At 41.9% G+C, this 288,358-nt stretch overlaps 1 protein-coding gene and 1 long non-coding RNA gene across 3 annotated transcripts; both read right to left on the reverse strand.

Moving 5' to 3' along the window:
- Positions 1-81,494: 81,494 nt before the first annotated feature.
- LOC132077660 (uncharacterized) lies at positions 81,495-91,858 on the reverse strand. Its single transcript, XR_009419090.1, has 4 exons — positions 91,776-91,858; positions 91,336-91,372; positions 83,501-83,583; positions 81,495-82,049 (listed from the first exon to the last, which is right to left on the reverse strand). It is a non-coding gene; the product is annotated as an uncharacterized LOC132077660 (long non-coding RNA).
- Positions 91,859-119,535: 27,677 nt separating this feature from the next.
- On the reverse strand, positions 119,536-228,006 carry TBL1XR1 (TBL1X/Y related 1). 2 transcript variants are annotated; one of them, XM_059478828.1, is made up of 17 exons: positions 227,711-228,006; positions 180,853-180,917; positions 157,954-158,021; positions 141,756-141,858; positions 139,419-139,564; positions 137,738-137,957; positions 135,682-135,814; positions 134,534-134,675; positions 134,186-134,249; positions 133,987-134,084; positions 132,206-132,266; positions 130,889-131,010; positions 130,338-130,412; positions 127,848-127,975; positions 127,500-127,665; positions 126,515-126,616; positions 119,536-124,803 (listed from the first exon to the last, which is right to left on the reverse strand). In XM_059478828.1, the coding sequence occupies exons 4-17, from the start codon at positions 141,811-141,813 to the stop codon at positions 124,777-124,779; spliced, it is 1,542 nt and encodes a 513-aa protein (XP_059334811.1). In that variant the 5' UTR covers positions 141,814-141,858; positions 157,954-158,021; positions 180,853-180,917; positions 227,711-228,006; the 3' UTR covers positions 119,536-124,776. The 2 variants fall into 2 exon arrangements, with proteins under 2 accessions (XP_059334811.1, XP_059334812.1); XM_059478829.1 differs by lacking the exon at positions 157,954-158,021.
- Between the last annotated feature and the right edge of the window lie 60,352 nt (positions 228,007-288,358).

Consider the following 288,358-nt stretch of genomic DNA (forward strand, 5'->3'; position numbering starts at 1 on the left):
AATGGCATTTTACTGCAGTGATTAAACATGAAATTTCAATGGCTTATTTGTCAATGTGTTGCTTACATGTTACAGGTAATCTCTGAAAATCAGTCGAGTTGCACTACTGAGAATGACAGTGATTAATGAGATCCTGCCTCTGAGGGAGATATTGCAGGTGAAAAGAAACAAAAGTAGAAGAGACAAGTGGCAAGGGCCAATGAGACAAACTCTTAATTGTAACCACCATGAACTAACTGACAGGGGGTTATAGGGCTGTGTGAGATGCAGAAAAATGTTTGGAGAATTTATATCCTTTTGTTTTGGAGCAGAGAAAGAAAGTGGCCAGTTTATATGGTTACCATAGTAATGTAAACTGTTATTTTAAATACTTAAATATACTGAAGGTGTTTCTAATGCTGGGATAAATTGCATAGCCAGGGCTCTAAGCAGCAGTGTATTGTTCCAAGAGGTCCTTCCTTGCTCACTGCCCTTTGAAATTTTTAGGAAGTTTGCTGAAAAAATGTAACCACCTCTTTTTCTTCAGCCTACAGCTTGTCTCTGTTTATGTCTCAACTTTTCTGCACTCCTTTCACTTTTTAGTCTTCCTCCATTTTACTTTTACTACCTCTCGTCCTCCAGCTTAATCCATGGATATTTTACTCCCTTGGCTCCACTATTCTCTTTTAGATTCATGAAGTAAACTTTGCCTTTACTTTCACAGCCCCCTGCACTCTGACATCAGAATGACTTTCAAAAAGCAATTCATTAGCAGATCTCATAATAATAACTCTCAGTCAAGAATTACTAATTGTAAAGGACTGCCTGATGGACACAGCAACCCCCTGCACATCCAGAATCAGTGGCTGGTGCAATGAAATCCCAACCTTGTGTTTAGACATGTGACACTCTAACAGACATTTAAATAACATTAATTTACTAATTTCCTAATCTTCCACTCCAGCATTCAGTCAGATAAGGTTCTGACAGAAGGTAGGCACATGCAGATGAAAGGATGAGGGAAATGGGGATGGGAAAGGCAGAATGAAGTGTAAAGTAAACATTTCATAACTTCCAAAGTGCCCTCCCTCAAAGGCAAATTGCTGCTGGCTGCTCTGCCCTCCACACTGTCCCAGGCAGTTAAACTTCCAGACATCACTATTGCAGCCCCACAATTTTTAGTTGGCCAGAACTATTTCAGATTGTGGGAGATTATCCTATGTCCATTAGGTCTGAGATGATTATTCAATAGATGAAAGCTGAGAAATACTTAGATTACAAAAAAAAAGCCAAACAGCACTGCAGAAAAATGTGGAATAATCCAAAGGCTGCAGGCACCAGGAGCAAAAGGAAAGATCTTTCCTTTTCCAAAAAAAACAGGAGTCTGGTCTTTCCTTACTCAGTTGGTTATATATGTGCAAATGAGAAGTCAAATTATCGGAATTTCCCAGTTATATAACTAATTTTAAAAAGGAAGCATTTAATCCCATGATAACTGCATCCCATCCCTTTGTTTCTTGCCCCTGCCCACCCACTTGGAGTGGTGCAGCATAGCTGAAAATTCAGCTGTGTGCTGAGACAGCACATCAGGGACAGGCACACACCCACACTGGCATGGTCAGAACACCAAGTGCTCAGAGTCTTCACCTCCTGTGCTGCAGGGAGCAGGACTGGTCTGGGAAACAGATTGAAACCAAACCAGGACAATGTTACAGTGCCCACTGCTCCTGCTATTTTTAATGTCCTGGTGTCATTTTCATTATAAACTTATATTTTCTGGGTTTATAATTCAGTCGTTAAAAAAATTGCTGAGAGCTAAATATTAGCAAGCAACTCTGCTTACCAAAAAAATGAAGAATTTCCAGAGTGCAGGGAGAGAGAGGGAGTCTCAGATTCTGCTTATTGCAGTGAGAAAATGATTCCAGCATAAGCAGGGCTCTACCAACATGGAGCTTTTGCCAGAAACTCTGTATAATATGGCACAAGGCTGTGACCACACTCTAAAGCTACAAGCACATGGCAGTTCAGCAGAATCCATGGGATTAATTCATAATTTCAGACTTCTCCCCTGGTGTCAGACAGGATCCTTACTCTCTGCCTTACATCTGTTCTGAAGCACAAAAACAATTTGTGGAATTATTTTGAGTGTATCTCTCTGCTGCTACCTGAAATAGACCCCCCAGTTGTTTGATGCTGCTGTGTGGGCAGGCAGGAATATTCAGCTCTGGAATCCTGATGCTCTTTAACAGCCCTGGAATATTCTGCTCTGGAATCCTGATGCTCTTTAACAACCCTGGAATATTCTGCTCTGGAATTCTGATGCTCTTCAACAGCCCTGGAATATTCTGCTCTGGAATCCTGATGCTCTTTAACAGCCCTGGAATATTCTGCTCTGGAATCCTGATGCTCTTTAGCAGCCCTGGCAGAGCCCAAGGCAGCAGCCAGGAAAGCTAACAGGACTCCAGCTTTCCTGTGTCAGCTCCCTGTGACAGTCCCTACCTGCACCCAGAGCAGCTCTGGGATGGGGTGTTCCATATGAACTGAGAGGTGAGGAATGAGCAGCAATAGCAAAGGGCTGAGTGCTCATATGAAAGTATCAAGCATTGTTGGAAAGTTGGAGACAGATGGAATGGCCTCCAGTTTTATTTTCCTCACTTTTTTTTTAAAAACTCTAAAAATCAGTTAGAAAATGTCTCATATATATATATATATGTATATTTATATGTGCGAATATATATGTATATATATGTGTGTATATATATATATATATATATGTGTATATATATGGCAAGTATATATCAATATATATGTCACCAGTGTGACCTTCCTGTGACATCCACACTGTACTGCAATGAAAATGGTCACATGGAAAAGTAATGTGTAGGAAAATTAATAGAAAGACAGAATTAAAGAATATCAGCATCTCACACCTATCCTCTATCATCCCTTACAGCTCAGTGATCTCAGCTGCATGAACAGCTCTCATAAAGTTAACATTCTTAAAACAGAACTATTTTAGATGCTCTATTTTATCTGCTGCTTTTAAACGCAAAGTTATTTGATAAAACAACAAAAGAGGCATTTACTAAGAAAAATATTATTGTTAAAAAATGCAGACCATAATTTCATTCCAGACTCTGCCTCTTTAAAGATCTAAGTGGTGTATACAAGTCTTTGTTGTGTGATGCAGTGGTTACCATGGTAATTTTTTTTTTTAAAGTTTAGTGAAGACAGTGCAGTCAAAAACATAAATAGCCTGAGCCCCTGGCAGGGTAAATTGTACAATAGCATTCTAGAATAAATTTACATGGCTTTTTTTCTGTTTGTTTTTTTTTTTTTCTGAAAGCATATATTAGAGACTAATAATTCTTTGTGAAGAAAAATGCTTCACTTTTCTTAGGACTGCAATTATATTTGATTATAATCCATAACTGTACCTGCTCCAGGATGATACTAAATGCTATAGCCCTTCATGTGCCCGTTATCTATGGTTCCTCAAAGACAGTGATCCAAGCTAGTGGGTGTGGGAGAGTTTCCTGGAGTGCCACCTGGTTAGAAGGGTTTTAAGTTTTTCAGGAACACCACCAGAGAGATTTATATCACAACATCAGAGAGATTTATATTTGCCAGCAAAATCAAAAATGTATCCTGGAATAACTAATTGAGCTGCAGACCTGTGGAGAACTCACATATATATATAAAAATATCTATTTGCCAACCTGGAAGCCAAGAAATTCGTTTATACCTTGTTTAGGAAAAGAAAGGCAATATTTTTTAAAACTAAAATTGTTTGCCAGAATTGTTTGGTAGCAATACTGTTGTACAGGACCTGGGCAAAAACTACAGACAATGTAATATCTTTCCTCCAGCATGCAATCAGAAAAGAGTCCAAGAACAGGGCAGACTGATGAAATACATCACCTGTGTGCTCCCCTTCCTCCAGGCCTTTGCAGTTCACAGACATGCAGGGCCAGACGCAGTTTCAGCAATCTCAGTGGATTCATTTTCCATGGGTTTGTCCTTGAAGTCCAGTGACCTTTTGCTTTACACAGCATCCTGGGGCAAAAAGTCAGAGTTAAACTACCAGGCTGAGTTTTACCAACAGCAGACATCACAGTGTTTTATAAATATAATGCTGTTTTGATGAAAGGCTGAATGTCTAATTTTGCTAATGATTCTGTGCCCAGAAGTAATGTGTGATATATGGTTAAAGATAGTTTTAAAATGCTTGAGCAAGATGAGCAGAGGGAGTTAGTAAAAGGGCATTTTGAGTCCTGTGGTGTTTGGAGCTCCTTCTCCAGGGTACCAGCTATGGCATCTCCCCAGCTCACTTCTGGAATAATTTGGAAAGATACCTCTCAACAAAACTGCCAAGCTGGAACTGCTCCTTCTCCAGTGCTCCTGCTTTGTCATGGGAAGAGATTCCTACTTGGAATTTTGCAGGGAAAGAATATTGTGCCGTGTCCTGGTTTGCTTTCTACTGGGCAAACAAATGGCTTCCCCATAATGATTTTAAACTCATTAGGAGGAATCTGGCAAAGCAACAGATGTTTACTAGCCAACAAAAGTCATATTCCTGGAGGAATTTCTAATAATTATATCACATCAAGTCCTCCACATATCTTTTCACCCAGTACAAATTAGTGCAGCTCTGTTGATAAAAGGAAATGGTGCCAGTTAGAACCACTTGAAAATCTAACCTCTCAAATTCACAATTGGGTATGTCTATTAAACAATTTGAAAGTAAGAGATCTTTTAATGCTAAATAGCTGAATTTCTATGCAAGCCATGTGAAATACTGGAGTACAGGAATATTTTTTTGTCTTTGTAGAGCCTTTATCCCTCATGGGTATGAAAGATTTTTTTTTTTATGAAATGGGCCAGTAAAGGAAAACTAACTACCCCCTGTTTTATGAGAAGAATAACACATTCCTTCCAACTGTCCTTATTAATTTATAAACAGCTATGATCCTAGGTTGTTCTGGTCATTCAAATTTATGATCAAAATAAAATTACTCTCAATAGAGAGAAAAAAATGCCTCTTCTCTAAAACTTCATAACGAGTGATAAGCATTCACTGGACCATAATTACATCTTTCTATTTTTCCTGTGCTGCTTCAGGTTTTAATTTTTTTTAATATCACCATTTTAATTAAGCTTTAATCTTCACAGCACTAAACTAAATTAAAAGGATCTTTATAGTGTTGCTTTGGTAACTAACAGAAGGGGTAAAATTACCTTATCTGTTTGTTCACCATGTTGCTGCTGTAAACATCCCAGCTACGGTCTTTAATTTGCTCATTTTCACTAGGAAAAAAAAGAAAAGGACATGTGACACTGCAAACAGTTATCACTGCTGGAACAGTCCTCTAGCAGGATCTCACTGTGATTGTCATGGACAAACATGGAGCTGGGAACTCTTTCCTCCAGGAGATTAAATACAAACTAATTAGGCAAGACACAAAGCAGGCAGAGAAAAGTGAAAGCAGCAGTACCCTTTAGAGAAATTCCCACCTCCTTGCCCTTCTCTCTGGTCCCCTTTATTTCCTTCAACAATCTGCAGCACGTTAAAAGTTAAATATAAACTTCTTATGATTTTCCCATGGTTTCCTGCAGATAATTAGCGACCAATCTTCAGAACACACCTGCCATGTACCTGCCATGTCATTGTCCCATTTTGTATCTCTGTAAAACACCAAACAACGAATTGAGTTGTCCAGGACTGTCAGCTAAACACAATCCTACATCACAGCACTGTAACAGAAACATGCTGAAAATGTGAGAGCACACTCGACCTTGAACAGCCTGGACAGCTTGAGATGGGCAATAGGTAAGAGAAAAGGGGAGAAAATGGTTAGACCTTTCTTTTAAAACTGAGATAGCACAGATCAAAACAAGAGCAAGTTCTTGTTATTATCCAATCTTGTCATTATGTAACAGAAGAAAGAATAATTTTTAAGATTACTTTAAAAAAAGAATACTTTTATATGATTTCAGAGTTCTACATGTCTGTTTGTCTTCTTGAACCTTTCTCTGTCAGAGTGTTTCACCCTCAGCAAGGGACTGATGCTCATTTCCATTCAAACAACCCCACAGACACTGGCTATAGTGGCCTGAAATGCAGTTTAACCTAAGTTTTGGGAGCCCTCTAGGCTGAGGTTGAATGAACAGCTTTCCTAAAAGGCAGAGCCCATGTGTGTATCAGCATCGCCCAAAGACACAGCAGGACCTCTCACACCTGTGCAGGGGAGCTTTCCTGAGCCCAGGAAATAAACCAGCACCAAAGCCTTTTTAATTACAAATTATCCCTCCAAATAACCTTTTGCTATTAACTGTATTTCTCAACATAGCAGGTTTTTAGGGAGACTTGATTATTTACAAAGTGAGCCTTGATTATTTACAGGCGAGCCCCTGGCACAGGGTGCCCCGAGCAGCTGTGGCTGCCCCTGGATCCCTGCAGGTGTCCAAGGCCAGGCTGGATGGGGCTTGAAGCACTCTGGGATAGAGGAAGGTGTCCCTGCCCATGGGTTGGAACAGAACGATCCCTAAGGTCCCTTCTACCCCAAACCATTCCATGGTTCTATGAGTATGGAAAAACTTTGTGCCTACACAGCTGATTCCCAGCAGCTTTGGAATCCCATAGACAGATTGACTCCAGAGCTATTTTCCCTTTCAATTTGGCTGTCCATGTGCATTTTCCAGGGTTCTCAGTAAAGCACTTAGAGCCCTAAGTCCATCATTATCATTAGCAGTGAGGTCAAATGTTGAAAGTTTAGCTGGTTTGGTTTTTTTTTAAAAAAAAGAAATTCATGTGGCAAAAAGGGTTTAACATGTGCAGCACTCTACAACAAAGCTGTTCTACAGATCTGATTGCAACTTGCTTTGTATTTTCAACTCAGTTTCAATTTTCAGCTAAATAAACACAAAACATGAAAGCCACTAAAACTAAGGCAGATAATAAAGTGCTGTCAAGCTGTGATAAAGTCAGTTTTCACCAAAGATCCATCTTCTCCCACTGAGAGATCCTAAATTTGAGGCTGAACTAAGAATGACAGAACAGCACTGAAAAACAAAAGTTTTCACTTGGTAAGATTTCCTTATTTTCTGATTTTGATGGACAACAAATTGTTGAAAGTTACAACTAATTTAGAAACATGAGAAAATGACAAAAAATAGAAGGTATCAAATAAAAAAATGTAAGAACTGTCAAGAAAGACAAAAATGACATTTTATTTTGCATCACCTTTCCTGTGTCCTGGAAAAACCTTTTTCATCAAGTCATGTTTGTTAAACATCTTTGGTCTTTCTTTAGTAATCCATAGAAAAACAGATTCTTAAAGTAAGCTTAAATGTAGTTCTCAGAGCAATTAAATATGACTAATTATGAAATAGAAGTTCTATCATTTGATATTCACTGAGAGAACTTTTCCCCAGAGCATTTTACCCAACATATCCTCCTTAGAATCATATAAACAGATGAGCTGTATTGATCTCACTAAGAACAGCCTGAACCTTTTTCTTATATAATGCATTTTTTCCCCCCAAGAATATTTGAATATAGGGAATATTTAGGTACCACCTAAGCAAATTAAAATTGCTCTGTTCAACAAACAAAATATTTTAAAAAACTACCTGTGTCAGTAATCATGCCACTGGCTGTTTGCTGATTGCTAATTGTTGCCATCATGTTCGTCACACAGGAAAAAAAATGCCCCTGTAAGAATCCTGTGAACACTAAGGCTGATCTCCATGCATCAGGGTTAAGCAGCTGCCAGAAATCAGTCAGATCAGAGCTGAGAGTGCAGTCAAGCTTCTTGCGTACACTTAGCAAATATAATTATTTAGAACCTAGGGGTGCTTTCTCCTTGCTGTTGCTTCTATTGTGCAAACAGAAAATGCAACCCTGCCTGAGCAGGGACCAGGCGACAGGCTGAGGGCAATATGTTAACATACCAGGAATGTGCTTCCCACAGGGAATCTAAGGAGCACCTCAGAGGTTTTAACATAATCCAAGAATTGTAAGAGCAACTGTGGCCACAGCTGGGTTCCACCTGTTTGTCTCTGTGACAGATGTTCAGGGCTCTCCAAGCCCTCAGCTGAACAGCAGCTGTACCTCAGTGAGAGAACAGCCCATGTTCACTGCCAGGCTGCAGGAGCTGCCTGCCCTGCCAGCCTGCCTGCTGCAGCAATCAGAGAAACCCCTCAGCAAGCAGAGCCCTTTCCCAAATCCTCCCCCAGTGCCACGCACAGCCACTGGTGTCCAGCAGGAATCACTCTGTGAGCCTGGCTCTCCCTGACTCAGGAGCAGAGAAACACATTTATCCACGCCAGCCACAGCCTGACACTCTCTAGCAGAGCTAAATCACAGGCTCTGTGCTCATTAGGGGTTACCCTTCCCCATGTGCAGCATTCTCATCATCAGGTCTGTGCAATAGATTGGATCAGGAATCAAATTTAGCTGAAAAATGACCAGAAGACAAATCCTCAGCATGCTGAATTTAAGCAGGATCCTCTCCCCACCCCATTCACCATCTGAACAGAAGGGACAGCACAGGCTAAAAGCAGCTGAAAAGCCAAGAAGTAAATGTTTAAGTACTGCCTCAGCTAAAGTAGCTCTCCAAATATTTCTTCTTGTAGCACACTCCCAATAATTAGAGTTGCCCAGAAAAGCCAGAAAACTGACACTGGCATGGGTCTTGTATGCAGAAGATTATCTCCTCTGTAATATACACTAGCATTCTGCAGAATTTACTTGGGATTTAAAAATAGAAATGCATAGGAAAAAATGAGATTTCATATTAATGTTTGACAGCCGGTCTGTACAGGGACAGGTCTACTTTTTAATGAATGCCATTTTTATATATCTTTATATATATTCCCCTAAAACCTGCAAAGCTGTATGTATTAAATACAATGAGCACTATTTGTTGCTTTATCCCTAATGTTAATCCTGTATATCCGACTATTTCTTTTTCAATAATAGCAGAAAATTACTTTGTCAATTATATTGCTTTTCCTAGGCTGAAATATTAGAAACTAAAAGGCAAATTCAAGAGAATCCTATTCCAAAGACAGACTGCACACTGGTTTATAACAAGCACTTCTAGACCCTGACCAGGAAAAACATACTCTAAAAGAAAGAGGGTGGTAGTCTGGACAATTTTTGGCTATTTGAAATCTGTTCTGCTTCTGCTACATATTCCTAATCACATCATTTGTGCTTCTGGGAACTTAGCCCCCATTTTCTTCTTCTTCTTCTACCATTTCCTTTGTAACATCTATTAGTTTATTTTTAGCTTTGGTAGAGTCCCTCAACACCATGTTTTCACAATCTCTCTCCTTGCAGCTGCTGTACTGCTGGGGAGGCACTGTTAGAAACTCAGCCATGACAGCTCAGTCTCAGTCAACTGCTCCATGGATGTGATACTTTGCTTAGAAAATTATAATGTGATTTTCTTGGAAATAGATTTCTTCCTTGAGGTAATTGTCAGGAATGTAAGATGGTCAAAAAGCTCTCCCTTATATTTAAATAGGTTCCAGGCAGAATCACAGATTATTTTGTTGTTGCTGCCGTTATTGTTTTTGCAGTAAAGACTGAGCCATCTGTTCCTTTGAAGTGGTGCCAAATCAGTTGAAAATAATTCATTCAGGTATTCAGTGAACCACAAGAGCTGATGGTTTAAGGATTCTGGAAGGTTTCAGCAGGGAGCACCAAATGCACTTTGCCCAGTTTGGATTAGATTTTATTTAAACAGTGGGCTCTGGGTAGTTCAGGAAAGCAGTAAGTGGACACAAGAGACTTCCCTCTCTTTCCATCTCCTTCCCATATTAAACCTGCTTTAATGAGACTCAACAGCTACATATCCTGTGAACATGGCCAGCTCACACTATCCAAAGGGTAGTTATAAATTATGGCCACAACTTTGGTGCAGTTCTGCATATCAGAAATCAATCAGAATGGCCAAGACTGTCTGGTTGATGATGGGTTTATGTCCCCAGTTTGTGCTCTTGTTGGACAGCTCTGCTCTGTGGGACATGTCTGGTGTGAGAATCACTTTTGGGGGTTTGGGCAGGACATCATGAGCAAAGAAAGGGAGGGAAGGACTACCTAGAACCAATCTGTGAGTCTGGACAAAATGACGGCTTGCTTGACAAGTCTCTGATAACAAACACCACACCAGCAGCAAATGAAAATAAAAATATTCCAAGGACCTCCTGAGCCCTTAACCATCCTTATTTGCAATGGTTTTCTGATGAAACACCTGGCAAGTTGATGTTAGCTGGTGTCTGAGAGAGGATCATTTCTGAAGCATTTTCTGCTATGGGTTTTATAATGATGAAGAATTTTCTGCATAAATTTATAACTGAGTGGGTTAATTAAACATTACCCCTGGGCATCTGAACATTGAAGAATGTGTCTCTATTCTGAAAGGAACACTTAATCCTCCTCAGCCTGATGCATTCCCTGTATTATTTACTAATAAATTTTTGTTTATTTATTGCACTGGGAAAAAAAACTCCAGTAGCTTAATAAGGTTTCGTTTTCTCACTTTTCAAACTCATTGGGATGTTAAATTTTAAATAATGAAAACCTATGTTGGAGCCCTCCTTTTTCCTGTAAAATATTGGAAACAACTGAACACAAACATGACTGATACTAAGCATTGTTTAAAGAAATTATGAATAAAAGAAGCAATATATTAAACCACTGTGTAACACCTTCCAAAGCTGTGACAATTGAACATTCATTACCACCTTGTTAAACATCTATTCTACCAGTAGTTCTAGCATCACAATGCAGGACCTTAATTAGGTGATGTTTCTTTCATCCTTTATTTATTAGGTTTTTGAGCCAAAACAATAATAAAAAAAGATTTGCAGCTCTAATAAAGTACCAGCATTGCCATATTTCTTTCATATATTAGTAATTTGTTAGTTAATATGAACCTGCATTTTCTATATTTTGCTTATGATAGATGGGCCAAACACAACAACAGAGAGCAAATAAAAATATTTACAACATACTAATTTCCTTTGCAGCCTAATGTCATAATTAAGAAACAACTAAGTTTATGAATCAGCTTTGCACATTTGCAAGTCATGTGGATATGTGACTGACAGAAATGACAATCTTTTTGAGAGCTTTATCAGTCACAGTGTTGAAATACTCTGCTCCCCCTAGAAAAATTTCACGTTTTTGCAATGCAACAAGGTTATTTTGAGGGTTCCTTTGTCTCATGACTTTTTAGAGACAAATGACGTTTTGTAGTAGGTAGGAAACAGCTTTAAGTCTATACCAAACAACTAAATTCTCACTTCACACTCTGATTCCTCAGATATTGAATCTAAAGCTTGTCCCTGATTGAGAACACACTGTTATTCTCTCTGCACTTTAAACAATTCCTTTTTAATTAAAAAAAAAAAAATCTCAAGCTGTCTCTAGATATATTTTTACTTTATCTGGTTATCTCTAAATAGACAGATTTGGGTTTGCATTGTGTGAAATAATCCTGTCAGACACAGATTAGCAGGAAGGAGGCATCAGAAAGGCAGGATGGATTCCTGGACCCCACTGTGCCGTGGGGAGGCACTGCCAAGAGCTGCCCATGGGGAGCTGCTTTAGCTTTAGCGAGGCTTTCCTCTCCCAGCCACAGCACCAGCTCATCTTGTGCTGTGCCTCATTCAGCTGCCCTGTCCGTGCTGAATACCCACTGTCACCCTGATTTTTTAAGTTTTTCTAAGCCTTCTGATGTTTACACTTTTGTAACAAATTTTCTCACACACTTTATGTAAATAACTTATTGTTTTTCATTCTTTTATGGAGGAGGAGAAAGTTGATGGACTGTTGGTCTGTCCAGTGTCATTGGAGAGGTGGCATTGTCACCCTCCAATCCACTGTCACTTTTAAAAATCTATAAATGTTGGAGTCAGAAATTTAAAAATTCTCTTTTTTCCTTGGAAGAGCTGCGTGTCTGCATCCTGTTATTTCCTGTCCTATAGTGACACACCCATCTCTTCTCATTTTGTCACTGCTCTTCCTGTGGCAGGAGACCTCCTGTCCACCCAAGGTACCTGTGGAAACAGTAAAGAGATTCCCAGAAAGGTGCAAAAGCAGGCCTAGGAAACAGAAAGAACAGAGAGCTGGCTGTAGCTGCAAAGTCTGAAAATAGAAGTTACAATGCAAGGACATTAAACAATAGCACTATTGGTGAGTACAATATGCTATTGGCTAGAAAATTTCTTATTACAAAAACAAAGAAATCTTCAGCTGCTGCTGCCTGTACATGAGCATTTGACATCTTTCTATTGTTTCAACCATTAAATGAGGCTGAGGCTGCAAATAAAGCTCAAGGAACTACCCCAGCAGTCCCATCCTGTTGGTGACAGCAAACTCCAAACACAAAACCCATCACCCAGCACAGGAGACAAAAGGAAAAAAGAGAAATGGTGCTGATCACACTAATCTTGAAACAAGCCACGATGCCCATGTGCTGATAGCAAGGATGCTGCACACTGGGTGAGTGTCCTGCAGCTGTAAAATACAGCAAAGTAAAGAACCTGGCCAGCACAAGAGCTCAGTACATGCTGAAAAGTGTCTGTACTAATGCAGATTTTGTCACTATTTTAGGACTGGTGGCTTTAGAAAGTACTGGTTGGTTGGCAGCAAATTTCTGCAACTTTTCAATATTCTTGTGCCAGGAAGCTATCTGCCAAAAATATAAAATTTCCTGTATTTTCCAAAAAATATATCATTTTCCAAAAGAATAAAGAAAAGATGAGTGATGTATATTTTATGTACAGTCTGCCCTCAAATATGGAGCTTCTCTCTGGCCTAAAGTCAGGGGAAGAATGGATAGGCATCATCCATTCAGATTATGATCCCTGAGCAACCCTCCAAAAGGACATACTTGAAGGTGTTTATATAACCAGCCCTCACTGAACATTATTCAAATAACTGCTTTGATGGCATAGGACTCATCTGTAAACAGTCCAAGCCTTCTGCATTGCAGCTATGACTGAGGGGTTATGGTGCTTTAACTTAAAATTCTGTAAGTCATTATGAGCCTCTTAATAGCAGATGGATTCTGTTCTGAACCACATCAAATTCCAGTTAAATAAGGTTGTCAGTATGATAATTTTCTAGCTGGATGTAGCATGCAATTGGCCAGAATCAGACTGTTAACGGGCATTTAGTTTCAGTTTAAATACCTAAAACAGCAAATGCTTTAATCAGGCAGCTCTCATTAATAAAAAAACAGTGATCCCTTCTAAGCTGGAGTATTTATCCTGAATTCCTGTACTCTAGAAGCACTGAATGCCTACATCTTTATGTGTATTAATTCGACTTCTCTATTCATACTAATGCAATGAAAATATGCACACACCAGGCATGAGAGCTTTTTAACTGAATGGATAATTGTGCCACAGGGAAGAAGTTCATCTTGTAATTTGTGACAGTTGCACTTACACAAAACTCCAGCAGTTCTGGAGTAGCAATGAGACCAATCATAGCTGATAAAATAATTCTGCTTGTGGAGTGCAAGCAAATACTCAAAGCAGAAATCTAATCAGCCTTTCTTGGTAGATGCATCACCTTCACATGCCTTGGGAAGTCTTAAAACCAGGTCGTTGAAAATCCGTGCCCTTGGAGAAGGGGTTCGCAGGAAAAACTTTGGAGCAAAGGAGAGGGTGAACAGAAAAGGTGCGGGCAGAGCCAGCAGGATGTGGTGCAGCAGGACGCGAAGCAGAGCGGTGGCACAGACCCCACACGGGCTGGAGGGGATGGTGCTCAGCCATTTGCCACACAAATGTGCCCAAAAGGGAGCGGCGGGAGCAGAATTCCTCCCACACACGCACGGAGGGAACAGCGCTGCGCTTTCCAGGGAACGCGCAGGTTGATTGAGCCTTTTCGGAAACGCAGAGATAAAACAGAAGGAGAAAATAATCTTATGTGCTTTAATTTCTTACTATTTTCTCTTTTTTGCCAGAAGCTGAATCAGTGTAAGAGCAAGCTTTGCTTTCCTGTTTCTAGAAAAAAACGCTGACTGCCAAAACATTGGGGTTTAGCCTTTATCCTGCATTCTAAAACACTTCCAAACCCCTTTCTTTTGCTGCAGGTTACCTGTTCTGAGTCCACCTCTATGTTTCACAATTGCAATTTAAAAAATATTATTTAATTAACGTCCTTCGTTTGTATTCACAGTAACTCCCATTTGTATGCGCACAATTCACTCACTCCGCGGTCTATAGCTGGCAAATAACACCACTTAACAGCTGTTAAATAGGGTAATCACCTGTTGTTATCCACAGGTAGCTTTAATTCAAATGCTAATTGCTCTCAGTGCTCCACTTACAGACCTGCCCCAGTGTCAGCTGCTGTCTGTGCCTCACCAGATGGATGGAGCCTCGCACGGATCGCGCTGTCCCTCTGCAGGAAAAAGGTCTGAGTTATAAAAAACCGCGCTACCCTACAGTGCCATGAGCAAAAAAAAAATAAAACGGCACAAAAACTAAACAGGGAAGGTCTTTCAGACAGCAAGAATTGCAACAAAAACGTAATGAATAGGGAAGATGAAGAAAAGGAGTGCAAACTGGACATCAAATGTTGTATGAGCTGGTGCTTCAGCCTGCTTGCAGCCACAACCAGTTAACATTCACCATTACTAAACTCAGTTTGATAAAATTCAGAAACAGCTGTTGCAGATGTATGTCAGCCAAAAGTGATAGGAAATGAGAGCTAAACTGCTTGAACAGGTCAGGTGTTGGTAAAAATCCCACTGGAAAAATAAAATTTCTAGCCTGATACAGGTAAATCAGGTAAATTCCTTTTTTTAAAATCCTCATAGATGTAATTTTTCACTGAAGAGATTTTATGATTTTTCTGCCTTTGGTAGAAATGCCTCAAAACTACACTGTACAACTACTTACTTCTCACAGCAAGAGGCTTCATATAATTTTTTTTTCTAAAAGATCTCAAATTCACCCAGGCTCTCTGGAGGCACAGTTTCATGTTGTGCCTAATTTCATCAAACTGTGCATTGCTGCCAAAAGTGATGGTTTAATTCTGTCTCCTTTCCCCTCTTAACTCCACTGACGTGTTCCTTACCCTTTCCTCACATTAGCTTTAGTCATTCCCTCTGTTTCTGGAATGTGACTCACTGATCCAAAGGGAAAGTAATTTATTTGGAGGGGGGATCTACGTGTGAGAGCCCCCAGCTGGACTGGGCTAAGGAGCTGTCCTGGGCTCCTTGCTGTGTGCTGAGCTCCTGCTGCACAGCTGCAGGTTTTATTTTAGCTCCCCCACTGCAAAAGGACCGTTCATCCCCAGTGCTATCAGATTTTCACACTGCACCGGGTGATTTTCCTGCCCTGCTCTTCAAAGGGCTGCTGTTTTTAATAGGTAAATAAAGCCATCCATCAGTGAGATGAACTGATCCTCCTTGCTCAGTTTTTACCCTTTGATCTGCTCAACTCAGGTAATTCTGCTAGATGCCAGGAACCCAACCCAAAAAGCACTGAAGGAAACCTGGGCAAAGGAAAGGACTGCGAGCACAAGGCTACACTTCTTCCTGCAGATAAACATCATCACGGGTGAAACCTGGCTCTGAGAAAGGAATCAAATCCTATACAAGTCACATATTAGATAGATCTGCAGCAAGCATTGGCACAGGTTTCAGTTTTGGTCTGAGCTCACTGTACTGATTGGAGCTCTGGCCTTGAAGAAAGGAGCTGCTCAAAATCCCCAAACACAAACTTTGAATTTAAAAAAATTGTATTAGACAGTTCCACAGGACTTTGACATCTTCTGCTTATGATGAGCAGGGAGGGATGAAAACCTATTAAACCCAGGTCACTTTATCACTTGGTGTCCTGCTTTAGGGACATAATTGAAATAAACATCCTGCAGCAACCGCCACTCATGTGTGAATGTTCATTTTAGCAAAGTCAATTATTTCAATCATCAAAAGGAAAGAACTGCTTGTTTGACAGTTATGACTCATTAACATACATTTCATTTTGATGAGCATTTTTTAAATTTTGGTTTGCATATTTTGCTTACAGGAAGGGAGTAAAATAAAATGTTTGTAAAAGGATGCAGAGCTCATGCTTTGATGGGCTTTTATAATCTCAATGAAAAGCTGTAGGTAGGACTGCTTTGCCAGTTTGAAAGCTATATTTTGTTTTATTCTCTTTCAGACTATGAGTAGAAAAACAAAGCTGCCAAATATAGTTGTAAAGTAAAAACTAAAAAAGTTATATGTAAAAATCTAGGTTTAGTATAAAAATACATTGTAAAATTTATTCAATCCTGCATAAAAAAAGAAAACAAATCCAAAAAGCCAAGTAAAAATTTGAATGCTGCTCTTTTCCTATTTAAGTCAGAATCAATCCACACTTTCATTTACTTTCAATTAGAAATTGAAAATCAGTTGGTCAAATTATTTCTTTCTTTTAACACTGTATGAAGAAAGAAAATAATTCAAACAACTTAAAGAGGGCTTTTTTGTCACTTCTCAAGGAAAAAAAACCCCACATAAATTAACAAGTAACCTAATTTTCCTTCATCCCAGAGATCACAGGTCAAGGAATCATTAAGCACTTTTCATCCTGAAACAAGAGAATTGCACAGTTTACTCTTTTGCCAGCTACACCAAGAGATTAAAGATGGCTTGGTGTGAGGATATACAGCAATGGGAAAACTGAACCCTCTGGGACTGAGCCACAGCTTTCAGCTGGCTTCTGAAGTTATAATTCCTTTTATTACGAGTCACAAAAGGCCACTGCTATCTCTTGTATCACTGCTCAAATTAGGAGCCTTATTTCCTTTTTCTCCCACACTTTAAGCTCCATGACTATTATAAACACCCACTATAGTTCATTCAGGAAAGCAGCTCACCTGGAGAACCCAATCTATTTGAAAGTTTACTGGTGCTCACTTTGATTCCAGGAACTTGTGTCATGTACAGCTGACAATGACATAGCAATTAAGCAACTGAAATATTTTTTGATACAACCAGACCCATATTTTGTTCCCCTAGAAGTATATAAGGGAAAGGCCACCAAATTAACTCTCAACAGGTCCCTGCAGCCTTGCTCAAGTGGTGGCAGGTTTTCAACAGCAAGGCTGCTGCAGAGAGAATTCTCTCCATATAAATTTTTGGGCCACTTTAGGGGTGCTCAGAGCCGCGTGTCCTCTCCTGCAGCTATGATCTGAATCACAACCAGGTGCTAAATTTGGGTTAAATTGTTTCAGTCATTAAACCTTTGCAGCAATTTCCAAAGCCCAGAGTTTGCTAGTCTAAACACTCTTTGTAATCATGCTTTCAAGTAAAACTTCAAAAGTATCACACCATGGAGTGAGTTATGTTTAGGGGCTGGAATAAAGTGGGGAGGGGAGGAATTTTTTTTTTCTTTAAATGACAGATTTTAACCTCAATTATTAATCTTCAAACACGAACAAACACTTCTAGTCCCTGAATCAATTGAGAATTTATTAACTGTCAGAGTATTAAAAGGCATACTTAATACATTTTACTGAGCTGGTAAATGCTTGTACAGTAAGACATAAGGAGACGTGGGCATGTCTGTCAAACTTCCTGGCAAATGACATATGAAGAAATCACATTTTAATCTACAGGCCCAGAATCTTCAGGGTATAAAAATATTTTAAAAATTACATTTTCTCAGACATTTAGTTTTAATATATTAATTACCATAGCTTCTTCAAAATTCTGGCATGAATTTAAAGTCTGATCCATAGTGATTATGATACTTTGGTTAATTTTGCCATGAATTAATGTGTGGGACCTTCTTGATTCATCAATAGCAAAACTTCATTTCCTTTAAGTAGCATTTCTTTCTATTTCTCAAGAAAAGTTCTGAACCTATTGAAGTTAAAATACTGATGGAAACTAAATTATCCTCCAAATGAAATCAATATTGCTTTTCTCTAAGGAGGAATAAGCTGCATATTTAACATTAATCACCTGATAAATATATAAGAGATAAATAAAGAAAAGTGAAAGTCAAAAATGAGATCTTTTTTCCAGCAGTAGGGACTTGATTAAATAGGTCAAGAAGTAATGAAAAATAATTACTGCTTTTTTATTTGTCATAACCACTTTTAAATGGGAATTTGTTGCCTGTTTTCCTTAAATTACAGAAAAACGAAACACAATTATATTTCAATTTTTTTTACACTGTCCAAAAGAAAAGCTCTGAACTAGAAGGCTGTTAATGATTTTGAAATAAAATCAATGAGCTATAGGTTCTCTTGTACTTTTCTTACAAGAGATAATTCTCAGAAAAACTCATTGAAATAAAGCAGAAAGTGTTTGGGTTAGAAGTCAACAAAGAAAATATAACCCAAATATAAAGACTGTCATAAGAATATGGTACATTTGTGTCCATGCCTGTCTTCATTAAACTCTTTGCTACAGATATAAATTGTCAGAGAATTATGAATGTCATGTTCTTCTCTTTATAAAACAATCTGTTAATAGATTAAGATAGTCACTTACTATAATAAACTATTTTAAGGATTCTTTTTCCTAGGTTCAGAGTGGCTTGTGTGGGAAAGACAAATCTCTTATGCCCCTGTCAGTCCTGCTTATTAGAATTTAATCTATGGGAAAGGGCTCAAATGAGTTTCTTTTAAGTGAATGCATATTTGTGGAATAAAATTCCAAAGCCATATATCCCTCACACTTGGAGATGAAGGAAGTGCCTCCCTGCACTTATCCATTTCTATGCTTAAAATTGGAATATTCAGACACTTTAGGCTCCAGGCTTAAATGGAACCAGGGCTCATAACCTGTTGCTCTTCAGTCTCCAGTAAAGCAACTTGAAATGCTTTGTTTGAAAGTCTTCTGCACAAAAAATATCTGTGAGCCACAGTGTAAATGATGATCAATTTTTTCAATAGGAACATTTGAAATGAAAGCCATTGTTTCAAAATGCAAATTCATAGTAGACACACTAGCTTTAAATAGCAGGCTAGCTCTCACTGAAGTTTTGTTCTGATATTACCAACAATTTTTTCCTATGTCTTTTTAATATTTAAAATCTTTTATTTTGCCTTCTAGGAAAACTAATTTCAAGTTTCAGCAACTCCTAAGTGGAAGCTAAAGAAAGCTGAAATCTTTCAATGTATTCTGCAGTGAAACCAGCAGAATTTCGGGTTATATTTTACAGACATCCAAAAAGCCCAGTCTCTGTAAAAACAAAACAAAACTCATGAATGTGATGTGCATGTGCTCAAAGGTAACAGGACATCATAAAACTGACTACAATTCCATGGAACACCTTCCAAAACCTCATGGAGCAGGACTTCAGGCTCATCTGCACAAATGTTAGTCCTTTCTTTAAACCAGAAATGGACTTTAAATTTAGGTCGGAATATCCACGTTCTAATTGAATTAAAGGCCACTTTATTCTCTACATGGAGTCTTTCAAAACACTGAATGCTAACTGCCCCCACTCTCCAAGAACCCAAATAGCTCCACTTTACCTTTCTCTAGGGGAGGCTTAAGGACAGGCAAGAGTGCAAAGAACAGGTAGCTACTGAGCTTGATTGTGCTTTGAGTTTAGTCCTCCTTAAATAGTTGAAATTCTACACTCAGCTGAAAAATGGTTCTCTGAAATGGTTCTCTGATCTTGCTGCACTAAAAATGACTAAACAGATATTTAGCTGGTGGAAATTTAAAAGAATTATGTCAGTTCACCACTGTAAAGTCCCATCACTATCATGGAAGCCCTTGACAGATTGCCCTCAGCAGTGTTTAACAAGGAAGCAGTCAGAAATCAATGATAGCACCAAAAAAAGTGGAGGCAATTTGTAACAATACTGAGAAATGCCATATAATGCATGTAAGGGCTATCAGTCATCATTCACTAAATGCAACAAAAGAGACATTGGGTTTTGCTTTTTTCACATACAGAAATCACACTGGAATAGAAGGAGCCATTTATACACACTCAGAGTACAAAAGTTTAAGGTCACTAGCTTTTCCTTTGTAGCAGTCTTCTGTTAAGTCTAAATGAGGATTTGTAATTGTAAGCTTGGATAAAGTCAACATTTACCATTAAGATTACAGAGAGTTACTGCTCTATTTTGGATTAGGCTGTCATGCAAGCTATGTCAGAGCAGGTTTTTTACAACTATGATTATCACCTAGTCTTATCTGGACTTATCACCCCTGCACAATTAAGATTTAAAAGCCAAATCACAAAAGCCAAGACGAAGGAGTCAGAAACAGCCCCGAAAGGTTTCTGATAGCTAATCCTTTGTATTGCTCTCACTCAAATGCCTGCTATCACTTTATGCCTTTCCACATCTGAATGCAGTGAGGGAATTTAAGCCAACGCCATACACAGTGAGGATCTGCAGCACACAGAGCTCAGCCTGCCTGAATACTGTTCCTTTTGTCCCATCCCTTTGTGTGAGGAGTCAGCTCCCTCAGCTGGTGTAAGAGCTCCAGAGAGCACAGCCCATTTCATGCAGAGGGAGGCCAGGAGGTCAGGGGGTTAACATCTGCTGTAAATACCACAGGGCTTCTTGGCCTGAATTGCAGAATGAGATTGCTTGATGTTTCTACACTGCACGGGCTGTGTCACCCTCTGCCTTACTGCATGACACAACTCAGAGCACAGGGGCAGGCAATGAAAGGAATAATGCACTCGCATTTTCTCACAGAAACCCACTGTGGAAGCCTGCACATACAAGTAACAAGTATTCCAAACCAGCAGAATATTAAAGCACAGAGTTCCAATTCTTATTCAGCTCTCCAGTCAGGTCTGAATTGTACACTAAGATTTTATGAAGGTATATATATATATATATATATAGATAGAATCTAAAGCAACAGACTGCAAAAAAGTGCACCAAAAGATCAATTTTTGATTTGGGTATTGAGGTCACAGCCTGCTCCTGTTCCATTAAAGGATTTTTTTTTTACTGAGTTCAGTGGAGCAAGGGGAGGACAAACACTTCCTGCTAAATGGATGTTCACGGGCAGCCTTGGCAGCTCTTTGAACAGCTACTGGAGAGTGGCAGATCGCTGAAAGGCTCTGACCTCCCCCGCAAGCAGCTGTCAGCACAGCAACACTTGAAAGCTTTTTCATATGCTTTTCTCACATATTTGGTAAATGTGATAGAGGAAGCCCACTTAATGCTCCCCATACATGGGTTTTTATTCAGAGCGTTCATCTAAACAGAAAAGCAGAGATGCTTACTGGAAATAGTTGAAGGCTGGTTTAAATTATTCTCATTAATCACTAGTTGCCTATCCATCAATTTTGAAAATAAAAGAGAAAAAAAAAGAGAAAGTTTCAACACTGAATTTGGAAGGACAAGGAGTAGTAAATACAACAGATAATGTTCAAAAACAGGCTGAGTGGGGGCACAGGCATTGGAATGGGATTATCTACAAGGTCCCTTCCAATTCAAGCCTATCTATGATTCTGTGATTCTATGGCAATCTTTCTCCTGAAGAGGATATCAGAACCAGACAAGATCATCTAGAGCAGTGTGAAGATAGACTGTGTAATATCAGTTAACTTCAGGTCAGACTTTGGTTTCACATTGAGGTATCATTTTAGATAATCTCAGTTGCACGTTATAGCCTCAGAATTATGGTTATACAGAGCTAGTGAGAAGCTGAAGATTTTCATTGCTAAAGGAGAAGTTAAATTGTACCTAACACTATTAATAACACATCACATATTCAATGTCTACACTATTTTAGTTATAAAAGCATCCTCCTTCATCTAAGGCATTAATTTTTTGTGATATAATGCTGCTTCTTTCCTGTGGGCATGGTGGATTTTTACAAAGATTGCATCAAATGGGTGAAGACAAAGTGTACCACAAGCATGACAGATGCCAAGCCTGTGTGCCACCCACCCATTCTGTGATCTCTCACCACACCAACACGGTACCTGCACTGCCCAAAAAATGAGACTTCATTTTCAAAACTTTTAAAGAGACTCAGATATGAGGAGAGACAACATAGCAAGTTATATTGTTGTGTAGAATTAAATACAGGGGCTGTTTTGAAAGAGTCTACCAATTCCACAGAATGTCCCCAAAAGGCAGTGAGAGGATAAATCACAAACTGCAACAGCCTTTAAAAATACATCAGTCCTTCTTTTTATACAAGCCTAGATAAATATAATACACTAATTTAGATACCACAACAGGAGAATTTTTCAAGTCCAAGAGATGTAAATTATTTGTATATGCACCAATAACAGCGGGTGCTTTCTGTAGCCAGACTCTTTTGTGACATGCTAATCCACTAAATCATTTTATACATGCCACAAAAGCAATTTCCCAATTATTCTAGGCAGTTTGTTAACTGTATGAGGTGTGAATGAATTTCAAATAAAGTCTAAGTCCTCACTTCGGAGCCTGATATTAAATAGTATTAAATGTCTCATTCCACATGCTGAAGGAGCAGAAAGGAAGAGAAGTATCTATCAAACTGATCTTTTGATTCTACTAGGAATTCATTGTATTACTATTGTTATGAAGAGGTATACAGAGCTGTAGGTAGAATTCTTAAACCTTATGCAGAGGGAAATAAATTCTGAACTACCATGTTCGAACCAGCAAATGAAATATGGTCTGGCTGAACACCTAAAAGGAATTCCCAACCCAGCTTTTCCCTCTTATTTTCATCTGATCCCTATTTTCATCTACTTTCACAGAAACAGGCATCAGAATTCCACATATAAAATGGACCACTTTCTGTAATTCATCAAAGAGATGAAGGCTCCACTTTTAATGTTAAAACCCTTGGGAGATTGCAGTGAAAAGCATTCCATCATAATTTCTAAAAAAAATTCTTTGAAGTACAGTGAGCAAATATTTAGGCAGCTCAGTGGATAGGACTGTAGTTTCATTCCTTCATATTTCCTAACATGAGTTCTTACCAATATAATTTTCAGTTCAAATTGACTTGTAGAATCTACAAATGCTTTATGTTAGTTAACTTGTAAAAACACCTTTTTCCCAATTTGAGCACATAATAACTGTTATTAGATTACCAATATCATGAACTTAATTTGATATTTTTAGAGGGAAGACAGACAACTTTATAAGAATCTCTGAAAATGAAGATTCTGCTTTAATAGAGGAGTGCAGAGTTTGATGTAGTATTTTAATAAAGACTAGAATTGTGGCAGCTAAGGGAGACTATCATCAAGCCATGACTCTGTTGTTAAGCAGAACTTTTGTGTGAGAGTGAAAAAAACCCAACAACAAAAAATAAAAACTACCCAGAGCAAACATTTCAGTCTCTGGTTCCATTGCTCTGCTGTAGCAGGCTGTGGGTTGGGTTTGAGATGGAAAACTCGTGTGTGTGATTCACACCCTGCTCTCCACTTGACTCTCCCAGGGCATTTTCCCACAACGCTGACTGCAATTACTCAGCACTGCCATGACTGCCTTGGGATCTCACCTGCAAAATTGGGTGTGACAAAGAGCATCTATCTAATTTACTGCCTTGTAACCAATAGAAGTATGAAGACAAGACTCCTGTGGACCAGCAGCATGGGGATACTATGATTTAGCCTAACTTGGCTTTCAATATTTTCACTTTTTGCAGAATGTAATTACAGGGAAGAAGAAAGAACGAAAATAAATATTGATTAAGAAAATCATAGGAGAAAAATTTTTTCTAGGAAAGATCAAAGAAAAAGTAACAATATTTGAAGGTAATAAAAAAGTTGCAGATATAAATTAGAAGAAAATATCAACTTTCTTCATAGCTGCATATGAACAAGACCAAAAAAACTCAAAAAAATTGAGTGACAGTTCAACTGCTATGAGATGCAATCCCATAGCTGAAAACAAAGTTTTAATTTTTTATGATTTTTACTTTTTAGTCACATTTAGTCATTTTGAATTAATGAAACAAGTAATGATCTTAAGCTATACAGGAAACTGAATATACTCAGTAAAATTAGAAGCAAGCTTGGAGCATCCTTTTTGCCTGAGGCAACAGAAATGATGGATGATAGTCTGAAAAATACTTTTTGCTTTCTGGACTACTAAATAAGTAATCTCATTAATCTTCTTGCAGCTTTTACCTTTTACTTCTGTGGCTGTAGCCACATAAAACCTGAGAATTTTTGGATGTTGTTTCCATGATTTTTGGTATTGAATAACACCAGTTGGATGCAATGGGTGTTAAGACAATTGCAAAGGTCTTGTGCAATGTTAGTTTGCTACTTCAACAAACAGTTCTAGTGCACAGTAAAAGGATAACAACACAGTACTTAACACAAACAAAACCTAAACTATAGAAAAAAACCTTTGAGATGGAGCACTTCCAGCTCTGGGTTGAGCTTTACTAAAAATTCTGAAGTCAGTGAACCAACCAAAAACCTCTGGTGTGACAGCATAAAGCAGGAAACAGGGCAGGGTGAATTCAGCTTTTATCCAATTTTGTGGAACCAACACTGGGCAGGCCAAGGCAACCATTACTTCTAGTGACCACTTTTATTCTGAAATGTAAAATTTCTAAAAATTAGGAGAACTCAATCCTGAAGTCCACCAAAGAAAAATATTTGGTTCAACGATTCGAGCCATCAGCTGAATTCCACTCCTGAAAGTCACGTATGGCTTCCCTGCACAAATAAGCTCACAAGCCATGAATCTTCACAATAATTTATATTCCAAAACACACACCAAATCTGATAGACACAAGTAACTTCACCAAATGGGTTCAGCCAAGATATCAAACAGCTCCTTTTAATCAGGAAGGAGGGAAATGCCAACTACACCTTGAAGTACCGTAGAAGCCTCGCCATGAAGATAAATTACTGAGGGCTTTTGGCACCAGCAGTGATGGGCTGCACAGAATCCACAGATTTTTACATTCACAGTCCCAGCTGCCTACCTGTACAGCAATCACAGCAGATGGATAATGTGCCATGTTCAGGTTTTTTAATAAACATGCCAAACATTCAACGTCCTGTTCACAGATGTACTATAATAAAATGTCTTTGCTGTGATTTGGAGTTATGCTGCCTCAGAAAACAGTTTTTGCTTTAGAGAAAGAATTCTACTGCTACACACACACACCTTAGCTATGACTTATTTTTCAACCTTTCCTATGTAAATCTAGAGGAAGAATTTCAGCCCCAAGATTTCAGCCATAGTATGATACTAAGTGCTATGAGGTCCTCTGTGATTGAAGGCAGTTTTCCTCAGAACATCCATTTTGCACATGCATTCATGGTCTTTAGAGACCTCACAGAACTTTTAGCAGATTCTTTATACTTCTAATCCTCTCACAGAAAACTGTGTTGGAATTCACTGAGCTTCAACAGTGTTTTTCACATTACACACACACACTGTGAGCAGCACTCTCAACGTGAGAAAGCGAGAGCAGAGGGAAATATTCACAACAAATTAAGTCTGAGGCAAATGCTTGAGTCTGAGGCAAACATTGAGGGTGGTGAGGCAACAGGTTGCCCAGAGAAGTTGTGGTCTAGTGAAAGACATCCCTGAAAGTGTGGTCTAGTGAAAGACATCCATGCCCACAGCACAGGGGTTAGAATGAAATGATCTTCAGGTTCCCTTTCAGTCCAGATCATTTTGTCATTCCATTATTTAATCTGGAGTTCAGTGGAAGGTCAAATTAAATCCTACAAACATTTTTATCTCAAAATTCAACATGTCTTTTTACTCTTCATAAACTTTACTCTTTGTTAACAACAGGTCTTTTTACTCTTTGTAAACAGATTTTGCACAAATCCAGTGAGGATGTGAGCTGTGGGCTTGGCCAACAAAAGAGCACAAACCCTCACAAGCATGAGGGCACCAGGGGTCCCTGGCACACCCATGTAAAGATTCTAAAACAGCTATTTAGGGCTTCTGCTTCCCTTTTGGCAGCACTTACAGTGGAGAGACACTCTCTAAGCCAGCTGTTTCCAGCACATTTCATCAGAAACACAGGTTTCCTTAGCAACACACCCCAAAACATCCAGGAGTCCTTCACTCCCTGTCCTTGGTAGAGCATCCTGATAACATGGAAATACAGAGCCCATCAAACACCCATATCCCTTCTGTGTAACAGTACCTTAGGAGTTGGAGGTTTTGGGGTTGTTTCCTAAATACAAAATAATTGGATTATTAGCTAAATGAGCAGTATGTGCTCAAAAGAAATTCAGCACAAAATTTCAGATTTCTGTCACCGTTCTGGCAAAGAGGTGATTGAGAGTGCAAGTTATGGTCACAGGTCCCAAAAATCTTTCTGCATTAAGCACTGTTCAGAAAGCCCAAGTAATTCAGACCACCTGCATAATGAAGTAATACATCCATGACTAAAAAATATCCAAGTTTAAAGAAAGGCACAGCCACAGCAGACTCTTTAAAGTCAGTGAGTCATTGAATTTAACAGGCACTTTGGCCTCAGTGCTGTCTTTGATAAACAGATATTCTTGCCTTTCCTGATGGCTGACACATGCCCAGGTTTGGGGTGAAATTTGCAATATGTATGTGTGCACATAATTAAATAGAATGTAATACTTCTGCTGCTCATACTCCCAGGCATGTCAGCAATAATATATAATTTCAAAACTAAATATGACAGGCTGAGGAATAGATACTTATTGGTCCAAATGATAGAAATACCTGTGCAGAAAATTATTTGAGTCATGACTGACTGTCAGAACACAACAAAAATATCCCACAGATACCAATCCACATGCAAATTTTGTATTTTTTCTTCAAACAGGGTTGTTGGGGCACAGTGATGACCGATCTTACTTGCTGTAATGGCTTACAGCTTCTCTTCAAGTGCAGATGATTTCCCTGCACTTACATAGAAGGCTGCTCTGTTACAGCAAGAACCAATGTCTTGCTTGAAAACACTACAGCATTTGGGAGGACAGCAGAGCACTTTTCAGACATGAAGAAATATGGAATTTTGAGAAAAATGAGGGATTTTCCTATCCCCTCCTATTTTGCAAATCCATTGTGCGGATTTTTAAAATTGCATTTTAAGGGGAGCTGTTGCTGGGCTGTTGCAGTCGAGCATCTGTGAATAAGCCTACAGCCCCCAGCACTGAAGCACAGGCAGGTGAAAATCCAGAATGTGTGTCTGCCTCACCAGAGACCCCCGGTAAGAACAGGAGAGCATCCCACAAGTCTCCCCTATAAGTTAGCCATGAACTTGACTCCTGAAGTTATTCTTATTTTTCATAATTGACTATGGCAGTGTCTGATGGCAGAAGAAAGAGAATACAGGAAAAAAAGTCTTTCCAGGAACATATTTTTGTTTTGGGTGTTTTCCCACACAAGTATTTCATTCCTCTACAGGGTATGTGAGGAGAAAAATCCCAAATTTATCTTGCATGTAAATCCCATGTAAACTGATCCTCAACTGAATCTAAAAAGGAGTTGATTTTGTGGGGTAAGAAAAGCTACAAAGAGCTGAAATCTTAATAATCAGCTTATTAATATTACTATTTCTTTTGAGGGTTTATCTACTGAATAGATTCACAATAGAGAATCTCAAATTCCATTAGAGAAAAAAGTATTTCTATATTCTGCAAAGGAGAGGGGAAGCTTGAAAATTACCTCACTGTAACTCAAAATCTTAGAACTCAGAAGGAATTCAGGAGATAAATGAAAATAACACAGATTTGAACACACACATAATCATTCTGAAAGCCAGCTGCATAATTTTATCACATGGAGAGCTGATAACAGAAAGGACGAAGTTCTCATACCATTTGAATAAAGCACTGTTTGGCAAGAGTTCTGCAAATATAAATACTTTATCTGCTCCCCTTCTGATAGGAATATCAGCTTGTAGTTAGGCAAGCAAGACAGCATCAGCAGCTCATTCCCAGAGCTTTGTGTTTATGTATGGGTTAATTTACACTCTGGTCAAGGCTCTCTCAAAGATTTTCCTCCTATTTGACATCACATTTTCCTGAGTTTATGAGAAAAACTGTATGAAGACAATATGCTGCTTGTTTTTACATGGTTTTTGCCACTGAAGCAGGGTATAGATATAGAAAAATGTAGTATTTTAGGGGGAAAATAGACTGGAAACATCCTTAAATTCGTATCTCAGTATGGCTTAACCTCATTCTAAAAGTAGAGATTTGTTACAGTCTGGCTTTAGTTTCAGGTGAGTTCAATCTCATCCTGATTCACGTGCCATGTAAATGAAGCAGCCAATGTAGAGCTGTTGAAATTATTTTATCTAACTCCACATAGAAATATTTAAACAAAAAAAAGAAAAGAGAGGTGCTAGGAAGTATTTAAGGTTCACTATTAAAGGTAAGAGCATAGGAAAATGTGTGGTGATTAAAATGAGAATTCTCTGTTCACCTGTACTCTGCAAACCTCTTAACACCACATTATATTAATTAACAGTTTAGTTTCAAGACAAGGACCAATAAAAGCTATACTTCAGTTGCTATTGTGATGTGCTGCTCATTGCTCACACAGAAATCCAGTTTATTTGGTTTCAAGAATCCATCTCTTGATCATTTGTATCTTCATAGTCCCTCTCAACAAGGCCTTTTGTTATGCTCTCTAGAAAATGCAATAGCGTCACACCAAATGACTTAATTTCACACCCACTAGATAGAATGGACTTAATTCTGCCTTCATTACCAGCAAGTCAAAGCTATTTTATTGCACAGTTGGAGCTCAGGCTTCATCCTGTAATACTTTCTGTCCCTGAAGAAAGAATGATAAAGTATTCCAGAGATCACTGGTTGTACTTCAGGTTAGATTAAGAAATAATGTGCAAATCACTGGGAGATTTATCTCTGTTTTTGGCCCTGGAGAGCAGCCCCTGGTGGTGTATTGTCATTGCAAGCTGCAGATCCACATTAGTCCTGTTTGACTGGATCAAATTTTTGACTGAATGCAGGACAAGAAAAAGCCCTTGGAAAAGCACATTTCTTGGTTTCAAAGCCCTTCTGCTGGATCTCAGACAGCTCCTCTCATCTACCTGGCTTGCTTTCCATGCAGCTTTGCCATAAATGGTGCCCAGAGCTAGAATTTGGATAAATATCAAGTAAAACTGAAATGTGTAATGGCAGGAAAGGCTACTCCTCAAACCACAGATTTGTACCCACCTGGAGGTTCAGTAAATTGATTATTTGGTGCTTCATCACCAAAGCACCAAGAGTCAAGGTGCCAAACATCCTCATTCACTAGGGTTTTGTGCAAACACCAGCCTTAACATGCAGGGCTGGAAGAATGGCAAAGGAGGTGGATAAAAGAGGAAGGTTCTAGAGGAAACAGCAGCAGTCACTGCTCCTGAAGCAAATTAGAGGCAATTATTGGCAAATGAGACTGAACAAGCTTGATTTTTCTTTATCAAACATGAAATGAACTCAGTGAGGAATTATGGTAAGGCAAGACTACAGTTGTCAAAATGAACAGAATGAAAAGGAAGAAAATAAAAGACCAAAGCAAAAAGAGGAAAATTATGAGAGGAAGGAGAAACAGCTATGAAGAATGAGATGCAGAAATCAGACAAGAAGGGGTAATATGTCAGGCACCATGCGGGAAGGAGAAGATGGGAGAAGTGACAGAAAGGGAGAGAAGAGGTCTACTCACTAACCCAAAGCCAATTGTTTCAAAGCTGAAAAAGAGCATTTCATTTATATATATATATATATATATATATATATATATGCCCTCCAGAAAACAAAACAAACATCTAGACAAGGGCAGAAATACTGAGTTAGGAAAGTACAGTGACATGAGGCCTGAAGTTCAAAATAGAAAATAAAATTGGAATAACTTTTAAATTTTAAAATGCCAGGGAGTTACAAGTGGCTAGAGGAGAAAATCTTGAAAAAACAAAAAGAATTTATTCAGATTAATGGAAGACAAATAGATTCATCAGGTTGCTGGTGCTGCAATTGGCTCAGGCAATCCTTGAAGCAGAATGGTGGGAAGCCAGAAGGTTACATTCTGGGAGAAGACTTCTCTATATTTATGTATTTATCTCAATAGGATATATTCTCTAAACATTGTATAATGCTCAGTAAGATACACAGCAATATGCTCTCTGTACTGCTGTGTATCAGCAACCAACATGAAGTGCTTTTGAGTAACCAGAAACTCTCTGCTAAAACAATCAGATGTGAGAATTTGGATTTTACTACTTCAGAGGCAGATTTACTTCCAGTAATGTTTCTGGACATTGGGTTGCTTTTTTTGTCTATGGTACATATTTCCTCTCCAGAACTTATAAGCTTAAAAATCTTCAAGACACATGAAACTACTCCAAGACTCTTGACCTATAAATTCACATTGTAATCTCAGTTATTTCTATTCCAGGTTTTAACAAAATGGTATAACAGCACATTAAAATTTTGTAGTGGTTTAATTTGGAATCCAATCTTATAACTCATATATCAAACACACAGTAGACTTTATGGAGGATACTAATTAGTTCCTAATCATGCTCTCAAAATCTTTTTTAAATTTTGTGCCTTCACAATATAGCAAGACACATCTTCCTTTCCCTAATGTTCCTGCATACTAAAGGTCAGCATTAACATTATGGAATTTCAAGTACTGAGGAAATAAGTTTGAAATATGTAGGTGGAAGTTCAGTTACTTGCATGGCCTCGTGCTTCTTTATTACAAATTCTGCTCCATATCCTCATTTGTAATTCCCACTGAAACTTCATCTGCTACTATCAAAGGTACTGGCTGCCTGAGGTTTTCACTGCTGTTCTTCCCTTTTTTTTTTTTTTCTTTTCCCATGCTTATTAAGTTATCAGCACCCAAATGCACTCAGTTGGGCAAAACACAGAGGGGTCAGCACATCACAACCTCTTAGGAAATCAAAATGGGAACGAGATAAGAGAGAACTAATAAACACAAGCACAGGCTGGGTGGAGAATGACTGAGAGCAGCCCAGAGGAGAGAATTTGGGGGTGTTGATTGACAAGAAGCTCCACAAGACCCAGCAATGTGTGTTCACAACCCTGTCCTGGGATGCACCATAAGAAACGTCACCAGCAGGTTGAGGAAAGTGATTCTCTCTCTCTATTTTGCTCTTGATAGGCCCCACCTGGGATTCATTTCTGGGAACCCCAACATAAGAAGGACAAGGACCCATCAGAGTGAGTCCAGAGGAGACCAGGGAGATGCTCAGAGGGCTGGAGCCCTTTGGCCATGGAGACAGGTTGGGAGAGTTTGGGCTGCTCAGCCTGGAGAAGAGAAGGCTCTGGGGAGAGCTTTTATCACCTCCCAGTACCTAAAGGGGACCAAGAGAGCTGGAGAGGGACGTTGGACAAGAGTATGGAATGATGGGACAAGAGGAGTAGCTTTAAACTGACAGAGGGCAGGGTGAGATGGGATCTGAGGAAGAAATATTTTACTGTGTTGAGACACCGGTTGCCCAGAGAAGCTGTGACTGCCCCATCCCTGGATGTGTCCAAGGCCAGGTTGGACTAAGCTTGGAGCAACCTGGGATAGAAGAAGTTATCCCTGCCCATGGCAAGGGGGTTGGAACTACATGATCTTTAAGGCCCCTTTCAACCCAAACTATTCCATGAATCCATGATAAAATAATGTAATAACTCTTATGAGGACATGTTGCACTGGGTTAGTTCTCTTTGTGCATTTTACAGAAGCAAAGAAACCCCCACAGACTGGTAACCATAAATTTTGAAAGATACTGAATTTTAAATAAAATTCATTTCAGGCAGGAACAATTTGTACCCATTAGGCAGATCAGCCAGTTTCTGCTGAAAGCATTACTTTCAGAAGAGATATGGAGAGCTTGGGGTGACTTTCACTTGTGGAAAACATTTGCATTTCCAACATTTTTCTTTTTGAATCAGAATGGGCAATTTTTTGAGGTAAAGACATTCTTTCTCAATCCCAGGACAGGAAGTGATCATAAGTCACTGTAAAATATGCAGACACAGACAACAATTATAATCAGCAAATGGGGATCCAGACAGGTTTATTTTTACTCACTTCCACAGTTATGGAGCAGCACAAATTGTCACTGAAGCAGTAAGTTTTGTCAAGCAACACCAGGCCACCCCTTTGTGGATTGGTTTGTGTGTGAGTTCTAGATGTGGCAGGCACAAATTATGCAAAAGCGTTTGCCATGATAAGAGAAGGATTTGATTACTGATGTTTAAAAAAGGATCCCCTGAGCTGTCTCTTTTGTGTAGGAATGGTGTTAAATATTTGGCGACAGGATGACATGTCCTGCATAATTCAAGCAGTTCCTTTTACTGGGCACACAGCACACACACGCCTGCAATTCATTAGTTCCCATCCACACTTTCCAGAAGCATTAAATATACATGTAAGATGAGCTGCTGCAGTGTCCATCAATCCCTCCTCTCCTTATTACTTCCTTTATGTCTTTATCTTTGACTTGTCTTTTACTCCAGGTAACACACCAGCAGTTTTGTTTTGTGCATTTGGGAAGCAAGAGGACTCAAAAGCTCACTATTTGATCTCTTCCTCTGCCTGACTGCACTCAGTGCTGTCACATCAGTGGGAAGCCCAGTTCATGACTCCAAAGACAGCTTCCATCCCTCTCTGCTGGCTGCAGCTTATCAGCTTTGTCTGGTCTGAGCTTGTTTTATTTATTGAGAGTCAGGAGGGAGCAGGAAGATGATGGGATGGAAAAGGAGGGGCAGTGAACAGAGAGGTTGTGGATCTATTTAACAAAGACATACAATGCCTCTGTGCAGCCAGACAGGCTCTCCTAGCCTCTAACAGGAGCAGGCAGCTAAAACTGAGAGAAACTTCAGCTGATTAAGTCGCTTTAGGCCTTTATGGAAGAATGATGAATATTACTTTTGACAGGTGCTGAAGGGGGTTAGATATAACTCCATGTGCGGAATGCCAGATTCCAACATGTAAACAAGAGTCACTGTTACTGCTATCTATCCTCCACAGCTATGATAATTTGTTTTCACTCTAACACCACTCCAAAAAATGATTAGGTAGCCACTACTGAATGACTTCAAGTTATCATCAAGAAAGTTTACATTTTTTTCACGTCAGCCTTCCCAGTCTCAAAACATTTAAAGTTACATACACCTGATCATCCTAGTGAGCTATTTTTTATTTCAAAAACAAAAAGTTCTGTTAGCCAAGCTCTCCCTGACAAAAACCCCAAACCTAAACATTCCTGTAAAAGATGAGAATAAATGAGGAGTGAATGTATGGGTAATGTAAATTCCTGTCAAGCATAAAAGCCAAGATAAGTAAAAGCATGAGATATGGAAAAGTGAGCCCTGAGGATTAGCATTACTGGAGATGTGGAAATGTCATCAGAGGGAGTTGATATTTGTATCAGTCACTGTCTCTACAAGAGGGACAGTACAAGAGTCCTTTCCCACTGCAAATTTGGCACTGACAAGCTGTCTATAAGTTTGTCTTACAAACACATACAAAATATGCATTAATACCTGCTTTAAGAATAAAGAATGAATTTGCGAAGGCTTCTGTCCAAAGCAAATTACACAACATTGTATATATATACGGCAGCACATTCTCACAGAGCTCTTAATCCACCTCTGTATTTCTCATTAAAAAAAAAGAAAAAAAAAAAGCCAGAAAACAGAAATTATTCTGCAAGCATAAGAAATCGGAGCACAGAGAAATGTAGCTCTACCTATATTTTCTTAATTGCAATTATTGAGAATATTGCCACCACTGGGGTAAAAAATCCAGTGAGAAAATTAGTGAAAACCGGTTACTACTGTAAAGACAAAAAGTAGTATTTGCCCCACTATGCTTAGGTGGTTGAAAGGCTTTGAGTTCAAGCCAACTCTTAAAACAGCAATACTCTGACAGGCCAGGGCCCAAAGAATCCTAGAGAATTGTAACAGTGCCATAGAAACAAAACATGAAGGATGGTTAATTTCCTAACTGTGAGTTTGAGGATATCCCTTCTCTATATTTCATCAGCATCTCCAAAATAATTTAGCTTAAGGTAGCTGAGCTGGAAAATTAGTTTCAGGACAAGATGCTGAAAAAAAAAAAATCCCTACAAGGTGTCAAGACATGTACAAGTAGATTCTATGGTGCAAGGAATTTCTGACAAATCTTGTTAAGGCAAAAGCAAAAAGAGATTTTAAGGTTTCCTTTATCCTTCCCCAGGAGCTGTTGTATGCAAAGCTCTCATGCACAAGAGCAGCACACTGGTGTCAATAAACTAGAAACCAATGTTAAATTTTTATGCAATAAAGGGGACTTCTAGCAACTAACAATTCTAATAAAAATAGTTAATAAATTCCACACATTAGTAAATCATAATAAAATATTTGGATCTGCACTTTCCAAGATAACTGTGTGGACTCAAAGCTCCAGGGTGCGAGAGCAAGATCCTATGTGCATGTGTGTGTGTGTGTTTCCAGGACAGGATCTAAATTGCCTGAAGGTAGGGGTCCAGGGTGATTTTAGGAGCACCTGAGACACCTGCACATAGCCAGCAGTGATGTCTGCAGGCAGACCTCTGGATCAGCAGCAGCAGATCCTGACATACAGTGAGATTGGAGATGCAGTGCAGCATAGAAAAAAACCACATGCTTACCTTCAAGTGACTAAATCACAAGTGAGTGTCACTATATTTAGCACTGAGAAAGCTCTAGGGCAGTAAAAGTTCAGAGTATTACCATGGAGAAAATTGCAATCCCACACTCCACAACCATCTGTTGTCCTGCTTTAGTTGAAACACAGCCAGGCTCTGCCAAGGTGACGTGAAAATGAAATGTGCCAGGTAAGTGAACTCTGTGCTCATGATGAACAGAAAGTACACAACATATTGCATTAAATGAGGCATAACAGAGGGAGTTTTCTTAGATATACCATATTGAATCAATTTGTAACCCACAGATTCACTTACTATTCTAAATTCATGCTGCTAATTGGATCAGGAGATGAACTCACAGATAACTTCTGTTGATGAATACAATTAATAAAATGATGAAGGAATAATGTACAGTTGTCATAATTTGTGTATTGCTATTTTTCACGCAGAAACTGACTAAAATAACATATTGTTGTCCTAGATTATGGAGAAATAAAACTACTACTTCACATAAGCACTTAACAAAATACTGTATCTAGACTCTAAAGATTTAGCCAAAGTTAAAGTGGGTATTATTTTCATTTTCTTGCAGTTTCTTGCATTTATTTGCATGCACTGAATTTGTCTGGATGTTTTGTGGGGTGGCAAACATTTTGCAATAGTTTTATGCAGCACATACCAAAGACTATAGAGAATTCTTTGAAATAAATGTCCAGTTCCTGGACAGTGGATCAGTGGATCAGTGTCAGAGCTCAGCATAGAAAAAAGCAGAACAAAGACTCCTCAGAGAAGCCCAAGTTCCTCCAAATTCTTTGGAAAAAGGTCTTTTTAAGCACAATGCCCATCCAGGAAGTTGCATTAGAAAACTCAACAAATGTGGATCCATTTCAAATAGGCAGTAGAATGGGATCTGAATCTCTTGTATAAAATGTCCAAAGCAGCCTATGTCTGATATTAAGATGACTAATCAAAGTAATTTCCCCTAAGGTTTTCTAAGGAATTCCTTGTTTTTCAAGTGATACTTTCTAGAAGTTGCAAATAGATGCGTGAGAAACAGTTCTTACCTTTGTGGCAAAATCATTCTCATGCTGTCACACTTTTGTCTTTCCTTTTGGAAATATTTACACACAATTTACCAAACTTCAACACTTTGCAAATAACCATAATAGACAATTTGGAAAGAGAAAACTCTTAATTATGACTGAATACCTAGAAAAACAAGTTCAGAGTCACAAAACCAGGAAAGTAAAACCTCTTGTATAAATTATTCTCTATGTATCATTTCTACAAAGGATTCCATTCCCATCTGAACATCAAAGGTATTCAGTTCCCAAAGGTGTTTGAGGATATTAGATGCCTAGAAAGCCGAGGTGGGAGGAATTTGAAGAGGGAACCCCCAAAGATGGGAGGTTGGTGAAGAACATTTCCTTCTTGCTTGAGACTTGTTGGTCTTCTGCTCTGAATTTCTCCTGCTCAGAGGTTACTCACTGCTACGCCTCAGATGAAATCTGCCCCCACTGTGTCCACACAATGCAATGTGCAGGGTAAGACAAGTAGCTATTGATAGCCCACATGTCACGGGCCTTCCAAAAGTCCCCATGTCCTGGGAAATGTAATATTTTGAAGAGTTGTGAACCTCTTCAAAGGTGAAGAGGCTTGGAAGAGGGCAGAAGTCTGCATGTGTGGGACTTTTAGCTTTGCTGCAGAGGTAGCAAAAAGACTGGAAAATAGAAGTACTGGGCAAATCGTACTGGTTTTGACCTCAGGGAAAATATCAGAAACTGATACATACTGAAAAAGAGAAAAATCTCCAGTTAACTAGAGAAAGCACTACTAAACCCATACATGAACCTATTGTGTACTACAGAGAAAAAAATATCCTCGTGGTATTTCTCTTAACATATGAAAAGCTGAATGCTCCCCTGCGGAACTAAGCTGTCAGATTTGAAAATTAAATTTTAACACTACCTCTCCTTCAAGTGTGGACTTCTCCTTGCTAATTTTTCCTTAACCAGAAATATGTCCATCATACTTTTTGGTAGTATGATAATTGATGAATGTGGATGAAAAATGTAAGACCTTTTCTGAAATAATAAGGTATAATGTGAATTCTGCATCCTGTTCTAAGTCCTAAAATCTGTCAGCTCTGCAGTCACAGTGAGGATGCTGATAATAGCAGTAAGATTTCAGAAGCTGCACCAAATAAGTTGTTTTGTCCAGACTTGTCTATTGCATGTAATAAGCTCAGTTCTATAAAAATCAAGTCATTACTGGAACTCCAGGAGTCAGAAGGACAGTGACAAACTGCTAATTAATTCTTCCTCTGAAAAATGCAGTAATAATTGGATCAGGGAGTGATATGTGCATTGAAAAGCAAATGTATCCCCATGAACCTCTTTGGCCTAAGAGGTTTTTAAATATATCCATATTGGGGGTTTGGGAGGAAAGGCAGAATAGTTCATGTGTTCATGTCCTTTTTTTAGACAAAATACAGGCTATTTTAAACAACTTGCTTTTTCCACTCTCACAAGAAAAAATGTTTACATTTGAAGGCCTATCTGAACTGTATTGAAAACTGATACTCATGATTGTAAGAACCATTTCTCTTGGAAAAACACAGTACCACTCCTAGCCTCCAAATGAAGGCAACAGATGGGCAAAAAAATAAGTAAACTGTGGAGAGAAAAAAATGGCAAATGAAAAAGAAATCGACCAAAAGAGGCATCAGTAGTTGCTTTCTCTACAACAAATCCAGTTCAATTATTGGGCCTTCTTCAGAAGCAAACTGAAAAAACTTAAAGTACCATCTATTTGTTGGTTGTTACAAATGATACTATAGGGTTTATTTGCACCATGATAGCACCATACAAGTTCTCCTTGCTCAGATATAATACATTTAATGAAAATCTAATAAAAACCTTGGGTCATCTTTTCCTTCCTTTACCCTCGTTAAAAAAAGAAAAAAAAAAGGAATACCAGGGAAATGAAGAAAATCCCACAGAACAAGTTTTCAGCCGAAAGTAAAGTCCTGTCTTTCCCAAATATACCCTTGCTCAATCAATTTAAGATAAACAGCGAGTACACCTCCAGGTCACTTTGTGCTGGAACAAGCCCTATATTGTTGACGACCATAATGGACCATGTCCATCTCCAGTTCTCTCCCACATTTCCTATTCCTGTATTTCACTCAGCGCCACCCTGCCAAGATCTCCCATGATGGCAGAGCTCTCTGAGGGTGCTGACACACCTTGCACAAAACATGTTAAATTTAGCAGCTCCAAGACACCCAGCACACAGCAGTGTCAGTGAACCAATGGTGCCGCAGAAGAGCTCTATTTTCATTTTATCTCCACTGCACACAGCTCAGTGCTGCTTTTTTGTGCTGTTGACCCAGCACAACGTGGTACAGACAGCTTTAGGGAGCTCCCATATCTTTAAGCTGAGGTTCTCAATATCCAGTTTGTTCTATCAACTACTTGATTGACAGGATTGGCTTCTCTAATATAAAGCTATTTGAAATATATGCCCACTATGGCCTTAATCCTTAGCATACATTATAACTGTTATCAGGAGAGCGCAGCTCAAAAAAATTACAGGGATCTCCCATATTAGCCACCAGTTCATGGCAGCAAATACAAAATAAAAAGGAAAAAAAAAATCTAACTGTCTCATGACTCAACACAGGTCACATCCAAAGTTGGGGCCACCCCTCATCCCAAGCCAGACCACAGCTTCCAGGGCAGGACACAAAGCCAGGTCTGATTCAAGGTCCAAAGAACTTGCACTATACTTTTTAATGTTTCAATACTGCAAAGCACAGACCTTTCAGGGAAATTCTCTCTGATCAGCACAGCAGTTCTGAGCCCCACAGTTCTGTGCATTTGCCACGTGCAAAAATCCATTTGGTCTCCAAGGGCAGGAGAAAAGGAAGATCAAAGACAAGCCCCACTACACAGATCCCAGAGGAGAATTTGTCATAATCCCGTGTTCCATCTTTTACCTTGAAGCACAGAGCAAATGAGAAAGGAAAGAAAATGATGTCTTAATACTGTATGCAATTAGCAGTCAGAGGGAACTCACCCAATAATTTTTTCCAGATATTGTATAACTTTTTGGAGGATACATTTAACCCTGTCTGCTCCACTCTGCTCATTTCATTATATAATATTTACTTACTTTTCAAAGCCATGATGGCAATCCATTTTGACAGCTGCGCACCCGGGATTGTTCCCCAGAAGGAGAATTTCGCTCACATGCATCCATAAAACCACCACACAGTCCTGAAGCCTCTTGCTGATAATGCAGAAGAGCAGAAGAAACATCTGAGGAGTAATGGGATGGCCATTTCTGATTCTCTCCTCTCCTTCCCAGATCTCTGCACTGGGTTTTTTTGACTAAAGAGAGTTGTATTTACTCTTTGTGCATCTGAATTCCAGTCTGAGTGGAGAGCTGGCTGCAGCACAAGATCAATCACAATTATGATGCCCACACAGTCCAAGTTATGGTCTGAGCTTCAATGCCAATGAAGAATTGCTGACTTGCATCGTATTTCGAAAGAAAGAAAGGAAATTTAGAAAGGGGAGCACAGTACCTGAATTTGAAGAACCCAGATAATTTGTGCATGCTTTATTCCTCTCAAACACCTCTGTCAATACCAGAAATCTTTGAAGAGCTGTATTTTCTGTCACAAATCTTTTCACCTGAAAAAGAAAGGCACACAGTACAAGATTGCTATTTAAAGGAGCAATGACAAAACTAGTGTGGAGCAGTCAAATCACTGCATCTTCTGTGTGCAGGCATACCTGCAAAATCAATCCACCTGAGAAAGCTGTTGAGGTGGCAAAGCATTATTTTTTTCCTATTTACAATTGCTTAAGCTTCTAGTATGTTTGTACCTAGAAGGATGGTGAAAAGAGATATTATAATCACTTTCTTCAATTCAATTTTGGCTGTCTTTCCACCCAGGCAAAAGACTATTAGATTAAATTTGTTAAAATGGCAGGTAAAAGGTACAGAAATTCTTTATATTTCTGCAATAGGTAAACTTCAAAAGGGAAAAGATTTGAAAGCAAGTTGTAATAATGACCAATTATCTGAGAGAAGCAATACTAGGGAGATGCTGGAATCAAATTGGTCATTTAAATAAGGAAAGAATAAAAAGTTGCAAACGTGACACCAAACATGGCTGTAATGGTGTGGGGTTAATTGGATTGAAGGGAGCAGCTTGGGCTCTCCAGTGTGCTGGAGCTGACAGAGACCACAGGCAGCAAAGAGCACAGCAAAGGGAGAGGCAGGACAAAAAGGTCTAACAATGTTTAGGCTGCTGGCAATTCTAAGACAAAAGAATTCAGAGGAAAAAAAAAGAATTGGCTCTGGAAGTTTTCAGGCCAGAAGATACTTGCTATTTTAAGGCATGGCACTTCATTCCTTTAGAAATAAGTTCATTTTGTGTGTGGGTGCATCAGCCATTTGGATTTTCCTCAATATTCCTAATAAAACCCCCAAATTTGTAGATTTAGAATAAATTATAATAATTTCAGATTAAGATAACAATTATAGAAGTGAGGAAAATAGATAAAGATATATTTACTGGCTACATCTACATATTTGAACAAAAGTAATATATCAAATACTACAATTTAACTTCACATTTCCTTGCATCAAGCTCCAGTCAGAAATACCAGAAACCTTTCAATTATAACAAAACTGGCTGAAAGGTCACCCTTTCCCCAAACTATGGCTAAATAGATTTAATCTTCTCAGTCTAGTATTAAAGCCAGAGCACAGTGTTTATGATCAATTCAATTAAAATGGTAATTTCAGGGGGACTGGCAGCTCTCCTAGACTGTAAAGAGTTCTAGTTTACTTGAAATCCCATGGCACAAGGTAATAATGTGGGATGTTTGCAGTTCTGTCACTGTGGTAATTTTCCACGATATTACACTGAAACACTTGCACAAATATAACTGCAGATAACACACACCAAAAAGGAGGTATAATATTTAATTTTAATGTAATTATCACATCCCACTGAAAATACATGACTAAGATCAAAAGATAATTCAATACAGACCATTGAGAGCTCTGTTTTAATCAGAAGGAGCTCTGAATCAAAGCATTCTGCTTGCCAAAGTGAGTGCCTTGTTGGGTCAAATAAGCTCACACAGTCCCTCAGAAGGAGTCATTGGAATTACATCATTATTTTCAGCTCTTGCAGGGTTTGATAGTGTAGCAGACCCTGAAGCAAAGCTTTGCCTTTGGTTGCAATTATATAAACTTCACAGTTTTTACCACAGGTCCTCCTGAATAGTTTTGTGATAAGCCATAAGCATAAACCAGTAAGCAATTGTTGTTACAGAGATCTATTAATAGATATTTCTCTTTTAAAAGAAAGAAAAGAAAAGAAAAAAAGCTAATTCTAGTCACATTCAGCACTAATGCACAGAGCATTTTAAAGGGAAAACTGCCAACTTGAAATTTCATTTCCTTCTGATTACTTCAGACATACCCAGAAGCTAACAAAAAGAGTGAAGACCTGAATTTTTTTCAACATCCCCTCCTCTCCTCCTCTTTTTGGCAAAGTGTTCACAAATGTGACAATCTCTGCTCATTTCCCTGCTTTTTTGGTGGCACACGTTGCCATGGTGTGCTCTGAGGCTGGGCACTCACATGACACTTCCCCTGGTTTGGCAGAAAGCAGCAGAGCAAGGTAGGAGTTCTAAGGGATGCAGTGAAGAAACAGGCATACACTCTAGGGAAAATCAAGATTATAAATGTCATCTTGCTTATTATCGTTGTTCTAGGATCACCAAAAAGAACTTTCAAAAGCAGTATTAGAAAATGAGTGGAAAAGGCCCCCAAAGGACAGTGAGAACTTTTCAAAAACATCTTCTTGTAAGTAATGTGAGAGTTTAGAGTTTGTTGCATTTGGACTTCAGTGAACTAAGGAAGGAACTGGTTGAGAACTTAATCCTGATGGTGGTCAAATGACACAACTGCAGATTCACAAACAGCATTTTGTAAGTTGGAGCTCTGTCTTGCCTACACCGCAATCTCTGCTGAGACCAAAGCCTGACTAGGTGTACCTGCCTCAGCCTTCAGCTGAATAGCTGAGAGCAGTACAGCTGCATGAAAAAAAATAAAAACAAGCTCAGTGTGGACTGCAAAACCCTTCAGAAAAGCAAATATTTAGGTTACTGGCTGGCACTGAAATCAGCACTGCCTTGGCTGAGAGTGCAAGCCAAGGCAATGTGCTTACACACTGAATGGTCTTAGCAATACAGAATTCACATTCTGTTGGTCTTGATACAACAATACAGTGTTGGTCTTGCACACACTGCAAGCACAGTGACTGCAGAGCTCACTCAATTGGGACAGGGAGAGGGAAAGTAAAAATGTAAAGAAATATGTGCCAATACGAGTGAAAATGTATGCAGTCAGGATAGCGTGGGAATCATAGAACCTTACCCCTTTAATGGCATCAAACACTGTGGCAGTAAAAAATTTTCTGTTAAAGCTCTTAGAAATCTAACCAAGCAGTTAGTGATGTAAAATAAAAAGGCCTCACACTAACCAAAATTACTATCTAAATCTTTTGTTAAATTCAGTAAACCTTAAAGTAGGCTCTTGCAAGTGGCACATTTCAAAAATCATTTATCTGCTTTTTTTAGGGATGACCTGTTTGAATGTTCAACAATGACCTGAGATTGTGGGTGTGCTGTTGAGTAAAAGACAGACAGATGGGACCCTGGGTGATACACAAAGTAGAACAAAGCGAAGAATTACTGTCAGATAATATACAAAGTCCCCAGTTTAGGACAGTGACTTCATGAATACAGCTCCTAAAAGCACTTCTCAGCTTTCAGCAGACATTTGGCTCAAAAGATCTCTGAAACATGGAGTGTAAGAGATCAAGCTTCTCTGGATTCCTAACACCATCATTTGTTAAGATGCAGGTGCTGAAGGAACTGAAAGATACCATGTACACCAAAGAATGGGCAACTGCAAAATGAACAGTGCAAGAGAAAAGCACACAAAGGAAAAATGAATTTCCAGTTTCTTCAGGAAGTCTGAAATATTCTCAAAGTGAAGTGTAGGCTCATTCTTATTGAAACATACCGAAAGCAGCAGATCCACATTCAACATCTGTCCAGCAGTGACAGGAATGTAGAAGTGGAGGTGAAATCCTCTGGGGGACAGAAACATGAAGACAGTGTGACTTCTGGCACAGAAATTTGGGATGTTAAATAGTTTAAGAAACTCATTGTGTTGATGTAACATTTTATGGGCTGTGGTAGTTTGTGGTGGTTGGTTTTGGCTGCTACTTTTATCTATCTGACTCAAAGCACTTAAATGATCCCAAAAATATTTCTGCACCTCTGTGTTCCTTTATTACAAGAGGATCTGCTGCTATTTCCATTAATGCAATCCTGGATGCTGGTAAGAACACACGGCTTAGCTTCTAATCAGCTGAAAAATTACAGCAGGAAGCAAGATATTCTTAGGCAGATTATAAAATTAAAAAGCTCATGTGGGAGATGCTTTTAAAGTATTTTTTTCTTCCAGAGGAAAAAGAAAATACCCTCTCTTCTGTGTAGCAAGAAGATACAGCTGTAGTTAAAAGCAGAACCTTAAGAATATTTCAGGGTTCAGATTTTTTTTTTTTTGTATTCAAAGAGTTTTCTTTCCTTCTGACAGTAGGTTTCTTTGCCAATTTCCTTCTTCTAGAGTTTATAATTCCCGAGGTTGCCATGCTTTCAAGCGCTGTGCTGGGTAGGTGGATAATTACTGCTGTTGCTATTTGGACTTAAATATTGATAAAGCTTTGCCTGTTTTGAAGCACCCTCCATTTCTTTTACTGATTTCTCCTCACAGACCTTTATGGAAGTGCAACTTTCTACACAGGAGCAGGGAGCTTGACAATGTAATTTCTGAGATTGCTCCATGTTTGAAAAATCACGTAAACACGATCATCCAGCCTGCCTTCAGTATTCACCCAGGATTTAGAAAGTTTGCCAGCTGGAAAACAGGAAAAGACAGGAGTAGAAATGGATTGAAAAAAAACAAACACTTCATAAGAAAGATTTGCCAGTATTACCCAGAGAGCACCCTCAAATCCCAGCGAAAATCCTAAAATCCAGGCAAAAATATAATAAAAAAGCGGTTTGATGGAACCATGTGGACTTAGGGGATAAAACCCAGCTAGTTAATTTGAATTCAAACCCGAATTCTCAGGGGGAAAAAGTGTTATCATTGAGTTGAGGAGCAAACATCACAGTTTCTGCTGACAGATAAGCAGAAAATGAGCAGACCTTGAGGAATGACAAGCAAAGGAAGAGAGAAAGAGGAATTAATTACACTGCCAGCACCAAAACCTGTGGAAGGCAGCTGCCATTCAGCACAGCAGCATGGATCTGACCTTACAACACGAGCATCAAGAGACCAACAAGATGTTATCTGAATGTTTATGGTGTAGGTAAATTTCCACCTACCTAAAGTCATTTACAAAAATTTAAGAGTCAGTGCTTATCTTTTGTTAACAGCAGACTCAAAGCATCTGTAGAAAAAAATGTTTGAGTGAAGGAACAAAAGAAAAATTTCTGGAACTACATTTCTGAGCCACATATCATTTATAACCAGCCTGGCAACATTATTGTTTCAAGGCAGGCAACTTTAGAAAATATATGACCAGATACCCAAAAGCTCCTCCACTTTTAGTTTGTGCATATGGCCTTTGAGCACTATAATTTATGTTACCAGGGCTCACTTGTCCAGATGGACTTTTACAATATCCTTCTCACAGCTCTCCAGGTGTTGCAAATAAATAAAACACTTTATTTCAGGGAGATGAGAATAGAGTAGGAACCAGTGAGAGTTGCCAATGCACATATTTTAGCAACAGCCATTACAAAAATGTGTTGCAATATTACTATTAAGAATGCCAAGTGATTCTGTATATTATTCAAATGTCACACATGACAAGCAAATCACAAAAACTACTTTCAGTAAACTGCTGAAATCAAGTTGACTGCTGTTAATGATACTGTCACAGTGTCCAATTCAGTAAGAGAATTTAGGGAGTTTAAGCAACAGAATGATAATTGGCCCACCTTGCTCTGTGAGATGCACCGTGCCACCAATATTAACAACTGCCAAAAAGAAAAGTGTGAAAGAGTCAGTGGATTTCTACATGAGCAAATGGCCACCCCTTCACAGAGATTCAGGAAGCAGAAGAGTCTGAGTTTGTTGCATGAATAATTTGTTGCAAACCATTTATGACCTCGAGTCTACAGCGTATTAAATATTCACACATCTTGTTCAGAATGAAAAAGGCTGGAGCATGTGAGAAGGGATTCTGAATCCTCAGCAGCCTCACACAAAGTGGGCTCTGCCTGCAATCACAACTTCTCCTGGATTACTGGCAGAATATAAAACATTTTTGGCTTATTATTTGAGACAGAACTCACCATTAATATAGGGGCTATTGTAATTACTTGAATATCCTTCTTAAAACATACCCTGGTTTTGTCTATGAAGGCTCAAACCCACAGAAACTATTTCGGAGTTGCCCAAATTTCCTTGTACATATGCCCCAAGTGACTGAATGGTTGGTGCTCTTCAAGTTTTCCTGTCCTTATTGCAGTTATTAAAACAAATCCAGGAGTATTTTTGAAATTAAATGCCCATACAAATAATTAATTAGCATTTTTTAACTGAAAAGGCCTAGTGGTATACTAGCAGGCAGAAATGCAAATCAGAGAAGCAGCAAAACCATCAAATGCTTCACATCAAGCCCACCACACATACAGAAATAGAACCATCTGTGGCTCTTCAGATCTGTAGATCTCAAATGACTGTAATCTTATCCTGAAAATTTAGTTTTCAATGAAAGTGTGGATTTGGACAGAAATTACTTTTGAAAGGTCTAGGTAAAATTAAGAACTTATATAGAACTAAAAACTTGATCAAAAAGTCAAATGTTCAAAAGAAACTCAGTGTGTTCAAAAGTATAGGAAGAAAGTCAAGAGATGAGATTCAGCCCTAAAATAAATGACTTAACAAAATTTGCTAAAATTAATCTGACATATACATGAGTATCCTTCAGAGACCATAACCAATGTTAACTGTCTTTGAATTCTTTACCCCCATCCCTTTGAAAAGACAAAAACCTAAATCGAAAAATGAAACTAGGCATATTCTTAATAAACAGGCAGCTAAGTTCGGGACAGAGAAGGTCAGTCAAAGCTGTGAAATTAGGCATTCAAAAGAAAAAGACAAGTTAATCCAAGGTCACGCAAGAAGTGTTCGTTCCATGCACTGTTGAGGCTGCTGTTAATTCTCCTTGAGACTTTCACAGTGCTGGGGACAGCCTCAGACTCTTCTCCTGTTCTGTGTTTATTCAACACAGAGACAGTTGCAGCATTGTGTGACTTATCACAATGAACCCACAAGACTTGCATGTTAAATATTGACTACCAAATAATCACAACAAGCCATTCACTGAGAAAAGAGCAAAATAACTGGGGAAAAAAAATAAAACAACACTCAGAAAAACCAAGTGATAAGCTGTGTGAAAGCATTATCTCATCTCAAAGGACCATCCATAAACAGAAAGCTGAATTCATCATTTGTTCCCTGAATTAGTGGCTCAACTCCAAGAGATAAATTAATCACATTATTCTAGAAAGAAATAAGGGGACTGATTTCAAATTTCAGACACAGGGTCAAGGGGCTCTTAGTTAAGGATTTCTCATCTTTACCTGATTTCATAGTAATTTCCCAAGTTAAAACTTACTGATGACAAAGGAAATCCTCTCTCTTGTTTAAATTAGCCTTGAGACATATTATGAATATATAATATCTAATCTTATGACCAGTTAGCTTCTAATTTCCTTCATATCTTTGCACATCACTGGCACTAAGGGTATGAGAGTGGTCCAAAAAGGTGCTTGGTGGAGTGAGGCAGCTCTGGAGCCAATTGCTGTGCTGGTCTTGGGGGCTCAGTTCTAACCCAGCCCCTAATGCTGAAGGGAGGGCACACACCTGTTGATTAGGCCAAAAATGAATTTAATGACTCGCTAGGGCTATGATATCCATCATCAATTTCAAGGTTTAAGTACATAGACAAAATGGAGTAACCATTTTGCAAAAAGCTCAATTTTTAAACTTTTTTTATCAGAATGTAGCAAACTACAACCTCAAGGTTACTTGAGCTTGAAATAAAAACAAGACAGCCCTTTTTCCCAGAAAATATCCCTTGTTCCCACTAGTTGTGTTGAACTTCCACACATCATGTGATGAGTTCTGCCTCCAGCTCCTGCCCACAGCCAGACCATAGCTGGGAAACAGTTTTAGGAAAAAAAAATGGGGTTTGGTAGAGAGTTTCACATCTTAACCAGTCAGTCCACTGCAGGTAAGGAAACTACAGAATGCAGTCGAGAATGAGAAAGAAACTCAAATTATGCTGAGCAGAAATGTCCCTTTACAGTTATCCCATATTTCCAGTGATACTCCAGCATATTTCCATGAACACAAGAAAGCATTCAGATAAAAACAAAGGAAGGAATTGATTCTCTTCATGTTGCTGTTCATGCAAATTCATTGATATACTGGAGAAAAAAAAAATTTAAAACTTGACACCATTGTAGGAGAATTGGTCTGGAACCTGGCAAATGGAAGAAAACCCTGAATGTTGGGTCCATGTTGTAACAAATGCACAGTGCCAAAACAAAAGTGTGATTGTGTCAGGTATGTAATTTGTAGTCACAAAAGCACAGGTTTGGCCAGATGTCCTAGAGGCATTTGTGTTGTCACCATTAGAAGGGTAAAAAAAACCCGAAAATGATATAAAATACAAATGTCCAAAACAAGCCTGACCAGACTGAGCTGTATCACATATACAGTGTGACCCCTCACTGTTTCATGCAAACTTTTGAAGTTTCTCATTGCAGATTGACTAGGGCAACCAGGAATGTGAAATTCTCTAATCCATCCACTTTCCTGACCATTAAACTGACTTATTTTGCTCTGTTAAGGAAAAACCTAATTAATGTACAGCATGTGTGTTGAGTCACAATGTAGAGCAGCTTTGTGTCCTGCTGTTTATCCACTGTCCTGCTCCTGTCAGTGCCTTTGGAAGTCTTTTCCAATGAACTTCTGCTGAAGTAATCACTCTGCCAAATATCAGTTGTAGAAGAGCTTGGTTTTTAACAAAAGGTCAAACAAAATTGCAGTGAAGGCCCATGGGATCCTTGCAAAAGGTCACTTCAGACAAAATGGATTCCCAGCTGAAGCACAGGTTTCACCACAGAGTATATCTTCTGTGGGCTACCTTTTCAGAGAAAATCTTCAATTCAGAGTCAAAATGAATGATTATAATTTTCTGTTCACAATCATCTGTAAATGAAGAGCCATTTGACACCCAGTAAATGAAACAATCACATCCAGCTGCATGACTTGCAGGCAGTTAGTCAGGCCTCCAAGTAAAACACTCAGTTCCATGGCTGTTTTACTGATGATGGCAAATAAAGTTACAACGTGGTGGTACAGAACTGTAGTGGTCTGTGGTATGAGGCTTTCTAAGACCTGCCCTCAAGAAATCTGTTTTCAGTTCCATGCTTGTTGAGCTGGATGAGCATTTCACAGTGAATAATTTACTTGATTAATTTAGGGCCATCCCTAGTTTACAGAATTTCTTTGTGCTGACTTCTTTGGCCACTTTGTTCATTATTTGGAGTTGCAGAACAGATGGTTTGCTCACATATATTTCTGCATAATGATTGCTCATGAACACTGTCCTGGATAGTGCTTTGAATACTTGCTATGCAGGCTCTGTGACTGGATTTTTAACTCACATAGCACATGGGCTAGGTTCCCAACTCACTTTTCTTTACATGTCAAATAACTAAATATTTTCCCAAACCACACAAAATCTTCCAAAAACTGAGGGGAAAGTGTCTGGTTTAAAACAAAACTTCTTAAAGATATGTGCAAATTTCAATTTTTGAATAGCCTACCTGGAGCTATGAAAATTCAGATATTTATGTAGAGATATTATGAATTTGATGGGAACGAAACCTGTATACTAAGGGATTGATGAAAATATATGCTAAGCAAAATAAGACTCAACATTTAGCAAAAGCAAATAAATTGATTAAAAGGTAGCCACAAAGCAGACAAAAGCTGACATAGATTTTACTGTTGTTGTCAGGAGAGATTCAGAGCTGGTCCAACAGATTGCCAGGCTTTTAACTGGAACAACAGCAGCTCTCCTCGATGATGATGATGAAGCCATCAAATGGATGTCATCTGTTTAAACCAGGTAAGAATTTGGGCAAATTAGCTGTTGTTGAACCACATATAATATTGGTCTAAAAAGCCCCTAGTAAGTACAATTCCTCAATAAGTCTCTATAAGAGCAAACAACAGTGATCTAGTCCTTTTACTGCTAATGATGTGTTTATAGATATTTACCTCTGCAGCAGTTTCAGCAGCTGTATCTCGAATTGCCACTAATGCCTTTCTTCACTGATTAATAGAGTGAAGCTATTGAGATGTAGGAGTTCCACTCTTTTTTTTCCCAGTGTAACATTGCCATCTACAGGAAGCTCTCTCTTACTCAGAAACTAATTTCACATTCACAGAATAAAACCACTGAGGATGAAAATGTAAGTGTCCAAAATTAGCCCTGTTTGATCAGCCTGACAAACTGTTATTTTAAAAATTAGCCAGTAATAATATGGCTCACCAACAAAAGCAGTGTATTAACCTACTCTCTGGCAAGTTATTAAGCTGAAGGATTGGCATTAATCTAGTTGAATAATACATTAGGACAAAAAGAAACACGTATTAAGGACAAGAGACTTCAGATTTAGTTATTCATCATTAGTTGATATGTAAGGTTCTCATACTGCCATACAAAAATGTTATAATATTCTGTTCTACAGATGATTCAGAGAAGTCTTTCTTAGCATCTGCCTCTCTTCTCAGCTTTGTAAAGGGATTTATGCAACACAAATAATTTTTCATCACTGGATATCTCTTCACAAGTACTAAATATATAGCCCAGAGAACCAAAAAAGCACAAATGAAAGAGCTTAATTTTAGACAGCTGCTTAATTTCAATCTCTGTCTTGAAGACAGAATATTTGTGATGTTCAATATGGCATTGATTCATTTAGAGATATCAGTCTTCTAGAGCAAACTCTAAAGACAGTTTCACAACTATTAGCACCCTTTTAAAGAAAGAAAATGTCTTCAGGACTGAAATTCTGAGTCAGCTCACCAAGCACCCCTAGAAACTCCACAAGCAGGGTGATATTTTATGTAGGAATACTGAATTAGGGCTGACTCACTGAAATCTCTTAGTGAAACAGGGAAGAAAACCAGAATTAAATAGTGATCAATAAATAGTGGGGAAAAGCTGGGGAGGTCATAGGAGGCAACCTGAATGAAATAATCTGATTGAAAGTGTGATCTTTGATGTTAGAAAAAGTGGTTATTGACTTTAATTCAGGGAAGACAGAACGCTGCAGGACATTTTCATTTTTGGGAATCGAAGGAAGAAGTTAATCAGAGGCGAAAAGAACCAGCAGCAATAAAACAGACAAAATCTCAAATTTGAGGTGGAGACTTTCTATGTATGCAGATGAGTCAAAGACTTGTACATTAGTTCACTGGTGGTGCAAACCACTAGATGAATTCCTCAATTTACCTTGGAAAAAACCTGACAGCCAGTTGAAAAAAACCCCAAACCCTCAAACAAACAAACAAATCACACTGACCCAAGCTGAACATCGTTTCATTTGTCAATTCACTAGCCAAACTAGAAAATCAATTACATTCACAACTCTATCTAGACACCTAATCCAGGAGACACATTTCTGGAGCAGACCAGGGGAGAAGGGGTAATTTTGCTACAGCAGAGTCACGTTCTGGTTTTAGGTTTCTCTTCTAGAAACTTCACACTGGCCTAGTTCAGCTAAAGAGATGACAGGAAAAAGCTGATTTCTTGCTATTTCAGAACTGTCAGTCGCCCATACTTAAGGATGGTTCTAAGGCTGCTACCAGGGGTGTCAGCAGTAGGATATTAAGATCATTAAGGGAGTTGATTGAGCTGAAGGTGGCTGATAGCTGGGGCTGTGAGCAGACAGCCTCTGTACCAATGCTGCTGAGGACACAGATTTTTATGTTCACCTGCCACTTAGCTTGCTCCAGCTGACTCTGCATCGTTGCAAGCAGCTGATACAACACTACAGGTTTCAGAGAGAAGAAACTCTTTATCTCTGCCATGGCCAGGAGTTGACAGACGTTTGCAGAGCATCCCCAGAGTGTGGAGTGCTGGGAGCTGCAGCAGGAATGAGATTTGTCACTTCAGCTGCTGTGACCAAGATAGTGCCAGTAACCACTTGACTGCTGACACAAAAAGAAGCCAGTAACTCTCTGAACATGACTCCCCAGACAACCATGGCAGTCACCCAGGTCATGATATCTGGGGAGTGTGGTGGCGACAGAGTTCTTCTCCCTTGGTGAGGCCCTGCTATTACTAAATTGAAAATAAATTAAAATAATAATAAATTAGTGTCTTGAGAATGCTTGCTGAGTATTTTCAGGACCATTGTCCTGCACAACATATGAAACCCTTACTACTAGAAATGTTGATAGAACACAAATCAGGTTTGTTTTGATTAAAATATTTACAATTGACGTGCTTCTTAAGAATCACCAGTTGCCTAAAAAATTATTTGTGCGTGAACTTCCACTTCAGAGTATATTTATTGCACCTGATATAGCTCAGAATTTTGAAATTCCTTGCAGAAGAAAATAATTTGTGGTCTTTAGAAAATTTTTCCAATTTTTAAAATAATTCTATTAAAAGACTGTACATCCACACATTCTTGAAACCAAAATGCTCCACAGAACTTATGGCAGTTATAAAATTGACGATTATAATACAGAAGGGAGGGGAGGAAAATTAAAGCTATAAAAAAAAAAGAGGCAACAAAGATGTTTACACCTGCAGCTCCCTAAGGAAGCTCAGGAGGTGCAAATGCAGCCAGAGGTCCCAGGCAGGGTGGCATTGTGTCAGAACCCAGCACATCCCTCTGGCTGTCCTGAGCAGCCCAGACCTCTGCCAGGGGGCTCAGAGACCCTGGCACAGAGCCCAAGATGCCCCTGTGGTTTTGATTATGACCTGTGGAGCAAGTTACCAACCTTAGATGAAGATCTGCAAGCCACAAGAGTTAAGTAGAATAATAGTGAATTTATCATGGGGTGAAAAAGTAGATTTGGGGGTTTTTAGAATGGGGGTTCAGGAGGCAAGATGGAGGGATCTGGGTGTGTCCAGCCTTTCTCCTTCTTCTTTTTGGCCTCCATCTTGTGCTGTGATGTTGGCACTTTTAGATTGGTCTAGAGTAGAAGCTCACTGTCTAACATAGGTGATGGGTATTGGAAAGTAATTGTAAATATTGTACACGGAGTTTTTAGTATAAAGACATAACACCACCCTGGGGGCAGGCAGAGTGCCTGGAACTGTCCTGCTGAAGGGACCTCAGGTGGGCAGGAGAAAATAATTATAGATAAGGAACAATAAACAACCTTGGGAGCGAGAACTGAAGAGCTCTGACCCGTTCTTCAAGCGCCGGGCTGGGGAAAGAGACTTTGAACATTTCTCGGGGTCACTGTGGCCAGCGAGAGGCCCCGAGACAGCATTGGAGAGGTGAGGGGGCCCCCTGAGACGTGGCGGGTCTGTGAGGGTAGGGAGGGGTTTCTGGCATGAGGAGATCAGGGGAAGATGCAACACCTCAGGGCTCAGGCAGAGGCGCAGAGCTGCTGCAGGGATTGAATGGCTGGCGGCAGGGAGGCAAGGGCAGCACCCTGGGACGGGAGAAATGAGGCTGATCCTGGCACACATCACCAGACACCCAGCATGGAACTGAGGGTGAATTTTTACCCAAGTCATGGCCTGCAGAGACTGACTGCCGTGATTTAGTGCAGAGTGGATCTCGTAAAGTCCATGGAGCTCACACAGCTCTGGTGAGTTAGAGGCAGTGAGATGTCCTTGCCAATCTGTTGCTGCCTCTGCCCTGATCCCAATCCAACTGCTTGTAAGTCACAACAGGGAAGCAGAATAATGGCTTGGTGGCCACTGTCACCTTGGGCAGTTAGGCTGGGATGTGGGGAAATTACTGTAGTCAGGGCCGTGATAAATGCCTGTTCTTGAATAGGCAATGAATAACTCTGCATTAGAATTGTAAAATATGTTATATTTTACAATTTATATTTAACATAAAATATGAACTTCTACTGGACCTGTGGGAAAACCTTGCAGAAGCTTGGTTGGTATTCACACTGCTAATCCCAGAGATGAATTGGACACCATTAAACAGAACAAAAATGTTACTGAATAAATAGTTAAGGATAATGGCTTTCTATGCCAGAGAGGAAATAAATTATCCAACGTGAGATGTTGTATAGGCCATAAAACAAAATTATTAAATGAAACAAGTGCCTCAAAAAACTGATCTAGGAAAATGATATGGTATCCAGTTGTATTTTTGAAAAGAGAAGGGCTAATTAAAGGGTGGGAACAACAGATTTTTTAAACTTGATTGCTCTTACTAGAATCAAAAACATCCATACCTGGTGAGCAAAGGGCAGTCCTAAGCAGAAACCCTAGGGAGCCTAACAACAGTGAGCCAAAGGAAAACTTTATTTTAGTGCCTGTGGGGAGCAGAACCTGCTCTGTAACAGATGGTCCCTGTCTGCCTTCTGACATCTTTAGCAGCACTAATCTAAGGCACACTTGGGCTGAACTTTCCTTTATTCCCTGCCTGAGAACTACAGCACCACCACAGATAAACAGCTCCATCAGAGCAAAGTTCATCCACACACATCCAGGTACACTTCTGTGGCCAGCACACCAGAATCCCCCTGGCATGGTGAAAACATTTGATTTACACCCATTCAGAGACATCACCAGGTGACAAAAGTAATGGCAACGAATTCTCTTGCAGGCTTTTTTTGCATATTCACAGCTTCTACCTGGTCCTGCCTCCTCGTGGATGAACAAGAAGTTCTATCACAGACAAAAGCAGCAGCAGATGGGGCAGAGTAGTGTCACAGAATCACAATGGTTTGGGTTGAAAGGAAACAAGACCATCTCGTTCCATTCCTCTGCCATGGGTAGGGACATTTCCACTGTCCCAGGGTGCTCCAAGCCCTGTCCACCCTGGCCTTGGACACCTCCAGGGGCAGCCACAGCTCCTCTGGGCACCCTGTGCCAGGGTCTCACCACCTTCACAGGGAAGAATTTCTGCCTAAATCCAATCTAACCCTGTCCTCTTTTAGTTGTAAGACTGTGGGCGGAAGGAAGAGGCTCCAGCAAGACCCCAGGTACTGCAGGTTAAAAGACTGCTCCTTGTTTCAGAAGATTTAGGTTTATCCATTTTCCTTTGATAGCAATGCATTGCACAACTGTGCAGTTTTCTGTCTAATCAATGTCAGTTCTCTAGAAATGTTGGTCCCCTCAGCAGCCTTCAAGGTGGGTGATTTCACAATTTTAAGTGTAGGAAGTGTGATTCCAGAGACAAAAAAGATCCATTCTTTCTCTCTGCCAGACAAGAAGAGCAATGCTCAGCCTTAGGCTGGTCTTGTAAGGAAAATTTCCAGAGTTCTCACTCTAATCCATCTCCTCCACCACACAGCAAAATCTACATTTACTGAAATAATCATCTGAGTGACTTGTCTGCGTACCTGGAACTGCAATTTGAATTCATCCTGTGGAAAAAATAGCCCAGAGTCACAGGTCCTATGCCAGATATGAGACCTCACCTGTATTCCCTTGCTCTGCTGCAAATTGCAATCAATTACAGATTATTCTGAGTTCATATTTCATATTTATGATTTCCTGTCCTGCCTCTGAGGCAGTTAAGATGAAGTTGGACCAACCAGCTCTCACCTCCCTCCTTGCCTGGGGAGAGTTTCAAATCTCTGTCTCACAAAAGCTCTTAATGCTGCTCCTGGTAACTCACACTCAGCAAGGGCTGGGCACACCAAAGACCTCAATTAAAGAATCTCATATTTTAATCTCTGGAAATTAACAACCAACTCCCCTTTTGAATAAAAGGGATGCTAAACACTGGGGCCTTGGAGGGCCTCATTAATCCCTGCTGCAACTTGATGCACTTTACACCATATCAGGAAATGCAGCTGACCTGCTGGGACATTCCCCAGCATCACTGCAGAATCAGCATGGTGACAGCAATTAGGTCACCCTCTCCAATTTTCACATGTCCTGATCACACAGGGACAATGTCAAGGCCTAGATTTCCAAAGAGCCAGAGCTCTGAGCTGACCACTGCTGCAATGTAATATGCATGAAGGTCAGAAGCTGCTGTCGCCTCAAATGTGTTTTTTGAACAAAGTTATTTTCTTGGCAGAGATATTCACTTGAGTATATTAGTAAACTGAGGAAAATAACATGAGAAAATGGAAAGAGGCCATGTAAAAAATGAGACAATCAGGCTAGAACCCCCAGTTCATTTTGACTGCATCAGCATGCTCAATCCAACTTGTAAACCAGCCTTAACAGAGAAGCATTTTCCCTGTTTGAATTGCATTAAGAAGTGGAATTAGCTTTATAAATATAAATCAGTTAAATATAATGCAATATTTATAACATGGTATCTGATTTTTCCCCCTTCAGGATTCCATTTAAAAGGAAATAACAAGGAAACAGTGCTCTCAGAAAGACAGCGGGTTTACAATTTATGCTAATTAATTTTCATATTGACACTAAACTAAACCCTGCATTTTATTTGACTGCAGCAAGGAAAAAAAGAAAGGTAGATGGAAAAAAATAGATTTTCTTTCTCCCACAACAGATAATTCTGCAGAAAAGTCTCTGTTTTTTACCAAATCTGTTAATCCTCATTCATTTTTCTTTTGCCCAGCATGCAGGTCACTACACCCAAACCAGTCCCAATCCCTCTCCCAAACCCCCAGACACAAGGGCAAAAGCACAAGCAAGAAAAATGGTTCAATTTATTTGAAGCCCTGAAAGGCTCCAATCAAGATGGAGAAGTCGTTATTCTAGGAACTATATAAAAAGAGAAATAGCCCATCCCTGACCTGCAAAAGGTTCCAAATTTTCCATTAAATCAAATAACATCATTCAAAGTTGGAAGAAAAAATTCTATTCCTTGTAAAGTTAGGGGGAAAAAATGCAACACCATTCTGTGGCTAGAAAGTCTGCTTGGGATTTGGAAAAAGAATTATCAGTTGGCTACTTCCATATGTGTTCATTGAGGAGTCTGTGCCAAACTCATAATTGCTCTAAGTTGCTGAGTGTCATTGATGCTACATCAAAAAGAAACCCAGGCCACAGAGATTCATTTTCTATTGGAATTATTAATCAAAGATCTGAAAAATCCTGACATGAAACTTTCTTCCAGCTTTGGCTGAGTCAAATTCTATTTGGTGTTCAAACAGCGTTTTTCCCTTCTTCCTCCCCACATATATGCTCCATCTCATTTTGGCAAGATTGAAACCGCTGAAAGTGGTAATATGCAGAATTATGTCTTTGATTAGAGAGGCCAAGAAAAGCTGAAAAGCAACAACTTCACCACACCGACCAACTCAGGCTCTGTCAGGTTTGACCCTGTCCTCCAAATATTTACTCTACTTTGTGATTACTTTAATTATTCATTCAGGTTTTTTCTACTGTTAATAGAATTTGCCCATCATATTGATTAGTTTATTTAGTTCAGTTGGATTCAGAGTGTAAATAAGATTTTTTTTCCAATTTAATGGCCCCTTTGCTCCACTGACTCCATTTTGGTTTTTTTTTTCCTCCCCCTAATTTTAATAGAAGCAGCAGCACTAATTACCTGCCCTCATGTCAATGTTTCCTCAGCAGCATCCTCCAGCACTGAATTGCTGGTTCCTTATTGTCACTGTCATTAGCACTGAAGAACTCTTATAAGGAACATTTCACTCAGCCAGCCTGAGGTTCCTGCAACAGAAAAAGAATAATTTCTTAGTTAGAATCAGGATGCTGTCTACCTTTAATGAGACAGCAGCATGATTAGAAATGGAGATGTTTTCCATTTCCCATCCACATTTATTTAAAACCACATTTCAGTGAAGCAAACACAGGCTTATCCTCTGATGCATGTTGTGCCTATTCAAAAAAAAAAAAGTGAATTCTTTATCTCAGGTTTGCAGCTTTCTCAAACATCATAAAATCCTAATTCACTTTTCCTTATTTTAATGGTTTTCCCAGTACAGTTTTTAAGCAGACATGGAAACTAGGCTAATCAATGTCTGGCAATAACATGGTGATATAGTCCTCACCTGAACAGGCAGGGTCTGAACTATGCTAGCAAAGATATCTACAATATTAACAAAATGCCTCATATTAAAATCTATCTCCCACATCTTATCTCTCCATAAGAATAAACTGATTTTGGTTGTTTTTTTTTTTTTTTGCCAGTATAGCTGTTTAAGAATTTTATTTGATTGAGACAGAAAGCAACTCTATTTGACTGCTTTTCTATTTTAAATATTTGCTTTACTTGCTGTGTTGCCTTACATCTTCCCCATTAGTTAAGTCATCTTCAATACTTAGAGACAGTTGACTTTGCTACTCCTTGAACAATCTTGCTTTTAAAATAGCTGCCAAATGACTTGGGATGGGAATACTATGAAATATATTTGGCATCAATTTATTACTGAGAAGAGCAATGTTAGAAATTTGAGGAGAAAAGAGAAAGTCTAAATATTCCTCCAGAGAAAGGTGACATATTGAACAAAGGTGGCACAAAGGGAGGAGGCATGGAAAGAGGTGAAAGGGAAGGTGATCACACCTATTGGAGGAAGAGGATGACATATTGGAAGATATAAAGCAACACAGGAACTCTTTTTTTCTCCTATTAAAAGGTGTTGCTGGGCACAGTGAGCTCAGGGGTATTAATCAGGAAAGACACCTTAAATGGCCAATTTGAGCTTTTGGGGGGAACTGAAACCTAAATGAAACCCAATAAGATGTGTCCTAGGGTGAGAGCCAGTGAGTACTGCAGGGGTGACTTCGGGCTTGTGGGGCCCACAAAAAATTGTATTTTTTGTGTATCTTCATAAAGCCCATCCTAGGAGCTCAGATTCATGCTCTTCCCTGGCCTACCAGGCAAAGTCTTGTACGGTTTGAATCTTAACACAGAGGTAGAGAGAGAAAATTTCACCTCAAAACGTTTTCTGAATTCATGACTAGTGCCAAAATTCTTTAGAATTCTCGATAACTGGCCTGTTATTAATCCAATATTAAAAGTGTCCATGGCACACTAAGTCTGTCAGCATGGGAGCAAAGGGGTTAATTTGGATGGATTTGCAAAGTGGTTTAGCTAAATTGCATTAGATTTTTGTATTAAGAGTTGAAAATGCCTTGATTAAGTTTTCTTTACCATCCTAAGTAATTTAAGTTAAATCAAATGAAATTGAGGACATTTTATTTCTGACTATGAACGTGGGCACCGAATTTAACGCAGTTTAACTAAATCTCCTTATTAGCGACTGAGGCAGGGAAAGAATCCTTGACAATTTCCACAGCTCCCAAAAGAAACCAAGACAACCCTTTCTAACAACACTTCATTCCTTAAGATACTTGAAATGTGTCCTGAGCATTTAAGGAGGGCTAGGAGGGAAAAGAAAATGTATATGCCTCATGCTGCAACATTATATAATGCCATCCAACCCCAGAGACAGACATTGGACTGCTTCCATCCCATATGGCAAGGCAAATGTTCTCCCAGTTTATTATTAATAGTGCTGTGACAGCACTGTGACTCAGCATCAGAAATCATTATTTTAAATATCTTCCACCAGAACTGACTTGGCACAAATCTTTTTGCCACAGAAGGCTGGTCCTGGCTGAAACCTTCCACCCAGCCCTGAGATGAGCACAGAGCTGCAACAACCTGGTGATCCACTTCCACATGGAAATCAAAGTGTGTCTAACCTTCAAGGAGTTGATATAGCATTTTGAATTATACATCAAGGAGAAAAATTTAGTGGGTAAATGTTAAAATCATTAAAGTAACTTTTCACCGCAAATAGAGAGTGAATGCCTCATCCCAAGACAGCTATGAGATGTATCAGTTTAAGTTTTTAATCCCTAAGTATGCATAAATCTCTCCAGTCTCATCTCTTGTCATCTTCTTGTCAAAAGAAATTTCATTTCACTTCCACCCATCACCGCTCCCCATGGTTTCTGAAAACATTCCACTTTAAAATTTTATCATGGGAAGGGGGAGGTTTCTTCTAGATTTCATGCAGGGCTAAACTATGAAATCCTCAAAAGAATTTATTAAAAAATAAAAATAAAATTTAAATAAAGGCTTAATACAGTTAGTAAAAATATAAAATCATAGAATGACTGATATTTTACAACACCCTTGATATCTTTCGTCTCTCTATCTACCTCCATTTTGCTTCCAAAGTCCAATAGAAACTGCAGAGATTGATGCACATTTTCCTTCATTAGTGTGTGTGTGATGCTCTTAGAGGGGAAAATGGATAGATCAATCACCCAGGCTGACTCCCAAGGATTCCTTCCTTGTGACATCCCTTCTGAAGCCACAAACAGCTCATTAGTTCACAAACCCCACCAGTATCTAAAGGCTGTAAAAACCCCACCCACACCAGATGACATCCATTTGAAATTACTTGATCATTTCAGTTGCTTGTTACTTTCTATGTGTTTTTCCACCTAATTTTTTTGCATAAGGCAACACAGCCATTTATTTCTGCAGGAAGCAGGTTGATGGGAGGTCAACCTATATAAATAACTTTATAAACGCACATAAGCAGGAGCTGGAAGCACAAGAAAGATCTATGCTTATTAGAGCAGGCATGGCACATGCATAAGACATAAATACAACCAAGAGCTTCTCTTCAGTACCTGTGGCTGTTAAATCCCAGTGAAAGATCATTTCCTACTGCAGACCCAGTTCTATGAGCTCCAGCAGATGGGATGTACTCTCCTCTCAGCTCCATCCACACATAAGGAGCCAGCTCAATGTGACACAGAGCAATGAATTAAGCATCTTCTACTTTGCTTCAATAGAAATAAAGTTTTAAGGAATGACATCTTACATAAAATATTGCCTGTCACATGACATTTTCCCCTCCTAGAAAGAGGGGAAAAATTACAAAGGTAAAACATAAAATAATAATATTGCTCATAATAGCATCCTAATATCCATATGAGGATGGACATTAATTTGGCATTCTATAACATCTGCAACTTCAATGGTCATCTATCACTGTTTACTAGGATTATTTATCAATTTTTAATTCTTTGGAAGTAACTCTTGAAAGAGGATGAGAGACAAACTTAGCTTTTAGATTTCACAGGTACTTGCAGAAAAAAGAAACAATGAACTTGTTCCCTTGAGCTCCCTCAAAGGTTTGAAAGGACCCTTTTGTGCCTCACTTTTCATGTCTCTGCCTCTTCCTGGTTCTCAGTTCCTCTCTTTAGGATTTTAAAGCCTATTTCAAATGCCATGATCAAACAACAATAATTCCCAAACTCACACACTATTTAGATCTATTCCTCCTCTCTCTCTTCACATCCCAACCACCATCCCAGGATGTTACTCAGTTTTTTTCCCCACATCCCCAACCCTTGTTTCCACCTTTGACTCAGCCACTTCCAGTTTCCCTCTCTTGTACCCAAACCTTTACCAAATCAGTACCTGTCCTACTTTTGCCCCCTCCTTGTCTCTCTTTTCCCCTTAATCTCTCATCTGATCCCAGTGCCACTCCAAAGAATTGGCTTCTCACTTGTTTTTTTCACTTCACTCTGGCCTCAGATCACCTCTGTGGCCCCTCCTGCCCAGAGCTCCCTGATTTCCCTTCCTCTCCTCTTAACCCCTGCCCCAACCCTTTGAATTCAGTGTGATGAATGTGCTGTGGAATGCAGGGAGAGGAATCCCATTTGGTAAATGCAACCCAGGAGGTTTCATTGCTTTTCCTTTTCCCTTGAATTTTTGGTGACACTGATTTTGAGGCAATTTTAGGAGTAAGTGTACTGTACATCATAAGCACACAACAGCTTCTGGCTGCAGCCCAGCAGAAACCTCCTACATCTCACAGGTGGTTTGGGAGCTGCAGATGGAGAACTTCTGTGGGGGAAAAAAAAAGCTAAAAAAATAATCCATCCTTATTTGTCCTTTCATTACTATTGGTTCTCACACTTCTCTGCCTTTCTGAGGCTGCAGAATTGTGTTCAGCTTAAAGAAAGCATATAAAGAATAACAAGCTCTCTTATTTTGCAACATTATTGTGAATGTTACCAAACTATTTATTTCATTAATTTCCATCTTTCCTATTCTCCTCTGCGCCACTGCAGAGAAATTTGGTTCTGGCTGGCAATAGCACAGAAAATAGTGCCCCAAAGGGGCTTCTGCAGAGAGAAATGTAGTGTGCCAAGGGCAGAGCAGAAAAGGAAGGGGAAGGGTATAGAAACACAGAATCTTTCAGGTTGGAAAAGAACACCAGGATCATCAAGTCCCATCTTTGACTGATCCCATCATGTCAGCATTGCACTGTTACATCATTTCTTGAACACCTGCAGGGATGGTGACTCCACCACTGCCCAGGCAGCTCACTGGAGTGCTGGATCACCCTTTCAGGGAAGAAATTCCTCCTGGTGACCAACCTGAACCTTCCCTGGGGCAGCTGCAGCCTGTGCACTCTTGTCCTGCTGCTGGTGTCCTGGGAGAAGTGGCTGACACCCACCTGGCTACAACCTCCTTTCAGGTATGAATGAAGGAACAATCTTTAACAGTTTAATCAGACACCAACTCACCACATTTTACAATATAAATTTGAAATTATTTTCATGAGCCACTAAGCTGCCAGTTTTTCCTGACCAGGCTGAATTTTCCCTGCTGAGGCTCTTCCTTAAAGAACAATTTGCTGACCAACATGTCTTTCAGCAATACCAGTTTTAAGCTTTTCATCCTGCTGCCCAGTTCTGCCACATTCTCACCTCCAAACAGTGCAATAAAGTAAGAGCTGCTGTATAGCACAACTTTTGTCATCTGGTGAACGCTGATATCACAGCCTGTAACACCAAATAAAGAAATAAAATCTACTCCACACTGCACTGGGAAAGAGCTTCACTGAGGTGTACAAACTCATGGACACCATTTGACAATGTAGAGAATCTTTACTCACCAAACTTCCACCAGCAGAATGAGAAACACACTGGCATGAGATACTCAGATAAAAGCAGGTCCTTTTTTATGTGGCTATAATTTGTTGACACAAGCTTATCAAAGCAGATGGTAACAGCAGGTTAAAAAATGGATTGGGCAAGTTCATAGACAGTCAATTTAAAAAAAAAACCCCAAAACTGTTTTTCCAGCTAACCCATCTGCTAGTTTCAGGCAAAATTAAAGGTAAGAAGAAAAAGCCATTTGTCTTTAAACTGACTTCAAATTTGCTTTTAATCAGCTGGGAACTTTGTTTGTTGTATTTAAGAAAAAAAGAAAAAGCTAATTTAAAAGAAAAATAGAAATGTATTTCAAGTCCTATTGCCTTTGTTCATTTTCAGCAGACTCAAGTACTTCAACTCTCAAAAGAACATAAAACGGTGAAAATTGTACTCACAGGAGATGAAAAATGTACCCACTGCAATTATTTTATAATTAAGCCCTGACGGTGTAGCATTTAGAGTCAACCTATCAGAACAATCCAAGTCCATAAACACAGAGCTGGACTTGCAAGTGCTCTGCTTGTTAATGTTACTGTTAATGAAGGAGAAATCAAATGAGACCAGGATGCAGAAATGTTATATGACTGTACCTTGGACATTGCTCCTTGGTGATATCTCATTCTCCTCTCAGAGAAACAGCTCAGAGAGACAGATGTGCAACAAATGGCAGGTAGCAGCACACAGGAGTTTGTTGCTCTGGTTTCAGGGTCCAGCTGTGCTCTAACACTACCTGCCAGTGTTCCCTAACGCTGTCCACTGGACCAGTGTTGTGTCCATACCACTCCATGCTGTCTGGATAACTAGTGAGGCACAGGGCATGGTCTGTGCATTCAGGAGAAATGAAAATAATAGCATGGGCACTTAACCCAACCTTTCCATGCAGCTGTAACCTCTCATTAGGCAGCAGCCTCAAGCAGGCTAGGTTTTGAATCATTGCACTGTCCCTTGCTATTTGAGAGGCTGTGAATTTGCTGACTGATCCCAGCGTTCCTCACTATTAAAAAAACCAGAGAATTTTAACAAAAACAAGTCCAGCTCTCACCAAAGATAAAGCAAAAACAGCCCTGCAAAGATCTAGAAGATGTCAGCCATTGCTTAGAAGTAACACAAAGCCAGTGTCAAAGCAAAATACACGGTGAAGACACAGGTTGTGTCTTCAAACAAACTCTAGAGCTGAGGCTCTTAAATGGAGATGTTTAAAATACCCATTTTGCATATGCTGTACTTATCAATTCGGAAAAAATATCCATGAATGAGCAACAGTTTGGAATATTGACTTGATATTCTTTTTACTTGCATTAGTGAAAAGCATATTTCAACAAAATAAAGGGAAATGTGAACTTTAGACTCACCAGGTTCTCCACAACAAGGCCATGGATCTAAATAGGTGGTATAAAAATAGAGCTGGTTAATTTTACATACTATTCATACATTAAACAATAGATACAATGAGGACCTCAGTAAACTGACATGGTTTTGAGAAGTCCAGTAACATTTCAGTTATGTGCAGAGCTCATCTGGGCCCTTTATGCAGGGGATATTTTCTAATAAAGCACAAATGTGGCTAAAAATATATTCAATCCAATTCTAATTTGTCTTGCCACACAAAAATAGCATGCAGCATGATTAATATGCATAAAACATAAACCCATTAATGGACTGCATTTAGGTGAGTTAAAGGAAGTGAACCAAGATCATCATAAATCTTCTTATGCGCTTTTGGTGATACACTGACAGGTAGGAATTAAACATGCAAGGAACTTTTATTGAACTGTCCAGATCCTGTTTATATTCAATCAAAGTTGCCCACTTTATCATGCTGCTCTTGACATTGCTGTGAAATAGATAACAACTAAATCAGAGACTGTCAAACTGAAGTAACTTTCAGGAATTAAATGGTAGTTCTGAATAAAAGCCATAATAGAAATGCACCAAAAAAAAGGGGGGGAGAAAAAAAGCCTCTAAAACAATGGGAATTGTTTTAAAACAGTGGGAAACTTTAGATGATATAGCAGAGACACCAAAAGTCCCTGATATAGGGATGGAATTGAGCAGATTATTTGGGCAAAATGTCATCATTGGAGCTTTCTTGTGCCTTATTACACACAGACTTCATCTGGGACTCTGCACAGTGCTGAATTACTATTTACAGCAGTTTGACCTTGAACATTAGAGTTGCATTAATACAGCCCATTCCATGGGACTGATAGATAGTTAAGAGGTCAGTGAAAATGTATAACAGATTTTTGTATTCAAATAGGAAAGAAAAAGAAAGAGAGACTTGTATGGATCCTAAAAGGAAGCATCTGTTCATAAAACACCTGGACTAGCAAAGGGCAGCCTTTTCTGCACAACAGTTAAGATGCAATACATTATTGATCAAGCATTGTAACAACTTTAGCACCCTTTCACAGCTATCATGATGCTCTAATTATGGGATGTAAATTGGAATCTCTAAAATGTGTGAATTTCCTGAAGATGAAATCTAGCCACCCTCAAGCATGCTCGATTAACTGAGTGACAAAGAATTGCAAGCAGGAGTTTAAAATTCAGTATTCATTCAAAAGAAACCAATTTGAGGATTTCAAATACTCCACTAACAGCAAGAGACTAGCAGTACATAGGCTGATTATTTCACATCCTAAAGCTTTTCTCACCCCTACATTTATAGAGACATCTGCAAATGCTAATAGAGTTGTCTCTAGGATGGGGATCATTAAGTCAAAGTACTCAAGCACAATGGGCAATGAAAGATTGAATTGGTTAGTGCTCATAACAATTGACAATGATGCTAATATATATCAGCCCTTCACGGAATTTGTGCAGTGTATTCAACATCTGGAGACTCTTCCCTGGATTTTATGCAATCACTATAAAACTTTAAATAAATACTGACTAACATACACATTTCAAATATGTATCTGTATCCTGTTTTTCATTAGCTGTGCCCTAGAGAACTTGGGGAATCCATGGGAGAAGAGAATAATGAGCCCTTTTCAAGCTGTGGGCAGCCAGAAAGGTGGTACAGTAAAGTCTTCTGCTCCTGCACATGATACCACCACCATGTCCACTTGAGACTTGATTTGACACCAGCTACAATCAGTGGGACATTGTCCTTGATTCCTAACAAGTTCAAGAGCTCCCTCCTCAAAGTGTTTTCAGTAGGGAGGTGGGAACCACTGAGGAGAAAACCCCCTCACTCTGGTGGTGAGGTCACCCTCATAAAGAACCAGGGGGTTTCACGCGGAGGATAAGAGTGAAGGTTCCTGCATCCCCTCGGGTCTGACAGCAGCCTGCAGCAGGTGCCTGGGGAACAGGCAGGTCCAGGGCACCATTCCACCTGCTCAGGCTGGGAAATGGCACCCTGGGTTCATTGCATGGTAATTCATTTAACAGAATGCAAATTAAAATTGCACTGCAAAGGAATTGCCTAAAGCTCTCCTCTTCAAGCAAAGCTCCTCTACCCATCTTGAGATCTAAGGGCTCAGTTTTCCTCCACCTTGAGGAAAATATATCCTATAGATACAAATACTGTTATGGATCTCTCTCGTACCTATTGCCTTCAAAAGGCAGAACTAAAACCCAAAACAGATTGAACTGCAAAAATGTATCTCAAATTCTTGCTTGAGCCAGAGCTCATAGTTTGTTTACCTATCTACACACATGCAACTGATAACTTTCCTGTACAACCACATGATATTTGTTTTAAAATAAGAGCTTTTTCATGAATTTTCATCTGAATGCATTACTGACTGTGAACATATATTATCACTCGTCTGCACATGAAACTTTGGGACATACAGTGTTATATATAAAGCTGAGCATAAAGACACCTCTTTATGTAGTTCTGTTTCTTTGCAACATCTCTTTGTATTTCTTGGGTAAGCACATGAGAACAACATAACATATTTACTGAAGAAAGGTACTGACCTACACCTGTCATAATAAAATTCTATTTGTTTACAATCTGAATATTATTTACACCAATTTAAATTATTGAAAACCTTCATTTAATCACTACAAAAATATGAGGAACAGGTTTATGATTTACCCTTGTGAAAGACACTCATGTTTGTCTTTTCTCTTTAAATTATGGAATATAAAAGTAATTTTTTAAACAAAATATTTCTATTGTCAGCCTTTTATACCACCTCATATAATTTGTCAGTAAGAAACAACTGCAATAGGATTAGACACCTCAAAAAACATAGGACAGGTTTTATGGCATATTGCAACACACTCTTGTGTCTGTTAAGAATAAATAAAAGTAAAATCTACTTCATCATGATTTTCCCTTGTTTGTGAAATTATGGATTTCTTTTCAATTCAACCAAAAAAAAATTGGAACATTTCTGCTCCATATATTGTTGCCTCTCAAGATCAGCAGTACTCTTTTTCACACTGTGATGGATGCTGCCCTAGATTATAGAACACAACTATACCTGCTCTGCCACCTCCTCGATATTAGATTCATTGTATTCCACAGCATGAACTCACAGTCAAGATCCTGAATATTGCTCCGTGATAAACATCACAGATGAAGAGATGGTTCAGTGCCAATGTTATTTTCGTGGTGCTGGCACATCTCCTGAGCAGTGTGGTTGGTAGTAAACACTATTCCAGTTGCAAAAAGTTCTCAGGCACTGCTGTAGCACTCAGAAAGAAAGCAATTTTTACAAGTATTTCAATATACTTCATGGAGTTTTTTCCTCCAGCAGCTCTTTCTACAAATCAATATTCCTCTCTCCTTCCTTGAAGGTTTGTAGGAGCAGGGGGTGATCCTGTCAATACTTACACCAGGGAGAAGTTCAGCTGCACTGGTGCCCTGTTTCATTCAGCAGCACTACACATACAGTGAAGTGCTGGCAAGACTCACAGCCTTGATATATCAACTCAGCTCTTCCCTGAAATACAACCAACTCTGGGATAAAGCCTGATAAATATTCAACAGCACAGGGAAACACTGCACTGCAGATTTAAGACTCAATCTGGCAAATACTTACACAAGAGTATATTTTCTTCACACTGCTAAAGAAAAATACTTACACATATAAACGTATTCACAGGCACAAGATTGCAGAGTACAGGACCCAAGAGAGGAAGGAGAGTAGAGGAGAAAACCTTTCCAGTTCACCCCAGGGGCTTCCTTGTGGGTTGAATCTCTTGCCAAAACACAGAGAGGATGTCAGCTGGCCAAGCTGGCAGCAGCTGGAAGCAAAACCATTCCAGAATACTCTATACCAGGGGTGGGGGTGTCAGCCCAGCCCTGCCCAAGGTGCAATGAGCCCAGGAATGGGATGAGCACTGCTGACAGCAAACCAGGCTGTTTGAACATCTGGGCATGGAGGTGGAAAGGAACAGGCAGGAGTACACACCCTTTGCAGGCATAAATTGCAGGATCTATCTCAATCACGTGTCCCTGTCAGTTTCACCTCTGTCCCAAGATTTGGTAATTTTTTTTTAAATAATCCAAAGCATCAGAAGGTCTTCAAAAAGCTCAGCTCACAAACATTTTCACAGATGAGATAATATTTTGGGTGTGTAATGGTTAGTCTTCGGACCTCTGATCAAGTACATTTCCTATTTTTTCATAGGAAAAGAATTTCTTCACTGATCTTCCCTCATTTCAGCACTATAAAAAGAAGCCACTTTAAACACCTCTCTGGCACTGCTTCCCAGAGAAATGTTTCCCGGTTTCACTCTTCATAAAGGTCTGTAATAAAGAGATACCTGTAAGCCATCCTTTCTAAAGATGTATTTTCCATTTAATAACTCAAACAGAACTAGAATTACAGGAAATATGTTAATGGATTCCTTTTTTCATAGCTCAGGCTTAATTCAACCTCTTCAGTGCACAGAAGTGGAGAATTTTTCATTCTCTTTTCTTTGGGTATGCAGCTTAGTGAAGTATAAGATGGTCTCTTCAATCTGCAGAAATTCACTGTCAGGAAAAGACAGATCTCTAATATTGGTGATCACATATTAGATATGCATTGCAAAACTTGCTCAGCCAATTATTCAACAATAACAGGCTGGAGTCATCTGAACCAGCCTGAAAAGGCTGCTTTTGTTTTATACTTATGAGCAGTGATGCCCCTTAGTATGGGCATTAATAAGTTTATCTAAAATCATAGTGGCCCAGCTGCAATATTGATTGATTTTTGGCAGGTTGGTTGGGTTTGTTTGCTTTGGTGTTTTTTGTTCACTTTTTTAATGTGCAAAATTGGAGTTCCCATTTCTGTCTTGTTTAAGACTGGACTTTATCCATAAAGGGACATTTCACACAGCTGAAGCTTTAAAGAAAGTAAATATCAATTCAATTTGTTGTTTCATCCCACACCAATTGAGGAACAGCCTTTTTTTTTTTTTTTTGCTGATGAAAGTCTCTTGAGCCTCTGGCAAATTAATATTAAGAGACAACTGATATTTCCAAAGCTGCATGCAGGACTTGGGCACACAATTTCCATTTTGCTCTTGATGCACCTGAAGCTGCAGAAGTGAATAGGTAAAAAACCTACAGCAAAAACTGCAGCACAGCCCATGCTTAGCTATGAGCTCACCTTGTACTGAAACACATTTATTTGTAAAAATTTGCAAGATCAAGCAAGCCCTGATTCATTCTGCTGTAAATACCTTGCTACCAGCATGGTGTTAAATTATATTGGGGCTATGCCACGTGCTTGGACCTTGAGAAATGCAAGGCTACTACTAAACAACACTATTTCTGTTCCTTGGAAGGGAAATGTATGGATGCTTGCTGTCCTTCACGTGCAGCTATACTCAAACTATCATCATATTTTGGTTGGAATTCAAAATGAAACTGCTATACCTATGCTCTCCTTTTGTGATTTTATTTATTTAATTTCTCATGTCTAAAGTTCTTCTCCTGACCAACATCTCCCTAATAATTCCACTTACCATTTATATTGGTAGAGAAGGTTTCTAGGGCATCTACCACCCCCATCTTTTTGGTTGTACAAAGAAAAAGAAACAATGAAATTTCAAGAGAGCAAAGACTTTCAAAAGGGCAAGGGAAGAAGGAGGCCTCCAAAGCTTATAAAATTTTCCCTTCACAATCTAATATATCTGGACAAGCCCAAACGGAATTAAACTTCTGCACTTATAGCCACTTATGCACTGAGTGCATTGAAGATGTTCTTTCTATATTTTTAGGAGAAATAAAAGCCACATTTACCGTTTTGAAAATGAATGTTCACTTTAGTTTGGTTTTTATAACACTAAAAAGTTGGGTTGATGAGCATTTCCTCTAAAATTGCCTAAAATTGTTTCTTCTGCCAACAGTCTGCAGATATATTATAACCACCTATCATTGGAGCGACAATACTTGCATTATCCAGTAAAATAATGGAGATACAGGAAAACCTAGGTCCTAAAAATGTTTGAAGCTGGCTCAATAACTCATAGATTTCTTGAGGCTCAGATTACATTTATTTCTATGAGTAATTACCTGAGATATTTGGGCAAAATTTTTGGGACTTCCTTTTAAAAAGAGTGAATATTAAGAACTAATTGTGTTCCCTTAGGATATAAATATTCACTTTTGGAATTAAAGGACATAAAAGACATACCCCAAATTGTTTAAGATGTATATTATATAGTGCAATCTGTTCAATAAAGTTAATGTCATCTGCTTCTCATCAGTTTTGACTGAAAAAAAGACTTAGATAGAAAAGTCCCTTGTCAACACTTTTTTAAATGAACAGAAATTCAGACTGGTTTTTTGTACTCTTTGTCCCAGTCAATACAGTGGTTCCGTGGGATTAAAATAAATGCAAACTCTGCTAAGGTCACAAGCTATTGGGCCAAGGTAGCCCAAATTAATCAATGCACAAAGATATCAGATAGATACCAAAGAGAAACCAAGAGACACCTAATATTCCTGAGCAGTTAAATTTCAGGATAGTCCCATGGGTAAGGGTATAAATTCTGCTGGAGTATTAGAAACACTGAAAATACATTTTCAGACAAACTATCTGGTGGCCTGTCATTCCCATCAAAGCCTTCAGCAGAGCTATGATAACTGCAACTTCTTGACATTTTCTGCTGAGAAAAAAGTTTGGGGACAGTTTTTATTTACAGCTAAGCTCCCACCAAAAAAAGGAAAAAACCCCTTCTAGCATCCATACACATTGCAAGATAACAGCCACTGAATGAATTGCTACAGCAAAATTTAAAGGGTAAAATGTCACAGATCATGTCAATACCTTCAGCTCTGAGTGCAAGTTCTAGACAACATTAATTGGCTCAGCAATTATCCTGCATGGACCTTGTGCTTGGCCCTGCCTTTTCTCAAGGGTCACTGGGAGGCTGTGACCCTATTAAAGGCTGCTGGGGGACTGTGCCAGTGGGGCAGCGCCATCCCTGCTGCTCATGGGACACAAGGAGAGCAGCCCAGCTGCAATTTAGCAAATGTGCCTTGTTTTATCCACAGCTGGAAGGATGAGGTACAGCAGGTTATGTTCTATCTGTGTCAGGAGGACTTTCCTGGTTTGATATGCTCTCATATGTGCTTTTATGTAAAGTGTTTCTTTTTAGATCAGTTTTTTTTTTTTAAAGGATAGCAGCAAAGAGTGAGGTGGTCTGAGGCAATTATGGCTCAAACTAACAATAGGTTTTATCTTGGTATTTTCTGGGTAAATCATTTTCCTCACACTAGGAAGGAATGCCATCATCTGCCAGCAGCATACTTCTGAGAACAGGGCTACACTTAAACTTTTCATTTTTTTGCTTCACAATCCTTTATTTTTCAGAGACTGCATTTATATAGTCAAGATTGCACCCACAGGGTGAATACTTGTGTGCTTCCAACTCACTCCAAGAACCTTTACCTCCTTCTACTGTTCTACATAAGAATTTAAACACCCACTGCTCTCACCTGGTACATTTTGTTAGCTGAAGAAGCAGAAAACATTCAGCTTATATAGGTTAAACTCCTACTCCTCAGATAAATCCATGTAAAGGATGGCCATATGGCACATGCAGAAGAATACCTGTCCTGGTTTTGGCTGGGATAGTTAATTTTCTCCCTAGTAGCTGGTATGGGGCTGTTTTTGGGATTTGTTCTGGAAACTGTGTCAATAACTCAGGGATGTTTTAGTGATGAGCAGGGATTTCACAGAGCCAAGCCCTTTTCTCCCTACCACTGGACATTGGGAGGGGACACAGCCAGGACTGCTAATGCCAAGACCCAAGGTATATCCCAGACCACATGGCACCATGCTGAGCACATAAACCTGGGGGAAAACTGGCTGGGGTGTCTGCTCAGGAACTGGCTGGGCTTGGCTCAGTGGGTGGTGAGCAATTGCCCTGTGTTAACTTGCTTTGTACATTCCAACTCTCTTGTCATTATCATTATTATTGCTGTTATTGTTGTAATCATTGTTATTATTTTTCCTTCCTTTTGTGTCCTATTAAACCTAATAACTTTTTACCTCAACCCACAAATTTTACTTTATTTTGTCCCCCAGCTGTCTCCCCCATCCCCTGGTAGCGGGAGGAGGAGAATGAGAGGCTGTGATGTTTTTCTGCCTGTGGGTTAAACCGTGACAGCACCATAGCTTCTCATTTCACATCACTGTGTCCTTTTCTTTGCTGGAAATTTTGTCAGAGTAACATTTCATGACTGCTTTCCATGTCTACCTCACATTTGCAAGTATTCTGAATCCTGCAACTCTCTTCACTTCTGATACTTCCACCAAAAAACCCACAATAACCATAAACAAAAACCTTTATTACGTTTCTAAGGAACAAGCTGATGTGTCACCTAAAACCTCAGCATTAAAATTTAGCCTCTTACCTAAAATTCAGTCAGTTTCTGTTGTGTGACACATGCAAAATGAAAAAGTTCATAATTGTAGTGTGGTTGGATTTCTTAAGAGAGAGAATTTACAACATACCTTTCCACTTTGAAGAATGAATCTGGAAAGATTTTTATGCAGGTTTTGTTCAGGTGTACAAGAGGGAAATATGAAGGAGTGCTGAAGAAAACCACCCCCTCAGGTGCCTCCTTTCAAGGGAGGTAGGGATGCAAATTGTCACTGCTGACTGCTTTCCAGGGATCACTGATGGACAGGAGCAGAGTAATCCCAAAACCAGCTGGTGCAGTATTTGTCCTCATGAGGCTGTGACCCATCCTCAGTTCTACACTCCTCTGTTTCAGGATGGAACAAGAAACAGCACCAAACCCACACATCTTACAGAAAATGTCCTGAAAACTCTTCAAACAGAAAGAAATTTAAAAATATAAAGTCCAAGTTTACCATTCTATTACTCATCTCAGGCTCACTCTTATGGCTCTCTGTACAGCAGCCTAGACTTGCAGAATTAATTTGCTAGAAATTTCTATTCTGGAACTTGATATGGTAATGAAGTTTTAGCTGATCCTATGTAAAATCTATGCGATTGATGAGTATACTTTCATCATTCCCACCCCCTGCTCCTATTTATTCTCAAAAATTAATTTACACATTAAAAAGTCTTTTCTTTGTGCCTTTGCCATTTCTGTGTCAGGGTGTAATAGCCTATTTCTTGTGCTGCAATTGATTACACTTACAGAGTGAGGAGAGAAATTTGAAAGTCTGTGATAATGGGAATACTTGTCTAAAAACATGTTGATAGGAAATCTACCATCTAAACACTAGATATTATCATTTTATAGTAAAATCTGGATTCATTCTTATGTTATAGTGAGAGCAGAAAGATCATGTGAAGGGGACCAGTAGTCTAAATAAATGAATATATTCAAAGTTTCTGGTTTTGACAGGTTAGAGGTAGCTGTCATTCTTTTCATCACTTTGTGAATTACTTCTGTCCTTCAGTATCCCAAAAGATTATTATTGCTCTGTTTCTTTTGAGTGTAGCGAGCTAGAACAGCAGAGATAATAGGTTATTATAGGAAAATTTGGCTTTGACATTTATATGATAAATTTGAAGTCAATTAGAGGGAAAATACTCCATTAGATAAAGTGAGTGTACCAATTACTGCAGTGAGGAGTTACTGCTAATGGCATAATTGAAATTTATAGAGTGGTGGTCCCAGCACTGTAGAATTAGATTGCATAAATGATGGCAATAGCAGGCATGTAAACATTTTTTTTCCTAGGCATTTACAGGCAGTGGATGGAGGGAAGAAGTTTTGTAGGATTCCATCCTGATGTTAAAATCCAGAGTTACCAGGAAAGGACTGATGTGAGACACTCCCCTTCTTCCTTAAGTTCTAGCAAAAAGAAATGAAATAGCCCTTTCTGGTAAAGCTGTATGCATTTTCATGAGAATTAAATACATGTAAAAGAAATCCTTAACAGAAAGTAAAAATAAAGCTTTCATGGTGAGAATTAAACAAATACATAACTTAATATGAACCAAGATACAGGGGAAACAGAAAAATATTTGGTCAAATTTAGGTATAGAGATGGAAAAAGGGGGAGGATTTTTGCCTTAGATATTGGATGAAGAAACAACATGAAATTCACTTTATAGCAGTTCAAAACTAGATGGAGAGCTATGCTGGAAGGTAAATATTAGAGAAAATCATTTCAGACTAGACCAAAAGGACAGATTACCCAGGATTTGATTAAAAGCTTGCCAGTCGTGCTTTAAAAAATTCTGCATTTTCTAAAAACCTTAAGGCAAGCACAAAAGTTGGGAAAACATTACAAGTAGGGAATATGCTGAAACCCCTGCTCGTGATGTGCTATTTTTCTGTTTGTTTCCTCGTGTCCATACCCAACTGTTCCCTGCTGCCTCACCTCCTCTCAAACTGACAGGGACCCAGCAGGAGGCTGCAGCTCTGCCCCAGTATATCAAAGATTGGTGACCGAGGCAGTGCTGGACCAGATCTGTGCTGGACCCTGCTGCCTGACCCCTCAGAATTCCAAACTCCTCCTGCCAACACAAAAGGCAGGTCTGGAGTTTCCAGCAGCACCCAGCAAATGCCTCAGTGCAAAGGGCAAATGGAGCTCTGTAATCACCACCCAAAATTCAGTTGTGGAGCAGAAGCTAAAGAGGAGCCAGTGTCCATCCTGTGCAGTGCCATGGCAGGGCACAGCTGTGGGACATGAGGAACACCAGCATGAGGCCTGAGAAGGGCACACAGCACTAATTTAAATGCCATTGTCACTGTGCCAGACTATCAGATCAGCGTTTCTATACGAAGAGGACCCACATCTCAAACATGCTGCTCATCTCCACTGACTTGGGGGGAGTTAGTGCCTTGGTGAGGCCCTGGCACAGGTTGCACATCCATCTCTGGAAGTGTCCAAGGCCAGGTGGGACAGGGCTTAGAGCAAGCTGGGCTAGTGGGAGGTGTCCCTGCCCATGGCAGGGGGTGGGATGAGATGGTCCTCAAGGTCCCTTCTAGCACAAGCCATTCTATGGTTCTATCATTCTATGAATTTGGACATCCACCTGCCAAAAAAAGTGAGTTGATTATGTGCCAAAATAGGAGTTAAGGCTTGAATTGAAGCTAACTCAAGCCCCTCAGCTTTGATCACTTTGGTTAGGGTGCACTAACCTGAAAACCCTTGGTGCACATGCAGAGTTGGATCTGTAACACTGTGCTGGGCTCTGGTGAGGTCTAAAGGATGCTGCTCTGCTTTCATCCACCCTATGGGAGAAACAGACATAGCTCTACTCTGGGGTGTTATTCCTCAGGTAAACAAAATGTTCCTCAAGCAGCAGAACCCATAAATCTGGTTCCCTACAGATTTGGGTCTTTTCCCCTCTGAGCCCACACTCCCTGTCAGCAGCACCACTGTTCCCCTCTCCTTCCCCTCACTCCCCCTTTGCCCCAGAGCTGAACTCTGCAGGTGAGCAGCAATCACTGCAGAAGCCAAGCTGGAGGCAAACACACTTCCCAGCAAACAAAAAAGCTCCACAGGACAAGTGTGATGTGCTGGAGTTCAGCCTGCCTTCTCTCTGGGGGCTAATCTGTGTCTCTCCTTCTCAATCTGATCACAATCTTTTTGCAAAGATAAGATACTGGGAACATAATTTACTTTCTATTCCAAATTTCCCAGCTGGTAACTGGAGAGAAAAAGGACCCAACAATCACATATCTATTGTTTCTTTTAAAAAGCAGGTGGAAAATAAATTTGAGGCACTATTTTTCACTAATGTAGCTAAAATAAAATAGCAGATATCTATTATGGGAGCAAAAATATGTGCTGCAGTTAAGGTTGCTGTGTTGTTTCCATTATGGACTCTGTTTCCGGAGCTGCCATCACTTCTTCACTGAAATTTTGCTGCCTATTGGGTTTTCTGCAGTTGGAAATAAGGGAAGCAATAGTCCCTGTGCTACTTTGCAGAGTAAGGAATGAGACAGGAGCCTAAACCATTTCTGGCTGGCCATTTCTGGCAATTTCTTCTTCACTTATCCCACTTATAGGACCCCATCTCACCCCTGCAGCTACGGCAGCCCAAATAGTAGCTTAGACTTTGACATTTCCTCTCTGCTTTCAAAAGCCAACTCTACGTGCTTTCAGATACAAAATATTACCAGTTATTTAGCTCCACACACAAAACCCATTCCTTCCAAAATGCTCTCTCGCAAATCCAGCAGTTACTCCTACTCAATCCAGTTTCTACTCAATTCAGCATATTTCCAATTTCTCTTCTGTAAGTTTCACTTCCCACTCCCATTCCACCAAGCACAATGAGAGGTGTGCAGTGCTCTGCTCCATACCCTGCCCACCTAGGTGACAGATTCTCATGTCCCTGAGGAAAACTCATCCCTTCCCACCTGCAATCCTTATTTCTGCACCCTGGCCCTGGGGCACAACTGTAAGGGAACACAACCATGAACATCATCCATGAACATTTCCTTATGCATCCCCAACAGCTGCCTGCAAGGGATGGAACCTTCCAAGGAGCAGCCCTGCCATGCCTGTGCTGTGTTACCTGGTGTGTCAGCTGGCTGTTGAGGGACATTTCTCCTGCCTGCTCCCTCAGCAGCAGCCTGCAGCCATGAAGGCATTAGTGCACAGCATGCACGCCTGCGCACGGAGCTGCGCTGCCACCCCTGGGCTATGGTTAATGAACGAAGCGTGCCTGAAGTGCACTGGGACTCAGCCTGTCCAAATTGCTGGTTCTGAGCATGCCAGCCTGAGCTTCAGCCTCTTATGCTTAATGTTGTACAAGGGACTACTTGTAGAAGTAGAATGGAGATTGCCTCTTAATTTTGAATTATTTTCCTTTCGTGCACAACGCTGCCATTTGAGAATACCGGTGTGGTTTTCTCCTTCGTTTCCCTACACTTAACTCACAACATTGCAACTAAAATTTCACCAGTTTTAAATGCTTTTGATGCGTTGGGCTTTATTTTCCTTTCTGTTCTTTGTTTAAGAAGTGCTTTTTGATGAAATTCAACCTGTGAGCAGGAAGATGCACAAAGGATGGGCAGAGATTTAAAAGCTCCAAGGCTGGAGTTTTATTTATGCTAAATATTGCTGACTCCATTTGGTCTTTTAGCCAACTCTGATCTAGTTTAGTTCACTCTTCCTAGGCCTCCTGCCAAAGCAGAGCTTGCTTTTGTTTAGTATGCTTAGTGTATTTTTATTATCACGTCAGTGCTGTATCCTTTGCCCTACAGGGGAGCTTTATTGCAGTTCCAGTTTATTATTTCCTATGATCTGCTCAAAGTGGAATGCAGCTTTTTAGGGTTTCTTCGCTTAACCATCTAGAGTAGCAAAATGAAAGAACAATTTGCTATTTCACTGCTCCATAACACTTCCTACAGCAGGTGAATAACTGGATTCAGGTTCAAAACAACTGTGCATTTGAGAATTTATTGACAAATGCTTTGGTGGACTAGCAAAGAGATTTTTTGGCTACAAGCCTACATTAGGAGTTGACTCAAACACTAAAGCCCAATTCTCTTTGCTGTAAACCAAAAACAACAAAAGTAAAAGCAGCAGATCAGCATGGAAAATGACACCTGAATCAAGATCTATTTTCATCACAGTAAAATGAGAATAAACCTACCTGCCCCATTTTATCTCTGTCCAAATGAACAGAGTTAAAATTTAACCAATTTTTTAAAACCATATAAATCTTCTAGACAGCATCCTCTCCATTTCTCTTTTCCTTCCCCAAATAGCAATTCTAAATAGCATTGCCAGGTAGATACATTGAATAAGAGACACAATTACCTTCTTTTCAGAGCTATTCCCTGTATGCAAGCACCCCAGACAGCTTTGGACTAAAATTATGAACCAGTATTGATGAAACAATTTACTTCAGCTTTTATGTTCACACTCAAGGATGTATCAAAACAAGCTCTAATGGTCAGATTTCAAAAGAAGTTGGTATGAGAGCACCAGCTGGGAACAATGACAGCAGCTAAGCCTGCAGCCCTTTCAGAAGTGCAGCCTGATGGGATCCAGAATTGTGAATCATTCAGAATAGGATATTTTCTTCTTTTGCCTTCTTTAAAGCTACATAAGCCTATGTTTACTTGCTGCTTTACAGCTTCCTCTACCAACAGCCCTGTAATCATTAGATGAATTACCCAAGCATGGCAATTACTATTGAACAGATGCTCATAAAAGACCAAAAAAAAAAAAATCTCCCCCCAAAAAAAACCAACAAAAAACCCTAACCTTCTCATTCCTACAATAATATAATACACTTTCTTTGTATATCTGATATTTTTGTTAATACTGCTAGAAAAATAAATGTGCACTTGCAGTAATTCTTTTACTTAAAAAAAAGAAAAGCTTTTTAAAAGGACATAGAAATCTATTTCTCCCATGGTTAATACCTAGTACAGAAGAGATCAAAATACTTTGGAATGTCCAGATTATAAATAAAGAAAATATCAAGTGCAAAAATTCTTAAAGTGTTTGATTTAGGAGTTTATGGCCCCATTTTAATGCACCTTCAGCTGGATGACAATGGGCCTGATGAGCAACAGGAACCTACATCCTGCTGTTCCTCCATGAGAGTTGGACCTTCACTGTTGTTATTTTTTTGCAATTTAAATTTTCACGCCAACTCCAGTTCACAATAATCATTGCTGATGAGAAAGCTTTGTTTCATTTCCTTTGAAGATGACAATGACAATAGTACTTGCATCTATAAAAAGGTTATTCTGGAACATTTACCAACAAAAACAAGCACCTCCACAGTCATTTCCATTCCCTGCATCTCCTTTGGGTTGTTTTTGGGAAATGTTCCCACTTCCTGTTCCTGAAATTTTTTCTTCAAAGCATGTGGTGCTTAAAAACCAAAGGACTTTGTGTTTTTTCCCTGTTCTGCATGATCCATGTAAAGCAGCAATCACCAAAAGCAAAGAAATTAACCCCCCTCTTTTTTACTTCTTTTTCCATCTGCTCTCAATGGGTACACCATTTTAGAACATAAATTGGTGATATTAGCTGTTAAATCTTCCTGAAATTATTTCTGTGGCATGTAATCCACAGTCAGTGCTTTTAGAGTTTATGTCCTTGAATGAACAAAATACTCCCTGAAGCTCATGGGGGTTTACCCCAAAACATTACCAGGATCTGGCTGCAAGTGGCTTCCAACCATTGTGTAATTTTGTTTCATTTTCACTTTTTGCAAAGTACTTTTGAAAAGTCACTTTAACAAGGAATTTCATTGTCTAATGGGCCGTGACTGTTCATGATAGGATTTCATTTTAAATTCAGTTCATTATGGTGTCATTATGGAAGATATGACTTGTCTTATTGCATCTTATCATTTACCACGATTTTTATGTCCATTATTAGTTTGGATTTCCAAAGTAAGATATTCACACAGCACCTGATTAAATGCACAGTGGAAGTCAAAGTGGAAGATAAATTACCTTATGGCAAAAAAAGCAATGATCTGAATCTCAACAAATCTGGTCCTCTTCCAACTCAGCCCTGTTCTTACTCTGGGCATGTTGTTTTACTCTTTGTGGTAAAGCTCCTCATCAAATGCAAACACAAATACTGCACCAACCCCACCTGTCAGCCAACCACTGGAGACTGAAAACTCTCAAGGAAAAATCCTCTCATCCTGCCCACATGCCACGGGCAGTGTGGATTGTGCAGCCTTGCTGAGCCTCTTGATGCTGTGCTAAGGCAAGAAAGATCAGTTGCAATGACCAGGTGGGTGCTCCTCTACAGCCTCACTGTGTTTACTCTTCACCTGCTCTTTGCACTTAAGCACTACTTCTTCACTTTTATCCGAAAAGCTGAAATTTTAGCCTAATAAACTGCCTTTTCTTCCTCTTTCGGGCATCACTTTAGCTTCTGACCACCTTTTCCTACTGAAAGTACAACAGCACCAAGGTCAACTGCACCATTTCCAGCAAGCAAATCTCCTTTAAAACAACTGGCTGCTGTCACAGTGTCAGGGCAGCCAATGGTGTTTCAAAAATACATTGAGTCTCAAGAGACCTTATGGAGAAATTAAACTTTTTCCATTGCACTATATTTAGAACAGAGCCACACACAGCTAGATGCTGTTTACTTAGATTTACAGCTGTGCTCAAGCCACACACAAAAAAAGAACAAATAACATGAATGAACAATTCATGAAAGAATTTTCACAAATCTTTAAGTATCATTTTGACAGGGATGCTCTCTTAAAGCTGACCAATGTTTATTTCATTGTGGCTGGAAATGAAGCTTGAAGCTCATTCACTTGTTTTTGTTTAAGCTCTCCATTAAAGGCTTTATGATCTTTCTTTTAACAGCACAGACACAGCAGCCCCTGCCCTTCTCCCACTGGTTCTGCATGAACTCTTCAAGGTAAAGGTGGGCAGACAACATCCTGATAAAAAGTGAATTCATCCCCAAATGGCTATTCAATACTGTCAGCTAAAACTAAAATTGTGCCAAAATGAAAACAAAAATCATTAAGAAAAGAGTGGGTTTTTTTCAGAATACTTAAAAATCAGATTTTTCAGCTTTTCATTTTCAACTGGCATTTTCTTTATTCAATGCCTTCTTTTTGCCTATGTTTGGATAAAGCCAAACCAATTCTCATGAAATTGAAGTATTTCAATTTGCGTTGAACAACCAGCTTCTGCTTAACAAAAGTAAAATTTCTCCAAGTCTGATCACTACCTCTCCATCCATTGCAAAACTGAATACCATCAGTAACAGCCATCTTGCTTGGATTGCAATTCAGATTTTCCCCCTTCAGTTTACATTTTTGGCCAAAACACTGAAAATGCCTCACATTTTCAAATTCAAACACAAATAATTATGGCTGAGTGCTGAAAACTCTTTAGAGCTCTGGGAGATGAGAAGTGCTCCAGTACCTTTGCTTTTGTTTGCACAAGCTGTAATAGAGTTGGTGGACTCCACATTTCAGTTCCACATGTTTGGGACACTCAAGGGATGTTCTCCAGGAAGTTTCTTAAGCTTGTTGTAGTTTTTATGGTGTGGAAGCGTTTTTTTTAAAATCAGCTTTCATGTATTATGATCCAAGTATCAGAACTCAACAAGATGGAGATTTGTTCAGTGCTGAACTCTTTCAAAGATCCAATCCACATTTCTGAGATGAGAAGCTGAAGCAGCAGAAATATTCTGTGTATTAGCGGCTTCAAATTCCATCTTGCAGAAGTGGCAGATCACATCAGTATGCACTTTTAGATCTATTACAGCAATATCAGCAGTCCTTGATTTCTCAAAAATGGTGTTATTTGTGAAGGTAGAGCAAGCTGTCACCATCTGACAGGTTTAGATTATTTCACTGGGGACAACCACTGCAAGGCACAGACAGCAATTGATTCATTTCTCATCACACGAGCTCAGCACCTACTGCAGAGCCAAGCTGGGTTAATGCAAAATCAGAAGTTACCACCTTTGTGCAATCTTTATTCACTAGCCATAAATGCAGAGCAAACCCCATTTATTGTTAGAGTTTGCATCTGAAGTGCCTTAATGCTTTACTGCTAATTAAAGAAAGAAAATCATTGAGCTTTAAAATCTAACAAACCCTGTGCTCCTTTATTCCAAAACAATCCTACATGTTGCAAAGATGCCACATGCTGAGCTGCTCGTCAGGTGGAGAACCAGTGGTTCAAGGGCAAGCACAAGCAAATACTGAATGCTGTTTTGCCCCTCAATGATTAATTACCCCTTGTGCCTTTCTATTCCCATCTGGGAGAACGATGCTCTGGGATTTTGTCTGCTAATAAAGATTTTTGAATTCCAGCACTACTCACTTCTTGCAATAGTTATTTTCACCCACACTTTGCTGCGTTTAGATATTGCTAAATCATCAGAGAAAAAAAAAATCAATAAAAAAATCAATAATGGCAAATATATGTGCACACATTCCACCCCTGTGCATGTGCACGGCCCAGTGCATACCTGGTTTACTAGACTTGCCCAGAACATCTATTATCATTTAAATCATGGGACATGGCAAAGTCACATCCAGGATTCTGCAAATTCAAAACTAATGGATCCCAGGCTCTTAAAACAACCTTTGAGAAACACAACCTAAAGATTTTCCTTAAGTGATTTTTCTATTGTTTAGAAAAGAGTAGGTTTTTCAATTCTGTGTTTGTCTCCTTCCCCATCTGCAATGAAGTTTAATCGTTGCTGCACGTCTGTAACTTGTGTCTCCCTCTGGCTTTGGGGTCTGCTTTTCATTTTTAGTGTGACTGGTGACAGACAGCACAGAGGAAAGAACAGGAAATCTCTGGAGAAACAGAAATAGGTCTATCTGGAACAACTTACATTGATTAATTTCATAAAGAAAATTAACAGACTGATACTGCTAAAGGTGCTTTTACTCCAGCATATAATAAAATGAACAAATGTTATTTCCTTCGTGCCATGAGGACAGAAATTCAGAAATGTTTGGTACCCACATTTACAAATCTCATAAATTCAAAACCCAAAGCATTTGAAGATCAATAAAGAAAAAACCCATGCTTCTTTAAAAACAACCCCCCAGATTAATAATTTCAAAGTTTAAGTAAATGTTCCATAACTTTTTGCCCACATGGAAAACCTGCATTGTGTCTAACTGCTGGACACAATTGAGTGCGAAGGAGAATCATCAGAAGGAAAAATTACCATCTCAGAGCTCAGCCCTGAAGTGCCACCCCTGAGAATGGAAATCTGCTCCTCCTCTGACCCAGAACTCGTTCACAATATTTGGCAAGTACTCCTCTCACATGGGAACACTCCTGGATTCCTGCTGCCTGGGCTTGGGCACTTGCAGTTGGATTGGCAGGACTTGCTGAATGTCATCAGCTGCAGCTGAGAACAATTATAGCTGTGCTTTAAATGCTAAGATGTCTTTTTAAAAAAAAAATAATAAGAAAAAACTCTTTACATTTTGATGTAGAAACCCCAGACTGGGTGACATTTTCTGCAAGTTGAGAATTTTTGGCTTGACCTTTCTGGGCTCCTGTTTCCCTGGTGTAAAGCAGGAATGTCACCTGCTACTCTGGAAACTGTTAGGGGAAGGTGAGCTCATCCATAACTACAAGAGCTTTAGAAAATATATTGAAAGCCCTAGAGAAATGCAATAAGTGAAGCTTTATTCAATGAAGCACTCAGATAGTTATTAAAAAGCAGTTTTCAAGGCCACACACGGTCTATGTGAGGAGTGGAAAAAATACTGTGTAAATCACCCTAGGATGATAGGAGAGCAAGTGAAGAAAGCAGGAAGTTATAATTTATCAATGACCAGAGAGAGCACAAGAAAGAAGTTGACCTGAAGATTCATGTGTGTCCTTAATGCTGGGCTATTTCAGTCAAGCTGACTGAAACACAACAACTTGAGAATAAAAATAACACATTATGTGTGTCAAGGAAATGCAGTGAAGATGATTTATCACTAATTACTGTGGAGATGATGTGTCTGAAATTGAGGTCTCTCCATCAGGGAAAAAATGCTTGTGTCATTAGAAGCAATAAGCAGAGGACCAAATTCATCAGCAGCCAGTTGGAGGCACTTCCAACAGCACACAGGAGTTTTAAACTTTGATGTCAACAGTTCAACTTATGACGTTTGGTCAGAAAAGTTTTAGACCAATGTCAGGAATTATTTCACTGAGAATTAATGGAACTCTGCAGCTGATTCTTGGTTACATTAGCAGGCCAGGAAGGTGACAGTGACATACTGGATGTGCCCCACTCCTTCCTGCCTTTCACCCAAGTGAACACTCAGCACATCACAGTGAGATACGGCTTCCTCTGCAGGTCAGACCTCTTGCAGCCCAAGTACATTTTCAATTTCTGTGCTGAATAACAATTACAGGAGTGATTTTCAGCCATAACAATGGCAAGAACATACCCTAAAGCAGTAATTGGTGCTCTTCTTTCTTGCATGCTTTTAATATTTCATTTTCCCAGCAAAAATTTACTGAAGATGTGCTCCAGCGTATTTGCAGCACCCAAACATTTATAAAGATCTTAGGGAGATCTCTCCTGATTTCCCACCTAATGTTATTGATGCATCAGATATTGCCTTTTCTTTTAGTAGGACCATCTGAAAAAGAATGGCAAACCCCACCAAACACAAAATACAGCAGGAATATGGCTGCATTTCTACTATGCCAGGGTGGCTCTGCCCTGTCCCAGCAATGGCTGCACTTTTTTCACTTCACATCTGTGTCTCTCTAAAGCCAGCGGAGCCCAACCTGAACACAAGTGTGCCTCTGCATGCTGAGCACTATGTGAGGGAAAAGCAACCATTCTCTTACCATCTGCCAATAGATCAAAATCTTCTCCCAGCCTTCAGAAATGGAGTTGCAGGTGGAGCAGTGAGGATAAAAACCTGAGGGCACTGGGAAGACAAAAGTAGGTCTGAAGAAAGCAAAAACCACAGATGAAGTACAGATAAAACCCAAGATCAGTTGCTTTGTAGCCTAGATACATTTAATCTCCCTATCACAAGATAGCACTAAATGCAGAAATGCATTGCACCTCATTTGTAGGCCCACTCTTCCTAATGCAAAAGCACTTCAAAAGCAACTCATACACCATGAAAGGCTGAAACTTGATGGCTTCTTGCCAAGTATCTAAATATCATATGATTTATTATTTTGGAGGAGTAGCTTTTGCCTGCCACACTCATCACATTAAATAATGTTCAGCATTGTTAATTCCAGAGAGTGTTTTGTCAGCACATGGGAGGCACCATTACATAATATCTGAGTAGGGATGGCAGCAGTGGGACTTGATTATTTCAGGAGCTGCACTGACTTACATCACTGCCTTGTGTTCAAAGCAGAGGTTTGACTGAGGCTTCTCCTGACTGGACACAGGAGATTTCTTTTCTACCAGTCCACCTGGCCAATGCAAACTGGTGGGCACAGCTGGAGGTTAAAGGTTAAACCCAACTTCTCCCTTGCTCCCCCAGCACCATGGCCTCTTGCCCTGTGCAGGCCACCCCAAGGCTCCTCTGCCCAGTGGCAGAAGCAGCACAAAGCAGGATGGTTCCTACACCCACATTGTGCAGGGCAGCTCTCACTCTCTCTCTCACAGGATGCATTCTTAAACAGCTTCTTCTGCCAAAACTCTCATTTAAACCATTTTTTTCCCCAGGAAAGTAGATTAGCACAGATAAACACAAGCTACCCTTCAAAGCTGTCTATTAGGTTATATTCTCCTTTCAGTGAGGGACAAACACATGAGCAGTCCTGTGCGTTAAGGTGCTTGGTTTGTCTCCTGACTAATTCCTCCAGTGAAGCACAGATTCTGCTGGGCTTTCCAGCTCCACTTCAGCTGAGAAGCCAAGCTGCTTGACCATGAACTGCAGAAAGTTTCAGCTATTGACCATCACTCTATTGATAAATCTCTTTGGCAAAGACAACACAGCAGGTCTGTGTGTGTTGTGCTTTCTTCTGAATCAATTCCTGTTCTTATCCTGGGGTCCAAGAATCCATTTTTTTCATTATTTAGGCAGGGCAATAGGTGCTCCCAGACACCTCTCATGCAATAGATTTTAGGATATCATCCACACCATCCATTCATTCCTCCAATGATTAAGGATTCTTGGTGTTCAAACCACAAGACACTAATTTCTCCCCTCTGATCCCATTACATTCTGGTTCAAAACTGGGTCTTGTTCCTCAGTTACTGATTCTATCAATTAGGATTTTTAGTGAACATTTTCTCACTCTAAAATTTGTGCTGAGCTTTGGTCAAAGTTCCAGAGTGTTGGGATTTTATTTCATCTGGAAAAACATGAAGCCATTCTAGAGGATTCTTTTCTTTACATCATGGAATAACTTGCACCAGGAATTTGAAGAAGTGCAAGACCGGAAACAGATCACAGTGTATGAAGAGCCTGGCCAAGGCAGTTGGCCTGTAAATATGAAGTCCCATTTCTCCTTCTCCAGAAAGCACACAAAGTGGTCTGTAGCATTTTACTTCAGCTAAATGTCCCTTGCATCCCCTGCTCTGACAACTATTTTAAGAGGAGCCTTGATGTGTCAGTATCAGATTTTGTGTCACACCTCCCATACCCACATTTCAATTACCACGTTCCATGGGACAGCAGCAACAAACAAATTCAAGCAGCTTTTTCCACAGAGCTCTGTGGGCCCACGCAGGCACAAAGAGGGATGACATCTAATTCATTCCCACTATTGTGTGTGATAAGAAACAAAGCTCAAGGGGACTCAAATGGGAATTGAACACTTTAATTGGGATCTGTACCTCTCCAAAAACCTGAAGGCTCTTCATATAAAAATGGCTCTGACAGCAGAGCCATATTGCTATTATATTCAGTGTTAAAATCTGACTGCTACTGGCACATTATGGTATACTATTTAAATTCACTATGCTCAGAAACCTCTTCCTTTCTCATCTTTCTCACTTTTTCACTGAAATGCACTCCTTTCCATTGCCAAAGTGCTTTTGGAACACATTCTCCTAAACAACAGGATGGGGAGACATCTAAACAGTGTCTAATACCAAGGGTCTTCCTGCAATAATTGCACTCCTATTAACTTGTTCTCGTTTGCAAGGTATATCGATTTCTGATCCATCCTGAAGTCCTCACAAGTAATTAAGTCTGACTTCTTAAATGACATCTTTTATCATAGAAAACTTTGTACATGGTACACTTGGTGTTCCCTTCACAATAAAAAGGAACATGATTGAAAAGCTGACAATCATTTTCCATTGCAACACTTCTGGGTTCACAGCCAAAATGTCTGCATACGGAAATAAGCATCCAGTGCCCACCTCCCCTTCTCTGACTTAGATTTAATTTTCCTTCTTGCACCATGGTCACAGGCTCTCAGATGTAAACTCACAGGGTTGCTCAGTAGGAAAAGATAGTGATGAACCTTGGTCTACAGGGGTTCAGACTGAAATCCCAAAGCACCCTCAGGGCCCTTGCAAGTAGCTCTTCTCAGATCCTGACCAGGAGCTTTTGGCTGAAAACTGCACTATTCAGTCCCAAATTTTTCATTCTCAGTTTTAATTATTTTGACCAAAAGAGAAGCAGGTAATTATGAAGTACCAACTCTAAAGGATATGAAGTTATTTTGAAACGTGAGTTGTTGGGAAGATAAAAGATAAACACAAATTAACCCACATCTCACATAAGCACTATCAGTGCTGCCCAGGCTCTGGCTACTCACAGAACTTCCCCATGTTATTGTATAACCTGAGTAATGATGAGTTGTGTACAAGATCATTACAATGTAATTCAGCCTCTATTTTACCTGGGAAAGCTCAATATTATCGAGGGAAGTAGCTGTGAGCTAAGGAGACCAAAATGAAATTTGTGATTTCTAAGGACTAATTTGAGGTATATACCCACATGCATTTGCAAACCCAAGTTATTGCCTTCCTTCAAATCATTCCTGAAGTCTCCATGCTACAACACACCCTGAACCTCCAACCAACCAGGAAACCAGCGTGGCTCAGCAGCAGTGCACCTGCTACCCCCTTTATCCCCATTTGTCTTGGACCATGGGATCCTTAGGCACAGGGTTGTTTTCTGTTTTGTATTTGTAGCACGACCAACACCACAACTGCAGTTTCTCTGCAGCACCAGGGGCCATCCATGTGAACATTCTTGATTTTTTTCCTTTCATTTTTTTTGTTTGATGCTTGTTAGATATAAAATGCTTCAAATAACTCCCAAAATAATACCTCCTTATTTGCAGAACTTCCTATTTCCTTATTTAAATAGATCAGTGCTGTTCTATGTAGGAATAGGTGAAATCCACCTTTAGACCCCCTTTCCAGAGGGATTCTGTACTCCTTTACCAAGTGTTTGTTCACATCCTCATCCCAGCCTCTCTGGCAAACATACTGCTTGGCCTAAAAAGACAATGAAGTCACATGAGGCTGCTGTCATCACCATGTGTGACCAATTCCTGTCACTTGCAGATCACTTATTGTCCTCTCTCCACTCAGCCCTTCTCCAGGAGCAGAATCCCTGCAGGCAGTCAGGACCCCAGAGGGGGAGCAGTGATGTGAACAAACCCTTCTTTCCAGCAGCCCCTCCCTGGAGCTGCATCCTGCAGCTTTACTGCTGGCACCCTTTGGAGGTACCAGATTGATCAGAAAGAACTGAATCAACAACGCCTTGAGGAGCAGGGTCTGTGCCCAAATCTATTTGAGATTTACAAGGGCACTGAAAGAACCATCCACCCTTTCCTACCTGCTGCACCCCTGCCAACAGTGAAAGGTGAGTCACCAATGCCCTTCCCATTGTCCTCCCAGCCACAGAGACTGTCCCATTGCACTTTGAGAGGAATTGGAGCTTTCCAGGTTCAGCTATTAACTTCTCACAACACTCTCCAGTGTACTCCCAGTATGGGACCAGCTTCTGCCCATCCTTGTCCAATTTGCACAAGTTCCAATTTGCACAAGTTCTTAGACAAAGAACTAAGCTAAGAAGGATAAACTCACTGGAAAGTCTTCTCACAAAAGAGAAATAAAAAATATGAGCAAGTCACAGGAAATAAAAATTGGCAATTGTAATAAGAATTGTAATGGAGCCATCAGCTCTGAGATGAGCAACCACTCTCCAATAAGCAAAGGAAGCATGATGTCTGATTACATTAACAAAAAGAACAGAATTTAAACCACATGTAATTGAATTTTTAAAAATTGCATAGATTTCTAACAAACTGTGTCAATCAGTTCAATGATGTTCCTGTGACTAATAAAAATAATACAGAAAGGAACAAGAGGTAGAGCACTCTGTCATAATTCCGTGAAGGTAAAAGAAAGGAAGTACTTAAGCAATTTAATAATGCAATTGTAAAATATCTGGGTCTGGGTCTGCAGAGGGATTACCAGGCTTGCAGTGACAGGAAAGCAAGATACCAGAACACTTGAAACAGGGAGGGAGCAACATCTTCCTTCCACAGCAGTGCTTTTTGGATCTGTGGGGTGCCACATTCTAAACTAAATTATTATTTGTGACACTCAGCAGGAAACATTTCACATATAAACAATTTTGCTGAGTTAAATCTGCCAAAACATGGTGTACTGATTGTTTTTTTAGCTACAGCTAAAATGATGCCCTGGAAACCCAATACCAATTTAATATGTTTATATAAAGGGAAAAAAAAAAGCAGTTATTCTGAGGCTGTTGAACCATGCTACTTTTACATCATGCACATGTTTTAAGCCCATGTTTCACACTTGGCCTATTTGTTTCTCAGAGGAGGCAAACAGCAGAAAACTCACAAGAAACTATGAACTGCAAGGAGCTGGGGTTGTGGGGTTTAATAAGCTACAACAAACAGACACTCTCACTTGGGACCAAAGCAGCCATGCAAGCACAAACCAGAGCAACTCCATTCCCACTCTGCCAAGTGCCATCACACCTGCAGCTCAGTGGCATGGAAAATATTTGGTCATGGACAAGACAAGACTAGACTTGCAACCCTTTCCTTCCCTTAAAGTCACCGAGCTTGTTGTCATTTATTGGAAAGCAAAACATGAAAAGGAGGATGTGGGTGCATGGTAGTGTTAAAAACAAGGTCATCTGGGGAATAAAATTTCTGAGACATCCAGGGTAGATGCCATTAGTTCATGTAAGTCAAGACTTCATCCAGAACAACAGGCAGACACACAGAAGATTAAACCCCCCATAATGATGCACACTCTTTTCTTCCTTCCATTTTGCTGTTCATAAGGATCATTTTATATTGCTTACTCAGAAAACAGTTGAGAAATTATGTGTAATAAATATTTCCTTAAATTTAGCTGGCAGAATCTATTTCTTCTTTTAAAATATATTGTTCCCAGCCTACTTATTACTCTGTGCTGGGACTTGCCTCTTAAAGAGAAATATGGCTTGAGGGACCACTCCTCATTTAAACAAATGCCATTAAGCTGGAGTGTGAAGATAGCACAGAAAGTACCAAAAGGCTTCCCTGGCTGCACTAAATCAAAGCTAATGGCTTGAGATAAAGTAAGTGGAGTTGTTCTTCTGTTCTTTGTCAGTATTAATATTTTAAGTTACAGCTCCTCACTAGGCTGTCTCTGCTTCCACATCCTCTTATTTTAGGCCTGAAATTCTAGAAGGCTCCTCTTATGCACAGTTCATGCTTTTTTTCCTGGTGTTTTGCTGCTGCTGCTGCCTCCAGACTATCTGGACTGCCTGACATTTACTGAGCTTGGAGTAGTGCTCACACGACATTCAATTTTTCATCTGAACGCTTGTTAATCACAAACAAGCACCAGGCCAATTGCAAGCACGATTTACCTGGAATATGTGGTCTGGTAAACTAATTAGGGCAACATGGAGTGCTAATGCCCTGCTTCACAGAGGGTAATTACATCAGGAATTAAGAGCTTTCAGAAGCTTTTGCTCTTGAACTACAAATTGTTTCCTGACCTTTAAATATCCTTTTCTGCCTTGCAACAAGCAGTTTTTCCATCCCTGTAGCCCAAATCTGTGTCTTGAATGCACCCAAGAGTTAAGTCTTCTCATGACTCTTTCCCACTCCCTTTAATAGAAAAAAGCTCTTCAAAGTATCTTTCCTCTAAGCATTAGATGGTCTTTTTGGCTGTTTCTGAATAAAAGATTTCTCAGAGACCACAGAAATTCTCCTCCATATATTATAATAATTTCCAATACTGCAATTAGATCTGGGTGAATTTTTTTTTTCAAAAAGCAATAAAACCATTAGAGAGTGTGGTTTTAGAGGCATCAAAATTCTCATAAATTCAATTTCAGTTTAGGGAACAGATTCTGCCAAAGTGAGAGCAAGGAGTCATTTTTAGAAAAGTCCAAGCAGTAATTTTGTTATTTTTTTGGGCACTAGAGTCACCCAGTCTGGCAGCCAGCAGGAAGAAGTTGCCCATGACTCTTGGCTGGAGGGAAGGAGAAGAATGGAGAAGATAGACCAGGTTCATGATCAGAAAATATCTATGGTGTGGCAGAAAAAATAGCAGCTTCACATAAATAAGTGTGGGATGAGGACAACCCAGGAAAGTGTAATAAAGGCTTGAAAAGAGAAGTGTGTGGAGAGAGTGCTTTCTTTTTTCCCTTAGATAAATTATGTTAAGTAGTTAATGTTATAGAAAATTTATAAAGAATGAGAAAGATATGTTTATTAACTAAAAATGTGTGTGGACAACATTAGAGGTTAAGGCACACTGCTGTAAAAGATGTGAAGAATAAGGAATCACTCTCAAGTAACATCAGGAAGAGAAGGAAGTCCAAAGAAAAAGAAAGTGTCAACAACGAACAGAGGAGAAGGATCTACAGTGGAGAGCCCTGCAAGATCAGTGGCCTTTCTGAATGAACCTTTATTTAAAACATTACTTTGCAAGTAAATGGTTGGTAATGAAATGAGCACACTTTCAGACAGACAGAGCCTGACAAACACTATCGAGGCTGCCAAAAGAGCTGGTGGAAGCTATCAAAGAACTATTAGCATTCATCTTTGTGATCCTACAGAGGAGGGATAAGCTACTGAAAGACTGAAAAAAGATCAGCATAGTGCAGTTCTTTAAAGAGAGAAAAAAGGAGTAGCTGGGAGATTTATAAATCAATCGGATTAACTCCAGTTCCTGCAGAAACAAATCAAACCATTTGTCAGAATCAGGAAGATAACAAGGAGATGCAGCCAGCAGTAGATCTGTTAAGAAGAAAGCATGGCAAAGAAATGTGTTTTATTTCTCCAGCAGGTAACCTTCTGGAGGCAAAAACAGTAGCTGTCATGGATCTCAAAGCAAGACCTTCAATGCTGTTTCACTCACCAGTCCCAGAAACAAACCAGGGAAAATCTCTTGCTAAACTTTTTCTCTGTTACGGGTAAAGCAGAGGGTGACAGGGAAGCTGTATCCAAAGACTGCTCCCCCATGGAACAATCACAACACAGAAGAATCTACTTGTGGGTGCTGCAGGGCCTGTCCCAAATCTCACAGTGCTATCAAAATTTTCATTAATTATCAAGGTGATGGAATGGGGAGTATTAAATTTTCAGGTGAGGGGAAGTCTGGAAGCACTGTGGTCATAATGAATGACACATCCAGAATTCAAAATGCTTTTAAGAAATAGGGAAAAATAGCTCTGGTATTCAGCCATAGCAAGCACATTGCTGCTTACCTTCAATAGGATAATCCACTGCTGAAGTTCAGCAATCCTTTAAATAAATAAAATTCAATGAGTTTGAGGGTGGTGACTTCCAGGGGAAGGTGAGCTGTGCAATAGTACCATTGGGAGGGTTGAATGGGAGGACAGTTTCAAGCATCACCTTCCCCTGCTCTGTGTTGGCCTTACCTGAAAGGCTGCAAAAACCCTAAAGAAACACCAAGTCCTTGAGGGAGAATTTTGGTTTGTTGTTTTGCAAGTCTTTTGGGGTTTTTTTTGTAATATAAGTAGACCATTAAGCCAGCACTGATTTGGCATCAAACCATTCTCTCTCACTCTGTTCAAGTACCAATTGCACCTCCACATTTCTTACACCCGAGTGTTGTTATCTTATTGTTGTATTTCATATTTCTAAAGTCCCATACTGCCGCAAACACATTTCTAAAGCCTCATACCTTCTCGGCATATTTCTTGGGGGCAGCTCTTCACAGCACAAACTTCATCTTCTGCTTGTTGCTCCTTCTTGGTCAGGGCTCCTTCCAGGCTCTCCCTGACTGGCCAAGCCCACCCCCTTTTATCACAGTTATCTTCACTAGCTACAGCTGCAGCCCAATTAAGGACATCGCAGCTGCAGCCCATCGGGGCTTATCAGGGCAAGGCCTATATACAGACATTCAAATACACATATTTACTAGGACTCCTACTATACCCAAGTCCCAGTTAAGGCTTTTTATCTGTCTCTTGCAAGGACTGAAAAATATCTAGACACGTTTTCATAGCAGCAGTTCTACCACACCTGTCCCAAATCCTGGTTTTCACGTCAGTGAGTGCCCCAGCACCAGCACACATTTGAGCTCTGCTCTGCCAGCGGAGGCCCCTTCCCCAAGCTGCCATTCCCACCTATTGCTCACAGCCACAGAAACTTAAAACATCAATGCCTTTCTGTTGAGACAGGAATACACAACAACCCAGCTGAGTGAAGCAGCCCTGTGTGTATGTCCTAGCTGGCACTGCCTGGCTTTAAGGACTTTATTTTTCCCAGACTCCTGTCTCTGTGAAGCTGTGCCACCAGGCTCATCTGTGCATCACAAACCACTGCTGCTTCAGAGGTTCTTCTTGATTTACTGTCAGAAGCTCAAGGATATGAAGCACAAAGCTTCAGCTGCTGCCACAGCAAAACTCCAGAAGTCAGGGAGCAAACAAAATGACCAATTGCAGCAAGATAACAGGATATTTATGATTTGCCAGGCAAAGCAGTGTATTCTAACCAAACACAAGCACTCCTATTTTCCTTTATGATCTAATCTATACATTCTTGTACATGAACACCACATCAGAAAATAAAAGGTATTTGAAAACAATGACTGCATGTAGCTCCAGATGAAGAAATCATTTTTTTCCCTTTTTTTCCATATGACTCACCAGCTTGGGAATTTAGCTGTTAGAAAGAGCTCTTAAGATACTGGAAGTGTTCAAGAGAAATGATTTCTCAAGACAATAAAGTTAATACTCAATTGTGATGCTTTCTGTGGCAGCTGGAAGACCACCTCAAAAGGCAGAAAATGTCACACTTCAGAAGGTGGTGAACTGAAAATGAATCCACATTTAACTTATTCACATTTTTTGTGGGGAGGCCTTCACACACATTTGAAAGTTTTCAAAAGAGAAATCCCGTGGGAAGAAACACAGGACTGTAAGCAACACTGAAAGTTGCCCTAAACCTTAAAAAAAAAAAATCATTGCCCCAAAACAATATCCTTCTTCCTAACAGGTTTAAGGGAAATGTCATTATTTTATTAAAGTTATCCATCTAGTCCTTCAGGACTGGCTCTGTGGCAGTGCTCTGGATTCAAGAGGATGTTATGAGGTGCAGACTCCAATATAAACCTGAAAGAAAATAGCCACTGAAAATATTCCTTCAGCAGGCTCTGAGAGATGTGGTCAGACATTATCATAGAGGGGACATTATCAGCTCTAATACCACAGTCCCAGTTCTGTTGGAAGGGTTCATATCTGTGCAAACAAGACACAGCCAGGAAGAAATTTAAAAAAATACATCAGAGAAGTTAACAAAAAAAAAGCATCAAATCAATGCCTGACATGCTTTTGGCAGCTTCTCACCTGTTATAGTAAAGAAGTCAGTAAAACCAGATTTTTGGAGTAAGGTAAACCCACCAATATCTTCTCTGGGCAGAAGAGAAATGGCATAACATCAGCAGAATCTGGGCCACTTGTGAGATAAGTGATGCTCACACAGGAGATGGGCTCCTCACCAAACCCCTTCCAAAGCACAGGAAAGTGCCTACCCTGACACGGCTGAGATAAAAATTGGCTACACTTCCCACAGCAATGCTTGCTAGACTCTGCATTATACCAGTGGGGTAAAATCCATTTAAAATTTAGTCTTCAAATCTTTCCATTCAATAAAACTGACTATTAGCACTATGACAAAATTCCTGTTTTGGCGCAGAAATTCAAGCATATGAGTCAAATTCACATACCCCTAAATTTAGGTCTGGTATTAATATTCTCTGAGAGTCTGGCCTGGAGATGGGCACATGATCAGCCTTTGAAGAGAGCACCATATGTGGAATCAAATATTTTTAAATCTCCTTCTCATAACCTTAAACTCTGTACTGAAATCAGAATTAAGGGAGGCACAAGTGGAGCAGCAGTACCTGTACCTAAGAACCAGCAGGTTAAACAAGCACCTTCACTGGCCCCAGGAAGGATTAAGCAGACAGCTCTTCCCTCCAGTTTGGCTTCTTACAAAAAACCAGACTAAGCCAGAGCTGAATAAAGCACCCCTGTAAGCTGTAACAGCCCCTCCCTTCTGCAGCACTAGAAAGCAGGACAAGAGAAGCTCAATGAATTTAATGGCACCTTTTTATGCAAAATGCTGAGCTTGTGTATGTGTGGACCCTTCCTGCTTCAGACACCTCCTTCTCCTCCACTGCACCTTTCCCAGAGGCCTCTGAGTGGCCTTTCCAAGTCTGAATATCAGCACAGCAGTTATCCTGTTATACCTACCTGAAGGACAATGCTGTGCAACAGGGACTTTGCCTTGAAGGAAATTAAACATTGCTCTTATCTGTGCAAAAATCTTAGCTTTCTTGCTAAGATGAGCAATGCTCTCAGCATTATTAGTGAGCAACTCTTTTAGAGGTTCCAGCATCCTCATTTGTTTCCAAACAACACAGTTCAGTTAAATGTCCAGTGCTAGACTTATATCTAAAAGCAGGAATTTCATCTCTCCCTTCCAGCCTGTTGTCAATACTGAAAGCAAGAAGCCCCATGACCTTCCTTAGGAGAAGAGGCACCACTCCATGCTCCTTCCCACCAAGAAGTTTATAAAAGCTAAACACTAGCAGTCCCCCTGGGGTACCACAACCAAGAATTAGTTACCCTCATTACCAAACTGCCCTCATTTAGAACAGAGTGCTCTCCATTCTACTCTCTATCTCATGTTTCCAGTTCTCTCTTTGTCACAGAAGTCTGTGCAGTTTCAGGCCAGTCACTTGTGAAGAAGAGCACATGTAGGACATCTGTAAAATAACAAGAGTAATACCCTTTTATAAAGGATATTTATCTTCCTAAGGTACTCAGAGATCTAGAGAACCAGTAGAGATCCCAGCTTGACAGAATAGTCTTATTTCTAACAGCCTCTTTATTTTTAAGTCAATTACTGTGACATGTTAAAGAGCAAGAACCAGTTTGTAGTTATCTCTGTGTCAATATTTGTATTATATAAATTTGTTACATAGCAAATCAATATCTTTCTTATTCTGATATGGACCTAGTTTCTGACAGTAAAATCACACCAGTGCACCTTGCTGCCCTGTGCTCTGCTGTTCCCCCTTACTCCTGGAACAGAGATGTCTATAAGCAGCCACTTCCTTGTGGCCTGCAAGGTAAGAGCTGTTTTAGATACAGAAGACTTCAGCTCACTTACAAACAAAGGTTTCTGTGCCACCACGAGTGAGTTTGCCAGACTGCTCAAATCCCCTATTCCCTGCTCATGAGACTCCTGTGTCTTTTATCATCTCAGAAGTGCCAATCTAATGCAGCTAAAACTGGCAGGCACTTGCACTCCTGCCTGCTGGCATCCCCTCCCACGGGAGCCAGGGGAAATGTCTGGTGGAAGGCAGGATTTGTGAGAACATCCAGGGTGAATGGCAGAGAGCTGAGAGTGACATTTGGCCCTTGGACCTTCCCGCTGCAGACTGACACTTCAGCTTGATTTATTTTGTCATTCTTCCATTTCCCTCCTGGTCACGAAACCTCGTTTGGTTTCACCAGCAAATGAGTGTTTGGCCTTTGATTTTACTGGGGACTAGGAATTCAATCCATGCCCTGACTGCTCAGCTCTGTCACCAAGTATTCAGAGAATATTAACCTTTCCCAACGCCCCCACAAGCAAATCTTGCCCAGGATCTTGGCAGCAGAAAAGCAATGACTTGATTAATACGAAGCATGGGGTGGTTATGGAAGGAGCATTTCTTGTAAGGAAAATCAGCTCTTTCTTGTCAGTAAATGAAAGCTAATACTCTTTCCCTATTAAAGCAGGCTCTTGCTTTAAAACTTTTATACCTTCCATATATCATGTTTTTGGAAGAAAGTTTTGCTATTTAAATAGCTGCCAGAGTGTTAGAGGCTTATATGATTGCAATTTACAGTACTCCATAAATCAGCAGACCTCAGATGCATTGCGTAGACGAGAGCTTAAATTGACACCCTGCCTTTTTATTAACAGTAAAAGGCTGGATCTCATGACATATTTACACAGAAATATCCCTGCTGCCTTGGCCAAATTGTTCCTAAAGTACTTTACATGGGGGACATAATGACGACAACCTGAAGCTTTGTACATTAAATTATATAAGTATTACAGCTAGTCCAGAGGGGTTAGCTCAAGTCCAGGAGAGATCTCTGTGGTTCCTGCTGCCCCCACACAAAAATGGTGGAAATTTGTCCTTTAAATAAGAACTACATGCAGGAATCCCATGGACAATCCATCTTCACTTGCCTGTAGAAGGCTGGGGCATCCCACTGACAGGATCAACTTCCAAACCAGCACAGCTTGGCAGGGCACTGCTGCAGTCAGCAGCAGGCACATCAAAAACAATGGCACGTCTGAGTCACACCTCCCTCTCAGCTCCTGCAGCTGCACCAACCCCAGCTCATCCCTGCTACATCCTGGCTGGGGTCTGCACTTGCCTCCAGCAGACACTCAGCACCTCAGCCTCCCTGGGGCTCCTGCACTGCCACTCCTGATCCAGCCCTGATGCTGTTTTCTTACAGACAAACTGGGAGTTTATGATAATATTGCATAGAATGAATGTGAGTGAGGTCTTCTGAGGATTTTGCCTCACAGGCACTTTTTGGGGTCAGTTGTCTTTGCATAACCAGAAACTCAGCCTTTACAGACTGGCATTACCTCAGGAGTAGAATAATTTTAGTCACTCAGCAGTCAATTCTCCTGCAAATCTATCCGATAAATTTCAAGTAGAAATCACAGTTAAACATTTACATACTATCACCTAACTAGACTGGTCCTCTTCTAATTACTACACATCTCCAGCAAAGAGATCTCAGCAGAGCCAGCCATTTCAGAGCTTCTTTCCATTCAGAGGGCAAGAATCCACTTCTTCATGAAGATAAAGGAGTAAATAAGCCAGGAAAAAAATCATCACATCATTGGAAACAACCCAGGAGATAGGAGACTGCCTTAAATGGTGTAACTATTGTTGGCTGTCTGTGAGAGGATACCAAAGAAATTACTTGGTTTTTAAAAGAATTAAGCAAAAGAAATCAACCTCTGGACTTGGTTGCTGGTTCAAATCGAGTAAGCATTTCTGCTCCCTCCTTATCACTGACACACATGCTCTAAAAAGCTGAAAGAATAAACCAAATCAACTTTAATAATAAACTCCAACTTGCTCATGACAAATTTTATTCACTTTTTCAGTCATACTTCCCTATTTAAGAAGGTATTTTTTTAAAAAAATATCACATTCTCCCCCTTCCCCCATGCCAGCAAAAGACGTGGAAAATATTATGGCTATCGTTGTTGTGCTTGGATGAGGCAACCTTCCTGAAGAGTTTCCCTTCCCTGCAGCAACAGAGCAGAATGGTCACAGCCAAGAGAGGAGCAGAGAGCAAGCCTTGGTGTTACAACAGTGTAAAAGTCTGTCAGCAGCTGGGTCAGTCATTAACACCAGCAGAATTATTGCTCCAACCAATTTGCCTCATGGTTGAGGTGCAGGTTCATTTTTCTAAGCGCTGTGGAAGAAACAGCCCCTGCTCGCAGTCCCTTCCCTGGCTGTGGCGTGCAGAAGTTGTACAGGGTCACAGAATGCCTCAAAACACGGCTGAATTATGGATGAGGGAATTCAGGTGCAGAGATGCTGAAAAAGACATTAAGTACCCAAATGTACAGTGAGGAGACTCCTAAACATGAATGGGTTTAGCTGCCCTGCTCTCCGGTCGAGCAGGCACATCTGCATTCCTCCACTGCACAGGGAAATTATGCTGTAGGCAAAACAGTTCAATGCTTCAAAGGCAGTTTTGACACTTCAGTGTTGGTCTGCCCTGCCTTGTCTCAAGCACCTGATTTAGGCTATTCCATAGTGGCTATGTGGCAAATCAGCTCCCCTTGTAGACATCCAAATCCCTCTGTGGACCACAACACGCCCAAGCAAAGTTACCTCTGCTGCTTATGACAATTTCATCTCCCATTTCCCCAAATGCAGTCACATCTCAAAAACCCCAAGCTCAGTGAAGTAGCCACACAAGGAATGAATGGAAGCCAGGTCTGGTTCTCCCCCAGCCACCTGCCTGCTGCAGGGCTCTGCTCCTGCAGGGAATCCTGCCCAAACATCCCACCTGCCAGAGCTTTGTCTGTCCCTCCTGCTCCCTGCCATGGGGCAGCAGACTGTGCAGCACAAGGCTCATATCATGTTTCACACATTTGGTACTCAATAAATGTAATAAAAAGTGTTACATGATAAGTAATCTCCATGTAGGCATTAAACATTGTAAATTCTGACACTTAAGTATGGTCCCAGACATAACAACATCATCACGTTCTTGCTCACATCCCCAGAAGAGACTTTTCCCAAAATTAAACTTGGTAGAGGCACAAAAGAGGCGCTTTTTTCCTATGAGCTCAATCAGCGAGTGTTAGAAAATATAATAAATTTTGTAACAAATAATCACCATAAGGAACTGTATAATCAATGCAAACTCAGTGGATATTTTGGAAAATCCAGTAGCACACAGGCAGCAAGTAGCAAAAAAAAAAAAAAAAGTCAGGAATAACAGTTCAGTTTGTCTTGATCCTGATATGGAAACCCAGCAAGGCAGTCAGTGCACATGCATTTTGTATTTAGCACTAATTAGTAAGTTTAATCCAATATCTATCTTGATCTTCCCAACTGCTGTGAAGCACCTTCATTGATTGTGTAACAGTTTACAAAGCTCTGCCAATTTTCAGTGATTAAAATCTTGGCAGCAGTTGCCCACCATCATGGTGCAGCCTTTAAAATAATTTTTAAAACCTCACTTGATAAATAATGAGAGCATGTAATAACAATTTGCGGATGAATGGTGCTTTTCTGGGTAAGACCTAACTCCTGATCTTTGAAATGCAGGGTCATGTTTGCTTAATGTTTTAAACTTTTCTCTGGCTCAGAAAGATGAGAGCCTAACCTTTCCTTCCCTTCCCTTTTTAATGAAAGCTGAGATTTGCCTAAGATATTGTGACTATAGCAACCAGGCTAGTTTTGATTATGGGGGTATTTTTAGCTGGCAGACCAGGTGACACGACTGCAGCAGAGCCACTTGGATGCCACCTGCACAGTTTGTCATTGTTGTGGCACAGCCAAAAACAACCCTGTTGGTGCCTCATTGCTCTGAGGTGATCGTGGTTGGAGTCAGGTCCCTCCTGTGCTGCCCCACAGCCTGTGCAGGGTGAGTTTGTGTCCCATGGGGACACAGCAGCAGCAGTGCAAAATGCATTTCAGTGTTACTGCAATGTTCTGCCCAGCTTTTTGAGGATGCTGCCCCACAGCACAGTCCTGGAGAAGGTCAGGTTATCTGTGTGATCATCACCATGAAAATATTCACACCAGGGCAGTGCACTCAAGAGCAAACTCTGAAGAGGATTTTCCTGACCTGTTTTCTTCTTCCTGCCCACACTCAATTTATGTCCTTCTGACAATCATAAAATACAGGCTTTTCCAGTGCAAACTTTGTGAAATTAAGTGGTTTACCTAGCCACAGCCAAAGGTTAAATACACATATTTTCCTGCTGACTTCACTGCATTTAACCTTTGAAGTTTAGTTGTGAAAATCCCTAGCCCAGCCATGTTAAACAAATGGAAAAACTCAGAGAGCAGCACTATTTGGGATTACTCAGGGATGTTTGAGTAGGTATTACCTTGCCTCTCTGAAAGCACTGCAAAAAATTATTTCTCTTCCTCCAAAAACCCAAAGCATCCCTTTCCCCTGCACACACCTGCCCAGGGGCAGGGCAGAGGGGCAAAGTTACTCCACACCCTCCCTGTTTTAAAGATAACATTGACCCATTTGTCTACCAGTCTGTGTAACATGTCACAGTCACAGCCATTTTTCTACAGCTGGAAATTACTCTGGGACAGAGATGGCGCCCAGCAGATCCAGGACAGGGCTTGGAGGCACAGCAGACCCTTACAGGGATCTGTGAGAGCAGAGTTGCTCCAGGCATCTGCTGAGACCCCTGGGGACACAGACCTGTCCTAGCAGCCTGGGGGAGGGATGAAAAGGCAGAGGGAGGGAAGTTTTGGGGTATGTGCTCAATAGGGGAAAAAATTACTATTTAATCATGTCAGCTAAACAGGCAAGAGCTTAAGTCTAGGCTAAGGTTTTCATTCTATTTGTGTGGCCAAGCTCATGTTTGAGAGGGAACAGAGCTTCACAGCCACCTCCAGGTTCTCCTGAAAACCCTGCACTGCCTTATCCCTCCCCAGGGGTCTCCTCTCACCTCACTTTTCCAACGTGTTTGTGCTGGTGAGGACAAGGTTTCATGTGCCACATGAGATAAGCAACAGACTGGGGCAGAACTCTGCAGGAAAGGCCTTTTGAGGATTCTGCCTTGCAGGAAGGGGTGTTGGAACAGGAGGAATTATTTTCCAAGAGTGTGATACACTTAATTACATTTGCTGCTGTCCAGTGAGGGTTTCAATTCAGAACAACAGAAGCATTTTTACCCGGTTTACGTTCATCCAACTCCCTTATTTGTAGCATCCTCCATCAGCAGCATCAGAAGCCAATAAAATCAAACCTACCTGAATTCTACAGAGCTCAGCAGTATCAGGAGCTGGAGGCAATGTCCCCACCTGGGTCTGTGGGTGTCCTGGTCCCACTCTGACACTTGTTGCAGAACTCAAGCAGTTTATTGAGCTGAGACTGGCCAAGGGCACGAGTGTCACTGCCTCCTGCTCAGGAAGCATCCTTGCTACAGAAAACATGGGCAGCAAACAATCAATTAGAGGAACAAATGAAGAGTTCAGAGCCAGGACCACAGACACATCAGCATGTTTTCTCTTGTGCCACCTTGTGTTTTCTGAGGGTCTGATCCTGCTTTTGATGCAAAAGCCTTGGCAAGAACTGCATTGACATGGCAAGGACAGACCCTATGAGGAAAATCACTCAACACTGCCAGAGCACAGCCCAGGCAGCTGAAAATGCTGTTGGCATGGGGAGAGATGCAAGAGCACACCTGTAGGTATATAACATATGTCAGCATCAGCACTCACCATGTTTATGAAGGATTTCATTGAGTAAAAGATCTGGCAAAACACTCCTTGAGTGATTCCAGTCTGCAGCACACACACCCCATCCCCTGCCTTCTCTGCCCCCAGAGTGTGTTATTTCACCAAACTGGTGACAAGTGTTCAGCGCCACAGGCTGTCAACCACCCACAGGGAGCAGTGGTTTCCTCACCATTGTCCCTGTGCCTTCCCAGGAGCAGCAATTCCTGCAGGCTCCCAAAGCCCCCACATCTCACTCAGCCCCCTGCGCTGCAGTGGGAGCACAGCACAGGTACAGGGGCCTGTGATAGCAAAACATCATTTGTTCAGATCTCTGCCTTCAGGGTGAACACCGAGATGCTGCCAACAGCCAGAAAAATTTGTGATCTAATTTAGAGGCAGCCAGGCATGCCTTTTCTCCAGGCTCTTTGGAAAACAGAGCTGGGTTTCCACTTTTACATGATCTAGCTTTTTTTTTTTTTACTGTTTTTTTTTTTTTCTTTTTGAAGTACTAGACAGTGTTCATCTGCCCAGAGCAGCATGCTGAGACAGAAATGAAGGCATGCTGTTGGCTGGGCATGCAGCCTCATGCTCCCACTGGATGGCAGGTCAGGCACTGGGACACTGAGCTTGGTGCTGGCAGTGATCAATCACAGCCACTAGAAAGGGGTGAGAGTAGGAGTTTACAGTCAATTTTTGCCACAAGTGCACCATTAAATGTTTAGATGGCTGTTCTACAATTTTCTGTGCACTTTCTCCCTAGTCCTTCATGGCAATACAAAAAAACGTGGTTACAATGAGTGATAGGTGATTTCAGCTGCAATTTTAATGCACAACATCCCATTTTCCCTGTTTAACCCTGCCTGCTGTGGAGTGTGAGAGATGAGCTTAGACATATCTCACAGACAGAGTAGGGATTTTTTTTCCCTCCTCTTCCAGAAAATTTCTGGGTAAAATCTTCTTCTTCCAGTCGGGCTAAAACTACTGCAAGAAAGTCTTTCATTGGGAAGCAGCACTTGGAAAGGTTTCCTAAAAGTCACAGGCTGGGATTGAGAGTTTGAGCTCCTGAGATTCACACTTGGCTCTTGCACTGAGCTGTTGTGTGTTCTATGGTTTTGTTCCCCTTTCCCCCTGCTGCACTTGGACGCTTGACAGAGCCATCTCTTCTCCTAAAGGGAAAAGCTTCCCCTTTCCACTTTGTCTTCCCAGGTTTGTGTCATCTTTGCTGGCTAAGGCAATGCTGGTTTTTGGCCATCAGCACCTCCTGGCTGTGCCCATCACCAAAAAATGTGAGTTTTACTCAACTCTACCATCCCTGCTGGCTCCCCTAGGATCCCCCCCAGTGCAGGGGAGAAGATGTGAAAATCCAGAGCCAAAAGTGAGTCCTGAAGATGAAATATGTGCCACCAGCCCAGCTCCTGGTTTCCAACACATGCACAGGGAGCGCTGAGCAGGATGCATTGCTGCTTAGGTCAGGATAACCCTTCAGAGGCAAAGCTGCTGTTGGGGAACCTGTACCCCTCTCCCTGAGTTAGATCCAGCTTGTACGAGCAACTGCTTCCATGTCCTGTCTTTGGGGCTCTCGAGCAGATATTCACTGAATATTTGGAAAGAAAACCCCAACGCCTGCCTCCTTTGTGAATACTTATTCGCAAATAAGTATTTGTGAGTAACTATTTGCAAATAAGCCATCCAATAAAAATGTTCCCTGGCTTTTTTTTGTGCTGTTGCCCGTGAAGCAGCAGCAGCGCTGAGGGAAGGCCAAGGCGGCTCTTGCTCGGAGGGCCTCACGAGTGAGAAATGAGGGTGAGCCGGGTGCTCTGCAGCGGCTGCCTGCACCTTCAAACAGCCTCAGCGGTGACAAGGGGCATCAATCCATCAGTCCGTCTGTCCATCCGTCCCTCCGTCCATCCATCAACCCATCCATCCGTCCCTCCGTCCGTCCCTGAGGCGCCCGGCGCGGTCTCAGGGCCGGGAGCGGCGCGCGGGCGCCACCTGGCGGTGCTGGGCGGCCATTGCAGCGCGGGCATTCCCGGCGCAGGACATTCCCGCTGTTCGGCATTCCCGCTGTTCGGCATTCCCGGTGTTCGGCATTCCATTCCCGCTGTTCGGCATTCCCGGTGTTCGGCATTCCCGCTGTTCGGCATTCCCGCTGTTCACGCGGCATTCTCGCCCCCGGGAAGAGCTGGGACACGCCCGGGCCTTCCCCCGTCTGGAAAGAAAGGCCCCCGTAGTGGTATGTGTAGGGCCGCTGGGCAGTTGGCAGCTTTCCGGAGCCACCTATAATTATATTATTTACAATACCACCGGTTAAGTTATCGAACTCTGATGCCCCTTTTTGCCTTTCACGCCTGTACAGGCTGGGGATGGCGCAGTGCCACTCAGTGTGCTGTCGCGGCCCAGGATGGTCACGGTTACCAGGCAGGGTTTGGCTCCTGAGACAGACACCGGGGAGAGCCGGTGCCACCTGCACTGTGTTTATAAGGGACTATTCCCGGTGGCTGAGCTGCGGCACCGGGCTGGGACCAGCATCACACCCTGAGCCTGTGGCTGTGGGCTCTGGCACGGGCGTGAATTCAGTGCTGGGCATCAGCAGCTCCTCTGGAGAGTCACTGTGTGAGCCCTGGAGAGCCAGCTGAGTGACAGGAACTGACTCGGGTGTGCCCATTCCTAGCTCCCAATGGACTCAGCCTCACACACAGAGTGCCAGAATAAGAGCAGGCACTCACAGAAATGAGCATTGCTGGCGTTTGTGTTCTGGCATTTTGCTCTTCCAGCAATTAAACACAGCAATACCCTCAACACTGCAGACACGTGCAAGCAGCAATCACTGATATCACCTCCCCATTGGAGCTGATGACTGTTGCCATCCCCTCTACTCTTCCACTTAATAAAACCTGACCAAAACCAAAGCCAAACAAAACAACAAACCATTCTACATTACTTGAACAATCACAGCACACTATCTGAGACACACCTGGCTGCATCAGTGCTTAAATCATTTCAGTACAGTGTGAAAGATACTGGTTCAAGCTACTCAGCAGTGATGGTGAGTAATTGGAATTGTCCAGTTCCACAGGCTGAGGGTCAGACCCTCAACTGAAGGACTTGACAATGCAGCACTGTTGTTTTTCAAGGTGAGAAGAGCTGAAATGCAAACTGAAAGCTCATATTTAGTTCTCAGCCATTCCCTAAGGCTCCCATGGCTGATCTGAGGCCCTCCCCAGCCCCACAGCCTGGACAAACACGAGTTGATCCACAGCAGTGCAGTATTTGTGATTCTGCATGACTGGACCTCTAGTTCAGTTTCCATCAGTGGGATGACAGGTGACTGCTGCAGGGGCTTGTGTGAAGCTCTGGTATGTGAGTTAAGCTGGCCACAAACCTTTCCCTGCCAGCTCTCTCCCATCTGAGGGAACAGACACATCACCACTGTGCCCTGCTGCCAGCCTGGGAGAGCACAGGGATGGTACAGGATTTGCCCAGAGGCTGCCTGCTCCCTGTGTTGGCACGAGCTGGAGCTGTTGGGAAGCCATCAGCCTGCTTTTGCAGATGCCTTGTGCAAACATTTACATTTCTCTGCAGACACCATTTGGTTTTATCTGTCTGCTTAAGCTTTCCTGCTATAGCCAGCTGGGAGGGAAGAGGGTGATCCCGGACCACACCAGGAGGGGCCATGGATGCTCCAAGCTCACAGCCCAAGGAGGATCCCAAGCAGGGGAGTCTGGGGTGTTCAGCATCACCAGGGACTAAAGGGGTGCAAAGACAACAGGGCTCCACACTAAGGTCAAGTTGTGCTCTTGAACTGTGTCTTACCTCAGAATTGCTTTTTGTGGAGCACCATCCCTCTCTCAGTGCCTCCTGATGGTGATCTGAATAACCAGTGATGTTCCCTTTCACGGGTGGGTGAGAAGGTGACAAAAGGACTCCACGTGTCCCATCAGCAAACTCCACACCACCATCACACCCAGGAATTCCCAGGCCCTCAACCTGTCTTTATTTTCCATCTGTTTTCCACCAGGAGAGACAACTTAAAAGTTTAAATCTCACCAAGGTTGAGTGATGTAAAATAAAAGCTTTCCAGAAAGTTGAATTCATGAATTTCAGGGAAAATATTGACATCTCAAAATATATTCTTATTCACTATTAGGAGAAAAACAAGCTTTCCTGTGAGACTAAGTACAGAAATGTTCTGTTTCCTTGATATTGAGCCATTTCATTCTGATAATGTCAAAACATCCTAAAATATTGTCTTATGCAAAATAGTAAACAGATCAAGCATTTCAATAAGGCAAAATGAAATTAATTTACACAAGCAAGTAAAAATTATTTGTTTTGACATCCTCCTTTAAAAACTGTCAAATTACCAGAAACCTGAGATTTCAACACTAACAATACAAGGTGACTCTTCCAGACTGTTTTAGACCAGCTCTTCACACAACAGCCAGACTGACTTCAGCCCCAGCAATATCCATTTTTTGTTGTTTCCTGGCCCACACCCCATTCTCCTGGAGGCCTGGGGTAAGGAGCTGAGCACAGCTATGGTGTGTGTACAACGCCCATGCTAAACCCCTGGGCTGCCTTTGCTTTATTTTCTGCAGGTCCTGTGACTTTCCCTGGGCCTGAGCAGGTAAAGCTGAAGAAACCAGCACCCAGGTGAGAGCTCAAAGGGAAATTGTGGCCATGAGAAGGAAGAACCTGGAAAAGAATCATTGTCACCTCTGTGGAATCACCAAGAGCAGGCATGGCTTGAGAGTGGGCACTTCAACCTCGACTTCTGAAGCTGTACCAAACCACTCAGTCTGTGCTAATTTGTAATTAGGAGTGGGTGATTTCTTGTATTGACATCTCTTTTAAACCAAGCTGAAAAACTCATCCTGTTAGAGTCTGTCTGTCAGCATTTCCAATTCTCTCTATGGTTACTGCTACCTAAGAAGCTTCAGACTGTGCTGATCCAGGCCTCACCTTTCATGTAATTTTCAAGTATTTCTGCTGCTATGAAAGGGCTGAGATCTGCTTTTTGATGCTGCAAGACATGGCCCAAAATATTCTCCCTGTGTCTTTTCCTCCTAAGAACATAAAAACCTCTCCCCACCTACCCCAGTTTGTGCCTCACTTTTAAGAAATGCACAAAGCTTCAAAAACTGGTTACAGCTCCCACAGGTGGCAAGGCCAACCAGCTGCAATGCAATGCAGGCTCAAAAAAAGGAGGAAAAATTTTAATTGTCACAAACCCAGTCCACAGGCAGCCTGGCTCCCTGCACACATCACATGAGTGCCCCTGCAGACCATTTTGACAAGGGAAGGATCCTCTCTCTGACATTTTGTTTTCCATCCCCCCTGGCAGCCATGCATGCATGCAGCACCTCCCCTGTCTGACCCACTGCTGGGACATTAAATGGTTTTTCCATCTTCAAAATGGATGGCAAAAGAGAGATAAAACATTCACTTAATACATTTCTGCCAGGTAACCCAACCCATCAGCCAGCCTGGCCTCCTTAGGGAAGGACCACAAAGGTCCAGATACATTTTCCCCCTCTGCCCTTTCAGAGTGGCTTTTTCCAACTTCAACACTTTGTTTTACTTTTCAGGCTATTTCTTCCTGACCCCATCAAGCAGTGCCCTGAAAGACACAAAAAAAAGATCAGTTTAGAGATGACTGTTTTAATTCAAACCATAATCTCTGTTTTTATAAATGCCTCCTCTCTAAGTTTCTTAGTTGTTTGCATACTAAATAGCCTGTCTTGTTTTCACTTTGCCACCTCTTTGTATTATATTATTTTTACAGCTGACAAGCACAGCTAGGCTGTGAGAATGCTGCAGTGTCACAAGCAGATTGAATTTGCTGATTGCTGGAGTTCTTTGTGCTGCTCACACAGAATTCCTTCTTTCCCCTATAATACATCTGTTGTTTGTATATTCGATAAAGTTAATATCTGTGAAATCAGTCATTTCCCCCAGCTCTAAATTATACTGCAACAGACAGAAGATTGACTTCATTGTATTGACAAGAGAGAACTCTCAACACTTATTATTTGTGGGGACTTGGAGAGATTACAAAAGCACACAGAATGGCTTTATCTGGGGAGTGTATTTCTGTAAAAGCTGATAAGGTGATGTATGCACATTAATGTAGAATAGTCTTAAACAAACTTCTACCTTTCTAATGTTTTTGGGATGAGAGCTAAAGAAACAGCATAAATCAATACATCATCCCCTTCCTCTCTTCATGCCAGTATCCTCTTTAACACCAATCTCATGTGCAATATTTATGTCTACATAAATAATTCAGGAACCAATTAATCCAATTCTTTTATAATTACCTCTTATAATGGCATACAGTCCAAATCCCAGCAGCTTAATTGCTACTTAGTGGAGATATTTATGACACCAACACTAGTAAAGAATATAGGCACTCTCACTTATGTCAATTAGGGACAGGGCTTAAGCTACTAAACTCCTGATTTGGATTTCAAACACCTCTGGAATCCTGGAATTTGAAGGCACACAGGTTTTCACTTCAGAGCAAGAGGCTCCAGCTCCCCTGTTTCACACGTGTGAGGGTTCAGGAGTGAGCCCTCACCTACTGCAAGGTGACAGCCCCAAAGTGCTGCCCTGTCCCCAGCTCTCCCAGCAGGGCTGTGCTGGGTTTGTGCCTTTCCTGCCTGATCTGAGCACACCTGTCCAGGCTGGCTTCACCCCCCTGGGTGCATGGGCACAGATCATCCTGGGCTCAGTCTGTGAGCCTGAGTGTGAGAGCATCTCACATGGGAATACTGGGATGCACAATGGATCCTGCCCTAAGGAACAACCCTCAGCACCAAGCTGGACACTTGACTGAAGGACACCACTCAACCAAGGGAGAGCAGAAATGTGGAGATCTGAGAATGTCAGAAGTGAAAATTTCCTGTGTCTTGATTTGGAAATTAAGCTCTTCCCACTTAAACTTACCAGGCCTAGGGAGGATGAACGATTTCCCCATTATTCCTTCAGAGGAACATGTGAGAGACAAACCTTGAAAAAGGAATGAGTGTTTAGTGGCCTACCTCATCTGATATTTTACTCAAGTGAGGAGGATATTTCCTGAGCACAGTGTGACACGCACTGCCTGCTGTAAAAGCATCTTGTGAGGTTGTCTCGCACATCCCTTAAAATAATCCTCCTTGGAATTCCTGTCAGGGATGTTTTAAGCAACCTGGTACAGGATCAGCCAAAAAAAGGCACTGATTTTGGGGCAGACAGAGGCAGTGTGGTGTTTTTGAGAAAGGCTTTATCTGCATTTGGCTGCATCAGCCTGGTTTGCCTCAGCCCCAGAAACTCTGAAGTTAAGGCAGCACAACAGCCAGAGGATTGAGGCACTTTGGATGCAAGGGACTGCATTTAGCTCAACCTGAATGCATTTTTGATTGATTTAAGGGAAAATAAACAGTTCTTAAATGAAAACACCCACGGGTTGGCTGGCACGGGTTTAAGTACACTCACAGAAAATCACTCCTTCTCCCAGTGCAATTTTCCCTTTGTTACTAAGTTCTAAAATGTTAATGGCTTTCAACTTGCAAAAACACAATGCTCTGAAACTTTGTCCTGTTCCTTGTAAAGTGCATTGCATCGAGAACTACTTGGTAATTAGAGGGAATGTGCATTTAAAAGCTTAAGAATACAGCTTCTAACTGAGTCACTTAGTTTTTATGATTGCTTTTACCTTTACAAGCAGCTGAAGGCATCCTCTGAAGTCTTAAACTTGTCCTAATCAAATGTTTCAGTCAGTGTATTTTCATGAGACCTGGCAAATTTATTCCATTATGCTGCTATTAATGGTTGATATTTATGCATTGGGATGCAAAGAAGCAACTCCTACAACTAACATTTCACTAAGGAAAGTTTTGTAATTACACCAAGGGATTGGGAATTGGGATTCTTGGGTTTCTGCTGAGCTGTGGGACAGACACAAAGTGCTACTCCATCATCCACTGAAGGCACAGTGATGTTTGTAAGGAATGATTGTGAACATATTTGATAAAAGGGTGACTTCCTTCGGCATTTAATCCCTTCATCTGCACACTCACTCCAGGGCATGTTACTGCTGCTGAGGTTCTTAGACATCCTCAGAGCAGTTTTATTGGTGTTTATGGGTGGTTAATGAGTTAATCCCTTTCTCTCTGACCCAGGTCACAAAGCTGAAAAGCTGAATTTGAAGCAGCAACACTGGATGAGGGGTAGAACAGAGAAGCTTATGAGGAAATCAAGGAGAAATTGACTTGTTACTAAAGGTGTTTTCAAATAAGTCCTTTTCATTTGGGGAGAGGATTAATTTTTTTTTCTGGACTATCCAACTTTTCAGAAAGAAAATGAAACCACTACTGCTCCAAGACCCAAAGACTGAAAGCTTCTCTATTTCTAATACAATATCAGAGATTTGTTTGTTCAATAAAAAAGAAGAACATCTGACCTCCATGCTGCTAGATCCTCACTCCCAGCACGTGGTGAGCAGGCAGGGCAGCAGGATCCCCTGGAGAACAGCAGGCAGCAGAGGGACAGAGGGACACAGCTCCAGGTGCTGCACAGATCCCACGGGAAGCTTAGAGGGAGCATCCAGGTTCCTCTCCCACACCTGCAGAGAGCCAGGACACTCCAGCCAGGGATTGTTCTGATCTCAGCCTCTGGTTCTTCCTCTGTTTCTAATAAACCTGCCCCAAGGACAAGGATATGAACAATTCCCTGGAGAGTCCTTTTTGCCTTGCCTGTTCCTCTTGTGAGATCCCCATCAGCAGCGGTGCCACGCCAGGATGGTGCTGGGCCACTGCTGATCTCCAGGGCCTTCTCCTGGCCTGGGGACCAAACACTCAGGAAAATTCAAGATTTGGGAACAAAACTGAGTCATGTCAAGGCCTCTAATGAAAAAAAAGGCAGAATCCCATGCTAGAACAGCCTCTATCCTAGGACAGCTCTCTAGTGGTGCCTCTCTGATCTGCCACATGGGCAACCCAACCTTTGGCTTTTACTTGTGTAGCCTAGAATTCAAGGATCTGTTGGGTTGAAATTTCCCATGGAAACAGCTCTATCTGGCTGAAACCTTCAACAAAAGGCTTTGCAGAGAAATATATTTTATTCAAAGGAGTGTCTTGAGTTTCGTAAGTGCCCTGACTTTGGTGGAAGAAGTCTCCTGTCTGAGCTGATGGTGATTTATCTGCTCTATTAAGTCCAGTGATAAAGCCCTGGTGCCTTCAATGGGACCAGAAATTAGACTGTCTGTGAAAAGGCAGGAATGGAGGTTTCACCTCAGTTGCTCTGATTTAAATGCAGAGAAGCTCTTGTGGCTCCTTTTGTGTTATCTCAGCTCTAAAGGAACAGAATGGGGAGCAGAGCTGTGCCATAATTGCCTAGGCTGAAACCAGCAAGTAGTTCAAGCAAAAATATTTTATCATGGAATTCCCAAGTATATTTGGGAAACTACTGATTAATTTCTCAAAAGTTACTTAATTTCTTTTCATTTAATTTTAACAAAACCAACAAATAATAAAAATAAAAAAACCCATCATTGACCACTCCCCCCCAACCCCCAAAAAACACAAAACAAAATCCTTTGCCTCTTCTCACATTAAGAATATAGTTACCTGAACCTATGCATATTTTTTTCCTCACAATTCTCTCAAGGTACAATTTGCCCAACAATAAATACCTGTGTTTTATCCCCTGTATTTAACAAATAAAATTCTACGGTAATTTCACAATCAACAATTGCTTCGTGTTAGGAATTCCATTATTAAATCTGATTGAATATGATTAAATATGGCTCATGCTTTCTAAAAGGGGTTGCATGATGGATTTAAATGAACTCATTAGTGGCTAATGCAGCAAAGCACTTTCTAAATGCTAATGTTTGGCTGCCTTTGGCTCGTTAATTAATTTGAAGATTGTGTAATTATGGGAGCTTTCGATTAGCATACGTCTCTTCTTTTTATTCCCCAACGACAGTTGTTTGTGTGTAACTATTGGAAATTCAATTATATTTATAATAAAAATAGGACATCAAACTGCCCAAACAAGCGCACTCTGCAGGGGACAGCATCTTTTCCTTTAAAGCCTCCTTTATTACTGTTATTTTCAAAAGGAACATGGGCTCAGCAACTTTCTCTCAGCATAGAGAAGGGAGAGCACAGTACACAGCCCTGCCAGGCAATTACACTGACCTGAAGAGCTGTGCAGGATGCGTGAGGGCTGGATATGGCTTGGGAAGAAGCAGGAGCAGAGCCTGGCTTGTTTCCTCTCTCTCTTCCCTCCCCCTCTTTCCTTTTTTCAAATTTATTTATGTTGTACTTTGCTTTTAAAGGCCAACAACCCCGAAATGAGGCCCAAGGGGCCCAGCCAGAGGAGAGGAGCTGGTCTGTGTGTGCCAGGGCAGGCACAGCCCTGGGCTCCTGCTGGACAAGCAGAGCCACAGATTGATTCCAAGGATCCTGCACCAGCTGGCAAAGAGACACCTGTTAAAGTCTGCTGGTGTTTTGGGCAGTGAATGCACTGGCAGCCCCACTGTAAATAACACCACAAATGGACATAAAGCAGAAATAGCCTCTCAGGCAGATATTAGGCACAGGGATGGGGCTGTAAATGTAACAGAAACAGAAGCGAGCCAAGTGTTGCAGTCAAGGCTCGTGTCTGTAACAGAGACAGGGTTAAAAGAGCTGTGGATTCATGAGTCCTACAGGGATAACCCATGTCCAGGACTCCTGGAGTTGTAAGGCACCAGAAAGTGGCAGAAGAAAAAAAGAGATGAACCTCCTGGAGACATTTTTGAATGACAACAACTAAAAAATGAAATCAACTCCCTCAAGCATTTCTCCCATGATTTTCGAAGGCACATCTGATTTCTCCAAGTCCCATGGTTGTCTTCCCAGCACACACTGAATTCACATCAGTCCTTATCATAACAGGAAACTTGTTTGTCATCAATAGATTTTGTTTCCACTGAGTACAGGGTTCTCTGCTGTAGCTATGCAGGGCCACCCACAGCTGGATTGAGGGGCATCACAAGTGTAGAAGCCAGGAAAACAAACCTTGGCATTCATTAGTATGCACAGCACTGCCTGAAAGGAGCCTTTCTCTGCCAGCAGCTGCAGGAGCAGCAAGGCATTAACATATGGAATAATTAAGCCAAATAAGTAACTACTGCATTTTCTAGTGAAAGAGAAAAACCTCATTTTCTCAGACAGCTTGCATCTCAGAAACATCCAATGTGCATCACTTAGATAATCACCTGAGCACTGTGGTTTTTAAATTGCTATTAACCATGGATGCTCATCCTGTGCACTTCTATATGGATATATATTATTAAAAAATGAGAAACTAAGCATAGTTTAGTAGGTAACATCAAAATCTCAACACCCTCACCACATCTTCCTTCAAGGGAAAAAGGCAAGGAATGACTTTGAAGCAAGACCTGTTGGCTGGGCTGAGCCACTGCTGCTTCCAAAACCAGAGCCCCTGATCCATTCAGCTGCCAGGGAGCCCCGGGATGGGGGTTAGTGATGACCTGCACTGAAATGTCACCTCCTGAGGCACCTGGGAAAGGGAATCCCTGACTCAGCAGCTGAGTGAAACCAGCAGAAGATGCAGGAACAGAAACAGGCCAGGGAGGAATAGAGCTGGTGAAGGGCGCAGGGAGAGGCAGCTAACAGGAAAATCAACAGAGCAGGGAGTGAGGAGGAAGGCACCATCTTTTATGGAAAATCCTTTCCTTAGGATTTTTCCTCCTGAGAAGCTGAGAGGCCTCAGGAACAAAATGTAAACAATGATTATCTGCTGCTGTGGAATGCAACAGGTGCATCTGGGATTGGCCCATGTTGGATGTTTGTAATTAATGGCCAATCACAGCCCAGCTGGCTCGGACAGAGAGCTGAGACACAAACCTTTGTTATCATTCTTTGCTATTCTATTCTTAGCTAGCCTTCTGAGGAAATCCTTTCTTCTATTCTTTTAGTATAGTTTTAATGTAATATATATAATAAAATAATAAATCAGCCTTCTGAAACATGGAGTCAGCTCCTCCTCTCTTCCCTCAGCCTGAGACCCCTGTGAACACGATCACAACCAGGCTCCCAGGCAGCTCCTGACACCTGCAAAGTCTCTTGGGCTGATAAAAAATAAATGAAACAAAACCTAAAACATGCACTTCAACCATGGCATTGGCACCAGGAAAAGGTGCAGCACAGTTTAACAGGACAGCACCAAATATGACAGAAAAGCAGTGGATTTTCATGCAACCCCTGTCTGAGGTTACACCAAATGTAATCAATGTTTAAAGCCAAAGTCACAGAGATGGGAATTGGGGTTTTTGTACTGAGTTTCCCAGAGATTTGGCCGCTGAATTTAAGGTCAGCCACCCTAGAAGTATCTGTAAATCCAAGAGGGAAAAATCCTTCCACCTTCCTGGGGTATGACATTTATGGGTGAGAAAGGCAAAACAGAGCATTGCTGAAATCCCCCTCCCTGCTGATGTCAGAGGCTGCTCTGCTGTTAATGCCATTAAATCCTGCACTGATGGCCACAGACTGTGCCTCAGGGAAGAGCCAGCACTCCTGCAGGATAAATGATGCAAGGAAACAACAGGAAGGCCTGGAAGTGCACAGCAGCCAGCTCCAACATCCAGCTGTGCCTGTGGAAGTTCCCCTGTTGTTCTGCAAAGCTGACAGCCTGGTACTCTCCCTGAAATCCTCACCTTCCCCTGCATCCCCCACACAGACACCTGCACCTGCTGTAATTCTTTGTGGAAGAGCACTCATCACCCTTCAGCTGGAAGGATCATGGTCCCAATGCACCAGCTCTTTTATCTGCCTTGTAATCTCCTTTTTTCCACCCTTGAGGCGTGCTCCATCTTCCCTTCTGCAGACAGGGAGGGCCTGCACACCATCATTTACCCAGGGATGAGGAATCTGACAGTCTAATCCTAACTTCTTAACAGCTGTGTTTATTTACTTAAGTAGTAAATTGTTTCCTCTAAAGCACAGAGGGGCTGGTTTGAACAGACACACATCTCTGCAGTTGGGGGAGGTTTGGTACTTGCACATGCTTTCTCTTGAAACCACACATTTTTCCATCACTTTAAGATCTGAATTAGAGGCAATCTTGGGATCTGAGCTTTGTTTTAATGACTCCTCTGGCTGCTGCTTTGTATGGAGGGGAAGGCAGGCTGGAAGTGAAGCAAATTGGCTTGCAGGAAATGGGAAATAATCACAATCACACCACTTCAGCTCTGAATCTGCCTGACTACACTTGCTCCCATTGCAAAGCAGTTCTGTGTTGCCCATTTGCAGCTCAGTTCAGATCACAGGAGCAGTGGCAGCAGCACATTGCCCACACTCACCCACACGGGATAGCTCTGCACAAGCAGCATCACTGCAGGTCAGAAGAGCTGCCAGGATACTTTAATGAGTCACTCACCCACACCCTGACACTTCAAATCCAGCCTATTAGTCCAGATCAAGCTGGATTTTGTGTTTCTGGAAACAGCCCTCAGTACATGGTGGGTCCTGCTGGGGCAGCAGCACTCCTGGGCTCTGCTGGGTGCTCCTGCTCACAACACACTGGGACTGCTCAGGAACCTGCACAAAGCACTTACAGCTCTGACCAACCATGGGAGAAGGAAACAAACCCAAAATCTCACAGCTTACCGTGAAACAAGCACTGCTGCAGCCACCCCAGCTGGAACTGCAAGTGTTGGAAAAGAGAGGAGAGGCAGAAATGGGAAAACAGCGCATCCTTCCTGCTCAGCAGCAGGGAATTTCTTAATGTTAATGAACATGTGCCATGATATGTGAGCCCGTGCTAATAAAATCTCCTCTTCTGGCTTCCACTTCTCCTGGGGATGTGGAAGCAGCTGGAAATACAGCACACACCAACCCTCTCTATCACCACTGGGACTGCTGCATCCTTAAAACCCTCTCTCAAACAGGGCTGTAAAAGAAGGTGCATTTTCTCCACACTCCCCATGGCAGCAGCAGTCTCAGCTGAGCAATGGCCTCTACTTAGTCTGCAGGTGCCTGGGGTTTTTCAGTTCTAAGACACAGCTTGTGTTTAAAGCTGTTTATTCACAATAGATTTGGTTGTTGTTGAATCCTTATGACTATGGTCTACTTAAGACAATTCCTTCTTAAGACAGTGGTCAGAAACCAGGAATATGTGGGTCTCCATGAGACAGAAGCAGCCCTGTCTGAAATACATTTTTATCATATTAAAAAGCATTTACTGCTGAAAGCATGTTTAATATAGAGCAGTTAACATTTTTTCTCTCTTCTTTGTAACTATTACCAACGTCTTAATGTATCACTGGAGCATTTCCTGAATTCACTTTTCTGTTTTGTTTCAGGCCCTGCTTCCCAGGGGCCCTTCTCCACTCTCACGGTTTCTGGAACATTTCTGTCACAGTGCTGGTTTGGCAGCAGGCTCCCGGGTGGAAGCCATGGGCAGATACAACCTCAGCCTGGTCCTCTGTCCTATTCTGGGGGAAATTTTGAGTTTAATTCCTAGCTTTGCCACAGACCTGCTGGGCAGCCTTGGACAAAAATCTGTCACTAGCCAAAAACCACGAAAGGGGAACACAAAGGTTGCAGAAGGGAAAAAAAGGTGTTTATGTAAAACTTCCAAAAACCAGGGGGCTCATTGCTGGGACATTAGCCAAGCAAAAATTATAAATTGCTATAAAATACTGAGCTACTTCTCAACAGTTATTATAGCAGAATTGCAAAACCAGAAATCTTATTTTGTTTTCTGTTTCTCCCTTCCTTGTTTCAGAGATCGTATTTCTTATAAACAAGATTCTTATTTCAGTATTCATTAGATTGTCTGTCAAGGAGAGCAGCTGGTGTTGATAAATTGATTAAGACACTCTGAGGATGGTTCAGCTTAAAGAAGAAAAGACACAACAGATTTCAAAGACACAGAAGGCTGCTGTGGACAATAAACAGCTTTCTTGCCCCCTCACATTCAGGGTGGACAAAATGCTACATTTTTGATTGCACAGAAGATTCAGGTTAGAGAGGAAAGTGTTTTACCATTAAGGTTATGCAGTATTTTCAACAGGAAAGCCTTGGAGAGCAGCCTGGCAGGACCAGGCATAAGCAACTCCCCCTGCCCTTCCTCACCTACAGCCTCAGACATTTCTCCCCACCTTCCTCATCCCTTGGTGACTCCTGTTATTTTCAAACAGAAACTCCAAAAGCAAAAGTATTCGCCTTTATTCTGCTCATTTACAAGTCCTCACAAAGAAAGTGGAATAAAATGGCAGAAAAGCTGGACAGAACTCCTGGAATTCCTATATCCATGTAAAAAGTGATCCAGCTGCAAATGCAAAGAAAGCCACAATGTGCTGATTTCAAACTAACAGAGCACTATGGGCACAGAGTCCTCATCCTTATTGTTTCTTATTGTCCAATTCAGAGGCACAATTTACCTGCAACTAGAAAAGCCTTTGATGGAAACACTGAGTTGATTTATCCACCCAGACAAGCAAACAGCAATAAGCCAGGAGATAAATAAATAAATGGGTCAACAAGTATTTTGCTCTTGAATGCCCAAGGTTAGAAATCATATACCTAAAGCCCCAAATTGGAGATCAATCACTGTCCAGACAGCAGCACCAAACTACATCTCTATACAGCTGACATTTCCAAGAATTATTGGAGAATTTCCTGCTTGAACAACACACAGGGCAAAGTTATAATTTGTTCCTTATGAAAACGATATTGAATGATTTTCCCATAGAATTAGCTGCAGGAACTGGATAGAAATAAATAGGATAAAATAATAGAATATTTAATTCAGCACACACAGCAAGTTTTACCAATCTGAGGATGAGATGGTAAACAACAGAATTGCAACTACACAAACTCCTACCTCTGTGTCTTGGGAATTGGCTCCTGGCTTCAAATTACTCACTGCTAGAAAGCAGTTTGTTCCCATCCACCTAATCAGCACCTGGCTTTTCTGCAGTGTTCAAGCAAGCTGAAGACAGATGGACTGCAGCCACAGAAAGGGAAAGAACTGCAAAACCTCCAAGTAACTATTTAAGAAGTAAACTAAGTGCAATTCTTCACTACTGTCCTGTGGTGGGAATTTGCTACTTTAAAAACGAATAATTTTTGAGAAATTAAGGGATATATGTTAAAATTACTGTGGCTCCCAAGTAATATGAATACATGATTATTGTGTCATTAAAAAAGGACTTTTTCCATATTTATAAAGCAGAGAGCCCCAGTGCAGCCCAAGTGCAACAGCCAGCAGACACTGTGCTCCAAGTGGCTGCAGGAACTGCAAATGATGCTCAGCACAACTCCCTGAGCAAGAAAGAGGCTGTGGGGACCCAGGGCAGCTTTGGGGACCCCCCAGCCATTCCACATGACACAACCCCCAGATGTGCCCCTCTGCCTGGCATTTATTAAGGCAGGCCCCAAACCTTCAGATATTCTTGTCACCAGAAAGCATTTGAAACAAGGAAAAAGGCACAAATTAAACTAAACGGAGCCTGCAGATGTCACGGTTTCCATCAAGGCTGAGACAACACACAAGGAGCAAAAGGTGCCTTAGGCTTGTGGCATGAGCACTTCAGCACAGGAAACTTGATCTTTAATGGATGGATTTTTGATATGTTAGAATAAAAGTCCTTCATCCACCAAGATCTCTTTTCAGCAGTGCTGCCCTAGGCCTGCTTGCACTGAAATAATTGGGAATTTCCCAACAGCATCACTGTGAGCTGGGCCCTTTGATTCTCTAATTGGGAAGGCAGAACACAGTCTGAGCTGTCACCAGTCCAGTGAAGTCTTGAAAATGTTCAAGAACATGCAACTCAGAGAGCTCAAAATACAGCGTTCTCAAGGTTAAAATCAGGGCACTCAGCATCTAGAACAAGTCTGAAAAACTCTGTAGAAAAAAAGAAAATAGTCTGCTGAAAGCACTCAGCCTCTATCAAGATGTCTTGACATTTTTTTAAGCCAAAATCTTGACTTAGTAACTGAAGAATTAATCTGGAAGCAGAACCTCTTCATATGACATCTCTTAAGAAAAACCTGTCTTTATTAATCCTTGAACCAAGCCTTTATGGCACCAATTTTCAGTTAGTCAGATAACCAGAAAGCCTCTGCACTGCAGAACTCCTGGGTCAGCTTTCCTTAAGGACAAAATACAAACTGGGGCATCATCATTCTCTACAGAATCATCAATAAATCCCTCCCAAATTATTATTCCATTACAGCTGCCCTGTGCTGACATCAGCAAACCAAAGATATTGCTCTGACTTCCATTAAATCATTTCCCTGTGAGGTAGGGAACATGGATTTTATGAATACCTGAGACTGCAAGCTCCTACAGAGTTGTAAGAATCAGGCTGTAACTAAAGACCAAAGGGAAGATTTGGGAAGGGAAGGGAAGCAGTGAAATAAGGCACCTACCTGGAATGCTGTCTCCTCTTCACAGGATGGATCTGGCCATCACTACCATGTGAGAGCAACATGTACATAACAAACACTGCTCTGTGGTTCCTGCGTTTGCACTAATGAAATATCAGCTCACACTCTGTCTCAGAACCATGAAACTGCTTCAACATTGCTGCCTCAAAATCCAGGTGATGCAGAAATCCTGCAATGTGCTCAGATTCCAGGTGAAGGGAAGGCAAGACTGGTTTTACACTTGTAAAACAGATTCCCTCCTCTGTTTTCAATTCATTACAGGCACTTTTCAACAGCAAGTTTCAAAATATTAGATAGCATTACTGAGAAAGCTACTACTTTTGTATATAGAGCAAATCAGCAATCTACAAGAAAAAGCAACAATTTCACCATAAATTGGTGATACATTGAAAAGAAACATCGACACATTGAAAAGAAACTGCCCAGGTTCCCTCACTTGGATAATGACACGATCCACAATTCCAAAGGAATTAAATCATTATATGCATGATGGATGTGTGCTATTTCACACGTGAATCTGAATGGTTTCACACGTTTATCTGCAATACAGTAACACAAACGAGGTTGCTCTGCACAGCCAAAGTGAGTCAACTCTGCACCACCAGATCTCCCCAATGTGAGATTCCATCACCAGGGAGGAGCTGCTCCCACGCCTCCAGAATCTTCCACACAGCTGCAAGCACCCCTGGAATCGGCTTCTGTTCCCCAGGTGTGGGGGTGAGGGGAAGATGGAGCATGTAAAGCACAAAATAATTCAGTTCCCCTAAATGGAACAGCAGGACAGGGTGGAGATCCTGCAGCCACACACTGCATTAGCTCCCGCTGCTGTTTGCACCTCGTCTTATGTGAAAATGTGCCAAACCAAATAGTAAAAATAGTGTTTCAGTCTGTCACTTCCCCAGCCTAATGATCTGCAAATCTTCCATCCCAAGCACCTAAAATTATTGGTATATAACATTCAGCCAAGGTAATATCAAAATATATTTTATTCTGGACCTCTTTCAGATCTGATTCAAATTACAGTTGTCAAAGCAATACAATGCAAAGGGAAACTGCAACAGAAAATGTGCCTAGAAGGGATATAAGGGCCTTGGGGACAAATCATTGTGATGTAGAACCAAAATACATCATAAAGTGTAATTAACATGGTCCAGGACAGTATAGAACATCTATATCAGTCTTCTTTAGACAATAATCATGAAAACTGAACAATAAAAGTCCTTTAAACAAGTACAAAAAACTGTCATGGGCTGGTTTACACTTTTACAACAGTTGTAGTTTAACTGGATAACTGAAGAAATGATGAAGACATTTTAATCCAGTGCTATAGGTAGGCTCACAGAATTAGACCCAAAGGATTTGTAACTCCAAATGAAACCATTACAACTACAATGTCAATGTCAGGAGAGAGAGAAAATTACTTCTGTATTCTAGAATTACTGTTCTGCACACTGCAGTCTGTTGAGGACAAGATTGCAAAGTACACTGGACTAGCAACAACATGCAGACTGTTTTCTTGTATTTACCCACAAATGTCAAAAAACATTATGAAGTAAAAATGAATGATTATTTAAAAATAAAAAAAAAAACAAAAACAAAACAAAAACATGCCTCAAGTTATTGTCAAGCTTCAAACTCAAAGGCAGAGAAAGCGAATTATGTACTCAAAACTACTGATCTGAAGCACTATTAACACTAAATCTGCAATCCACTCGAAATGGCAGATTCTCCTGGTTGGTCTGCCTCCCACCAGACTGACAGTGAAGACAGTCACACTTTCACAGCTCGTGGTATTTCAGAGCTTTCTCTAGAGGGAGAAGTGAGACTGCTCCATGTCTCCCTCCCTACGGAAAATGTCAGGGATCTCGATGGAGATTGACTGCTGTCTCCCGAGGCCGCATTTGCTGCTAACATGCCACAATGTTGCTTCTGCTTTCTTCAGGCGTCTGGAGAGGGTGGGATGATCCCACCGGGCAATGGCTGTACAGGGCTTTGGGAAGGGAGGAGCTATCCTGCTCATCGGCCAAAAAAGGGAACTGGGCTAAATCCAGCAGGCCCTGCTCTGGCAAAACCCCACGGGCACTGGGGACCCTCGGCTGGAGGGGATGAGGCTGATTTTATCCACACCGGGGCTCGGCACAGCCAGCGCTCGCCTGGCGAGGGTGAACTGAGAGAATGGGATTCCTGGGGGAGCAAAGATTGGAAAAATCAGATCCCAAGGCTGCCCTCTTCTCTGAACAGCCTTGTATTTACAGGCTGAACCCCCCAGTTTGCAATGAAGCTCCTGTAATGAATTAGAGGCGTCAGCTGCTGAGGTGGCTCTGCTGGCACACCGGCACGGCCGCCCTGTGCCGCCCACTGCTCTCCCTGAACACAAAGGACATTCCCCATCAGACGCCCCAGCATGAGGTAAGCAGTGTAAGGAAAAAGGAGTGCTTTCTAAAATGAAAATCAATTAAAATTGGTAGAAATCTTTGGCCTTTCTCTCAAGATGCATTAAAGTGTCACGAAATCAAGAAACATGCTTCGAAATGCCATGTCGTTCTGACTCTGGTAACTACTACCTCCCCTCCACCCAACCCAGAAAAAGAGGCACTTTTAGTGTTTCATATAAGATTTCCAATCATCTAGTAGACATGCTAAATAACCCTGCACAATGGTAGTCCCAGAATAAACTCAGTTTATCAACATTACAAAGAGTCTAAAAAAGCTTTTATGAAGACCTAGATATTCTCTTAACTACACTAAAAAGTCCACTGGTTGGGAATCTTTACATCAATTTAAAAATGCAGAAAAAGGTGAAGTAAAAATAGAAAAAGACGAACTCTACAGAAACCTGGATCTGGTCATGCAAAAATGACAAACGGGATTCTGAGATGGATGCACAGAAAGACAGCAAACTCAAGAGCAGTTCATTTCTTACCCCATCGTTAATTCTGAGCCCAGCTTTCCCCCTTCCTTTTATCCTCTGTTTGGATATTTGCCTGTTATCATGTTAAATTGATAAAAATAGGAACGACTCCATCTGTAAGACTGTGTAGCGTGTGCGTGCATGCTCAAAGTCAGGGCCTTGCTGCCATTTGGCTTCCCCTTTGAAAGGAGCAATCTGGACAGTCTACCCCACCCTGGAACACGAGGCCTTTCTGCTATAAAAACCAGCAATTAACATCAGGGTTCTGTGGTGTTTTTGTCTGGTTTTCGGTTGGCGGGGCGGCAGAACGCGGCGCGCGGCGGCTCCGGGCGAGCGGGAGCAGGAGCAGCACTGTGGCATGACAGCTGGACAGCTGGACAGCTACGGCCAGAGCTGGGCCTGGGGACACTGCCTGGCCTGGGGACACTGCCTGGGGACCCTGCCTGGCCCCGGGGCAGCGGGACACCTCGGCTCGGGGACGCTGGCCTGGCCCCACACTCCAGCCCATGGAGCTAATGTTGCTGACAGCCCTGCCTGGACACGCTGGAGCTCTGGTGTTCTCTGTTTCTGAGTGTGGGATGCTATGCTGAAGCAACTAGAATTGCAACCAAAAAACAGCTGATGATTGAGAAAGAGGAAAATGGCAACACCCTAAAACATGGCTGTGTGATTTTGCAGCTATGTCACAGAATTCCACCACAATTCGGTTTAGATTGGCTGAAAGAATCATCCAATAGCTTTTATGAAAATGAATAAACTGTCCATATTAAAATACAAAAGTACTATCAAGAATCACTTCTGACTTTCAGATTTAAATTCAGTGCAATTGACAAATGCATTGCTAAACGAAAAATGCAGCTTAAACATACTCAAAACATTTGTGTCTATTCCTGGGAGCACAGTTTAAAATTATTGCACAGAATTTTTTTTTATTTTTATTTTTTTTTTCATTAAATGACAGAGGTCAGCCACAGTCATGGACCTCCAGCAATAAAAGCAATATTTCAAGTGCCAGACACTCAATATATTAGGTTTCCTACATATTGTAACTCACAGGGTAATTGCTCTAAACATTTGCAATATGTTCCAAACCCCTAAAAATAGCTGGCACAGAACCACCACAGATAACTGTCTTTATGGATATGACTTGGTGTTGGTTTTAAATGCTGTGTATGATAGCAGTATAATCCTGGGCTGTATATAAACCATGTATTATTGTTGACTTGTCTTAACCACTGGCAAATTGCTACCCTACCTTAGCCAAACTCAGACTTGCTTCAAGTCATGTTTATTTCATGGAAATAGCAGAAATCGATGCCTAAAGAACAATGGTTAAATGTCAAAGCTGCATTATCTCAATTAAATGAATTTATACTTAACTTGGACAGGGGAAGAAGAACCCCAAATGAATAAAAAAATAGGTTAGAGACTAACAATCATAAGTCACAAAATTAATTGTGATTGAAATAGTGTTATAAAACCGATAACTTTGCAAAGCTCTGTAATATAAACCATTCCTTAAGTAAAACGTCTGTGACATAAATTTGACAACCTCTCTTTTTATAAATTTACACTCTTGGAATCTTATGCAAGACATGATGCAACCTTTTCGACTACACATACGCATAAACACAACCTCATGCTATCATTTACAAATAAAATCACTATTAGTATACTTTTAATCACATGAGCAGAAAAAGGTTTGCCATATACATCTGTCATTGTAAGAAAAATACTTGATATTGTAAACAGAGTAAAAGACACTATATAGTAGTGATTATTAAAAAAATAGCAGCTTACATCTACCCTATATTTGGAAAAAAATGTAGTCACAAGATACAATAAACTGCAGGACTGGAGCAGCAGGGGAATTAGTGCAAGTACTCATCTTTTAAATAAGCTGAATCACTGCTATTAAAATAAACTTGAAGCAAGTCCTCTGTTTAAGATCTTTTTTCTTTTAAATCTAAGGTAGTAAACATTTTGCCTCTTAATGGCAGTGTTATCAAATATATGCCAAAGATTTTATTTTAATAAAGAAAAATTACATGAAATACTTTTAATACTGGAGTTTGGTTACAATTATACATCTAAGCTCCTACAAATAATGATGGGCAACTCTCAAAGAAGCTGTGGCATGAACCCTTGTCCAGAAAGATCTTAATCTCTTAAACAAAATCCCCCAGCTATACTTTGCTCCTTTTCACAATAGTGCACAATTTAACCATATTTTAGCTATGGTCTTAAAACAACAGAAGATGCATTTTTCCTCTTTATTTTTTTTCTCCTTTTTTTTTTGCATCCCTGTTTGTTTTCTTTTTCCTGTGTTTTTGTGCCCTTCTATTCTTACTTTTGGCAGAATTATGTCCCAAATAAGAAATTACTGCATTTCAGCCATGTCACCAGAAAATCAAACATAGCATTATACCCATTTCCATCCTGCTTTGTAGATGAGAAGGACGTGGAATATCACACTGCAAAGAAGGATTTTTTTCTTTCTTCTCTCTCCCTAATCCCTTTTCCACCCTCCCTCTGTTCACAAAATTGTGCTCTGGGAGCCACAAAATGTACCAAACATTATCAGGTTCAAACTACCTCTTCAAAGAATGCATCAAAACATGTTTCAAAGAAACGCCTTTTTTTTTTTTTTTCCAAGGTGAAAAAATATAAACAAGAAACTAAATCACTCCCTTACTTCATGCATCCGTAAACTTAACCAAAACAAAACAGAAAACCCAATGTTTAAAAGCAAAGGAAAAAAAACTACTGCTGCAGATTTCTGTAAGTCCATTTTCTCTGTACACACAAACTGCTCAACTACTGAGAAGGAAAACAAAAACACCCCACAAATCCACGTGAGAATGGATCTCATGGGGGAAGGGGTAATGAAGGCTGCCATTAGTATCTTCTGATTTTGGTATGTATATGGGTCTGCTCTTGTATATGGTATATTTCTCTCTCTCTCGCTCTCTTCTGTTTTTCATATCCAAAAACCTTTAAATGTTATTTTGGGGCACAGCAGATTCCAGCACTTGGTGAACAGGATTCACAAGCTGTGACAAAACTCTGTCATCCTCTTCAGGGTGTAAATTTTTTTTTTTTTTCCTTTCTCCTCTTTTTTTTTTTTTTTTTCTCCTTTTTTTTTTTTTTATATACAGTATATGTATATATTTCTTTTACATTTGGCTGTAGTGGACTGGCCATGGTTCGATTGGGACTATAGCAGTACATGGGTCAGGGACAGTCATTTTGGCTATGTACACATTCATAGTCGGTCCATGGCTTCCAACTAAGAGCGCTATTTCCGGAGGTCTAGTACACAAACCTGCAAAGAGAGAGACACACATGCAGCAGCTGCACAGCACCACGGGCTCCCACAGCTCTGGGGGGAGCATCACAGCAAAACCTGACACGTGGGTCTGGCAGCTTCACCTTGGATCCATTAGCAATGATTAAATAATATCAAAGTGAACAGGTGAGCCATTAATGAACTAAGGCACTGCTGCCTTCAGAATTACAATCAGAGCAGCAACAACATTTTATGTAAGCTGTTTGTCTGTTATTTAATACTGTGAGGCTGAGAACTGACTCTAATTTCATTTTATATTTTTACAAGTACTAAAATAGATCAGAAAAACAGTTAACGGTGAACAAATTCCAGTTTTAGTCTTCCCAAAATCTCCATTAAGTAGTGCTTAGATTTTTATATCTGACAGATCCAGTGCTGCTAGGTCTGTCAGATATAGAAAGCTATTAGTAAAAAATAACCACACACAAGATAACACCAGGTGCAAGCACATTTAAAACAGAGTGGAGGAGAAGGACTTTTGCTAGGGAACAATATAGAACAAATTAAGCCCAACATTTTTTAAAATATCAGAAACTAAATGAAAACAAATCTATTCCAAGTACAATCAGCCTCTTGGGCCAAATTAATTGGAGGACTGGAAAGGTTACACAGCATGTATAAAAAAGGGTCATCTGGGGGAGTGATAATCAATTTCTGCTCGGGATATGCCTTGAGCTTTTATCTTTTTATGATATTGTCTATACTTACAAGACTAAAATTATATAAAGAGCAATCAAAATTAATTCTCTAGAATTCAGGCTTCTTAAAATCCAGAACTTCCTATTTTTTTTATTTGAACTCTAACAAAACAGCATTACTTACCAGCAAGGAGCATTCAGGAGGGAATTGCTTTGGCACCTGTGCTAAGATGCCACCTGAGACTCTGCACTACTGAGCTGCCAGGATGGCTTTTTGCTGACGCTTGTTAAAGGAAGCTACAGCACTTCAAAACACAATTCCCTTATCGGCCTTACTTTACTTTAATTTTGCTTTTCCTTAGGCTGTCCTCTTTCTTTGCCAACCATGGTGGGACAGAGGCAAGCAAAAGCCCCGGGACTGTGCTCCTTATGGAGACCCTGCACATTCCCACCCCACTGCAGCTCTCTGCAGGGCAGTGTCAGAGCAGCCAGGAGGGGATGCTCCAACACCCTGCAGTGAAATGACAGTGGGAGCATCCATGATTAGTTAAACATGATTTTATTCCCTGCTTTTCCTAAGCAAAGTAAGCAGACTGATATTTATATATAGCTGCTGACATTTTTAGGAACTTTTTAATTACAAGCATTTGGAAATCTGCACTTTGTTTTGCTGTTGAATGTAATGCAGAAGGTATTTTATTCCTGTCATGCATTATAATAATATCACCTACACTGAGCATCTTCCCTTGAAAAGGGCAGAGAAAGAAAAACAAATTTGTTTCCAAACCAGCCACACTGAACAAACTGACACAGTAAGCCCCAGAAGGAACAGAAAATATAAATTGGAAATATCTCCACCTTCTGAGGTTTTTGGACTGGAATAAAGATATTCTCCTTGAAATACCACAGCAGGGTTACAGTTGAAAACTACAGCTGAGCTGGCTGAATTCAACCTTCAGCTACAGAGGAAATTTTGTCTCCATTGTTGGTTAAAAGATTTCCAGAAGATGTTTGTTATTGGAACACCAACCAAGTCAAGCAACACTTACTGAACCATCTGAAGCACTTGCTCCAACTTTGTCTCCTGCTGCATTCCAGCAAACCTCAAAAATCCCTCCTGTTCCCCGATAACTGTGAACTAGGGCACCTGTCTAAAAAAGGGACAAGGCAAGTGATTAATACAACAAAATCAAGCACAATTTGTACATGTAACATTTCCCCACTGCTTTGAAAAGCTAAAATTCTCAGAGGAAAGTGGTCCAGAAGAGATTTGTGGACAGTCTCAGCACCTTGTTAAAGAAAGCGGCACAACCATTGCCTCTTGAGCTCCTGTGTTTGATGGGCAAAACTGGGGATGGTCACAACTACTTCCAGCTACTAAAATGATAAAATGAGCCTTTCAGAAATTTATACTCAATGTTCAGTAGCCAGAGATTGCATCCTGCCTGACAAGGTCTTTAGACTTTAAACATAACATAATATGCCCTTTTTTCTGCCAGAAATACAAAACAAGTAATAGTGTCCTTTTTGAGAAAGTTTCATAGAAATACTTTGACATCGTTATCTTCCCTCACTTTGCATTCTCGTTTGTCAGTGAAATTCAATGAAACAGCCAATCAGATTAGTATGTCTAGACCCAGTCATCATTTTTCACAAAAGCCCCTGTTTTACTAGGAATTTAAACTTCACAGTTAACAAAGACAATTTTTGGATGAAATATATTCTTGGAGAAACTTTGTTCAATGTGGGGTTTTGTTGGTGTCAGTTTTTGGTTTGGATCTTTCTGGCATGGTTTTTTGTCTTTTTGTTTTTTTTGCTAAGACATTGTAAAGACAAGTATTACTTCACCACAGACAACCATTCAAAGAGAGAAATTAAATGTACAACCATTAAAAGAAATAATCTCAGAACAAAGACAAAACCAATGTGTTAGCAATGATAAAGCTCTTGTGGCTGAAGTATGATAGATAAACAGAAGTTGGAAGGATGGAAAAGACCAAAACACAAACTTCTCAACACAGACAAGAGCAATACCTGTGTATTCCAGATGTGTACACATTTATCAAAGGAGCCACTGGCCAGGTACCTGCCATCAGGACTGAAAGCTACACTGTACACAGGTTCTTGGTGTTTTGTCAGAGTATGAATACAAATTCCTCTGTCTACATCCCATAACCTAACAGTAGAATCAAAGGATGCACTGCCAAGGAAAAAAAAAAACCAGATTAATTATATCTCAATTCAACATATTTTTGTGGCTAATACAAATAGAATATGATAAAGTATCTTATGTACTTCAAAACATTCTGTGAACTTACTTTTATAGAAAGTGAGGTAAAAAATAATGTTTAACAAGCATTTAAAACCAGGATTAAATAGTACCTTGCTAACATAAGATTGGCATTTGGATTATTTGTTCCTGGTCCTGTAGGACTCCATTTGATAGTATAAATTTCTTTGTTGTGTGCTTGTAAATCATGGACACAACTGTCTTGTTTCATACTCCAGATCTATGATAAAAAAGGAGGAAAACACAAATTATTTAGCACAACATCATACTAAAATAGTTTTACATGTTTCTTCTGTATCATTTGCAGGCTGTTACCTTTAGGCCACTCAAAACATTTGCTATGATTGCTAGGTTTCTAGAGTAATTATGCCAAGTTTTATTCCAGGACCTCTCATTCTTTGTGTTCTAAGTCCCCAGTGAGGCTAATGAATAATAAAGGTGCTGCCTGTAGAAACCAAACTGCCTGAGTGAACTGCAAACCCCTTGAAAAGTGCAGGGATGAGAGCAGATGCTGAAATGAGAAGAGCAGTATGTAAATGTTCATGCCTGAGTTGATAAAATACCACGATCCTATTTTTAAATTAACTTCTTGCTACACAGACTGAGTGAAATAAAGGGATAGTAGAGAAATTTTCTGTTTTCATACAAATCCAGAGACACAAATACCACTATGGCATTTTCCTGACATATTAGTATTTGCATTGCCAGATTTCAGTGTTCAGTACTTCACAGAGGTCATTAGAGGACTCCAACTCCTGTATGATCATACTCAACAAACAAAATAACTTTATTCTATTAAGAGTTTCCATGGCTTCTACAGAAGGGATTTGGGAAGGCTTTTATATGGCAGAAATTTTATATGGTAGATAACCACCTGAATGTTATTTTTAATGTCTCAGTAATGCTTTTAGTTCCTTTTTTGTTGGAAAAAGCTACTAGGAGCATGTTTAAGCTGCAATTGAGGTGCATGTGTAAACAAATGGTGCTTTTCAGAACTGCTGCTTTGCTGAAGAGGAAATTGATTTTCAATGTGCAGACAGAATTGAAATTGTATTTCCAGTTTAATTGATGGGATGAAAATCTAGCTTCTCTTCCCAAAACTAGCATAGATGAAGGAGTCTGTATCAGCTGCCCTAGAGAATGTTAAACTGTAGAAAGAAACTGACCTAGTAAATAAATCCCTAGGCACCTTCCATGTGCTTCCAAACCTGGAATTTATTCCTTCTGCCATTGAAAAGTAAGTGATCCACAAGTGATTAGTGATGTGTAGACTTAGCCTCCAGCACTTGGCTTTTGAGCTAATCCTGAACAAAACAATAACAGCCTGGACTCCATTTGAAACAGCCACCAAGAAGTTAATTTGCTGAATCCCACAAATGCTGACACATTCCCAGTTGTCACCTCTGCTCCTGGAGAGGGCAGCAGCAACAGCAGCTCAGGCTCCAGACTGGAATTCATCACCCTGGAGTTTCAGCTGTTTAAGCATTAAATACCTGGCTTAAGCTGGCTATTCTGACTCCATGCACTGCCAGTGGAAAACAACTGATGCTCTCAGGGGTTTCCTCAGCACACTTGACTTAAGACACTTAACTCAGGAAAGGATAACTTGCTCTTCAGCAGTGCTAGACAGTGCTGACTGGAGATGTCTAGACATCCAGCTTTAGACTGGAGGCTTTAATGCTTAAGTGTTTGTATTTAGATAAGGTGATTTCCCTTGCCAGAGCCTGACTGTGTGCCAGCAGGAGGGATATGTGGCCACTCATTCAGCCATTCCCTGATTAAATAACAGTGAGCTGGATGGAATTAACTGACCCAAGGGTTACCAGCAGGACAGTGCTATCAATGTAAAAAATGTATCCTGAAAATCTACCAAGCACAGTGCTGAAGGTCCCAGTGAATGGAAAGCATCTGTGCCATGGAAGCAGCACAGGCCTGTCAGGCATGAACAATCTCATTTTTGCTGGTGGCAGGTTTGTAAGGATGTTGGGAGTGCCCTGAAGCCACATGTGTAAGCTGCAGTGTCCTCTACACTCACAAGTTTGTCCCTGTTCTACAAGAAAGCACACAGCTGTGAATCTCTTGGAGGACAAGTGTAGGTGTGATTGAAAACTGCAGAATGACTCCTGATGAACTGGAAAAATGCAGGAATGCACATGGCCTCAGAAGAAACAACATGCCAAAGATTTTAACTAGAAAGAAAGGGAAAGCAGAAGAAAACCAGGAAAGGAGCAAGGCACCCATTCCTGAATGTGCTACCTGACATGCATTCCAACTTTACTCTTTTAACCAAAAGCAACCATCAAGCGTGACAGCTTAATGATTAATGACCTGATGCTGTGAACAGCTAAAAGCACCTAATAAATCATGCTCCAAGTCTCAGGCTGGCAGCCTGTAACAAGTCCTCTGGACCAAAGCTTGGCCCTGATTAACAAGGATTTCTAGGATTGCCTAACCTTGTTATATTAAAAAAGAACGAATATAGGACAACACAGCAAGTACAGTGATATTGCTGGGATATCCAGGCTAATGGGAATGCATTCCAGAGCCTACAAAGACAAGGGCCAGCCCACAACTCCCATTACCTTTAGAGTCATGTCATCAGAGCAGGATGCCAGCAGATTACCAGTTGGATCCCATTTGATTGCATTTACTTCATTCTAAAAGTGAACAATGAGAGTTAGTTGGAGTCCTCCCTTCCATTACAAAATGATAACGTACAAAAGATAAAGCTGGACAGCAGTTATGAGTATTTGCATAATTGTCAGGATTTTAACACTTAATTTTTATTCATAGCTTTGCCTACAATAACAACTAACAGCTTTTTGCTATCCATTTATCACATTTCCTATGCATTCTTGTACACCACCTGGTAAAGTTTTGAAGTTACCATGCTTCTTCTCCTAAAGCTCACTCTTGTATCCTGACATTGGTAAAATAAGCTGCACATGGAGGTGAGAATTGTTCTGATAATTACAGAGACTGTGATTACCATAGGACCTTAACCACAACTACCTATGTGTGCCTCTACTGGCTGTAACCAATTACACCAGTGCTGGATACTGGTAACTTTACTGACTCACAATCTCTCATAAATAAAAATATCACAGAGCAACCCCCTTTTTGCAGTACTTACTGTGTGACCCTGGAAGGTTTTGATGGGCCTATCTTGTCCTAGTTTACAAACGTGAATACACATGTCTGTACTGCAAGAGGCAAATGTGTTGTTACTCTGCCAATCAACATCTAATGCTGGTGCTAAAAGAAAAAGAAAGATATTTAAAGCTATGGTACACACTCTGCAGGAATTTGATGTACAAATTTAACATGCACCACCTTGGAATAAAAGCCAACAGGAAGCAATCATTAATTTTACAGCAGTTCTGAAGATCTACACTATGAACAGTAAGAAATGCAGCTAAAACAAGTCTTACACAAAATGGAACAAATTTAATATAAGTCATCATAATATGGAACATATGTGAAATCCAAGTTATGCAGAAGACAGTGCAGCAGGACATCAAGCTGTAGTTAAGTAATCTAAAAACAATTCTCAGGAGTCAGCACAAGGAACAGGTTCCCACAGCTTCACACATCATCATGCATGAGCTCATCTCCACCAGCAGCTCCTGCTCCTGCTCATGGATGGGTGAGGATTTATTTCCTTCCTTAATTCCAGCATTTGTAAGGTGTGGTAACTTGAAGCTTAATCATGGGCAACATGTTCCATTTGATCAAGCCAGCTATTTATGGCAGACAGCACAGGGAGAGCTGCTTGGAGCAAATGCTGAGTTGATGTTTCTGACTGAGCCGATGTTTCTGATGTTTCTGTCATGGCTCTGGAAATGTGGCACGAGCAGAACAAGGAGTGGGAACGAGACACGTTTCTTAAAGGTCCCTCAATGGCACGTCTGCCATCCTCTCCACTCTGTTTTCCAGCTGATTCTGGCAGGATTGCTCAGCAGGCAGCCCACAGAGCAATTTGTCTGACCTCCTGCACTGCCACCCCAGCTGGCCAGGGAACAGCTTCCAGCTGGTTTGTGGCCAAACAATCTGGGACAGGGGAACAATGGGATACAATGGGATACGGGGTGGGATCTCTGCAGCAGGAGGATGACAAATGCAGTCCTTAGGTGAGAAACACTAATCCCTGTGGCCTGCCCACATGATCTGTCTGCCAGCATACTACAGAAAGTCAGGAATACTTGGATTATTTATCTCCTATGACTTTGTTGGAACTGCAATAAAACTGTGAGTTATAAAATCAGAACAAATCCATCTTTGTTTACATTCTCAATATTCCAATATGGGACTATAAGTGACCAAAGACTACCTGTAAGATTCTTAAATTATGCAAATAATCACCACAAGCATCAGATTTTAAAATTTATTTTTAAAAATAACATTTTTGTCTTTTCAGATGACAGATCTGAATGATAAAATCAAGACTTACCAGAATGAAAAGGAAACTGCTGCTTGGCTTCGCCAGTGTGGGCATCCCAAATAATTGTGGTCTGTGTTAAACAGATAAATAAACAATAAACAAACTTGTACAAATTTCCCCACAACTACCACCACTCACAAGTATGAGAATACCTACCCTGCTCACCATCACCCAAACCTGCTCTTGATTATACATTTCTAGAGTTTGATCCAGTACTAAAAGAAATAGTAGTAGATGTACAGAAAACAGTAGAAAATTTAAGATTGCATTAGAAAGATGTTTAGCCACAACATTTTGGGGTCTAGAGGGAAGAAGGAATTTGTGGGCTTTTAAACAGTTTTATCCCCTTAGTCCTATTTATATTCTCCCAATCCATTCCACACACCTATTTTAATTTCAAATACTTGTATATTCAAATTGTAGTATCAGCTACTCACTCGTTCCTAAGGAGATGTTATTAACAGTTAGTCACATACTGAAAAATTTAAGGGTGTAATTTCATTCTATGTTGTTCTCCGCCAATACTTTCATAACCTTCTGGTTAAAGAAACCTTATATGACAAAATCAGTATCTTACCATCAGTATATTATATGCCAATAGCCCTGCCCTACCTCAATGATCAATGAAAATTTTAACACCAAATTCAATGGAAGCATGAACTGACCACAAAAAATAATTATGGAAAAGGAGCCTAAGGTTGGGTCACTGCCTCTGCTAAAGCAGAATATCTTTCAAAGCATAACCTCAGTTTGTCTAAGAAGTTTTATTGACTGAATGAGGTTTCTATTTCTTCCTTAATTATTTCCCTGCAAATGAAAGCTGTACTTCCACAAATATTTAAAAATTGGCATAACCATCACAGATGCCAAAAGAGTAAACACATCCTTTCCATGCTTTGAGACATTAAATTTTCCTTCCTTTGTGCCAGCACAAGCATTTATAAAGCTGGCTAATAAAGCAAACCAAGTAAATGCATGCAGGAAAAGAAAAAAAAAGGAGAAAACGTCCTACTTTACAGTGACACTGCCAGTTTTAAGTGGTTGTACTGAGGTTGCAGTTTGCCACTCTAAGAGAGAACCTGTGCTGACTTCTGCACCTTGAATCAGTTACAGAGGAAAAAAAGCAACTCCCCTTATTCTAGCTATAGTCTATTTGATTCTCTGAATTCACTTTAAGTACATTTCCCATCACTCTGTGCCCTTCCTACCATTCATACATAAAACCTCTCACACTAACAGCAGCTCTGAACTGGAAGACCTTGTAAACCTGAATTTGTTTAGAAATGTGAAATAAAACACAGTCAAACAATGAGCTCTGTGGCATTACACAATTGGCAGCCCCCCAGTCACATATATCAACTTCCCTTATGTTCCAGCTCTAATCTTTACAATCATTCTCAGGTTTGACTGATATCCAACTCAGCCTCGACCTACCCCTCTAGTACAATTTTTTCTCCTAAGGCTTTGCTTGAAGTGCTTCACTGAATTTAGATGGTTTGGTTTTACAAAGGTTTAATGTTTCTGGTTTCAATACTCTTACTTTCCAATTCAGACTAACATCAATGGGAAGAGATCCACAGACACTGAAATCTAGGAAATTAAAATATCTCAATAAATTGCTACAAAACCCAAGGGAACATAGCTATAGCATAACAAGATCTTTGTAAGCACATATTTACATCCCAAGCCTTTAGTTTCATTTACTTACTTTGCATAGTTTTGCTATTTTGCTTACAGTTAGATTATAACGGTGAAGGAAAGAATTTTAATTTTACCAAAGATTATCTCACCTTGTCCACTCCTGCACTTAAAATGAAGTTTCCTTTCTTGTTCCATTTTAACGCAAATATAGGACCTTTATGTTGCCCTAAGGTGCTGGCAAGATTACCTGAAAATTTATATTGATATGAATACATTAAAAAATAAAAAACTATGCCGTGAGCCACAATATAGGAAAATATATCGTAAACTAAAAAGTATTTTGCTTACCATCTTTAGTCCATATCCTTGCAAAGCCATCGTAAGACCCAGTTGCTAGAAGTGTACCTTCACTCTGCCAGCAAAAACATTATTTGTTTATTTATTTTTACTGCTTAGGTCAAAGCTAAAGAGCACAAAACACAAAGAGGTAGAATAGGTAGGATAGGATCTATGCATAGGATTTATGATGTTTTATTGATTGCAAGTTTTTAGAAAGGAGTTCCTGAAGTATAAATGAAGTTCCAACACTGATCAGAACAAACATTTCAGGTGGTGGCACAGAGGCCAGCGCTGCTGTCAGTTAACACGCACGCGGCCATGAGGGGCTGCGAGCAGGGTTTTGCTGGGAGCACTCACGTTCCAGTCCAGCGAGGTGACGTCCTTGTTGCTGGGCACATCCTGCCCGCCCTCCCGGATGCAGTGCCGCAGCACCAGCTGCGTGGAGCCGCTCGTGCTGTTCTCGCTCAGGTTCCAGATCCGCGCCGTCGAATCGCCAGACCTGCACAACACCCGGGGCACAGAGATCCTGCTGCTCACACACGGCCATCCCCTTCGTGTCATGGGGACGGCCACATGCGCCATCATAATGACAGGCTGTAATGTGGTATAGCGTGCAATATACCATACACCAGTGACATACAATATGCTAATAATAGGCGACATTATAATATATGCTATAATATGCAACATTATAATATATGTGTCAGTGTAATATGTATTATCTATTATTTTACATACCATTTAATATAAACGGTATGTAAAATAACAGATAGAATATATAATATATAATATATAATATATTATATATATGATATATATATAATATATATAGCTGTAGTCTTATAAAGCAATATAAATAGTTTTTTATATATATTACATATACACATATATTTACATTTTATATATATTACACACACATTTTTATATGTTACATTTATATACTTATATATTTTATATATATTACATATGCATATAAGTATGTATATACATACATAGTATGTAATATAGAATAGATAATATAGAATATAATGATATATATGTGCTACACAATACGGTATGTGATGTATACTATATTATATAAATATATAAATTATAATTATACTAATATCTAATATATAATACATACTATATATAATAATACTCACATATGTATATAAATATACATATTTCTATTTCTACTTATATATATATTTTATATATTATTTATATATGGTAGCTGTACGTTATGGTACATTGATTTTATTATATATTAATTAAGAATAATAAATTCAGTTTTAAAGCACTATTCTCTAAAGAACAAAGGTCATAGCATTTGATGTTTGGGGCAGGTGTTCCCTGAGCCTTCTGCCCTTCCTGTGCATAATCATCAATAACAATACATAGTAACAAAAATAAATAATAATAATAATAATAATAATAATCGATAATAATAATAATAATAATAATAATAATCTCCAGTGTGCCCCAGCACAGACACTCCACACACACATGGGCAGTGCACATACCCTGAGGCCAGAAGGTCACTGACGGGATTCCAGGCACAGATGAACACTTCGGACTCGTGGCCACGCAGCACCACTGCCTTGTTGGGAGGGATTTCCACATCTCCATCTACTTCCATCATATCCGTGTGATTATCTGCGTTACGGGAAACAACAGTAAAGAGAGGTGATTTTACAATTTTGGGACGTTGTGACTCCTGTATGGTTCAGATTCTTCTGCCACGAGTGCAAGAATTCACAATTTATGTGATTCAAAAATTTGACAGAGCTGTCATGCTCTTTTATTTTTTTCAGTTCCAATTAATGAAGCACTATAAACAGATGGGGAGTTTCGAAAATGTGAGAAAGCTCTTCGCCCCTGTAAACCTTCACATCCAAATGGATTTAAATTTGGAGTTTCAGAATCAGGGCCAAAAGTGAATTTTTTGCTATGCTAAAAAATAAATGCTGTTACAAGTACTCTGTTGTTCAGGCCCAATACTGCATAGTACAATATGTTACTAGTCTAGCTTGTGCTGTAGGAATATAACACATTCATTTTCAAAAATCTCTTTTCACCAATTGCAGTCAAACAGGTTTTAAATCTACATCTCCAATACTCCATTTACAAAATTCCTTTAATGAATATAATCACATTTGTTGATAGAGTTAACATAACCAAGATCTCAAACTTCATCAGCAATTACCATGGAATTATGGCAGTGTAACTTTCTGCATGGAAGTGAGATTGAAACCATATTGTTCTGCAGAACATACTGGGGGTAATTCAACTGACAAAACAGTTTTCTTGGCATCTACCATCAATCATTTTCTATTATTAAAAATAAATTCACAATGAGTGCAAATACAGAATGTAAGGAATGCACAGTTCACCTGCTCCATATTTATTCACTGCGGTTAAAGAAATCATTTCACAGCTATTGCTTAATTTAGCATTAAGGGTTTCTGTCACTGCTTGTGCATGTGAGAAAATAGAAAGGGCTATTAAAACAGGAGTATTTTTTCAGAAAGAGCACCACATAAAGCATTGCTTCAGTCAGAGGATCGATGCCAGTCTGAAGTGCTGTACAGCCAGCAGGGGTTGCTGGTAGATCACATTTAACAGGGCTGAGATCCGAGGTCTACCCTTCCTCTAGCCAGCTCACAGTTATCAATACTACTTTGAGATTTTGAAATTAAAGCATCAAAGTAGAGACCTCATTTGTTTCAGCCAAAGAATGTATTTCTAGCTTTTTATCATATATGCTAACAAAAAAAAAAAATCTAGTAAAATCAGGCTGTAAAATTTGTACATGGCTCAATATTAATATTCTCTCAAAAATGCCATTTCTTCAGGTGTTTTTACAGAAAGAATTGTAACCCCCACACTTAAACATGCAATTCACACTTCCAGACGAGTATTTTTAAAATGACACTTTAATGCCTGACCCCAACTTTTCCATCCTAAGCCTCACTGTAAGATAGTTCCTTTGACCAGTGATGACAAACAGAACTCATTTATTTCACCAATCACAAACAAAATGGAATTCATGAATAAAGCAAACCTGAGAGCAGTTGCATTGAGCAATTTTGAATAGCAAATAGTGAAAACTGATATAGATATAAGAGACAAGGAACACAGGGCTTGTCCCAGCAACCCTGACCTCGGTATCGCTAGAAGAGCCAGGTACAGCTCTTGGATCCATGGGTTTTACAGAATTTTTTGAAAGGAGTTTGCAGAACTTCACCAGCAATACTCAGTTTTAACCAGCCATGGATTGGCAGACTCCTTTCCTCATTCCTTGTACAGGACTCAATTTTGTTTTTCTTTTTATGCAAGGGGAGACTGGACTGTGAATCAATGAATTCAGAACTCTGACTCCTGCAACCCCAGATATCAAAAATGGGGACAAACAAAGGTGAGACATGATCTGCTCAAGTATGATCCATGATGAAGGAATTCTCTGCAAGCTGAAGGGTTACTCCAAACTCCACATTTTTACCTCATTGTCTGAAAGCTCATACAATGATAAACTAGGAAACGCAAACCCAGCTTAAAGCAATTTCTGTCTGAACTTACTTGCTATAGTGTGTGCTCCATTCTCCTCTCCATTTGCAGTATTTTCTCCATTTTTCGCTGATCCCTGTTGGTTGGTGGCAGCTGCAGCTGCAGCAGCTGCTGCCTGCTGTTGTGCAAGTTTGTCTCTGTAGGCCTGTTGTCTTGTCTGTACCACATCAGGCATCACTGCATCTATCAGTGAGAGAGACTCTATCGGCCTACCATCAAACAAGGTACCATCCTAAATTACAGCACAGGGAGAAAAGGAAAAAAAAAAAGATAACACCAAGTAGGAATTAACATTACGGGCAAAGATTCCAAGCAAAACTAAAGAAAACGTTTTGATTTAATATAATAAAGTGGTTTACATATGCTGCTGGAAGTGATATCTCATAATTGTTGTGGTCAGGACTGGAATTTTAGTCTAAAGTTAAGTGGCCACCATAAATATGCAAAAAAAGCCACTGCAGGCCCCTGGGAGAGCCTGTGGAATCAGAAGTTACTTGTTTTGAGTTTGCTGAATTGTCTGCTAAAGCAAAAAATTCTGTAAGCTATCTATGAATATGATTTCAAACATGAGTGGCTGCAGCAAAATCTAATGGTTTGTTTGAAGAGAGAGCCGCAAACATTGCAACTCGGGTCACTGACTTGTGAAGTTATAGTCTTATTAAACTAATACTTTCCATAAACATATTATCTGGGGAGTTGACTAGTTTTCTTCCTTTTTTTAAACTGTGCTGGCATGCTTTCAAACAACAAGGAAGAATTTTATCCTGAAATGGACAAGACCCAGTTAAAAATACTCTTATACATATGCTAGGGCTTTGTAAGGATCTATTTTTAGGGACTAGAAGGATTCCTTGCAATAAATATAGGGTCTTCTTCTTCTACTCCTATCACTTGCTTTATTTTTCTGAGGCTTCCTAAGGGAAAGGATTTGTTTCACTAGGACTGTGAAAACCACACAAACAGCAGACATAAGGGAGACTGGAAAGTGAGCAGAATTAATGGGGAGAAAAAAAAAGGTTCCTTCAGTAATCTGACTGACACACAGAAAGGCTTCTCACCTTCCAGGCACAAATGAGAATGGAAATTGAGGGAGAGTGTATGCAGCATCAGGCAGGAAGATACATAGCTTTCTGTACTGCTGGAATAACCATTTAAACATCAAATTTAACAGACCCTGCTCAAGATGAATTAGCCAGCAGAGGAAAAAGGCAAACTGGCATATACCTTCAGCCTTCCTGCCACAAATTCAAACCCCCTCCTTGGAAATCCTGCCTTTGGGCTCACATTACTTCACTGTGATGACACAAGAGCCCAAACAAGAGCTGCACAGTGCTCTCCCACCTCCCTAGTGCCTAACAAACCAAAAAAATGAAGAGATTGCTGGCCTCCATTATTATCCTACTGCACTGGATGCACTAGAACCTTGGAGGAGGGTAAAAACTCTGCAGACAATGGGCCTTTAAGCAACAAGTCAGAACACCATGGCTGGTGTTGTGTGGCTGCCCTGGGCAGAACCCCACCCAGTTATGTCACTCCACTCTGGTTCCACCACTAGAGTCATGGGGAACACCAGCAGAAAGGAATCTGAAGTAAAAGTAAGTAGATAGGGTACAAGAAAGTTAAGCAAAAATACTGACATTCAAACTTACTGCAAAGCAAGGACACAATGCTCCTGCAGGCAAGGCCTCCTTACCTCATTAATACTGACTTCTGCCTCTACATACTGCAGACCTTTCTGGATGATGGAAATCAAAGCAGCTGGTGGCACCAGAGCACCATTTATATTAGACTGGCTGATATGGCTCTCTATACCAAAGGTAAATGCTGAATGGGAAAACCCTAAAGACAAGGCAAACACATCAGAATTGATTTACAGACAGACAATGCTACTTGCTGTACCACAGTAGGACTTTCTGTTTAACACCTGTGCAAATTATACAAAGTAAAATGCTATAGAATGCTTCTAAACTACCAAAAACTTGTCAAAACACCTAATTCCCTTATAGTTTAAGTGTACAAAAGGAGAAAAGCAAAGTTTATATATAAATACAACAATTATTAATCACAATATCAATGGCAAAACATTTGTGCATGAATCAACATAAAATCCACTATTCATATAGCATTTAAATGTCTTTATATATTCACAAACTACATGTAAGTATTGTATGATATGTAGTATTTAATAAAAAAATATATATCCAAGACACAAGACTCACTTGCTATTTTCACTCACTGATTTGATACCCATGAAAGTTAAATGGATCTGTATGTGAACAGAATTCAGCTCATGCTGCAGTGCTGCCATAACTGTATACACTCTGCCATTTAGAGCTACATCAGCACTGTGCACTCACTGATAAAGAAGTGGCAAACATGGTGCAGCAATGGTAGCTGCTTGCTATTTATTTGATCACCTTGAAAAAGTGAATTTAAGCTACAGAAAAATAGTTGTTTCAGCAAGTTATCTATTGTCATGGCATTTTTTCTTCAACCACTTTATTTTTTTTTTTTCCTTTTTCCCTGTCAGGTAAGCAAGAAGCTGCCTTCAAACTTTCAAATGAAGATGAAGCAATTTTGTAAGTTTGGCTTCTATGACAAAAGCAATCTGCAACTGGAACAAGAGTGTGTAGTAGTTTTCAGAAAATTCAGGCAGAAAAATGAGGTTTTGCTTTCTTTTGACAAGCAGAAACTGTAAACTCTGCCATCCACCATTGCTTCTGGTGCTCCTCTCCTCAATTTGGGAAATCCATGAGCAATGGACATATGTTGCATCAGTCAAATGCATTTCCAACAAGCCTGAAGCCACCCATCAGCAATCACTAAACAAAAACTATGAATCAAAAGTTAAAACAGCAAGGTAAAATATGAAATATGTGTATATTTTCTTATATATCTATATGTATATACATTAAAGCTGATCTCTTAAACTCCAGTCTTAAGATTAAAGTGTATTTTTGCTTTAATATGCAGACTTCTTTTATGTACTGCTGAGATCATATTCCCTCCTGACAGCTGAAAATCATCACTTTTTCATTTACTGGGGCATGCCCTGACTTCCAGTCAGATCTTCCCATTCTAAATGTAGGCTGTGTTAAGCAATCAATATCATAGTTGTGAGTAAAAGATGATGTTGTCCCTTACAGAGCTCCACGAATAACCACCACCACAAAACTCCCTGAAGCCATATGGCTGCATCTAGAAACCCAAACATGCAACACAAACTCAAACTGCTGATCTGACTGGGCTGGGGAAGCTTTAAAAATAAGGGAGCACTGCTGCATTCTTGTGTTGTGCAGACACAGCCAGTGTGCAGGGATATGATAGGAAAAGGGTTTCTTTTCATGTCTGACAATATTCAAGTGTCTTTTGCTATTGCTCCTAAGAAGCAGGAAATTCTGGCTACTCAGAAGGACAAGATCCTCCAAAAACAAAAAAAAAAAAAAAAGGTCCTGGAGGGGATGAGGCTTTTGGGAACCCCAAGGGTTATTCCTGTAAAAAAATCTGTTCATCTCTATTTAGAGTCAAGTGGTACAAGTCAGAGTCACAGCTGTCACTTCTTCCTTTGAAACTCAGCCACATCTGCCCTCCCAGGGTCATGTTCAGGCAAGGAATTTGGCTACACAAGACCAGCTGGCAGGAGCTCCATCACTCCAAAACAACAGGAAAAAACAGCATCTTGCTGATCTTTCTATTTTCTTCTTCAAGCAGCCTTGAAGAAAATGGTGCAATGTGCCATCATCACCCTGTGGAGAAGTGATCTCCAGGAAAATGCATTTTAGCAATCGAGTGAGTCCTTGGCTGCTCGACTGCCATCTGAAGACTCCAAATGACTAAATCTGATTAAGTTACAGGAGGTAACTTGGCAGGAATTCACTCTCTTGTTGAGAAGAAACACCAAGAAACAGTTCAGACAGAATCCATGCCTACTGGCAAAATAATTAAATGAGCCTGTGTTTGCTAAAGCCAGTTGCAGATGAAGATCAAATAAATTATGCATTGTTTAATAACCAGAATTGTAAAAACTCACCTGACTCTTGCAAGTATCTATATACCAGGAAGTTAACCTCATCACTGCTTATACTCATCTTTATTCCCAGTTAAACCATGAGGTCACAACAAAGGACACAACCCTGCAAATAATAAAAAAAAAGTAGGTCAATTAAATACTTTTAGTACCTAATAGGTATTTCCCAACAAATGCTATATTTATAAAGTAAGTAGCTCCCTGGCAGCATAGACAATGGCTTTATTTTATAATGCAAATAAGTCTACTGGTGTCATTAAAAAGTCATTTGTCTCACCACAAAATAAAGGTCAGTAAATTAAATATTAACAGGCTGGATTCTCATATGATGGAAGTTGGTATAGACTGAGGAACTCTTCTGTGTAATACCAGTACTAAAAAAGGCTTCCTATCACAGGTTTTAAAAAATAATCAAGTTTCATCCAATCTACATTACTGCTATGGAACACATTTCCTATAACACGGGTCTCTCTCTGCCTGGTTAACAAAGACCAAAATTTGGTTTCACATTGGCATCCAGGCAGGTTCTCACTTTTGCATTCTTATCTACTCCAATTCTCAGGTATTCCTGCTCTAGTGAAAAGGTGCAGAACAGTATGAGGTACATCACAGTGTCTGTTCAAACAAGCCCAGCTAATCCCACTGAAGATTAGAAAACATCTCAGCCATACCTTTTGGCTTTGCAAAAGTAATTCTTGACATTAGAAACAAACTTTAAACAGTTCATTTTAGTAACATTTCCCTAGGGTTTCAATCAGTGCTTCAAAAATATTGATAGGATATATATTTACACACACACAATTTTTTTCTTGATTTTAGTAATGGCAAATATTTAGAAAGACAAATCATGTATAAGATTATATATACTTTTGATTATAAACTTGGAAAATATGAGGAAACAGCAGTCTTTAAGACATGAAGAGACAGAATACAGTATTTTTTCTAACTCAAAGTATCATTTTTGAGAACATTCTCATGATGTCTGAATGTCTGAAAACTCTGACCTTTCCAAGTAAACAAGCATAAACATCAGCTTTCAGAGCATTTTATGAAATAATGTCCACCTCCTGTTCCAATTATCTGTCCAGCACTTTCCATCAGCAACCCTGCCCAGGTTTTTACCCAACTGACCACCCCATTGCTTCTCCTACACTGGAGTCTGAGAAGGCAAAGTGACCTCCCTGTTATTTGACAAAGTTTTACCTGGGATCTGATGTAAAAAAGTACTAGAGAATGACTTTTCCTAAAACTCCAGCCACATGGCTGCATGGACAGTCCACTTGCCACTGCTGCTCCAGTGCTGAAGCGTTGAATACAAGACACAATTCAAGACCTCATGACTAGAGGCTAAAGGATGAACTTGGGTATGAAAATGAATTTATTTGCCTCACACCACGCATGGACATCCCCCAAAGCTGCCCCCAGGCATGTGGTCACCCAGCTCACAGCCATGCTGTGGGGGAGATGGCTTTAGTTTCTTAAGAAACAAAAAAAATAAAACTGCAGTTCTACTTAAATAATTATCATTTCTAAAGGAAAAAGCTGCCCCAAGTCAATGACTTCTAGTAAGTGCAACATGACTGGTACAGGAATGTACATTGATACCAACCCTAGCACACCCCTCCACAGCCCCAGCCACATCTGGGGTACAAGACATCCCTGCCAAACTTCACTAAATACTTTGAGGACTTGTTTACTCAGCAGAATGTAAAATGAATGGCATTTTTAGCCATTTCATGCATTAGCAACCAATTCCACCATGTGCAGGACCAAACATTGATTTTATTTAGCTAAGTTTTGTTGCCATACATGGAGCAAATTATCTTTCTTTAAGACTGTTTTTTACAGAAAAATGCTGTAGGAAGAGAAACAATATTTTCCTTCAGAGGAGAAGGTAATTAACTTTAAAGAGCCTCATAAAGAAGGTTTTTTTACATTATGTACACACACACACACAAATGGCAGTGTTTCTTTCACAGGTCTGTCACTGAGTTTCAAAATCTTGCTGCATCACCAAAAAACGATAGATCAAACCACAGAAATCTGATGAAAGTGCTATTTGTCACACAGAGAGGTCCTGAATTATTTATATAAAGAGGGCTCCCCCCTCAAAGCAGAACCGTGCAGGTGCCACATCAATTCACCTGTTACATAGCTGGGTAGCTGAAGGAAAAAAACAAAACCCCAATGTTTTGCTTGTCTGTCAGAAGTGTTGTGCACCCCACCCGAATCAAAGGAGGCTCATTTTTCCAAGGCTGGCTCTCAGCGTTTTGCACAAACAGCTCTGGTCCTGCCTGGCCATCGGGAGGTGGCACTGCAGCACCGGCTGTGGCACCCTGGCCACCAGAAAAACACAGAAACAGTCCCATAAATACCCTGATGTTTGCCTGATGAGGGGCTTGAAACTGGAAAGCCAGAAGGTACCCGTGTTTTACCAAAATACTGCTTTCTGCATGTTTTCAATGCTCATTTACATTTTCTGGAAGGGCTTTTCTGTGTTTCACCAACCCCAGGCCCTGCGGCTCAGGCAGAGCCTGGGGACAGCGTCCCACAGCCAGGTGACACGAGAAATGTCAGAAGAACGAGCAGCAAACCACCTTCCTTCCAACCCAAAGCAAAATGTCAGGTTAAAGAGAAAATACAGTAGAAGAGGATACAATAATTATTTCTCTTTTACACACTCTGAATTAACACCAGGCTGCCAACTCTCACATTGTTTGTGACAATGGACCCATGCACGTACCCCTCATCCTAAAAAAATTACTTCATCAATGCTGACTAATTCCCCCCAGATTCACTATTTCCACAAGCAATCAACTACTCATTTTGGACACTTTAATAGATATTAACGTTGCTCTTCATTTTATATGCAGAAATTAAATCACTGAAAAGACACATAAAAATGAGACAAAAGTAAGAAGTTAACATGTAACTCCTAGCAGTCTGAGATTTGTAGCCTATTTGCATAGGGACCATTAAAATATCTTAAGATATTTGCAGCTTTATGTCCTAAACCCATTCTAAAAATGTGATGAGATCCTTAAGGCCCTTTTTTATTCCTTGCCCTTAGAAACATTTCAGGTCTTCCTCAAAACATTCAGTGGAATTACATGGTAAAGTATGATGCACCCACACTGCTGTTTTAGAGCCAATTATGCTTTTAAAGGAAATCTCTCCCACTTGCCTCTACTTTTGTTTTGCACCCTGGAGCAGGCACAGCGCATGTGAAGCTGATTTCTCACTGCTAAAACCAGGATTAAATAAATAAATAAAATACCCCCTTGACAGGTAAAAAAAGGATGGGCATGAGAGCTTATGAATGATGCTCAAATTGCTCATGGGACCACACCAGGATCGATATTCCCTGCTCAAAAGAAAGTCCATTTTAGCAGGCATCTTCCCAGGTTTTATTTCCCTTCCCAGAGGATGGGCCTGCAGTTTGTAACACCGCTGCTTAGTTAGAATCAGCACAACATCCAGATATCCCAGGTAATTTTTAAGACTGCTACAGAAAGTCCCTAAAGTCCCAAAATTTATCAGGCATAACACACATCAGCAATAAAAGCCAACTGTCTATAGTGATGCTAGCCTTGAGATTTACTCAGTAACAGGTCAGGAGCAGACAGGACACACACCCGTGCTTTAAACAAACTGACCCACTCATTCCATGCCAGGAATCACACAAAAAATCATTTGGAAGCTACTTTTTTCAAAGGAAACGAGGTTTCTATCCCAGAGACAGCCCCAGCTCTGGCTTTGCTCCCAGCTGGCAGAAGTGTGTCTGTGTTTCTGTGCCTGTCCCAGAGCAGACAGGGCAGGTCTCACCCCAGCACCTCTGTCCCGTGAGGATCACTCACACACTTCATACCTGGGGCAAAAACTACAACTAAAATCCATTAAAAAGGAGACTGAATTCCACTCTCACCAACACCAGATCTAATCAGTGCCCAACAGTGCAAACCTGGCTGTGCTTCTGACAAATCATTATTCCACTCCACATGTTTGTGCTAGCTTTGTACTCCTTGTCCAGGTTCATGCCAAATGCTGGAGAACAGATGCCACTCGATATGGCTCCTGGCCTAATAGGATTTTTAAGTTGTTTAGGGATTTTTTTCCAGACAAACCTGAACTGGCAGAGAAAGTTTATACATCAGATTATTACTGGGTATCTCTTAATCACCATTTGATAATGTATACTGGAGTTACACTACAATTAGAGCTATTGTATCATCAAATAACAGCCTAAGAAAGTGATATTTCTGCAGTTGTAGTTGAGCTCCAACACATTCCCAATAGGTAGGATAACAGGAAAACCTAACAGGCTGCTGTGAATAATAATTCCCCAAAACCATACCAATCATGATTTTGGTACCAGATACGATATGTTAAAGGGAGCAGCTAATGCTCTGGGTAGCTCTGAAGAATGCCTAATGTTCAGACATAAACAGACTGCTACATTTATCCATGGAAAACAGAAGTCTGGCTACAGAAACACTAAAACCCCTACAACAGAAATATTGCCATTAGAGCTTTTATTTTTTCCTCTTTTGCAAGAAATCCAGACAAGTATTTTGCAAGCATACGTGCACATAGACATTTTATCAATCGTTGCTTAAGAGTATTTCTTGGTTTTAATGGCCATGATGATTAAAATGAAAAGAGCACAGGGTGCTGTTTCAATCCAGCCACTCAGACCAAATTCCTGGATGTGTGAGGTTTCAGCAGGATTTTTTTCAGATACCAAAGCCACCACAGGTTACAGGACTGGAAATTTAAACCACAAAACACTGTTCCTCGTGGCTGCTGTTCTACTAAAGCTTTCTCCAAAAAACATGGTGGGTGCATTCCCAATGGCTGAGGAAATTCCTAAGTTTACATCCAAAGAAGAGTTCTGCATAGCCCTTTAGAAATGTTTTATAAAGGAAAACTCATAAAATTAATTAGTGGCTCCTTTATATTAAGCATGCAGTCTATGACTCGGGTTGCACATCCTTCTGTGTAAGAATTTATTAGATACCAATTTCAATCAAAAGAACATTTTGTCACACTGTAAAAAGAAAACAAAGGTTGACTTTTCTTCCAAGTGCACCAACTACTTGCTCTAAACACTCCTATTTGCTCTTTCACATCTTCACTTGAGTGATGCCAGCCAATATTGAATTGGGCACAGTGCAATTGAACTCTTAGTAAAGTTTTCCTACTATCTGATGATCTGCAGTTAGAAATTCTATCATTCTGAATGAAAAGAAAAACATTTTTCAAGTTAAATGCCCAAGTGTTTTCTGTAATATCTCAAAATAGTGCTCTCATTTTCTGCATTTTTACCTGTGTCTTTAAATTGCTAGTAGGTAAATGCCCTTTTGTTTAAGATTTAATAACATGTCAGATGTGCACTTGCACAAAAATTATCTGTAATTTTATCTTATCAACCTTCTTACTGATTTCTCGTATCAGGCTTTGCTAGTTTTCCCTCTAGTAATTTAAACCAAGAGATGTTTCTCATGTTCATTGTTTAACTCTATTGCTTTGCTTTTAACCTCAGGAATATAGCTTAATTTCTGAACACTAAAAAAAATAACTTTTCCTTTCCTCATCTGAATTGCCTTCCTTAGCTCAGGCGATAAATATTTGTATTCTGTACTTCAGTTTTAGTGACCTAATTTATGGCAACAGTCTCTGCCTTTCCATGCCAATTTGAGAGTATGAAGAATACAAGATGACAAAGCCAGTCTGAAATCTTCTGAAGAAAAAGAATTACAACCCTGAAAGGGAGGAGAAGGAAAAAAAAATAAAAAACAAACAAAACCCACAACAAAACACAAAATCGCCCAGAACCTTGGCTAAAAGTAAGTTACTGTCTACTTATCTGAAAAATGCAGCCCAGTCCTGAGTACAGTTACAAAATATGCTGCAGATGAAGCCCGTTTGTTGATTTTGCCTAGAGCAAAGTAGTATTTAATTACTGAACTCCACATCTCCTCCCCCAAGTCCCATGCTGTGTGACCCAGGAGCTGGAATTCCGGATGTGACAGCACAGACACAAGCAACAGCACATCCAGTTTTGTGTTTCCACAGCTAAGGCTGCAGAGCTGCAAACTTCTGGGCTTTCTGCAGTTGAAAATACACCTTCCTGGACAGCTATAGGGCATCTTGCAGTGATTCTTGGCAGCCACATTTTGTAAATCCCTAGGCTGACCAAAGATACAGTGGTATTGACACTTTATTCAACACTTTACGTTCTTAAAACCTTTTTAATGCTCATTATTACAATGCAACGCCAGAAGAAATTATGTTTGGGGAAGAGTCTCCTTATTTCCTGTATCAGAATAATAAAGACATATTGTTTAATAGTATTTTAAAGACTTTTCAACTCTCTGGGTAACAATGAAAGTAGACACAGATGGACTAAAGGATCTCCAGAGGTTCCTTTCAATGCCAATCATTCTGTGATTCTGTGACATCTCTTTAAAGGCACAACTCTCCTGCATGATAATCACAACCTTGCTGAAATGCAGCTAGTCCTGATAGTTTGCAGACACAAATATGTTCCTTTATAACTTAAAAGCCAAACTCAGCTGCTCAGAACATGCAATAAAACCTCTAGCAGTAAGTGCTGCTTATAAAATATTTTTTGATTATTTCATGAAAGCCATCCCTCCCTGACTCCCCACAAGATCCCAAGCCCAAACATCTTGTTTAGTGAAGGAATTTTAATCACAGAGCTGAGGCTCCCTGATGGAGACAAACTGGGATTAAGTGAAAACTGTCCAGACATAGTTGTTTAAAAATTAAACCACCATCCTCTTCCAATACTTGAATAATTACCAGAACATACCAGGAAATATAGCTAAACATTATGAAATGCTCCTGGATCAATTGTCTAATTCAGATCAAAGGCATTTTTAGAAAGGAAGAACCTGTGGCTTGATGGGTCGACCTTCAGGGTCAGACTGTCCTACCCACACACAAGTTGGACAGATGATTATGGCAGCAAAACTGGAAATGTGGCATTTGTAAAACTGATTAGAAAGTGATTGGTCCTGATTGATGAGCAGAATTAGCAGAATCACCTGAGGGAGCACTGGTGAAGGTTTGGCCAGCATGGATTACCTCAAGATGACCTGCAAGGTCCAAATTCCAGACTCTGTGAGCTAAATATATCCCTGTAATGGAGAAGGAAGCACCACACAAATGCTTGGCATTCCTCCAGGGACAGACATCTGTCCATCTGTCCCTCAAAAAGGGAAAATCACCTTATTAGAGGGGCATCTCAGGAACAGTGGTAACATAAACAAGCTCTGCAGCTTCCATTCTTAGCCCATTAGAAGGATGTCCCTTGAAACAGTTACAGTCCTTCAGGAATACCTAATTCCAATAAAGACAGACTTCTGCAATCAAAATTTAGACCCTGTCTCAAGAAGGCTTTGTGAAATTGCTCAATGGCTTTACTAAGTGCTAAAATAGCTGCCTGCTAATGCTGCCTGGATCTAGACACAGAACAGCTGCTGGAATCAAGTCCAAGAAAGGTGAAAACTGGAAAGCCTTTTCTGCAACGTTGTTTAAAATCCTCTATATGCCTTTTTGGCATGCACCTGGTTTTAAGCATGCAACTACAGGGCTGCTGATCTTCTGTGCCGCATTAAAGCCTTTGCAAGAAATTAATTATGGATGAATGTGGGAGCACACCCATTAAACCTCGCTTGGATCAAACTGTGTAAAAAATTCTGAGAAAATAACAGATTGAGAAGAGCCCTTGAGTCAGTCAAAATGAGTCCCATCAAGGGCTTCTGCTGAGACTAAGGAGGGGAGGGGCAACATCCAAAAGTGATTTTCTATTTGTGAACACCACCACTGAAAACAAACACAACTGCTGTGGTTCAATCTTTTTGATCAAGAACCTGTAGAAATTAACAGCTAAACGGGGTTAAAAATCTCCATACCGTGCTAAGTTTCTGCTCTCACTTGATTTATTCTCATTTTCACTGCTAGAAAACCCACTAAATAACATGGCCTGTAAGTCTGATCAGGAACATTCCATTTTTTCCAATATGTTCTTCCTGATGTTCCCACAATAGATCATTCAGGGCTCTAAGGGACTGTGTCAATTGAATTGAATGATGTGGTCGCCTGCTGGTACATAAATGCAAAAGCAAAGCTGAGGGGGTTTATTTTCAAAACAGGAGACATTGATCCTGTGACAATGTTCCATTACCCTGACTTTATTTCTATTAGAGACAGTGATTACATCTACATCAATTGCTTGAGCTGATGGATACTGGTGCACTAACAGTGACACAGTTTTTCACTAGGCTGCTGCTGGATGCTGATGGCTTACAAAACAAGACTCATTCTCCAACTAATGACACGTATTTCTCCATGGAAAACTGCTGCAGTTTGGGCAGACTTTTGTAATTAGTCAGTTCTCAGCTGTCTGTGGTTTTTTGGGGGAGTTTTGTGTGTTCTGTAAATCTTACTGTGGAATGGTGATTAGTGATTGTATAGCCTGGCATGGATTCTATTTGTTATGATTAAAATATTTACATTGCTACCTGCTGGTAATAAAACAGCAGATGTAGCTCCCAGAAGCAGCTGTGGGAAGGTATCTCTGCACTCCTACAACAGCAGCCCTGTCTCAACTGGGGTTTTTCCATATGGCTGTATGGGCTCCTCTTCCCTTTGCACACAGTGTCACCCTTCTGCAGCTTCTGCCCACTGCCCCTGCTATCTCTCCCAAGCTGGTGATCCATCCTCCAGCTTTCATCTCTTCATCTGACATCCGATCTCAAGCCTGTGGCCACACATTTGCCCTGGTTTTCACCTCCTCACCAAGCACTGCCTACACATACTCTGCACTCCTAATCCCATCTCCCCAGAGCATTCAGCTGTGCCTCCTTCAGTCCCTCCTTTTTCTGTGTCCTTCTTTCATTACTATTCCATTACGACACAAGTTGCTAACGTTTTGCACAAATAAATGCTGCTGGTTGAAAACAAAAAAATTCAATTCATAATCAACAACAGTGTTTTCTAGTCCTAGTAAACCCTGTTCATTTTATTTGTCCTTGTTTGTTTAGCCTGGTGCCCTGAGTCATGTCCTGAACAGCCTGCAGGAGAAAGGCCATTGTCTGATGCACTTCAGGGTATTTATCAGCATGGGTTCCCTCACTCCTGATAAGGAAGCTTTTTAATGTTGCCATAACAACAGGAATTCGAGGTGATTCAGAGTGACACCTGCACAGAGTAACCAAGCACTGCTCTGAGCTCCCAGCACCTGAACAGGGGCAGAAGCTGGGACCAGAGCAGGTCTGCAGAGCCAACCAGCACCTCCTCTCTGGCCAGGCTGCTGCCTACAGCTCAGCACAGCGTGTTAGCTGGGCATCTCCCTGATCAAGTCAGTGCCAGACTGCACATCTAGAATTTTTGCACAACCAGCAGCAAAATAAAAAGACTCCAAATTGTGCTCTGTGGTGTGACTGCGACTTGCAAGGCTGAGCCTGCAGGGATCCGAGCAGCCCTTGCCCAGCAGTTCTGAGGGCAGTGAATCCTCTGGAGTCCATGTTTGGAAACACTCACTGGTGGCCACTTCTGCCTGATGGTGTTGGAATAGGCCTTTTTGCAAAACACTGTATTTCTGGGTTGTATTAAGGTTGATATCATTACTTGGGTAACCACATTAAATTTCTGCAGGTCTTTGGGAACTCGTTCCTCTTCCCTGGTGAGCAACCATATTAAAACTGCAAGCAAAACATGCATCAGTCTGGGCACTGACTGTGAACACGACCTTTCCCAACAAAGGATCCACTCCCTCATTCACCCTGCCCCTCAGGTCTGAGCCTGAACACTCTCATCTCAGCTTTTTAATCACCCACACAGTTATTTGCCAGTGTAGGTATTATTTTCAGTGTAAAAAGTTGACAGAACTACTCCATAAATAATACTGACCATGTAAATGGAGCAGGAGAAGCATTTCCTGGAGTGGAAGGATGCTCTGTGTGTGTGTGTGAGCATCCTTCCCAACCCCTACATTATTTTTGAAAACATCAGGGTTTATCCGGCACAGTACGGCTCCAGCAGTGTTGAGGATATACATGTATGAAAAAGACAGAGGCAGTGAGGAGGTGCTCAGTGCACAGAACAGGTCTTGAGGAGGCTTTGATCCATTCTAAACGCAAATAAACCCAGCTTATTTCCCCATAGTTAAGACTAGGCTTTTATGCCTTTCCCATGAGAAAAGAAGTTTTGGAATTATGTACTCTGGCAGAATCTAATTTGGGAATAAATAATTTTTCTGAAATTCCTTTGTGATGCATAAAAGCTGCCAATTCTTTTCCTGAGGCAGGTGTCTTGTTGAACACCAACTGCTCTGAGTCCTGGGTTTCTGAAAAATTAAGGATGAAACACAAAACCCCCATGAGGGAATACCTTAATGGGGTGAAAAAGGAAAAAAAATCCAACCTAACAACCCCACAGGACATAGAGAAGATCCTTTAGTTACAATTTATTGAAATTTCAAGTCAAGAAAATATGAACTGTTAACAAGGAAAGATAATTTCCAGCTTTAGAGGCCATTAATCACAGAATCAGCTCAAGAGCAACTACATCAGAACCTGCTACTTACTGAAGAAGAGGCCAGATTTCTTAATCTATTTTTAAATTTGGGATGAAGAAAAAGAATACAGCACCCTTTGGACAGGGAAAACAATTAATTAGCTTTACTAACAATGCTGGGGCTTGTTGTGGATTTTTTTAAGAAAAAAAACCTTGAATACCTCTGACTTCTTAGAATAAGGTCAGTATTACTCATGAGTTGTGGATTAATGGCAAACAGGTACTGGTGAACATTAATAGCAGAAATACACTGCTTTTCTCCATTTACCCATATATTAAACATGCTAAAAATCTAATGCAGTTGGCCAGCAGAATTTGGTATTGAAAATATAGGCTAACATTCATCATATTTAGTATTCAAACTTTTCCACAGCCATGAAACAGATCCTAAAGGCTGGAATAAATTAAATGTAAAATGACAAGTTCTTCTAGCCCCAATATGCTCACCTCAAGAGATTTAAAGACGTGTAACTCACAACTGACTGCAGCATTATGCATGAATGGAGATTTAAAGAAAGCTTAAGAAAGTTTACCCTCAGATTAAAAACTCAACTCTTTGCTTTGCCCAAGCAGTTTCACATCCACCTCTGTTCACTACAGCAGCCTGAAATGAGCCTGTGGGAATCTGCAGGTAAATAACCATTATGAGTGCAGGATCTTGAAAAAAGTGGACCCCCCCCCCCCGCCCAGTTTTTGCCAAACCAAAAGTCCCAGATAAAGTGTTTCTGCAATTGGTCACATGAATGCAAAACCAGAATACATGTGAATCTCCAAGAGCCATGTCTACTCCCACTCTCCTGCACCATCCCTGCCCTACTGGCTGCTGATCTGCAGAAAAAGCCTCCTTTCCTCATACACCATCTTATTCTGAAATAAAACCATAAGCAACACCAGTATGAAAAAGTGCAAACCACAGCTCTGGGTCTTTAAGAAGCCATCTTAGAACTGCAGCACGTTTTTGTTCAGGAATAATCAAACTGCAGTGTCTGAGGACAAATGACAGAAATCAGTTACCAGTGTAAACAGCATCAGGTGCAAAAGGGCAGTACAAAACCATCTTCACCTAAGGTTTTTTTTCAATAGTTAAAGACCAATTAGCAGGGAAAAAATATTAAATCAGATGTTCGTCATTTTAAAAAAAGATGTACTAATTAAAACAAATTTAACACTTACGAATTTATTTCAGAAAAAAGGCCTGTGAAGTGGATCAGAAACCAACTGTATTCACTTTGGTGAATTTAAAGATTTAATTTCAGGTGAACTTTAAAGTTAGGCAGCTACATTTTCCAGAAGCATCTAGATCACTAGGTGCCATATCAGAATTATTTCTAAAGAAGAACAGGATATGATGTTCTTGCCTTTTGTGGCTACTTCCTACCAAGACCTATCCCTCAAAAGCCAAGAAAGAAATTAAGAAACAAACACTGTCTGGCAATTATTTTTGGTATTCAAAGAGGCAAAGCTCTTATTTGTTAAACTTAAATCAAATAGTAGGGAAGGAATACCCATGATGTCAGCCCTGCTATTGGGCATGGCCACTGAGGAACATCAGTGACTGCAGCAGCAGACAGCCCTGATTCACTGTCCCAGGCAGTGACACAGCACTGTCACTCTGCTCATCCTATTTTCCATCTGCAACTGAAAATATCAGGAATGTGAGACCAATGTAGAAATTCCCATTTCTTTTTTCACTGCTCTGTATGTCAGTCCGCAATGGTGGTGTGATTTATCATGAAGTAATAGAGGAATAAAGCAGCAGTAACATCTTAGAGCTGCCGAGGCAGGAGGGAGGGAGGAGTGTGTTCCTGAGACAGCCTGGGAAAGTGGCCAGAGGTGGGGTAGGGGCCACAGGGGTCAGCGCAGAATGCTGCTTTACTTTTACAAAATGAAAGACTGGGCATTATTCCTGGGTCACCATTCTGTTCTCATGGTCCTTTCAGGTGAGGTGACAAGCAAGGGACGAGAGGGGCAGAGCAGTGACCCTGGTGGGCCCACAGGCAGCTCTGACAAACGCACCTCACCCCCAGGAACTCTGCCACAAGGGACAGATTGTTTTCCAAGCCTGCAAGTATCTCTTCCCTTAATTTATACAGTTTTCAGTTTCTGCTCCAGGAACCACCCTCAATGCACACATTCCACCTCTGCATCCCTACGTCCTACTCTGTACCATACCTCAAATCGGACTGTGGAGGTTTTCATGAGCAAAACCTGTACTGTCTAGGTATTAGTGCTGTGTATTTTGGCAGAGACATCTCCATCTATATTAGCTATACCCAAAGTTCAATAAGAAGTTGTATTGATTTTTCCCTTCAAGCATATATATATTTGATGAAAAACTCACTCGTGCCTCCAAAAGTTGCCTAGACATTAAGCTGATCCCTCTTCTGCCTTCAGCATCTGCTTTTTTTTTCCCCTCAAAATGAAGCTGTATCAAGGGTCTTTTGCCAGAATATTAAGAATAGCATGTATGGTGAAGTAATATTCCTATAATACATGAAACAGGCACAAGACACTGCCAGTGCCATCCTTGACCAGATTTTCCATACCCTGCAATATACCTTTTTTTTTTTTTACTGGGAACTGTTCCAATATCTGAATCATCAAGACAAGCCTTTTCTTTCACAGAAAGCTCTGAAAAATAAAACCAAGCTTCTTTCCTTGCCTGTAGAAATTGGAATATTTTGCCTAACTCAAATTATCCCACACTAAGGACAACTTTGAATAAATGCCAAGTTCTGATACTTCATCAGGGCTTAAGTCTAAAGGCATATTTATACTAGTGCAAAAGAAAAATTCCCAGAGATTGGATGATTGTGCCTGCCATAACACAGCCCCAGACGGCTCCTACACATTGCAAAGTCACCTGCATCTCTAGAAGTAATTGCATTGTTGATCTCAGAAGATTAAAGCAGCATACCAAATGTTCCTTTTGCTAATTTGGCACTCTACAGAAGGTGTAACTGGTAAAAGGAGCCTGAACACACCTGTACAAGAATATATAATGACATTCAAAAATATATTTTAAAATCGTTTAAAAGAACACTATTCACCTTTTCTGTATAGCACACGGGATATAAAAAAGCTATACTAAAGCAGCCTGTGGTATATAAAGTTTTTGTTTTGTGAAGGAATCATCCTCCCAAGCTGTACGCAAAAACTTTCCTGAGTGCCTAACCCATACATAAAAACCTTAAAATTTAAAGCTGTTGCCTTTGTACAGTAGAAGCAGGAGAGTCTACTGAATAAACTCTTATCAAATGGGCTGAGAGTCACAAGGGATCCAATTAAGATAAAAAGTTCAAACCCAGGACATTTCCTCTTCTTTCTGACTGTTCAGGCCAACATCAGACATCTGTTCTCACTAATTTTTTAATTAATCCCCTTTGAAGCAAACTATTCAAAACCTGACAATACCTCATCTGTCTGATAAGGACCCCCCTCCAGCAGAAGGTGCTATTTTGAATTAAAATGCTCCTCCACTGATGCAATTGGAAAGACAAACACAGCTTTGTGTAGAAAAACCAGTTTTGCTGAGTCAAGCTAAAGCATTAGCAGAGATGGAAATACACCCTGCCTTGTAACTGCAGGCCACTATTACACAGGCAGCTGCACTGAAATGGGCTGCAGCTTGTCCCACAAGTGACCTCTGCCCTGCTTTCTGCAGAGTTAACCAATCTCAGGAGCTGCTTCTGCTAGTTCAGTGTCAAACAAATTACACAGGATGGCTTTTGACAAAAAGAAACTCGTCATCTTTGGTTACCTCTACCTCGCCTCAAACAGATTCCATGCACGTAAAACTCTGCTCACCCATTTCCAGTAATGGGAGCATTATTTGAAAATAAAGAGATGATAGAGATGAAGAAGTCCATGACTTCTCCAGATGACATTATACTTTAATAAGTACTGCACAAATTGCTCACAACATTTTGAAAAATTTTCAGTATTTCTCAGACTCCAAAGAGCTCCCATCATCTTTCTTTTCTTACAATATTTATAAAGCTATGATGTTTTTACTTTGCAGAATTGCCATTTAACATTCTTGAGTGATGCTACTCAAACCTTCCCAAAGCCATTTCTCTCCTGTAAATCTGAAAGCCCATTTTCTGCCACTCCAAGACTTAGAAATTCTAAAGTAAGCCTACATGCATGAGTGGTGCATGCTGGAGGCATTATGGATTTACAGGACTGGAAATCACACAGTGTGAGCAGTGCCATGCCCAATTATTTTAGATAAACCAACCTAATGCCATGGCAGAAGGGAAAATGGCTTCAGTCTTTATTCACTCACAACTTCCAACACCTTTTGCTACTTTAATTTATCAATCCAGAGATTTCTCAAGCAAGGACACCCCTCCCTCTCCTCAATATCTCCAACACCTTATGTTTCTTAGTGTGACCAGAAAACCCAAATGAGAAGTTCCTGTGGACCCCACCTTGTTTTTAGAAAGTAACATGGATACAGATCAATCCAGAAGAATATTTAAACATATTCCAGCCCAGCTGCCTTCAACTGCCTAAGTGATATGTTGGAGCAGAGCCTGTACCACACTACCCTGCAAAGCCACAAAGAACATCAGCAATATCCTCTCTGCCTTGTGGGGGGCTACTTGCAGGGTAAGGTTTGTTAAAATAAATTATCTCTGTCTTTGAGTGCCCTCTAATGACCTAGGACAGCACACATAGAGAGTTTGCCAAAAATTTTAAGGGACTGCAAATTAAAAAATTAATAAATAAATAAATAAAAGGAAGGGGGTGCAGGGGAAAGAAAAGACATCTGCTACACCCACAAGACATTTGTTAAATTATGGTATATATTAAAAATTCTACAGATACAAATGTGGTCTCAGTTATGTCCTGCTGAAAGCACAAATGCTCAGTTGTGCTCTTGCACAATACTTGAGCATGGCTGCTGATGGCCTGGTACACAAGGAATTTTCCCTTTCTAAGAATCAGTATAGGTAATCTCATCTCCTTTGTAACTCCAGCCATGGAGAAGAGATAAGACAATATATCTAAGGAAAGTTTCCAAAACCAAAAGAAATTATACAGGGATTGCAGTTACATACATTTAAAGAAAATAACTGCAAAATCATGACACCATCACATTTAAGAAGACACTAATAAAAGCACACAGTCCGGATATTTGCCCTCTGAACCACACACTTGTGTTTTCCTTTAGGAAGACAAGACTTTAGCACTTGAAAAAAAACATACTATAATCAAAATACAGTAATTTTACACCCTTTTTTAAGAACTGATACACACAGAGGCAATAGTGACTTCACACTTCAAGAAGACAATACATTTTTTACAATGTGTTTTGACAAAAGGTCTATTTATTATTATTTCCATACTGTGAATTGATGTGTTATATCATAACTCTCAACAAAATGAATATGGATTTACACATGAGACACTAACAGCTCTAAAAGGAGCTGTTAAAGACCATTGAATAAAAGAACACTTAATGTAAGGATTCAGTGAACTGCAGAAACTGATACCTAACAAATACTGTAAATGCACGTAATACTAAATTGTACCAAACTCCAGTCCACTTTTATGACAAATAAATAGATAAATCATTGAGTGTCCTTACCAGAACTACTCTCTGAAACCCCACAAAATTGTGATGTGGCAGCAGTACAGCCCTTGGTATTACACCACCTGTAACACAAACCATATTATGATAGTTTCTATCAATATTTATTTTAAAGGATGAAAAAAGGATAAAAGCTATTTTTCTACCAGTCTTTTTACTGAAAGAATTAAAACAACATTCAGTTTCCTACTGATAACAATATATGCTTAGTTAAGAAAATAAACAAACAAAAATTAGAGACCTTAATTATTTACCCAGAATTTATTTTAAAAAACAAATTACAGCCACAGTTTCAACTCCATCCTCTTCTCACTCTTTTAGCTGAAAGCAAAGCCCCACCACAGAACAGCACAGTAGCTTCAAAGGAATTTCTGTTCATTTTGTCTGTCCACATTGACAAAGGGGAACTTCATGAGACTCCAGAAAAAGTTTACAAAGGGTTCAGTATTGATGCAATAGATATTGCAGTGTTAACCAATACAAATAAAATGATTCAATGGGAAGATAAAAACCAAGGAAACACAAGGCCATGATCAAACCATCCAGTGTTTTCAAAAGTGACCATTCAGGAGCTGAATTTCACACCAACAAATTATAAAGAGCCAGTTATACGAACAATCCTTAAACTACCCTCATTAAGTTAATCTCTACAGGTGACTTCAAAATTAAAACATTACACACCTGTGATCAGGATAATTACTGATCCTGTATTTGTGTAACATGCTGATTCCTACCACCAATATTCATTACAGATTAAATCATTAGAAAGTGATCTTATGTAAACCAAAGGATTAATGAGAAGATTTGAAGGCAGAAGCACAGGAACACTGTCTGGGCACCACAAGAAAAGAAACCACGTGTCAAAAAAATTCTGTTTGAAGCAGGATGCACTCAATAGTGAAACAGCAAACTCTGCCCTCTGGAAGGGGATCAGGAAAGGAACAAACAAGTTTTTAAGTACTAAACTCCAGCTATAAAGGCTCACAAAATTCATTACAAGTAACACTAAAACTTCCAAAGCACCTCCTTAATACTAGGATTAAAACCAAGGAAGGCAACACATGCCTTAAACAGGCCTTAGCATTTCAGACTTTCCATCATCCTAAAAGCAGTGACCTCTAAGAAACCCTCTGCTATTTAGTCTGTTGCTAAGCTCAATAAGACTTGAAATTTTTTTTCCCCCTTTTGACTGGGGAGCCACAGGGTATTTTGGTCAGCAATCATTTTCCATGTGTCAGTTCCCAAGAGAATCAAGTAAACTTCTCCTCTTTCCCTCCAGAAAAGCCTCCAACAGCCAAATGCACAATAATCTCCAAAAGCACGATACCACTACCCTGGACTGGAAAAGTGTCCTGGTCCTCCTTTAACACTGACAGTACTTCACAAGAACTAAGTGAAAAGGTCCTGACCCTCCATTAATGTAATTTTAATTCCCTGCTAGGCTATTATGTACTGCTTTGATCATTTCTAGAAACCTAACTGTATATGCCAACTGCATTGCTAAAATTGCAAATTTGATTTGGAAAAAACAATCAGAAGTAAAGTTTAAAAGCTCATAAAATTTTAACTCCAAGTGCAAAAGGTCATGAAAAGGGGATGTTGATCCTGCTGGTTGAACAAACAAGACAGAGCAGTAAGTTTCAACTTTTATGCTTTGAACCTTGTACACTTAATGTTTACATTAAGGATTTTTCATTCATTTGGAACAAACTCTGCTAAAGGAAATAACTGGAATTACCCCCAAAACGATGCCAAACAACAGAAAGAACCTGGAGGCCCTACAGGAGAGCAGAGAACCACCACACCCTCAAGAGGAGCTGCTTTAAGAGGAATTCCTTTCCTCTCCACAGTTCCCCACAGAACACACTGAACACTGAATTTCACCATTGCATGAACCTCCCTACAAGAGCAGAAACCTGCTCAGTTCCCTCAGCCATGGCACGGAGAGGGCTGAGGAACAGCAACAATGAAATGCATGGCTTAACTTCACAGGGCCTTTAGGAATGACTAAGCAATAAAAGAAAATTTTCAGATGGATCCTGATAGCTACTTCTGCAGGCACTTGCAGCTCATAACGCAACCATCAAAGAATCTGCTAAATTATATTTTTATGTGTTTCAAATTAATAAATAAGAATAAAAATTTTAGCATATGCTGCAGAGACACATTACTTAAAGACTCTCTATATATATTTATAATATTCGTGATGTGAATAGTATTCGTGGCAAAAAACCGTTCATATACAGTGAAGGATATAGGATAAAAACTTCACATTTAATTATATTTCTACCAAGTGATATGATGAAATGAAGCCCATCTCAGGGTGCTCACCTATAATCACAGGGCATAATTTCCATTACTACACCTACTCTTCAGCTGTGAATTACTTCAAAGGTACTTAGCATTTTATTTTTCTTTCTTATAAGATGCCTATCTATGTGTATTTCAGAAACCTGAAGAGAATCAAACTGTAAACCTACAGTCTGATTAATGAAAAAAAAAAAAGTCGAACGAGAGAGGAAGGAGTAAAGAAATTTTTCAGCCTTGGGGAGAGGACTAGAACAGAAAACACTGCAAAAATGTGCAGGGCTTGAGAACCCAACATTTTACGTGATGCTAACAGGCAAACTTAACAACTGTGTCTGTTACTAAAATGCTCACACTCCATAAGAATTTGTGCATCGTGAGCATGAAATCTTCCCCTTCGCAGCCTAAAATATCTGTGCATTTAAAAACCATCTGCAAAAATAGACATAACTTCCCCACTGCAAAATTAATTAGAGAGCAGGAATTTCATCTCACTACCACCAATATATGTGATGATGCCACATGTAAACACATTGCACTTGCCTTGGCACTGGAGAGCAACAGAGGTGGTAAATTTAATTTAATAAGATTCTGTGAAAATGTCACTTTCTTGAAGAAGCTGATTAATATCAGTGAAGGTGGAGGATGGGCACCCAAGAAAGCCCTGCTGGATTAACCTGCCACTAGAGCATGCTCCTTGGTCAGCCCAGAGCCCATTTACCCACTCCATTGGAGGGGTTTTTTCCACATTTTTTGATTTATCTTCTCTTGCACTTCTTTTAAACAAAACCTCTATTGCTGTTATACTGGGACTTAGGCCTCAATTTTTAAATTAAAAAAAAAAAAGTAAAAATAATCAAAAGGTTTTTTTCAACAAACAAACAAGTAACTTTTTTTTTTAATGACTGACAAGGGTTTTGCTTGTTTTGATTTTAAACCATATGTAGTTAGGGAAAACAAGACGAAAAAGTAAACTATGTGGTCATAAAAAATACTGATGTGCATTTTATAAACCGAATGTGGCCCATCAGGGAGAGAAGAATTACCCACTTTTAGGAAGTATTGTTTACTGCTGCCTTCCCACTAGACCACCTGTTAATAATATTTGATGTTGTTTTCTTTCTGTGCAATGAGTATGACTATAAATGAGATATTTCAGCTGCTTGCTACAACTTATTCCCTCTAATGCCTCTATTTCAAAGACCATCCAACCAACAAATGACACCAGCCTCACGGCAATGTCCCAAGTGAATGTGCATCTCTGCTGCTCTTCCTTACCCACTGTCATTTCCATAATTCATCCTCTTAACGATTTACCAAGTGCAGAGGATATTTTCAGAGCACATCATGGTGTTCAAAAAGTCTTACAGCTGACTGACTGCCAAGGGCACATGAAGGAAGCAAGAAGTGTGTGCAATTATTTTGGAAACAAGATGCAGAAATTCTCATTCTTTCTATTTGACAGATATTCCAGTTCTTTGGCCTGATCATAATGCATGCTATTTGGCTTCAAGCATTTAAGTTTTATAAGGATTTGCTTACTGAAAAAAATCAAACACAGGAATAATTTTTTCAAAACTGGAAGGCAGAAGTATTTAATTTTTAAAGACTGCCTCTAAGAGTACTGTTTCATGACTGGTGTTGCAGATACTACAGCCAGTATTTTGCATACTCATTACAAATTATGTCTGGAGCTTGCAGCTCTTTTTAAAAAAAAAAAAAAAAAAACAAAACAAAACAAAAAACAACCACCACCCTTCAAAATGTAAGCCACTCAAAAGCACTGTAAAGCTTGTCATCATTCTCATTCCTGAAAATCCTCCATTTTGCCATTTTCAAATTTGGTAAATAAATACATTTTTCTTTTTTTTCCCTTTTCTCCCTTGCCACTCTACACAATCTCCAGCAGCTTTATTTAACACCATCAACCAATATCAGTGTCAGCATTGAGAGCAGAAGGCTGCTCTGTACTTCGTGCCTGCCTCAGAATTCATGACCAGAGATTCACCCTCACCACGCACAGAAAACGAGCAGCCTTCATCTTCCCATTTACCCCCATTAAGTCAGTGCCATCATGTTCTCCCAGGAGAAAAGTGCAGGAGCTGAAACCCTGCAAGCGACAGCAGCCAAGGACGCTCAGAAATGAGGCCTGCCCTTGCTGCTCCTGGACTGTGAAAAGGAAAGCTCCAAACTGCAGGGCAGTGACCATGTGCTGCTGGAGTCTCCCTTCCTTTTGAACAGATATCAGTAGCTGGGATGGAGCACACACCTCAAACTGGGCGTTAATTTGCTTGGAAATGCATGTGAAAATAGTGGGGCTTGTTCCTAAACTGGACCCAAAGCAGGTTGTATCATAATTCTGTCATATCTAATTAAAGTCCATATCACTGATAGAGACTTGCCAGCATAGATACAAACGTCACTTGGCAGCCACAGTGGTTCTCAAACCTGCAGCTGGAACATAGCTCAGGACAGAAAAGTGTAAAAAAGGTACTGATTGAATAGCCTGATTGCTAAAATGTAGAAGATTTTGCTTTGTTTTATAGTGTTGTAACACCTTACTCCAGGGAACCACAGGTTCTTGGATTTCAGAGATCCAATTCAATTGGTACATGGAGTTACCACATCAACACCTCCTGCACTGTCAGGAGACTTGAGCTCAGGTTTGCAGTGCAGATAAGCAAGCAGCATTAATCTAGTCACCATTTATACATAAATTACAATTAACCCCTCCAAATCTTAGCTTTAGAAGTGTCATCACAGAAGATTGTGACTGCACCTGTCATCACCAACAGTAAAAAGGTGGTGCCTGACAAAGTCTTAAATGCAGCTCTTGTAACGTGTCTCTCATCTCCTCAGAGAAAATCATCTTGGGACAGAGGGACTCACAAAACTCTGGTTTGAACAACTCAAACCAGACCTACGCATGCCCACGGTCCTGCTCTGTGGAAAAGATTCTGACAGGGAAATAAGAGTCAATTTTTCTTCAATTTCACAAGCACTGCAGCTGTGTATTGCTTTATAATTTAGTTTATTAAAGGCAACAACTGTCAAAACTATACAAACTAATTTGTTGTGCAGCAATTTTACATTATTGGAATCTTGTTATAATCTGACTAACGCACACGATCGCCTTCTAACCATGCCTATAATTGGGTTCTTGGCTCCACAGGCCTGAAGACAGTAATCCAAAACATCTTCCAATTACGCTGAAAAATATGCATGTTTGTGGGAAGCTACATTACTTAATTTTCAGACTCAATGGGCCTTTAATAATATGAGAGGGGGAGAAAAAATGTTTGTGGAAGGACAATTATTTGTGGTGCTACTCAGAAAATTGTGTGTTCATGTAGGAAAACACCATCTCAAAACCTATAAACACCAAAGCAGCACTAGCAAGATACTTATGGAACATAAGAGAAACTAAAGCAAAAACAGTAAAATATCCATTCAGATGGAAGACTGTATTCCAAGTCTATACATCCAAACCAAACAAGGATCCCAGACATTAAAATAATCCATACTTCAAAACTCATGTTTATATGAGAGTCACTCATGAACTTCACTTGTTTATTTCCAACATATGAATTGTCTATTGCTCCTGCTCAGAACCAGATGTGAAGTTCTTTGAATTTACTGGTAGATCAGAAGCAGCTCAAGACACCAGAACCTTGCACAGGAACCATTGCTTCACATTCTCAGTGTCTGACACTTCCAGTGCATTACCAGGACTGACAGGTAATTTTTAAGATGCCTGAAGTATTGTGACCTATGTTATTTGACAAACATGGTTTACTATTTTTAATACAAAAGGTTAGCAAGTAAATATTACAAGGGCAAGCAGGATTGCCCAGGTGCAGATATGCTTTTTACAGAGGAGAAAACACTGAAGTTGCCACAGAACCAAATAGGTTGGAAAAGACCTCTGAGATCATCAAATCCAACCTACAACATAACACCATGTCAAGACATGAAATAAAAGAGAATTTTTGCAAAATTTAAGTATTAAGAGGGACTTTTTTATTGCTGGAGAACAACAAAGCATCTATAAATCTTGTCAGATTAAGACTGTGTCTTTTGATGGGTTCTCATTATTACATGAGAATCAACAGGACTATATTAAATACTGCCTGCAATAAACATACACAGATAGAAAAGATTCCCTGAGTCACAGGGAACTGAAAATAAAAACATGAACCATCACACAAAAAAGAGTCAGAAAAATATACAGGGACAAAAACTTCAAGACAGCCCCCTGACAGTCACTTCCAACATGCTTCAAACTGACTCTGAAATCAGAGAACTCAAACCTGATGCGTCCTGCAGAGTTTAAACTCTGTGTGCTTCATTTGGCCCCACACACAACCCTGAGCACCACAAGTGCATTACTGGTGTCAGCTCTGTCCTTGGAGCTGGACAAACACTGCCAGCTGCATTTTATCAATGGCTTTTATCAATGGACAACAACCTCAAGCACTTCTTCAAATGGTCTGGATCCCAAGTGATGCCTGGAACAGCAACCTCCCCAGCTAAGATCCCTGCATCTATGACTCAGGATTTTTGGGATTGGTTCTCTGCCCAGAGCTGCCCTCTGCACAGCAAAGTACATAAGAACCAGGAAAAAGAAACTGCCTCCATCCCCCCAAAAAATCAACCAAACTAAAACAAACAAAAACAAATCCCCAAACAAACAAACAAAAGCACTTTGAGATTGCAATCTCTGGATATCTGTAAGAAAATAGGAGGAGGATGCTTGCTCCAAGGGATCTATTCACAGCTGTTTGATTCACAGCAATGGCACTGTGAACTATGCTGGAACATAGAGACAGCTTTGGGGAGACCAAATACAGAAGAGCTCAGCACCTTTGGAAAGGCACAGAAGCTAAAAGCCCCACACAATGTTTCCTCTATCATCAATGCCATGCCCTGCAACAAGCAAACAGCTGCAACTCCCCCCCACACTCTGCAGGGCAGGGCGTTAAAAGGCAGAATGCTGTATATCTGCTTGTTGTCACACACCTGCTGCTAATATGGGCTTTTCCTCACACCTGCTACAAATGCTGAGAAGACCTGAATGCAGCAGATGCAGCTGTGGTTGAAGGAGCATGGGTGCTTCCACCAACAGGTGAGTCCCACAGGTAACTGCAGCAGGGTTTTAATCCAACAGCAGGAAATAGGACACAGCTTAAACCTCCTAGGACAGCAGCTAAATGAGTAATGCAAATTCTAGAGATTGTGGCAAACAATGTTAGTTCCCTGTGAGTTGAGCACTCACAGCAAAGTTATTCACACAAGAGGGATGAGATGCAAAGACAACACACACAAATTCCACAGCTAACAGCCACGGCCCAGATGTCACAGCACTGCTCTATGGAGTTCGGTGGAATACATTTAAAAATGTTTGGCTATGTGACAAAACACGTCTAAAAATATCAGGCATATTGAAGTACAATGAATCTCTCACATAGACTTCCTGTCTTATTATCAATTCAATTAAGAATTCATTAAAAGGACAAGTATCACATATGCTTATTAATTTACAGATGAATGTGAGTGTGAGAGAGAAGGCAGGAGACAGGGGGAATAGGTAGAAGAGACAAAACCCTATGCTGAAGTTTGTCCCATCAGAGCAAACAAAAACATCACCTCTCTTTGGTATAGTAACACACATGCTGTGAGAAGCAATGAGCACTTGAATGCATGTTTTATTCTGATCCCAAAGGATCAAGCCGCCTGTGAGATGCTCCTTCTTCTTTTATTCCTCTTCATTTTGTCTGTGAGCTACACACTTTCAGTGGAAGCCTAAAAACTGCTCTGTATTCTGCTTTAAACAGAGGATACATACAGGAGTGATGCTGATTAGGACTCACAAATGCAGGTGAGTTGTAGACAATGCATCACTGGCATTCCTCTTAGGCCTTGCTTCAAGAGGGAGACTTCCCTCAGTGGTTAAAGTGTTCTTACTTTGAAATTGCCATCCTCAAAAAGTGGGTTTGAAGAACATACTGACTTTGCTATCAATCTTTTGATTGCAAAAGCTGAATGTTACCGAAGCAAAAGTTTCAGAATTAAACATACACGCAAAGGATACACAGCATAGATGAATAATAGATGCCTATAAATAAGCAGAAAAATAGACTTAAAATATCCACATAACTATTAATTACTTATTAATATTAGATCACTGGTCTATTTCCTTTCAAATTAGCCACCCACTAGCAAAATGTCAATTGCAAAACAAGAGACTATATTTATAGTACAACCTACTTTGAGTTTTGAGTGACATGTCAGCCACTGCTCAATTACAATACCCCTTTTGTGTGCCTTCCCAAATTAATACCTCACTTTCATTACAGGCAACTATATGTACAAAAGCCATGCTGGATTTTAATAGCCTTTATTACATCACATAAGCTGGTGCAAACATTTTTCCATCTAGAAGTGTATGCAAAAGAAAATAAAAAGAAGTAGAGTTAAGTAATACACTGGAGTGAAGCTGGGTGGGGCACTGGACACAGTGATGCTAGGAGGAGTAAGTGTCCAGGAGATGGTCATAAGAAATTCCTGGTTTTGTTATTTCCCAGAGAAAAAACAGCTTTTCCAACCAGCAGTGCACCATGAGATGCAATACAACAACCACTCCATCTTTAGGCTGGATTTAAATGGAAGAGTCACCAACAAAGTGGAAAAACACCAATCTCCTCTGGGAAAACGTGGCTGAATTGGGAACTTTGGAAGAGGAGAATTATATTTTTAAAGAATATCACCTATTTCACTGAGTTTGCTCCTCATATAGGTTTTGTGATTTCCCCTGGAAACAGTTCTCCTCCCTTTATCTCTCCAGATGCCCGACACTATCTGCAGAAGAGCAGAAAAAGGAGCATCCTGCAGAGGGTGCTCAGTGGAGATGGAAAGCTGGCAGGAGAAACCCTGCAAAAACACACTGAATTGCCTCAAGCCTTCTGCTGAGAGAGAAGCAGGACTCATTGTTTCAGGTATGCCTGTCACAGAGAGAAAGCAGAAATGGAGACAATTACATAGAAACTGCTCTTGAAACAAGACTAAGGAACACCATCCCATCAACAAGAGGGGACCTGTATTCATGTCTCAGTGGATAATAATCCATTTTTACAGTTGTACAGCAGAATAATTTGGAATACTCAGAAATGTTGGAAAGACAGATTTGAAGAGAAACACAGAAATCATTGCTGCTCAGTTTTTCTCTTTGTATAAAATCACATCACTTCCCATCAGCTTGCAGGAGCACACTCCTAATAATGCCATTTACAGAACTTCGTTCTACAGCTAACTTTGAATCTTGAAGAAAAAAAATTTAAAAATTCATCCTGCTAGCCTTAAGATTTACATAAAACCAGGAGGCCTATGCCAGCTGTTTAATTTCTCATGTATTTATACAAACCAAAGTACTTGTACAAAGAAATCAATTAGAGCTGTAACTAATATTGCACGTTGCCAATTCACCTTTAACTCCAAGGGGAGTGAAGAGAATCCTGAGTTATTAAGATCATCATTTGCTGTCAGGGAACAGGATTGTCTGTGGTTTTCCATTTCCTAAATTATTTTTTTTTATCCTAAAATTCACTCTAACACTATAACTATTAAAAACTGGAAGAAAAAAGTAAGGAAAAAGCAAACAAAATCTGCAAGAAATAAATACAAAGCTAGCTGGGATCCAGAGCCACTTCCATCATGTGGGCAATTGTTATATCCATTGTACACTTTATTTTTTCTAATAAATGCCACAATTGTAAGCAAAAAAGCTGCAAGGTACTCAAAAAGAAGGTAAAAAAGAAGACATGAATGTGGTTTCATCCATCCCCTGATAGGTTTTTTTCTTTATATATACTAAAAATATTTAAACCTTAAGGAAATAATTTTAAAATGTTCAGGATTAGAGTGGGCTTGACCAGCTAAGTAAAAGTCTCCATTATCAGCAAATTTCACTCCAGCAACAGCTGTAGGAATCCACATGTCTTACAGTTATGAATAAAAACTGGAGGCCAACAATCAAGAACCAGTTTTGCCTCTGTAGCTGTAACACCAGAACCACCCTCACACCACTCCTGCTTTATATAAAACCACACCAAGTCAAGTTCATATCTTCTGATTTTTCTCCTATTCCAAATAATTTTACTTGCAACACTCATATTAAAACTTGGAAACACTATCAGCAGTGGGAAAACATTATTTTCTTTTTTTTTTTTTTTCTGTTACACTTACCCTAGGCAAAACTAGCTTTACAGAGGCAAGGACATGTGACATCATTTTTTACGATGATTCAATTTAATCTTAAATAGAAATAGAGACAGAATTTTGAGATTTGGGCATGTTATGGAGATTAAAACAAGTGGTTTGCTACTTAAGTTCTACCTCATACAGATCACTCAAAAAATCCACACCAAAATTTTCTTCAAATCACGGGGGGGAAAAAAAGAAAAAAATCAAGCAAACAATGAACACTTCACCCCTTTTGCTGATAGATGAACACCCTTTTGTAAATAATACATTTTCAGGCTGCTATTATGTAGCCCACAGGTTGCATGACACTGCTGAGGGAATGAATTTCCACCAGACAAACCACAGACTCCACAGTCAGCCTAAGGTGGATCTCCTGGTAAGAGGATTCTCTCTCCAAGATGCCACAGAAGCTGCCTTTCCGCTGAATTTAACCTAATTAATTGAAATTATTGTCACTGACTATCCCGTTATATAACCACAGGAACAATAAATCCTTTGCCATCGTGCTCTGCACCTGAATTGCAGCTGAGAAAAGAGCAAAATCCAATGACCCTGTGCACCACAGCATGAAAAGCAGCCAGGGTTATTCCTGAACACAACCTCTGGAAAACACGTGGGGTACAGGGAATGGAAGGCAGAGGCACAAGGATGAGCCAGCACCGTCAACTGATCACGGACTTGAACTTCAGCTAGAAAAGCTACTCAGAATATACTGAAAAAATGTTATTTTCTGCCTCAGGTCATGCGAACTGGTCTGTGTGTTCAGCATAGCAATGCTGGGATGAGAAGAGGCTCACTGTAGATATGCCACAAGATATTGAAAAACAAAAATAGCTCATTTTGTCATGAAGAACACTGAGAGCACTTGTAAGCAGTTGAAGGTTTGTGGGGCTTTCTAAGCCTGTCATACTTTAAGGTTTATATATATATAATATAGTTTTAGAAATGCTTTGAAAACTTAATAGCAGATCTGTTGTTGTTCGCTTTTATATAAAGAAGCAAACTGTTTAAGCATTAACTACCCTTGACAATGCAATTAAATCCTGACCCATTTTCTAGACACAAATGACCTGCATTTTTCACAGCACAGCTGTATGTAACCAAATTCATCTCTATTTACCCTATCCCTCAATTCCATTTGTAATTCTGAAATATGAGGAAAAAAAACAAAATAAAACAAAAGGGTACCAGAAATCAGTGCCTGGGAGGAAAACAAGCAGGTACCGTGCAGAGGAGGGGTGGCTACCCCCTCAGCTGTGATTCCATGACTTGTAGAGAAGGAAAAGTCAAACAAGTCTATGTGCAAAGTTTTTATCACTGTTCTGCACTCTAAAACAGACAGCGAGTGAATTACAAGGCTGCAAATCCAGGATTATATAAAACCAAAAAACCTCTGGCAGTCATCATCTTTACTACTGAGTATAAATCACAAAATGCACTGATAGAACCCTTGTAAAATCTCTGATGTGGTTTTACACACACTTGGATAAAATGGAGTGGTACAAAAACATCTACAAAACACACAGGCAATTAAAAAGCAACACATGATACAAAAGACTTAACTATTTCATTTAGAATGTTGCTGTTCTACTTCAGGTACATCTCTCTCTGCTCAAGGAACCTTCACAACAACTCAAACCAGAGGTAATGAACATTATTATTACCACCATTTATTTTAATAATCACATCATCCAAAAGATCTCTTTTTAAGATGGGGCCCCCATGGTGCCAAGGTTGCATAAACAGGTAGGACTTCGTTCCTGTGCTGAAGAGATGTAATCTCACCAGACAAGGTCAATAAACAACACCAAAGGTCAACAACAAAGGCTCCTGTCCAGGACTTTTGTTTTGTTTTAACATATATTAGGCCATCTGCTACTCTCTCTTATGGACCAAGATCCTCCGGGTCTGTCCTCCTAGCACACCCATTAAAAAGAAAAAAAAATATTTCCTCTTCTGTGGGAGACAAAATATAATGAAGAGTTTTTGATGATAATGGAAGTGCTGAGAGGTAACACAGCTTTTCTAGAAATTCCTGGAAGTGCCGGTCACTACTGTGTCTTAAGATAAATACAACATTGAATATTGTCATCTTTATCTAAATTCAGTAACTTCTCTGGCCAGTGGAATGAAATATTTTTAGCATCGAATGAGGATTAAATGCTAGCCCTTGGTTTATTTTAGAAAAATAGCTCGATAAAGAGCTGTGTAACAAGTCAAATTGTGTCTGGAAAAAACCAACAATACAGAGCTAGCAGTGAGGGAATGGGATTCTCTTGTTTTCTAACCATATTTCTACCCAGCCTCCTCCAGGCAGGTCCTTGCTCAGCCCCAGGGAGCCCAGCAGAAACTCAGGCACTGAGCTGCACCAGAGCTGAGCCAGCAGGGAAGTGATTTGCAGGAGCAGGCTGAGAGAGGGAAGGTAAAAGCATCACAGCAAAAGGCACTTTTTTCTGTTCTTGGCTCTGGCTGTTGGGCTGAGTTAGGGAATGCCTTATTAAACTACATTCTGAAGCTCTAGAAATTTGCAGCCATTATCCTAGTGTGAGGCAAAACCTTACACAGCCACTTCTGCCTGGCTACGATTCTTTCTTCACTCAGCAAATATTGAGTAGGTTTAAGGTTCCCAAAACAAATTATTTTTTTCCTAGGTGTTACTGAAACAATCCATGCAGCTTGCTTAGATTTGACTCAAAGTGATAAACAGATGCATTTCCTACAGTGAAGACCATGCTTTACAGATCCTACAATCCTTCTGTACTAAGATAAAATGAGAGAAGGAAAAAGAAGCAAAACCCCTACTTCAAAATGCTGCATTTTGGAGGATTTTATGGCATTCACACATTACAACGGAAACAATTGTCCCCCTCCCCCTTTTCAGTATATTCCTTTCCATTTAACCCAAGATGTCTGTCATGAAATCCTCCTAAGAATTCATAGCAAGTTAGGGAACACTCTGCTTTTTGACAAATCCTCTATACTTAAGGAATGCAAGTGTTTCCTTCACCCAATTCTTCAACTAAGCTTCCTAATTATAGCACTCTTACAGGATTTCAGCATGTGCTGGCAGAGGCTCTGTGTATCACACTGAATTTAAAGCTGAGGTAGCCACAAAACTGCTCTTCAAACCCCCTAAAGCCACGCACATGGCAAGGCTGCACTGGCATTTCTCAGCCCTGACACAGTGTGCAGCGAGCTGCTGGTGGAATTGAGCCACATCATCTTCCCAAGTGTCCTAAATGCTGCTCAGCTCCCATAAACTGTCCAAGGGAGGGCTGTGGATTCACCCACTTCCCAAACAGGTCCTTTTTCAGCTGACCTCCATGTGATTTTTCAACTGACCTCTTGGCAATTTTCATGGGTGTAGCCAGAGAGATGCATGAGGCAAAGCTGGATTTATTTTAAATAAATAATTTCTCTGGCATGAATTAATTTTGCTGTGGATACAGCAAATACACAAATGCCATGCTGCCAGGGCAAGAGAGTAAGGAAGGAAGTGTGTTACTCTGTGACCCAGATCTCCTCCTGGGATGCCCCAGTTCCTTTCCCTATCCAGAACACTCCAAACCTACAAACTACTGTGGGTTTTTCACCAGATGACTGACGAGTCACAAAAAAATATGTGGAACAATTGACTTCACTTAAGCTGCAATGCTTTTTTCTTCAAAAGCAAGCACAGAGGTTCCTAACTTATGAGTCCTGCACAGCTGACATCTTTTTAAGTTGATGTCACCAATCACAGCTGTAACTTGGCACTTCTAGTAGCACTCTGCTCAAGATTTGCCTTTCCTGATGTTTCTCCATTCCTGCACTTGCAAAACGTCCCACATCTATCTTGGGGTAACAACAGAACCTCAGGAACCCTAAAAAATGACTATTTTTTCCCCAGAGGTTTGCTATGTATAGATGCCACGAGTTCTTTTCAGAATGATTTAGAATTTGCGCACATAACACTCCTTTTTCAAAGCATAAATTTAAAGATTTACGTAACGGATTAAATTGTCTTCCAAATTGTCAGACAAAAAATGAGTTCAGGCCTTGCTTATGTGCTTCTGAATTTGCTGAACTATAATGTTTCTGATCATTGCACTGTTTTCTCTCAGGCTACAGTTGCTGCCCCACATCTAACCCGGATATTCAGACATCAGGATTAAGATATTTCAGAGGATCACATGTAACACTCCTTCCTCTTCCAAATATGCCACAATCCACATCCTGCTGTGGACAGACTGAAAAGCAGTCTGATGAAAATGGGAAGCTTTCACAGAGACAGTCCAAATGCAAGTCAACCTCGACAGGGTAAACCCTGCGACTGCTTTGACATGGGCATTTTGAAAGAAAAAATTAAAAAAAAAAAATCAGTAGTTTATGTAGTTTGCATTATGTTGAAAAGGAAATTCTATATGGACCACCATGGAGACACGTGTGAATAAAAAACCCACAAGTCACCAAACAAAAAAAAAAAAAAAAAAACCAGAACAAAGTGGCAACAGTTGTTCCTGCAGGCAATGAGGAGGCCAATCTGCTGAGACATTTCTGTCAGCTCCAGCAAAAGGGATGTTAAAACAAAACTGGATGGGGCAGTGGAAGCAACTTTGCTCCACAACAGCCTATTCACCACAGCTCCCAGTCTGAGTCAAGAACTGGGACGTGCAAGAGTCTGCTCACCAACTGGGGAGGACTTTGGAACAGGAACCTCATAAACTGCAGCAGCATAGGAAAAACCTTAATAATAACTAAAACTGAACGGTTCAGCAAAAAAGGATTTTGTTTTTAGAAAAAGTTAAACATAAAAGAAGCCAGGAATTAGGCCAGTGGAAAGGTATGCCAACAATCTATTCTAAGCTGCATTTCCAGTCACAAATTCAAACACAGAGCAGTTACTTGCTCATCATAAGTAGTATGAGATGTGTACAAGAAAAAGCAGCAATGATCCTGCTTAAAGAGCAGCACATCACCTTGGGGTATCAATGGTAGGAAATATTAAATTGTATTTTATCTTCTATTTAGAGCAAAACCCCAGCATCCCTAATGTGGTTTCCATTTGCTATTTACATAATTAAGTCACCTCCTCACAGTTCAGATACCCTTACTTACTACTCAGGTTACTTCCAATTTCCAGATGGTCAGTCTCCAGAAAACACTATCTGAGCTTCAGCCACTTCTTGATTAAATCTATTCTGATGGCTTATTAGTAGAATAATTTATCAGCTGTTAAAAGAATATTGTTACAAATTCATTTTCTATGTAAATAAGGTTCCATGAATTAGGAGGGAATTCCAGCCTTTTCAAATTCATTTTAATGTGAAATGCTGACATCAAGTTGTAACTTTGTTTGATTATTTTTCCTGTTTATGTTATTAGCAACCAGTTTTTCTGGCACTCTTTCCTGTTCCAGTTCAATCACTCGGTTGAATTACTTGAACTTCTGCTGAACTGCACCAAAAAAAGGAAAATTAACTAATGCCTCATTTGATCTTGTGACCATAAAACTTGTGTTTTCATTCCCTCTTTAACCTTTGACCATCTATTTTCCCCTTAATTTGTGTGTTATGTACCTGATAGTTTTAAAATTGTTTCTTTTATTCATGGAAAAAGACTCTGCTCTGATGGTTGATCTGCCCTCTGTTCATTTTAACCACCAGTGACTTTATTCTGGATTCTCTTCAGTAAGCACACACTCAAAATCACTTCTTCATAGCCCATCATGTATATGTAATTTGGCTTACTGTATGCCCTTTACCAGAAGTGCATGGCTGTTCTCATAAAAAGTGTCAACTAAGCTAGAAGAGAAAACAAGTTACAAGAGAATGAAATGGCTCATTTTATAAAAGCTCCTTTGCCAGTTTCACAGAATCAGCTGAGTTGGAAGAGACCAACAAGGGTCATTGAGTCCAACTCCTTGCCCTGCACAGAACCATTCCCAAATCACAGCACATGCCCCGTTTATTACTTTATTCAAATCCTCTCCTTTTCACATTGTTATGATGGACTTGAATTTAACTCATGCCACTGGACTTAGCTTTTTTTTTAAACAGTTGTTAAACACCTGAACACAGGATAAAACATTTTTAAAACACATGTAGACTGCAATAAAATATGGTCCAGCTACAGCCCAAAGAAATTAGGTGAAAGGGGAAGATTTCATGAATATCATTAATGAGGTCAAAGATTCCAATTATGGCTCACATTTGACATCAATACCCTCCATTTGTGTGAATATTAAATTCATGGATGCCAATCCTACGTGCATATGCTCAGTATGGGATTCAAATCCCTTGTCTTGAATAGTTTCTTATATTTGTTCACTAAATTACAGTAAGAATGTCACAAGTGACCTTTATTTACAAATATGGGTGCAGTAACACACTGACTACAATTTTTGCTTCTAATCACTGGGTGAACTAAAGGCTTGGAAAGCAAATACAGGCTTCCAACCATGCCATCCATGCTGATGGCCACACAGGGTCCTGGTTTTTGAAGGCCAGCAGGTCTCTGTTTCTCCTGAGTAAATAAAAGTCAGCATCAGCAGTGTCACTCCACACAGCCTGCAGACTTCCTATTGTTCTGCAGCAATATTCATTATCTCCCAGCATCAGCACTGCTGAAACTAAGGGCAGCCTTTACTTTTGTTAACTTGAACTAACATCAACTTTCTGTTGACAAGAAGGAAACCAGGATCAAGGCCTGATGATACAAGTGACACATTGACATGGTCTCCTGTGAAATCAGCCTTGCTCTTCTGCAGATGGCAGCACTCACGTGCTGGGACACAAAAGAGCCTGTCCTTGTGTCTTCTCTGAAATATCCTACTACATGTACACACAAAAGCCAGTTCAATTTTTTAACCATGCAACAAACTTTGACAATGTTGAGAAGACTTTACACTGTATTTCTAATTCTTTCATATAATAAAGCAGGAAAAGGGTAATTTCAGGTTATGCAACTTCACCATGGGCATATGGCAGTGAACCCAGAACACAAACACAAAATCTCCCTCTCCTCTAAAGCAGATGGCATGCTGATCAAGTAAGATATAATCTAATGCTAACTGCACTACTATTATCTATTGAACCAACACCAGTAAAAAGCAGTGACGACAGAAAAAACCTAAGGCAGGGGAGGTAAAGCAGAGGAAAACAATGAAAAAAACCAGACTAAGCCAGCTGTAAGAGAAGACAGCCCATTGCAGAAGAAACAGCCTCTTTTCAGATATATTTGAGATTTAAAACCTAGAAATGGCAGTAGATAAGGAATAGCAATGGCCCTCACCCTGTTTTAGAAGATGTTCCTCTAGCTTGAGATACTGGCCCAGTTCCCTTTGCTCTTGCACTGCACTGGGCACCTGCCAGGGGCTAAATATCCCAGCTGCTTAGATAATTACATATTTATGATTTTGCCGAGAGTTCTTAGTCAAAGCTTATTTTTGAACTGTAAAATGCTTAGAGAAACAGCAGAGAAAGTTCTCTGACAAATGCTACTTCAAAACAGAGCCAACACTTCAATTTTTTTAAAGGACGTTCATTTCCGTTTCAGTTGATTCATTCAGTGGTAAACTTTAATGGCAGAAATAGGAGAGAAGGGGTGTTTTCCCTCAGTCAGAAAGGGATCTTGCTAGTGTGTTTAACTTGTTCTCTATAAAGAAACAGAAAATTCAAAAACCCTTCCAAAACTATTCAGAATAGAGTACATACAATTTTTAACGCTTACCACAGTCTGCACCCTATCACATGATGGAACTTTTCTTTTGTATCACATTATCAGCAGTATTTCCTCTTCCACACATAAACCACTAGATTAGCTAATTCACACTGATCCAATAAATAGAACTGAATAGAACTAATGTATGAACATTTTGAAATATAACTGTTTAGCCACAACCAATTATCACACAAAATACATTGCACTTCACCTTCCCTCATTGATAACAGCAACCACTGATTTCAGAAGGAGCAAAACAGTCCAAAATTTTTATGCTGTCGATTATTTGAAACTATTTCAGAACCTGCTAGAAATATTTTTTTCCTTTTAAGGCTACACTCCATAAACTGTACAACCAACAGCCTCAACAATAAATTTCACGAGCACTTTTAGGCCCTACTGCTCAATGTGCTTTCAAGCTTGGTTAGCTTTATGCATGCAAGAACTCCTTATTTATATTGCAAAAGAACTACTCCTACACTAAAAGTTACATGCAGGCACATGCATTTGTATTTCATAGAATAAGGGCCTTAGTCTTGCAGGGTTATTTATTTTGAATCAACTATTCTAGGTTATTGAGGGCAACATCTTTAGTCCTGTCAAGTTTCATAAACTGTGGAAAGCAGGGGTCCCTGCTGTCAGTATGACAACCAACCTTCAGCTGCACCGCCTTACAAAGAGCTGCTCATCTGCAGATGCTCATTTTATACACCTCTGGCTGAGAGATGCCATTCAGCTCCTCTTGAAACAAAGCCAGTTTTGCAATTCCAGTGCAAAAACCTGGGAGCTAGAGGCACAGACCTCCAGCTGCCCTTGGCAGGAGCCAGCAGAGACAAGGCTTCCACACCAAACCCAGCTCTCCAGCTCATATTCCCTCCCTCGGTTGTGTTCCTTTGCATGGAGGCATTTCAACATAGTGGCCTGGCAGATCAGTACTTGGATGGGTTTAGCTGCTGGAGAAGCATGGGCTAATAGTTAAATCCATTTATTCATTTACCTGTCTTCTAAGGAGTGTGAAGGTCACAGGACTACCTGAAGGCACCACAAAGACATTTGAATTAAAAATGACTCGCTGCAGTCTTGGGGAAATTTTTGCAGACATCTTCCAGTGCCTTCACTTTACTCATTATCCCCAGCTCCTCCAAGCCCTCCTGCTGTTTCTGAGCTAAATCTCCTGTACGTAATTACACTGAAATGTTGCACCCGTGGATTTGCTGGCCCAAGAGACCCAATGCCTGCAGAGCTGTTCTATCCCATCTCTTATGAGTAGGAACAGTTGACATAACACACAATAGGTGTGTTACACCCTCATACACAGTATAATGTGTTCACCTAGAAGTAGGCAGCACTGAAAAGAATGGATGTAAATCACCTACTTGGTATTCCCCCCAAGACTGTGAGGACATGCCTTAGCTGTTGATGACTCTGCTTGCCTGGGGACTGGGTAATTTTGTGCTCACTGCCTATCCTCAGACTTTACCTGTGCCAGCTTGTAATAAACAATAACATTCTCTATTCTCTCCTGCATGAGACCTTTTTAACTGATCAGTGTGTTGATCTTTGCCAAACCACCCATGTAAAGGCTTAGAACCTGGACAGCGTGTTTTCCAGGATGCCTGTGAGAAGGCCAGCACATGGCCCAGCTTGAGTCCTTCCCAGCCTTTCTGGTTACCTCTGCCAAATTAAACCCATCCCAATAAGCTGCCACAGGACAGTCACAAACTGGTAGCTCCCAGCTTTCTGTAAGCTCCTGGGTTTTGCACAGTCCATTCTGTATTTCTAAATTTAGATATACACCTATATGTGTGTATAAATACATGCACAGATAAGCACATTCCTATATTCCCACATTATTTATGTGAACACACAAACCTGCTTCAATGACTCGCAAAGGCAGAAAGGCAAACTGGTTTGCTTCCAAAACTCACAAAAAAGCAAGACACAATGGAAAATCTTTCTTGGGTAAGCTACAAGTTCCATCACATAATAAGAAAATGTATTTGCTAAAGCCCTTGTTGAAATCCTGATGTCATCATTTGCTTAGATCAAAGATCCAAGACTTCAAACTTTTATTTCCGACACATTAATTCTTGTGACCACAGAGTAAGTTCCCAGTTATCAGCCTCTAAATGAACCTTCAAAATCCTAGAAAAGTAGCATTAGACACTTACTTTCCTGCAATTACCAGGCCTTTTTCATTAAGCCTTTGCATCTTTCCTTTGACATTGTGAGGAACATTAAATTTGGCTGGAAAAATGGGAAGGAGAACTTACACCCACTGAACACAGCCTTGCTATATCACATTATCAATATTGAATTTTCTAAAGAATTGCCAACAACGACAATAATTTTTAAAGAGTAACTAAGATTTTACCTTATTTGGTTTATCAGTTAACATATACATACTACATGTACGCATATCATAACATAATACAATGCAAAAAAAAAAACTTCTTTTAATTACCTTGAAAATTGAAAATCTAAGAAAAGAACAGAAGAGGATGGAGTATGTGTAAATTGTTTTGGGTGTTTTTACTACTAAGAAATGGAACTGACAATCAGGATTTAAACATGACCAAAAATGCTACAACCATTTCTCAAGGGAATCAGAAATTAATTTCTTATTCAAATATATGTGTTGAATGTGGGCAACCATGGTTAAAGCAAAGTCCTTCTGGGGGATGTACAAAACCTGCTTTCTTCAGTGACCTCTGGTCTACAATTTGTTTACACACAGCAAAGAGAAAAACATAATAAAAACCTCTAAAAGTCTCTTTTACTGTACAGGTTTAGTTACAATTAATTTGGGGATGGTAAAAATGTGTCTAGCTTGTCTCTTAAATCTACATTCAAACTATCTCAAAGTTAATCAGAGGTGAGTAATGGCTTAGAAATCTCTTGAATAATAAAGTATAACAACTTATAGCACAAAAACAGCCCTCAAAGACAAGAGTGGGGAGTACTTCACTTCATTGCAAGTAACAGCTGAGTATGTTTTATGATCACTGTAACAACTACCATGCCCTTGAGACTGTGCAATTCTGAATTTCTAATATAATTTGTAGGGGGAAAATTAGGACAAAATGCAGTAACATTTCAAGTACAGTCTCACAGTATTTTAAAATTTTATGAAGTATAAGGGCTAGGTTAATATGAAATGAGTCATGTTTTTAAGAGAGGCAGTAATACAGATCAGTATCTTAAATCATAACTAAAATAACACGCAACCACTACAAAATAAAAAGAAATCAGAGCAGCTTTTTGCTGGAAAAAGGTAACAACAACAACAATGAAGATTTAACAATACTAGAAAAGGCTGAGAGCACTGCTCATTTCAGGACCAAGAAGTTAAAATACTAGTCTGAGTGACCAGGTAAACACTATTATTTCTCACTCAACAAATCCATTCCCACCTGAAGTTCATCTCAAATTAATATAAACTTTACTCGTATAAACTCTGAGCCTAAAAACCAGATTATTAAACAACATACATCCTTGGTGCAGATCTTCTGATTTCAGAGGTATATCTGCTTTACTTTGTGACAAATATATTACATTTCACTCCATGATGTCTTTGGGAGTTCACAGAATTGCTCACTACCTCAAAGTGAAGGAGTTACATCCAAGCAAACTCTCTTTGAGCATCATTTTTCCTCACAGGGCAAAGACAGTGGAGTTGCAAAGGTATAAACAAGTGAGGCTGTAATTGATTTACATATTCTTTAGATCCATTTCTACATGCAAACCAATGGAAGTCAGCTCAGCTCTCAATCCAAAATTGAGTTTTCAAAGCAAGTGGTTCAAAACATTATCCCTTTAACTTCTGTACTGAGCACAACAAGAGAGAGAGGCTTTAAATACAGAATTCACACTGGCACTTTATGCATTTAATTCTTAAGGCTAATGCTGAAGATGCTACTCTTGTACACCTCAACTGTGACAACATAAGATACCAAAATTGCTAAAAAAGAGGTTGTCTGATCAAAGCTGAAGCAGCAAGTTCCAGTCCTTCCCTTCAGGCCTCAGCTCTGCTTTCCATGTGCACAGCTATCAGGAAGCACCAGCAAACCATAAGGATAGCCTGGAAATATGAATTTGCAGCAGTCTGCAACACTAACATTCAGAGATGGAATAAGAAGATTGCCTTTTTCTACAGAAGATTTTAACTTCACTGGTCCTACACTGCCAAATGGGCTGAAGTTAAAATACACCTGACCGTGCAGAGCTGGTCTTGGTTTTTTATTTCTGTTAGTATTGAAACAAACTGCAGAGAGCACCCAAGTGGGGGCAACAGAACCTTGAGCTTGGCTACAGCTCACCCCAAACAGGCTCTTGGCCAAAAGAGGAAGCAACACCAGTTACCAACAGGATGAGCTATGTTACTGTCGAGTCACACTTCTCACTTCAAAATTAACATGCTGCCCTACTTTCCACAGGACAAAACCAGGTGCAATTGTAATATTTCTGTCAAACAGCATAATGGTCTAGATGTTCCTTAAAAAATGAAAATAATCCACTTGAATAGTAAAAAATAGTTATTCTAAATACACTGTTTGCAGTGTAAGCCTGCTAATGGCAGGTGTGCAGAGAAAAACCACACCACCTTTAGTCAATTAAAAACGTACTTACCATTGGCAGTGCATTGATATGCAGAAGTTTTCCTTTCGGGTGCCTCTTGCCACAGAAGGGTGATGCTGACAGAAAAATAAGGAGACAAAATAGGAAATGTTAGTATTTATTATCTTGAAACCACAGGTACTGACACCTAAATATTTTGAAAAGCTCCAAACAAAAATCAACATTCCAATGGTATGACTTCCAAAATGGTTACATTCACTGTAAAGCAGTAAAAGAAAAATCTGTTTTCCCAACACATCTTGCACTAAATAACTCAATTTATGTACACAGGTGTGCCCATGAGCCCAAAGAGTTACCAACTCCTGCAGTGACCTCAGTAATTAAAGAAAACAACCAGCTCACACTAATTGCTAGCAATGCTTGACAACATGTAAATAACATAAATCTTCCTAGTGCAAAATTCAAGAGAACTCTTGTCCACCTTTAAAACCCAAACAAAAACATAATCTAAACAAATCCACACTCTCCTACATTTCAGTAATTTTCTTTAGACATCAATAGTAATTTTATGCACCCTACAATAAAATAACTAAGCGTGAGCACACAGCTTTTGATGTCCAAATATGAGGTAACTCCATCCCCTACAACATCCATTTTTATTCAGCAGTGACAAATGATTTTTATCCACACTAATATCCCTGAGTGGTTGCCCTCCATACAAATACTTGCCAGATGACTTTTCTTTAGGACATAATCTAATCACCCACTCAAAGAGCAGGAAGGGTGACAGATGGACATGGGTGACTAATGAAGTATTACCAGACTATTTTTAGATTAAATTCTTTACCAAGCATCTGCAACCTGTGGTCAAAAAACTTTTACTATGAGTAAAGAGTAACTATACTTTGTGGGACTCATGATTAACACAAGGTTCTCACGTGCAACTTTCAACCAGCAGGAAATCGTTCATTATAGAGCCATTTTTGGACCCAGCCCAAAAAAAAAAAAAAAAAAAAAAAAAAAAAAAAGAAAAGAAAAGAAAATGGCTGCACCATTTGGGCTTATTTTATTCTTAGAAGATCCCACAAGGCAGGCAGTATCACCTTCACAGTGCAAGCAAGAGGCACTGCAGAGGATGCTGAGTAATGCAGGAATGCTGGGAATTGAAAGAATTTGCAAACATGCTCTTATTTCCTTGCTTAGTTGTACTTGTGCTGCAGAAAATATGTAAATAGGCTGAGTGAAACTCCACTCCTCAAGAGGTACAGTACCCTATGCAAGGCTACTCAGAAAGTTTTTTTTTCCCACAGCCAGAGCTGCTGACCAGCTGAGAAGAGAAAGCTTTAACACCTACTCTATAGACCCCATTAAAACAGTATTTGCTTATAACGAGAGTTTTCCTTAAAACAGCAACTAACCAAGATTCTCTTGAGAACAATCTAAATCGTGGTAAAAGCTGTGTGCAGAGAAAGGCAGAGGAGGACCCTGCTTCTGAGTGTGACGCTTGGTTCGGGTTATTCCATTTGGGAAGGAACATTGCAAACACAAAGAAAGGCATGATTGCACAGACATAAACCATTTTCCTCAAGGAAAAAAAGGCTTTCTTCAGTACACACTGCCCAAACTGTCTCCTTCCAACACCTCTTTGCCCTTGTGCAATCTCGAGTGCAGTACTTATCATCGAAGCCAGAGAGGGAAACCTTTCTGCCTGATCCGTGGAAGAGGCTTCTTGTCCTTTGCTTTACATCTAAACAGGGCAGTGACACGGAAAGAAGCTGGAAGCAAAGACTCAAGAGAGCAGAGAATTAGAAAAGAAAGGGTTCACTGACTTCACTTCATTCCTCCTTCAATGTTAATTGGTTGTAGGCTCCAGTTTTAAATAAGGGCGCTTGAAGCGATGTGTAAACATTTAGAAAACTCTGCAATGTCCTTCTTCACAATCAATTGCTGAGTACAAATGCCTCATCAGCAGCTTTTTTCCTTTCCAAATTTATCTTATTGGATTTTGGCATGTACCTTGAAACAATGCAGGTGACAGTTATAATTTATTGATTTCAGACTATCTCTCACCTTTATATTCCACCATGTTATGGTGATTTAAACAGGTGCCCAGATGCAGTTACAGCTATTCTACGTGACACTTAAAGGACATCTGGTAGATTATTTTTAAGTTGATAAGGCACACCTGGGGAATGCACAGCAGCTTGAAAGTTTGGATCCTTCATCTTGGAAGGGCTGGGAATGGCTCACCACTGTCTGATGATGTGTTCAGCATCAACTGAGAACTGCTTCACTCAACTTGAAAAGAAGGATTATTTTGATGAACACAGTGTGTGCTCAGAGCCAATGCTTACCAGCCTTGCCTACACCAGTTTTTTCTGCACAAAATGACCAGCCTTGCCCACACCAGCTTTTTCTGCACAAAATGATACTACTGATGCCTGTGTCCCTTAGAGATTTGGGGCCAAGTACTTGGTACAACACCCAACATCATCTCCCTGAGAAGAGCATCCTACCCTGCTGGGGTGTACATAGACAGTCACACCCCAGGCCTTAAATCCAGCCTGATGAGTCAGGCAGTTCTCACCTGCAGGGCTAAAACCAAACCACCTTCATCAAAGCAGCAAATACCCTTCCAGGCTGCCTGCACAGATTGGGCTGCTGCTATCAGCCAAGCAATAATCGTGTGGTGCAAAGGAAACCACAGATAAAAACAACCCTGGCACCAGCACAGTGACAGATCCGGTTATAAACACACAGACCAGATGTGCACTGATGTTAGTCCTTACCTGCTTCCAAACACAATCAGTTCAAAGCAAGGATTTCTCTAAATGCTACTTGCAGAAATGTTTAACCATTTCCTTCCACAAATGCTGCTATTGGTGCTACTTTCTCCTTCCTAGACATTACACTGGGTATGTGATATGGTTAAAGCAGTGTTTTTTGCATGAGCTTTGAATTGCTCCTGCTCCCCATGTGAACTTGTGCTTCTTTCTAATCCTCTTAGGATCACACTGTTTAAACTACTTTCTGAGATTTTGGTGCTATTTGAGTTCTAACAACAAATTTAGCCATGAGATGTTGTGCTTTCCGAATCACAGAAGCCTTCTAAGGACACGGTATCTTTTCTTCTAAATTATCCTTGAGTATCCTGCTTTTATCTGAATTCAGTATCTGGAAAAAGTGTCCCAATCAAAGCAGAATTAAAAATAACTAAATCCTGGATATTCCCCTCAGTAACTAGGCTGCAAAAACCATGAGACAATAACTTTAAAAGCCTAAATTGAAAACTAATCACTCCATTGAATCCTTCCTTTCATTTGGTTAACAGGCACATACAAAGCTAATGGTGATTCTACCACTGCTGTGCTTGGAACATAAACAGAGAAAACCAAAGTTATTTCTTTTAATCACAGTTCCACAGTGATGTATGGCAATAATTTTTTTTTAAGCAATTCAGCACGTCTACAACAACATCTGCTTTTCAGATCTGACAGAGAGGCTAAACTGAGACAAATACCAACTCAGAAAATTCAGGAGAAACAAATACATACAAGTGTGTGTGGGGGGAGAAATCAGCACCACACAGAAGATGTCGTTAAGAAGCGTCATTACTTGAAAGTGGTAGGTAGCAATAGGGTTCCTAGTGACAAAACAACATGCACAGACTGCTCCTGCACTTCACTCTGGGAGCAGGGCGTGGGCGAGGATGTTTTACAGGAAGCACTGAAAGTATGTAAGACCTGCCCAGAGACATATCCACACAAATTCCTAAACTCTACCTGAAACAGCTCTTCTCTGTCAATTGAGAAATTTTTATTTCCTGATCTTTGTTCTTCTACCTTTATTCCATCAGAAATATAGAAAAACCTGATGTAAGCTGACCTTCAGATGTTTCAAAGAAGAAATGCTTAACTTGTACATTCATATCACATTAAAGCTGCACAACTTTCCACACTTCAGGAACACTCTCACATAGAACAAGCACGTTTATGTCCATGGACATAAGTGAATCAACTGCTAAAACAAAGGGTATCTGAGGGGATAAAGAATAAGAACTGGGCAAGCAGACACCACTATTCTGGAGAAAAGTTCATCCAGATACAGAAACCACTCATTGCAAACCCACAGATTCACTGTGCAATGAGAAACACAGGACAAGTCAGACCAGGGCAAAAGAATACTGCAGAAATTTAAACACCAATTTCTGTAACAGTCAAAAACTGAGGCAATCACAGAAAATAGCTCATAGCCAACCGAAAGGGAAGGAAGCTGAATTGCTGGAGAGGAAACCAACTCAGCCAGCTCCATTAAAAACCCATAATGCACCCCAGTAATCTTGTCAATACTGCAGCACCATTTCACTTGCAAGCATTTAAATGAAATTCATTAGCAAGTAATCCAATTCACATAAACTGGAAGTTAGAAGGTCCTAGAGAATGAAGTTAAACCCAGTCTAGACTGGGAAAGAGTATAAAGAGTTATTACCCAAAGCACTCTTATGCCAAAGAACCTTAGAGCACTCACAAAACCCCACCTGCTACCAGCAGGATGGGGGCCCACCAGTGAAAATTCAAGGTATTTTCCAATTTATGGAGTTTTTCTTCCAAAAATAGTGGACATGATGACTACTGACATATTGATCAAAACAGCAGGATATTGACAAATATTTTTATGTGTTTTTAATCTAGAACTGAGTTTTAAATTTAAATTCATCACTGGAATATTAATCAGCTAAAACAACTTGTCAAACTGGGTGCTCTCAGCAGACACATTTCAAATAGGAAAGAGAAAAACATTTTTCCTTCTCTTAAAAAAAATAAAAGAATAAAAAGTTGATGTGTAACAATTAGGGGCCACTGTTATTACAGATTTCAAATACATACCTAAAACACCGAACCAAGACACAAAAAACCCCAAGAACACAAAACAAAACAAAAAACTATTTAAAAAAAAATCAGAATATTTTTTTCCCATTCCTCAGAGCAAGAACAGACATATTTCCCATATATTAACTCAGTCTTCTGCAGCTCACTAAATGAACTCAGCTGCACTGGTGGGTGAGAACCCTTCCATTCTCCACTCAGAACTCAGACCCAGTGAACTCAGATGAGCCTTCAGAGCTGAAGGAAGGCCACAGCTGCTTTTGCCAACATGGAAATGTACTTGCAGGGAACTGATAGATGCAAGGTTAGAAGGATTTTTAAACTGGTCTCCAATGCAGGATATGGAACAAAGCTCAAACTGCTTTCCTGGGAAAATCACCTTCTTCTGCTAACAGTGCCTGCCTCATCTGTGTTTTTAGACAGATACTGTGTTCCAGAACAATATATTCTTCTGGTTTGGGATTCACAGTAGCCGTGCAGAAGAGCTTATCTAGATTATAGAAAGCCTAATTTACTGAATTAATTAAAATTATGTCTCAAATATGCCATGTCTTGGTGAGGTGGGACACACATTTTACACAGACATCACACTTGGAACTAGGCTCAAAATGTTTACATAAGGAAATCTCCCAAAATAACAGAAGGACTTGACAATATTGTTATTATCTTCAACCTCAGTGCGTGTAACCACCATGGGAGCCCTGGCTGAGTTTCCCTCAGTGTTGGTACCACTACCACCTTTAGTTCTTTGAGCACCCAGAAGTCAAACAGGGCATTCTTTCAAAGACACAGCTCAGATGTCCATTTGCTGCCAAGCCAAGCTGAGGAGCTGCTGAGGACCTTCAGACAATGCAGAGGGGCTTGGTGTGTGCTGCAGGAGGTGTTTGCAGACAGCCTGACGTCAACAGGCTGGAGCTGTGGCCACTGACCCTGAGCGCCGCGCGCACCCAGCGCTGCTCAAGTGACTCTCCCTGTCTGAGGACACAGCAGGAAGCCTGGCTGCCTTCTGTCTGCCCACTGCAGCAATCACTCCCAGGGCACCTGCCCCTGCAGCAAAGGGTCAGGGTTAAATACAAAGGTATTCCAAAATGGTCTTAAAAATCTACCTTGCTCGCGATATTGGGTGATGGTGATAGCAGAGAGGCTGAGGAGTTAGGATCCAAGAATTAGGATCCGAGAATCCTTTAAAATAGCCCTCAAAATTATAAGTTACTTTTAAAACTCAAAAGCACTTAAAAATCCACAGGTATGAAAACATTTTTCTGAAAACTTTAAGTTGTACCAGAGGCCCAATAGCAAAATTTGTGGTGGAGCTTGTGCTCATACACTCCAGGTGTTCCTGGGATACAGCTCCACTAAAATAAGGTGTTTATAATAATGGGTTCCAGATTCTTCCTAGAATTATTATTACTGTTATTATTTTGTGCAAAGCCAGAGAAAAACATAAGCCTCTCACACTGCCAAAAAAAGGTAACACTGAATACCCTGAAATCATCAATTAAATGCATCAAGGAATAATTTCTTTCTTTTTATTTTATTTTTCAAAAACACTGGTCAACAAAAGCTGCTGCACTTCTGCTTACAGTGCCCTCTCATTCATTCAGGAACTTCCATAACTGAGTGACATCTGAAGCACAATGTACTGAGGCAGTTGTATCACCTTTCCAAACGACTACTGTGTCTGGGTCATATTTTCACACAAATAACCTGGAGGTGAAGTTCCTCCTGTACAGGTAAGCTCTGTGACTAAGAAGCAGACATGTTGCCCAAGACCAAGCAACAAAAAGATTTTTTTTCCCTTTTTCCAGATCTTCACACCATGCCCCCAGTAGACAATACCATCTTTCCTACAACCTTTGGCCTCTGCTCTTTCCATGTCTCCATCACTTCTCCAACAGAGCAATTTTGCTACCTCACGTGAAGGTTATGCTTCACAAAGAGTTAAAACCTACCTGGAGAGGGCTGCCCTTGTTCATGCACTGCTTATCCAGCCATCCCTGCTAAAAGGACAACTTATTCTTACACAGCAGCTACTGAGCTGTGACAAATTGCAGAGCAGGGAACAGGAGAAAAGCCTGTGCTGCTCATTAGCACGGAGGCTTTCCTGCCCCTGAGAAGGGAAACCTTCCCTGCAGCAGGGGCTCAAGTCACACAAGGCAGAGGGACAGCACACTCATTCCCAAAGGAGAGCTCAGAGGTGTGAGGCTTTGGTTTAGTTCTAAGCTCAAGTCCCATCCTAGCTAAGATCTGACTGCTATTGCATGGAGAGACCTCAGTTTACCCTCATCTACCCTCTCCCAGCTGAGTGTTCTCAACACTTCCTCTCCTCTAAAAACAAAATTAAGTTTTCTTCCACTCAGCTCTTGAAGCATCACACTGCAGGGTCAGAGGAGGACAGAACTGGCTCAAGAAAGGAAGAGGAACAGCCCTGAAAGTGAAGAAATGCAGAAGCAGCACTGCCCTATAGCTCCACCACCAAAATACATGTTTCCAAAGGATGTCTGGACAGAGAAAGGGAGCCCAGCACAAAAAGCTGGAATTATGTACTAGGTACAAGCTATACCACAAACAGCACAGACACCAACTGTGTAAAACAGGTATCTGTTATTCTGCTGTCTTTTCAAACCATTTGGATACCAGAGACTAACTGTGTAAAACAGGTATCTGTTGTTCTGCTGTCATTCCAAACCATTTGGATACCAGAGCTGTTTGTCTGTCACACTCACGGAAAAGCAAAATAGCTGCATCAATATTAGACTTGTACATGGAGTAAGAGACACCAAAACCTGTCCCAGAGAATAAGGAGCTTACAGTACAGAGAAACATAGCAAAATATTTACTTTAGCACTATGGTCTAGGAAAACAGCATCTATTAAATAAATGGACTAAAGTCATTAATCAGCAGCAGCATATTAAACTAATATAATCATGCCACTTGTCCTTAGTTGTTTTTTTTTTCTTAACAACAAAACTTAAGCATGACCAAGGAAAATATGCATTTGATTCACCAAAGACAACATATTCAAAAGATCTGAGACTTCAGGAAACAAAACCACAGCAGAGAGGTTTTACAAAGATCATCAACTAGGCCATGATTAATTAGTAACAACCTAACAGTGCCCTTATTCAAGCCTCTCCCAAGCAGTAAAGAGGGTTTAGCTGTATATATACACTTGAACTAATAAACTATGTACTTCCAGGACAGACCTAGGTGGTATATCCTGAAAAAAAAAAAAAAAAAAACAAAAACAAAAAACCAAAAAAAACCTCCTAAAAATACCGTTTTGTTAGCATTTCAATTATGTTGGTTTTCCTGCTTGTAGGAAAAGGTTTTTCCCTATTGAAAATGAGTATAAAAAACCCTAAGCAAACTTATTTTGTTGCCAAAATGAGCGGAGTCAATATTTTTGTTTCACTGCAAGTATTTTCTGTTGGATTTCCTACGGTCATTGCAGCTGTACAGCTCAATTTATGTCCCTTTGAACTTACGTGTTACACATACAGAGCAGCACACAGCAGGTGTTTATCCTACAAACAAGTGAAAGTGGGATTAGATAACCTATTACACCGCTTCACAAACAATTTAAAAAGCAGAAAAAAGAATGCTGATGTTAGTTAAGGGATCAGTCTCAAGTACAGCTATGTAACATCACCGACAGGAGAAAAAACCAGCAATTTCAGAGGAGCAAATGTTAAGGGCAAGAGAAGACTGAGGTTTGTGTGGTAAAGACTGGGTAGCTGCACATACATATTAAATAACCAGGAAAAGCTTGCCCATAACAAAATCCTGCAGTTGAAGACGAGTTAAGAGAAACTCTCGGTGCCGTGGGGCTTCTGTTATTTTAAACAAGAGCAGTAAGGACTCTGGAAGGAGTAATTCTGCCTAAGGAGAAAGATTAGTGTTTAGTGTTTGATCTAACAGGGCTTTTCCCTTTCTTTACTTTTTGATTCTTATCTTGATTGTTTCACACCAGGAATCTGAAACTGGCTGAGCTGTGCATCCTGCAAATCTCGTTCAAACTGGAATAGGCCGGGGATAGGATTTCACCGGTTGGGAATTTCATTTACAGAACTCTGCCTCTGCAGTCACCTACAGAATTCTCATTCTCTGTAAATGCTGTCAGGGCTTCATGAAACCAGTGGGTTTGGGACTTTTCTTCTATTTTTTAAGTCAACTCACATTTATCAATGTGATCTACTAGACTGGTCTGAGAAAGTAACAAACTCAATACCTTCTTGGTCTTTGGGAAAAAAAAAAACTTCTTTAATCTTTTGCCTTGTTAAAGATGGAAAATTTACCCACATCTTTGTATTAAAATATGCCAGGTAAGTATCACCACTGAAAAGATTTGCTCCTGATGTGGTTTTTGCTGCTCTGATACAGATTCACTAAAGCATCCACAGACCAGCTCAGTTTTCATTTTTTAAAAGGAAAAAAAGTGATGAATGTTTATGAACCTAAAAAAAAATAAAAAGGCAAAAAAACCCCCAGCTATGTCTCTATTTTCCATTTGAACCTACAGATATTTAGTTCTTTTTACTGATGGAGAACAAGCAGAAGCCTGTAAATTTTGCTGCTTTCTTTTGTGATCATGCTAACATACACTGGTTATCCAAGGAAGCAAGTGACAAATGCTCAGGGGAGGATTATTGAACACACTTGTCAAAAATACTCCACCTAGCAGAAGTATTTCTCCTCAGTGTCAAACACCAAATATTGGGGTCTGGTTCATCTCCAAACAGAACACTGTAGATATTATTTCAGCCACACCTAGTCAAGGGCTTTTCTTCCCTGTTTTTTTGAGGATACTTTCATGCCATACTTTTCCAAGTCAGTGGTAGAATGTTGAAATGGAACAATATTAGGTTTTTAGCACTAATAAACACACAGACCCTATGCAGCACAGAGTAATAAATGCACAGGACTTGGCAGCCCAATAATGATGCCCCAAGAAGTAATAAAAGCCCAGGTTTACAAGCTGCTGCACTTCAGAAGAGACTGTTTACTGTATCAGATAAAAACAAGGTTCAATACATATATTTTTTATTGTATGACAGTACAGCTGCAATCATTTATCAGACTTTTTCTTGTGTCTTATCTTTCTTATCACTGCCTAAGGAACAAGCAAAACCTTGGAATTATAAAAGCATCTCAAACACTAGCACTTCTGACCCATTTAACATATCCCCTTCTTTTTTTACACTAACTTTACCCAGAAATAAATCCACTTGCCATATTCTCCCAGGAATACTACTACTGGACTGATTTTGACACCTTTTCAGAGAAGTCTCACTGACCCTCCTTGTCACAAGCTGGGTGTGCTCGCCACCTACACACTGGCACTGCCTCTCCCACAAAAACAAAAAGGATGCAGTTTTGCTAGCAGCATTTGCAGACTAAACAAGCTCCATTTAAGAGCAATTAGCACTATTTGTTCTTTGGTCAAGTTACGATAATTTCCATGGGGCATTTTTAGCTAATCCATTAATTCAGATTCAGAAAACTTTACTAGTTTTATCTTTCTGTTCCTAATATCTTCCCATAAAGCAGTAAAAATCAAACTACACTCATTTACTTTAGCCTGCACATGAAGAGGTAATTTTTATAACTGCATTGTGTAATGACTTTACTGAAAAATTCTTAACTGACTTGAACAATTGCCAGTCCTCAAAACAACACTTGCCAAACATTCTTACCAAATTTTGAAGAGAGTGTTTGCCAGAGACCATCCATGGGCTCACAGGACAAAGCTGAGTGTGGATGAAGGGAGGCAGCCACAGGGAAATGCAAATAATCCATGCCAGAGAAGCAGCACCAGTGTGAAGTGTCAGTAACACATGGATGGAAATGATCTACAAAGCCTCCCATCACTGCATGGAATTCCTCTGTCCCAGCACAAGCTGCAGAGCCATACAGGGTAAGATAAGGAAATAACCCTGGATTGCAGCAACGCGCTGCAATGGAACACTGCAGCAGCCTCTCCTGTGGGGTAGGACTCCATACTGCAGGGCCAATCTGATTTCACATGTAACTCTCCATGTACAAACATGTCACATCCCTCATGTGGCACGCTTTAAGAAGAGAGGTGTACTTGCCAAGCACTGAAGCCAACATCTGCGTTTCTCTTGACTAACAAACCAGAGAGACTCCTGCTCACCCTTAGTCACCAGCAGACTTGACCTGGTGAGGTCATTTCAGCAGTCCCGTCTCAGGCACTCCACCCAAACCCTCCTGAGGATTTCATTTTTCTCTTTTAAATTAACCAGATCTCTTGCAAAGAAAAACTGTGGGCACTGCCCAGGATGATGAGGAGCTGAGTTGCTCATGGCCAGAGAGACCCAAAAAGCCAGAACTGAGGTAGGGCGAACTTAAAAATTCTGGTAAAGAAGATGGACACATCCACGACATTATTATTAAATATGTTTAGAATTAAGGAAGATTAAAATAGAAATCCCTACAGATACCACATAGTAAATTTTAAACCCTGCTGCTTACTATTTTAACCAAGTAGAACAAAACACAACCAAATGGTGGTGCCTAAAGAGAACGGGAGGGCTGTGTCTCCTGCCATGAGTGCTGCTGCCTCACAGCATCAGGGAAGCAAAGAGAGAATACTACAGAAGCTTTTCTGTTTATTCCATTCAAAAACAGGCAGTTCTTTTCATATTTGCAAAGAATTTCTGTTTAAAAAAGAAGATGAGTAAAAAATCCTTTTGCAATTCTTTAACTGAAATTCTTCAGTGTTTTGATGACAGAACCCACTGCAGATATAGATACTATAGAAATGTCATGTCAAAACTGAGTTCAGATTTTAATTTGAAATTCAATTTAAAATTTTGGCAACGTGCACCAAAACCTGATTGATGCCACTAGAAAAAATATCAGATAAATGAAATAATCAAGCAATATTTACAGTTTGAAGAAAACTAAGCAATCAGTGGAACTGATGGAAATCACAGGCAGAGTGTTCATGAACTAAAAGTGTTAAGTGGCCAGTTTTTACATTGGCACAGAAATTATTTTTAATACCACAACTATTTTGCATTCAAGTGGCTTCAGTGCTTTGCATGTGCTCCAGACACACAAGGATAAGAAATTTATCTGCCAGTTATGAGACTACAAGCCCCCACTAATTCCAAAATACTGAACAAGAAAATCAGTTCATTTCACTTCTGTCAAAAAAGCACTTCTCCCTAATTTGAAATGCAGAAGTCTCCCTCTTTTATCCAGTACACTGCAACAGTAAAGCAAGTGAAGATTTTGTGTATTAGATACACGCCTTCCTCTAAATGCAGTTTGACACAATTAATTAGAAACACGCTATTCATCAACATGCAACTTCCTAAAAAGTCATAAAACCTCAAATAATTTGTATAAATAAAGGTTATGTGCTTTAACAAAAGCAGAGCAAAGCAGTAAATCAGCCTGATTAGCAAAATAAATACTACTTCTACTACAACAATTCAATCTTAGTAGCAAATCAAACATTTTAATAGATTGCAGCACAGTTATTTTCTCGACAAAGTTTGATTTCTCTAAATCCAAAGCAAAATTACAATCAATTACTTCAAACAAGGGCTTCTACCTGTTGATTAAATTGTTTTCCCTTCGATCCACCCTGGGCTTAGCAGACATTTCTTCTGGTATTAAATAGTCAAAGGTGTAAATTAAAGACTAAAAGAGCTCCTTAAAACAACATCTATAATCAGCCTTGATGTTCACTACTTTCAAAAGAAAAAGATTTTGAATAGGGCAGCACTGGGTAGTCCCTTTGTCTCTGGATGGAAGTCACTGAAAATAGATCCAAGGAAAACCCTAGCAAGGCCTAACCCACATCCTGAGGTGCTTGGTGCTCCTTTGGAGGTAGAAAAGTGAGCACCAAACAAACAAATAAAGGAAATTCAATCATTCAGTCCTGGGTGGGATGGTTCTTGTTTGTTTTTTTAAGCTTAGCTTTACCACTCAATTCAAAACCAGCAAATATATTGATATAGACTACAAAGTTGTATCCAGACTACAGTAATCTTCAGATAATTACACTGAGAAAGAAAGAATGACAGGGCAGTTGCCACAGGAAGTCACCTATATTAATTTTGCCTGCAATTGATTTTGAATTTAGTATGCATTCAAAACTAAGTTTTTACACTTCACTTCTGTAATTCACTCCAGCAGTGCCACACTGGCTCTTGCTTCTGCAGGGAAGCATTCCCCACAAGTTCACTGTGGGTATCATAAAATCTCAGCTCATTGATAATTAACTTGTACATCTCATCCAGAAGTTTCTTTACAGCGCCTCCTCTGTATCCTTTCTGGAACATCAGTGAGAAACACCAAAGACTGGACCAAGAGGGTTGATTTTAACTACAAGCCATGTCAGAAGAATAATAAAGTTGTTCCCATTTGCACAGTAGCAAATAAGGAATCAATAACATAAAATACATACATTATAAAAGAATAAACCTCAGAAACACTTTCTGAATTTAGATTTCACTGTCTTTACACACTTCAAAAACATGAAAGGCCCTGAAAGATCAATACAACCCATAGGAATCTAAGGTGCAGAAATCCATAATTCGATTTTTTTTTTAATATGGTAAATTGTACAGTAGCAAAGACTGAGATAAATCAAAGAGATCTCCATACAAGAAACAAAAGAGGTTATAAATCCAGAATTTATAAACTTCCCATATCCTCAAATAGGGAATGTGGTGCAAAGAATTTATTACAGAACTTGTTTTCTAGTGGGCATTCAGGTATTTCTTATTTCAAGTAAAAACTTCTATTAAAGTAACGTGATCTCTAAGGATTTATCTCTGGGCTTTCTCCCCCACAATATTGTTAATTTTTAATGAGCTTTCTGAAAATTCCCTTTGCACTGAATCTCACTGGCTGGGGATGCCAAAGGACCCTTTGATCAGCAGACACAACCCTTTTTCTAGTTTTGGAGGGATTTTACTCATGGAAACTACAAAAAATTCTTTTGATCACGGCACCAAAACTCAGATTTCAGATCACTGCTGGTTCGGAGACATCGGGGTTGGTGTTCTGCAGAGTCATTCCTGCATGGAGCAGCTGGGCTCAGGCTGGAGTCCCCGAGCAGAGAGGGCACTGAAGGGTCTGGGAGCCTGGAATGGCATTTAATTGTCACCCTGGCTCCATCAGCATCCTGCCGGATTCACTTTGATCCAGCTCAGTGCCTGAGAAATTCCCAAACAAGGCAGGATGGATCTGCCAAGCCCTGCTGGACGTCCACACCACAAGGACACTTGCTGGACTGTTTCTAAGAATGGGACACCATTTGGGAGAGCTAAGAAAACAACTCATTAGAGCACCAGGAGAAAATCCTTTTCTCCCAGGACACTGCTGTGCCATGGAATAGAAAATGCTATTAAACAAAAATGATCAACTGCAAACAAACAGGAATAATTTGCTGAAGAAAAAAATATCTCGCAGCTAAGAGACAATATGAATTACCATATGCAGACAGCTAGGATGCCAAAGGAGCAGGGGCCTCACTGCCCAAAAAATAAATCAGCAAATGCAGAAAGATGGTTAGTGACTATGTTTTGATTTTAGCAATAGAAATCTAAAATAATCCAAAATTGAGGATGTAATTGCCAAAAGGAAGAAACAAACAACACAGAAAAAGAATAATCAAGACCGGAGAAAAACAGATTATCAAAGGCACCTGCTATCACAAGAATAGAAATGAGATCTTCAGAAGCCCTGAAGGCCCCCTTGCAGAAAAGAAACAAGAAAAAGCATAAAAACCCCAAGAAAGTGATCATTACTGATTTGATCATTTTAGCATACAAACAGAGATGCACTAGGGAGGGTAGAGACTGCCAAGGGGAACAAAACCCAGAAAGGTGGCGCGGGGGGTATATTCCTGTATTCCTCTTGCCTGTGCCATGCCAGACACATTCCCCTTTTTCCCACTGCATCCAAACCCCTGCAACCTGTTGGCTCTGCATTGCTCCCACACTGCCAGAGCACAGAGCTCCAGGGAAACACGGGCATGGGGGAGTGAACACCTCAGAGACACTAAAGCATCATCTCCTCAAAGCTCTCCCTGCCTGCTCTGGCCATGGCCTCGGCCCTGAGACAGCATCATTGCTGTTATTGCTGTTATTTATTCCCTCAGAGCAGCAAACACTGCCCATCCAGACAAAGCTCTCTGTGCTTTCCTGCTCTGATCAGAGATGTTCCTCCATCCCTCACCCTTGGCCCACACACTACAGAGCACTTCAGGGCCTCTCTCAGAAATTGCACTCCCAGAATATGGGCTGATAAACACACCGAATGCACAATGCATTTCACTCCCACATATTAATTATGTACCTCTAAATCCTAATGATTTCTCTAATAATTTTCTTACAGAGTTTACAATTCCCACAAAAGGAAGATCCCCTTTGATGTCTGAGCATTGTTCTGTAGGTATCAGAGACACAGTGTAAATATTGTTTTACAACAAACAGAAATTCTATAAGTTTCTACTCATTTGCAAGATGATCAAAACAAGTGAGAAGTTCTAAGGAGAGAACTTTAATTTTGTTCATTCACCCCCTGCATCTGCCAGCCCCTTGAGCTCCTGCAGGAGCTCCTTAAGCCTTTGGAGAAACCGAAGATCCTGCTGGGAAGGGATAGGGAGAGTGCACATTATTTAATAACCAGAAACTATGTATGTATGAGAGACCTTTCTGGTTTTATTTTTGGCACAACTTATCTGCTGGTAGAAAGACTGTATTTTAACACTGAGAGGAATGTAATGGGAAATTTATTTTAAGAATACAGTTCTAGCAGGTCATAAAGATTGTATCATTATCCTCCTTGGACAGTAATTGGCAATAAGAATACATGCTCTTCTTTTAGTTTTTGTTCATTTGATCAGTTGAAAGAGAAATGCTGTTCATCCAACATGCTGTTTATTTAATATTCAGCTTTCCTGAACTCTTCCTATGCAAAGCACAAATGCTGACGATCAATTATTTCAGTAATCATAATTCAAGCTCAAATTTTACACCCTGTAAACACATTATCATGACCACCACATTATGCATTTGAAAAATTTCAGTTGCAGCAACCCATACAAATGAGCACACTGCATTAGGTTTACAGTAAAATTCTGTTCTGGCTAGACATACAAGGGGTTTTTTCATAACAGTAAGATGAATGAAGCACACATAAATGCTGAGTATTTTTCTATGCAGTGTACAAATGCACACATTCATACACAAACAGTCACGGCACTTGTTTCAAATATTGAATAAAAGTGAAAAATATTTATACTTGTCACTAACAAGAAGTTATTTCAAATACTGGATTTTATGGTTTTAAAATTAAATTAGTGGGTACGATAGAGAAGTCAGAGGAGAGCTGCTGTCATTTTTGCAGGAAGATTTCCTATAAACTTCATCAGGTTGACAAGAACTAAGTTTTCCCAAAGCAACTGGTAGCTCTTTGGAAGCAATCTAGAACGCCCTCACACTCAGTGGGTGGCCTAATACATCCTGAAATGTAAGTCTATAATTAAATAAAAATTTGCAAAATTCAGTTTAGACTTCTTATGGGAACGCTTAATGCACATATAATTGGGGTGTAACACACTCTGCATTACATTTCACTGATAAACCACAACTTTTCAAATCAGCGTTTCATGGAAATGCTTCGAAAATAGTTTGACGTTTAATGCTGCAAATAATAGTAAAAGGCTAAGCAGGGGAAAAGTGGGGCTGCTGCTGAAGGAGGTGGATGATTTAGTGGCAGCAGATGGGAGATAAGGCTGAGGTTCCTATCAGGGATTATTTGATCTTGACCCACGGGACCAGATGGGCTGTGTCCAAGGGTGCAGGGAACCAAGGTCACAGCAAGGCCACCACTGTCGTGTCAGAAAGCTCGTGGAGATGGAGGGGTCCTCGATGGCTACAGAAAGGCAGGTTTTCTGCCACCCTCAAGTGAAAAGGGAGAGCTGCAAAGGGTATTACCACAATTTATACCCCACAATATGGACCCATCCAGTCTGGGATGTGGCCAGAGGGATGATGAATGACCACCAGAGGGGTGGAAACACAGCTGGGCTCCAAACACAGCAATTAATGTGTCCTTCAGCAACTGAGAGGAGGCCACAAAGCTGTTTAGAAGACTGGAACACCTCTGCTATGAAGCTATATTGAGAGAACTGGAGAAGAAAAAGCTTCAGAGAGACCTCAGAGCACCTTCCAGTACCTAAAGGGGACCTCCAAAAAAAAGACAGGGATTTCGCACAAGGGCACGTAGTGACAGGGAAAGAGGGAATGGCTTTAAATGGAGGGCAGTTTAGATTGGATCCGAGGAAGAAATTGTTTACTGTGAGGGGACACTGGAACAGGTTTCCCAGAGAAGATATGGGTGCCCCATCCCTGGAATTGTTCCAGGCAGAGTGCAAGTCAGAACGAGAATGTCCCTTCCAGCACAAACCATTCTGTGGTGACCAGGAGATACCTGGGATACTGCAGCCATCCCTCCTGGGACCTGACCTATCCAGTGACTCCACCAGTGACCCAGAGGAAGCCCAGGAATGCACTCGCATCAAGCCTGCAGGTAACACCAGTCTGGGGGCAACCAGCAGCTACTGAAACCTGCCTGAAAGCAGGGCTGGCATCCAGAGAGACCAGGAACCCTCTGGAATTCTGCAAGGACCAATGCAGGGTGTGGCTCCAGGGAGGGAAGAGCCCTTCCATCAAATCCGGGCTGAGAAGAACCTGTGGGTCATGGCCAAGCAGCAGCCAGTGGTGCTGTGTGCTCTTGGACATTTCGTGTCCTACAATGGTTTATTCTGTCTATTCACTGCTGTTGGGATATTTGACTTTGAAACCCTAATAACATGGTTTCAGCAGTTCTTTTATAAAATAAACCCTGGTAAAAAAAAAAACAATGGCAGCACATCCATGTCCAGCAGGTACTGCTGTGGATTTTTTGTTCCCAAAATGTGCACTTTGTCTTGAGAGAGCCAGTGCACAGCCTTCAGCAAAACAACTTAAAATTGTGATTTCTGCGTCTATAATTAAGCCACAATTGGCACTTTAAGGGGCACATTCTACAGTTCATGCTGCTAAAATAAATACTGTGTGCATGAAAAACTGCCACATGATGAGTGCAATGAGCATCTATGCTTATTTGCCAAAGGAGCTCCTTGAGTTTGTATTTAATTCCAATTCGTTATCGAGCATCTTAAAAGTCAAGCAATTGCAAAGTCCCATAAATATATGTGACTATTTGAGTTTGCATTAATACAGTACTTAACATGCAAAACCAAATTAATTTATTTCCACATGCAAAAACCAGAACAGGTTGGAGAGGCAACACACACTCACACAGGCTTGGAACTGAGCAAACTGTTACAAATTTACTGGAAAAATTGTATACTGGGCATATGTAAAAGGCAATTTGTTAGCACATAATTGCTATTTCTAACCTAAACCAAGGCAAGTCTATCCAAGAAGCATGTTCATATAAACACTGTATTTTATATATATGTATATAGGCACAAACACTCTTAAATATTTTATATAGAAGCACAGTTTTGAAAAATAAAAAGCAAAGCATGGTGGGGACATAAAGAGCCCAGCTTCATTTCCCCTAAACACCAGGGGAGCTAAACACGTGCACCCACACTGTAACCAATGCTACCCCCAATTATCTCTGCCAGGAAAAAGAACAGCAGCTGCACAGAAAGCTGGAGATTTAAATGTGAACATCTAAGGGGAGAAAAAAGAGGCAACAAACTTTAAAATTACTGTCTTCCCAAGCTGGAACACCAGCCCTACCTTCATCCCATCCCACCTTGCCAGTATTCAAATATGTAACATTCACCACACATGGGACGCATTTTAATTGTATGGTGACATATTCTAATTGTGTAAGCACAAGGCTTCTAATCAAACCTAGATAAAAATCAGAGTTGTTAAAAGGAATTCTCTTAAAAATTAAGGTTTAAACCACATCCTGAGGTTAAAATTTAATTTGGCAGGGTGATGCTTACAGTGCTCCTAGAATTTTGAAATAGTTGCAAAATTCTTCCCTTTAGCTAAGTATCTACTTAGTACAGAACTTCTTCCTACAATGAAATTCAATCTCCTAACACAAAAATATGAGAAAAATATCATAAACATTCACAAACCAAGGTCAATAAAAAAAGACTTTATGACACGTATCTGAGCAATACTTGGCTGATTCCAGAAATATTCTATGAAAAAAATAGTTGTGTTTATTTTGAACATCACCCTGTATTTTCAGGTGATGCCTTTAGTCTTTGTATCATAGTAACCAGAGTCTCATGTAATGATCACTTTGGAGGAAAAAAAAGATGAATTAAAGCATATAGCTGGCATATTTGCTGAAAGGCTGACATACACCACCATTCCATTTCCACTGCTCTTCAAAGAATCCTCTTAACTAAGTCTGCACAATCAGAGCATTTACTCTTTAAATAACCACAAAGAAAAGCAAGATTGTTTTACTTCTTGAAGCCTCAGTGTACATTCCAAGGCTCCTTACACTTTCAGCAAATGGCAATAAAAACCAAAGGTATTCTTATTTTGAAAGTGTTTCCAAAGCCTTAGAGAATCTGACTCTACATCTTCAAAATGCTCAAGTACATACACAAGATGCACAATGCCACTTATTAAAAACTCACATTTTTTACTGGTGTACATGCCTCTGTCTTTACATGGATTTAACTAGGTGATATCCAAGTTCAGCAATTCTTTTTGCTTAGCATCAGTAAAACATGGCCTATTCCATCCATCCATCCACCCAACTAAGTTTTTTGTTATCTCACACTTGAGTTTCTGCTGCCCCTGATAAAGGCAGTCTCCCCCCACTCAGAACCACTTAAAATCCTTCTGAAAAGGTGACTGGCTTTTGTCTTGCCATGCCTCTTTGTAGTCCTGCACCAGCTTCACCTTCTAATGCCTCAAACAGAACACACTTACCAGGCTCCTCTTTTATTAGCCAAGAAGGGCCTTTGCACTTTGCTTATCACTGATTTGGTACCAGAGAGCAACTCCAGCTCCCTCCAAATGGCTAATGATGCACTTGATGCATTTTCTGATGAGCATCAGCATGCTTTCTCACACAGTGCTCATTATGAAAGCTGTTCCTAAATTCACAAGTCTCCTTTCAATCCCTTTTCAAAAGTCTCCCTTTCCATGTCAGCTCAAAAACTGAGTGTTCAATAGCTCCAGGTCAATTTTTCTTACATGAATATATAATGGCTTTCTGAATTCACATCAACTTTTAGCATTACCATGTCCTCAGGCAAAAAAGTCTGCAGGAATATTCTAGGAAAAAAAAAATACCTGTGTTTATTTTGGATATCACTTTTTAGTTTCATTTGATGCTTTTAGTCTTTGCATTAGAGCAACAGCAATCACTCCCTAATTACCTTCACCACAGTGCTCCCCAATTTACAAATCTCTCCCATCCCTCCCTCAGCTGTTAATGGGTTCCTGCCACTCAAACTGGAGACTACTCGACTGCCTAATGAATCTCCTGCACTGCCAGTTCTCACTGTGGGGATGACCCAACTTGTAAGCAAAAGCAGACACCTCACTAAGTTTCTAGAAAAGAAATCACTTTGGGTTTTTTTTCTCATCAGCAGGACAGGCTTCTGGAATTATTCTGCCTCAAGAACATTAGATGCTGAGTCCAGTGCACAAAGAAAGGTGTCAGCACTACTAATTTCTGCTGCCAGGAGAAGAGAGGTGCTCCGTGTGACCCAGATGATGGCAGCAGGAGGGGACACAGGCAGGGACACTGAGCACTGGCAAATCCTCCCCCACTGCTGCGTTATTCCATCTCCATGCCTCGCCTCACCGCCGTGAAAAATGGATTGGATTTTCTCTCAAGGGCTAAACTTCACTGGGATGACGAGGTGGCTGTGATGAACCAGAAACCTGCAGGGAAGCTGCAGACCTGGCTCCTGTGCACTTTGGCAGCAGCTCTAACACAACTGCTGTTAGAGCCTAATCTGCCTCTGGTCCAATTCCTTATTCTGCAACAGCAGGAAAAAGTCATCAGTTCCTGCTTTGGGTAGCAAAAGGGAATGGCTGTGTAAGGAGGTTCAATGCACATGCCTCCATTAATTTACTAGATGAGCAACTTCCACATGATACTCACAGCACAGCAGTAGTGTCCTAATAAATTCATATTTTTAAGTCAGGAAATGCATTTTTGGTACAGATTTGAAGCTGACTGAGACATAAATTAATGAGATTCTCTACCAGTGGTTTTATTTCCTTTGAGCGTGAACCTGTAAGAACTTTGGTAAACACACTGAAAGGTTCTATGGTTTCACTGCTTTATGGTTTAATAATTTTATATCCTTTTCTGAGATGTCTCACATCTGTTTACAGAACTGCTGCCTACTGAGTCACAGATATTTCCAGAGCCCCAGCCACACTAGACCACTGTTATTTTTCAGTCTCCAAAAGAAGCAAGATAATCATTAACTACAGCAGCAGGGAAAATAAAATCCATGCTGCCTCACTAAGTTAACACTGCACATCCAATAAAAATAATCATTTTAAAAATTATAAAATCATTCAAACAATTTTATCTTTGACGTTTCCCATAGTTTCTCTCACTACACTTAGCCATTTTTTCATGTTTCTCTTAACAAGGCTTGCATGAGCTGACCTAGTTTATTTGCACTCCTCCCAAACTGTGAAATAGAATGTGTTAACATAAACCAAATGGTCCCAGTCACTTTGAAACAAGCTTCTCCTCTGCCAGCTACTCACCCTCTGCCACCTCTGTCTACTGCCTTGACACTTTCCAGCCATTGCTGCCACCTCCTTTGTTCTCAAATCCTGCCACCCCAAATGCCTGATTTTTATCCTGAGGGGTGACACCTTCTCCCTGGCAGCCCCAACAGTGGGGTTCCCCCTTAGAACTGATTGCCCCTCACCTCCAGGGTCCCAACACCCGGTGGGAATGTCTGCCAAGAGCTGCTCACCAAGCACAGGGTCCTGGCTCTGCCTGCTCCTCACCTGGCCACACTTGGATTCCCAACCCTTGCAGCTGCCATGGGATAACCACTGCTCCCATCACATCCTGCAGAGACCAAATGAACACCCAGCCCATGGGAGCAAGCCCAGCTTGGATTCAGTGCCAGAACATGGAGGAGAGATCAATGTATCACCTGTCTATCCCACAGCTAAACCAAGAGGGAGAGCTTCATCCATGGCTCCAGTGGAAGTGTCGCTGCCATCCCTGGCATATGGGATTACTCAGGTTACTATTTTCACCTTCACTAAGGCTGTAGTCATGGTAAGGTAACAGTCCAAAAATTTCATAATATGACATGAGGTGGGGGGAAAAAAGAGAATTAACAAAAAAGAAACAAGTCACAGCAGTGAGGAAAAGGCACATAAAACATTTGTACTGTTGTGGCTTTGTTCTGCTATTTAGAAACAAAAAAAAAATAACACTAAACAACCTTGCAATAAGCTGCCTGAAGCAAGCTATTTTTGAGTTTCCTCTAGTTTAATGACTCCTCATTTCCTCACTCCAGAGGCATACCTGTAAGTGCCACAGGCCAGAGAGGAGCAAATAAGCACCTGTGGTAGTTAGGAGCAGAAAATGCAGCAAACACTCACCCATTAAGTGCAAGCCTGAAGGACAGATTGTGAACTGCCAACAGGGGAACCAATGAAGAAATTATATGGAGATGTGAGAGTCTGCCACTCACACAAAATAACTTTCATTTCCTTAAAATTACCTTAACTGCACACTCCTATGTTAGAAGTTCACATCCAGAAATCATCATGCAGTTTGTTTCTTTACTAAGCAAACTCCCTTGTACTTATCCTCAAGTTTCATGGAAGTTGTTTCAGCTGCTGTGGTTCTAGAGGGGAGCAGATAAATCCACAGGAGCTTGGAACCATGGATGACCAGCATGCTTAGAACACAAAGGAACTGTCCCTAGTGCACATGGCTGTGACTGTAAAACACATCAGTATTTACTGTAAAATACCTCTCCCAGCACACTTGTGAACAACACATCAAATCCACAGCAGCAGATTGGTCCACCATAGTGGAACTGCCAGGTTAAACTTCAACATGCTTTTTACTTTAGTGTCTGAAGGCTGAACAGCTAGAGAAGGATACTGGACAAATACATCTTATTCCAGCACTGACTACCAGAGACCATTTCCCCTCACACTCTGCACTGCAATAATTTGAAATTCTTACAATGGCAAATACTTTCGCTTGTATTGCAAGAGTTTCAGGTTTTTGTTACAGATGTGAACCTTTACCCATTCTCTCTGCAAACACACCAAGGACTTTGGCTAAACCAGGTCAAGGGGTGAACATGAAACACCACATCAAACCACCATGCAAGGCAAAAGGATGAGCTGGTACAAAATTATGTTGCCAGATTGGATTTGCACAAAAAAGCCCTAAAGGAGCAGCTGTGATGTGGCACACACCCGGTTTGATCAAACACTGCTGCTCCTCCGAAGGCAGGGTATCAGTTGTGCCCTTGCTGATTTCCTGGTAATAAGCACAGTTACAAAAAGCACACTCACCCATTAGCACAGAGATGGAGCTCTGGCCTAAGGCCAGGCTCGCTTGGGTTTTTGTGTCGTTTAGGTAACCAAAGTATCTCAATCTCCCCATCAGACTAAAAACAGGACAGAGAATGCAAATAGGATTCTCATTTTCCATTTGGCCACCTACAAAGCAATTGCTGCTGGAAGCATGAACTGTCATGTAGAGACCTCAGATACCTGCCCTCTGAAACTGTACAGTTGACTACAGATGTTGCTCAAGACAATGAAAAAATACCAGAATCTCCCACTGCCACACAGAGCTTATAATTTCCAGGAACACACAGCTCAATGAAATGCAACAGAAAGTCATCACAGACCAAGAACACATCCAACCACAAATCCAACACCTGCCCCAAGTCCAACCACACTTTGCTGCACAAGATATCACAGATGTCACAAGCAAGGAGAACTAATTCAGTTCCCTCCAGACAAACAAATGACTTTGCTGGACTGAACAGCTCAAAGATTCAGAGTCTCTCCACTTGCTACTCTTTCCTTAATTCATTGGGTAAACTAACACATCCCCTCCCCTTAAGCCATAACTAAAAATTATAATTAACAAGATGATGACATAGGAGGTTTTAATCAGTACTAATTCTTGTGTTCTTGCTTGCTGAGAAAAGAAATTTCATTCTGAATTTTTCTCAAATAACTGCAGCCATTCAGCACAGACTCCTGAGATTTTTGCTTTCAGTAGTGTTATAAAAAAGCAAGTTTCAGAAGTGAAATAATAAAATAAAGAAATAATCTAATGAACAGGAAGCCAAACTTCCATGGCAGCTATATAGGATAACACAAAATTACACTTCAGGCACCAAACCTGCACTGATGTCCATGCCTGCACTAATGCCCATGCCTGTTTCCCACTTTTTAAGGGAGGATTACCAAAAGTCTCTTGCCTTTGCAGTAAAGTATAACTGATAACAGTTTCTCTGAAGGATCACAGGTGTGACGTGTCTGCAACTAGACAGATAAATGGCAAATGGGCTATGATGACTACATGTATCAAATAAAAAGCACCAGAAATGCTGTCCCACAAATACACACACATATTTTAATCTTCAATACACTGAAGTGTGGTACTACAACTGCCAATACTCCATTTAACTGGGTGGAGGCTGCTGTTGAATAATGCAATGCATTAGCTCCCAAACTAGATTACATTTTTTGCCTTAAAATGTAACTGTTTTGTCCAGCTCGACAAGGACGAGGACAATGAGAAAGCATCCAAAAAACATAAATAAAAATTGCCACCCCAACTTACTGTTCCCAGAACACACTCCAAAAATAGACTTGCCTACAAAAGCAACTCTGTCTTAGATTATCTAAAATTCTGACAAATGGGCAACCAATCATACATGCTGCCTCTGATGGGGAAGATCATGCTTTAAAAAAAATCCACTAGCCCGTACCCAAAGGTGGAACTACAGTGTAGCTTGTATACCCACACTACCCAGTGTCTTCTAGAAATTAATGCAGTGAATTAATTTAGGCAAGAATTCCCATAGCTCTCAACAGTTTTCAATGAAACCATTAAATGTTCTGCTCATCTGAGTTCACAGTGAGCAAACACAGCGCTGAAAATTTCACTTTCCCTTCCCACTTTGAAACCTGTTACTTAAGTAACCAACCTTGACCATTCATTCCAAGTAAAAAAAAAAACCCTCTGAAACTGGCTAAAAACCCCTGAAAGAGACACACCCAATGCAATCCAAAAGGACAAAAAGTAACTTCCTTCAATTGTGGTGTAAAGATAAGGTACAAGTTAGAAAACACACATATTTAAGTTATTTTAATGATAGCAAAATGTTTCACGTACCCTCCGGCAACAACCCCCAAATGATCAATCTTCACACCCCTTATTTCAGCAGCTCCTCTCTCCAGGGCTGTTCCCAAAGCCAATTCAATTCTTCCCATGAGCTGTTTTCCTTTCAGCGTTACCTTTCCCTCCCCATGCTTAAAACACACTCCAGTGTATTTCTGTCAATGCCTGCCTGACCTGCTGAGGAAACATAGAAATTCTCTCCTATCAGATCTGTCCACAAGCCACCCAAGCCATGACAAGATTTTCTCCCAGTAAAGGCTGGGATCAAAGCCAATGGCATTGTCAGCATGAACAGGGACACGGAGGAAGTCAGCGCAAGATGGGACGTCTCAAACTGAGGCACAGCTCACCATCACGAGCAGTAAATGAAAACAGAAGTCCTTTCTCCTCTGGGAGCCATTTATTTTCATAAGACATGAAGCCTGATTTTAAATTGTTCTGAGTCACAGTCAGATCCACACTTCAATCCATGCACGATGATTAATATCGCTTGAGAACAAGGCATTATTTTGAGCTTCAGAAAACAGCAATGTGAGGAAACTACACCGGGAGACACCCAACAAAGGCACAGATCTGGCTAAAGCTTAATTTCTTCCCTACAACCAGGGTCCTAAGGAGCTTTCCTTACTCCTGTGTGTATCAAAATCCCAGTAAGAGCTTGCTCTTCTGACCCCAGCAGGGTTAGAGATTTAAACCCTCTGAGGCCTTAAATCCAGGCAGCAACGAGAACAGCTCTGTCTGGGTGTTCCTAAAATCCTCACCGTGGCATCCCTAGAAAGATAATCCTGGCCACGTTTCTAACGCAGAGGGTTGCTCGGGTTGACCCAAGCTGCTGCTGAATTTCATGTGGAAAAACTGCCTCTGAAAAACACCATTATGAGGACTTCACTTAGGAAGACTGATGGGAGTCCAGGAATTTTAATTGCACCACATATTATATTTCCGCACTATTTAAATAATTATTTGCATATAATTTATTTCAATTATTTTCGTGCCTTTCATAGAAGTCAGGATGTTTTATTAAAAGGTAAAATAAATACTATTTCACAAAAAGCAATTTTACAGGAACCTCACAGTGAATTAATTTCAAGCCAATATAATGAACAACAAAATAAAAATTGCCCCATAAATAATGAAGTCCCTCAATTTTCCCATGCCACCCCACTCCAGCAATCATACTGGTTCACTAAATAATACTGGAATTACTACAGTAATTTCCACCATTCAAATTAAACAGAATGCAACCATTTCATTTACACACACAAATGTCCACAGAACAGGAGAGCAGACATCCAGCCTGCAGTCACAAAGTCACCAAGTTTTCAGATCTGTTTGGACAATATTCAGAATCTTACAATTGTTACACCTCAAAACACACCTTTTACAAATGTATTAAAAAAATAAAAAGTTCAAGCTAGAATAATTCAAGGTTAAAAAAAAAAAAAAAAAAAGATCTTGCCCTGCTCCTCCTGAGCTGTTCACAGTTAATTTTTGTTATAAAATTTCTAACAATAACCTTAGAGAAAATCATCATACTAACACTAGGGTCAGAATGTAGAAGTTAGTGGATGCTCCACACCACAAAGAATTTGGTTTGGCATCAGACTTTGATAAAGTTGAATGGGTTTGGGGAACTGGTTGCTAAACTGGAACTGGATGAAGAATGGGTTTTTATTGAGGAAAAGCCAACACTGGAGAGAGGGGACAGGTGACATTGCTACCATCAAAACCAATTTCACTCAGGCAATACGGAGGGGTTTGAGTGGAAAACAGCACAGCATTATTTTACGGGGTTTTTTGTTAAACAAACAAAAAAACCACCCTGAATACATATTCATGAGATGAGAAATAGGAGGTGGCAACTGAATAACTCGCAAATTTCAGTACATAAATACAGCAGAAAAACATCCAGCAGTCTACCTCAGAGTATTAAAAAACCCCAAAACCAAACAACAAAATGAAACATAAGAATTCTGTTAAACTAGTCAGAAATATACCTGATGCAATTTCTGAGTTTCTCCTTATTTTAACCAACTTTGTTGTAATAAAGAGAAATACTCTCATATATTTGTGGAACTACACTTTGTGGCACTTGCACCTTCTATTTTATTCTTGCTCTAACAGGTAAAACTAGTGATCCTGCAAAAACACACAAGCAGACACAATTACCTTGTTTAGGCCACAGGTGACCAATTATGAGAGATTCTTGTCCATGTGTCCCGTGGAAATTGATTCAAAACATTCTTCAATATACTGGGATTTTGTTTGCTCATGTTTAACAGACAAAAAAATTATTCATTTACTTTTGGATTTAAAACTAAGCTATGATTCTGCTCCTTAGCAGCTTAGAACTACTGTGCACAGAAAGAGGGTTGGGTGGTTTTTTTCACTTTTTTAGAATTTTATTGAGACACATTTTTAAATAAATAAATAACCCATCAGACAAAAGAAGGCCACCAAGAAAATCACAAGTCCTACTTTATCATAAACATTAGTGATCTTTCAAGGCCAAATCCTGCAGGTGAGAAGGCGACAAAAACCTTCTAAAATTTGGCAATTCCCCTAAAATTGTCCCAACAACAGAGGGAGCTCCCCACTGCTGGGATGACACTTGCTCTGGAGATGCAGCTCTCCCTTCCACCAGCCCAACACACACTCACCACCTAAATAAAAGTGTAATTAATGGCCTGATGCAAGGCTTTTCCTAGCTATGCCTAGTCTGTCCTGGTTTTCAACAAGCACAAGGAGATACAAATCCTAAAACACTGAACATTGTTCTACAACTGCCTCCTTGGGAAAACACATTTGAAAAAGTCTCTCACCATTCCACTGCCCCTGCTCATTTCATTTGCCTAGCTCCACTACTCTTCTTCTTAGCTCTGAGATTTATTAACTTGAAAAAACGTGATTTCAGTGTTTCTACTACAGCAATGCTCAGCAGATGTCTCACATCTCTATTTATACAACTCGAGAACTGGCAATAAACATGACTTTCCTATTGCCACACTACATTTTTTAATGAGACATCATTCCTCGTCTCTGTTTACCAAGAATTACGTTGGCCACAACGAAGTCCTTCTCCCACATTATTCCAGCACATAACAAGAGCTTGGAAGGCTGAGTGGAAACTTGTTCCTATACATGAAAGAATTGTTAATGGTTAAGGACTGGCATTCTCCTCCCTGTGGAGAGCAGGGCTCCTCAGAGGTGTGCAGGAAGGTGTCTGAGGGGAGGGAGATGCCTGGGAAGGCATCAGGCATAAACACTCAGCCTTTCAGAGCTTATTTCCACCCAGATCCCAGCCACAGTGACTTTCACAGGGCTGTGCCAAAGACATTTGTCCAAGACCAAGAGCGTGGTTCCTAAATGACGTCAGATGTCTGGGCAGGCAGCCAGCTTCCTATGGAAATGATTTCAATATTGCTGGACTTCAATCTAATTGCATTTATCATATGATTATTTATGTAAGGAGCCAGCAAGCTTGTGTAGGTAACCTGTATTCTTGAATCTAATAAAATAAAGTATGTTTTGAAAATATGGAGAATGAGATAGATTGAGCTAACCAGAAATCATATTAAAGTTTCATGCCTTCCTTTAAAGCCACTTATTCCAGAAAGGAACAGATGTTAGCCAAGACAAATACCATCCTTGCTCAACTGGGACTTGGAAAGCCTGATGCAAAGTACAGTATTTTTCTCACCTGAAAATTTACAATTATTCCATACCTATAATTTTACACTGAATGTAAAATCTTGCCCCCTATATTCATGCTTCACAGCAGGTTCTCACTGCCCCAAGGCTTTGCATAAAATTTGTTCATTTATTCCCTTTGTGACACTTCGCTTAAATTTTTTCTGTAACACACAAAAATCTTCATCCAACCCAGTAAGAAACCAAACAAATTTGGAGACAGTTATGCCACATTCTGAAATTACCAATTCTCCTCCCACATAATGTAAAATCGGTAATTCCATGCAGAGTTTCCTCTCTCTCTATCCCTTCCCTACTGTACGATTTTTCACTGAAGCTGTACCTGCACACAATAAGGCACACTTAAACCCCAGGGCACTGATGGGTCCCTGTCCCACAGGCAGTGCCACATCAGGTGGCCGTGTCCTGTAAAGCACTCGTGACCCTCAATCAGTTGATTGTTAACAGACAGAACAAGGAAGCTGGTGAAATTCCCACCACATTAAAGCAGGGCACTGAACTCAGGCATTAATGGAATCTGTGCTCCAAAGGGAAGAGCAAGAAACAGAATTAATGTTACTTCTCCCCTTCCTCCACACTCTTATGGCCCTGGTCTCCTCTTCCAGTCCTCTAAAGGGAAATATCCCTCTACAACACCCCAGTTCAGATTTCAAATTCTGGCAGGGTGTTCCCAAGGTCTTTGCTGTCCTTTCTATCATCCCTCTCTCCTAAATAACAGCTCAGAAGTTCAGTGACAAACAACAATAAAAAAACAGCAGAAAAGGCTCCATCCTTCAGCAGTGATTTCAAGATTCACTGAGTGTCTGAAGGACTGTAATAACCACGAGCAGATTCCCTTTCTGTTCACTGCAAATCCCAAAACCTTTCTATGGAAATCTGCCATTTTTTCCCATAAATTAAATTTGGATCATTCTCTAAAAATATAAATAGGAAACACAATATTTAAAAAAAAAAAAAAAAACAAAAACACACAAAAAAAGTTTTCCTCTGTGGCATTTTTTTGGACAGGATGTATTTGCAGCAGTGTTAATCACTCATCACTAGGAAGTGTACAGTGCAGGAACCGTGTGTGAAGTGTTTGAAAGCATTCTGAAATTTTGGACAAAAGTGTTTGTTAAAAACATTTTGTCATAATTTGTTAGGTATGTCACAAATGTTAGGTAGTGTTGATATATTTTATTTCCAAGCCTGCTCTGCTATTTTTACACTTTTGCCTGCATACCAATTAATGGGTTTTTGTCATTTATCGCTATTTAATACTGCAACACACCCTCTCCACAGTAAGTGGTTCACCAGCCTGAACAGTCTATTAGAAATGCAAAAACTAAGGCTGCCTATGTCAGATTTATGTTTTACACAATAGCCCTACCAACAATAAAAAAACCCCAAACCAACAAAACAAATCCAAAACAAAACCAAGCCAAAAATATCCCCTGCTGACACAAAGATCATATCTTTGCCAAACTTCAAGCACATGTTCTCAAACAGGAAATAAAGCTTTTCAAGAAAATTTTTAAATAGGTAAAAAAAAAAAAACAACAAAAAACAACTGTGTAGTTTTTCTCGTTGCTATTATCACAAAAGCTGACCTATTCCAGTTAATTTGGCAAGAAAAGGGAGCCCACTCAATACAAACCTTATCACGCAATGTTTTGGCCTACTTATGAAAAATTATTTGTGATCCAGTTTCCTCAGCGGAGTTGTTTTTACAAAGCTTTTCCCCAGTGCAGCCACATTTCCACGGGGACCATAACCAGAAGTGATCACATAAACAACTGAGTTTCTGTGAGGGCCATGACCCCACTCGCAGCTTCCTCTGTCCATCCTGAGCCACCACGTCTGTGATGGAGGCAGAGGGATGGACAACCCCATGCACAGGGGAAAAAAAAAAAAAGTATTTCCAAGTTTTGTCAAGGATTTTGTCAAGATGAGGCCCAAAACAAAGACCCAAAGCAAACCCCCAGAAAATTAGGAATCAAGATCTACAATTCCAGATTGGTTTTTGCCTATGGAAAAGACAAGCCTTATTTTGGAAAATTCTAACACAGAACACCACCTCTGATGGAGCCCATGTTCAGTTGCTGCAGTTGTTTTGGTGTTACCACTGTGTGTGCATGGAGCAGCTCACACATATATTTATTGTCTGACTCCTCTGGTAAATTAGTGTAAGTAATTTCTATGCAGTAGAGCCATCTTTTTAGTAAGTTGTAATAAACAGGGCTGCACAGCATTGCACAAGACAACAAACGGATGGCAGATCCAAACACAGCTCTTTTAAACAGTTCTTGGCTAAATATGAAGTTAGGAAAAACACATAATGGATATAGCTTAATCCTCAACCACCTCACAACAGGCACACAAAGGACACTTCACAAGTAAACACAGAACAGCAAGCATTTCAAAAATTGTCCAGTTTGGTTTATAATTGATTTTTTTAGGCCACATTCTGCTTTTGAATTCAGATATTTTGGGACCAGTTACACAGGGGGAGGAAAAAAAAAAAAGTCATTTTTAGCAATTTATAACTACACAGCCACACTCTTTTTAAGAGCAGGCCCAAGGCTGTGTGCACAGATCTAACTCTGCTTTCTCCACACATCCATTATGCAATGCAATGTGATAAATATGTAACCATGGAGGCACACAGTGTGTTGCAAACAGGACACAGAGCTCCTGGGTGACCCAGGAGAAGGCAGGCTACACCACATTCTAGCTGTGATTCCCTCCCCCCATTTCTTTTTCATAATGGTCAGGCACTTGTTCTGCAGCCTTTTTATACCATCTCCTCTCTGAGGTATGTAAATAATTTAGTCAACAGCAATGCATTATGCAATTTATTTTCAGCCAACAGCACAGCCTTCGTTAGGTGCAATTCATGGGAAGAAGCAGTTAATTATGGTAATTCATCTGCAGACCTAGGTGAGCAATTTCACTGTTATTCTGCTATCCTACTTAATATGCATGTGCTGTATGAGAGCAGTTAAATGGCAACTTTCAAGGCTGACATCCCAAACCCTGATTCCATAACAAGCTTTGAACCTGGGCTTAAGGCAGAGCTACAGTAAACAGGGCTTCTGGGAGGCGAAGGAGTCAATTTACACAAAACAACTTGCAAGCTCAGGGTTTAAGGTAGTCTAGTGAATAGACCTCTACCAGATCCTAGGAATAATTCTATGCTATTGTATTGCACTATTTGTGGAATGGTATGTGATCATATAATTAGAGATCGTATAGTACATTCACACAAAGAATACTTTAGGGCTTGCCGGGGAGGGGGGAGGGGGCCTCTTTTAAAAAAGAAAATTACATTATCTGGAAATTCAGAGCTAATCTCAACAACTCCAAAATGCTACAAGAGAGCTTTTTCTTCATAAACTTTAGAAAAAACATTTTAAGTCTGATTTCTGCCTGAGGAAGAAACAGCTCCAAACAAAACCAGCTGAGGCTTAGAGTCATTGAGGTGTTAAAAGCCTAAATAAAATATTTAGGAAAATAGACTGAAATATGTGCAAATATTAAAAAATGTAATAATTTCTAAAATGCAGCTCTCTGATTGCAATGACAGGGAGGGAAAGACAGCATTTGGTTCAGAAGCAACACTGAAGAAGTGCTTTGAACAGGTGTAGGAAGAATGCCATGGGTTTGGAGGCTGAACCTGAGGAGGGAACGAACGGCAGGTCCCAGGGAGGGTGGCAATTTCCTGGAGCAGGGCTGTGCTCCAGCACAGCCTGCTGAACCCCTGTGCTGAGGGGAGTGCTCCAAGCTCTTCCCCTGTCCACCCTGTCCAGAGGCCATCCCGAGTGTCCTCGCTGTGTCCTGCCCTTGGGGTGACAGCCTTGGGCGGAGAGCCCTTGATCCTGGGGCTGCTCTCCACTGCAGCTCACCTCCGCCCCGGGGCAGCCCTCTGCAGGCTCCACACTCCGCTTCAATGACCCAGCTTGCGTAACCTCCGCGAGCACACAGCTACCGAAGGGCAGGCTCCTGCCAAATCCCTGCCCTCCCCCGGGAAGCACATCAAATCCTGCACAAACCCTGGAGCTCCACGCGCTCTGCATGGAGAGCCGGCGCCCAACTCAACTCTGCGTGCACAGTGCTGGTCTTCAGCCACAAACCATGCCTGGAAACCTGAAAACCTCTCCTTGACTAAAAGATTAAAGTCACAAAAACCAAAAGAGTCATTGCTTTAATGGCAGAAGGCACAGAGTTTTATTGCGAACATCCCGAAAATTTTATCGCGAACATCCCGAAAATTTTATCGTGAGCATCCCAAAGAATTTCATCGTGAGCATCCCAAAGAATTTCATCGTGAGCATCCCAAAGAATTTCATCGTGAGCATCCCAAAGAATTTCATCGTGAGCATCCCAAAGAATTTCATCGTGAGCATCCCAAAGAATTTCATCGTGAGCATCCCAAAGGTCTCAGTGCAGCACAGGTCCAAGAAGCACAGTCAGACAGTTTTAATTCAACCTTACATGCTTTGATACAGCCACAGGATGAAAGCGTTAGTGGTCTCTAGTTTGTTTATGACTGACTGCATATGCTAGAATGTGCTCTGCCAAAACCCATTGCTAAAACAAAAACCAGCCTTCTGATGGCACAAAACTTCATAAACCAAATAAACAACACATTGCAAATATTTAAGGCTTCCAAGCAAAGGCTACTTCCATAAAGTCCAACATTGAAACTGGCAACAACACATTTCAGACACTGAAACAAATGACTGGCAAAAAAACCCTGTTGTCCTCAGCATTTCAAATGGTTCATTCTTCTGTTATCCTGAAACACTCAGGGCACTCAAATTATAACTGAGCAAATATACATATCCCGTCCTATTTAAAACAAAACAAAAAATTGGAAACATTAAATTTAAATCTTTCTGCTTAACCCAGGACTAGAAAACTGTCAGCGCTGAAAATTAGTTTCACAGAGCCTTAATGTGTCTGAAAATGGCTTATTTGCTACACATGACAAGCAAATTCCGAAATAAAGGGAAACCCTTTCCCTCAACATGCACACTAATATTTTTCTTTCCTGAAGGTTGGATTACTTCCAAAGAACCTGAATTGACTTCAATGGAGTGATAATATATTTCTTAGGAAGAACATGCAAACTGCCTGAGATCACAAGAAAATGGTTCAACCAAGAAAGGGCTTCACTCAGCTCTTCTAAATATACCAAAGAATCACACTTAAGTGATATTTTTTTAAACAATTAGGGCTTGACTACACCAACAGCTATATCAGCTGATATATAGATATATATTACTCTAAACAGGAATGAGACGCTTTCTTCCTGGAGTCATTCCAAAAATAATGTGAGCGTACTGTAAATTCCCACTTTCAACTTCAACCCATGCTGCCAGTGTGTGTAAATACATCTTTGCAAAGTTCAAAGTATTTATTTAACTGCTAGCAGGACTTTCTTTGCAAATTAACCACAGATATTTCTCAAGGTAGAGTATGGTGAAAAGTCACCATACAGAAGTACAATTTATAATAGCAAAACCCAAATTTCTACAACTTTAGGTATTACTCCCAAAGTGAAGAGACTCCCCAGAATTACAAAACTTCCTAAAATTTCCTTTTTTCAGCAGATGAAAAATGTCCAAACAACATATGAAAAAAAGATAATCTAACAGTGAACGTCTGCTCATCAGTGTCACAAGCACAGCTGTGACGGCCAGGACCAAGATGTGCTTTAGGAGACACCTATACCCACAAGGAAAACACTGACCAGAAATCAATGTCCTCAGACCAGGAAAACCACTGGCTCCCAGTAAAGGGCATTAAAAAAAAGATTTTCATAAAAGCTTGTAAATTAGTTTATAGTTAAACTTATAAACAAGAATAATTTAGGAAGCTATAAAGGAAGACTCACTCAAACGAAATTAGATGCACATGGCAAAGATTTATGTGTATTTTATGTATGGGTGAGCCCGAGCAGTCAGTACAGCCTGTGTGTACAGGCTGGCTGAGCTATCAGCTGGCCCACTGCACTCTGAGGAGATTCTGCCTGATAGCACAGCTGAGATAAGGGGCTCATGGCCCACCCTTACCTAAACCAACCACGTTCACTCCAATGGCTCAGCCACAGCCTCCACAGTAGCAACACCAGTGTTTGTGGAGCCAGGCTGTAAACTGGTGCAGCAAAACTACCTGGACTTTAATCCCCTCTCCCCACCAAAACAGCCTTTGGGTTAAACACATCCTGCCAGAGATGATGTTTTTAGGACATAAATCTGTCTCAGCATGGCAGGGGACTCAATATACAACATTAGAGGATAGAAACTCTTTTGTGCCTCTGCTCCATCAAGAACAGGGTCAGCTCAAGGCTCCCATCACCTCCCTTCCCACCCCCAGTGCTGGGATAAGTGGCTACCTTTGTAGCTGTTCTCCAAAACCCATTCCTGAAGTGGCTCTACCAACAAAGTTCCACCTTTTCTAATCCCCAAAACTCTGCCAGGGTCCAGAAAAAGTGCAGGCATCTTAAAACTTCATATAAGGTTGCATTTCCACATTACTAAGGACAGAAACATGCCTAAATTTATGAACCAAGTAGCCTGATTTCAACATGTCCTGGCACTAGTAGAAAATATTTCCAATGTGAAGGACCACGTTCTGTCCAATAGAAAACTAAAAGACACAGACAAAACCTATAAATGAAAATGGAGTACTTGCTAAAACTGAAAACTCCAAGTAAGCAGAGACTGAAAAATTAAACAAAAGCCACTTTACACTGCTACCTACACAGCCTTTCACCAGAAGATCTCGGGGCACTGAACTGGTCTGAAAAAGCTCCTGTTAAGTATTAAATCACTGGTGCATGGGTAAATTTGTTAATCCATTTGCGAAGGTCACACAGTGGCAGAAATAACAGATAATCCTGACACCAGCTTTCTGTCCTAATCATTATGTGGACAGAAAATCTTCAGTGATGTAAACAAAAAATAAAGTAAACACAGTTATCTGTCACATACTCATATATTAGGTCAACTCAGAAAAGCAAAATTGTGGGTGTGGGGAGTGGAGGTCTCTGGGGATCCACCACAGAGCTAGACAGGCCTGTGGAAATGTATGAGAGAATTCATATCCAGAAAGTAATTCCATAATTCCCTCCATCAAGCAGTTCCTATGAAGGGACTGCGTAAACAAACTACAGTCACACTCAAGAAAAAAAAAAAAGTCTGAAAACCTTGAGCAGTAACCCACAGAATATATTCCACTGCTGTATTACACCCACATTAGGATGCCAAAAGTTTGCCATTCATCCTGCATCAAAATGAAAGCAGTATTTTACAGACTGCCTGCAAGCCACCCAAACTGGGGATGTTTTCTAATACCAGAGAGCAGATGGACACACAGCTGACACTGTCGACACACACTCAAGATTGCTACGAGAATCTCTACCAGCTTGAAAGTTCCTACCACCTTCCATGCCATTACAAATGAAAGCAACTTGGTAATACCTGCTGTGGAGCTCTGACAATTCAAGATCATTTTGCTGAACAGTCCTGTAGAGGTATAAAAAACACTGCAAGCACCAGCTTCCACAGAGGAAAAAGCAAGACTATATTCTGATTTAAAAAACAAACAAAACAAACAAACAAAAAAAACCCAAACCACAACCTCATTTATTCTACAAATCAAAAATACCGGACCAGACAATAAGCTACACAGCCGTTGTTAAGATGTACTAAAAACAATAACATAATAAAAATCACTGTAGGCAGGGAAGACTAATCTTTCTGCTCTTCCTTAAGCAAAACTCACAGCAATTTCAATGGAATTCTCCCCCAGATAGGGCTGGATGACTACATCCACAGCCTACACGTGCCAAGTCTGCTCCTGCAGCCAGTCTCTACTGCATTCATCTTAGTTACACTACACATACCCTGATTACAGGGATTTATAAACAGCATGAGTAATTTAGAGGTGATCCACAAAACTGTGACTTTAGTACAGTGAGGTTCACTATTATTGTCTCCAGTGTAACCAGCTTTATGGTATATGGTAAAGGACTTACACCTGCAAGACTTTCAAGCAAATATCTTTTATTGACTCTCTCAAAAGCACATTCTCCATTCTCTCAGTCCCAAGCACATCCACTCTGGAGCCAGAACACCAGCCTGCTATCCATAGGTTTTGCTGGGAAATGAGGTAGGAGAGAGTTTATGATCCATTAAGTCACCTGTGTTTATTTTCTTATGTTCTGGACAACAAGACATGAAACAGAAATGGTGTTTGGACATCAAGCAAGAGAGTGTTTTATCATGCAGTTTCTGGATGTGAACCCTTTAAAGACAAAGCTCCGAAGTCGCAGTGCCACACAGGACAAAGGCGCCTGTGCGCACGTCCCAGCCCGCAGCCTCAAAGCCCTGTTTGTTCACCCAGAACAATGGGGCATGTGACTTGTCAACACTACCCACAATAAAAACAATAAGATAAGGCTGCCACTGATTTCACCATTACTGACTTTGTTTTCACTAATTTTAAGTCACAAAGTCAATAAAAACTTCTTGCATGAAACCCCTTATTTTGAAGAGCCCAAAGCCAACCCCACCTTGCCCCGAGGTTTTCACTCCAACTTCTTCAGCTTTTTGTGTCTGTACTAAATGCTCACACCAACTCCCTCCAAAGCCTCCCTCTGACTTCATCAAGAGTTGGATCAATGCTATATGCCTAGAGCCAAGATTATTTTTATCACAGAAGAGCACTGCCAAAATTTGTCCTCTGCATTTCCTGCCCTGTGTGCCCATCCCAAGCACCCATGTGCCCGCAGGCAGGCCCCTCACTCACCTCCTGCTCGCTGACAGGGGCACACACAGAAAATGAAACTTCCCCAGCAGGTTTTGCTCCACCACTGACTCAGGCTACATCATCCAAACCCATTCAACCCCTCCAGTTCAAGAGGGCTACCTAGGACTGAGTCCTGCATATAAATTTAACATTTTGAGAAAGAGGAAGAAAGCAGAGAAGACCCAGAGAACAGAAACAAGAAGGCACTAATTTGATTTAAAGGACTGACGAGAGAACAGATGGGGAGAGTGCAAAAAAAAAAGTGCAAAATAACAAAAAGGACAGAGAAACCCCAGGGAAAGAAAAGCAAAAAACACAAAAAAAAAAAAAAACCCAAAAAACAGGTGGGGAATAATTAGAAAAATCAAATAAAGCCTTAGGAAGGGTTAAGAATAAAATGGTGCAAACTGCCAGTTCACTACACTTATTTGCCACTTTCCCACTAGAGCACGGACAAGGTGCAGAGCCAAGAGGAGAAGGCAGAGCCACCCTGACACTTGGAAAGGGTTAATCCAGAATGAAAAAAGCAGCACAATCATGCACCACTTGTCTTTTTATCACACGGGGGGAGGCTCGGGGGGTAATTTTAATTACACAGAACAGCAGTAGGCCCAGCAGCATCAGATTAACAAATACAACTAGGCAGCAACAGGCACACGGAAGTACGCTGCAGTTCCAAACTTTCACCATTTACAGGAACATTAACACAAATAAAATCTGACTAACCTGATCTCTGAATGTGCTTTTAAAACCTGTGCATTTCTTTCATTTCACCTTGACAAAACTCCGTTCCACGAGCACGTAGCTACAGGGTTACAGGCCCAGGCCACAGCTGGGCAAGTGGGAGGCACATTAAGCACAGAATGAAATTTCACATATTCTAACACCATCAATGGAGCTTTCTGGAGCTCTGCAGCAGTGTCCAACACACACAAGCCTTGCTGCTGGCACCACAGCCAGACCTCAGCCTACGTAAGGGACGTTCTCCTAGGCCGAGTCTGACACCGCATTTCACATACCCTCCGAGCCTCGCGTGTGAAGTCACCCCTAGCGTCAAAGAGCGAGTCAAAACACATCCACACTGTTTTCCCTGGCTACCTCTGAAAGTTTCCATCCCTTTATCTTTCATGTAATTTTTCTAAAAACTCTTCCCACCATTTCTCCTGATATGCACAGCATCTCCAGAAGTCCCCAGCACACGCAAGCAGTGAGTACCTCTCTAACATGGGACCTCAGCTGTGTTCCAGGCACACTGATGGGAAAATTGAATTTGGTGCTTTCACAACCAGCCCACAGAACCACACAAAGAGAGGGCTCATTTTTTAAGACAAAAGAAAATAATACACCTAGGAGGGCTGTATTGTGCCCAGGCACCTCAATGGGATGACCCAGTGGTAAAGAGGGCTTTTTGTTTTATTTTAATAGAAGAGACTCTTAAAACTTAATTGCTAATGTATTTAATGTGTATTATATGTACTGTAAAAAAGAATCTTACAAAAGGTTTTGATGAACTAGGATAAGTAAAAAACAACCTTGCACATGTAGACAGCAGAAGAACCAACTAACATGGATTTTGCCAACAGCAAGATAACATTGATATTTCTAATGTAATCAAAGGCCATTCACAATCTGCCCTGGAAGACACTCACAGAAATACAAAGCATTTTCTTACAAGTCAAACAACTGTGACAAATATTTACTATAAAGGCAAAAGCTGCTAAAAAAAAAAAAAAAAAAGAAAAATAAGTTGGTTTCTATTAATCAGCTACATTTAGACATCCGTTCCTGCTATCAGATCAAGCTCATCAAAACTGCTTAGTAGGTTGTTTCATTGTATTTGTGTGCAAGTTTTGTCACAACTCAACATATTGAGGTTTCATATTGCTGACTTTTTTCATGCCCACAATGGTAGATACGTACAGTCTAAACAACATACCAGATTGTGAAATTTAGTTGCGCCTTCAAAATAAAGTGGAAAATCAGGTATCATGTCAGCATCAAGAAAACATTCGTATTGTTCAGCAAGTACAGACCCAGCTTCTATAAACCCCAGATTTGTTGCACTAGCAATGGGAAACAGCTAGTCCATTGCTACACAAGATATGTTTCTAGCACAATTTATTTGATGTCAGCATTAACAGATGCTTTTACCACACCGTCCCTCATTTTCCTTCATCCACATTAGTGCTAACATTGCTTTATAAGTACATTAAAAAGTATAAAATCTGATACATTACAGAATCACAAACATCATCATGGCAAAAAATTTGTATTTTTAAAAAGCACTGCCCAATTAAAATTTATCTCCGGGAGTCTGCATTTAGGAAAGTGTGTTTGTGTTGATACACAATCAGAAATTTCTGCACTAGAGAACAATGTGAACATCCATACAAAAATTAGTGGTGATTCATTGTTTAGCAGCTGTCTTCCCTTTACAGCACACCGCAGACTGAAGGACACGTTGCCAAACTGAGAGCACCAATACTTCCTTTAACCTAATATAGGACAAATAAATACACTTCAACAGCTTCTAAATCTTGCACGTCCTACTTTTTTGACCCAGATCTCTTGTTATTTCCCCCATAGGTCTATGCAATATCAAAACTATTTTTTCCCCACAAATTTAGACATAACCTAAAAGAGGAAAAGTTCTCATGCCTACTGTGAGCTAGAGAGACCAGGAAGCAGGGGGGGAGGGCCAGACTCACTCATCTCTCTTAAGATCAATCAGTATTTTAAGGTAAGCTCCTCTCCCAACTGCTGAAATTAATGGCAAAAACGCTCATTTGTCCAAGAGGACTGTTAGACCAATATCAATAATAAATGAAAAATAACGACATCTTTTTAATACTATTTTTACAAAGCAAAATAGTATTTTCAGAAGTCATGCTGACACTCGAGCATGAATCAGTCTGTCCAAAAACCACTAAAGAGCTATGAAACTTGTTATTCCACTCCTTGGACAGCTTGGGCAACTTATTCCAGGAAATCAAACTGTCTCCTCTCTGCCTGGTACTTTTAGGGAACCATCAGGGGACTCAAATCTGCCTCACATGTGCTCACCATCCATAATTCCCCATTCAGTTTGCTAGCAAGAGGTCACCCATGTGAAGAGCCTGAACTTTTAACATTGTTAATATCAAAGGGATGTAACTTTGAGGATGGGTTCTATTTAGGACTCCAGCCCTTGACAGTTTCTGTGGTTTTGGCACCAGACACAGTATTTAGCACTGTATTTTCACAAACAGTAAATATTTGACCCTTAACTTATAACCTTGGAAAAATGCTCCAGGAATACGCAGCACAGAGATCTTTTCCGCAGCTCTCTGGTCGCCACCAACAGGCACGTAGCTGTGCACAGAGCAAAGTTTCCACTTTCACAGTCCCAATTCATAAAAATCTGCCATCAGCCTGACGTCAGTGGGGCGAGAGGGAGCTCTGTGTGCAGCCAGAGAAGCGACTGAATCATTCCCCAAAGCCACAAGGGGTTAAAAGGAGCACCAGCATTACTGCAGGGCCAGCTGCTCGCCTGCCCTGCCAAAAACTAAAACTATTGCCCCACTGGGCAAAACTATTGCCCCGCTGAAGGGGAAGGGAAGGTCTGCTACTCCCACTCCACCAGCTCAAACTTCCAGCCACGCACCTCCAGTGATAGGAAATTACACCCAGTGTGTCTGCATATGGCACACGGGTGTGGAGAGTGTCTGTAACACACTGACACTGAGCAGAGATTGAACAAAGCCTCAGATCATAAAACAAAAAATCCCACACAACTGTTTTCTCTGGATGATTCTGATTTTTTACTGCTAAACATTACTAGTAAGCAAGATTGCTCCTCTGCAACATGGAGACTTCAGAATTACAACAATAAACACAAGTCAGAGCACACAATATAGCCTTTTACTAATACTGCTCCCAGGAACAGAAACTACACCCTCACGGGAGTTTGCAAGAGCCTGCAAACCACACACAAGAGTTGATTTTTAGAAATGCTAAGCACACACAGAGACTGCCAACTTCACATGCAACTGCGGGGACTCAGCATCTTTGAAAATAAGACTATTAATATCTTACTTTGGAGATGCAGATGCCAGCTTATACTCTTCTTAAAAGGAGTCAAGCTTGCACCAAGCACAACTACAGCACAAATTCAGGGACCCGATCCCCACTGACACCACACCTCCAGCTCCTGGAGACAAGCAGGATACAGAGAGCACCAGGAAGGGCCACGGGCAGGCACCGAACCACACAGCCAGGCTGACACCCAATCTGCCTGCATTACTCATCCTCAAAAAATGGTGTATTAGGCCAATAGCATACCTAAGGATGTTGCTTCTGGCATTCAAGCTAACATATTCCAAAGGACCTCAGTATCTCCACTTACCGAGTTTGGCCACACACAATTATATCCAAATTAAACTGAGACTCTTTCAAAGACGTTGCATATATTGGCCAAGACAATTCCATAACGCTCCCCCTCGTCACTCTGGAGCTTCTTTCAGTAAGCTCTTCAGAAAGCCACACCAATGAAGAAGACTTTCTGATTTCTACTTCTACAGGTAAGGAAATGCACTCAAAAGTCTTCCCTGCAATGAGTCCATCCAAGAAGCAAGCGAGCAGGTGTGAGCAGCAACACCAGCAATTTCACTCCTTGGCTAGCCAAGACAGCAAAATCCTACACACCCAACCAGTGTGTGAATTTTCCCCTACCATTACACAACCTCCAGCTTGGAGTGACCACTTATTTCTTATCAAGGCAGAATTATTTTTAAGGCTCCTTATCAATATAAAAAGTCTAAAGGATGTCACAGAAAGGTAAGTGGTAAGGTACTAAAGACAAAGGTTTCAGAGTGTAAGCTGAGTTACGGTTCTGTAGATCCTTCCGAACCAGAGACACATTTAACCTGACCTCAAACAAGGCCACCAAGACTCTAGGGCATTTTGTATAAACAAGCTCGGCCTTGTTTTCATTACAAGTGGGAAGGAAAGGCCTTCTCATCTTGGACTAGATACCACAAGGCAGAACCCTAAGAAGTTCTCCAGTTTTCATACAAATTGGCAATTTCCAGACCAGACTTCCAAACCTTTTCACTCAAGCTATCAACTCTCCCAGAGTGACAGCTATGCTGCCTCATTTTCACTGCTTCTTACCTCCAGTTAGCTAATTCAATTTTGCAAAATTAAAGGAAAGCCAATATAGTCCCCTACAATTTCATATCAAAAGATATTCCTTATTCCTCATTTCATTGTCACACTTTATCTCAGAAGAAACCAATTATAAAATGAATAAAGCCATCTCCATCTACTCTGGTCAGGATCACTTGAACCTTTTTCTAGTAAAGTCACTTGTCATTTAAGTGACTTTACAGAAATTAAGACCATCTAACTTCATACTTCAGTACTTAAAATACTGGGCACATTTAGGACAGGGGTAGCTAAATCAACAGCAGAAACACAGAAATGGTTTCTTCATCACCTGTTAATTTGAAGCTACTACATTAATGCAGCAATGCAACTCAAAACCAGAAAACAGCTGTCAATCATAGCTCCTAAAGGGAAGCTCCTGACACTCCTTCACCTAACACAAACACTTAAATTTGTATTTAAAAATGAGCATGCAATGAGTATACTCTCAGAGCAGTTACTTTTTGCAGGAGCCAAACATGCATAATTACAGAGTGTGCACACACACACTTTCACTTCTGTCCCAACCTGCAGCTACTTGCATGAGCTGATGTTTAGGGCACTAAATACAGCCATTATTACACCCTGAACTCGGGGTGCAGGCATGTGCAAACACACACCCAGTGAGGATGGTCAGCACAGACCAGTATCACACCACTCCAAATGAACAATGTGAGTTAGATTATCAATGAGTCACACTGGAGTACGATATATCTCACAATCACAATATTGCAGTATTGACACAACACCCACCTGCAGCACACCCTGTCCTTGCTCTCCTCTCCAAAGCACAGACCAGACCACGCTACCCCCACCACCTTATCCCAGCTGGGCAGGGACTTGTGTCTTTCTCTGCTCCTCCTGCCAGCAGTGTCCTCGCCAGCAAGGTGTCAGAATTCACACAGGCACCACAATCGTCAGCAGCTGAGGGACCAGGGAGGGCAGAAGAGACAGGCAAAGCAAGCAAAAACTGCAGGGGTGACTGTCACTTGGGATTCCCAGCAAGCAGAGGAATCAGTGATGAAAAGGTGTCACACCCAGCAGTACCTCAGCCTTCCCTAGACACTGTACAGTGCTGTCGTACCAAAACAGCACCAGGGCAATGAAAGATTCACATCCTACTGCCCACCACTAATACAAAACACACCCAACTTCTGGGAGCAACTTCACAGACAGCTGCAGAGCTCATTCAGCTGAACGAGCCCAGTGATGTTCACAGAGCTGTGTGTTTTACAGGACTTCCTGACTTCTGCACGATTACATCCTTGTAGGATGTGGGTCTTTACTGCCACTACAAAACTTACAACAGCAAACACGTTCTGACTCAAATGTGAAGTCCACGTTCTATTGAATTCCAGACCAAAATGAAGTTAGGTAAAATAACTCAGTTTGCTTTACATTATTCAGATCTGTTCTTCCTAACTTAAAACTATTATCTGAAAACAACATTATCAGCAATTTTGGCCATTTCCCCTAATCCATCCAGAGCCTCTTTTATGCTTAGGGCTGTAGCACTTTTTAGCATCAAACTCTTTCATGATGGGAAAATGACTATGAAGTATTGCTGTTGGGTACTTAGCGCTTATACCCTGCCTTACAACTTCAAAGCATTACACAAACATCAATAATTACCATATATAGAGTAAAACTGAAAAAAGTATTCTTATTAAAAAAGAAACTCACAAGAAAAAAAATCTTAACTACCTGTTTGAAGGGGGGGAAAAAGCTTAAGCAACAGAATCTTCTGTAATTATTGTATTCTTTATGCTACAAACATGTGTTATGGCTGTGCACGTTCAAACAAACAAAAACTGTACACGCTTGAAAAGTCTTAAAAAATAAATTATAAAGCCCAAAAGCCAAACCCCAACTCCTTTCATAGATTTAAATTACATTTCCTTCTCCTTTCCTGAAGGAATGAGTGCTAAGTGTTCTCCAGGTGTTCCCAATAACAGTTTGGGAGGCAGGCCACCATGCTCCCAAGACAGAGTACCAGAAAACACGGTTCTCATGGAGAAAAATCCAACTTCCCCCAAGAAAACTTAAGATAGCGACAGTGTACCAGCTCAGGTGACCTTAGGTAAATAATACAAAATGTTGCCATTCCATTAGAACTTAAACAAAAACAAAGGGAAAAAAAACACGAGAGAAAACCACAGAAAGTTTGTTTCGATCAATTACAGCGCACCACCTGTGCCCTAAGCACCATCAGCAGCCCCTTTTTTTCAATGAATAAGGGCAAAAACCCCTTCACAGCTCATCCACAAACACATACCCACTCACTAAATTTAAGGACGCACACAGGAGCTTGCAGTCCAGTCCTCATTTGGAAGATATTCTGAAAAGCCCAATAACACACATGTCCAAAGGAAGGCCCCAAACCAAACGTGAGCCTCACATGGACAAGCCTTTGGGTTACTCAGAGCAAGAAAAGGGCACCAAACTGCCCCAAAACCCAGGTACAACCAAACCCCAAACACCAACTTTGCACATGGTGCCCTTGCTGCTCAAGGAGCACAACTCACAACACCCAAAGGGCAGAGACCATCAACAGCAAAGAACCTTTTTAAAGCACACAACGTGCTCAGACATTTATTTTAGCACGGAAGGACAGCAAAGCGAGTCAGACAAGCCCGCAAAACTCTTTTTTTTTTTATGCAACAAAGACCTGTTTCTCCTGATCATGCCTCCCATGCCTTAACAATAAGGAAGGAATATGTTTTGTGATCCCCTCCCCCATAAATCAGTTAGGAATTTGATTTACACAGACAGGAAAACGAGGAAGTCGAGCACACTGGAGAGTAGTAAAAACTTCACCAGCAAACTTCACTTTCCTACACAGCGACCTACAAACCAAACTTTCCTCCAGACTCACGTGTCATCTGCAGCAACCAGCCCCTGCCATAAAGCACAGACAAAGTTTTGCTGTTCTGGGGATAAAGACAAGCGAGGGAGAGACTTTTATTCTGTCAAGCTGCCTTAAAAGGAAATTCGGTGATGAAAGATTAAATTCACCTGGAACAACACGATAAATTTTAACCCTTTCGAGGGTACAACAATAACAAGCCACATATTTCAGGACTTAATCCTCCAGCAAGAAAACAGTCCACACTGCATCAACCGTGCGAGCAACACACAATTTACACCAGGATTTCGGACAGGGATAAGCCCTGGGAAGGAGAGACGCTGGGAAATGGGGATATATAAGGTTATTTTATGCCCCGAACCGGGCCCGCTCGCTGGCACCGCGGGGCACTGTATGTTCCACCCGAACTTCGCCGCCGAACTGATCAATAACTTGGCACTGGGGGGCACATGGGGAACGGCCGGGGGTGGGGGTGCATCCCCTCCCCAGGAACGGGAGCCGGGATGGGGGAGGGCTCCGCCAGTGGGGGAGGGGAAGGGCCTCCCCTCCCCCCCCCCGACCCGGCCCTGCCCCCCCTTCCCCTCCCCCCCCAAGTAAATATGCGGGAAGGGGGGGAGGGGAAGCCGCTCTTCCACACAAATCGGGCTAAAAATAGGCCTCTCGCCGTGGCTCCAGTGTGCCATTCGCTGCCGAGGCCGGTGTACCCCCCATCCCCCCGCTCCATTAAACCTCTTCTTTTTTTATTTTTTTTTAATTTTTAAAAAATGAAGGCGGGTGGGGGAGGGGAAGCCAGCGGCGCGGGGTGGGGGAGGGGAAGAGATAAATATGTGTATATATATATGTGTATGTCTGTGTGTATATATATATATATATATATATATATATATATATATATATGCACACATATTAATAAAAACGGGGGGTCACAGAGGCGTTGTGGTCCCATCCCCCTCCCGCCCGCACCGACACAAACAGGGCGGCCGCCCCCCACCCCCATCCCCGGCCCCTGCCCGCCCCCGGGGCTCCGAGCCCCCCGGTTCTTACCTTGCGAGCGGCTGCTCCCCCCTTTCCCCGGGAATGGAGGCACGAGGAATTCACCCTGGATTGTCTCTCCTCCTCCCGTGTGTTTTATACCGCCGCGTGTATATACGCGCACATCCCTGCCTGTGTGTGTGTGTGTGTGTGTGTGTACACGCGTATAGTTATCGATTATATATATATGTATATACACACACACATATATATATATATGTATTTTTAAGGTGTCCACACCGAGAGGAGGAGGAGAAAAAAAAAAACACCAGGAAAAAAAAAAACCAACAAAACCACCACACACACACAGGAGGAGGAAGGAAAAAAAATACCCAGCGCGTAGCGCTGTGATATTCAATTATATCCGAGCCAGGGGCCGGGGGAGGGGAGGGTGGGGAGGGCGGGTGGGGGGGGGGGGGGACTGGAGATTAAGTCCCGAGGAAGGAGGGGGAAAAAAAAAAAAAGTAATATGTGTGTGTGTGATTGAGATTGAGGAGGGATCGGGGCGGAATGTGGGAGCTGTTACTGGGGGAAGGAGCCAAGCGGCGCGGAGCAGCCGGCGGCCCGCAGACACTCCGGGTGCCCGGCCGCGCCGAAATGGGCGCCGGCGGAGGGAAGGGAAGGGAAGGAAGGGAGGGAAGGAAGGAGGAAGGGAAGCAGCGGAGCCGGGAGGCGAGGCCAGGCGAGGAGGAGCGGCCCGGCCCGGCCACACAAGCCCAGCGCGGGGGTCGGGAGGGGGACCCGCTCCCTGACGCCTTCCCCGCCGCGCCCGGCAGTGCGGGAGGGGAGGGGAGGCGGCCGCGGGCGAAGGGAGGGAAGCGAAGGGGAGGCCGCCCGGGCACGACAGGCCCCAGGCCGCGGAGCTTTTCTAGGAAAGACATTAAACTGCGCTGCCAACAGAGCTTATGTAAATGCAGGATGTAACATGGTGGTTTTGCCTCTCTCCTCGCAGCCCGTCGCAGTTGGCCATGGCACCTGGCACCGGGATTCAGCCCCGTGTGGGCACCCCCCCGCTGCCGCCTCTGCCTCTCGTTTCATTTAATGAAAATAATCCTCCACAGCGCTAATGCAATGTCCTACCTGGGCACTGCTCATTTTTACAATTGAAATGCTGTTTGTCATCTATAGGGCCGCATTGTTTGTTTTTGAAAGCGAGCTTTGTTAATCAAAACCACATTCGTCACCAGGCAGCCCTTTCCATCTTAAAATGCTTTTGCAAGAGCATTTCACACTCTTGGGCAATGGTCCAGCACTCTCATGTCCGGACATTGGCACCCGTGCAGAGTCCCAGTGACCACAAACCCTGCACGGATGCGATGGCAACATCGGAGGTTATCCAAGCTCATTCCAAGGCTCTCCACACACCCCAGCCCAGCTCTGGTGCTGCTCAAACAGGGCATCCACATCACCACACTCAATTTCAGAACTCGATTTCACCTCAATTTCACTGCAGCTGGCAGTGGGCAAAGAGATGGTCATGAATATAATGCCTTTTTTTTGCCTTTTTTTTTTTTCTTTCTTTTTTTGTGGATAGAGTATTGCCAGACAACTATGCTAGTCCTAAGGCAGAATTTCTGGATTTTACCTTCAGTCTAACACCTGGGATATACCATAGGCAGATTTTGCCTACCTGAGCATTATCACACAGGCAGATGGGGTTCATCAGCTCCACAAAGCCTTGGGTAGATCACTGGGGGTAGGATCCTCTCATAGTACTTATTTTCTTCAGGGTCAAACCCATTCATTTTTCCTTCCTTTATGAAGAAAAATATTTAAATACCAAAGGCCAAAGTTATGTAAGGAAACTAAAATCTCTCTAGAAAAGCCAGGAAGCATATTTGTAATTGTAATTCACTTGCTGTCCAGCATTTATTTTGTGTAATAATTTTGGTGGCCCAAGTGGGCAACTTTCTTTTCTCACTAATGGTGTGTAGGCTGTCTGCTTTGGGTACGTAAAGAGGCAATAATTTTGAACGCTATATCCAGTCCAGCTCCAAAATTTGCTGAAAGTCAAGAAATTTAAGAGGGGAAGAAAAAGTGGCAAGGCACTCATTAACACATTCACGCATCATAATCTTAGATCTGTCCATGCTTCTCTTCTAATGGAGTTTGACCTCTTGATACTCTGATTTATTTCCCAGGTGAAAGAAGATAAGCAGTAACCGTGTGTGGAGGAAGGGGAATGGGAATATAGCCTAAGGCAAGAGGAAAAGGGAACTCTTTTGGGGGACTGAGGGACAGCAGGGGCCTCAAGAAGGACGTGTGAGAAGTCCATGAAATGGGAATGAGAGGTGTGACGTTCAGAAAGCTTGGGTGAGAAACGGGGGAGGGAGAGTCCCTGAAGTGTGCGTTGTTTGGCCCTCAGGAACTACAAACACTGTCTTCCCATTCATGTGCTGAGCAGCGACAGTGCGCTGAGCTGGAGTCATCTGGCTGAAGGTTTCCGTGCTCTGGTGTTCTCCAAATGTTCAGTCGTGGCTCTGGGGTGCCAGGCTCTCTTTTTTAACACAATGACATGCTCAACCGGGCGATTTCCCGAGAAGCTCTGCTCTCCAGGATCTGCAAAGTGAATTCTGGCAGATTTGTGCTTTAATAGTCGCCCCCCATCTGTTTTGTTCTGGTTTCCCTTTTTTCACGAAGGCGAACAGCCCGCAGGACTGCACAAAGGCCTCTCACTCTCCATGATGGCCTTTAGCCTTTGCAGCTCTCTGGCCCAAATGTACAGCTGGATTCACAGCTACAGGGGACATTTCCAGAGTGCATGGGAAGGAGGTTCTCGCTTTCAGAGGTTTCCAAGAACGGATGTTGGGTAACACGGGGCAGTTGAGCAGGTTGTGGTTTACGGCAGATTGTTCGGTGAGCGAGCTGAGCTCAGGGAGTTGGCTTTGCCTTCTGGGAGAGCCACTTTTAAACAATAGCTCTTGTTACACTTCCCTTCCCAAAGTAGCAAGAAAGGTTGGACAAAACCCTAACTTTCAGATGTATAACTGGAGCAGAACTGAGGTCTTGGTTCATCTCTGTGTTTGAATAAAAGCATGCTTCTGAAGTTCTTCAGTGACAGCTGCTCATGGCCAGTGGCTCCATAATCCCAATGACTGGAAAGTCTTCTCACGCCCATATTTTTAAGACGCATCCTTAAAATAGTTGAAATTACTTGTAACAGGGAGTGCTCAGCCTACCAAGCACATATAAGCAAATATTTGCAATAACTGGTCCAGTGTTTGCACAGCACCAAGCACACTGCCTGGACTCCATAAATAATAATACCTGGCACTTGCAGAGTGGTTTCCATTTTCAAAGCACTTTAGTCATAACCCTTGACACCTATACGGCCTTTTACATCTTTACAAGAATTAATTAATCCTCACAATGCCCTGTGAGGTAGGTATGCACTGCAATAATAACAATAACAACAATTAATAATTCATGCATTCTACTCAAAAATCACTTCAGGGATTAAAATGCATCTGTAATACTTGGGGTTTATTAACATTTTCCAGCAAATAATAAAACCCATGCTATTGTGTTAAATCTATATAATATCTATCCATAAATCTTGTGCAGATTGGAGCAAGACTGAAGGCACAGCGAGGCACCAGCACATCAGCAGGAAGCAGATGGCTGGCTCCAGAAAACTTCAAGCCCAGTCCACACACAACCCAGGTGCCAGAGTGGAGCTCACCACGCAGGGCAGCACGTAAATAAATATCAGCGAAGCAGGAAGGCTCTTTGTTCATTTTTAGCGCTTGTTGATGCAGGGGCTCCCCAGGCCGGGTGTGTGTGACCCCATCGTGCACAAACACAGCACCAGGAGGGTGCAGGCACTGCTGGCTGAGGGAGGGCAGTGACTCAGCACGGAGGGCAGGGAGGAGCCTGGACAGCACCAGGCAAACACTTCCCCTCCACGCTTTCCCTCGTAAAAATTACCATAGTGCCTTTGATATGCAGGCAGGCCCCAGTTAAACCTGGTATTTAAACCCTGTTGATTTAAACAGAAGAAGCGTCAGGCTCCCACGGGGGAGCTCCGGGCCTGGCAGGGCAGTGGAGGGACTGGGCTCCCCACACGGAGGGATCCCGCACAAAGATGCTTTTGTCACTTTGCATCCCAAAGTGGATTAATGTGAACCACAAGGGCACTTTAATCCTAATGAGCAGGTACACCCACACCCTAGCAATTCCACCAAGACTTCCTCTGGATCAGAAGCACTGAACAGTCCGGCCTAGAGGCCTTCATACTCCTGAGACCTGTTTTTCCCCTTAATTTGAGGGAGATATCAACATTAAGGAAAAAAAAAAACCACCTCTAAATTATTTGTATTGTGCATACTGACAAAGGAGATGGAGGTTCACTGGTTTGAAGGCAGTGGTTTTATTCCTTTTGAGGCTGCTGACAATGACTCTTTGCAGGAGAGGACATGCTGGAAAAGAGCTTCTTTCTGAGAAGGCAGCATCTTCTGCCTCACCTTAGCATAAATTTATTGGTAATTCATCATTTATTAATCATATATGGTAAAAAATGTCCAACACTGGTGATCAACATAGCATACCACTAGATTCTTCAGTTGCTTTAAGGCATACACACACGGATAACCCTGTAGGTCTCCATGAGCCAGGGAGGAGTCAATCCAAAAACAATCATCTCATTGATACACTTACCAGATCGATTTGGGAGGCTTCTGCTTCCCAGAATAAACAGCAGGAGCAGAGGAGCAGCATGACCAGGTGAACAGTCCCTCATTCACAGCCAGCTCATGAACTGTGTGATCCAAAGCCATGAAGTGGCTCTTTCAGAGGTTTCAGGATTACAAGTTATGCTGCTCACTGCATGTTCAGCTCTCACTCGGTGTTCAGGCATGAAAACTGCCCAGCACCTCCCTGGTGCTCAGAGCTTCTGCTGGCCCCAGCCCCTCTGCACAGGGGCAATTTCACCTTGCTATTTTCAAAATCTACCACAGGACCCCCAAAAAAGGTCAGGACTGCTGCAGGATGGGGATGCCTACCAAACAGCCTGGCCTCACTGTTTTATTGCTGCCGACCTCCCACCCAGAGGGCCATCATTCCCTGAAGGCTGTAAGAGAAACACAGATGTGTGTGTGAACGTGTCACACCAAGGAGTGCTTCCAGATCAGTGCCAGAGGAATGGATTTTTAAAGGAAAATAAGAGATGCCCACTGCCTGAGCTCCTTCAAGCACCCTGCACCAGATTCCTGCACCTTGGCTTCTATTGGGCCACATGGTCCCTTTTTATTTTTGGAGGGGAAAACCAGTGGGTTTGTTGCTTCAGTCCCAGGGCCTTCCTGCCCATGGATGGGCTGTTGTTTGGGGCAGAGAATGTCCCTGCCCACCTGAGATCCCACTGTGGTTCCTGGCACAAGAGAGGACAAAATAAAAGCTGAATGTCATCCCTCACTATCCACAATCCAGCCCCAGGAGGATTGGTGGAAGTTTCACACAAGAAGAGGAGAAAAATGAGTGAACAGTGTGGAAAGGTGCTGATACAGACCTCACTCTGGGAAGTGACACTCACTGACCTCAGCGGGTTTAGTTATTGCAGGTGCTGCACTGTAGCTTCAGTGTGAACTGGGGTTCTTACAGGCACGGCAACAAATTTGTGTTTTGGCTTTAATAATTTGCTAAGGATTGGGCATTTTTGTTCTGCCGGATATTTTTTGGTTTGGAGTTTGGGGATTTTTGCATTTGTAAATATGCACATTTTTTAGGATGGAAAGAAAATGTTACTTCTCAGACAGAAACACTGAAGAGGCCCCTGTTAACTCTGAGGTTATGGCAAAACTCCCTTCACAGCAGGCCTGTAACTCAGATGTTACGTCCTACAGTGGCTGAGCAAATCCAAACTTGTTTTAACACGGTTACGAAAAAGGGTGTGTCCCAGCTGCTCTGGCATACCTCTGAAGTTTCAAGCAAGACATATCTGGTCCTTGTAGGGGATCAAACAGATTATCTCACAGGCTCAGGATGTGGTTGCAAAAAATTCAGTCTTGTAAGCATCATAGTGAATCATAATGTAATCTACATTACTTGGTGTAATTACTGCAGAGTAAATAAAGGCACAAGTACAAAAGGTATAATACTTGTTATTTACCTTGATCTCTGTCACTTACTGTTTTAATATTTCCTGTGAGTCCAAGAATCCAGCCAACCTGAAGGAAATTTCTCTTTCTTGCCCATACTTAAACCCTGCTTTTCTTTCATTATACCAACATTGTTCTGGTTTTCATGTGAGGGGAGGACAGAGCCAGGACTGATTCTCTCCCTAATCAGAGTCCTGAAAGGCTTCTCATGTGGCCTTCAGCAAGCTGTTTATTATCAGGGCATGAGCTTCTATCTATAAAAAGAGAGGACTAACACGGCTACTAATGGTGATTATATTATTGTTAACGCATAATTATCTATCTCACAAGAAATTGGGAGGGTAAATTAGTGTTTATGAAGTATTTTTAAGATGATAATATTATTTATATGAGGGCTATACATTATGCCTTGAGGACAGCAGTTGTTGAAAACCATTTTCTAATTAGATATTGCTAATGATAGTGTCAAAAAAATGTAGAAAAAATATCAATAGGTACACTTGAACTGGTTTGATTTCTTAAATTATTTGCATCAGCTGCTTTGTTGTAGACAGATATGCTATATCCACTTACACCAGATGTTAAACATTGTTTTCTATCATATTAAGCATAAAATGAATGATGAAGGTGGCAGTGCCAAAGCACACCCTGCAGTATGTTATTAGACAACTTGCTCCAGTGATTAAAGCCCGTGAAGTCAATAGAGGTTTTGTAGTTGTTGGGTTGTTTTTGTTTCCCCACCCTGCTGGGCAAGGATTCCATCCTGGATCTCCAGCCTTGTCTTTCACTGCACATCACTGATGTGCTTAACACTTAATTAAAGCACACCCAGGATTTATTCCACTCAATCCCCTAGCAGAGGGTGACTGCAGGTACTCAGAGGGAACTGACAGCAGCATAAGCCCAGCCAAAAGGATGACTTCACCGGGGCTTGCTGTATTTCCCCTTTCTTCAGTCAATTATCTACATTTTATTGAACATCCACTTCTTTCAGTTTTATTCTTGAGGACTTCTGATAAGGTATCAAACTTCCCCAAGCCAGCTGTAATCTTCACCCCCTCCCTATGACAGTAACTGTGAGTGGCTGCAGTAGATTAAGCAGCACATTCCCACAAAACATTTCCAGTAGAGACCAAATTTTATGAGCTGTGCAGGCATCCTGTGTAACGTTCCTAGCAGGTACATAAAACACTTCAGGGTATGAGCAAAAAGAAAGATCAGAATGGGTAGAGCAGTGCATTTAGGAATAGCTGTCAATATTTCATACTGGTTGATGTGTGCCATACCATGAGACCAAAACTCACACACATTAAAAAAAAAAAAAGAAAGAAAAACAAACACACAAACAAAAAAAAAGACAAAAAACTCCCCCAAAAAAACTCAAAAATAAACACCCAACAACAACCAAAAAAAAAAAAAAAAAAACCAAAAAACAAAACAAAACAAAACCAACAAAAAAACCAAACCCAAATCTCACAGTGGGAGAATGAGCTGAGAATTATTTCCTCAGCTGAGCCAATATTTCCTACAACATGGCTTTCTGTGAGTCAGCCTTTTTGTGCCATGGAACTTAAAATAGCAAAAGTGAGATAACAGTAGGCTTGTTGGAAATAAAAATTTTCAAGGGATACAAGCAAACACACAGAAAAAAACAACTTTTGGACCTAGAGAGTGGTGATGAGCATGGCAGTGATCTGTTGGTAATAGATTACTGCAAGAATAGATCAAATAATCCTAAAAAAAAGGTGACATTTATGTGAGATTGTAAAACATGGAGAATGCCAGGTATGTGGGAAGCACACCACAGGGATTTCAGCCACTCCCCAATCTCCGGCAGCACTTAGGGCAGAGAGCACAGCTCCCTGACTTGTCTCTTTCTAGCTCTTTGATGAGCAGGAGTGGTTTCATCCCAACCCCAGCACCTCCTTTAATTCTGCTTATGCTGCTGAGAAGCCCTGGGCCAGCAGAGAGGAACCTGAGGCAAATTCCACACTGATTTCACATAGTTCAGGACATGACTCAATAAATACACACAGAAGAGGAGGGAGAGTATTTCTAGAGGCTGAGTGAAGCAGGGCATGGGCTAGCAATTATGCAGACTTGTTGGCCACATACACATCAGTGCTTCTTCAAGGGCTGTACCTGCCAGAAATGAGCTTAAAGCCCAAATGAAATGCATCTCCCTCCAAACCCATCACCTTCCTAATTTCCTTACATGATGCACCCACACAGAGAGTTCCTACTGGGAGCAAAGATCATGCACCCACTGCTAATTCTGCACTGTCAATTAGAAGTGATTAACAGGCAGAAGGAGTGTAGCCCCACTGTGGCCCCACTGCAGCCTGTATAAAAATTAAGATTGTTAAAAATGTACCCAAAAATAAAAAAGGCACCTCCACACACCCAAGGTCTTGGCATAGTTGGGGCTGTCTCTTTCCTTGCTGGCTTAATGAAGTCTCCTCTACAAGTGCCCTGTCCACCTCAGATTTATTCTGCTTGCTCATGGTCCATATGGATAAACTCCCTCAATTTCTCTGTATTTAGGTTCAATATATAACATTTGGTAATTTAATTTGCCATGGGGTGTTTTGCAAAGAAGTGGCCCCACATAGATCCATGGCATTTGTCTTTTATTTTTAATTTCTTCCTATCAAACACGGGTCCTGTTCTGCAAGGCACCAGGCAGAGGCAGCTGCAGCAGATGTGTAATGTAAGCAAAGCAAGCTGAGGCACGGATACTGCCTGGATTTACACAGCAGGTTATTTTTAAAGCTGAGAGCAAAACCTCCATCTCCTGAGCCTTGTTGGGGAAAGGTTCCCTCCATCCAGGCTGTGTCTCAGCACTGAGACCAGAGTTTCCACGCAAGCACCTTCTTCCCCTTCATCACTCAGGAATTTTTATTTTAAAAAGTCTTCTAGGACATAAAAAACTTTTCATTTCCCACATCCTGTCATTAAGCAGCTGTACTGCAAACAATGAATGATGACAAACCAAAGCAACAGTTTTAACTGAAGCAGGATTACACTTGGCATTGCTATTTGTTATGTGGCTTACTGGACAGCAAGACAAATGTGTGCTTCTGCTGCCCTTTCCTGCTGCCAGCTCCATCCCCTATTAATACATAATGGCACGATTGCAGAGAGCACCACAGCAGAAAGAGCTGCAGGATGAGACCCCAAAAATCAAATGGTGTCTGGGCCAGCAAGGGCTGGGAGTCTGCAGGCTTGGATAGGACCCTTGTTCCTCTGGCTGGGCTCTCACCTCTGGCACTGACTCAGGGGCTATCTGATGCTTCAGGAGGAAGAAAATTATTTGGACAAGGCTTCTGGTCCATGGTGCCCTCATACACACACACACAGGGAGACAGCTGTCCTGACCTGGGGGAGCAGCTCACCAGGGAATTTTAACCAAAATCCTGCTCCCTTGCACTGCATTATTCTTCACTGAGTAAGGTGAAAACATAACCAACCCACGCCTGATTAATTATCAGACAGTACTTGCAGAGGTTTAAGTAATCTCACACTTTGCTGGTGCATCCTCCAAAGCCTGCCTGGTAATGATGATATATGGCTGGGAGCAGAAATGCCATTTAGAAACTGGAGGCACAGAAATATTCACCGAGGAGGCTGCCAGCGTTACACAAATGGATGCGGATGTGTAATCACATAATCCTGCACCAACTTGTGAAAGAAGAGGCTCAAATCGCTGCAGCCAGCAGGGCCCAGAGCTCTCTCCCCAGCAGGAGGGATGGCAGCCCCTGTGCAGGGAGTGTGAGCCCTTCTGAGGGCTCAGGGCAGCCTGCAGGGCCAGCCAGGACCTGCTCCTGCCACCCCCTCCCTGAGCACAGCCTCAGGCACCCAGGATCCCCTCAGGGGTCACAGCCAGGGCTAGCACAGACCCTGCACATACACAGCAACACTGAGCAATGCCTGCTTGGAATCCTTCTTGGGTCCTTCTGGGCCATCTCCCCATGCAAACACAGGACCCATTCAGCCCAGGTCGTATCCGCAGTTGATCAGGAGTCAATGGGATCATTCATGTCCCAAAAACCCTGTGCATGCACAAGTTGTTCCTTTGGCAGTAGCCTGGAGTGACACTCCCAGCCCCTGCCATTGCAACATTCACACTGTTCCACCTCACTGAGGTCCACAGCCGTTGGGTAAACATAAGTAAAGGCAACATTATGGCCCCATTTCGAGTCCAAGGTTGCAAATGTTATTTCTATTTACTATTGAGCATCTCTTTATTCATCAGATACATTAGAAAATCCATTAAAGAAGAAATTAGGGATCTAATGACCTGCAGAGTCATTCAAACCCAGTGTTTCAGATATAGGCATCAAATATAGTTCAGTGCCTGCATCTCCTCTTGGCTGATGACTCACTGGAGGTGGGAGCAGCGTGATGAGACAGCCTTACTCACCCTGCACACTGGGAGCACTCACAGCCTGCAGCCATCACAGCTGCCCAGGGGCTGGAGAGACCACGGGGCTGTGCCATGGGCAGACACAGAGCAGGGTGAGGGCAGAGAGAGCAGGGAGAGCAGTGAGGGCATAGAGGGCAATATGGGCAGTGAGGGCACTATGGGCAGACAGCTCACAGCCAAACTGCTGGGACCTGGGGTGGCTGGGAAGGAAAGAACAGCATGGATGGCTGTGGGATTGCTCTGTGTGTGTGTGTGTGTGTGTGTGTGTGTGTGTAGAATGGAAATACTTACAAAACAGGAGTGAACTGCAGCACATCTGTCTGGTAGCTCAGTCTGTCCTGCAGGTGTAGCAGGGACAGTGACTTACCTGTGGCTCTGCACAGAGTCACCACTCAAGGGCAAGTTGACAACAGCATTTCACTGTAGCCAGACCTGAGGTTGGAGCAGCAGCTCCCCTCCCACAGCAGCTCTGAGCTGGCACATCCCCAGCTCCTTCATGTTCTGCCATCACAGCACTACAGTGAGAGCAGCTTTTCCAACAAGACTTTCTATCCCAAGTCTCTCCCTAATAGCTGACACCAGCCAGGTTTCCCAATCTTAAATTTGCAGTGAGCTCCATAAATTCTTTGAGTGCCAGTGTTGTATATCTACACTTGAACTGTGGCTTTGTGCTGCTCCATTTCATTAAACAAGCTGAACAATTCAGCAGCTGGTTTTTATGCCTCCAGGCACTTGGGTCATCTCTGACTTTTACTTGTCTCAAAGTTCACGTTTGCAATGAATGGCTTCTCTGGACAATGAGATAAAGTAAATGATAAAATCTTCCCCAAAGAAGTGGCTCCCACCAGTACAGAGCAGGGAACAGGGAGGGCTGGCACTCCCCTTACATAACATTTTGCCAGCAGTTTTGCCATTTTTTGTCCTCCCTTTACCAACATCTGAACTGGGGCAGAGCTGCACCATCCCCAAATCTCCACCCCTAGTTCAGTGTGACAGCAGAAGCCAAGCCACAATTTAGCTCTCCCCTTCCAGAAGTATAAGAGAGTCCTTTTCTGCCTTGGCTGCACAGCAGCAGCATTTGCTTCCCCCACACCCCAGCGAGGAAGGTTTTGCAGCCTTGAAATGAACTGAAAAGATCTCGAGCAGGAGCTCAGCTCAGCTCAGCAGCTTAGAGCTTGTCACACATCACATCCCCATCGCTTTCAGCTGGGTCTGAGACTGTTTTGCAAGTGACTAAGGTTGAGCTGCAAAAGATTTAAAGCTTTCTAATAAATGCCATGTCCCCCCTTCACTGCACACAGACACAGACACACACACACTGCATTATTCTAATGCCCTGCTAAGCTTTCTAACTCCTTCTTACATCACACGACATAATCAGCCATTTGGCCCTGAGTCAGTGTTTCCATGAAGCAGAGTCAGTGTAAAAAGCTTTCAAGGCACTGGGATTGTTTTTGCTTCTGTAATGCTTTAAAAATGCTATATCTTGGGACTGAAGACTATTCAGTGAAAACACGGCATTTCTGGACGCCTTTCAGTTCTTGCATCAGAAGTGCTGGCGCTGGGAACCAAATTGTTCCCATATTTGAGCTTGGTACCAAAACATCAAGGTTTTGTTTGTGAAGTTTGTAAAAACAAATGACTATAGACTTGAATATATTAATCATGAGGAAACGGAAACAGCTCGAGAGGACTGTCTGGCCTGCTTTGTACTTTACATAAACAGCAGGTCTTTGCTCACCAGTGGCCACATTTTGGGCCAGATGAAAGCAATTAGGATGGCTCACATGTGTGTTCAAGACTCAAGGCAGTATTGGGCATGGCTGTGTTCTGACCAGCTCTGAAATGCCAGAGCCCACAGGTGACAGAATTCAGGGAGGTTTAGATTAGATATTCGGAAAAAATTCCTCACAGCAAGCTGCCCAAGGAAGCTGTGAAATCACCATCCCTGCAAGTGTTAAAAACACATGGATGTGGCACTTGAGGACTTGCTTTAGAGGTGAACATAGAGGTGGTGCTGAGTTGATGGCTGGACTTCAGGACCTTAGAGGTCTTTTCGGACCTTAATGATTCTATGAATCCCTTTAAGAGTCTTTTGAGGATCCATTTTGGGATCCTCTTCCAGCTGCTCTATGGGAATTGTATTCCAGCTTCTCAACAGGCATGTCCCAGCACCCTTTCCTTATCCCTAGGGACACTTAGGTGCCATCAAATGTGGCGTGGGGACAGGGGTGGCACACTATCCATGTCATTTGACTGCTGATAAGTATATTTATCATCTCTGCTTATTACATGTTATTACTCACCACTGCCCTGATTTATTTTGCTTTCCAAGGGGAGGAGTGGTAGAAACACTGTCAGGCCAGCAGCAAGGACAGCAGCACACAGGCATTTTGGAGTATTTATGTCCATTCTTAGCCATCCCCTTCCTTTTTCTGTTTTTAGAAGCCAGAGTGCAATTTTTGCACTGGTTGCAAAGATTAAGTGACTCCAGTTGTAACTGCTGACAGGTTTAAATTTCATCTGAGAGAAGGAGTGGTGAGGAAGGCTGTGGTTTGAATTCTAACAGGGAGCAGGAGCTGCTTGGATATTGCTGGTTTGGGGGGATGTTTAGGCAAGGCCAGAAGGTCTCTCTGCTCTGAAGTGATGCACGCAGCCAGCAGGAACAATGTTTTCTGGAAAAATAGTGTATTTGTAACAGAAATCTTCACAAACAGGTGTGCTGTCCTGTGGAAAATAGTAATTTTTTTTTTCCCTAACAAAAAATGCTCTCTTTTTCTTCCTGGGAAGAGCTCCCAAGCCCAGCCTCATCCCCAGTGAGGCACCATGACCAGGAACATCTTGATTTCCATTTGAAAGGTCATCACATGGTGGCACAGGGCTGTGTCTTGGCCCACAAAACAACCCAGCAAGAAAATCTCCCAGTCAGAACTCTTGGCTTTGAATTGAAAGGTTTGCCCCCAGATCTTCAAGTTCCAACTTTTCAATTAAAATATCTACATTCTTTGCGGGGGGGGGGGGGATGTTGGGGGTGGTTTTTTTATTTGGTTTGTTTGTTTGTTTAGGTCCAGTAGAAAGGACAGTTAATAAATTCCCTTTCTCCTTGGGGTAGAGGTGAGCCATGTGTTGTCTCTAAAAACCAAATAATAGCTCCTGAGTTTATCTCAAAAAACCTCTAATTTTTTTGATGGTTATTATTAAGTGACAAGTTTTATCTGCTCTTACCATCTCAGTACTAAGGGGGAAGTTGAAGAGTTTTCTAGGAACTTCTTAAACTGCCAATGAAAACCAACATTAGAGATAAACCACAGTATCTGAAAATCAGAAAATAGCTTCTCTCCAGCTGTGTTATCAAGCAGCAGCACAGCCCTGTGAAGTGCATTCATTGTGCAGCGAGTGAAGAAAAAAACCTGGGGAAAACACTGGGAAGCACGAGGTGTATTTTTGGGCACCCATTGATGTGCACAACCTTCATCTGAGAAAGGGAAAAAAGGCTCTTAATCCCTCAGATATATCAGGATGTCTCCAGATTATCAGAATCTAAAATTGGAAGAGATTGAAAAGGTATATGTTTCTTTTATTTTAAAGAAATGTCTGCCAGAGTCTGCAGAAAAGGACTTTGCTGCTTCCAGGGGACGAGCCATGGTCCCTCCACTCAAGGCAGCTCCGTGTGTTCGTGTGCAGCACAGCAACCCTGATAATATTTTCCCTGATAATTTACACATGTATCAAATTATAGAATCATTTAGGCTGGAAAAGATCCTAAGAACATCAAGGGACCTTAAAAACCATCTCATTCCAACCCTCTGCCATGGGCAGGGACACCTTCCACTAGCCCAGGTTGCTCCAGGCCCATTCCAACCTGGCCTTGGACAATTCCAGGGATCCAGGGGCAGCCACAGCTTCTCTGGGCAGCCTGTGCCAGGGCCTCACCACCTTCCTCTTAAACTACTGAACACAACCTTGGGAAAGATAAATATTGGACCCAATTCAGCTCTGACCAGGCACATGTTATGTGTGGACACAAGCCACAGGATCTCATGGACCTGTAAAAGGAATTTCCAGCCCTGGCAACCCAGAGAAAGAAAAAATGTTCAAACAGGAGATTTAAGAGCAGCCTGAGCCCAGGGTTATCCTGCATTTTGGAGGCTGAACTCAAGTGGTGAAGGAACACCAGCCTCATCACCAGCAGTGCAGGACAAGCACTGGCTCAGAGCCATCCCTTCTCCATCAAGGACAAACACAGATCTCAGTGGGGGTTAAAGAAGGCTCATTGTGAAGGCACAGCAAGATGCCACAGGTGTTATCCTCACAGAATCACAGACTCATCAAGGTTGGAAGAGACCTTCAAGATCATCCAGTCCAACCATCAACACAGCCCACCACAATCACCCCTAAACCATGTCCTCCAAGTGCCACATCCAGAGGCCTCTTGAACAATTCCAGAGACAGTGACTCCACCATCCCCCTGGGCAACTTACTTCAATGTTTCACCACTTTTTAGGGATTTTTTTTCTAATCCCCAGCCCAAGGTTTAGCCTAAGGGTAGAAGGTGGAGGCAAGGACCATGACAAAGGCTTTTTGAAAAACACTGGTGTGTATTTATTTCCGTGTAGTTAGTTTGGAGCTACAGTAGGACAAATGGGCCTAAGACCTAGTTTAGATGTTAAAGGAAATGTATCTGACACTGACTTCAATAGACTAATTCCAGATTTATATTACACTGAGCCTAGAGCCAGTGAATACACAGCACAGTGATAATTATAGAGAGCAATATAGAAAAACAAATCACCATATTAAGAGGAACAAATAGATTCTGGAAAAGTGCCATGTTTTTAAACTGGGCCACAGTGACTCGGCCTGGTTGGTGCCTATTAGATCATCCTCATGTCCAGGCATTTGGTTTCTATATCTTAATCATGTTGAGAAGCTCAGGCAGAAGAAAGAAAAAGCAATTATCTTTCCCTTAAGAGAATGGTGTGTTTAAATAATAATAATAATGATGAAAGGACACTGAGCCAAATAAAAACCACAGCAAAATGAAGGGAAAGGCAGATTCGATCCGACAGGACTTTCTCAGGCTTCCAGAGAGCATTTTCCCTGCCCTGCAAACCCCCCTCCCCCAGTCTCCCCAGTCCACACAAAGCCAGAAGTTAAAGGTAAACATCTGTTTCTGCTTGCTAACCTTTCTTTCTTTCCTTAGGAGGCTCTCACTGCTGACAAGGGCACTGCACGTATTTCACTCAAAAGATCAAGCGAGGATAAAGGGAGCGGTTTCCTGCTCCTCAAAGCCGCCCGTGCCAGCTCGGTCATGCTGCTTAAGCACGGCCCTTCGTCATTGCCAGCGTGAATGAAAAGCCAAGGCAGCCCTGGGACACAGAGAGACATCTCTTATAAATCAGAACACAGAGCTGACTCCTGGCTCTGACATTACCAAGCCACCATTTCTGACCTGTTTGTCATCGCTCGGTCCTCCAGGCATAGTCTGTGCGAGCCACAGGAGGAGGGTTGGGAGCAGCAGGAATTCCCCTGGGAAGTGGTTCTTGCCCTTGGCTCTTGCCCTGCATGCAACAGCAAGCACATCAGCTCCCCATCCCAGCCACATCCCTCCTGCCTCGCCTGGGGCTCCAGTGGTGCCCCTCTGAGCTGCTCCCCAGGCCCTGCATTGCCCTGTTATGCAATGCCAAGTGACATTTCATTTAGGCTATTTCAGAGGAGCAGGAAGAAAAGACACAACACAACGCTTTCCAAATGCCCTCAAGCCGTACTATTTGCATCCTTATTTTTCATCTCCAGCCATGGAGCCCTCTAAGTGCCCCTCTCTGTGCCTGAGCCCCACTCCATCGCCCTCTTTCCCAAGCGGGGGTGCCTGCCCGCCGGCTCCAGCTGACCCGGCACACCCCTCGCCCTCTGCAACGTTGGAGAGATGAGATCATCCAGAGCAGCTCTAACACAAACATCCTGACAGCCCTCGCTAACATTTTCCACAGGTTTCTCAAGCCCCATTAGCTCTTGCTAGATTCTATCATGCAGCAGTCGCCATAATTAATGGCTTGTGTACTTTTGCACACACGGGTTCTTGTAATCCCTCTGCTCCTCTCTAAACAGAGTCAAAATCCCAAGGCATCAAGCATGGTCAGTCAATCCATAGATTGGCAATCACTTAGAACCTTTGTTTGACAAATTTCCCTCTGTTCTTCCCACCAATATATGTAGTACTTTAAAAAAAACCCATGGCCACCTCCCTTGAAAGCAGTGAGGCATAAACAGAAGGGCACAACCCAAAGGAGTAACTCAACTAAAAACCTTCATCTCAACAACTTGGGGACTGAGGAAAATAGACCCAAACTTTCTTGTCTGGATCTAAGCCTTGCCTAGAGCCACAATGAGAGGAAGTGATGGAAGCAAGAGGAGAGGGGCTGCCCTATGGAGGCAGTGCTGAAAAGAAAATAGAAAAATGCAAGCTGTGAATCTTTCCATTCTCCCAGGTGAAGTTCAGCACCTCTTCCTGCCCTGCAGCAGCATCCAAAAGTGCCCCTGGTGCTAAAAAAATGGTTATCATGGGGGATGTTAATGGGCACATCAGCAGCACCTACAGAGTCATCATTGCTGGTGCCGTGGTTCAGGCAGGAATTGCTGATATTTACAGTGGATACCGGGGTGGTTTAAGCAGTATTTGGGTTTAGGAGCCATTACATTATTGTGAAATATGCACACTGTTGGTGGATGCTTAAAGTGCTGCTACGCTGTGGCATAAACTCAGTATTAATTTTGGCTCCGCAGAGGAAATTGAAAATGGTGCCCTTGAAATCATTACACTGAGCAAAATTCAGCAACAGGGGAAAAGGCAGCCTGGAGGGAAATAAGAGAAAATTTACTTCAGGCAGCAAAAAAGACCCCATGGGACTCGCTCAGTCCAGGCTCAGGGAGGGGGAGGATGTTGGGGGCAGCCTGGTAGGACGTGGGGGCTCCAGCACTAAAACTCACACCATAGCTGTGCCTTCCTTAGCCCCAGCTGCTAGAAACCCTGAGAGCCCCCGGGGATGATGTTGTGCCTGTGAAGTGTCATTTGCTCTAATTTTAGCCCTGTTTATGTAACTGCTGTGAGATGATGGGAAGGTGCCACACTCCTGGAGGGGCTGTGCTGAGGACAAAGCCTGTACCCACACCCTTAGAGCAGGACCTGTGTCTGCCAGGGCCTCCTGCTCCATGCACTGGATGCAGCAAAGGATGATTCCTGAGTCTTACAGGCTGTATCCTGACAGGCAGGAGATTATATAAACACATGTATATACATATATTTCAAATCTGTAATATCAATAATATATATAAAAATAAAGAAACCTACTTCAACTGTCACCCCAAAACATCCCCCACACTGACTCCACTCCTGACCTCTCTGGAAAAAGCTTTGCAGAACCCAAATGACCAGCCCTGGTCTGTGGGCACAAGGGATTCAAAGTCTGTTTGAATGAGCATCAGAAATAAGTGGGGTTTATTGAACTGAGATAAATTCTTGGAACTCATCCACGTAGAAAGGAAATGCTCAGAATTCATCTGAGATTTGACTCAGACCTGCCCTTTCAACCTCATATCCTGACATTACAACCTGTCTATAAAAAAAAAAAAAACAATAAGAAGAAAAAAATTCTCTACTGGGGCTTCAACATATAGCAGAATTGAGCTCAGAGAGAGAGGAAACAGAAAACTACAACCCTTGAATAGCTCCATGGGAACCACTGTTGGTGTGTGCTCTCCTTCTCTGGCTTAGGAGCTGCAGCTGGAGCTGAGGTGAGGACCCAGCTCTACGTGGCTCCCATGGGATCACACATCACAGGATTTTGGTTGGGAGCTGACAGGGCAAGCAGCTGTTCCCACTGCCCAAAGCCTGTGATGAGCTGCAGGGGTGTCTCCAGCACAGCAGCATCCCTGCTCCCCTCAGCTCATCCCCCACAGCTGCAGGGGATGGAGCTGGGACAGGGCTCCCACGCCTGGGGGACAATCCCCACCAGCTTTGGGAGGAAAGCTGTGAGCAATCAGTGGATTTTCTTGTTCTCTCCCAGGATTTGCAGGAGCGGAGGTCTGGCTTGGTATGGCTCAGATTAGTTTTCAAATATATAAAATTCTGCTGGCAACACAGCTGCCATTTATTTAATGCAGATTGTGTGCACTCCCCAAGCAGAGAAACTATTACCTCACCGACTGGATACGATTTCTCAGCTCCCAGCCTTCAATAAAAATTCTAACACCTGCAAACTTTTTAAACAAATTATGTACATTAGAGCAGAAACCCCTCCCCCTTCCACGTTCTCCTGAACTTGCAGCCTGTGTCCTGAAACCAAATCCTCTCCAGGACATCTGGGCTGTGCTGCTGTGGTTATTACAGGCTCCCCTGAGGTGCTGGTGGCACTGAGCCCATGGACCTGCTCCACAAAGGCCACTGTGTGACCAGGGCTCCCTCTGCCACGCTGGAATCCAATGGATCACTTTCAAGAGTGCCTTAAAACAAATAAAAAGACAAACATTTCTGTTTGTAAATACAAAATGAAAGGATGGGCAGCAAAGGGTGAATCCTCAGCTTGCTTCAGTAGGTGTGGATACTGATGTTAGAGGCTGAAACACCTCACAGAAGCTTTTGTCATAGATCTGTGCACAGGGGTACCAGGAACAGTGTCAGGGCTGCAAAGATCAATAGGCAGGGGAGAACAGAGGTCTCCAGCTCACATTCCTGTGTGCAGTCCTCTGAAAAGCTGCTGTGCCTCCTCACCCCAGCAGTAAAAGGTTTGTACCTGAGCTCTTGAACAGCTGCTAACCAAGAGCCAAGCATGTTTCCACCAGACCCAGCACCCAGAAGTGCTTAATTCAGGTGTGTGCCAACAGATCTGCTAGAGCAGGGCCCAAGAAAAGGCTCATTCATCTGAAGAAGCCCAAACTTGTTTTCTTTTCCCCCAGATCTTCAAAGCATAATTCCCTTCCCAACAATAACCTGAAAGATTGAGAAAAGAGCTGCAACCCCCCACATCCTTGTGCAGCAGGAAAGCCCACGTGGAAACCTCATGAGCAGCCTTTGTCCTGGTGACATTTCCAGCCCAGTCACTAGGTCAGAGAGAGCATGGACAAGTTTAATTAAACATCCAGACTGTCTGGTGTTGCTTTATTATCACCTGAGCCTTCCCACTGCTTCTCAAGTGAGACCTGAGGCACAGAATGCTGAAAATGAATTAACAAGTTTATTTTGGTTGATTGACCCAGACTTTGGAGCCATAGGAGAAAGAACAAGGGCTTGAAGTTCAGCAGAGCTCTGTGCCAAGTATCACTCCTCAGTGACAGCCCAGAGCTCAGCAGGAGATGTTTGACTTTCCCTACCCAATGTCCTGTCACCAGCAGCCTGTGCAAACCATGCAAATGCTGCAATTAGTATCAGAGATAAACCAGATCCATTAGTAGATGGAAGGGGAACTCAATCTGTTTTACAAATGGAAATGAAGTAGCAGCCTCAATTACAGGATTTTTAAAAACATGCAATTTAGCAAAATGTTGATTTCCTTTTCGTTTACTTCGTTCTTTGTCTTTCAGATACTTCAGCTCAAGTAGCAGGCAGTATATTAAACGACCAGATTTTGGCAATGTATTTAATAATCAAGCTCAAATAAGTGCTCTTAGGAAATAATTTTATTTACAGTTCATCTGGGGAAGAATATTAAAGCTTGAGGATTTGGCTAAAATTATTACCCTACAGTAACATATTTTGAAGGAAGGCACTTGGGCCGTGAATGACTTGTACTAGTGAGTCAGAGCACAGCATTTGACCTTTCAGAAAATTCATCATCTATTTGGGACACAGGGCAAGATTTGTCCTCCAGCTTCCCCCAGCCAGGATGGGCAGCCACCACCACAGCAGCTTTAGCACCTCCCTTACCCCTGCTGCACCCTGAGCCCAGCAGGGAAGTTCTGGGGCTGCTGGCAAGCAGCTGAATCACTCCTCATCCACCAGCTTCCCTCCTCCATACAGTTGCTTTATGCACAGATATATTTCACCACATATTCTGCAGCAAGGCTGGAGTCTGAGAACACTACATCGAGATATTTCAGCATGTGTACGCCTGTATAACAATGTTGTTTTTTAATTGGTCCAGCCCACGTTACTGTTTAAATAATTGAAGGTGCTCAGCATTAAACATATTTTGCCATACTTTCCCCATGGCACCTTTCCCACTCCAAACTGTTTGGAAGCTGAACAGAGACTAAGCATTAACTAATTAAATTTCTCAAAACAAAGGTTAATTAGTGTGTTTATTTTGGATTATGTATGTATTGAATTATTAAACACTATATGGTACCGTGAAAAAAGAAAAAAAAAAGGAAAGAAATATAGAAAAAGGGCAGGCTGAAAGGAGGAAACATTCCTAAGCCAGCTTCTCTGGCTGCCTTGCAGCAACATTAACCATTTGTTCACAACCCCAGCATGTCTTTCTTTAAGGCTTCAAGTAAAAGCCCTCCCAATCCAGAAGGAAGGTCCAGCAGCCCTGAACTGTGACTATGGCAGACTCATGTCATTTTAGGACAATGCATAGGGGAGCTGCACAGATCCCATATTTGGCTCAGGAAATGTGGTGCTGGACACCTCACCTGACACAGCTGCTCCTGTTCCAGCCTGACACAGCAGCCACTGAGGACAGAGGTCCCTCCCAGGGCCCATCAAACAGCATCATTTCTCTTCTCCCTCCAAACCACCCCCCTTCCTTCTTGGTCACAAGGTGGAAAGTTTGCCACAAGCAGCCCATCTTCCAAATCTTAATTATACAATTATCTGCCTGCAGGCCAAGGTAATGACTGGAGTCCAAGAGCCAGACCACACTAAAAGAGACAAGCTGGTGAAGATTCACCCTGATTCCAGTTCTCACTCATACAGTCGCCCTATAGCTGAAACACCAATCCCAAAGGATATATGGATAAACCACTGGCAACAAACCAGAGGCAGGAAGATACAGGCTAATACCCATCACACTGTAATTACCTGGCAGGGTGCAAATACACCTACCTGGCCCAAAAGGAGGGCACACAGGGCACTGTTTTCAAAGCACAAAGGAAGCTAAAAAGCTTGCTTGCCTTCTCAAGATTATTATGTAAAGCAACACTTCATATGTGCCTGGCCTACAGCAAGGGACACAGTGTCAGGTTTATCTACGTGAGCATTTCCAGCATGCCTATCATGGTGGGTTTGTGATTCATTCTGGCTGAAGAGTCTTATGACAGCTGATATGAGAACCCTTCTTCATCACCAGAATAAGGCTATGCATTTCAGCTTTCAGCTCATTTTCTGTACAAACAGGAGTCCTGAGTCTGTTACAACATCAATTTCTTCTTTCAAAGCATCCTCCGTTGCTGCAGTGAGCAATAACCTGTGTTGTTGCCCAAACAGCAAACAAAAAGTGGATTCACAAGCACCTCTCAGATGAGCCATGATCCCTGATTTGTGCTTATCTAGAAGCCAACCAACACCTATAAAAGTGTGTTCCCTGTTGTCCCATGTAAATATATAATAAAATTCAATATAATCTGGGAGATGCAGCTTCCCAGGACTCAGATGAACTCTGCAGGAACTTGGGGCTGAAAAGGACAGTTCATTGAGGATGGGTGTCAGGAGCAAAAATGGGTCAGTTCCTGCTTTATCACTTTGTGATTGCTGGAGCACTATCAGGAGGTGCAATCAGAGCTGCAGCTGACACCTCCAGAGGAGCCATAAGTGCCTTCAGCTGCTTGTTCTCACCCTGATGTCCTATTCCTATCCTTTGAGGTCAGAATTCCTCCTCAGTCCTGAATCTCTGCTGGATTGCCAGTTATTTGTCACCAGACTTTTTTTTAGATTCATTACCTGATCAGGGGGCCAAAGTGGATAAACTCTTTTCACAGCCATTGCTTTTGAAAGAATGCAAATAAAATTGTCTCTCTGAGGGTTTTTTTCCCCTCTGCTTAATATTTTTTTCAAATGCATTTTTATCAAGGAAATAGTCTTTCTGCAGATCTAGGAAGACAAACCTAATTAAAGTCACTTTATTGAGGCACCTGATACCAACACCTGCTTTAAAGACAAAACTCCCTTCTTTTTAAATTCAAATATTTTTGCTCTGCTGTAGAAGAGAAAACATATCTTTGAATGACAGATATCTCAGAAATATGCTTTCATTATCCTTCCCTCCTTCCCTGACGATCTTAGGTTTCATGTTCACACCCTTTGGGAAAATTGCTTGGGAAACTTTTCTGATGATTCGCTGAAGGTCATCTACAGTAAATGTGGTACAAAGTGAACCCAGATCTCAGGCTTTGCAAATGTTCATTATGTAAATTACAGGAGCTGTGAAGATGGAAATGAGGCATACAGATGCTGTTATGCACGAAAAAGCAGAGGGGAAACTTCAGACTTCCCTTCACTACAGAGGCAGTTGCTGTCTGCAGGCACTCTCCTTCCTCCCCATGGTTATTTCCAGCATGAAAAGGTCTCAGGTTCTCTGTGGCTGTTGGTTCAGAAATGACTGGCTCCATGCTCCTCCGTGTAGGTCAAGGACTGGGATAGATCTTTAAATTCACCACACATCTGGGGAGAATCATGGGACAAATGCAGCTGCAACTGGGATGGGAGGAAACAGGGAGAGCCCCTGTGCAGGGCATTTATGAATTCCCATCCAGGACCTGTATTTCTGGGATTAGTCTTGTTGGCTGCCTCAGCCACGGCTAGTCCTGAGGAGCAATGGATCTGAGTTGTGAGCTGCAGTGAAGAGAGGCTCGAGTGGAGGAGATAAAGATTCAGCCCTTGATTATGTGCATCCTCAGGCACATTACTTGGAGGCCAGATTTTGAAAGATGTTAGAGATCAAAGGATGAAGGAAGATAACCAGATTCATTTTCAGCTCTATTCCAGGGCATATGTGTTTCCTGAACATTTCAATAGGAAATAAGCATTTTTGTGCTTTTAAAAAAATAATTCTAAATGCCTTTGGGTAGGTGGTTCCATCATGAGGAGCCAACATACATTTAAGTGGCACATCTTAAATTGCACATTGTTTCAGTTTCCTACCAGGGGAGTGTAAATCCCTTTTTGTTTGATTCCTCCCAGGTCTTGCTCAGGTTTGATGCACAACTCTCCTCTAAACAATAAATACCATTAAAGACACTCCAAGCCTGATTTCAAGCAGCAATGAGTGCTCAGCCAGTAACAGGAGCTACTGGTGTTCAGCAGTACTGGTGTACTGCTCTGTTGAAATTCAGCTGCTGTGTCTCATGTTCAGTTCCCCAAAAATAAAGACATCAAAAATTCAAGACTGCTTTTGGTAATTTTGCCCTAAAAGCTCAGGAGGGAAGCTGTGATTCAGACATATTGATGATGAGGTGGAAGGACAATGCCCAGCCAGGTCCTCTCCTGTCAAGGGACTGGCACTATCCAGGGCACATGGAGAGGGAGAGAAGGGCAGAGCCTTCCCCCACCAACCTCACCACAGATCTGCTGTGACCTGCAGCAAAAAAAGCTAGAAAAAAAGGAGAGGAGCAGTAGGACAACACTGGAAGGGAAATTCCAACTCCCTGACCTTGGGACAACCTCACCCTGCATGTTAACAGACAAACAAACAGGGGGGAAAATGATGAAATGGCCTCAAAATGAAAAAAAAAAAAAAGGCAAGAAAAAAAAGATTTGTTGAGTCATCCAACAGTGTTGGAATCAAGATATTTTCTTAGCAACTGTGCTAAAAGACTAAATGTAACACATTCTGGTTTGGCTTTTCCTTCAGCAGCAAGATTTATTTGCATTCACACATGGGGATCTGGTTTACAATAAGGTTCTCCAGCCCTTTCTTTCATTGTTTCCATAGTGTATCTCAGATAGAAAATCTGCTTTGGTGAAAAAATCCACACCAGACAACCCCAGGGCAGACCCTGCCCCACCATGCCCATCTCTGCTTGGAGAGGGTTTTGCCTGAAGGGCCATTTTGAGAAGCAGGAAGGTTTTCCCCTTGGTCCCATGCTCAGAGCCTCACTCCCCAAGAGGAGGAACTTGTCCTCCACCAGCCCCAGGTTTCGTAATGCACTTAGGACACATCTTGCACTGGCCTTGATTTATGCAGAACTGTTGGCTAATCTCTTTTATGTAATCACAGATAGCTGTTCCTAAAGGCTAAGTCCCCAAAATGGAAGGAATGAATTAAAGGAGACAGATGTGGTTTGGCCGGCTCCGTGTTCTGATTCCAGCCTCAGAAATTACCTCGTTAGTTTGTGCCGATTTAAGCAGGGGTTCAACCACACTGCACACCCACCCCAGCAGGAACATCCAGCTTTCTGCTGTGCAGCCCAGTTTCACAGTCTGATCCCACTCACACCAAAGCCACTGGAATCACTCCAGGTTTATTCTGCTGAAATGCGATCAAAGTCTGGCCAAAAGTCACCCGAGTTTTTGTTTACCCCAGATCCCCTTGCTTGGCACTTGGGAGCTACAGGAATGCCATCCCCCCCAGAGCTGGCTGCCTTTGGTCACCTCACCCAGAAGGACTCAGGGAAGGCAAAAGCCCTGAAGTTCCTTCTGTACCTCCTCCAGGTGGAGAATCACCCTGAGCTCAGTGACCCACTTGGCCCTCATGGCTGCACATTGCCCGTTCTGCAGGCACTGGAGGATCTTGAAGGAATGAAATTCCCAGCACGTCTGTGATGCACAGACCTGTCCATCAAACAGGCATTCGGGGGTGGGCAGGGTGTGAACAAGCCTGGTGAGAGACTCAAAATCCTGGAGAGAAGATGCAGTGTCTGCATCTTCCCTGCTTAGAAGTAAAGATGCTTTTTGTTTTAGGGACAGAGCCACAGCCTGGCTTACACACCCTGCTCAAACCCTCCTCTTTAATTTTTACCCATGGAAAAATATTGCCCAGCTGAGCTGCATTTAGATTCCCTTCCTTCACCAAAGCTGCCCTGCCGTGACCAACTTCAGGGGTAGCTGGAGCAGTCCCACAAGCCTTAGAGAATTATTTCCCAGTTTATGTAAACTGAGCACCAGCTCAGTAAAAACAGGGAAGATTTATGCTTGGCAAACATTTCCAAGGAGCCAATATTTCCCCGTTACTTACTCGTGGCTTGTGAATACAAACCTCACACAGCTGGTTCCTCCACTAATGATCCCATTACAATATGTATTGAGCTGATACTCTGTGATATCTCATTGAGGTATTCATCCATGTCAGAAAGGATTTGTCCATAAAAACATCTCCTCTCACACCATCATAGGAAGCTGCATTCATTCCTCCTTCCTCTGTCATCTGATGCTGCCTAATCCCACTCACTAACATCAATCACAGGGGGAAAATAAGACAATTAACTGGCAATTAATTAAATTATAAACTGTAAGGAAGAGGAGAATATTTGTAAAACTTAATAGCCTTATTAACATGCACATTACCAGCCAGTTGCACAATCCTAGGGCTAAGGGTATCTGTGCACATCTGTGACATCACACAGGCTTTAATCAAGGGGTTCACCTCAGAGGGCTGCTTGGTGGCATGAGGAACCTGCCTGGCCAGCCTGCAGCTGGGGTGGTACAGGTGCTTTACACCTCCCTTCCTGCACAAAGATGGAGTGAGGATCCACAGAGCACCAGGGGTGCTGCAGCATCCCACCAGCTGTGGCTCCTTCAGGACACAAGGGCCTGAGGACGGCAATTCTCCCTGTTTCCTGCACAGAACAGGCATCTCAAGGGGTGTGGAGGCAGTGGGGACCTCTGCCAGCCCCTGGGCTCTTCAGATGAGTGTACTGACCTGCAACAACTCAGAGGTCACAGCCACCCTGCCCAGGGCTCTCTCAGGGATGGAGCAGGCACCCAACCTTTAGGACTGGTGAGGCTTGGCTCTGTCCCACGAGGGATACTGGCATTGCTGCTGCAAGGACACATGTTGGGACGTGGCCTGAAAACCCACTGGTGACAGTAACAGTTGCATTGTTGTTATAAAACACACTTGCAATGTGGCTTTGGTGAAAGCTGTTTCCTGGAGGAGTAAAGGAAAGTAAGTAGGAAAACAAGGGCAGGTCAGGCACCTTCTGAAAGATCACAGCAGCTCCTGCAGGTCTTGGCGGCAGAGGCTCCATCACTGGGGAACTGGGCTCAAAGTTTAATGCAGCAAGTAACAGGGCCTGACCTCTGTTTGAATGTCACGAGACAGGAGGAAGAATCCAATCCAACACAAGTCATGAGCATGAAGCCACAGCCAGACCCAGATGAGGAACCAGGACTGAAGGCATTGCAGGGCTCATGTCGGTACAGCATCACTGCCTGGTCCACAGGTCCTCTGGGAGTAATCTTCACAAAACACCTTCGGGGTTCACTCACTTTTTTCATACTATTTCTCTACTGGTTTTGTCTTGAAAAGGTGACCAGATCAGTCCATCCAATATACACCAAACCCTTGACTTCCTCCTAGTCTATTTGTTCTGAAAGAAGTGCCATATGAAGCAGGAGAGTGACCTACTAAAGCAGGGAAATTAGAGTGTAGAAGATGGATGGAGCTGTAAATCAGGTCTGCCTCCAAGAGCAGGTACAGCCCAGCGAGGCCCTGCCATCTGCCCTCTCCAAATCAGCCACATCCCAAATCTCAGCTGTGTTAACTCTGGTTCCAGTCCAGCGTTATTTCTGTAACACGTGAACTGGGATGACATGCACCCAGCCCGTTCATTTATTTGTGGAGTGTAGACTGCTGACTGATGGCCAAGTGCTAATAAAAGCAGTGCTGTCCCTCCTGTGCCATTCCATGCTGGATCCTGGCGGCGGGCTGCACCTCTGGGCACACGGCGCTCGCCGGGAGCAGCCGGCGGTCAGCAGTGAGCAGCGCCTTCACGTTTTCATTCTTAATTTTGATGGATCTGCAATGCCACATTGTTTTCTCTCCCAGTTGGGCTCTATATTTAGCCAGGGGTTCTGTCCTCAGCTTGTGTTTTCTGGTGAGGTTGGTAGCTAGCACTGCTCTGCTGTCGGAACACGGCTGTTTTGGGGAAGCGTGAGGCAGTCAGATGTGACAGAAGCTGAGAGGTTTCTTTCACAGCTAGGAAGGGAGAGGAGGGAGCCAAGCACTTCCATACCCACCCTAGGAGCTCCAGTCCCCCGGGAGGGCTGGAATCCGATGCCGGCTGGTGCTGGGAACACCCACGTTCAGCTAACCTGACTGCAGTGTTCACTGCAGGATAATTGGCTCTGAGGAGGCGTTACAGCAAAAAGGAAAAAAAGAAAGTCAATCAAAGAAGGTGGGACATCAGACATTTTAAGAATAACCCAGGGTGAAGCTCCAAGAAGCTGCAATGACCAGGGGCCAGATCTGGATTCCCTGAGCCCAGCTGATGTCTGGGTATTGGTGAGCTCTGTGGAGCCTTCTGGGCTGGCGCTGAGGGCAGTGAGATCAGGATCTGGCCCAAATTGCCCGGCCTCCCGCTGCACCCCGTGCTGGAGCTATCCAGGATGGTGACACATTCAACTTGCCACTCGTTTGTGGCACTAATTACACATTCGCATTTGTCTGCGCTCGCTCGGCTCCTAGCAACTGCAGTCACAGTCCTAATTAAAATAATAGACTGAGATTGGTAACATTACTGATTTAACAGGAAATTAGAAGAGTTACGTTCGCAGAGTTTAGGTAATTGACACCAACAGCGCTTTCGTTGCAACGGGTGTTCTGTGATTGATTTCGTTCCCCAGTCAGACCTAAAAGCAGCCTGGGAGCATATCCCACCATCAGATTACAGTTCAGGGGAATTAAATGGCTATTACACCACTGCCTGCTCCAGAGCTGGCAGCTGTGGGCTCGGGTATGGCTTCGAGCTTCCAAACCAAACATTAGCCCTAAAATTATAAGCCTAATGTAAAACAAAACTTCTTTAGCACAACATGTTCAGTTCTCCTTGCACGAGGGTCCCTGCATGGTGCCCATCTGACCACTCCTGCCTTGGGAGGGGATTGCAGGCAGCACAGGAGCAGCTCCTACATCCTGGATGCCTCAAATACCAATGTCCTGGAGGTACCACAGGTTCCCATGGACCGACAGAAAGGCTCCGTGCACACTGGTGACTGTGGAATATTCTTGGCACACAGGAGGTGATGGGGAATGTTCAAGGTGTGTGAGATTTCATGGCCATGTTGAAGGGAGAAGGGTTCCCTGTGCTAAACGCATCCTGAAGCTTGCTCCACATGAAGTTCTGTGTGTGTGTGTATAATATTTCCAGGCAGCAACATTCTCTCATTCTCTTTCTCTAAGAAAAAGAATTGGATTTCTGGAGATGGCCCTGCTTGTTCCCATAGTGGTGTAAATCCAGCTGGGTCCATATGAGCTGATTCAGTGACTTTTTTCTGTTAAGGAAACTTCTGGCTCCACAGTCTTAGAAAGGTTTAGGTTGGAAGGGACCTTAAAGATCATCTAGCTCGAATCCCCCTACCTTGGGTGGTTCATATATGTTATTCATTAAATAAACCCTGGCATTTTCCACAAAACAGGCTGTTATGACAGAGTGATTGCCTCAAAAATGAGGTGGACTCTCTTGGTGCCAGTAGTTGCAGCTGGGGCTGGTATCTTGTGTTGGCACCTCTCTCCCCATAGCCTGGGCCCACAAGGGCAGATGGGTTTCTAACCTGCCCTGAATGTCACATCTCCTCCAGTTCCCTCCAGTGACAAGGCTGAGCTGTCCAGCAAGTTCCCTACGCTGTGTTGGGCTGGTCAGACCTGAAAAATGAGGAGAGTGAGAATGGACAGTTCAGGGAGATTCTAGGGGTGAGGAGAGGGGCATCCAAAGGGCTTTACACAATGTTATCCCTGTCTGCTTTTGAAGAAATGCATGCCTCTAAATTATTATGAAAACCATGTATGAAATGCCAAAGTTGCACGACATTGCAAGAATATTAGTTAATAGTCATCTGCTCCTTTGGACTCTTTTCTATTTGCAGGCTTGGAAATGTGTTCGGAAGAACAAAGTACACGTGGTCTGGACTTTCGTATCTGATATTAATCCCAGCACAAAAGGGCTATAAAATGTTTTCATGAACATATATGTCTTCTGCAGAGAGCTTCATGGGATAATACAGCCAGGAGAGATGCAATGTAGGAAATACCCATCCACGGTTTATAAATCCTATCCATCTCGGCATGTCTCGGGGAGTATTATCAGGGCCCTGGAGAGCTACTGCAAATGCTACTCTTGCAGCTTGCATAGATAATTGTTTATAAAAGTCTTCCTTCCCTTCTGCTGTGCCTGGGAACGATTATATCCAGAAGGCATTTGTTGTGTCCGTCTTGTTTGGCTCCAGCAGCTCCCAGAGGTATCACACACGGGATGCTCCAGTAAAGCCCCAACCTTCCTGTTGGGCATGAACAAGAGGATTCAGCTATGCCACAGATTTTTTTCCCTGTGCTTTATCCAGCTTTCAGGTGGTAAATGGCAGTCTGGGCTTTAATCACACTGTGTGTGCACTGAAATGCACTGGGGCATTTGCTTCTGCAGTGTTTTTGTATCCTAGAGATTAAACCTCTCTGCTATTAGCAGATACTTGACTCCATAAATAAAATTAGGTGCCATCATCTCCCTCAGTTTGCACCGCACCAATGGAGCAAATTGCACCTGGGGCAGGTGATTCCCACCCTGTGTCCAATCCTGCTTTCTTGGAGTCTGTGGGGAAGGTCTGGGTGATCCGAATGGCCCAAGGAATTCACATCCTATGGGTTTGGGTTGGGGGGATGCCCCAGCTCCAGACACCAGGATCCAGCCGTGCCTGACGGAGGCAGGACCTGCAGCACCCCGGCTGCCTCACACTGCCATAAATCGTAATCTTCGTAGCACAGCCAAGTTGGAAACACATGAGAAAGCTTAAAGTGACTTGTTTGAGCACTGAAAAAGCAGGTGGTAGGTTCCATTTGATCCCAAGAGAGACGGTGCCGGCACATTGCAGTTGCCAGGAGAGTGGGAACCAGGCAGGGCCATGTGCAGGGATATGGCAGGTGAGCAGTGCAGTGTGCGAGGGTGACATGGTCAGTGGGGTGAGTGAGGGACAATGCCCTTGTCACTGTGCCCAGGGTGGAACAGGGCAGGATCGACCCTGCCACGGTGAGAAAACAGGCTGTGGCTGAGCTGAGCCAACACTGATGGCCAAGGTAGGAGTTCGGCACGGGAAGCTGTGGGGAGGCCATCCCCACACACCACGGCCATCCCCACACACCACGGCCATCCCCACACACTGGCCACAGAGCCGGGGCTGCCTCAGCCCTGTGGGGCCACCTGCGGCTGCGAGAGCCTCGGTGACACCAGACGTGGGTCCCACTTTGTCACCCACAGCAGGCACCGAGGAGCAGGGATGGAATGGAGACAAGGATGCGGATGGGATGGGGATGGGGACGAGGGCAAGGACTGGGATGAGGACTGAGGAATAAGTAAAGAGGCAGTGATGGGGACGTGGTTGCTCATGGGATAAGGATGTGGATGGGGGCTCCCCATGCCCCAGAGTTCTGCTCAGGACCCCCTATGCCCGAAGGCAGGTGCTGCCCCAGGTCCCCCTGAGCACGTCGCGCCCCGTCCCGGCGGGCCCCGAACGCGCGGCCCCGGGACCCTCCCGCCGCCATTTCGCGGCGCCGCCGGGCGCGGCCCCACCTGCCTCCCGCCCCTCCCCCGCCCGCCGCCGCGGCCCGCGCGCCCATTTCCGCCTGGCCGGGCGCCGCGCGCGCGCGGCCTCCCCGCCCCCCTTCCTCCCTCCCTCCCTCCCCCCGGCGCTCAGTCATTCACGGGCACGGGCAATAACGTGCTGTGACGTCACCGGCGGCGCGCGGGCACCGCGCGGGGCTGCCGCGCGCGGGGGAGGGGGCGGGGCCGCGCCCCTGGGGGGGTCCGGGGGAGACCCCGCGGGAAAGGGCTGAGGGGAGACCTCCTTGTGGGGGGAAGGGCCTGAGGGGAAATGGCGGCAAAGGCGGTGCCCGGGGGAGACCCCTGAGGAGAAATGGCTGAGGGGAGACCCCCGAGGGGAAGGCCACTGAGGGGAGACCCCGGGGGAAAGCGCTGAGGAGGGGCCGCTGAGGGGAAACCCCTGAGAGGGGGCGGCCGAGGGTCACGGTTCTGAGCTATGGGGTTCATACCTTCCTCTCATGTGGCCCCCGCTCAGCCGCCTGTCACAGCCTCCCTCCACCCCTCCATTTGAACACCTCCTCTGCCTCCATCCTTTTGCAGAATGCGCCAAAAAAGGAGGCAGGAGGCCGCTGGCACAGGAGCGGGCGGCGGGGCCGTGTCAGCCATAACCCCTTGCACAGCGGCCCTGGCCAGCCACAGTCCGAGCGGTCTGGATAAAGCCGTGAGATACCCTTGTGCGACTGACGGAGGGTCCCCAAGGATGAAATCTCAACAACATCAATATTTTTTTTCTAAATACACAGAGTCCATATTGAGACACACATTGTCTAAGCTGCCTGAGCCCATAGAGGGAGGGGAGGGCGATAAAAGGCATCATCGGGCTTTGCCTTCCCGTTCCTATACCAAAGATAGAGAATATTATAAATTTAATAGATCTTTTTCATTATTCATAGCTTGCTTGTGGAAAAAAAATCATAATAGCTTGGTGTGATATGTCAGGCATCTATAATTCATGGCGCTGAGATCACACAGCCACCATACAGTGGGAGTTCACAGAGTGAGATGTTTGTAATTAATCTGTGAAAAGAAAAACAAAGGCAATAAACTAGGAAGGACAATAAATGAGGGACAGATCCTTCCACCACAATGACGTGGGATAGTAGTCGGCCAGAAGCGTGAATAATCTTGGCTAAAACCTGTAAAATTAGCCAGGAAGTGGCTAGGAGATTTACAGTAAATAGTAAATTCATCACTGCCTGGTTCATTAGAAGCAAGGCGGGCTGTGTTGCAGTTTGGATAACAAGATGCTAAAAGCAGCAGAGTGCTCTGTGCTTAGGCTGAGCTTGGGTCAGGTGGTGTGAGGCAGCACTGGGAGCATTCACTGGCAACCAGGGCACTCCCTCTGCCTTCCCCGTCCCGCAGGCTGGGAAATGCCGGCTCAGGGAAGGCTGGAGAGTTTGGGATCCCCTTGGAGTATTGGCATGGCCCTCGTTGATTTCTGCAGGACTGGGGCACGCTCTGAGGTGCTTTGCTGAGCAGGGAGGTTTCTGGGAAGCAAAGCCCAAGCAAGGACCCAAACAAATTGTGCTGCTTGGGAAGATGTGCTACAGTGATGGAATGAACCAAAGTCCCTTCCTAATTGGAAACAGTGAGCTGCAGTTCTCCAGAACCCCCTTCCTCTAGCTATTGTCTATTTTCATCCCTGTGAAGCTAAAGCTGGTTACTGTACAGCTTAAAATCTCCCTGTGGTTTCTCACAATAGGCCAACCATCTATGCTGGTTTTCAAATGATGCAGGGAGATTTTGTAAGACTGCATGGCCAATCAAGGAGGAGGAGAAATTAATTTCTTCTAAAGTGGATGCTCCGAGGAAAATGGAAAAATAAATTCTCATCTTTCTGGGGTTTGTCTTGGCTTTAACCAAAAAATGCTGGTGCCAGGTCCATCAGGCAAAGCCGTGTGTCACAATTCAGCTGTTTTAAACTGAGATAAACAAGCCACAGGGTAGTGGGGCATCATGGTGAGGCAGGAGTGACTCCAAGAGGAAGGCCAGGCCTTGCTCCCAGGGAGATGTGATAGTGCCAGTGCATGGATGCTGGAGGCCATTGTTTTGTTTACTCATTCCTGACTCCCTCAAAAAATAGTTGGTTTTCTTTGGTTGCTTGCTTGTTTGTTTGTTTGACTTTTTGCTTTCTTTGAATTCAATTTCTATTGCAATATGGCCTTAATTTACATTGAGAGGATGCATGTTTGTTTATGCACTTTTTTTTTTTTTTTTAATTCTCATTTCTCCTAGGCTGTTAGCACTGTGAAAAGACAACGGCTATGTCGAGATGAGGAGCACCAGGTGTACCCTGAATCTCCACTGCCTGTACAGCTCCTGTGCCAACCCCAGCCTCTGCACAGTCTGGATTGTTGCTGCTTTGGGGCATGTTTAGGGTGGTGCCTGTAGGCTCCCTATAGTGTTAACAGTGAAATCCACTAAATTCCTCTCTTCGGAGTCCCCATGGCATTGTTGGTGCAATCCCAGCCGAGTTTGGGCTCTGCAAGTCTCAGCAATGCCCTCTGGTGACATGTCCCAAGACACCACTGGCAGCACACAGGTCCTCTGCCAGCCAGCCCACGGCTGGTGGAAAAATCACCCAGGAGGGCACTTTTCCTTCTCTATAGGTCCTCAGGGAACAGTAAATAGAAACTGTGAATTTATCAGGTTCTCCAGCTTCTCGCCTCAGCCCGATAATCACTTTGTGCCGCATGAGTCCCAGCAGAATCCCGGTGTTTTCAGCATCTGGCAAATAGCTTCAGGGAGCAGCTGGGCATCCTGTGCTTCCTGCTGAGGCTGGGAGCAGTCAGGAAGGGCCCTGCGGCCCATGGATTAGGTGCCCTGGTGAGCTGATCCAGTTACAGTGTGCAGGACATACTGGAGTGAATGATTTTGACCTTAACTGGCTCTAACATGGCCATCCAAAATGTGTGTGATTGTGCTAATCCGCCCCAAAGGAGCACTGCGAGGCTGGTTCATTGTTGTGGGTACGGCGCTGAGAGCTCCTGGCACAAAAGGCAGTGCAAGTGCAAAACATTTTCCTCTTATTTTATTGGCTTTGCCAAGGAGCCTCCTGTGGAAAAAAAGCAGCCTGGTTACCTAAACCGTATCTAACCACGGAACCAGGGCAGTGCTGCACTTCACTCTGCTGTTTTCTCCTGTGGTGTTTGTGTGGGAACAGTCCATGAGGGAAATGGCACAAGAAATCCCTGTTATAAAAGGAAGAGTGGACAGATGGGTAGGAGAAGAAGACGACTCTGTCATGACAATCTTCCTTCCTGTCTACAGCACAGCAAACACAACACAAGCTTGGATTGAATTACCCCAAAACATCACATGTGAGGTTGCCCAGGATTTAGCAAGCGGGATCCACAATGCCTGCACAGATCACATCTAACAGCGGATGGCAAGACGTACGGAGCAGCAGGCATGCTGCTCCAATCCAAACCCAAGGAATCCCATCTGCACCTATCCACCTGCCAGTCCAAACCCAGGGAATCCCATCTGCACCCATCCACCTCGCTTCACAGCATGCACAGCCTCAAAATGTGCCTTTAAGCCTTAGTGAAAGGACATTCCAGGCTTAGCCCTTAAATCCTTGGGAAAAGGCGACTCTCCCCTCTCTGGGCTGCCTGGCACCTCTGTAGCCATGGTCATCATCTTTATCCTCATCTTCCCCACACCTCAATCCCAGGGGTAGCAGTGCTGCCCCATGGCTACTTTAACATGGCAATATTTCTTGGAAATTTAGCGGGAGCCAGAGCAGAGAATTCCCTTGGCTGCATCCAGGTGAGGGGAGAGACAGCAGTTTCAAAAAATATCTTTTGAACATTCACATTCCCCTTTAAAAGTAAAGGAACTAGGCAGGCAGAGAAAGCCAATCTGGGTGTATAAATAACCAGTAAATGGCAGGGTGTTCACCCTTCCCACACTGGATTACCTAAGGCGTCGCATCGCCCGCTCCAAGCTCAAGATGCGGGAGCTGCCAGCAGAGCAGTGCCGTGCCTGATAACCGGAACAGCCCACGGGATTGTGAGCAGGCACTCATGCTCCAAACGTAAACAAGGCAGAGCCACCTCCTCGCTGCTTTCAGTGCAGCCACCCCGCATCCCGGGGGGCCGGAACAGCCCAGTGCCTGAGATCAGCCAGGGCAGATCAAGGAACAGCAGGCATGTGGCAGAGGGGCGTTGTGGAAACACAATACAGAAATAGTCCAGGCTTCCATGTTTTCTCAGAATCAGGTACACAGAAAGCGCAGGGATCCTTTCCTGTACCTAGGCAGTGCAAGAAAGGCCATGGCAGGGGGCTGTCAATCCCAGCTTGGCCTCCTGTAGGGTCACAGGATGCAGAGCTCACCCCCTCCCTCATTTGTTGGGGCTTCTGGCACACATCTGCCCTCTGAGCTCAACTTCCCCCAGTGTCGGCCTTCCCAGCAGGATGCTGAGCTAGGAGAGAGCCAGCAAATCACCACAGTCAATGCCAGTTGTAATGACATCTTCCACCCAGGGGTCTCAAAGCACCTGGCAAAACCCAACCAACCCCCGTGCCTTCTCTCCGCCCTGTGAGGCCAGTGAGCAATAGCGAGCAGGGTTACGTGTTGTGTAGTGGGTGAGCAAGACCCAAGATGGGCAATGACACCCGTGTGGTGACGTGGCTGAGACAGCGAACAGCACAGCAACCAAAGCCTCAGCAGCATCTGCTTATGATCACTGATCATTTTGAGCTGGCCTCTGCCTGCAGATCGGTTGCCAGCTTTTGATGCTGTGATTCTCTAAATAGAAATCAGATGAAGTCAGGTAAACGTTTTTTGTACCTGTCCCCTTCCTGCTTGGGACTCATATCCAAACTTCTCATTTTAACCTTGTCTTTATTGTCTGTCGAAATCAAAACGCTCGTGCGAACAGCCAGAAACACTGGGGATTTTCAGCTCAGATCTGAACTTGAAGCTGTTCTCCCAGGCTGTGCAGAGCTTGCTATTTTTAGCTCCATGTCAAAAAGTTAAAGCAGCACATGGTAAGATGTTATGACTCTTAAAATTACTGTAAGAATGTTCCAGGGAATGGTACCAATTCATCAAAAGTAAGTTCGTTGCGTGAGATAACGCGGCGACCTTTGATGCTGTACTGAGTTTGTGGGTCACTGGTTATTAACGTTGCTGCAATTTGTTGAGCAATAACCCAGTGATTACGGAAAGGGAAGTAGCTATTAATATGGTAAAAGGCACACCTAAGTGAGGATGTTTACTCCTGTAGGCTGAGGGGGGAAGGGCTAGACACTCTTCATGAGGTTTCTATAGCTCTTCTTTTTGATTCTAAAGTTAAGGCCTGTTCTCCCTTCCCCCAAGACCAGCAGAGGATTGCAGCTGGAAAACAGTACCTTGGCATTTGAAGTGAAGGAGGTGAAGGCAGACCACAAGCAAAATGAGGCCTCTTCGTTGGCTGTGATGTAAAGGCAGTCTGCTCTCAACACACACAGAGGCTGCAGGATGACCTCTCTTTAACACCCACATTGTGTCAGGTCTGATCCCTGCTTCTAAAGCCCACACAGGAGCGCCCTGTGTGAAGTCCTTGGTGGTTTTGTGCCCCGGGGTGACAGTGGCCCCAGGAAACTGAGACTGAGGGATCTCTCTCTGCCTGGCACCTTGTCTCACTCACCAGTCATTTCCCCACTTGGAGATGTCTGTAAGCCCCACTTACATTCTTGATTATCACCAGTGGGGCTTCTGCAAGTCAGCTCAGCCTCCTGGTGTTGACACTGGGGTACCCCAGGTTAGATCAGTGATGCTGTTGAGACGAGCAGGAGCATCTTGCGCAGCAGGAAAGGGCAGTCAGCTGATCCCAGCAAGAAGACAAGAGGAAATGATCCTGTGGGGCAATGGATGGGAAGAGGAATTTAAGGCCAGAAGCATCTTCCACACATAGTGTGCACCAAACAGAAATGTGTACTCTGCAGTGAGATTTTCACCCCTCCACACCTATGGGTGCTGAGTGAAGGTCACCAGCCACATTGAGGTGGATTGCACTTTGTAATGCTTCATTTCTGCAGAAAGATCTTCTCTTCCTCCTGTGAAAACTGCTGGAACGACACCCAGAGTCTGCAGAATACAAAACCTGCTCAGAGAAGCACTGCAAAACACAAAGATCTGGGTATCAGGGAAGAAAGCAGAAGGGTTTTTGTGGCTCAGCCGCAGCAGTGACAGGAAGGAAAGAGCCTTGGCTCTTCGCAACAGAGGGGGAGCTCAGGCATTTACTGTTGTGGGTTGCTCATAAACCCCACCAGTCTGAGGCTTGTTACAAAGGTGTAGTGTTACCAAACACTCCCTTATCAGCAGGGTGGGCTGATTTATAGTGCCACATACAGTTACAGCTTAATAATAACAATAAGGATGGTTCTCAGGCATTCCAGCACACTACACCCACATCACCTTCTTGCCTTTGCTAAATTTGCTTCTGATTTACAGTCACATAAACAAGGCGAAAATCAGTTCCCTTCAGTTTCAAAGAGAGCAAAAACAAAAGGGCAATTTCCAAAAATGGCCTGGGTTTCTTTCTGCCTGCATTCAGAAGCATCTGTTTTGGAGCTCCCATAGTTAAGTGAGCTGTGAGTACAACTGTCCTGTCAGCTTTGTTGATAAATCCTGAACACCTTACATTCCACCTGAGTATGGAATGTGAAGTTCCATTGGTGTAAAGCTCCTCAGTTTATTTTGTGCTGTGTATTTGTTCAGGTTTCTGGGACTATTCCCTGCAGGAGCACCCTTCTGCTCTTACTCTCATCTCTCACAATGCACTGCATGGTTTCTTCAGCCCTTTGCTCACCAGCACTTTCCTGCCAAGATGTTGAATCTCAGCCATATTCTTCAGGTTTGGTTCAGAGGAGAGCTGAGCCCTCATGGATTGCTCCAAGCCAGGCTCCTAATTAGCCATCCTTGGCTATATTTTCACCTAGTTTGGCCACATGCTCCTGAGAAACCCACAGGGTTTGAGAGCCCGTAGCCCTGAGCATCAGAGCAGACACTGCATCTGCTTCTCCCATCCTCCTTGCAGGGCTTCATCTGCTGGGACTGATGTGGAGAAATCCAATTAAACATTTATAGCCCTGTAACCTCTTGGCATGTTTGTGGGACAGCTTCCCATGTCTGACCTACACAGAGCATGACTGAGCTGTGTTTTCTCTGTCACCTTGGCTTGACCCCCAGCCCACACACTCACCAGCAGACCTGTCCCACACCAGTCAAACAAGGTCCTTAGAGGCTTAGGGCAGGGGCCAGGGCTGCGTGGGCAGACATTAAGTGACTTAGGGCTCTCAGCAGCCTGAAGTCAGCTCCACGTACTTCATCTTACTGTGGGAATGGGGCCTCAGATAGGCCCTGGCATTAGTGATCCCTGTGCTTGGTGCAGGCAGCCTGTGCTTTGGTGCTCCCACGAAGCCCATCCTGGGGAGCAGGGGCTCCTAAATCCCATGGCGGGTTGCTTGGGTGAACTGCAACGTTCTCATGGAGTGCCCCACTGGAGCTGCTGAGTGGGGAATTTCAGGGGAAGGGAAAGGGGGGAATTTCAGGGGAAGGGAAAGGGACAGTGGCTTGCCTTTGGGTTGCTGTTCCACCTCAAGATGCCTCTGTTCTCCCCTGCTGGCATTAGTGTGGGGAGCTCTTGGCTCCCCAACCAGCAGTATGGCTGGAGAAGGAAATCTAGATGTGCTGGTAAAAATTTTCAAGACAGAAAATAAATCCATCCATCTCTGTAAGAAATGCTGCCCCCAAGAGAAATTTCTTATCATAGGCAAGACTAAGTGCACAGGCACCAGCAAATTCACCACCAGCATTGATTATTTCATTATAAATTGCTCGCTCACTTTCTTGCATTTTCTTCTGAACAGAAATGAAACACTGGCTACTGAAAGTAACAGTAGTTAATACACAACCAAAAACCTGACTTGCATATGAAAACACTGGATTTTCCACAGGGGCTTTCCCACTCTTTAAGTTCCTTTAAAGTATGAGCTCCATTAAGATTATAGAAATGTACTGCCTTAGCTGCTGGATTTTTTTACTGTGCTGAAAGGAAGACAACTGCTCAGAGGCTGAGTGAGAAGAGCGATCTCAGTATTAAACAGTCTTGCACTGACATTAATGATTGATAGCTGATGAGGATGTAGACAGAGAAATCAGGGACTTTCCAAACTGTAAAACAGGGAAAGGAAACCAGTCTGATATACCAGGGCTACAGCTACATAAGTCAGATGCCTTAGGATACCCAGCAAAGCCTCCTCAGTGCACTGAAGTCATGGATGGCTTCCTCAATGTTTTGGAGTAGTTGTTTAGTGGAAAATATTGAAAAGGATCATTTCCCAGGTCTTTTGCACAAAGCATAGATCTTTCTACCTACATGGCAGTAGCTGGTATTCAGACACCACTAGAGATGCACTTTTCTCCGTGTGAGACTCATTGAGGTCTTCTCTGGTCCAAAGGGAAATTTCTCTAGGAGCCCATAATTTGGCCCATTAGTATATTTAATTTTGTTGTGTCCTGGGCTGATGGTAACTGGAAGAAAAGAATTCATGTAAGATTGTGACTAACGGCAACTTTTGCATTGAAGCCAAGCCAGGCCACTCTAATGGTGCAAAAAAGGTGCTCCCTCTGGGTCAGGACATTTTCCAGTTTGCTGTCCCAAGGCCTCTTCCCCATGGATCAGCCATGTGCAATGGCTTACAGCACAGCTGCTGTGGGGCTGGATTTACACCATCTCCTTCTCAGTTTGTAGGAGTGATTCATCTTTGGAAATGCTGGCTCATGGATGCCATTAGAGGAATACTGCCCACAGTGGCATGCTCCATGGCTCCTCCTAACCTTTGGTTTTCTGGTGACATCAAATGGCAGGAGTGACGTTCTATGATTGCCTGTATTTGTACAGGCAAGTGTAAGGATGGGCAGGTAGATGGGAAAAACCCCATGTCTCATTCTGTGGTGAGGAAGAAAGCAATGAAAAAAAAGAAAGTAGGAGATATAAAGGTAAATATTTCCTTTGTCCCCAAGGCACAGTGAAGAAAAGGCATCATCATTTTGCTCAGACACTGGTGTAACCTCATGTTCCCCACAAAACATATTTCCCCGAGATCAGTTTGCACGTATCAGGTTTTGCCCATGAATACTCATGAGACACAAATCAGTCCTTTAATCCATGATTAGAATGTCACTCCACGCACTGTGGTTGCATCATTATTTGGTGTTACTGTTGAATGGATGCTGTGCTATTTAATTGTTTTTTGCTTAGTGGTCTGTTCGCTCTGTTAATATTTATTTCTCTTTTCCCATCCCTCTTTCTACACCCAAAAGGCCTGAAGAATAGGAAAACATCTTTCATTTTCTCTGACTTCATGTGCTATTGTAAGAAAATACCTATTCATGATCTCCTGTAGGTGATAATGATGATATACAGTCATAATGCTGGAATTCTTAAGTGGTTGTCAATGCTGCTTTATAGCTGAGAAAAGAAAAAAAAAAATTGACCTGATTTAAAACGAAGCAGGTTAGTATGCAGGTTAGTGTGCTTTATTTGCCTTTTCCAGTGGTTTGGATAATGAACAAATTGTCATCTTGGCAAATCCTCTGCCAGATTCTGAGCCGAGAGCTGCACATGAGCCTGAGTGACAGCAAGGCTCTGCCCGGTGCCTTGTGTGCTTTGCAGGGGTGAATTCATGAGGACAAATTAGATCTTTGATTTATCCTTTAAACAAAAAGAAAGGGAAACAGTAACATTAATTTAAACGAGCTGTAGCTGAATTGCATTTTTTGTAGCGATCAATATTCTGGGCATTGTAAGCAGCAGCTTTACATAGTAAATAGCTGCATTATGTAATGCTAGTTAAATTTAGAAATGGTTATTTTATTACCTTTAGCACACATAAAATAGAGTGAGATAGAGCTGGAGCCCAGGAGCTGTCTGAGGATGCAGAGAACAGCTGGGCCTGGCTGTGCACACAAAAATAAACCCCATAAAGCCACACAGCTCAGGCTCTGGGTCAGCGTCAAGCATTTCAGGGGGGTGGGGAGGCAGGGGCAGGTCCTGCTCTGAAACACGGCACACCCAGGAGCAAAACATCTCTGCACTATAAAGATGGAAGATTTATTATGAAGGAATGAAATGTGCCACTTTTGTTCTCCCTGGTGTCCACATAAAGCCTTTGTTTGACAGGCTCGTTTGGGCTCTGGGTAGCTACAGTCCCTTCCATGTGGCTGCTGGCTGCTTTGAGACCAGTTGTGTGCAGACTGCAGATCAATTATCTCTCTGCTAGGGATAAACAGTGTTTCCCTTTTTCCTCTTCAGTAGCATTTGCTATTATTCCAGAGCATAGGAGCCCTTTCTTTTCCTTCCCAGCCACACACACACACGCACACACACACACACACACACACACACACACACACACACACACACACACTGATTACTGGAGGAAGGGAGCAAAAGAATTCAAGTTTATTGCATTAATCTTCATATCCTGATCCTCTCACAGTCTGCTGCTGCCCATTCACAGGCTGGAGGGATGAACCCTGCCCATTCACAGGCTGGAGGGATGAACCCTTTTGTTATAATTATGAGACATCTCAATCCAATAAACGCCCTGAAATGAGTGCCTCTGGAAATGGGAGTTTGGAAAATTACAGCTGAAGAAGGAAAGTCCCGTTGTGAAATCTTTAGCTAAGCAGGAACACTCTTGTTTGGCTGTTTCATAACACACAGGGAGCTCCAGTGGGAAATGAGGGGACTTTAATTAGTACATCAGAGCTGAGATGTTCCTTCTGCTCGCTGGGGCTGGCACCCATTTATCAGGGGCGGGGGCGCTCTCAGAGGGGGCTGGAGCTGGAGCCAGACTGCTGATGGAGTTAAGGGCTCTCTGCACTGCTCTCTGCATTGCAATTAGAGGGATCTGAAATAAAGTTAATCTAAAGCACTGTCAAACTTAAGTAAAATTCAGATCTAGGTCATAGGTTCTTAATGGACTGAACCAAAATCCTTCCAAAGGATTTTGAAGAGCATCTGGAGATGCTTTTTAAAAATACAGATTTAGACAGATATCAGGAATATCTCTAATAATTACATGTACTTGATTTTTATAAACTACTGTGCACAGCTTTAGTATAAACTAGAGTCCTGCCCAGCATCTGTTGTGCATGGAAATTTCCAGACTACTGAGCAGCATGTAGCACTTCAGAGAAATCAATAAAAGTTATGTAGCTGAGCTGATGTGAGAGACAAAGAGTTAAAGCTAAATCCCATTTGGAAGTAAACTTTGTGAAAGCAGTGAATTTTCTCAAAGGCTCACTGCTCTTGATTTGTGAGGATGTTCCCAGTACTGATTTCAATTAAAGAGAAATCCTCAGGCATTTCTGCAGCTCGGCGGTGTCCTTTTTTCCACATGGTTATATATTGAGTAATAAACAAAACAAACAAAGACTGTATTCTGCAATGCACTGCATACGTCCTGTGCAACCTCGGGGAAATCAATAGGTCAAGGTCTGGCCTTGGATTGCCTCAGTATTGGTTGTCAATAATTCCCCCAGCTTCAATGGAGTTTACATTGTAAGTGAAAAATGAATGTAAAGCTGTCTGTACATTCCCCTAAAAAAAAAAAAGAGAGGAAAAAATAATGCTCTAGACTACACTCCTTTATACAGAAGCAGAAATAAATAAGCAGCCAACACTGTAAACTCTGATTTATTTGCTAGGCCTCCTGAAATCATGAGTACATTTTGAGGAAAGCATTCAGGCAAGCTTTGGGATCTCTTTCTTTGCTTTCCATTGCTGCATCCCTAGCTCCCGGCTCTTGCTGGAGTCTGCAGTTCACAGGAACAAGACCTTGTTTATACAATGAGGGTCATGTAACAGCACAACAGCAGTGGCTCTTTGAATAGTAGTGATGATGATAGTAATAATAATAATAAATAATAAATTACCATTAACAATTTGGGTTTTTTGCAAGGGCTGAGTTACGGTTGCCTTTCATCCTGCTCCTGGAAATGTTTTAGTTTCATCCTGCTCCTGGAAATGTTTTAGTAAGTGTATGTTTTCCACCATAGCCAGCAGCACTAATGAGTGCCAATGCTGAGCTGGGCACTGGGAACATGACTTGGGGCTGTGTTTGAGCTGGGCACTGGGAACATGACTTGGGCCTGTGTTTCCTCCCATTTGCCTCCTGCCCCACAAGCCCTGAGGCCAGTGCTTACACTGGACACTGGGCCAGTCCTGGTGGTGCTCAGAGCTGAGCTCTTTGGGTGTGGCTGCAGGGCAGCTTTTGAGGTTGCACAGCTGGGCTTTGTGTCTTGCTCACAGCAGAAAGGTGCATGCAGAGTTTGTGCTGGAAAGGTGTGATTTGTATTCCATCTGTTAATTAAAGTGTGACAGTGTGAAGTGTTTGTCACCTTGTGAGGCCAAAGGGACAAGACCCACCCGTGGTCCCCTGCATTGGGAGAGGGAGAAGGCAGAGGGTGGTCGTAAAAGCACCTCAGACACAGTTGAGGCCCTTGTGACTGAATGAACAAGCAACCTCAAGGTGCCAGGGCTGTGGCACTGGTCATCCTGCAAGGGTGAACAGGCAGCCTTATACCTCTGGCTTTACACTTCCCTGGAGTAAGGAAATACTCAGATTGGAGATATTTTAACGTTTCCCTCTACTCCTGGTGAAACTGATCCTTGTTTTTAAATAGATGGTATTTTCATTCCCATTTAAGCCAGCAAAAATCAGGAGTTAATCTAGGCAAAGTCACCTGGCTCTGTTGAAGCCTGTGGAAATGCACTCACCAGAGATCACAATCAGGCCCTGTGCTCACAGAAAACACTCACTGCACTGGGAGAGCAAAACCATGCTCTGGAGACATAAATATCATGACCCACCTTTTGACATGGGCTCTTCCAGGTCTCCCATGCTCAGGTACAGCCTGGCCAGAGCTTGCCCAGAGTGTGCATGAGACTCCATATGCCCTTTAATCCTTCCCACATACTGCTTCCCAAGTCTTCCTTTGTATGCACAAATTTGTACCCCTCACTCTGGCCATAAAATCTACAGGATTTTAAATTGAAGATTTTGAAGATTTTGAAGAAATTGAAGATTTTGAAGTGAAGTTCCAAATGCTTTAAGAGAATTTATGTTGCATAATTGTACGGGTTTGCCTGAAAACAAACAATGATGTATGGCTAAAATACTCTCCCAGGAAGATGACTCAGATCCTTCCTTGTGACTTAGACCTTGCTGGGCTGCTGATGGTGCAACTTGAATTTCTGCTCTAGATGCAGGACAAGGGAAGGCAAACACAGGAGCAATGCATGGAGCAAGGGGCATACGATCAGAAATAATGAGTTATTTGGGGCATTTGGAGACACTCAATGCTTTCATTTGTTGCAAATCAAGAGAAGATTGGAGACTGTGGTGGAGAAAACCAAGCCCCTGATGAGTTTTACACCACACCGTCCCATCTGTAGCTGGCTTTGTGCCAGTTGGCCAAGCAGCCATGTGCCTGGTGGCTCCCACCCATGGGGACAGCCTGTGGACAGCACAGGATACTGAATGGGGTACCTGGATCTGGGGTGGATGGGTGAGTTTCCCACCCCAGGATGCCCTGCAGTGATGCTGCTTCACAAAATGCTGCTGCTTTGAGTGGGCCAGTTTGGGTGTTTTGCAGTGCAGACGGTTGCAGGCAGGTCCCTGGTGTCTGGGTGTCTCATTGCCAAGTGCTGAGCAGATGATCCTGGCACCTGGGCTGCTTTGTCTGTACCCTACAAATGTTCTTGCCAGCAAGTCAGGAGTTCATGTGGGTTTTGCTGTCACTGTTCTCACTTTAGACATCTTCCCATACTTTGTTTTCTATAAACGTGCTGTATGTCCCAAGGACACAGTCTGACTGTTGGTAATTAAGTCAATTTTTCAACCAGGGATCAAAAAGATTTATGAAAGCTTTACTTTGTGGATGTGACACTCAACCAGTGCTTAAACGTCCTTCAGCCAGGGTGGCCAGGCCCAAGGAGTCCTAAGCAGGTGTTAATGTGTTTCTGAAGATCTGCATTTGTTTCATACATACATAAACCAGTTTGCAGAGGTGGCTTTGCAGATATGGGGATTTTGCCTTTTTTGTGCCATTTGCAGATTTGGGGATTTCCGTTCTGAGCACGCACTGAAGCCGTGGCTGCCGCTGTGTGTGAGCTGGTGTTCTCAGCATGGTGGCCTCAAGTGGATTGCTGCCTTCCTTTGTGTCACTGCCAGCTGGGCTGGGACATCTCAGGGCCTGTGGCTCCCTGTTAGCACTGGAAGTGTGGGGCATACTCTGGTGTAACTCAAGCTTGCAGCTTCTCAGCCCTGCCAGCACCCTCCACCCTTCCTTTCCTAAACTGAAAATATCAGGTATGGAGTTACCACAGTGGAGCAGACTCAAGGAACACGTCTGCTCTCCATTCCAAGCAAAGCATAGCACAGCAGCCTAATACCGTCAGTTTGCAATGAAAGAATATTAAAAATAGAAAAAATAAAAGGAATAAAAAGGTTGACTTCATGGCAGAGCATGAAATAAGAAACTTTTTTCTGCAGACAGCGCCAAGCATCATCAGGGAATATATCAATTCATAACAGCTGTGGGCAGCTATTTCTGTCACAGACTTCACTAGTTTAATGGGAGAAGCATGGTGAAAGTTAACAGATCTGTGTCCAGCAAGGTTAATTCTGAGGTTACCAGATTATGATGCAAAGAAAATCAGCTGGTGTTTTTCTGTCTCGCTATGAATAGCACAGTTGCATTATTGCTACCGGAAGGGTAGTCAGCTCTTCTCAGTCTGTGGTCTCCCACTGTGGAGGGAGGAACCTGTGAAAAATTGGTTTCCTTTCCAAACATACCCTTCTGCCTTTCTCATTCAGTGCCTACGTAACCAGAGTGCTGAAGGGGTGGCTGCTAATATCACAACTGCCTGTGATTGTGTTTTGCAGGAGTCGCTCTGTTCTGTAAGCCAAATTATTAAATTTTGTTCCCTTTAAATTTTTTGAGGCATAATAAAAACCAAAAGTTGTTAAAATGCTTTCAGGCAATAACAATTTCTTGTGATTTTCTCTTCCACAGTGTCACATCTCCTGTTTCAAAATTATTTGCATGACCCTTCCACCCTGTAGCATCAATAGCAATGGCAGCAGGAGGCCACTATGCTTTTCCCAGCAGATTTCCAGTCTAAACACACCCAGCAGCCTAAAAGAAGGGGAAAAAAGACATGCAATGAGGAGATTCACAAACAGCTCCATGGGAAGGGGTTTGCAGAGAAGAATGCCTTGACCCCCCTTGTTTGCAGCTCTCTCTCCTGTCTGGGGAGGCCGTCGGCAGTTCATGCTGCCCAATTTTGACGTACACCATGAAAATGGTTTCGTTTCCTGACTGTACACTTGTAATTTACAGAGATCTATTGGCAGTGATGGTTTAGAAGTGAAATAAAAAACTTTCCACCTCGCCTTTAGACAAATCAGTCTAGAATAGAGGAAATATGTAGTTTCATAATGTGCTTTGAGAAACTGGGTAAGGTGCCTGAAGAAGAGCAAATTACTACTGCTAAGTACTATTAACAAGGTGATAGACAGGTTTGAAACTCTGCTGATGAAATACTTCCATCAAAATACATCCAAAATTATGTGTTCCCCAAAGACTAACCAGGTTTAAAAAAAAACCCACATCAGTGGCCTCACTTTGAGTGCTATGTGCAGGTTTGGGCACCACCATATAAGATATAAAGCTAGTAGTGATCATAAAAAGGAGGGACACAAGGATGGTGAAGGGTCTGGAGGGGAAGCCATAAAAGCAGCTGAGGTCACTTGGTCTGTTTAGCTGGAGAAGAGGAGACCAAGGTCAGACCTCGTCGGGGTCTGCAGCTTCCTCATGAGGGGAAGTGGAGGGTGACCAGGGGCAAGACCTGAGGGAGTGGCCTGAAGTTGTGTCAGGGAAGGTTTAGGTTGGATATTAAGAAAAGGTTTTTCACCCAGAGGGTGGTTGGGCACTGAACAGGCTCCCAGGGAAGTGGTCACAGCCCCAAGCCTGACCGAGTTCAAGAAGTGTTTTGACAAGGCTCTCAGGCCCGGGATGTGATTCCTGGGGTGTCTGTGCAGGGCCAGGAGCTGGACTCTGTGATCCTTGAGGGTCCCTACCAACTCAGGATTTTATATGATTCTATGATATTTTTTCACTCTGGAATGGCTTACCAGTTTTATTGTTTATTATTTATTACAGTAATAGGAAATAAAGGAGTCTCAATAAAAATTAAATGCTATGATCTCTCCAGAAGGGTCCTCCTTTTAGTTTTGAGCAGAGTTCCAGGCGTTCTTTTCTGAATCAAAATGAATCCAGACTTGAAGATGTCAAGCTCTGCAGTGAGCTGGAAGGTGCAGCCCCAGCAGCCCAGTTCTGCAGTTCCAGTTTGCTGTGGGGTTTCCCTGAGGATCTGCTTCATTGCTCAAGCTCCAGAGAGAGAAGGTGCCCCAGTCTTGCATTCACAGCGCAAGTCTGATCCCAGCTGCCTTGTGGCTGCTACAAGGAGTATGAAGACTAGGTCATGAACTCAAAATAATGTTCTTTGATTCTCTCAGGCTATATATAAACTGCCTGGAGGATTCGTGTTGCAGCCTGCTCCAGCAGGATCTCGGTCGCCTCAGCGCTCAGGGAAGGGAATTTTGCTATCTCTGCTTTTGGCAGTGGTGTGCAGCCAGACCAGTGACCCAAACTTGCATGTCCAGGACCCTCACTGCTCCCTGTGCCCGAAATACCACCTGGGACATCACTGCTAGCTGTCATCTGTATTTGGGGAAGAGGAATAAGAGGAGATCCCTGATTCTCATGCCTTCCCATAACTCAAGGCGGGGAGTAGGGGAGAGCATTTCCAGAGCTTTCTTCCTCTGACCATACAGTCTCCATGCTCCAGCTGTCACTGGTTAATCAGCATCTTCCCCAGAGCAGAATAAGAATCTGACTCATGACTCAGAGCCACATCCCCATGCCTGGCCTCCTCCAAGGGGAATGCTGCCCTCTCCGTGGGGATGGTAATTCCAAAAACATGAAAATAGCAGAGGTTTAGGGTTGCTGGCCTTAAAACAGACTTGCAAAAATAGTTTCCTCAGATGTTACCTTGAGCAGTTTCTATGTATATTCTTGCCAACAAGCTCTTGTTAGAATATTTGTGGAAAATAAACTCTGGCGAGCCATGAGCAGAGCCAAGCAGACTTAAGACAAGCAAATATTTGTGGGAAAGCTTGTGTCTGTTTGCACTGTCCACCCAACACTATCATTTAGCATTTTCCATGAGGATGTAACTTCCCTGAGGTACCTTTTGATCAGAGGAGAGATCAATTACCATGTATCCATTTCCATGTTTTTAATTTGTGAGGCACCAGTGGAAAGGTCAGTATTTCCTTCAAGAAGAATTTGGTTTTGGCTCAGAACTTTACTTGAAGAGTTAACATTTCTGAAGCCATGACCTCAAAACCACAAATAGAAAGAAAAATAACGTAAGATAGATGAGCACAAAGTTCTGGAAGCCCTAACGAGTGAAAAACAAATTTCAGCATGTTTTGTAACCATCTTCTGGAGTTAGGGAAAAAGGACATTTTAATGAAATTGCACCCTAAAGCCCACATAAATTTGCTTGGTAAATCACAAACACACAACTAAACGTAGGATGAAGGCTGGGTCTGTAATCTTCCAGCTCTGAAATCCCTTTCCAAACACAGGAGCTGGTGTTGGCCACCACTAAGCCTGGCTGCTGGACTCCAGCAGGACTCATTTCTCTGAGCAACTCAGTCAACCTTGAAGCTCAGCAGTATTTTTCTCATTGAAAATCACCCAAAGGATAAGAAAATTTCTACCAAATCAACACACTTGGTTTGTGAAAAGGCATTCAAGTGCACAACTCTGACTTCATCTCTAGATTAGCACCCCTGCCCTGCCATCCTCCCCTGTGGCACCACTGGTGCTGGGGTAATGGTTGGACTCAATGATCTCAAAAGTCTTTTCCCATCTCAAAGAGCTTCATTTCAGGGGAGTGGAGTCCAATGGTCCCAGTGACCACAGTGTCAACAGGGATACAAAAACTTGGTGAAAATCAGTCCTGAAGGGAGCAGAATGTCCAGCCAGCATTCTGCTTTCCTCACGTGCAGTTCCCTTCTGGAGTGGGGTTGTTCATCCCCTTCCCTGCTCCTGATTCTGTCTTTCCATCCACTGCTTTTCAGACCATTTCCTCCGTCTGTCATCCTCCTGCTCATGAGGTTTCGCTGAGCTGGCGTCCTGTTGTTGTTTCCCACAAATACGCTGTGCAAAAGGGTGTTATTTGTCTGAACCCAAATAAAAGGATGGAAGAAACCAAAATTAGATCAGTAATTCCACATGTGTAAAATACCATGCAAACACTGCCAATCTTTTCCAAGTCAGGAAAGGGGAAAAATCAAGCAGCTGATTTTCACAAGCCTCTGGTAGAGATATCCAAGCATGGGAATCCCTAAACCTGCATGAAGAGCTTGGAGTTACTGATTTCATTATCTCATGAGAAGAGCTTAGAACTCAAGAGAGCTTCTGCTTCTCTTTGCAGCTCTGTGATGGAAAAAAAGGATAATTATTCCAAAAGAATATTCTCATGACACTTCTGGCTTCTATTTCTGTGCCTGTTATAGTAAGGTAGTCAGAGTTGAATAAAGCAGATGAAAAAGTGGGAGATGGCCATGCAATATGAACTGAGATGGAGCAAAAATAGAGGGCATCATCTGTAATGCTTTAGGCCAAGTGTTCCCACATCCCACCCTGACTGATACAGGGGTCACTGCTGGGAGGTGGCGCTTTACTGTAGAAAAAAGCTATTTAATAGCTGAGTGTGGTACAGGTATGCACTGAAATGATTTTGGTGTGGATTGGAATGTTATGACTGAAACAGGATCATGAAGTGCTCTATCAGACTGGAAGGAGCAGAGTGTCAGGAGGGTCTGTGTTAGATCCAGTTTCAAGATAATACCTGCATTAATGGGGAGCAACCCTGCTTGAATGATTTCAGCAGATGTTCCCAAATTCAAGGAGCAATGAGCAACACAACTACTTGGCAATTAGAGCTTCAAAAATTTGCTTAAGGAAAAAAAAAAAGAAGTGAGAAACCTCATCACCTTGCCTGCGAGCACACTGTGCTTTGCACGAGCAGTGCTGTGCACGCTGCTCGGGGCTGGTGGCGCTTGTGGTATCCAGTTGCACTCGGGTGAAAGCAAGGGGAGACACAAAAATAGCTCTGCAGCCCACACCCCACCCACGGGAAGGCACAAGTCACCCAGGAGCAGTTGCTTGCTGGAGCAGCAGCTGCTGGAGCAGCGTTCTCTGCAGCTGCAGCCTGCCAGCATGCTCCAGGGTGAAGCTGTGCCTGGGGACGAGCATCAGCTCTCAGTTGCACCTAAACCTTTGTGCAACAGAGGATTTGCTTCACCCCACGAGGCCATGTTGAGAGCTGGCCACTGTTGCCCACCTTATTGCCATCTCCCGAGCAAGCTCAGTGTACAGGGTATTAACCCCACATGCTCCCTGCTCCAGTTTGGCCAAATCAGCCTCAAGCTAGAGCTAGGCAATGTGAGATAAATCATTTTTCCCAGGCCATGTGCTGTCCTTTTTTCCCTGTTTTTTCTCATGGAATTTCCAAGCAGGAGAAGTCTTGCCTGGAGACTCTCATCCTACTCTCAAGCCAAATTTCTGGTGCTATGGTTGTCTTCCCCATCACTTTGGACCCTCAGGGGAGTTTCTGCAAGGAGAAAAAATAATGCTGAGTAGCAGCCATTCAAATTTCTCCATCCTGCAATGAAACCTCAACAAAGACTGAAATTTGTTTTCAGTGTAAGGTGAGCTGCCTCTCCTGATCCCCAAACTTGAGTCCCCAAGGGTCCCATCTCTCTGGCCATAGTCCCTTGTTCAGCTATTGACTAGGGGCAAACCCCCTGTAAGTTGCAGGTAAAGCTAGATGTAGTTAGGAAAGAGATGGTGTCACAAGCATCTGACCCCCAGGACCAAATCTGATGGTCTGGCAATGAACCAGGACTTGTTTGTCTTTGGGAGCAAATCCCATGTCCTCAGAAGCTGCTCAGTTTTGTGCTTTCTCTGCAGTGATCCTCGGTATCTCCAAGGATGATATCCCAGGGCTGTCATTCACCCAGTGCCATGTTCCCACCATTTTCCTCTTCTCCATGCCATGGTCCCTGCTTGCCAAAGGGAGAAGGCATTGGATTACTCCAGCTCTGTTACTCCTTGTGTAAGCACTATGGATATTTTTGACTGTCCTTTTCAATTCTTGCTGAAGTCGGTGCCACAGGCAGCTCTCTTAGTAGATTGCTTTTGTGATTTATGTGGGTCCAGAAGAGTCCAAGGATCATTTATCTTCAAACCAGGAGAGAGATGAAAGAGTCATGGTAGTAAAATTTCCTGCAGAGCCAGATCTGAGCATCAAAGAGGGAAAAATGTCATTGTTTTACTGAGACATGATGACATGAGACAGGTTTTAATGCTAGGGGATTTTTTTTAACTGCATAATTTGCTTTAAAAAGAAAAAAAGTTTTGGGAAATGAAAGGAGGGCAAGCAAGTTTGGTGGGCACTGCTGGGAAGCACTCTCCGATGAGGAGGAGAAAACACCAGGAAGGAGCAGAGTCCAAGGAGCACCTGGGGTGTGGAGGCAGCACTGGGCAGGCTCAGGCTGGAGCTGCTGGGTGTCCTTGTGTGGCCACAGTGCCCGAGTGCAGGGGACAGCTGTGCCATCAGCCCTGTCCCAGGGTGCCTGCGTGGGGCCATGTGCTCACATGGCACAGGGCTCTGCCCCAAGTCATCGTGGGCTTGCTCTGGATGTTGGGGTCTGCACAGCAGCGTGGCTGGGCATATGTAGTGTGCTCTCCAAGAAACTGTGAGTGCCCCACTCCCGGAAGTGTTCAAGGCCAGGTTGGAGCAACCTGGTGGCATTCCTGCCCATGGCAGGGGCATTTGGTCTCTTCCAACCCAAAGCATTGTATAATTCTATGAAAAATAAAGTTCCTGACATCACTGAGTCCAAACACCACTCAGCCACAGTCCTCCTCCTGTGCTGCCAGTTCAGCACGATGAGGATGCATCTCCATGACCAGCTGCTGGGCAGGGGTTTGATGGAGCATCACCCAACCACAGCAGTGGGTCCTGTGGGGTGGGGGAATATCTCCTGCCCTCACCCTGCCTTGGGACTTGCAATAAAAGCACATATCTTGGGAGATCTGATCACATCAGACCGTTGGAAAGAAACTGAAAGGGGGAGAAGGATGGGAAAGGGTCTGTTTACATTTGCAGCAGATGCTATCTAGAGGAGAAAATACTTTTATTTCCCCTGTGGACTGCCCGTTGATTTTCTTGTGGCAGGCACTAATGGGAAATAATAAAACCCATTTTAGTCAGGTTGTATCTAGAACACTTACAGGTCAAGCCAGCACTCAAAACAGACCGTTATGGAACATAACACATTAGTTTGTCACCAGCATCTACAGTGGCCAGGGGATTTTTACCATTTGAAATTGAATTTTGTAGGTCAAGGCCTTTCGTGGGCCTTGGAAAACAGTGAGTCTTGTTAAAGTTAGCGTGAATGTGAAGGCAGTTACTGAGTGTGGAAATACACAACCTCTGTGTTTGTTAGCAGTTAAAAAAAACAAAAGAGACTCATGGTAGGAACTGTGATGCAGCTATAACCTCCAGAATATGCTCATTAATTGTTATAGACTCAAATATTTCAATATCATCTTCCAGATATTAAATCAAACCCACAAAATGCGCAGGAGGCGTCTTTCATTGCAAATTACGTCCTCTCAGCTTGTAATTTAAAATTCACTGATGACTGTAAAGGAAGCTTGGTCACAGAAGCCTGTGTTTCTTAGAAATGAGTCAGAAGTTGATAGTTTGTTCAGGAGTTCAAGATTCAGATAACCTCAAACATCTTCTATGTGGTTTTATACTTCATGGAATAAATAAAGCAGGGATGTGACGTTGTGCCTGAGCTGCCACACACACAGAGACATGCACACACACCGGTGCCTCTGTTTTCTTCTCTCTTGTGTCCTATTGCACAGCCCTGTCCCCATGGGCTGTATGAGGGCACCATCACTCACACAAATTGCCCAAATCAGAGAGAGCTGCTGGCACAGAGGGCTTTATGATGGTGCCATATCCATGTGCTGGCTGGCTCTGGCCTTGGGTGTCCCAGGCATTCAGCTGGGACCGCTGGGGTGGTCTCCAAGGTGGGAAGGGAAGCCTTGTTTCTGCACTTTCCAGCTCCTGCTGACTCACATTCCGTGTCAGTTGTGATCATGATTAACAACAGCAACACACCCACCGTGTCCAGGCTGCCAGTCCCCCTGTGAGCTGAGCAGACCTTACTTGAGCCACGGGGGATGTGAGGCCATTTCCTTGCCAAGGCGGGCATGGTGGGGCACCCTCCATTTGTCTCAAGCACTGAGGAGCAAAAAGTATTATCCCATGCTCTAGTGAAGGCATTTTCTAAGTGAGGTTTTGGCACCGTGTGCAGGAGCTACCTACACGCCTTGTGCGTCAAAGCTGCGTGCTGTTAGTCCTTATCTGATCCATGCTTTGCTCTGCTGTTACTCCCTGTTGCATTTTCTCAATTGCTTTACAGAGCAGCATCTTCCAGGAGTGGGCAAAGCCATGGCCCTGTGCCAAGGGGCATCACTGGATCAACCCTGCCCAGGGCCTTTCTTGCTGAGTTGGCTCCTGTGCTGATTACACACAAACAGCACAGTGCTCTCCTTCCTTTATCTATTTTTAACCCAACCCTAAGTGTGCATCTCAGGAGTGATGTGTGTTGTGTTGCTAGTAACTGATGGTAGGTGGAAAATCCATACGGCCACTCTGTTTCCCAGTGATATCCACTGAAGCCTGGAATCACTATCATTTCTGCAGGTTTTTGCTGTGATGCAGCTTTGGTAAAACCCCCTCCCAGGGAGGAATGAGTAGCATGGTGTGGCTGTGCTCGGTATTGATCGACAGTTTTGTCTTTATGTGGAAAGCTGCACGGGCTGCTGGACAGGAGCCTGAGAAGAGCAAATATTAAAGCTTCTAATGTTTAGATAGCAACAGAGATCTCTGGTTCCTCCTGCACATGATGAAAATGCCTCCTCTGTGCTGTGTGACGTGCTTGGATGGGCAGTGAGGGCCTCTGCAGAGAAGGTGGCAGTGTGCAAATAGCATGGAGGAAGAATTCCCAAGTAACATCAGTGCCAGAAATAGCACTCCTGGCTCCAAATTGCCATTGCACAATTCTGCACAGTACCTGGAAACCCCATTGCTTTCCTTTTTCCCAAGGCTTTTATTATCCTAAATCTTCTAAAACCTTCCTTGTCCACGGAGAGGAAAGATTACCCAGTAAAATTCAAGGCTATAAAACTCGGGGGAAGGTAAAGAAGAGATCAGTTTAAAGAGTGTATGAAATGAGAAGTAATGCAGTTCAGGTCTGCAGGCTGCTGCTGCTGACTCTGGCGAGGGTGTGCTCGTTTCAGAGCGCTGTGGTTTCCTGCGGGCCTGCCGAGCTCTCTGCAGCCCTGCCCCACCATGCTACCTGCCAGCAGCACTTTGATCAGCCCATTTTCACATGACAAAAAAATCACACTGCCTGTCCAGCCCTGGTCCCAGCTGATGGTGGTTTTCACATTGAATCAAGCATGATTTTGGCTGAGCTCGCTGTGGTGTCCAGCTGATCCGCCCTGCTGAGAGGCGGCGAGCAGAGAGCAGGAGCTGCTGTCAGTGCAGAGGGCTTGCAGAAAGAACCAGAACAATGAGATCCATTGGTGCCCACGTTGGAATTGTGGACGGCTACAGAGGGAAAAGGCCTCTGAGAGGTACAAAGGGTTTCTGTGAGTGGCAGGGAGAGATTACCCAACACAGGGAGGGGAGTGAGTTTAATCAAAATGAGCGAGTCTCCCTGCTGTAAATGCAGTGAGTGCAGACCCACAGCTCACAGAAACTGCTGATGGAAACCACCCTGGCTGCACATTTGATGCAACCTCCACCTAGTTGGCAATTTCACCTGTGTTGCAAGTGCCCATGGAACCTCATGGAAGTCAAACCTATGCAACAGCTTCAGGATCAGACATGCTGATTTTTCCTCTGCTACTACAAGGCTGTTGCACAAGCCTTCAGTGCAGAGCAGGGCTGTCCACATTCTGCACAGCACATGGCCCCCCAGGATGGGCTGTTCCACTCAGCATATGCTGTCACACAGTGCTTGGGTCACACTCCCATTCCCAGCTGAGGTATTTCACATCCATGTGATTCCTTGAACTTTATTTTTTAAAGTCTCTTCTACTGCTGACTCAACAAAGGTCTGTGCAGCATAATGAGAGAACTTTTCTAATGACTCATAGATTTTTAAATTAAACATAAGATGTTTATTGCAGAGATGCACGGCCATACATTATGCATCACTGTTTTAATACAATAACATAATTCTGATAGAAATTATCCATGTGAGCTGCAATCAATTTTAGCTACTACCCTTTGCGTGCTTGGCAATCTGGTCATTCGGCTGTGGAAAAGAGCTTTTACTTGATTACTTACACTGTTGCTAATCACTGTGGCTTTTGGCACTGCCAGGGTGTTATTTTGATGCCTGAAATTGCCAGCAGTGTCTGTGGAGGGACCGGGTGTAGCTGTGGCTGCTCTGCCAAAGCCCTGTGGCTTCACCCGACACCGAGGAATGCGCAGACTCCAGCACAACGCTTGGATCGTTCTTGCATCAGGGTGGGCTCTCATGGGCTGCCACCAACCTGCCTCTTGTAGCCAGGAAAACAGCATTGTCTTTCCTCTGTCACCTGGGTCACCTCTTGCTAGAACCCCACTGCTCTGGCCCTGTTTGGATGTGTGGCAGACACCAGTTTGCTGATGCATCCCCAAATCCAGTACTCCCTTTGCTGGGTGGGTTTCAAAATTTCCCCTGTTCTGGGGCTTTTGTTTTGTCTCCAAAGGGAGCGTGCCAGGGCAGTGATGGGGCAGTGGTGGTGCTATGCAGGACTGAAAGATAAAACAGTGTTATGTCATAAGAAAAAATCCCAAAGGAGAGAGCTGCTGGAATCGTAAGCTCGCATTAAGGATATGAAGATTTGGAGGCTTACGCTTCCTGGGACTACATTTGGGTGGGTATTATATTATCTTTCTTCCTGAGTTTCATCAGCCTCTGTTTCAGAACGAAAGATGCCTAGAATGAGTTAATTAACTCATTAAATTAACTAAAAATTAACTCACTTTCAGGTGAGACTGAAGGCTGAGTTAACCCCATGTGCTCAGGCATTCCCCCATAAAAGCAGGACAGCCACGCCTGCTCCAGCTGCCACAGCCTGGGGAAGCCCTGGCCAGGAACTGGAAGCCTGGATCAGGCTGACCCAAAGGCTTGTGGCTGTCCCCAGGCCAGGCAGGTCCCCACGCTGCCCTCAGTGCCCCCCTGCTGTTGGAGTCCCCTGCCTGGAGGTGACAGGAAAGTTCCTGCCCACCTTTGGCCACCGCTGACTTTAACACAAAGTTGTATAAATCAGAGTGAGGACTGGAGCTCACAGCCACCAGCTCCAGGCTGTGTGGGGCTGATTTATTTTGTGTGGGAGCAGCAGTAGCAGTGTACGCCTCTAGTGCAGATTACAAGATAAATCTGGCTTTCAACAAGACCCACTGGTGACTGACACGGACAGAGCTCCTAAATCACCGCAGCTGCCTGACACAGCCCTGGGCCAGCTTTGGCCCTGCAGGTCAGGCCTCTTTTTGGCTGGTGTAAATCAGCAAGGCTTGGATTGAGATGTGGTGTCAGGTTCCTGTGCTGGGCTCATTTTTATTTAAGTGTCTATATGGTAATTCCAGCTGAGAGGGACACCTGAGGGCTGCAGGCCTTCTCTGCTTTAACTGGCAGCTTCTGCCATGCTCGGATCTGCCTTTTGCAGTGAAAGCTTTAAGGAACAATTAAAATTCTCCTTGTGGGTGCCACACATATGCTCTTTTTAATACCCACTTCACGCTGCTGAGGTCCATCTATATGAAATGAGTATCATCCTCAGCACTAATTTCAATTATTGATGTGCTCCAAAAACTTTTGCTCTGATGTTGACATTTCAGACTGGTTGTCAGCCAGCAGAAGCTTGCTTGGCCTCCCTGAAATGGCTGATGCTGTTTGCTCCTGGAGATTTGCAAAAAATGTGTGAATGTGGCACCTGAAAATATGATTTAGAGGTGAACATGGTGTTACTGGATTAATAGTGGTTGGACTCAGTGGTCTTTTCCAACCTTAATAATTCTGTGATTCCATGATAATCTGGTCTGGATAAACTCTCCAGCATTAAGGTAGTGAGAGCCTCCAAGGAGGAAATCCTGACTGTTCTCCCACAGGCACTGATCTCTTCTGACACACATTCTGCTGCCATCAGTGCATGTGGCAGCACTGCCAGATGTGTGCTGCTGCCACAGCCAGGGCATCTCCCCTTGGTGGGACTGATTCCACCTTCCCAGGAGTGTGCACCCAGAGCAGGATCAGTCCTGCAGGGTGGGCAGGGACACTTGCCTGCTCCATCTATGGAGCTGATCCTTGTCCAGGCATTGCTGTTGGACATTGTGGGAGCACAAGCACACATGCATCCTGTATCAGCGTCATACCCAGACCATAAGGTCATTTCTAGACAGATTTTATCTGGACAAATCACACCATAAATGGAATAACCTCACCAAAATACAGTATGTCATAAAAACAACCGCTCTCTGACATTAATTCTGTTTTGCTTCTCTTAGCTTTTTGCTAAGAAACTTGGTCCAGGAGACACCAAAACACCTGGCAACAGTCTGGGCCAGGGGTGGAAAAAGTGAAAAACCAGCTCTGTTCAGAACGAGTTATCTAGGGAAAGCTGCATGTCTGCTGTATCCCTCAGTATGCACCCATTCCTAGCCTGGCACAATGCACACGTGGCTGTGGTGTGGGCATGATTGTGGGTGCACTCATGACAGTGGAGCCCCACCAGTAAAATAGGTCTAGGGAATTCTGAAGGTTATTGTATTTTCTGTAAAAATCCAGCAGTTCAGAGATGATCAGGGATAAAAACACTCCAGTACCTCCATGATGGACTCAGAGATCCTGGACCATGATGGACTTGGAGATGGGCATGAAACCCAAGGCAAGCAGAAGGCAGGGGAGGTACTTTTCATAGCTTCTTTAGGTCTCTGTGCAACTACAGCTAAACCACAAAAGTACTGTTGCTCCTTGGAAATGTTCAGAAGGACTGGAGATACTGAAGTGCCTTTACAAGTGGAAGGAAATATCCTGTGGGTTTGGGGTACATGTAGTTATTTATTCATTTAGTCATCATTCTGAGGAATTCACTTTACTTTAGATAAGCATTCATTTAAAGCAGATTTTTCTATGGTTGGGAATTATCTCTGTGGCTTTCATTACCATCCTGATTAGACCCCTGAGGGCAGAGCATCAGCTGCTGCAACAGGACATTGCCACTGATGGGCCTTGTGGCAATTAGTGCGAGTTGCAAATTTATCTCTCCAAGTAACTTAGTAGCTAGATGGCACTGAAGGTATTTTGTGGCATCTACTGTCTCAGGTATGGCAAAGAGATGACTAATTTGCTTGTGAGTGGTAAATAATTGCAGAAATCAGTATTGTGCATTTTTATTGCTGTCGGACCAAAGTCTGGTTGCTGCTATCACTGTCTCACAGGGGTGTTGTGACTACAGTAATGTCTCAGTGTGATAAGCAATTAAGATCCCCTCACTATCCAGCCTGTGTCATCCTGGCTCCATAGACACCCAGGGGGAGAACTGGTGCTAACACGTGTTAGTCACCTCTTGCAGACCTCTAGAGACTACACATGGACACAGGGTAAGGCAGGCACAAAATGTGGAGCAGTTTAAGAAAATAAAATGTTGAAAAAGGCTGGGTGCAGAAGAAATAGCCATTTCTGGGACTGTTTATAATTTGTGACTGACTTGGCACACAGCTTTCATTCCTCACCGCAGAGGGGAGTTGCCAAACTTGGGAGCAGCTCTGGTTTTGAAAGTCTCATGATTTCATCTCCTTGGCTGCCGTTATGGTGCTCCAGGACCCTTATTTATTTTATGATTCAGGCAGAAAGTTCTCAGTCAGAATCACAAAATCATTATAGCTCAAACAACGTGTTCAGCAATTCAAGACTATTTCTCACCCACATTCTCCCTCCCTGCGCTGCTCCGCTGGCTCCACCACGGTTCTTCACAGAGTTTCTCCAGCTTCAGAATTACCTTTTGGCACTGCTCCTGGTGGATGAAAATAGGAAGCTGGATTGCTTCACTAATGATGTTATTTCCAGTTTGTTTCAATTATGCCTCTTTTCCAGTGGGTGTTAAGCAGTTGTTCTGGTCTCACTGGTTCAAGGCATGTAAAATATGTACAGAAGGTTGTGTATAAAACGCTCTTCAGGGAAACAGAGGAGCTGTTGCGCTGGTTTCTGAGGAGAGGTCTGGTCCAATTATTCTAGCACTCATTTGGGAAAGCAAGCATGCCCCAGTAGCAGTGGCACTGAAAGCTGTGGGACCCTGCAGGAGCACATCCCATACTCACACAGGGAGCAGGCTCCAGTGCAGGGGTTGCTGGGTGCCACCAGAATAGCCCCTCATCATGTCTGTGATGTCCCTTTCAAGCACAGGCCATGGCAAAACCCTTCCCAGAGGGCAAGTGCTATGAATGGGGTATTTAGGAGTGTAGGTTATCTCTTGCCTGGTTAGACCCAGACTAAGAGTTTTGGGGTGTTTTAATTCCTGCCTTCATCAGCTCCCCGTGAGAGCCTGTTCCCCCTCAGACCTGTGCTCAGAGACCACAGTGGCAGGAGGGCACAGGGATGCCTTTTTCTGATGTCCCACTGATTTGGAGAATATTTCAGAGCTACCTCAGTGGACCCAGTTGCCTGACAGGAGATACTTCTGACCTACTTGACTGTGCAGAATAGTAGGAAGAAAGAAGAGGGTTACGTTGCTGCATAAAAGGAGCTGTGCATCTGATTGACCTAATTTTGGTCTTTCTTGCACTCTTTTAACTCCACTGGCTTCAGCAAAGGAGTGCTGATTTACACCAGCAGAAGCTGACCCAATTTCCATGGCCTGCAGTTGCTGTTCACTGGGGCCATGGTGACATTGCTGTCATCCACTGCCCCATTTTCCCTTGGTTTAGGTTTCTGCAGGAATACAGGACCACAGAAGCACAATGAGTCTAAATGTGGACACAGCCAAGCTGGGATGTGGGGCAGCAGGAACCAGGCAGCCCCTGCTGTAACCTTTTTCTATCTCCTTAGAAATTCACGGAGCAAATCACGGTGAGAAGCCCCTGTGTGGGACACCAGGGCTGCAGGATAGCACAAGGGTGAGGTTGGCCTGGTGGGTGGGGGATGCTGCAGCTCCATCCCAGCACTGTGGACCTCCACCCT

This window comes from Ammospiza nelsoni, chromosome 10 (genome assembly GCF_027579445.1).
Source record: "Ammospiza nelsoni isolate bAmmNel1 chromosome 10, bAmmNel1.pri, whole genome shotgun sequence".
NCBI classification, from domain to species: Eukaryota; Metazoa; Chordata; class Aves; order Passeriformes; family Passerellidae; genus Ammospiza; species Ammospiza nelsoni.

Coding starts and splice junctions, on each gene's coding strand:
- TBL1XR1 (XM_059478829.1), bottom strand. CDS start 141,813: ATGAGTATAAGCAGTGATGAGGTTAACTTCCTGGTATATAGATACTTG. Junction 127,976..130,337: donor CTGATGACATGACTCTAAAG/GTAATGGGAGTT, acceptor TTTTTATCATAG/ATCTGGAGTATGAAACAAGA. Junction 124,804..126,514: donor CAAGTGCTTCAGATGGTTCA/GTAAGTGTTGCT, acceptor CTCTCTTTGCAG/GTTTGTGTACTAGACCTCCG.